At 35.2% G+C, this 270,027-nt stretch overlaps 20 protein-coding genes and 2 pseudogenes across 23 annotated transcripts; 15 read left to right on the top strand and 7 right to left on the bottom strand.

The window, feature by feature from the left end:
• The first annotated feature begins 2,328 nt into the window (after positions 1-2,328).
• LOC116132473 (LEAF RUST 10 DISEASE-RESISTANCE LOCUS RECEPTOR-LIKE PROTEIN KINASE-like 1.3) lies at positions 2,329-3,175 on the top strand. The gene has a single exon (XM_031418138.1). It carries the CDS (start codon positions 2,360-2,362, stop codon positions 3,173-3,175), a length of 816 nt encoding a protein of 271 aa, XP_031273998.1. The 5' UTR covers positions 2,329-2,359.
• A 1,680-nt stretch (positions 3,176-4,855) lies between these two features.
• On the top strand, positions 4,856-5,887 carry LOC116132696 (PR5-like receptor kinase). Its single transcript, XM_031418370.1, has one exon. The coding sequence runs from the start codon at positions 4,918-4,920 to the stop codon at positions 5,842-5,844; it is 927 nt and encodes a 308-aa protein (XP_031274230.1). The 5' UTR covers positions 4,856-4,917; the 3' UTR covers positions 5,845-5,887.
• A 24,025-nt stretch (positions 5,888-29,912) lies between these two features.
• LOC116132457 (LEAF RUST 10 DISEASE-RESISTANCE LOCUS RECEPTOR-LIKE PROTEIN KINASE-like 2.1) lies at positions 29,913-30,770 on the top strand. Its single transcript, XM_031418119.1, has one exon. The coding sequence runs from the start codon at positions 29,913-29,915 to the stop codon at positions 30,768-30,770; it is 858 nt and encodes a 285-aa protein (XP_031273979.1).
• Positions 30,771-32,351: 1,581 nt separating this feature from the next.
• On the top strand, positions 32,352-33,437 carry LOC116132647 (PR5-like receptor kinase). Its single transcript, XM_031418320.1, has one exon. The coding sequence runs from the start codon at positions 32,367-32,369 to the stop codon at positions 33,432-33,434; it is 1,068 nt and encodes a 355-aa protein (XP_031274180.1). The 5' UTR covers positions 32,352-32,366; the 3' UTR covers positions 33,435-33,437.
• Positions 33,438-53,400: 19,963 nt separating this feature from the next.
• LOC116132658 (LEAF RUST 10 DISEASE-RESISTANCE LOCUS RECEPTOR-LIKE PROTEIN KINASE-like 2.4) lies at positions 53,401-56,140 on the top strand. Its single transcript, XM_031418328.1, has 3 exons — positions 53,401-54,212; positions 54,624-54,659; positions 54,795-56,140. Exons 1-3 carry the CDS (start codon positions 53,507-53,509, stop codon positions 55,952-55,954), a joined length of 1,902 nt encoding a protein of 633 aa, XP_031274188.1. The 5' UTR covers positions 53,401-53,506; the 3' UTR covers positions 55,955-56,140.
• Positions 56,141-58,681: 2,541 nt separating this feature from the next.
• Positions 58,682-60,925, top strand: LOC116132454 (LEAF RUST 10 DISEASE-RESISTANCE LOCUS RECEPTOR-LIKE PROTEIN KINASE-like 2.4). The gene is made up of 2 exons (XM_031418108.1): positions 58,682-59,438; positions 60,864-60,925. The coding sequence occupies exons 1-2, from the start codon at positions 58,682-58,684 to the stop codon at positions 60,923-60,925; spliced, it is 819 nt and encodes a 272-aa protein (XP_031273968.1).
• Positions 60,624-74,176, top strand: LOC116132448 (PR5-like receptor kinase). The gene is made up of 3 exons (XM_031418093.1): positions 60,624-60,899; positions 61,032-62,069; positions 74,034-74,176. Exons 2-3 carry the CDS (start codon positions 61,082-61,084, stop codon positions 74,174-74,176), a joined length of 1,131 nt encoding a protein of 376 aa, XP_031273953.1. The 5' UTR covers positions 60,624-60,899; positions 61,032-61,081.
• A 5,029-nt stretch (positions 74,177-79,205) lies between these two features.
• On the top strand, positions 79,206-83,891 carry LOC116132437 (LEAF RUST 10 DISEASE-RESISTANCE LOCUS RECEPTOR-LIKE PROTEIN KINASE-like 2.4). Its single transcript, XM_031418085.1, has 4 exons — positions 79,206-79,586; positions 79,919-80,634; positions 82,217-82,930; positions 83,482-83,891. The coding sequence occupies exons 1-4, from the start codon at positions 79,555-79,557 to the stop codon at positions 83,889-83,891; spliced, it is 1,872 nt and encodes a 623-aa protein (XP_031273945.1). The 5' UTR covers positions 79,206-79,554.
• Positions 83,892-104,749: 20,858 nt separating this feature from the next.
• Positions 104,750-107,061, top strand: LOC116132429 (LEAF RUST 10 DISEASE-RESISTANCE LOCUS RECEPTOR-LIKE PROTEIN KINASE-like 2.4). The gene is made up of 3 exons (XM_031418075.1): positions 104,750-105,463; positions 105,687-105,746; positions 105,926-107,061. The coding sequence occupies exons 1-3, from the start codon at positions 104,803-104,805 to the stop codon at positions 107,059-107,061; spliced, it is 1,857 nt and encodes a 618-aa protein (XP_031273935.1). The 5' UTR covers positions 104,750-104,802.
• A 1,131-nt stretch (positions 107,062-108,192) lies between these two features.
• LOC116132633 (chloroplastic group IIA intron splicing facilitator CRS1, chloroplastic) lies at positions 108,193-114,383 on the bottom strand. The gene is made up of 9 exons (XM_031418303.1): positions 113,661-114,383; positions 112,428-112,959; positions 112,096-112,226; positions 111,192-111,563; positions 110,965-111,121; positions 109,431-109,723; positions 109,216-109,275; positions 108,812-108,991; positions 108,193-108,719 (listed from the first exon to the last, which is right to left on the bottom strand). Exons 1-8 carry the CDS (start codon positions 114,366-114,368, stop codon positions 108,908-108,910), a joined length of 2,337 nt encoding a protein of 778 aa, XP_031274163.1. The 5' UTR covers positions 114,369-114,383; the 3' UTR covers positions 108,193-108,719; positions 108,812-108,907.
• A 475-nt stretch (positions 114,384-114,858) lies between these two features.
• On the bottom strand, positions 114,859-118,649 carry LOC116132598 (delta(7)-sterol-C5(6)-desaturase-like). Its single transcript, XM_031418260.1, has 3 exons — positions 118,289-118,649; positions 116,809-117,114; positions 114,859-115,361 (listed from the first exon to the last, which is right to left on the bottom strand). Exons 1-3 carry the CDS (start codon positions 118,506-118,508, stop codon positions 115,066-115,068), a joined length of 822 nt encoding a protein of 273 aa, XP_031274120.1. The 5' UTR covers positions 118,509-118,649; the 3' UTR covers positions 114,859-115,065.
• A 15,981-nt stretch (positions 118,650-134,630) lies between these two features.
• On the bottom strand, positions 134,631-135,904 carry LOC116132688 (glycosyltransferase BC10-like). The gene is made up of 2 exons (XM_031418362.1): positions 135,369-135,904; positions 134,631-135,275 (listed from the first exon to the last, which is right to left on the bottom strand). The coding sequence occupies exons 1-2, from the start codon at positions 135,882-135,884 to the stop codon at positions 134,631-134,633; spliced, it is 1,161 nt and encodes a 386-aa protein (XP_031274222.1). The 5' UTR covers positions 135,885-135,904.
• A 2,107-nt stretch (positions 135,905-138,011) lies between these two features.
• LOC116132565 lies at positions 138,012-144,039 on the top strand. 3 transcript variants are annotated; one of them, XM_031418233.1, is made up of 5 exons: positions 138,012-138,203; positions 139,525-139,656; positions 140,742-140,808; positions 140,890-141,085; positions 143,681-144,039. In XM_031418233.1, the coding sequence occupies exons 1-5, from the start codon at positions 138,195-138,197 to the stop codon at positions 143,721-143,723; spliced, it is 447 nt and encodes a 148-aa protein (XP_031274093.1). In that variant the 5' UTR covers positions 138,012-138,194; the 3' UTR covers positions 143,724-144,039. The 3 variants fall into 3 exon arrangements, with proteins under 3 accessions (XP_031274093.1, XP_031274101.1, XP_031274097.1); XM_031418241.1 differs by having other exon boundaries at positions 138,013-138,194; positions 139,516-139,656; positions 143,681-144,038; XM_031418237.1 differs by lacking the exon at positions 138,012-138,203 and having other exon boundaries at positions 139,340-139,656; positions 143,681-144,037.
• An 86-nt stretch (positions 144,040-144,125) lies between these two features.
• On the bottom strand, positions 144,126-151,586 carry LOC116132587 (plastidic glucose transporter 4-like). Its single transcript, XM_031418251.1, has 14 exons — positions 151,325-151,586; positions 150,918-151,203; positions 150,026-150,140; positions 149,708-149,775; positions 149,313-149,445; positions 149,119-149,218; positions 148,919-149,031; positions 147,602-147,695; positions 147,344-147,497; positions 146,592-146,738; positions 146,420-146,493; positions 145,323-145,411; positions 145,050-145,164; positions 144,126-144,640 (listed from the first exon to the last, which is right to left on the bottom strand). Exons 2-14 carry the CDS (start codon positions 151,195-151,197, stop codon positions 144,458-144,460), a joined length of 1,665 nt encoding a protein of 554 aa, XP_031274111.1. The 5' UTR covers positions 151,198-151,203; positions 151,325-151,586; the 3' UTR covers positions 144,126-144,457.
• Positions 151,587-152,892: 1,306 nt separating this feature from the next.
• LOC116132706 lies at positions 152,893-153,019 on the bottom strand (annotated as a pseudogene).
• Positions 153,020-156,342: 3,323 nt separating this feature from the next.
• Positions 156,343-157,318, top strand: LOC116132679 (zinc finger protein GIS3-like). Its single transcript, XM_031418351.1, has one exon. It carries the CDS (start codon positions 156,545-156,547, stop codon positions 157,211-157,213), a length of 669 nt encoding a protein of 222 aa, XP_031274211.1. The 5' UTR covers positions 156,343-156,544; the 3' UTR covers positions 157,214-157,318.
• Positions 157,319-158,571: 1,253 nt separating this feature from the next.
• LOC116132621 (chloroplastic group IIB intron splicing facilitator CRS2-B, chloroplastic-like) lies at positions 158,572-161,875 on the top strand. 2 transcript variants are annotated; one of them, XR_004128437.1, is made up of 10 exons: positions 158,572-158,770; positions 159,363-159,570; positions 159,650-159,734; positions 159,866-159,933; positions 160,482-160,532; positions 160,634-160,707; positions 160,912-160,970; positions 161,104-161,180; positions 161,431-161,508; positions 161,629-161,744. XR_004128437.1 is itself a non-coding variant. In XM_031418293.1 (9 exons), exons 2-9 carry the CDS (start codon positions 159,367-159,369, stop codon positions 161,743-161,745), a joined length of 735 nt encoding a protein of 244 aa, XP_031274153.1. In that variant the 5' UTR covers positions 158,575-158,770; positions 159,363-159,366; the 3' UTR covers positions 161,746-161,875. The 2 variants fall into 2 exon arrangements, 1 of the variants encoding a protein (XP_031274153.1); XM_031418293.1 differs by lacking the exon at positions 161,431-161,508 and having other exon boundaries at positions 158,575-158,770; positions 161,629-161,875.
• Positions 161,876-164,291: 2,416 nt separating this feature from the next.
• LOC116132418 lies at positions 164,292-168,656 on the bottom strand. The gene is made up of 5 exons (XM_031418071.1): positions 168,376-168,656; positions 168,150-168,217; positions 166,140-168,057; positions 165,398-165,562; positions 164,292-165,172 (listed from the first exon to the last, which is right to left on the bottom strand). Exons 1-5 carry the CDS (start codon positions 168,530-168,532, stop codon positions 164,448-164,450), a joined length of 3,033 nt encoding a protein of 1,010 aa, XP_031273931.1. The 5' UTR covers positions 168,533-168,656; the 3' UTR covers positions 164,292-164,447.
• A 12,035-nt stretch (positions 168,657-180,691) lies between these two features.
• On the bottom strand, positions 180,692-182,034 carry LOC116132668 (rhoGEF domain-containing protein gxcJ). Its single transcript, XM_031418339.1, has one exon. It carries the CDS (start codon positions 181,588-181,590, stop codon positions 180,814-180,816), a length of 777 nt encoding a protein of 258 aa, XP_031274199.1. The 5' UTR covers positions 181,591-182,034; the 3' UTR covers positions 180,692-180,813.
• Positions 182,035-191,835: 9,801 nt separating this feature from the next.
• Positions 191,836-194,199, top strand: LOC116132410. Its single transcript, XM_031418063.1, has 4 exons — positions 191,836-192,068; positions 192,467-193,206; positions 193,294-193,515; positions 194,180-194,199. The coding sequence occupies exons 1-4, from the start codon at positions 191,836-191,838 to the stop codon at positions 194,197-194,199; spliced, it is 1,215 nt and encodes a 404-aa protein (XP_031273923.1).
• A 16,278-nt stretch (positions 194,200-210,477) lies between these two features.
• Positions 210,478-215,359, top strand: LOC116132606 (annotated as a pseudogene).
• Positions 215,360-220,692: 5,333 nt separating this feature from the next.
• LOC116132614 lies at positions 220,693-222,172 on the top strand (the record flags this gene model as incomplete). Its single annotated transcript, XM_031418282.1, has 7 exons — positions 220,693-220,872; positions 221,014-221,038; positions 221,129-221,212; positions 221,319-221,348; positions 221,453-221,558; positions 221,695-221,759; positions 222,110-222,172. Coding segments are annotated over 6 exons (489 nt in total), but the record flags the coding sequence as incomplete, so codon positions are not given.
• Positions 222,173-270,027: the final 47,855 nt, after the last annotated feature.

Raw genomic sequence — 270,027 nt, 5'->3', positions numbered from 1 at the left:
GTGATTTAGTAGAATGAAAAGATTTGAATTGGATAATTTTAAAAGAAGAGGGAGATCAGATTTGGGGGAACACACACACGCCTCTCTTTTCTCTCTGCTGTAATTTTCTCTTTTGAGTTTTGATTATGGCCATGAGCGGCTAAAACTTTCATATCTTGGTTGAAGGAAACGGAGGCCTCGGAATCAATAAAATTGTGAGATCTAATATGTTTTTTTTTTAGTGTTCAATTTATGTTTTGAGTATTGGATGTTCTTCTATGCCTATTTTCATGATTGTTTCATTTAATTACTAGGAGGCCTACTAGTGTATTATTCGTTGCAATCTACTGCTAAGTTAGATATCAAATCCGTAATTGTTTGATCCATCTAACTTGTGAGTAATTAAGGTTTAAGAATTTGCTGCGTCAGGAATCATTAAATCTTAAGAAGAATATTCAACTAAATTAAATACAACTGCTTGTATTTGTGTTGTTCAGCTTCATCAATTTCTCTAGCCCTTAATGCTACCACTAGATTAAACCTTTAGCGTTTGTCTAGTGTTGTCTAGTAGTAAGATTAATTAGATCGCTTGTTTCTTAATTAATTACAACTAAGGAGAGATAGAAAAATAGTTCCAACGGTGAATACTCAATGTATGAATTGACTTATGTTTGCATCAATGATCAGTTGTAAGATTCCAATGGTGGATGTTGACTTAGACCAAGTTTCATTATTTTGATTGATTTTGATTATTTACCTTGAATTGTTTTTCCTGAAAGTGTTTCCGTTTTACTCAAACACACCCCCACCTTCACCAACAAACACCACCCCCCCCCCCCCCCCCCCCCCCCCCCCCCAAAACAACCTTGTTCCAGCAACATAAAACCTTGGCTAGACACTCCTCGTGGGAACGATCCTTACTCACACTACTACATTTTTAGGTTTTATCTTGGTTGCCTACAACAGCACACCAAAATCTAAACTATAATTCAATTTTTTTAGTTGTTATTAATATATGAAATATATTTGATATATATTTATCTTTTTTTATAACATGTTAATAATTTTATACTAAAACTCATGATTGTATCTTAAAATTATTTTGAAAGCATTTTCACTTATTTCTATCAAATGTTTTCAAAATTTTTGAGAAATTAATTATAGTTAATAAAAAGAAACCATCCATGTATGACATTGAGTAAGAGAACAAAATACAGATTAATTAATTAATTATATTAATTAAATTAAGGAATTGAGGCAGTCAGAAAGGGTGGCTGTGACGGCTTAAATGGTAAAAGAAGAGGGCCGTTATGGGGGAGGAGAGCGACAAGAGTAGACCCACGCGCCGCAGCAACAACAACAACCCCCCCCCCCCCCCCCCCCCCCCCCCCCGGCCGGGGGGCCCTTTCTCCTCCAATAATATTAATTATTTAATTAATTTAAACAAATAAATTGATACTGATGATTTTTAAATATTTGACTGAATTCTAGCGACAAATATTTGGGTCTTTGTGCGTTTGGTTTGACAGGGGATGGTCTTTATTCTCTGCATATCAGCCTGTTACAGTAAAAGCTTGGAAATTGTTGTCTAGTGGGGGGCGGGGGCAACCCCAAACAATACGTATTAACAAGACTTAGAGTCTCCTTATGCTTTTAGGAGTTTGGTCTTGATTATTAGCGTGTATTCATTTATACTCAAGTTTACGTTCATATGAGTTTAATTTGTGCTTTGCTTTTTCTTTCAACATGACTTAATTAGTCCATGTTACACATATTAAGTTGTTTTTTTCTCTAAAATAACGCGTAAAGGACTAAAGGAGGAAACTACAGCCCAGTTGAAAAACACGCAATAGCCAAGACTATACACGTTCTCATTACTTTTTTCATGAACAATTTTTTCCACCTCTACTCTACTGTATTTCACCCTGCGCACATTGTACCATTAAACATGTTTTGTATCCTGCCATCAATATTTTTTTTTGCTTCTGATGCGCTCTGTTAAAACTAAACTGGACTTGATGTATACAAGTCCAATATTGTTGTATCAAAATATTATACAAGGTGGGCGGGTTCGGATATAGAATTTAGTGAGATACAATTTATTATACAATCTGTCTTGGGTCGTTGTTCATAAGTTGGACTTATATCGCAGTTGGACTAGTCTCCGCAAATCAAACGCAAACATGGTTGGACAAAATGCAAGTATGTGAAGTTAAAGTCATCAAGTCAACTATACACCCAAATTTTCTAAGTCTTTCTATTGCTTTCATTTTATCTTCCAAAGATGCGATGTAACTCTTAGCTTCTTCTATATTTTCTTGGCATCAATGGATTCAGTTCCCTCGTGATTCATTCTCCCTAGACCTTGCTCCTACCAGAAATGACGAGTTTCGAACTTTTCACCTCATCGCCTATTCTTTGTGCTCTAGGCTTTCTAATCCTGGTTCTTGTCAATGTTCAGTTATCTTTAAGCACTCCTGATATGTCAGAAGTTTGTAAACTTCAATTCAAGTGCGGGGACATCACAGCTGGTTATCCTTTCTGGGGAAACGAAGGCGGAACATACGGTCGCCAACGGTTATGTGGCCACGAGGATCTGGAGCTTTATTGTGAGAATGATACGACTATCATGTGGATCAATCGTGTAGATTATCGTGTTTTGAATATCAATGAGTCAGCGCAAGTTCTAAAGATTGCGAGACAGGACTACTTGAGCGGCTTCTGTCCACCTGATGAAAAATTGGTTGACACCACCATTGACTCGACACTTTTTGAATATTCTCCCGGGTATGAGAATTTCACATTACGTTATGGTGTCCCTTCTGGTCAGATAACTTGCTCCATAGAGGAGATGGAGAAGCACTTCAACTATATGGATGGTTTAATATCAAAAGTAGAATTTGGTCCTATGATTAGTTTCACTGTCAATGTCATGGTTCTTGAAACTTCACTTCAAGAAGCAAAACGAAGTCTGTCAGGTTTGGAAGAAGCCCTGAAACAAGGATTTGAAGTGAAGTGGAAAGTGAGTGACATGGAATTCTGCTATAAGTGCATTCAATCCGGTGGAAGTTGTGGTTATCATAATATCGGGAATCAAACAATTTGCAATCGCCCAGATCAACTTTTTCCCCACTTTCAAGATCAAGGAGCAAGTGCCTCAATTTTTATGGTACTGTTAATTACTATACCAAAATGAGTTCTTAGTTTACACAAATTAAAGGAACATTAATAATTATTATTATTATCATTATTTTAGGGCCAAACTTCTAATCATGCGCAACTCAAACCACAAACTCAAAACTTTGGTTCTAATTAGGGCCATGGTCATTCATCAACTTTCACACATGGTCAAAGGAGCACCCATTTTAATAGTATCGCTATCATAATAGACACTCATACCCTAGACTCAATCAATAAGATTCCTTGATATCAGAATTAAGCATTATAGATGGTAAAGCGAAGCATTATAGACTCAATCAATAAGTTTGACAGATTCTATATGATTGCAAAATCAGATTAGCTCATAAGTTTGCTATAACGTAAGGGGTGTCTATAATACAATTTCAAACTTCTTGGGTAATCAATAGCGACAAGTACGAGAATCAAGGATTTTATTAACTAGGGTATAAGCCTTTCAGAATATTCCAATGGAGGACAGAACTGACAAATTCTTTAATTAAGCGACAATTGCTTTTAGTTAGGGTTAAATTTAACTTTATAGAAGGGTAAAGATATAATTGAACAAACTTAAATGATTCTTTTTATAAAATAAATAATCAAAATTGAAAAACTAAAACACTAAAAATTAAAAAGAACTAAAAAATATATTTTAAATTATTGTTTTTATAAATAAATATTAAAATGATCAAAATTAAAATTAAAAACAATAAAAATTAAAAAAAATTAAAAACTAAACCAAAAAAGTTGTTATTATTTTCCTTTAATTTTTTATTTACCTCTAAAAAAATTGGTTCTACTTTTTTATAGTTTTTTTTTTTTTAAGATTTTTTAAATTTAGATTTAAGAACTAAATTAACTTAAAAAGAGAAAAAATCAAGGGCATTTAAGCCATTTTTTTCATTTTCCATTAAAGTTAATGGCAAATAACCGTTAGATGTCCATTAATTGAACAATTTGTAACTTCTGTCATTTCATTTGTACCTTAATTGATAATATCCAAGAGAGTTATCATCCAAAAAATAATTTTAAAAACTTTAAAGATAATCTATATTTAAGGAACCTCATTATTATTGAATTCGTATTTATCATATTATCTACCAGGTTTGAGTAAATAACATTATTAATCAATAAATATTTAGATTATCATATATTATAATGTATTGTATTAAATCTAATTCTAAATATTAAAATTTACAAATACATTATAGTAAGGATTCAATTACTTTGGTACAAACTATATTTATGGTCGGTTACCGGTGGCATTTTGATTTGATAATTAGCTAATTATAGTAGAGAGCACATTTATATGGTGATCTATCATTAATAAGCCTATTTTAAATGTCCTTTGTCTCTATCTTACAATGAAATTCACCTGCACCTTCTTTCCCATTTTGTTGGTCAAAATATGTGAACTATGTATGCATAGATCAATTCTCAACAAATGAGAATATGATCATTTTCAATGTAGAATATTTTATATTGAAACAAGATGGTCTTGATTCAATGTTCTGTTCAAGAACACTGACATTTCTGGATCTCTTGACAGCTGTAAGGAAAAATAAACATTTAGTCATTGGTGTAGCAATTGCATCATGTGTGGTGGGACTGGGCCTAGTAATGATCCTCCTCATTCTTCTCATTGTTGGTAGAGGACGATTTTTGAAGAAGAAAACAGAGAACGATAAAACCGTATAGGCCTTTGTTAGAAATTACGGTTCTCTCGTTCCACGTAGATATAGTTATTATGATGTTAAGAAGATGACAACATCATTTAGGGATAAACTTGGTCAAGGAGGCTTCGGTGATGTCTACAAAGGAATGTTATCAGATGGTCGTCTTGTTACAGTGAAGGTATTGAAGGAATCCAAAGGTAACGGGAAGGAATTTATCAATGAGGTCGTTAGCATGAGTAGAACATCTCATGTTAATATAGTTGCCTTTTTAGGTTTCTGTTATGAGAAGAAGAAAAGAGCTCTTATATATGAATTTATATCTAATGGATCTCTAGAAAAATTCATTTATGATAACGAACCTTCAAGTGTTAACCGCAAGTTGGAATTGGAAACAATGTCTCATATTGTAGTTGGAATTGCTAGAGGATTAGAGTATTTACATCAAAGGTGTAATATAAGGATTGTGCATTTTGATATAAAACCTCACAACATTCTCTTAGATGAAGACTTTTGTCCAAAGATATCTGATTTCGGACATGCTAAACAATCCAACACAAAAGAGAGTATCATATCAATGTCGGTTGCCAGAGGAACTGCAGGATATATTGCACCGGAAGTATTTTGTCGAAATTTTGGAGAAGTTTCTCATAAGTCTGATGTCTATAGTTATGGAATGATGGTTCTCGAAATGATTGGAGGGAGAAAAAACATTGATGTTGGAGTGTCTCATACCAGTCAAATATATTTTCCACATTGGATACACAAGTGTGTTGAATCTGGAAAGGATCTCGAAGTTCATGGGATTGACACTGAAGAAGAAAAAGAGATTGTGAAAAAGATGATATTAGTGGGCTTGTGGTGCATTCAAACTAATCCATATGATAGACCATCGATGACCAAAGTTGTAGAAATGTTGGAGGGTGGCCTAGAAAACTTAGAGGTTCCACCAAAGCCTTATTTGTCTTCTCCAACAAGACCACCTCAACATTCTTCTCCTACATCATCAACATGATTAATGCATCACACAAAAAAGACTCCTGTCTATTTTAGTAACAAAGTGCAACATAAATCATGATATTGTATTATCCTTTAATTGATATATCATTTGTTTTTATTTAATGAGTTGATATAAATATTTTCACTCTTCCAAAAATTTTGTCTCATATCATTTTTTATCTCTCACAGTGTTGACAAATGAGTTGAGCTACGACAACATCTTGCATCAAACTAAGAATCATTAATGTCGTCAACCATAAATTAGATGAGGGTTCGTAAGCTACATTAAAGCTATATAACAATTTGTCTCCACAAGTAAGAGCAATTCTTATTTATCGCTGTAGATAATACTTAATACATAAAATGACCAGGAAATTTTATTTATTTTTAGAATTTTGTGTATGTGGTATCAAATCAGGGCAGCCTGGGTTGGGGCAAATTATTCTTTGTTCTGGTTCTGGTTCACTTCAGTCCATCTATAAGGACTAGTTAGAGGGGTAAGCCCATTTGTCCTTGAATCAACTGGACTCGTTTTTGGGATGACTAGGCCTTGATTAGGCCACTATCGGGCCTAAGCTTGGGTCAGTTTATCTTAGCGAGCGAGACTCAGGTGAATTGAACGGGGGTTGGAGTAAAAATTAATTGCCTCTAAATTCGATGGGCATGTAATATTACACTTACAATCTAATTTCGCAATCTTTCTCTCACAATTTCGATGTGACAGTTCGCAATTGATCAGTTCGCACATGTGTCATGTCTATCCAATTACGATCTGATCAATCACGAACTGTCATATTGGGGTTGTGAAAGAAAATTTGTAAAATTGGATTGTGAGTCAATCTTTATCTAAATCTGATTAGTGCACTTGGTGTATCATATCTGATTTATTAAATTTGTTTAGAGTAATGTTAAGATATTTTAAAAAAAAAAAAAAAAAAAAAGCTTCCAACTTGGAATCACAGGATTACGGGATAATAAGTTAAAGTTATTCTCCTTTAATCAATATGGTGTTCGCCAAAAATGATTCACATTACTTGGGATTTAACTTTGTAAATATACCTTTGTGTTTAGTGTAACAATGAAATAGAATGACAATATACAATCAATCATTTAATTATTTAAATAAAATTAAAATCATTTAAATATAAACTTATTCATGAAATTACTACAAATAAAATTATTATTTTTAACTAATTAACAGAAGTATTTAATAATTAATTTTATAGAAGACTAGTCTACGTGCTTTACTTATTTTATTCAAAGATGTTGGGTTTTATTCTTGATTGATGGTATATCTTCCAATTTGAAGATAATAAAGTCTCCAGAGTAAACCCTCCCGTGGAGAAAGGGCATGGACTATTTTAAATGTCCTCAATGAAATTCACCTGCACCTTCTTTCCCGTTTTGGTGGTCAAAATATGTGAACTAAGTATGCATAGATCAATTCTCAACAAATGAGAGTATGATCATTTTCAATGTAGAATATTTTATATTGAAACAAGATGGTCCCAATTACAACTTTACTCATGTTATGTTCAAGATCATTGACATTTCTCCAACAAGATCACCCAACATTCTTCTCCCACATCATCGACATGATTAATGCATATATGAGTAATAACAAAGTGAAAAATAAATTGTGATATGATATTATCCTTTAATTGATATATCATTTATTTTCATTTAATGAGTTGATATAAATAGTTTCACTCTTCCAAAAATTTTGTCTCATATCATGTTTTATATCTCACAGTGTTGACAAATGAGTTGAGATATGACAACATCTTGCAAGAATCATTAATGCCGTCAAGCATAAATTAGATGAGGGTTCCTAAACCACATTAAAGCTATATAACAATCTGTCTCCACAAATAAGAACAATTCTGATTTACCAGTTGTAGATAACACTAAATACATAAAATTACTATGAAATTATATTTACTTTTAGAATTTGTAGATGTGGTATCAAATCGGGGCAGCCTGTATTGGGGCAAATTATTCTTTGTTCATTATGGTTCACTTCGGTCCATCTATAAGGACTAGTTAGAGGGGTAAACCCATTAGTCCTTGAATCAATTGTGGATGGCTAGGCCTTGATTAGCCCACTATGGGGCCTAAGCTTGGGTCAGTTTATCTTAGCGAGTGGGACTCAGGTGAATTAAACAGTAGTTAGAGTAAAAATTAATATATAATACTATATGTATAATATTTTTATATAACATTTCTGATACAATAAAATGTGATTTTAAATTAAAAAGCTTCCAACCTAGAATCACATGATTACATGACAATAAGTTAAATATGTTATTTTCCTTTAATCAATATGGTGTTCACCAAAAATTATTCACATTACTTGGGATTTTAACTTTGTAACTATAAGTTTGTGTTTAGTGTAACAATGAAATAGAATGACAATATACAATTAATCATTTAATTATTTAAATCAAATAAAAGCATTTAAATATAAAGTTATATGTGAAAAAACTTCAAATAAAATTATATTTTTAACTAATTAATAGAAGTATTTAATAATTAATTTTATAGAAGACTAGTCTACGTGCTTTACTTTTCTATTTATTTTATTCAAAGATGTTGGGTTTTATTCTTGATTGATGGTGAATCTAGCAATTTGCAAATAATAAAGTCTCCAGAGTAAATCCACCCGTGGAGAAAGGGGATGTAGTATTTCTATTCTACCTTTTGATGCAATAAGTTACAGAATTAAGGTAAACTTTATGTTTAATATTCAAGTGGAAATTAATGCCCATTAAACTAGTTTTCTTTCAAAAGATAGTCTTTTCTGTTTTGGCATTGGCTATCACCTAGTCTGAAGAAATTCCGACCAAACTTAATTCACTTTGGAAATCAGAACACTATAGCTAATATTCAACAAGCTTGCTCTTAAAACGCTTCACCATATTGTTATAGTCCAACAACTAATTGGTCATGATTGAGGCAAGTAGCTTCATCATTTGACTGTTTATCCAAATAATTCCACATCCGCTGAGTGTCAATCAAAATGAATGTCCATATCTATGGCTAAAGTATTGAATCCAAAAGTCTATCTCTCAAAATGTTAAAATTGCACGAATTCTTTGCTCTCTGCTATTTCGTGCTATAGCTTACAGTTAGCGTCGAGGCTTTCTCTGTTACTGAATTGCATTTGCTTAATTGTTTTTATTTACTAAACCTTACATGGATGGATGGATTAATGGAGTCAACTCTGTCAAAATTTCAAAGTCTTTCTATTGAATTTCCTTTAATCCTAAAGAGGTGACGTAACTCTTAGTTTCTTCTCTATTTTCTTGGCATCAATGGATGTTCCCTCATGATTCATTCTCCCTAGGCCTTATTCCTACCAGAAATGACGAGTTTCCAACTTTTCTCCTCGTCGCCTTTTCTAATACTAGTTCTTGTCAATATTTAGTTATCTTTAAGTAATCCTGATTGGTTTGAAGATTGTAGACTTCAATTCACATGCGGGAACATCACAGCAGGTTATCCTTTCTGGGGAGGCGAAGGCACACAATACGGTCGCTCAGGCTTTTGTGGCCACAAGGATCTAGAGCTTTATTGTGTGAATGATACGACATCCATGAGAATCAATCGTGTAGAATATCGTGTTTTTAGTATCATTGAGTCAGCTCAACTTCTAAAGATTGCGAGACAGGACTACTTGAGCGGCAGCTGTCCACCTGATGGATTGGTTAACACCACCATTGACTCTAACACCTTTTGAATATTCTCCTGGGTATGAGAATTTCACATTACGGTATGGTGTCCCTCGTGGTCATATACTTTGCTCCATAGAGGAGATGGAGAAGAACTTCAATTATACGGATGGTTTAATATCAACACTAGAATTTGGTTGTATGAATTTTACTGTCACTGTTCCGGTTCTTGAAACTTTCCTTCAAGAAGCAAAACGAAGTCTATCAGGTTTGGAAGAAGCCCTGAAACAAGGATTTGAAATGAAGTGGAAGGTGAATGGCACAGAATTCTGTGATAAGTGCATTCAATCCAATGGAACTTGTGGTTATGATAATATCAAGAATCATACAACTTGCTATTGCCCACATCAACCTTTCCTCCCCTTTCAAGAAGCATGTCCAACCTCGCCTATAGGACAACCCCCACAAGGTCCTCCAGATACATCAGGTAAGTACCTCAGTTTTTAGGGCAGTGCTATCATTATCATTATTGTAGAGCCAAACTTCTAATCATAAGCAGCTCAAACCACAGACCCTAAACTTTGGTTCTAATAAGGGCCATGGTCATGCATCAACTTTCACATGCAGTCAAAGGAGCACCCATTTTAATATTATTCCTATCATAGCAGACACTCATGCCTTAGACTCAGCAAATAAGATTCCCTAATATTAAGATTCCCTGATATCAGAATTAAGCATTATAGATGGTAAAGCGAAGCATTTTTGTTGTTTAGTCAATAAAAAGCTCTTTAACAACCACTAACCAATAACCTCTAACTATAAACTTCATAAACTTTATGTTCAACCGAGGCTAATCAGACGCCTGAAGTAAAACTACCCGTTTACACAGTGCACATTTCAGAAATCTAAAACCACCTTGTCCTCAAGCAAAAATTAGAATAAGTTAGACCATCTCTTTCGATGTCACTATCCTTAATTTGGCAATCATATTAAAAGCACTACTGGTAAGGTGTGTGTCATCATAGAGAGTAGCTAAAAGTTTGACAGGGTCTATTTGACTACAAAATCAGATAAGCTCATGAGTTTGCCTTCAATTCATATAGTAGGATTACTTGTTCAACAACAGATATAAACTCATAATTATGATTGAATTTAATAATGTTGGCCGTCTTAGCCAAGTCACCCCAGTTGAATTGGATTGAATTTTGTTAAAACTCTGCCTCATTGATTTAGGTAAATTATTTACCACTATGACTGAGTAGTAGAACTTTTCCTGGTGGGGAAACTATTTTTACATTCATGTAGACTAGAGTAAGTATTTTAGTAGAGAAGACTAATTTAATTGGTCCTTGTGTCTATCTATTATTAATAAGATATACTGACAATAATAAAATATTTGATAATATATGTCTATCATTATTAGTTATTAATTGTAATAATATTTGTAAGATTGGGTATTACAAATATTATGTGGGTGTAAATGGTATCAGAGCTTTTGGAAGATGGGGGGAATAGGTGTTTATACCTGTTAACCCGTTGAAAGTTCTTGATAGCATGAATAATAATTTAAATGATGAAGTCTGTTTGAATAAGACTTGTTTTCATTTAGATCATGGTTTCGAGGTAAAACCGGAGATCGGTTTGTTAAATACTGTCGTAGATAAGTTAGAGCTTTTGACCCAGAAGCTTGAAAACTTAGACAGGAGAGTGAATTATACGGTGTATCGTATATTTACTCTAAACAAAGAATTAACCCAGATCGGGAATCAGATTGAAAAGGTTAATTCTGTACTTCAAAAGGTCAAAACACTGGAACGTGTTCTAACTATTTTACTAAGCCGGTAAAATAGGAGATGTCTCTAGTGTTGAGTGACATCGAATAAGTGTGGCCTATTGAAGGATATACTGAACAAGAGGTCAAACGGGTTGTGTTAGAGCTCTGTAACGGCAGCCCAGATATTCGAGAAGAGTATCTGACTTGGCTAGGTATAAAGCGACTTTTGGATGTTATTCAAAAGGCTTTTAGTCAAGGGTGCACAAAGATTTTGTGTTTTATTTGCCGGATTTCCACCATTGAAGTCTCTGAGCTAGAGCTTCGGAATAAGTGGTTGGAAAAGGTTGAGGCGGTAATTCCTTATTGGTACGGCGAATCCCAGCCGGATCCAGATCCTACACCATATAAGGAGTCGGACTTTGCAACTGAGTTGAGACCTGATTCGGATTGACCATGGGTGGTCAGGATGTTTTGGATCAGTTTGCAGCTAGTTTGCAGGAAAAATATCCCGGATTGCCTCTAGGATATGCACAGTTCGTGGCCAAAGAAACCCAAGGTGATTGGGAAAAGGCGGAGAAACTCTTTATGAAAGGTGTGAAGGAAGAAGACTTTGTTTCTAAAATGGACGGAAAACGGAAGGTTGATATTCCGGAAATTTCTACCTCGGATGCTGAACGAATCAGCAGGTATTATGAGGAAGAAATGAAGAAAAAAAGGAAAAGAAACAAAACTAGAGGATTGAAAAAAACTCCAAGTCCAAGTCCTAAAAAGGCGGAGCTCGATGAGCTAATCTCGACACTCAGGGAATCTGAGTTTAAAGATGATCCACTTGAAGGAATTCGTAATCCTTTAAATTCTTTCGAAGGATTCCTTAAGGAAATCTCCAAACCCGAATATAAGCAAACTTATCCCACACGGATAAGGTCGGAGTTTATGCCTCGGGGAGTACCTAGAATGGTGGAGATACCGTCTAGCGGAAGTTTCCTAAATATCGATTGTGTTACGAATGTAACAGATGCAATCGAAGCATGGGAAACTGTTAACTGGGTTCATATTCAAAACAAGAATTTTGGACTCAGTGATACTTACAGGTTTCTAAGATCCACACTACAGGGAGCTGCAGGAAGCTTTTGGAGAAGTCTAGAAGCTGGAACGGGTCTGTTAGATACTGTAGGTGACTTGAAGAACAGAGAGGCTATCTTTGCACTCTTCAAGGATATGCTCTGTCGAGAATTTACTGGAATTACTATTACCAGTAGGAATCTCGCAGAGGTAGTTGCCTTAGAAGCTTTGACAAAGCTTAGGCTTTGTGACATGTGTCTGTTTGAAAATTTCGTCTGTGAATATAGACGATATTTTTATCAGTTGCCTGGTGGCACACAGGAAGTCATGAAGAATACTTTCTTTGCTAAGCTTCCCCCAGGATGGGATAAGGCGGCAAACGAGGCGTTTAAGCTTCCTTAATTGAAAAGAATCAGGTTGTTGATTCGTGGGAGTAAGAATAGAAAGCTGTTAGACAACTCGTGAGGACAAGATGTTTGAACGCCAAGCTAAATAAGGAAGCAAAAAGGCTTGAGTTCAACGAATCTTGTTGTCAAAACTTTGATGGGTGCCAGGACAATATGGCTTGTAGTCGAGGGGGTCGAACTAACATCAAGGTTGGAAAAAAACCATATGAAGCGAAAAGGATCGTTCGGTAAAAAGAATTTTAAGCCGAAACGTTTTCGTAATATGGTAAAACAACCTGTTACTAATAAACGGAATCCTCGGATCATGGAAGGTTTATTAGGCGAACAGGGAAAGGTAGACTTAACGCTAAAGAACGCGGAGCGCGTAAGTTTTGTACTACCTACCATCTGGCAAAAACGCAAAAGATTGTAATTGTTGCTGGATTTGTGGTGAGAAGAATCATTTTGCGGATAATGCCCTCATAAGGGAAAGAAGAAGGCTGCGGTAAGATTTTTGGAAGTCAACGCGGAAAGCCAATTGAATTTGAGCCAGTTTGGGGATACGAAATTGATTCTGATGATGAGGTTTATGAATTAATTTCGGATTACTCTGATGATTCGAATTCTTCAGAGGATGACTCAAAAGATTCACTTTTGAGGAACAATCTAAATCTTCAACGCATAGGAATATTCATGCAAAGACTAGTAGTCTTAATGAATATCCTAGGAATAGCGGTATTGGTGATGAGGATGATTTATCCCAATTAGAAATGAAGATGAAAACCCTAACTCGGTAATTAGTTCATCATCTAATTACGAGGATCACTCAAGTAAATTGTAATTGGGTAATTCCGAGGGTTAACACTAGAGAGGTTTTGAGAAACGCTAAGTGGATATTTAAAGCTGAAGGCTTGAAAGATGTACACGAAAAACCGGTTCGTGTAGCTTATCTCAGTCTCGAGAGGGAGAATTGGTTACTCGAATGATGAGTGGCTACAGAAGGTTCGAAATCTTGCCAAACGGGCAAATGGCAAGTATAATTATGTACAAACTTGTGCTGTACAAATTCGTGTGCAGGGACTATTCCGTGGAGGAATGAATGTACTGTTCAGGTTGCGTTACTGGACAGACGATGGCTTACGTTTGGTAAAGCTCTCGTTGGCGGTTTTCACGCTAACTTAGCTTTGGGAGATGCCTACGGGACTGTTAAATCAGGATATATGGTTAGTCTCCAGGATCCAAATCTCAAACGGTTATGGTTCTTCGAATTCATACTTTAGGACTAGAAGATTTGATGGCTTCTAGTGATGGAATAGCAATTCAGTATAGGTTAATTTATCGGTTGATAATTTGTTAATCCTATACGATGAAATCCAGTGCAGATACTGAGGGTCATGGCCCGAGAAAGGATTCTGTAATTCCAATTCGACCTACAGTAGTCAATGAAGCTAGGCTCTTACGTGGCCGAAACGATGGGTTTTGGAATATTCACACAGCCCAGCGTGGTGGAATTAAACCCAAATCGGGGAATTCAAATCCAGGAACTTGATAATGAGTTGAGGTTACTTTTACGCCTAGAAACTCGGTGTCTCAGAGCGGAATAAGGAAATTCAACCTATTATATCAAGGAAAAATATACTGGAAACAGATGACACTGCTAGGGATGCTGGAAGTAGCAATAGCAGGAAAATAGTTGGGTATAATCTGGGAAATCCAGTATATGAAGAAGAAACTCCAAGCACGAAAATGATGATGATCATGAAATGCATTGTCATGCGATAGTTCAGGGGACTATTGACACTGCATACGTGCTAAACTGTGTTTTCCAGAATATGAGGAATATACTCTGGATATTCTTGTAGACACAGGAGCAACAAATGTATTGCAGGAAGCAATGTTTTCACAGGAGCTTTGGAAACCATTGGAAAAACCTATCCTAAATACAGTGAGATGGAGGTCAAAGTATGATCACGGATGTGGTAGAAAACGTGGTTGTACTGTTAAACGAGAAAGAATTCACTCTAAGGGAAGTCCTAGTAGTAGATTACTTAGAGGTAGATTTTATTCTCGGAAATAGCTTTCGCGAGGTCAGACCATTTACTCAGGATAACGACCACATTATCCTAGGAGGTCATAAAATCCCTATTCTTGCTAAGCCTGAAGTTTCGAAAGTGAGAAACGGTTTTAGACCGGTGAAACTAAGGCAAGAAGTAGATCACATGTTTTTTAGGTTTTGGAAACAAGGAATGGTGGTTGAAATCTTTCGAAGCAGAAGAAGTGGATGAGGCTTGTATGTTTTCTTTCAAAGGTTGTATCCTAGTTATCATACAAACCGGATCGCACGAGGGATATCGCAGGAGGATGATCCCTCTGGTGCATGCTTGAGAGCAGGATAAATTCATACATAAGGAAAAAATCTTGAAAGTTGAAAACGAGAGCCAAAAGAACTCTTTAAGGATTGAGGAACTTATAAAATCCTTAAAGAGGAACTTTCTCCATGCTTTGATGATCAACCATAAAGTATGGGAAGGAACGGTATATATGCTTCACTTGAATTGAAAAGGAAGGATGATAAAATTGTGACCAAATCCTATCCTTATACCTGATGCAGAGGAGGAATTCAGTAAGCCAATACCGGAATTGCTGGAAAAGCAATTGATCGCGGTGAGTAAAAGTCCACACTCTTCGCCAGCATTCATGGTATGAATAGAGCTGAGCAGTTAAGAGGTAAAGCGCGGATGGTTACGATTATAGGCAGTTAAATGAGAAAACCTATGACGATGCTTATAAGATACCAAAACAATCAGCTTGCTGAATAAAGCTAGATTTGGAAAAATCTTCCCAAATTGATCTGAAGTCAGGTTTGGCAGATCAAGATGGCGGAGTCAAGCATTCCTTTGACGGCTTTCACCTGTCCAAAAGGATTGTTTGAATGGATGGTTCTGCCCTTTGGGCTTAAGCAGGCACCATCAATATTCCAGAGGAAAATGGATAAAGTCTTTGGAGATTTATCTAACTTTTGTGTAGTCTATATTGATGATGTTTTGGTTTTAGTAAAAACCATAGAAGAAACATGTAATCATCTTAGACTGGTAAGCAAAGGTTCCTGATAATGGAATGAACTGATTCATAATCGTGAAAGAAAGGGAGAATGGTTTAAGAACAAGGTGAAGAGTTCTTAGGCGTTGGGATAGGATGGTGAAAGGAGGTATTCAACTCCAAGAAACATATCTCAAAGAAGTTGCTGGAATTCCAGATGTGCTGGAAGATAAGCACTGTTACAACAATTTCTTGGATTAGCCAATTACATGCGCGAGTATGTTCCTAATCTCGCTAATGTAATTAATGCCTTGACGCTTAAAGTTAGTGATAAAGTGCCTGGATTGGACACTTGAAGACACTAATTGTGTTAGCGGACCAAGGCCTTGACAAAGCAGTTAAAACCATTAAAACTCCCGAACGATGAGGATAAATCATTATAGAAAGTGATGCATCCACTGTATTGGGAGGTGTGGCTTAAGGCTAAGGGTACTGATTAATATTGAACGGATTGTTCGCTATGCGTCAGGAAAATTCTCCGCTGAAAATAAACTATCCGTCCATGAGAAGGAAGTTTTAGCAGCGAAGAAATGTATTGACCGATTTCGATTGTTGTAATCAGTCGAGACTTACTTTAAGGACAGACTCTAAATATTTAAAAATTTATGAAACTGTCTTTAAAGGATGACAAAGCTAGACTAATCAGATGGCAGATTTGGTTTGCAAATTATAGAATCAAATTTGAATATATTTCTGGTAAATCTAACTTTGTTGCTGACTTTTTGTCAGACATTTTGTAGAGGAATTGCAGGATAATGGCGAACAAGAAGGAAACTGGAAATCACTTCTCAGCTCCAAGTGTAAGCAACGGCGGACATTTGAGAAGGAATTGTCCTTTGAAGGTTACTTCTACTTCAAAGGTTACTGCTAAAAAGGAGAAAACTGCAGATAAGCAGGTGGCTTCTTCTTCTAAGCAGGTTACTGCGGTAAAGCAGGTTGAAGGGAGGAATCGTGACTATGATTCTGATACTTCGGATAGAAGGAACCCGAAATTTCAACGATTGCAGGGAGAAACTTCTACGAAGGAAAATACTTCTGAAAAGAGGGTTACTCTTAAGAAGGAACCAACTCAGAAAAAAGCAAAGGTTTGCTGGTCTTGTAAGCAGGAAGGACATGAACGGGCTAATTGTCCACTGTCAAAGATAAAACTTTCTGAGGAATCGTCAGGCGCTACAAGCGTGGTGACTCCACATACTCCACAAACAAAGCGGTTAATTGACGCGGATATTTGTGAGAGGTTTAGCTTTCCAGAAAGCTTAAGATTAACTTCAGCTAGTCAAACACTCTAAGAGGATCTGGAAACCCAAATTAGGATCGTGATGGCGACAGGACAAGGGGAAGTACAGCTGCAGAAGTGTTTAGAGAAGCTAGCAAGAAGGTTAGCATGGCTGGAAGCTGACAAACTGTTTTATGAGGATGAGGAGTTCAAGGGAACTGCCTTACTCTATGAAGCAAGAATTCAAAAACTTGAGGTAATGAGAAAATTTCATTTGTTTGACATGTCAAAACTCAAACTCGAGAATTTGAATGAATTAATAGTGAAATTGGGAAAAACTGACTTGACGGATGTGGTTCAAGGATTAGCAGTTTATCCTAATGGAGCTATGGAATTGTTTGAAATCTTGCCAAACGGGCAAATGGCAAGTATAATTATGTACAACTTGGTGCTGTACAAATTCGTGTGCAGGGACTATTCCGTGGAGGAATGAATGTACCTGTTCAGGTTGCGTTAGTGGACAGACTTCATCATTTAAACCATTATTCATGCTACCAAGAACTTTCAACAGGTTAACAGGTATAAACACCTATACCCCCCGTCTTCCAAAGTTCTGATACCATTTACACCCACATAATATTTGTAATGCCCAGTCTTACAAATATTATTACAATTAATTACTAAACATCCTAGTAAATTAATTGGAGAGAAAATTCATAGATTCAGTTTAACAGATTAATTCATACCTGGATATCGATCGTCTTGAATAGACCCTTTTTCTTGTCTCGAGTAAACAATTAAAAGTAAACAAGAGATCGAGAGAATTTTTCAAAACTGAAAATATTATTAACTTTCTCTGAATACAAATGTACAAAGCTTCTCCTTAAATAGAAAAGTCCGGATTTCAAAATCTTTTGAATCTGTGAATAAGATAAATATTACACAAATACTATGTCAATCACAACATATATGTGACTTGACTTTAGCTAAACAAAATTTAACACGTAACATAAATAAAATAAAAGACATAAAGAAAACATGACATGGGTCCCATGTGTTTCCCATGTTTAACACAATATTTTACATTTTACATATTTTTATTGCATAAGATAAAGTAGTCAAGATTTCTTTTAAATCTTCTGCGCAATTTTCTATCGGCAAAATCTTGACGCTCCACGTATTATTTCCGCTTGTTGGATACACATCAGCGTAGTACGTGTTGGATGTTTCCGGTTGTCCAAATCTCCGTCCTCTAGATTTTTATCAATCTTTGAAGTTATCTACTTCGATAAGATTAATAAAATCTTTTAGAGTGTCATCTTCTTGGGCTTCCTGGTCGTGGGCTAAGACCAACCTTAAAAGATCAATAGTACCTTCCATTAAGGCCTGCTTTGGTAGATGGGCTAAATCGAACCCTTCTAAAAACGTTTTCAACTGGGCCTGATTATGTTGAAAGAGAGTGTCCTGGATCAATGCATACCTGTCTGGTATAACTACCACAATCCCATCCTGAATATGGACAGTAGCATTTGCCCTAACGAGCTCCTCCAGTTTGGATTTAACCAGTAACATTTTCGCAATGTGTAACCTGGTCCAATCTTCCTCTTCTTTCTTTTGAATTTCTTCTAGTGCGAAAGAACCCATTTTTACCTCACTATCGAGCATAATTCGGTACCATGGTTCTCCTACAAGAAATTCCCATATCTGTACAGGCTGAACATTACAGTTCTCTTGCAATGAGGAAGTAATCATGCAAGTGAAAGTGTCAACTTTCCGATCAATACACAGAGCGTTTGCTTAACTGCATCTGGCATATTCGGATCCACCATCGCTTCATGTACGTCAATTGCATTGTATCGATCCATCCTTTAGTCAAAAGATCTTATAGAAACCTTTCTAAGATTTCCATGGAACGAACAATCCATAGCTCCATCAGGATAAACTGCTAGTCCTTGAACCACATCGCAGTTCGTTTTTCCCAATTTCAATATAATTCATTCAAATTCTCGAGTTTGAGTTTTGACATGCAAACAATGACATTTTCTCACCTCAAGTTTTTGAATTCCTGTTCATAGAGTAAGGCAGTTCCCTTGAACTCCTCATCCTCATAAAACAGTTTGTCAGCTTCCAGCCATGCTACCTTCTGCTAGCTTCTTAAACAACTCTGCGGGTACTTCCCCTGTCCTGTCGCCACTCGCAATCCTAATTTGGGTTTCCAGATCCTCCCAGAGTGTTTGACTAGCTGAAGTTAATCTTAAGCCTTCTGGAAAGCTAAACCTCTCACAAATATCCGCGTCAATTAAAAGCTTGTTTGTGGAGTATATAGAGTCACCACGCTTGTAGCGCCTGACGATTCTCAGAAAGTTTTATCTTTGACAGTGGACAATTAGCCCGTTCATGTCCTTCCTGCTTACAAGACCAGCAAACCTTTGCTTTTTTCTGAGTTGGTTCCTTCTTAAGAGTAACCCTCTTTTCAGAAGTATTTTCCTTCGTAGAAGTTTCTCCCTGCAATCGTTGAAATTTTGGGTTCCTTCTATCCGAAGTATCAGAAATCATAGTCACGATTCCTCCTTCAACCTGCTTTACCGCAGTAACTGCTTAGAGAAGAAGCCACCTGCTTATCCGCAGTTTTCTCCTTTTTAGCAGTAACCTTGAAGTAGAAGTAACCTTCAAAGGACAATTCCTTCTCAGTGTCTCGTTGCACACTTGGAGCATGAGAAGTGATTTCCAGTTTCCTTCTTGTCCGCCATTATCCTGCAATTCTTCTGCAAAATGTCTGGACAAAAAGTCAGCAACAAAGTTAGATTTACCAGAAATATATTCAAATTTGATTCTATAATTTGCAAACCAAATCTGCCATCTGATTAGTCTAGCTTTGTCATCCTTTAAAGACAGTTTCATAAAAGTTTTTAAATATTTAGAGTCTGTCCTTAAAGTAAATTCCTAACTGATTACGAACAACGAAATCGGTCAATACATTCTTTCGTGCTAAAACTTCCTTCATGGACAGGATAGTTTATTTCAGCAGGAGAGAATTTTCTGATGCATATCGAACAATCCGTCTAATATTATCAGTACCCTTAGCCTTAAGCACACCTCCCAATACAAGTGAGATGCATCACTTTCTATAATGAGTTTATCCTCATCGTCAGGAGTTTTAATGGTTTTAACGCTTTCACAGGCCTTGGTCGGTTAACACAATTAGTGTCTTCAAGGTTCCAATCCCAGGGCACTTATCATAACTTTAAGCGTCAAGCCATTAATTACATTAGCGAGATAGGAAACTACTCGCGCATGTAATTGGCTAATCCAAGAAATTGCTGTAACATGTGCTATCTTCCAGCACATCTGGAAATCAGCAACTTCTTGAGATATGTTCTTGGAGTTGAATACCTCCTTCACCTATTCAACGCCTAAGAACATTCACCTTGTTCTAAACCATTCTACTTTCTTTCAGATAGAATCATTCCATTATCAAGGAACCTTTTGCTTACCAGTCTAAGATGATTTACATGTTCTTCTATGGTTTTAATAAAAACCAAAACATCATCAATATAGACTACAAAAGTTAGATAAATTTCAAAGACTTATACCATTTTCCTCTGGAATATTGATGGTGCCTGCTTAAGCCCAAAAGGCAGAAACCATTCATTCAAACAATCCTTTCGGACAGGTGAAAGCCGTCAAAGGAATGCTGACTCCGCCATCTCGATAACCATCCGGCTTTACCTCTAACTGCTCAGCCTATTCATGACCATGAATGCTGGCGAAGAGTGGGGACTTTACTCGCGCGAGTCAATTGCTTTTCCAGCAATTCAGTATTTGCTTACTGAATTCCTCCTCTGCATCAGGAGTATAAGGATAGGATTTGGTCACAATTTTATCATCCTTCCTTTTAATTCAAGTGAAGCATATATACCGTTCCTTTCCCATAAATTTAATGGTTGATCATCAAAGCATGGAGAAAGTTCCTCTTTAAAGGATTTTATAAGTTCCTCAATCCTTAAAGAGTTCTTTTGGCTCTCGGTTTCAACTTTCAAGATTTTTTTCCTTGTGTATGAATTTATGTGCTCTCAAGGCATGCACCAGAGGGATCATCCTCCTGCGAAATACCCGTACGATCCGGTTTGTATGATAACTAGGATACAACCTTTGAAAGAAACATACAAGCCTCCTCCACTTCTTCTGCTTCAGAAGATTTCAACCACCAATTCCTTGTTTCCAAACTGGAAAACAATGTGATCTACTTCTTGCCTTAGTTTCACCGGTCTAAAACTTTCTCACTTTCGAAACTTCAGCCTTAGCAGAATAGGGATTTTATGACCTCCTAGGATAATGTGGTCGTTATCCTGAGTAAATGGTCAACCTCGCAGAAAGCTATTTCGAGAATAAAATCTACCTCTAAGTAATCTACTACTAGGACTTCCCTTCGAGTGAATTCTTTCTGTTAACAGTACAACCACGTTTCTTACCACATCCGGATCATACTTGACCTCCATCTGCAACTGTATTTAGGATAGGTTTTTCCAATGGTTTCCAAAGCTCAGTGGAAAACATTGTTCCTTGCAATACATTGGTTGCTCCTGTGTCTACAAGAATATCCAGAGTATATTCCTCATATTTAGAAAACACAGTTTAGCACGTATGCATGTGTCCATAGTCCCCTGAACTATCGCATGATAATGCATTTCATGACTCATCATCATTTTCGTGCTTGGAGTTTCTCTTCATAACTGGGATTTGCATAGATTTATACCCAACTATTTTCTGCTATTGCTACTTCCAGCATCACTAGCAGCAGTGTCATCTGTTTCCAGTATATTTTCCTTGATATAATAGGTTGAAATTCCTTATTCCGCTCTAGAGACACCGGTTTCCAGGCGTAGGAAGAGTAACTCAACCTCAACCTCATTATCAAGTTCCTGGATTTGAATTCCCCGATTTGGGTTTAATTCCACCATGCTGGGCTATGTAGATATTCCAAAACCACGTTTCGGACACGTAAGAGCCTTAGCATTGACTAATGTAGGTCGAATTGCAATTACAGAATCCTTTCCCGGGCCATGAACCTCAGTATCGGCACTAGAGTTCATGCGTATAGGATTAACAAAATTTTCAATCGATAAATTAACCTATACTGAATTGCTATTCCATCACTAGAAGCCATCAAGTCTTTTAGTCCTGAAGTATGAATTCGAAGAACCATAATCCGTTTGAGATTTGGATCTGGAGACTAACCATATATCCTGGTTTAACAGTCCCGTAGGCATCTCCCAAAGTAAGTTAGCGTGAAAACCGCCAACGAGAGCTTTACCAAACGTAAGCCATCGTCGTCCAGTAACGCAACCTGAACAGGTACATTCATTCCTCCACGAAATAGTCCCTGCACACGAATTTGTACAGCACCAAGTTGTACATAATTATACTTGCCATTTGCCCGTTTGGCAAGATTTCGAACCTTCGTAGCACTCATCGTTCGAGAGTACCAATTCACGCTCTCGAGATTGAGATAAAGCTACACGAACCGGTTTTTGTGTACATCTTCAAGCCTTCGGCTTTAAATATCCACTTAGAGTGTTTCTCAAAAACCTCTCTAGGTGTTAACCTCGGAATTACCCAATTATCAGGGTTACCCCGTGATCTCGTATTAGATGATGAACTAATTACCGAGTTAGGGTTTCATCTTCATTTCTAATTGGGATAAGATCATCCTCATCACCAATACCGCTATTCCTAGGATATTCTTAAGACTACTAGTCTTTTGCATGAATATTCTATGCGTTGAAGATTTGAAGATTGCTCCTCAAAAGTGATATCTTTGAGTCATCCTCTGAAGAATTGAGATCATCAGAGTAATCGAAATTAATTCAAAACCTCATCATCAGAATCAATTCGTATCCCCATACTGGCTCAAATTCAGAAGTTTGGCTTTCCGCGTTGACTTCCAAAAATCTTACCGCAGCCTTTTTCTTCCCTTATGAGGGCATTTATCGCAAAATGATTCTTGTCACCACAAATCCAGCAACAATTACAATCTTTTGCATTTTTGCCAGATGGGCAGGTAGCACAAAACTTACGCGTCCGCGTGTCTTTAGCGTTAAGTCTACCTTTCCCTGTTCGCTAATAACTCCATGATCCGGAAGATTCCGTTATTAGTAACAGGTTGTTTTACCATATTACGAAAACGTTTCGGCTTAAAATTCTTTTAACGAACGATCCTTTTCGCTTCATATGGTTTTTCCAACCTTGATGTTTAGTCGAACCCCTCGACTCACAGTCATATTGTCCTGGCATGCCATCAAAGTTTTGACAACAAGATTCGTTGAACTCAAGCTTTTGCTTCCTTATTAGCTGGCGTTAAACAACTCTCTCCTACGAGTTGTCTAACAGTTCTATTCTTCCTCCCAAAGATCAACAACCTGATTCTTTTAAGTAGAAGCTTAAAACGCCTCGTTGCCGCCTTATCCCATCCTGGGGGAAGCTTAGGAAAGGAAGTATCTTCATGACTTCCTGTGTGCCACCAGGCAACTGATAAAAATATCGTCTATATTCACAGATGAAATTTTCAAACAGACACATGTCACAAAGCCTAAGCTTTGTCAAAGCTTCTAAGGCAACTACCTCTGCGAGATTCCTACTGGTAATAGTTATTTCAGTAAATTCTCGACAGAGCATATCCTTGAAGAGTGCAAAGATAGCCTCTCTGTTCTTCAAGTCACCTACAGTATCTAACAGACCCGTTCCAGCTTCTAGACTTCTCCAAAAGCTCCCTGCAGCTCCCTGCAGTGTGGATCTTAGAAACCTGTAAGTATCACTGAGTCCAAAATTCTTGTTTTGAATATGAACCCAGTTAACAGTTTCCCATGCTTCGATTGCATCCGTTACATTCGTAACACAATCGATATTTAGGAAACTTCCGCTAGACGGCATCTCCACCATTCTAGGTACTCCCTGAGGCATAAACTCCGACCTTATCCGTGTGGGATAAGTTTGCTTATATTCGGGTTTGGAGATTTCCTTAAGGAATCCTTCGAAAGAATTTAAAGGATTACGAATTCCTTCAAGGGGATCATCTTTAAACTCAGATTCCCTGAGTGTCGAGATTAGCTCATCGAGCTCCGCCTTTTTAGGACCTGGACTTGGAGTTGGTTTCAATCCTCCAGTTTCGTCTCCTTTCCTTTGTTTCTTCATTTCTTCCTCATAATACCTGCTGATTCGTTCAGCATCCGAGGTAGAAATTTTCGGAATATCAACCTTCCGTTTTTCGTCCATTTTAGAAACAAAGTCTTCTTCCTTCACACCTTTCATAAAGAGTTTCTCCGCCTTTTCCCAATCACTTTGGGTTTCTTTGGCCACGAACTGTGCATATCCTGGAGTCAATCCGGGATATTTTGCCTGCAAACTAGCTGCGAACTGATCCAAAACATCCTAACCACCCATGGTCAATCCGAATCAGGTCTCAACTCAATTGCAAAGTTCGACTCCTTATATGTTGTAGGATCTGGATCCGGCTGGGATTCGCCGTACCAGTAAGGAATTACCGCCTCAAGTTTTTCCAACCACTTATTCTGAAGCTCTAACTCAGAGACTTCAATGGTGGAAATCCGGCAAATAAAACACAAAATCTTTGTGCACCCTTGACTAAAAGCCTTTTGAATAACATCCAAAAGTCGCTTTACACCTAGCCAAGTCAAATACTCTTCTCGAATATCTGGGTTGCCGTTACAGAGGTCTAACACAACCCGTTTAACCTCTTGTTTGGTATATCCTTCAATAGGCCACACTTGTTCGATGTCACTCAACACCAGAGACAAAATTTTTAATATACAGTTTAACCTTTTTAATACATTTTATTGACCAGATGCTGGAGACAAAGAAGGTTGGAATCGTTCTTATTAGTAAATTATTTTCTGCGTATTTTCAGTAGCATACCTAATAGACTACATGACATCCATTAAATGGTAGAAATCAACCCCATTTGACAAATATATTAACCCTTCTTGTATGTTTGATGTTGTCAGAGTAACAAGAAAAATAACAAAACGACAAAGTAGTGTTGTTGAAAATGCTATTGCATTGATTATATTGAATTGAATTAAACTGTACATGATGCCACTGCTTTATACACGATACAAAATGAAACAAACCAGAAAATTCCTGTGCAGCTAGCAAACAAACTGTAAATTTACATAATGGTACAAGGACACCTCAGCTATGAATAAGACCAGTTGGTAATTTTCCTCAACAATAATCATGTGAGGTGTGTCCATCTGATATAGAATGTGGTCGCATATCAACGTCTTTGAGGATGCCACGAGCTGCTACATTTGCATGAGACAAGCTGCTCGTGGCAACTAGTTCACCACGAGCTGCTGTATTTGCATGAGATGAGCTGCTTGTGGCAACCAGTTCACCACGAGCTGCTGCGTTTGCATGAGATGAGCTGATGTTGGACTGCTCTAATACCCCCCCGCAAGATGGAGAGTAGATATTAGCTACTCCCATCTTGGACAAATGTGAGAACAGTAAATGAGAGGGCAAGGACTTGGTAAACATATCAGCAAGCTACAGCTGTGTAGTAACATGAGCAGTCCAAAGTGTGCCTTCTTGTATTTTATCCCATATAAGATGACAATCCACTTCAATGTGTTTTGTCCGTTCATGAAACACCAGATTAGATGCGATATGCAAGGCGACTTGATTGTCATAGAATAGCTCAGCTGACTGAGGATGAGAAATGGCAAGATCAATCAACAATTGCCACAGCCAAGTGAGTTTAGTAGATGTAGAAGCCATGGCTTGGTATTCGACCTCAGCAGAGGACCGAGATACCACAGTATGTTTCTTCGACCTCCAAGAAATGAGAGAGTGGCCCAAGAAAACACAAAAACCAGTTAAAGACCTGCGAGTATCAGGACAGGATGCCCAGTCTGAATCAGAGTATCCAATGAGCTGTAATAAAGAAGAAGTAGACAAGAGGATGCCTTGGCCAGGAGCATTCTGGAGATAACGGAGCACTTTATGAGCTGCAGCAAGATGAGTAGTGGTAGGGCAATCCATGTATTGACTCAAGACTTGAATGTGATAGCTTATGTCAGGTTTGCTAAGAGTAAGATAAAGAAGTCTACTAATTAGCTGGCGGTAAGGGGTGGGATCAGACAAGGGGGTGCCAGATGCTTTAGATAATTTGTGGTTCTGATCCATGGGTATTTTGAGCGGTTTGGAAGCAAGATTACTAGTATCAGCCAAGATATCTAGTGTGTATTTTCGCTGGCAGAGATGAATTCCTGTTGGAGATCGAGCCACTTCAATGCCTAAGAAATACCTCAGGGAACCAAGATCTTTAATGCAAAAATGGGTGTTCAAAAAATTTCAAAGAACAGAGATGGAGGTAAGAGAGCTGCTAGCAATTACTATGTCATCGACATAGACAAGTAGTGCTGTAAAATCAGTGGCAGTGATATATGTAAAAAGGCTGTAATCAGCCTTGGATTGCTTGAAACCAAAACTGATCAAAGATTGAGAGAACTTATCATACCACTGTCGTGAGGCCTACTTGAGGCCATAGAGACTTTTGAGCAATTTACAGACTTGTCCAGGTTGACCAAGTATATCCGGGGGGCTTATTCATATAGATATCTTCATGTAAATCTCCATGAAGAAATGCATTATTAACGTCAAACTGTTGTAAATGCCATCCTTTAATGGCAGCTAAGGCAAGCAGTGTTCGGACTGTAACAATCTTGGCAATGGGGGAGTATTAGAGCAGTCCAACATCAGCTCGCCCCATGCAAAATGGTCTGTCTCGTTTAGATGATTGGGAAGATTGAGGTGAGGATCTGTATGGTAAGTAAGGTCGGTTAGCAGCGAGTGCCATAGACTCAGTAGAAGGGAGATTAGGAACCATGAGATGTTGCAGTTCTTGTTGTTGAACCATGGAAAATATTTTGTTTATGGGTGGTAAGGGGTCCAAGATCATAATCTGATCATGAGTGGCATTGAATGAATCATTAAGGCCCATAAGAAATTGGATTACACAATCCCTTTGATATCGGTCAAGAAGAAGAGCCAGTTTGCCACAAGAGCAGTCAGGTAACAGATCATACATAAGGAGCTCATCCCATAGAGTCTTAAGTTTACCAAAATAAATAGAAACATAATCATTGTCTTGAGTCAAATCTGTTAATGCCTTTTTAAGTTGAAAAATCCGATGACCATTTGATTGAGTGAATCATTCTTTAAGTTCCTTCTAGAATTGAGCAGCATCATCAACCTAAACAATGTTGGATTTGAGAGAGGGATTAATGGAGTTATGTAACCAGGAAACTACCAGATCATTACAACGCTCCCAGGCATCAAAAAGAGGATCAGAGGTTGATTTCGGTTTAGACAAGTTGTCATTAATAAAACCGAGTTTGTTTTTGGCACGAAGGGCCCTGCACATGGCTCTTGACTAAGTAGTATAGCTTTCGGAAGTGAGTAGGTCATGGACTAAGGGAAGCGATGGATTATCTCCATGATCGAGTCTGTAAGGATTGATGGGATTGGAAAAGTCCAGGAAAAGGTTTGTGGAAGCAGCATCGTTTTTGGAAGCAGCATCATCGTTTTTGGAAGCAGCATCAGCCATTGAAAAAGAAGGTTTTACTCTGAACCTTGCTTTGATACCATGTCAGAGTAACAAGGAAAATAACAAAAGGACAAAGTAGTGTTGTTGAAAATGCTATTGCATTGATTGTATTGAATTGAATTAAACTTTACATGATGCCACTGCTTTATACACAATACAAAATAAAACAAACCAGAAAATTCATGTACAGCTAGCATAACAACTTCTGTATAGCTAGCATAACAAACTGTAAATTTACATAATGGTACAAGGACACCTCAGCTATGAATAAGACCAGTTGGTAATTTTCCTCAACAATAATCATGTGTGTGTGCATCTGATATAGAATGTGGCTGCATATCAACGTCTTTGACGATGCCACGAGCTACTGCATTTGCAAGAGACGAGCTGCTCGTGGCAACCAATTCGCCACGAGCTGCTGCATTTGCATGAGACGAGCTGCTCGTGGCAACCAGTTCGTCATGAGCTACTGCATTTGCATGAGACGAGCTGATGTTGGACTGCTCTAATAGATGTGTTGAACTTGTTGATGAATATCTTGATAACTTCTTGTATGGTAGAAGGTTGGAATCGTTCTTATTAGTAAATCGTGAATCATATGATTTTCAGAGTTTTGAGAAAGACAATTTGGAAACTGTACAGGTGTTGATGTGAAATTCTCTGCCAAATTAATAAAATTTTCAATAGCATGTAGACATTTCAGGATTAATTATAATCTAAGCCTATTTAATATTAGCTAACACCCTGGACTAATTCCAAATCGAGCTTCATGTTTTTTTAAGAGTCGTTGCAATGTCTTCTCATAATGAGACGAGCAATGGAATTTCCTTCACTTTCATCACAGCTTTTATAGTTGTCTATCCATACTCTTGTTTGGATCATCTACCTACTCTTTCCTCCTTCAATTTCTCTCAAATGATGCACCCTCATTATCTCTCCATCATCTTCTTCCTCACTTTCATCTTCAATACTCAAACATCTTTATGCGCCGATGATATTCGATACATAAACTGCAGTCTTCCTGTGTACTGTGGAGACCAAAGCATAGAAATCAACTACCCTTTCTGGGGCGTAAACCATCCAGATTACTGTGGTCAACCGGGGTTCCAGATAGAGTGCCAAGATGGTGTTCCCAAGATCAACATGACATCGAATACGTTTCGAATTCTTGACATTAATTCAACCACACAGACTCTTAAGGTCGCTAGAGATGATTTCTGGTCTACTATTTGTCCAGCTTATCTCTTCAACACTACCTTGATTTCACCCGCTTCAATTATGCCCCGGGACAAAGGAACCTGGCCCTATACTACGGTTGTGCTTTGCGCTCTGAGCCGGGCAGAGGGTCGTATATTGTCTATCCTGATTGTGCTGTAAATGGTACTAGAATGGATGTTTTCTATGCGACCCAGAGTGCCCCAGTTGACCCGTTTATAGAAAGATGCGATAGCAGTGTCATTGTTCCAGTTCTTGAAACAGCCGCTCAGGAACTTGACCAACGTAGAAATACCATCAACGTTACATTAGATGAAGGTTTCGAATTGCAATGGAATTTAGGGAGTGACCAATGCAACACGTGTCAAGTCTGGCGGGGTTTGCGGATATAACTCAACGGAGAGTCTATTCGTTTGCTTTTGCCGTGATCAACCCAATGCAATTGAATGTTCATCTAGTCGAGGACCTCCAGCAGGTTTGTCTCCTTTATTATAACTTGACGGGCTTCCTCTAATTGATTCATCTTGAAACTCTGACCTTATATTATCTTTGGCACTTCAAATGTTTTTTTTTTTTTTTTCCTCTGGTTTTTGCCAATTGATATTCATTTGTTTTTGCCCTGTTGGGTATAAATAAGTTTCTTTAAATACCTAACGGTTGAAACCTGTTCGCGGATGTCCTTTTTGATTTTGAGGTCCATTTACGGGTTCTAGTATCGAATTTGAGAATCTTTAAGTTTTCGCACCTGATTTCAAATTCTAGAACTAGATATAGGAGGTTTCGTTCAGCTTACGCCTGGAAATATACAGAGGAACTATCATTTTATATGAGTCGATATTTCAAATATTTAATTTTCTAGGCTACCAAAACTGGGTGGACCGCAGAAGCTTCCCGTCAGGAAAAATAAAGACCTTACTTGGTCAAGTCCAACAAGTAATTTTCTATGACGGAAAGATGTGAAATGCGAACCAATTTGGCTCTATTATAATTTAAATCAATATTAACTTCCACATCGCTCTTGTCTGTCTCTCAACATGGCGCTTCATCTCTCTACAAGCTTCTGTTTATTCTCCATCACCATAACCTTCATCTTAGTCCATGTTCCAACATCTGTGTCAGCCATTCATGCGAAATATGAAAAATGTATCGCCCCTTTTCGCTGTGCAAACTTGGAAAATATTGAATATCCTTTCTGGGGAGCGAGTAGGCCAGAGTACTGTGGGCACCCGAGTTATCATTTGGACTGCGAAGGCGAGGTTGCAGAGATTAGTATCATGGAGAGAAGCTACAGAGTGCTTCATATCAATAGCTCTTCCGGCACTCTCACAGTAGTTGTAGAGGATTACTGGAATGATATTTGTCCCTCAAACCTTGTCAACGGCACTATAAATTCCAGCTTCTTTAATTATACTTCCGATACAGAAAATATAACGCTGTATTATCACTGCCCTCCTCCTGTGAAAGACATTTCGGCCGCGCTGCTCCCCTTTAAGTTTAATTGCAGCTCGGAAGAGACAGACACCAATAATTACTATTTCATATGGGGCAACGATAGGTTCAATAGTAACATCTTATATACCATTAGCAATTACTTCGAAAATTGTGGTACCAACGTTACTATTCCGGTAAGACAGTCAGCATTTCTGTTCTTGAAGAGATATCCAGCTTCGGCAAATGTCAGTAAAGCTCTTAAAGAGGGTTTTGATTTGCAATGCTACGCAAATAATACCTTATGTGACAAATGTAAAGGCTCGGGTGGACTCTCTGGATTTGACACTGATACTGATGAATTCACTTGTTACTGTCCTGATATGCCTTATTCCTTGACTTGTCCCCAGAAAGGTACATCTCATCCCTTTATTCATTACTTGTGCATCACTGAGTTTCCTTAATTTTGTGGAGTTAGGGGTATTTGCTTTTAGACAGACCCAAGTTCAGATGAGCAGAAACTTGAAACTTGATTCCGGGCACTAATCAAAGTTTTATCAACTTTAGATTGTCGAAAAATCTCCCTTTTGTTCAAAGTGTTGACGCTTTCCACCAAATCCAGAAAAAAAACTAGAAGACTGGACGTTTTGTTTTCCATTTACGTGTTCTTTGCCCTCTAAAACTCTTAAAAGCCAATCCTCAAAGTTCTCTTTTTCTCACTGAGAGTGTTATCCAGCAATCCTCTGCCTGTTGTTTTAGGCCTCTGAATTCATAGCAGCTCTTTCCGTCGACGTCTCATTATAGATAACTCCAACTAGACTGATGCGGTTTGTGCTTTTTATTTTTTAACACCAAAACTACAAACTATGCTTCAAAATGAGGCGTCTACTTTTAAATTACTCTGCAACTAAACATATTTTAGTACTCCAGATCAAACATGTATTATGTGGTCATATCAATGGTGACCTTCGTTGACCAAGAGGAAATCAAGTTAAGGGAAACTGTCAAACAAATACTGCTAACACTATAATGTAAATGTAGTGGCACTCAAGTAAAAAGGTATATAATAAATATCTTAGCTGTTAGCCGTTAGGTATTGGTTTGTTATTGTTGGCAGCCTATTGTGATATAGTTACTATATTTTCATTGACGTGGAGATTAGGGTCCAGTGAGAACAAAAGTTCTGATATCTTATTAAAGAATTTGTCAATAGTCAATGGCAATTTCTTGTCCTATTTGTCTATAAAGTCTCTGTTCTTGTCCTGTTCAAATTTTAGTGGCACCATTGTTGGCTAACAAAAGCAAGCTTCTCATATGAGCTGAGCTCTAGACCAATTTCTGTTTCATGTTCGTTCATTTTAGTTCGTGGAATAAAGCTGATCTCTAAAGATGAGCTCGCAAAAATTTGAAACTGTAATACACTAATACAGTCATCAGTTTCGGCAGAAAATTTAATAACAGCCATTTCAATTCTCAAGAAATACATAGAATAGATTGCAGGTACCAGGGCTCCAATAGTTTCAGTTTCTGAGCTGGAAAAGCTTTCCCTTGTACAAAAGCTCTGCAAACACTTATTTACAAACTATGGAATATTAATATTTTCATGACTCCCGGATTCAGTATTAATTGAAAAGACTAACTTAGTTTTCTTGATGATTTGTGGCCTGTAACGGAGACTGTCTTGATTGCTACTCTGTTCATAAAATGTTGTCTTGACTTTTTGGTTTGTCAATGGCCTCTAATTAATAAATTTGAATACATTTTTTGGCAGATTACTACTGTGAGACATGCTTTCATTTAGATTTCTACAAATCTTACAATGAAATTCACCTGCACCTTCTTTCCCGTTTTGGTAGTCAAAATATGTGGACTTAATGTATATGATCATTTCCAATGAAGATATTTTATATTGAAATAAGATGGTCTTGACTTAATGTATCCAATTACAACTTCACTCGTGTTCGCTGACATTTCTGGATCTCTTGACAGATGGAAGGAAAAAGAAATCTTTAGTCATTGGCGTAGCAGTTGCATCATGTGTGGTGGGATTGGGGGTAGTAATGATCCTCTGCATTCTTCTCATTGTTGGTAGAGGACGATTTTTTAAGAAGAAAACAGAGAATGATAAAACCGTACAGGCCTTTGTTAGAAATTACGGTTTTCTCGCTCCACATAGATATAGTTTTTATGATGTTAAAAAGATGACAATATCATTCAAGGATAAACTTGGTCAAGGAGGCTTCGGTGATGTCTACAAAGGAATGTTATCAGATGGTCATCGTGTTGCAGTGAAGGTATTGAAGGAATCTAAGGGTAATGGGGAGGAATTTATCAATGAGGTCGCTAGCATCAGTAGAACATCTCATGTTAATATAGTTGCTTTTTTAGGTTTTTGTTATGAGAAGAAGAAAAGAGCTCTTATTTATGAATTTATGTCTAATGGATCTCTAGACAAATTCATTTATGATAACGAACCTTCAAGTGTTAACTGCAAGTTGGAATGGGAAACAATGTCTCATATTGTAGTTGGAATTGCTAGAGGATTAGAGTATTTACACCGAAGATGTAATATAAGGATTGTGCATTTTGATATAAAACCTCACAACATTCTCTTAGATGAAGACTTTTGTCCAAAGATATCTGATTTTGGGCTTGCTAAACAATCCAACACAAAAGAGAGTATCATATCAATGTCTGATGCTAGAGGAACTGTAGGATATATTGCACCGGAAGTATTTTGTCGAAATTTCGGAGAAGTCTCTCACAAGTCTGATGTCTATAGTTATGGAATGATGGTTCTTGAAATGATTGGAGGGAGAAAAAACATTGATGTTGGAGTGTCTCATACTAGTCAAATATATTTTCCACATTGGATACACAAGTGTGTTGAATCTGGAAAGGATCTCGAACTTCATGGGGTTGTCCCTGATGAAGAAAAAGAGATTGTGAAAAAGATGATATTAGTGGGCTTGTGGTGCATTCAAACCAATCCATCTAATAGACCACCGATGACCAAAGTTGTAGAAATGTTGGAAGGTAGCCTAGAAAACTTGGAGGTTCCACCAAAACCTTATTTGTCTTCTCCAACAAGATCACCTCAACATTCTTCTCCTACATCATCAACATGAGTAATGCATCACACAAAAAGACTCCTGTCTATTTGACTAGTAACAAAGTGCAACATATATCATGATATGGTATTATCTTTTAATTGATATATCATTTATTTTTATTTAATGAGTTAATATAAATATTTTCACTCTTTGAAAAATTTGTATCATATATTTTGTATATTTTTTTTTTTTTCTTCTTCTTTTTTTGATGATCGGTTGTGTTTGGGTCAGCTTACGCGTACTTCAACTAATCCCCCAAGACTGTAGAACTATCGACTGAGTAGGATTTATAGTGATCACTCCTATTAGTAACCGTGGAAACTCGAACTAGCAAAATCATGTTAGATCATCCTCTTATTTTTTTAACTTTGAGGGGACTCAAACTTGGGAAACTATGTTGAATCTTCCTCTTGGGAGATCATTTTGTGTATCTTTTACTAGTAAAAACTTGAGTGCTCTTCTTTGAGTATCTTTTACTAGCGATAACTTTCACAAAGACGTAAAAATAAGATTCACGATACATAACATAAAATAGAAAAGATAAGATGAAAAAGGTGAGAGTTGGACATCAGAAAGCCCAGATGGCCCCTGGTTAGAGAGAGTTATGGGCTATGTATTCTCAGAATCTCTAACAATATAAGGAAATTATGAAAGTTGTTATTCCTCAAGCGGACAATATTTAATCATACTGAAAATTTATATACTTATTTAGTTGATACATCATCTTTTACGGTTGTAGATAATACTAAGTACATAAAATGACCATGAAATTATATTTATTTTTAGAATTTTGTAGATGCAAGCAAATTATTCTTATTATTCTTTATTCTGGTTCTGGTTCACTTCAGTCCATCTATGAGGACTAGTTAGAGGGGTAAGCCCATTAGTCCTTAAATTGGGCTCGTTTTCTGGATGGCTATGCCTTGGTTACCCCGCCATCAGGCCTAAGCTTGGGTTACTTTATCTTAGCGAGAAGGACTCAGCACTCAGGTCAATTAAATAGTGGTTGGAGTAAAAATTAAGAGAAATGCTAGATGTATAAAAATTCTTACAAAGAGTGTTTGTCTAAAGTGATATGACAACTGTCACATCACTAATTTGTAAAAAGAAGGAGAAGATTGATGTGAAACTAGTTACCACACCACTTTGTACAAAGACTTTTTTATAAGAATCTTTATATATCTAGTATTTAAAAAAAAAATGCCTATAAATCCGATTAGTGCACTTGGTGCATCGTATCAGATTTATTAAATTAACTCGACATTGTTAAACTCAAATTAAAACCTAATTGGTCATGATTCATTTTCAACAGCAATTAGTATTAGGACTACTAGCCAGTGATGCGAAATATATAAACTTCAGCGCCCCATTTCACTGTGCAAACTTGGAGAATATTAAATATCCTTTCTGGGGAATGAGTAGGCCAGAGTATTATGGGCAACCGGGTCATGAGTTGCACTGCGAAGGCGTGATCGCAGAGATTACAATCATGGAGAGAACCTACGTAGTGCTTGACATCAATAATGCTTCTCGGAGTCTCACAGTTGTTATACAAGATTACTGGAATGACATTTGTCCCTTAAACGCTTCTTTAATTATATTTCCGATACAGAAAATTAACGCTGTATTATCATTGCCCTCCTCTTGTGAAAGACATTTCGGCTGCACTGCTTCCCTTTAATTGCAACTCGGTAGAGACAGACGCTAATAATTACTGTTTCATAAGGGGCAACAATAGTGTCAATTGAAAGTTTTAAAGGATTACCAAGTGTTTAAAATTTATGCGGAATGAGTTGTTTGTTCAATTTTTAGTATAAATGAGTTGTAAAAAACTTAATTAAAACATACATCAAAACAAGTAAAGAACACGCTCATTTTTACATGGTTCGACATTAGGCCTACATCCATGGGACCACGTCTAGAGGAAGCAAATTCACTATAAAATACTTATGAGTTCAAATACAAAGCAAGATAATTAAAGTTGTAAAACACTCCCTCTTTTCTACACAACAACTCTATCTTTTTTTGTTGAACTTCAAGTCCTCATAGCAAGCTTCACGTACACAACACCGTCATGTTAAAAAAGAGCTCATCTCAAGATTCAACAATGAAGACATGATAGCAGCTTACACACAAGCCCTCATCACAATGGAAACAGCATCCAAAGATCTCACACAGGACAAGTGAGGATGGTTACCAAAACATAGTAAGAAACTTTAACCAAAATGAGAACTTCAGAGAATATTCAGACAAAAAAACAAATGTGATCAAATTCCTTGAAGAAAAAGGCCAAAAAATGAGTAAATATAAAGAGATCAATGCGGCAAGGGTTGAAGAAAAAAAAAGTTAAATATTAACTTTTTTTGTTTTTCTTTTTGCAGAAGAAATTTGGGACCACAGATAAAAACAATATTCCTTTTCTCACATAGCAAATAAAAAGTGGATAAGTGTAAAAGAACAAAACAGAATATCAGCAAAGAATAATATTGTCCAAAAAGTAAAACGAGTGCATGAGGGAAAAATATATGTCAGAAGCATTGTGAACACAAATGCTAAAATGCTCACATTTGTGAAGGTGTTCACCTTTAGCAAGTGTGCCCACAATGGTAGAAAGGAAAAAATAGTGCAAGACTCAAAACAGGATCATTAGGTGACAAAAACACTAACAATCTCCCCTCTTTGTCACTTATGATCAAAGCACAATTCTTAGACAACAAAAGAAAAAACATTTTTCAAAGTAAGAGATTGAAAATACAATTTAAGAACAAGACTACTCCCCTTCAATAATAAACCTCCCCCTAAGCAAAACATAAGTTAAGAAGGAATTGGTAAAACCCTTTCAATGATCACAGTCGCAATTGGTAAAACTAGTACAACTTTCACAAGCTTATACACCAACAGATACAAAATGTCTTATTTAAATCAAACTAAATTCTTAGCCAAATCACTAATTTCTCGCAACTGAACAAATTCATTACAAGAACGCATGTCAATAACATAAGTCTTAACCTGGTTCTCAAGTACCATCAGCTCTAGTGCAGAAAAGTCACATGGATAAAACTGGGCAAACCCATTCTTCCCTCTCTTCTCTTTTTCCTTTTCTTTTGCTTCTTCTTGATGGGTTTCTCTCTCTTCTTCTTTATTTTGGGCGAACAGTCCTGTTTATGTATAAAACAACTTCTTTGAATTATGAAACTGCCCCAAAATTCTCTTATTCTCACCATGATCCCATCACATCAGCTTTCTATCGTAAAAATACCCAGATTTCTCCCCTCAATTACATGTAAACCCAACAATTCTTATTACTTTTATTTTCACTCCTAATAAAACTTTTAAAAACTAACAGATCTCCTCGTATAAAAACAAAAATCACAAAAAATATGAAATATATATATTAGGATTAAAAAAAGGGTCTACAAAAACAAAATCCAAACTTACCATGGGGGTCATTCTATTCCCAAAATCTCAAAGTGGGGCAAAATTAAAATAAATATATCTAAAAGTTTTTAAAAATTCCGTTCCCTACTCGTCATTCATTGGATCGCCACTGATTCATTTCCATTTCAAGGAAATTCAAAAGTATTGAGTAATTTAATTTCACGACTCTCAGCTTGAAAGCCACCAAAATAAACACTATAAAATATTAACATCAAAACAAGAAATTATTAGCACTAAAAGCATCCAAAATTAGTAGTAATCCTCCTTAAACACGAAGAAACTGAAAAAATTCAATAAAATTATGCCACATTTCTCATCAACCAACCAGACCACAACCAGTTGAATAGAAAGTATCTTAAACCGCAGTCTAAATCACTAATAACTTACACATTCAAAAATAAATAAATAAAAGCTACAAACATAGCTCGTTTTCTTATCAACCAAACCAACCATAAACAATTGAATAAAACAAACCTTGAAATGCACGGAAAATCACAAAACACCGAGTAAAAAATTTAACAAAACTTTGCCTCTTTACTCCTCAGTTATGCTTAAATAAAAAAAAATTAGAATCCGGAGCAATATTACTAAACAAAAAAGAGGCTTAAAAACAACAAAAGTTTACCTCATTTTCTCATCAATCTAATAGATTAAAAAAACCTTAATAAATTAAAATAAAAAAAAACCGTAGTATTCGGAGCAAAATGCAAAATAAAAGACGATAAAAAAATGAACAAAACTTAACCTCATTTTCTCATTAACCTAAGAGACTACAAACACCTTAATAAAATAAAATAAAAATTGTAGAGCAAATTACAAAAGATAATGACAGTAAAAAAAAAATAATGAATAAAACTTTGTGTCATTTTCTTATCAACGAAACACAGAACAAAAGTTAAACAAAAAATTACTAAGGATGTAGAGCACCCCAAAAAAAAAAAAAAAAAAAAAAAAAGAAAGAAACCTAACACATCAAAAGAAAAAAAAAAGTAGAAAAATTAACCTCATTTTCTCAGCAACCAAATAGGCAAGAGACAGTTGACAGGGCGAATACTTTTAGAATTAAGAGGTTTGAAGTTGGCAAAAGGGCAAGCGTGAGTTTGTGTTTTGAGATTAGGCCTTTCCTGCGCTACTTTGGGTTTTTCAAACTTTTTTTTTAAATTTTTTTAATTTGAGGCACTACCCTCGTTGGGCTTGGTCCGCCCCTGCTTACACAGATGACAAAGGAAATTGCTGTCTAGTTGGGGCAACCTTCAACAGTACAAGTTAAAAGAAGACTAAAGACTATTTATTTTTCTCTAAAAGAAGGAGCAAAGGACGAAAGGAGGAAACTTCAACCCGCTTGTGGAACACGCAATATTGCCATGACTACACGTTCTCTCATAGACAATTATTTCCACCTCTACTACATGGTGCCATTGGGTGCGTTTAGTTTATTATTTTAGGTAAGATTTTAGGAATAATATTAGATAGTTGGATAAGGAAGTATTATGAAATAAAATTTATAAATTTATAAAAAGCCTCCAAGGTTTGCTAATTTAATAAACACCTCAATATATTAAAATATTGTAAAATGACAAAAACACCCCTACCACCTGCAATGTCAGATTCCAGCCACCATCACCAGAATCTAGCTGAAAAATTGGATAACCACACATACCGATCGGATCTGGCGGGTATTAGATCGATATGGCCTTTCCCGGCCATATCCATCACGGATCTGGCTGGAAAAGGCCAGATCTACGGCCAGATGTAGCCTTCGACGGCCGGAAAAGGCCATCTTTGGTTGTCAGCGACGACCAAAGATATGGCCGTCGTTGACAATCAACGACGACCATTTCTTTGGCCGTCACTGATTGCTAGATCTAGTCATTATCGGCCATTTCCGGTGGTGGTGTGACTGTTGTGACAGATTTCGGCTACTACCGTCGGTGGTTGCCGGAATCTGATAAGTATTCGTGGATGGGGGTATTTTTGTTAGTTTTTAAACTTTTTTCTGGAGGATATTTAATGAAATTAATAAACTCATGGGGTTTAAAAGTAATTAAAAAATAAACTAATATTTTGGGAATAATGTGCCAAACAACATTTGAAGAATAGGATTGAGAATATGGATAAAAACAATAAGCCAAATGCATCCAATTACTATTAGTTTTTCAGTTTTTATTTTCTTTGGGCTTCTAACACTCTGTTGAAACTAGACTGCACTTGATGTATACAAGTCCTGTTTTATATAAGATAGGTGGGATTTGGATATAAAATTTAGTGATATACAAATTAATAGGCAATCTCTTTTGGGTCGTTATTGATAACTACGTCTATATATATGGTATAGTTTGGACTAGTCTGTGCAACCGAACGCAAATACGGTTGGAAAAGAGGGAATTAAGTACTTTTAAAGAAAGTCCTCAAGTCAACGATATTCCCAAAAGTTTCAAATTCATAGTAAGAAACTTTAACCAAAACGAGAACTTTAGAGAATATTCAGACAAAAAAACAAATGTGATTAGATCCCTTGAAGAAAAAGGCCAAAAAATGAGTAAATATAAAGAGATCAATGCGTCAAGGGTTGAAGAAAAAAAAAGTTAAATATTAACTTTTGTGTTTTTCTTTTTACCGAAGAAATTTGGGACCACAAATAAAAACAATATTCCTTTTCTCACATAGCAAATAAAAAGTGGATAAGTGTAAAAGAACAAAACAGAATATCAGCAAGGAATAATATTGTCCAAAAAGTAAAACGAGTGCATGAGGGGAAAATATATGTTAGAAGCATTGTGAAAACACACATGCTAAAGTGCTCACATTTGTGAAGGTGTTCACCGTTAGCAGGTGTGCCCACAATGGTAGAAAGGAAAAAATAGTGCAAGACTCAAAACAAGATCATTAGGTGACAAAAACACTAACAATCTCTCCCTTTGTCACTTATGATCAAAGCACAATTCTTAGACAACAAAAGAAAAAACATTTTTCAAAGTAAGAGATTGAAAATACAATTTAAGAACAAGACTACTCCCCTTCAATAATAAACCTCCCCCTAAGCAAAACATAAGTTAAGAAGGAATTGGTAAAACCCTTTCAATGATCACAGTCGCAATTGGTAAAACTAGTACAACTTTCACAAGCTTATACACCAACAGATACAAAATGTCTTATTTAAATCAAACTAAATTCTTAGCCAAATCACTAATTTCTCGCAACTGAACAAATTCATTACAAGAACGCATGTCAATAACATAAGTCTTAACCTGGTTCTCAAGTACCATCAGCTCTAGTGCAGAAAAGTCACATGGATAAAACTGGGCAAACCCATTCTTCCCTCTCTTCTCTTTTTCCTTTTCTTTTGCTTCTTCTTGATGGGTTTCTCTCTCTTCTTCTTTATTTTGGGCGAACAGTCCTGTTTATGTATAAAACAACTTCTTTGAATTATGAAACTGCCCCAAAATTCTCTTATTCTCACCATGATCCCATCACATCAGCTTTCTATCGTAAAAATACCCAGATTTCTCCCCTCAATTACATGTAAACCCAACAATTCTTATTACTTTTATTTTCACTCCTAATAAAACTTTTAAAAACTAACAGATCTCCTCGTATAAAAACAAAAATCACAAAAAATATGAAATATATATATTAGGATTAAAAAAAGGGTCTACAAAAACAAAATCCAAACTTACCATGGGGGTCATTCTATTCCCAAAATCTCAAAGTGGGGCAAAATTAAAATAAATATATCTAAAAGTTTTTAAAAATTCCGTTCCCTACTCGTCATTCATTGGATCGCCACTGATTCATTTCCATTTCAAGGAAATTCAAAAGTATTGAGTAATTTAATTTCACGACTCTCAGCTTGAAAGCCACCAAAATAAACACTATAAAATATTAACATCAAAACAAGAAATTATTAGCACTAAAAGCATCCAAAATTAGTAGTAATCCTCCTTAAACACGAAGAAACTGAAAAAATTCAATAAAATTATGCCACATTTCTCATCAACCAACCAGACCACAACCAGTTGAATAGAAAGTATCTTAAACCGCAGATTCTAAATCACTAATAACTTACACATTCAAAAATAAATAAATAAAAGCTACAAACATAGCTCGTTTTCTTATCAACCAAACAAACCATAAACAATTGAATAAAACAAACCTTGGAATGCACAGACAGTCAAACAGACTACAAAATATATACTTAAATAAACAAAAAATTAGAATTCAGAGCAATATTACTAAACAAAAAAGAGGTTAAAAAACAACAAAAGTTTACATCATTCTCTCATCAACCTAATGGATTAAAAACACCTTAATAAATTAAAATAAAATAAAAAACAGTAATATTCGGAGCAAAATGCAAAATAAAAGACTGTAAAAAAATGAACAAAACTTAGACTCATTTTCTCATCAACCTAAGAGACTACAAACAACTTAATAAAATAAAAAATTGTAGAATTCAGAGCAAATTACAAAAGATAATGACAGTAAAAAAAAAAAATAATGAACAAAACTTTGGCTCATTTTCTTATCAACGAAACACAGAGCAAAAGTTAAACAAAAAATAACTAAGGATGAAGAGCACCAAGAAAAAAAAAAAACAACCTAACACATCAAAAGAAAAAAAAAAGTAGAAAAATTATTCTCATTTTCTCGGCAACCAAACAAGCAAGAAACAGTTGAAAAGAGCTAATACTTTTAGAATTTAAGACTGAAGTTGAAGAGAAGAGCAGGCGTGAGTTTGTATTTAGAAATTAGGTCTTATCTGCGATAGTTTGGGTTTTTCAAACTTTTTTTTAAATTTTTTTTAATTCGAGGGCCTACCCTCATTGGGCTGGGTCCGGCCCCTTCTTACACAGATGACAAAGTTAGGAAATTGTTGTCAAGTTGGGGCAACCTTCAACAATACAAGTTAAAAGAACACTCTCTATAAAAGATCGAGCAAAGGACGAAAGGAGGAAACTTCAACCCTCTTGTGTAACACGCAATATTGCCATGACTACACCTTCTCTCATAGACAATTATTTCCAGCTCTACCACATGGTACCATTACTGTTAAATATTTTTTGTATCTTACTATTAGTTTTTCAGTTTTTATTTTCTTTTGGCTTCTAACACTCGGTTGAAACTAGACTGCACTTGATGTATACAAGTCCTGTTTTATATAAGATAGGTGGGATTTGGATATAAAATTTAGTGACATACAAATTAATGGGCAATCTCTTTTGGGTCGTTATTGATAACTACGTCTATATATATGGTATAGTTTGGACTAGTCTCTGCAACCAAACGCAAATACGGTTGGAAAAGAGGGAATTAAGTACTTTTAAAGAAAGTCCTCACGTCAACGATATACCCAAAAGTTTCAAAGTCTTTTTATTGTATTCCTTTCATCAGTGATGAAATTAAACCCAGGTCAGAGTAAACAAGAATCTCTGGAAGAATGACGGCACAGCAAGTCAAAAATGTAAGTGGGAGTTGATGGATTATGGTTTGGGCCCAATTTTTCATTTCTGCCCAGCCCACTAAAACGGGCTTCAAGAAGCAGAAATCAGGCCCATTTTTCATTTCTGCCCAGCCCACTAAAATGGGCTTCAGGAAGCAGTTTTCGGCCTAGTTTTCATTTCTGTGGAGCCCGCTGAAAATGGCCATCAGGAAGCAGAAATGGGTTTTCAGATTTCAAGCCCAGTTTTTTTCTCCAACAGAAAAATTAAATCGGGTTTCAGTTTTAAGGCCCAACATTCTTTTACTAAATTACAACCACATATTAATTAATTAAATTTTCTATTTGTAATTATTAATTGATGCAATATGTATGTATTTGTCAGTATTATAATTTACAACTAGTGCATTTAAATAAATATTGTCCCTACAAGGATTATTTTTTCATGTACAATATTGGAATAAGATAGAATGTGAACCGATAAAATACTGGAATTTTTTCTTTAGCCCGAAGGCAAGAAAAAAATTCATTATTTTGTTTTGTAATATTTTAGTCTTATTGTTAATTATAATGATTATCATGCATTATAGATTTTTCCTATAGGTAATCTATAAATTATAATTAAACAATATTCACTAAACTTGGACTATAAAATATATCTCTTCAATTTTTAGTGTTATGTTTAGTAGACGAGAATGGTTATGATTTTTGCCTGCAAGTAAATTGTAATTTATTTTAATTTGTGACTAATTATTAGCATGAGCTGATACAAGTATAAAATAATTTTACGTTAATGTATCTTGACATTTATTATTCAATTTACGGAGTTATGTATGATAATCAATTTCATCTCCCATTACTAACTAGGGAGAACTGTATTGAATAGAAAGAAAAAATCTTTTTAACTTTGGGGTGTATGAATTTAGATTTGGCGCTTCGCGATAACGAACCAAATGCCATTATAGAATTAAGTATGCTAATTGAAAAGTTTCATTTTGAGAATTGGGAAAGCTTGAACTATTTAAGTCTAATATTCGTTAAAGCAAACAATTCTAAGAGCATTAAAGGTTCTATCCCTGAAAGCACTAAGGCCACTGATTATTTGATAGCAGTGGATACCCAATTCATAAAATCTGGAAAGCTAATGGCAAGCACCCTTATGGAAAAGTTGAGTTCCATGAAACATCATGGATTAAAGGGAGTGCATGATCATATCATGCATATGAGGGATTTAGCAGTAAAAAATGTATTGAGATATCTTCAAGGGACAAATGATCACATATTTGTCTATGAGTATGTTAATGAATTGGAGTTAATTAGATATTCAGATTCATATTATGTTGAATGTCAAGACACAAGAAAGTTTACCTCAAGCTTCATATTTCTCCCTGTTGGAGGAAGAGTTTTTTGGCGTAGTGCAAAACAGTTGAAGACAACTTCTTCCACTATGGAAACTGAAGTAGTAGTATGTTATAAAGCACTTTCTTAGGCATGGTGGTTGAAACAATTTATCACAAATTTAAAGGTGGTCTCATCAATAGAAAGACCAATAAAAATATTTTTTGATAATATAGCAATTGTATTCTTCTCTAACAACACATGTTCAATAAGTCAATATCTTCAAATAGAAATAAAACATCTTTTTTTTTTTATAAAGGATGTTCGATATCATCATGTATCGATTGAACATATCAACAAAAATGATACAATCATCAATCTCTTCACCAAAGGTTTTCCACCCAAGGTGTATATGGCTCATGTAAGCCATATAAGTTTATGTAAATCATTGTGTTAATAATTATTTCTAAGACTTTGCAAATGTAAATTTGACGAGTTCAATTAAATTAAGTTTTTAGTTATTAATTTTGTGTATACAGATAGTTTTGATAATAATAGATGTCGATTATATTTAAGACAATAAAGTTAACCTAAGAATAAATTATTAAATTTTATTCTATAAATTATGGTTGTTACTCATTATAAAAATGTAATGCATGAAAATGAGTGTTCTCATAATAAGACATATACCAACATGATTCATGACTTGTATTTTTATCATAAACGTGATGAGTCCATTAAGAGTGAACTAAAGTTCTATATATGATTATACATCAAAATCAATCCACTCTTTGATATCATGTGACAAACAATTGACCAAGTGAGAGAATGTAAGTGATACATTAATTGATCATGTAGCAAACAATCCACTTCGTAAGGAAAGTGGATGTAAATTGAGTAACCACCTCGATAACCACTTGGGGTCCTGGGTGGTGGTTATAAATTAAGGGTTGGTTTCCCCAATTCATGGTTTGAGAAAAATACCCAAAAATCCTAAATTGAATTGAGCTTTTTGGAGTGAATCACACGAAAACTAATGGGAGGAATTAAAGTCTAAATGGAGGTATGTAATAATTATATCGCATTTTACAGAATAATGATGATAATCTGTAAATTTAGTTTCCACTCTTACAAACAAAAAAACAAAAACAAAAAATGCACATTCTGAATTTTTATCCATGAAGAGGGTAACATATGTACGAGAAAAAGGTGACTCTAGAGAACATTTCGTAGCGCCAGGTAGCTTACTTAGGTGGCCTTTCACCAGTTGTATTTTGCTCACGTCCAACCAAATTTGTTTTGCTATAGTGAGCTGTGATGCCTAGTCATAGAGGTTGAGTCAGCTTCCAATTCATTTGCCACATAATCTAAAAATCTTCCAGCTTTGCTAAGGTAGTCAAACATGGTTTGGAGACTTAATTCTTCTTTTCTTCTTTCATATCATCTTCTAAAGATAGAATGTAACTCTTAGTTTCTTCTATAATTTCTTAGAACCAATAGATTCAGTTCACTTATGATTCATTCTCTCGGGACACAACTTTTACCAGAAATGAGTTTCCAGCTTTTCTCCTGGTTGTCTTTCTTCTGAGTTTTCTATTCGTGATTTTTGTCAATATTCAGTTATCTTTAAGCATTCCTAATATGTTAGAAGCTTGTAGTCATCAATTCATGCGCGGGAACATCATAGCTTGTTATCCTTTATGGGGAGGCAGTCGAGATCAACTTTGTGGCCATTGGAATGTGAACACTTTTTGGTAATGAAAGTGTTGTGGCTGAAGAAAAGACATGCAGTGAAGAAGTTGAGACGAGGATAAAACTTTTCCAAAATGCGGCATGCCGCGGCAAAGAGAAAATTTGGCCGCGGCGGAAGAAGAATAGCGGGAAGACACGCATAGATTAAATCTGGATCTACTATTTTAGATTTTGTCAAATTGTAGTTAATTTCAGTTATATTTAAACGTCATTTGACTGTTAAGTAAGTTATGTAATCTAATCCTTTATTTACTTAATTATAAGGGATGAAATAATATATGAATTAGAGATGAGAGATATGAGATTGTTTCTCTTCCTAAAAATAAAGAAGATTGTTAGTGTTTATGTTAAATAAATGTTTTCTCTTCTTTTACACAAGTCTGTCAATTTGTTTTGCTGCTGCAATTCCAACGAGTTGTATAAGTGCAATTTTATTGTGTAATTTGTATTGTTTCAACACTCCTCCGATTTCTAACAGCGGCCATCCTGACTTCGGGCTCAGTTGTGAGAATGATACGACTACCATAATGATCGATGAAGTGAACTATATTGTTTTAAATGTCGATGAAACAGCTCGAGCTCTGAAGATTGCAGGAAAGCACAACTACAAGGACAGAATCCGCCTACCTGATATTCCTAGTTTACCTAACAACACCATCGAGTCTGAACTTTTCAACATTTCTTCTGGGTACAAGATTCTCACGCTAATTTATAGTTTCCTAAATCCTGAAGAAATCATTTGCTCTTTAAAGGACACCAGTGATAAGGATGGCTTCACAATAACAACAGGAGATTTAGGTCTGCCCAATAGTTTGTGTCAATGTTACCATTCTTGAAGATTCATTTTCAGCAGCAAAACGAAGTCTGTAAGCTTTGGAAGAAGCCCCGAAACAAGGATTTGAGTTGAAATTTAGCGAACCTGACCGGCATAGAATTCTGTGATAGGTGCATTCAATCCAATGGAAATTGTGGTTATGAAACATGGCCTGTTGATAAAACAAGTTACTGGTGCCCAAATCAAACTGTTCGGACAACCCCCAAAAGGTCTTCCAGATACAACAGGTAAGAACCTCAGTTTTCAGGGCAGTGCTAATCACTAAAGATTTAAAATAATAATAATAATATAAAAAAGAGATACTAACACACACAAATTTGCTGGAAGATATTAAATGAACAGAGCAATGATTTTAAACTTCAATATTTGAAACATCATACCTCATTTTTCAATCGACTTCATTTCAGAATTTTAAACTTAAGATTCAGATTAATTTTATGACAAAATCGAAAGAAATTTTAACACTTTGAAGGTTATGTGCAGGATCATCTTTCAATAAGAGAAAAAATTACATCGGTATAGGTAATATATTCACATAACAACTTGTCTATTTTTTATCGACCGCAACATTTTATCAACAACTAATTCTACATGGTTAGAGTTAGGATAGTAAACTGCATTCATATAAGCATATTCATTCTTAATTGCATTGATATATGTTTTACCATTATATCTTTGAATACAGGCGTTATAGCTAGTGTGTTGGGGATAAAGATAGTAATAACCCTATTCCATTCTTCTCATTAGTGGCCTACGACGAAAACAAATGTTTTGATAAGGTTCTGAGCTTCCACAAGAATAAAACAGAGAACGATCAAACCATAGAGGTCTTTGTTCTTGCTCCACACAGATACAACTATTCTGATGTTAAAAGATGACGAAATCATCAGCAATAAGCTTGGTCAAGAGGGCTATGATACCTTTTACCAAGGAAAGCTACCTGATGGTCGTCTCGTGGTTGTGAATGTTTTGAAGGAATCCAGAGGTAACGAGAAGAATTTTTCAATGAGGCCGCTAGCATTAGCAGAACATCTTATGTTAATATAGTCACTTTTCTAGGTTTTTCTTATGCGAAGAAGAAAAGAGCACTAATTTATGGATTTATGCCCAATGGATCACTGGATAAGTTTATATATAACCAAGAACCTTTACGTATTAACCGCTAGTTGGAATGGAAAATCATGTATCAAATTGCTGGTGGTATTGCTAAAGGCTTAGAGTATTTACACAGAGGTTATAACGTAAAGATTGTACATTTTGACATAAAATCTAGCAGTTCTTCACGTCATAAGTTTGCCCTTGCTTCATAGTATGATTACTTACACAATAACAGTTCAACAATGGATATAAATTCATAATTTTGATTGATTTTAATAATGTTGGCAGTGTCAGGTCACTGCAGTCTAAGTATGTCAAGTCACCCTAGTTGAATTAGAGTTAAATTTTTAGAAAGAACATTGATTCAGGGCAGTGCCAATTACTAAAAATTTAAAATAAAAATAAAAACAAATTAAGTGGTGGATATTATAAAGAACTGCGCAATTATTTTAAACTTCAATATTTGAAATATAATTCCTCATTTCTAATCTACTTCATTTAAGACTTTTAAACTTAAAATTCAGGTCAATTTTATGATCAAACTCAAAGAATTAATTTTGATATTTGGAAGGTTTTGCGCAGGATCATTTTCCAACAAAAGAAGGAACATTGTCATAGGTACTAAAGTCACTTGACAACTTGTCTATCTTTTATTGGCTGCCACATTTTTTATCAGCTAATATTTTTGCATGGTTAGTGTTGGAATAGAAACTGCACACATAATCATTCTTACCGCATTGGATTTTGTATTACCATCACAGGAATTGCAGCTAGTGTGGTAGGGATAGTAATGATCCTCTCCCTTCTTCTTATAAGTTGCCTCCGACGTGAACAAATGTTTGATAAGGTTCTGGGCTTCCAAAAGAAGAAAACAGAGAAGCATCAAAATGTTGAGGCCTTTGTTAGAAATTTCGGATCTCTTGCTCCACATAGATATAACTATTCTGATGTTAAAATGATGACAAAATCATTCAGCAATAAACTTGGTCAAGGAGGCTACGGTAATGTTTATAAAGGAAAGCTACCTGATGGTCGTCTTGTCTTGTGGCTGTGAAGGTCTTGAAGGAATCCAGAGGTAACGGAGAGGGATTTGTCAATGCGGTTGCAAGCATTTGTAGAACATCCCATGTTAATATAGTCACCTTTCTCGGATTTTGTTGTGAGAGGAAGAAAAGGGCTTTAATATACGAATTCATGCCTAATGGATCATTGGATAAGTTTATAAATGATCAAGAACATTCAAGTATCAACTGCAAATTAGAATGGAGAATCATGCATCAAATTGTGGTTGTGGTTGTGGTTGTACTATACGGACTCTGCATTTTGACATAAAACCTCGTAGCCTTCTTTTGAATGAAGATTTCCGCCCTAAGATATTTGATTTTGGGCTTTCTAAACAATCGAAAAAAGAAAGAGAGTATCATTTCAAGGTTGTATGCTAGAGAAACTGCAGGGTATATTGCACTTGAAGTATTTAGTCAAAGCTTTGTGAGTAGTCTCTCACAAATCTGATGTCTACAGTTATGGCTTGATGATTCTCGAAATGGTTAAAGGAAAAACATTTATGTTATAGTGTCTCACACCAGTAAAATATATTTTCCAGATTCAATTTATAAGCATATCGAGTCAGGCATTTATCTTAATCTTGAAGAGGTTGTCACTGAAGAGGAACAATATATGGCGAAAAAGATGAACCTAGTGAGCTTGTGGTGCATTCATTCATTCAAACCAATCCACTGATAGGCCATCAACAAATAAAGTTATGGACATGTTGGAAGGTGGCCTAGAAATTTTGCAATTTCCACCAAAACCCTCTTTCTCTTCTCCAACAAGAGCACCTAAACATTCTTCCCCAACATCATCAGCAACACAACTCATCAGAGGAAGAATCCTTCATAAGCTGAGCAAGTTCTGATATGCATTTAAACTACTAATCTGTCCTAGGCAGCATTTCATGACCTCTCTCTGTCAGAAGTGATGAAAGTTTCTGTTTCTGTTTGGTGATTCATTTCGGAGAAAACCATGTTTATTTACTTAATATATCACGTTTAGAATTACTGATTTCACGTTCCTCTATATTCCTGCGGTTTCAGACCTTAATCATCTACACCATTTAACAGCAAAGGAGAATCTAAGAAATTAAAGATAATTGGACTAAGAAATTTCTTTCAATCATCCACCCCTTTGTTTCTTTTGCTCTATTTATGCTTGAAAGCATAATTCTGGATTATTAGCTAACAAATTGCCATCGGTTCTGCTGTCACTGGTTACCACTCACTTCAATGAATAAATTTAAAAAGGAAAATTAAAAAATATATATACATATGAATATCACATCTCTTACTGTGTTACCCTTACTATTTCTTATGATGATTTGTTTTAAGTAAAATGGATAATTAATGACAAACAGTGAAGATGGGGTAACAGTTAAGCTGAAACATCTTGAAATCAATTGGTGACAGTTGCACGTGGTTGCAAGCATCTCCATTAATTTTATCCTCATTCTATCTTAAAAAAAAAAATTCCAAATTCTTGGCTAAGAAAAAATGAAAAAACAATACATTATCGCTTCATGTGCTTGATTGGAGTCATGATTAAGCAAGTCAATGGCTCTATTGTTATTTTCCAAATCACAGCAGGCATGGATTGAGATATTTTAAGCGCATTAAAACAAAAGACTTGCAACAGTATGCAAAGTTTCCACCATCGCTTTACTTGAATTTTCTTTCTTAGTTTAGACTCTTTCAAACTTCATGTTGAGGTCCTTCCAAGACGCAATTAATCGCTGACCGAAAGCTTGTTGATACACGGTTACACCTATATTGTTGGATGCAGGTACTGCAGCCAATGCTGTTGGGATAATAACTTTCCTTTCCATTCTTCTGCAATAAGGAAACAGAGAAAGTTCAAATATTAAGGCCTTTGCTCGAAGTAATGGATCTCTAGCTCCTAAAAGATACAACTATTTTGTGGAACGCATGTCATTTGAATTTGTAATTACATAATTAGGGGTGTTCTTGGTGGTTTATGTACAAAGTGGGTGCTATGTCATTTTGCATACTTTCAGGGGTATAAATGTCATTACCCCTTATAACAAATGAAAAACATTAAGACTAAATTAATAAATAAATATAGTAATGATTTGTTAATTAATATAGTATGTATAAACAAATGAAACATGCACTTTAAATGTTAGGGAAAAAAATTCCATCTCTCACAAACCTTAATACTCATAACAATAGAACAAGCAACAAAAGAGAGAAAATTTGTGATTTAAAAAATCCAACTCCACCCAAGGGCTTGGCTTAGCGGATTGTAGGATATTCAATGAATCTTGAAGATTAGTTGAGGTTGTTGGGTGTTCAATAGACTATAGATTAGTTGAGATACACATAAATTGATTCAGACACCCCGATCACAAAAAATAAAATAAAATAATAATGATAATAGAATAAAGCCACAAGTGGCATAGAAGGAAAAAAGATTAACAAACTAAAGGCAAACATTTAAGACTAAAGCAGATAGCGAAACTCAATTTTGACCGAGGAATCAAATTCACTTTGCAACATTTTCACAAACACCTTCCTAACACGTTTGTAACATCAGAACAGCTATACATACGAATCAAATAAATCAAATTTCATGTTGGAACCTATCAGCATTCAGAACTTGAGATAAGTGTTACATAAAAAGGTTTCGTATTTTTTTCAAAATTCGGAGGAAAAATTCTTTACAGAAAAGAATGTTGCAAGACAAATTTTGTAAAACAATAAAGCAGGAAATATCAATTCTTTTACTTAAAGAGTGTGCAACAAATAAATTTAAAAAACAAAAGTGCAGATGATCTGTAATTCAAAATGAATCATTAAACTACAGAAAAAGTAAATCTTATTAGATTTAGCTTACAAATTGCTATTGGCTCTCCGTTAATTACCTACCACTGACTCCAATAATATATTCAAAAAGGAAAAATAAAAGATTAAAAATAAGATATGAATATCCCATCTCTTACTATTATTTAAAAAGATTTCTTTTAAGTTGAATGGATAATGGGTGACAGTTAAATTCATACATCTTGAATTAATTGGTGGGATTTCATGTGGTTGCAAATATCTCGATTATTGTGAATCATGTGGCCTTCATTAGCGACATGATTATGTAAAGTGATTAATCGGTCAAGCACGTGAGACGAGGATTGAGATAGTGCTTTAAAACGAAGACTTAAGTCTTTCCATCTTTTGAAACTTTCTTGTTTGATGTGATGTAACTCACTCTGGTATATGAANTTACTGATTTCACGTTCCTCTATATTCCTGCGGTTTCAGACCTTAATCATCTACACCATTTAACAGCAAAGGAGAATCTAAGAAATTAAAGATAATTGGACTAAGAAATTTCTTTCAATCATCCACCCCTTTGTTTCTTTTGCTCTATTTATGCTTGAAAGCATAATTCTGGATTATTAGCTAACAAATTGCCATCGGTTCTGCTGTCACTGGTTACCACTCACTTCAATGAATAAATTTAAAAAGGAAAATTAAAAAATATATATACATATGAATATCACATCTCTTACTGTGTTACGCTTACTATTTCTTATGATGATTTGTTTTAAGTAAAATAGATAATTAATGACAAACAGTGAAGATGGGGTGACAGTTAAGCTGAAACATCTTGAAATCAATTGGTGACAGTTGCATAATGGTTGCAAATATCTCCATTTTATTCTGATTCTATCTTAAAAACAAAATCCAAATTCTTGGCTACGAAAAAATGAAAAAACAATACATTATCGCTTCATGTGCTTGATTGGAGTCATGATTAAGCAAGTCAATGGCTCTATTGTTATTTTCCAAATCACAGCAGGCATGGATTGAGATATTTTAAGCGCATTAAAACAAAAGAATTGCAACAGTATGCAAAGTTTCCACCATCGCTTTACTTGAATTTTCTTTCTTAGTTTAGACTCTTTCAAACTTCATGTTGAGGTCCTTCCAAGACGCAATTAATCGCTGACCGAAAGTTTGTTGAAAGATTGTTGATACACGGTTACACCTATATTGTTGAATGCAGGTACTGCAGCCAGTGCTGATGGGATAATAATATTCCTTTCCATTCTTCTGCAATAAGGAAATAGAGAAAGTTCAAAACATTAAGGCCTTTGCTCGAAATAATGGATCTCTGGCTCCTAAAGGATACAACTATTTTATGGAACGCATGGCATTTGAATCTGTAATTGCATAATTTGCATTGGCCATTCACAGTCAACTTGTAACAGGAGGGGTGTTCTTGGTGGTTTATGTACGAAGTGGGTGCTATGTTATTTTGCATACTTTCAGGGGTATAAATGTCATTACTCCTTATAACAAATGAAAAAAATTAAGACTAAATTAATAAATAAATATAGTATAATTAATTTGTTAATTAATATAGTATGTATAAACAAATGAAACATGCACTTTAAATGTTAGGGAAAAAAATTCCATCTCTCACAAACCTTAATACTCAGAACAATTGAACAAGCAACAAAAGAGAGAAAATTCGGAGGAATAATTCTTTACATAAAAGAATGTTGCAAGACAAATTTTGTAAAACAATAAAGCACGAAATATCAATTCTTTTTCTCAAAGAGTGTGCAACAAATAAATTGAATAAACAAAAGTGCAGATGATCTGTAATTCAAAATAAATCATTAAACTACAGAAAAAGTAAATCTTATTAGATTTAGCTTACAAATTGCTATTGGCTCACCGTTAATTACCTACCACTTACTCCAATAATATATTCAAAAAGGAAAAATAAAAGATTAAAAATAAGATATTTTTTAAGTTGAATGGATAATGGGTGACAGTTAAATTCATAAGTGTTGAAGTAATTGGTGGGATTTCATGTGGTTGCAAGTATCTCGATTATTGCGAATCATGTGGGCTTCATTAGCGACATGATTATTTAAAGTGATTAATCGGTCAAGCACGTGAGACGAGGATTGATATAGTGCTTTAAAACGAAGACTTAGTCTCTCCATCTTTTGAAACTTTCTTGTTTGATGTGATGTAACTCACTATGCTATACAGTGTAACACAATGAACTTAATTTGGCTCACTGTTCGTTTTTTCCATATTCTTCAATTTCCTCCAAAATGACTTCCAGCTTTTTTCCCCCTCGCCTTTCCCTTCCCTTCTATGTTTCATGCTCGGTTTTCTTGTCAACTTTCAGTTTTGTTTGAGCCATCCTGATATGTACAAAACATGTATTCCTCAGTTCAAATGTGGGAATATCTTAGCCTGTTATCCTTTCTGGGGAGGTGATCGAGCAAAACCTTGTGGCCATCCTAACTTAGAGCTCACATGTGAGAATAATACGCCTACCATAGAGATCAGTGGTATGAAATACCGTGTTTTAAAAGTGGACGAGAAAGCTGGAAGTCTCATGATTGCAAAACAGGACTACTTCGAAGGAAACTGCCCAAGTATATTAGTTAATACTTCCATTGATTTTGAGTTTTTCGAATACTCTTCTGACTATGAGATGCTCAAGTTACTCTATGATTCCGCAACTCCTGAAAATTTTACTTGCTCTATGGGGGCGGTCGACTACAAGGATGGGTTCATAAAAACAGGAACTACTGGTCCTCGGAACTTTAATGTTAGTGTCGAGGTTCCAGTTCTTAAAATTTTACTTCAAGGGGCGAGAACAAATCTGTCAACTTTGGTAGAAGCCCTGAAGAAAGGATTTGAGGTGAAATCGAAGGTGAATGGCATAGAGTTATGTCTCAAGTGTATTGATTCTAATGGACGCTGTGGTTATGATATTGTTTCAAAGCAAACAATTTGTTACTGCCAAACTCCACCATTTAACTCGTCTACAGCATGTCCTGACAATTCACACTCATCAGGTAGACACTTCAGTTTTCACGTTAATGCTAATTGCTATACAAAATCTTGTTTTATCTTACAAGAGGTCAACTAGTAGATTTACTTCGCCAATTAGCTTCTTCCCTTCTTAAATCACACAGTCAGAGGCCCAAATTTTATAGATAACAAGTTATTTTATACACTCATCCAATAAGATTCCCGTCACTTTGTGAATAACATTTGAAATAGCATAGAAAATAATAAAAATATGATGTATAATTCAACTGCCCTTCAATTTAGACTCTTTTAAACTTCATATAGGACTTTTAAAACTTCACATTGAGGTCCTTTTATGCAATTAGTTGCCGACCGAAAGACTTTTGATACTTTGAATTTAGTATTTTCCATTGTTGAACTTTATATTGATTTAGTCTTTTGATACTCTGCTACAGAATCATCATTCAAGAGGAGAGGGAACATTGCCATAGGTAATATTTCATTTGACCAACTTTTTTAATTCTTTTTATTTGCAGTAGCATTTAATTAACAATTTCATCTGCGGTGCAAATTTCATATTATTCAGTCTTGATCATATTGGATTATACCTATATTGTTGAATCCAGGCATTGCAGCGAGCGCCGTAGGGATAATAATAATCCTTTCCATTCTTCTCTTAGCTGTCAAACGACGAAAGCTAATGTTAGATAAGGTTATGCTCTTCTGCAATAAGAAAACAGAGAAAGATCAAAATATCGAGGCCTTTGTTAGAGATTGTGGATCTCTTGCTCCAAAAAGATACAACTATTCTGATGTTAAAAAGATGACAAAATCATTCAGCAACATTCTTGGTCAAGGAGGCTACGGCGATGTTTACAAAGGAACACTACCCGATGGTCGTCTCGTGGCAGTGAAGATCTTGAAGGAATCAAAGGATAATGGGGAGGAATTTATCAATGAGGTTACTAGTATCAGTAGAACATCCCATGTTAATATTGTCACTCTTCTGGGTTTTTGTTACGAGAGGAAAAAAAGCGCTCTAATTTATGAGTTCATGTCTAATGGATCTCTTGATAAATTTATATATGATCAAGAAACTTCAAGTATGAACCACAAGTTGGAATGGAAGACCATGTACCAAATTGCAGTTGGTATTGCCAGAGGACTAGAGTATTTGCACCGTGGTTGTAACATAAGGATTGTGCACTTTGACATAAAACCTCACAACATTCTTTTGGATGAAAACTTTTGCCCCAAGATATCTGATTTTGGACTTGCTAAACAATCCATGAGAAAAAACAGTAGCATATCTATGTTGGATGCAAGAGGAACCATAGGGTATATTGCCCCGGAAGTATACTGTAGAAACTTTGGAGGAGTCTCTCACAAGTCTGATGTCTATAGTTATGGAATGATGATTCTTGAAATGATTGGCGAAAGAAAAAACATTGATTCTGGCATGTCTCACACCAGTGAAATATCTTTTCCAGATTCAATTTACAAGCATCTTGAATCGAGCGACGATTATAAACTTCAAGGTGTAATCACTGAAGAGGAAAAAGATATGGCAAAAAAGATGCTCTTTGTGAGTTTGTGGTGCATTCAAACCAATCCATCAGATAGACCATCAATGAATAAGGCTGTGGAGATGTTGGAAGGAAGCCTAGAGAACCTGCAAATTCCGCCAAAAGCTTATTGGTTTTCTCCAACAAGATCACCGAAACATTCTTTCCTCACATCATCATCAACACAAATGGCATCGCAAGAAGACTCCTCCAGAAACTGAGTGATTTGTGTCTTGTGTCCTGTGAGATGTACTTGTAGTTTTATAATAATCCGTCCCAGCAACTGAGAGCACTACTTTGTTCTTAAACTGTAGCAGAGGTAATGAAATTCATTGTCTGGTGATTAATTTCGCAAAGACAATGTTTGTTTTTTGAATACGTCATTTATAGAAAGCAAATTTATTGTACGGTGTCGTGTCATCTCACGTGTTCTGCTCTGTGCTTGTCTAGAACGATTATTGAAGGGTTTTTCTCACAATTCACAGCAATATGAAAACTTTGCTACCATTGATGGACTAGGGATTGCAGTCAGAAGTTACTTCAATTTTTTTTTTTTTTACATCAACTGCGTATCACAAGTTATCGGACGGAGTCACTAAGAGTGATAAAAAAATCACACAATAAACCATATTTTATTTTTCTCCCATAGTGAATGCACTGATGCATGGGATATTAGACATTGAACAGATTAGTATTACTCCATTTCTCTCCGAAGGAAAACTTAAAAAAGAAAGACGTCCTGATAATGAGATAAAATACTAAAATATTTTTTTTCTCGCTTTTGCCTAGTAATCAGTATCTAAGATGCCCAGGAGGCACATATTCCTTTATTCACCTTTTTAATAGGAATAAATGTCGAGATAACTCCATTGATTCATTTAAACCGCAAATTATACTTCTGGATCATAAACTACGTCACCATCAGTGAAACAATAATTGCATAATATTCAGAAAACAAAACAATTGGCAAAGAAAAAAATGAATAAATAATGCTCTACGGCCACACCACAAGGAACAAATAAACCAAACAAATGTTTATTTTAGTTTTGGCTAAAAGTCAACAAATGTTTAAGGTCAACATAAGGGTAAAATTATAGAGTAATGCTACGTGCACTAACCAATGTGTACTAGTCCAAGTACTAACATTGGAAATTTCAAATTTTTAATGTTAGTACTTGGACTAGTACACATTGATTAGTGGGAGAACGACTTACACATACCCAAGGTTTATCGAAACGACAAGTTGATACCCAAAAGGTTTTGAAACGACAAATAGGTACTTTCCGTCATGTTTTGTTAGTGATTTTCGTTTGATAATAGTGAAAAGACTAAAATACCCTTGAAAGTTTAATATTTTAGTTTTTTATAAATTTAAAAATTTCTAAAAAAACCCCCTAGATTTGCTAATTTGACTAAATACCCCAATATATAAAATTTTTATAAAATAATAAAAACACCCCCGTCACCCGCAATGCCAGATTTCGGCCACCACCGCCAAAATCTGGCCGGAAAATTGTGTTATGACACAGACTCGTCGGATCTGTGTCGTAACACATCGATCTGGCCAAAAAAGGCCAGATCTACGTCTGGCCTTTTTCGGCCTCGACGGCCAGATCCGTGGCGGATTTGGCCGGAAAATGTCAGATCGACGTGTTACGACACAGATTCGAAGGGTCTGTGTCGTAACACAATTTTCCGGCAAGATTCCGGCCTCGACGGCCAGATCAGCCACGGATCTTGCCGGAAAATGTTAGATCTACGCGTTATCTATGTCGTAAAGTAATTTTTCGGCCAGATTCTGACGGTGGTGGCCGGAATCTGGCACTGCGGGTGGCGGGGGTGTTTTTGTTATTTTATAAAATTTTTATATATTGGGGTATTTAGTCAAATTAGCAAACCTAGGGGGTTTTTTAGAAATTTTAAATTTATAAAAAATAAAATATTAAATTTTCAAGGGCATTTTAGTATTTTCACTATTATCAAACGAAAATCACTAACAAAACATGACGGAAGGTACCTATTTATCGTTTCAAAACCTTTTGGGTACCAACTTATCGTTTCAGCAAATCTTGGGTATGCCAAAGTCGTTTGGCCTTGGTTAGTGCATATAGTTCTGTTCAAAATTATATCCTTACCCCTCAAACCATAACAGTTTGCTAACAGAGTTAGTGTTAAGAGTTATGATTGATTAAGTTCTGAAACATTGGGGGGCAGCCTAATTGAAAGGGTAAAAATCTCTATGTGATGATTTCCGAAACATTAGGGCTGTTAAATGATGTTCTCTCCGTGTCAAATTTAATTACATTTTGAATTGTCCCTTTTACCCTTTGTTAAATTCTATAAGGGGATTTTGTCATTCAATAATACTATACTTACAAAGAAATCTTACAAAAATTTTCATACAAAGTTAGATAGTAAAATATGAATAGAAGACTAAAATAAAAAATCAAACTCATTAAATTTACTTTTCTATTTATTTTTTATCACATCATTTTATATAAAGATCTTTATAAAATTACTTTATATAAACATCTTTGTAAAATTTATTTATAAGTGTAGTATTACTCTATCGCATTTCATCTGCATTGTGCAGGAGAGCAGATGTGAAGCCTGAAAATCTGGTTGGCACTTGGCAGCTTATTAGTCGACAATTGATTAATGCGCGTCAATGGTATTATGGTCTTGACGAGGTACCAACTTTCTAATTCAATTAATTTTGCAATGTTTCTATTGGCCGTTAAAACGAAGTTTGAAGTCAACTAGACAGCCAAAATCAAAGTCTATGGCTTATTGGCTATCATTTAACTGAGATTTCTCTTACATGATCTAAACCAACCGGACTCTACTCACCCAAGATTAATTCTTCCTCGAGTTCAATTTCACCGAAAATGTTGAAGTCGCGGTTTTTTCTGCCGTTGCCTTTTCTTTCTCTTGTATGGTTTATATTCATGGCCTTGGTCAAGATTCAGCCGTCTTTAAGCAGTCCTTCCATGTCCCAAACTAATTGCAGTCTTCCATTCAGATGTGGAAACTTCGCAGCCGGTTATCCTTTCTGGGGAGGTGACCGACCTAGTGGTTGTGGCCATCCTGACCTACAGCTCTATTGTGGTTGTGACAGTATTTCGGAATTTTTTAATTACGGTTACCGCGGAGACTATTGTTCAACTGATTGGCCTACCATGGTGATCAATGCTGTAGTCTACAGTATTTTAAATATTGACGAGAAAGCCCAAATTCTCAGGATTTCAAGAGTGGACTACCTGGACGGAATTTGCTTACCTTTATATCCCAACAGCACCATCAAGTCTACACTTCTTGATTATGATCCTGGGTATGAGCTGCTTACTTTATCTTACAATTGCCAAGGATATGCATCTTCTCCGGCAGGACACTTCTCTTGCTCTGAAAATAATACTTATAGTGGTTATGACAATGTATCCATAGCAGAAGGGCTTGCCCCTACTCTGGAGGGATGCGAGAGCTTTACCACGGTTCCAGTTTCTAGGAGTTTACATTCAACAATGATAGGAAATTTGTCGGTTTTGGAAGAAGCCATAAGAGAAGGATTTCAGATGAAATGGACCGTGAGCGGCATCGCATGTGAGGAATGCAAATCTAATGGAAGTTGTGGTTACAATCCTCTGTTCAATCAGACATTTTGCTATTGCCCAAATGGACAATTCTCCACATCATGTTCTTCATCAGGTATGCACCTTAAATGTTTTAGAGGCATTGTTCGAACTCTACCTTCCTTCTTAGTCTATAAGATTTTAAGAACAAAAAATAATCTAGAATACAAAGGATGTCACATATATCATTTATATCACCATCTAATAAATTTGTCACCTCTAACTTTTTTCTCTCCTTTTAGCTTTAAAATAATAGTTATTAATAGTTACTACATTTAATATCTATTTGGCATGTATGCATTGTTGATATGTGAATCCACTTTCACATAATTGGCCTACAATCTTTGAACAAAGGATTTGGGCATGGAAATTAGTTAACCTACAAACTTTGACAAAGGATTTGGATGGTGGAAACAAGTAGTAATGGTAATAAATTTGAGTAGAAAAAAATTGGTGGGCTAATAATTTAGGGGTGGCAAGTGACCATGACCAAAGCATGTGAAGGCATTTAATGGTTATAATTTTTTACCTTAGGAATGTAAATGCAGAAAATTTACTACTGATTTGGAGGTCATGGTTTCCTATAAATACCATGGTTCATTTCTCCAAACCCATCACAACATCACACCACCCAAACACATACACTAGCCTTTCATTTCTTTTGTATTCTTCCAAATTGTCTTTCCTCACTTGTGAGAAAAAGTGCCTATTATTCCCTTCTATCTTCTTGTAATTCTTTTATGGTCTTAATAAAATCTTTCTAGTCTTGCTCCGTGGATGTTTGTTTCACTTGTAGATAATTGAGGGTTTTACTATGTAAATCTTATTTCCTGTTATTTTATATTGATTATTTTATTTTCACATTTCAAATTTACACTGCTAGTTAGCTAGCTTCATCAACATCCTAATATGCATTATCGAGTAGCATCATGTCGGCAATATTTTAGAGTACATGATCATTCTAAAGTTAATATTAGATTACATGCTTTTTTAGCTATCAGATCACCTCTATTATTATTTTAGGTAGGATCAGACGGTTGACAATGTTACCCTGGAACATTCCTTCTTACAATCTTTAAACTATGTCATTACATCTAAGGCCTAAAATCAGGCGTCACTGTTACATACCGGCATAATGAGATTGTATGTTATTCTTTCACTCATCTCTGTTTATTCTTCTTATTCAATTTGCCCATCTCCGTCTTTATCTTCGTCTCCATCATAACCACAAATGGTTTGTTTGTATAGAGTGCACCAGTCCTCTGTCACAACTACTTTATTGTATGTCAAAACAGAACACAGTAGCAACTACGATCAATTTAAAGATAAAAACTTATTTTTTGTCACAAGTTAATGCATGCATGTCATGTTAATAACTACCAACTACGATCAATTTAAAGATAAATTAGAGTTTAGAGGTGTTGATATGGATGATGTGATACCACGGTGGTATTCTAAATTTTTTATTAAAAGACTTGTGACACTTCGGTTTTACATGCAGGATCATTTTTGAACAAGAGAAGAATCATTTTCATAGGTAACATGCTCATCAGGCAACTTTGAATTTCCAATTGTAGTAACAGTATGTCAACTATTATTGCAGTTATTTATTAGTAACAGAATGCTTTTCACTTTTAATCACGTTAGATTACCCTATCCCTGAACACAGGCGTTGCAGCTTGTGCAGTTGGCATACTCATAATCCTCTCTATATTTCTCATGAGTGGCCGCCTTCGACGAAAGCTTATATTAGATAAGGTTGTCTTCTTCTGGAAGGATAAAACAGAGAACCACGAAAACATAGAGGCCATTGTTAGAAATTACGGATCTCTTGCTCCAAAAAGATATAATTTTTCTGATATTAAAAATATGACGAAATCATTCAGCAATAAACTTGGTCAAGGTGGCTATGGCGATGTTTACAAAGGAATGTTACCGGATGGTCCTCTTGTAGCTGTCAAGGTCTTGAAGGAATCTAAGGGTAACGGCGAGGAATTTATGAATGAGGTGGCTAATATTAGCAGAACATCCCATGTAAATATAGTCACTCTTCTTGGATTTTGTTGCGAGAGAAATAAAAGAGCTCTAATTTATGAATTCATGCCTAACGGGTCTTTAGATAAGTTTATATATGATCAAGAATCAAGTATGAACCTAAAAATGGCATGGAAGACAAAGTTTCAAATTGCAGTTGGAATTGCAAGAGGACTAGAGTATTTACACAGAGGTTGTAGCATCAGGATTGTACATTTTGACATAAAACCTCAAAACATTCTTTTGAATGAAGACTTTTGCCCAAAGATATCTGATTTTGGGCTTGCTAAACAATCCAAAAATAAGGAAAGTATCATATCAATGTTGGATGCAAGAGGAACTATTGGTTATATTGCTCCGGAAGTATATAACAGAAACTTTGGAGAAGTCTCTCACAAATCAGACGTCTATAGTTATGGAATGATGATTCTTGAAATGGTGGGAGGAAGAAAGAATATTGATGTTACAGCATCTCGCACCGATGAAATATATTCTCCACATTGGTTATTCAAGCACCCTGAACCAGGCAAAGAAGAGGACTTTAAACTTCATGGGGTTGTTATTGAAGAGGAAGAAGAGATGGCAAAGAAGATGATCATCGTAAGCTCGTGGTGCATTCAAACTTTTCCGTCTGATAGACCGTCAATGACTAAGGTTGTGGAAATGTTGGAAGGTTGCCTAGAAAACTTGCAAATTCCACCGAAACCTTCAATGTCTTCTCCAACAATGTCGCCGCCTAGGCATCTTCCCCTGCAACATCACCAACATAAACTTGAATCGCAGGAAGAAACCAGCTGTAAGCGAGGTGATAATGTGAAATGTACTTAAATTTGTATATCAATTCTTAGAACTGTAAACTGGAGCAGAAGTAAATTGTGTTGTCCCGTGATTATTTACACAGACAATGCTCGGTTTCTATTAGGTTCAAGTTCAAGTTTAGAAGGCTGTGTAAGTGTACACTGTACATTAGGTAGTATCGCATCAAAAGTTAGGATTGCATTAAAAATGTTGAGGTGTTTGGAAACGACAGGGATATCTTAATTTTGAATTTAATCCCCCTCATGCTGCAGTAATGTGTCCAAATAATCTTAATTTTTAAGAAAAATGTTTTCTTTGAACATTATTTATAGACATTTATGTCTTTAATTTTTTTTCTAAGGCAATTATTATAAATTAGCCCTATTTCTATGGGAAAACTGAAAACAGCCTATTTTGAAAAGTTTTACACTCTATAACTCTCTTTTTATTTTATTGACAATTTTTTCCTTAATATAAAACCCAACGTCTTCATCTCTTATTCATCTATTTAAACATAGGTTTTTTATGTAACCATCAACTCTCTACACACATCAACAACAAATTAATCAATTATCACTTATTTACCATTAAATTAAAGATAGATAGTGCTTGAATCCTGATATTTCAATGCTATTGAGCATTATCTAGTTTTCTTTATAGCAGTCGAATCTTAATTCTCAGGCAATGTTGGGTAATTTGGGGCAGGAGGTTGACGACAATAGTGCTCGAAACCTAATATTTGGCAATGTCTAGTGGTGTTGGACATTAATTAATTGTGTTTAAGTTTGTACATGTAAAGGTCATTTTACCCAGAAAATTAGAAGAGGATTACGGCGTGCAAGACTTTTAAAAAGAAGTTACTTTCTAATTTAATATAAAAACAAATAAATAAATAAAACATGGGCTATTTAATGTAATTTCACTTTTTTCTATTAAACTCAAACAACTGCTAATTTGTCTTATTTAAAAACTTGTATAATTTTTTTATTTCAAAAAAAGTTATCTCGCCTGGCCCTCAAAGACTTGTCCTATTTTGGACTGGTCCTAGGTCCGTCATTTTTGTGAGGGCCCAGACCGGTCCCAAGCCTGGGCCTAGCCTGTATATTAAACCTGCATATAACCAGTCCTATGCAGGCCTCATAAATATATATTTAACCCTTTAGTTATTTATATGAATATCAAACACGTGTAACATCAGAACTATATTTGTGAATCAAATAACTCTACACTAGTAATACCGAATCAAAATTTATGTTGGAATCTATCAGCATTCAGAACTTGAGATAAATGTTACATAAAAAGTTTTCGTTTTCTTTTCAAAATTCGGAGGAATAATTCTTTACATAAAAAATTGTTACAAGACAAATTTTGTAAACAATAAAGCATGAAATATCAATTCTTTTACTTAAAGAGTGCAACAAATAAATTGAAAAAGAAAAGTGCAGATGATCTGTAATTCCAAAGGAATCATTAAGTTACAGAAAAGTTTACTATTGGCTCTCCTTTAACCAGCTACCACTTACTCCAATAATATATTCAAAAAGGAAAAATAAAAGAGTAGTGGAGACATCAATGTCCCATCTCTTACGGTATTACTATTATTTAAAAAGATTGCTTTTAAGTTGAATGGATAATTAATGACAAAAAGTGAAAGATGGGGTGACAGTCAAATTCCTATATCTTGAATTCATTGTGGGATTTGATGTGGCTGCAATATCTCGATTCTATCTTTAACACAGAGTCCAATTCCTGTGAAGAAATTTAACATCATACCTTATCGCGTCATGTGAGCTTGATTGGCGACATATTAAATAGGTCAATGGTCTTTTACATTTTAACACTGTTTTAAATTTAGACTTGAGGGTAACCCATTTTGCTACCCAAGTCATGGTCTTTGTTCCATAAGTTGGACCGATGATGTCAGCGACATTTTAATTTTTAAAAATTACTATTAATCCTTCAAATTTTAATATATTACAATTTTTCCTAAAAGTTCAATTAGTCTCTAAATTTTATTTATATCAAAATGCCCCAAAAAATACATCTCCAAACACTCCTATAAAATTACAGTTAACCCTTTTAATTTTGAAATATTACAAAACTCCCTAAGACCTGAATTAGACCGGAGAAGCTGTTGAGTCTCGGTCTGACCAGCCGGTCCGGTCTAGTTTTAAACAGAGGAATTACCACCACGGGAGACAAGGATTGAGTATAAAGTGCATTAAAAACAAAGACTTTCTCAACTTTTCCAACTTTCCAATCTTTCCATCTTTTAACTTTCTTGTTTGATGTGATATAACTCGTGTAACACACTGAACTCATTTTCTCTATTCGTTTTCCCACATTTCAATTTCCTAAAATGACTTTCCAACTTTTTGCCCCTCGCCTTTCTTTCTTTTCTATGTTTCATGTTCGTTTATATTGTCAATTTCCAGTTTTGTTGAGCCTTGTTAATTGTGAAGCCATCAAACGTGCCTTTTTTTCTTTATTATTTGCAATCTACCATCAATTGTGATTGATCCAACGGTTGAGACTTACCTAACATCAAGATATATAAATGTGGACTATTCACCTTTCAAGAACACTCTCTCTTCGTGTCAAAAAAAAAAAAAGGCTTTCTCTTCTAGGGTTCTTCGGTTCACTCTCATCTTGTAATCTTTTGGTGCGATCTGTTATTCGCAGTGGAAGGTTGGTTTCCTTCAAGGGTAAAGAAGCTAGGATAGATTTCTCTAAGATTAAAGGTTTGGTGATTGTATTGAGTGTCGATTTGTAGAGGGGTTTTTGTTATTGTTCAAGTGTGTTGTACTTTGTAAACTCTTGATAATCCTATGCAGCGAGCCTCAGTATTCTGGAGTCAACGTGGACTAGCTTGTTCAATCTTGAACAGTGAACCATGGTAAAATCGTGTTTGTTCTTTCTTGTTTGATCTTGGTTAGTGTTAAGATAGATTGTATTTAGGCTTTTTAACAACAGGTATTAGACTTGAGTTTTAGCCGCCAAATCTCTAGTCTTCGCGAATTGGAAGTTTTTTGAAATTAAGTTTGTCAAAAATTGGGGGTTTCTTGATTTGTCACTCCTGGGTAGTTTAAGGTTCCTAAATCTCAATTTATCAATCTACTTAAGAACGAGATCAATTTCTGTTTTAGGTTCAAGAATCAGAAATAGATCTTGATTCAAGGTCTATTCTAAAACCCAAATGACTACCACGCATGGAAATCTCCCAATAGGAGGGGAAGATAATTTCAATAGCTGGAAGAAGAAATGAAAGCCCTCCTTCACACAACAAGGTGGGCATTGCATTGGAGAAAGATGCCACAAAATGGCTGAGAAAAACTAAGAAGAAGGCTGAGGTGGATGAAAAGCATATACCTCACCATCAAACCTATTAGACATGTCAAGGAAGGTAGATGGTCTGAAACCCCAATCGTCTTGTGGGTAAACTAGAAACCTTATACTCATTACAATCTGCTCCTAATCTTGTGTTTCTAAAGGTTTTTTTCTTCTTCTAAATGGATTTTGTAAATCTTAGATGATAACCTAGACGAATTCCTGAAAATGACATTGATACTAAAAGGCATCTGAAAAATTAGGGATTCTAGCAGTATGATCCTTTAATTCGTTGCCTGATGAATATTTAGTGGTGAAAAATGCATTAATAACTATAACTGTTCTAGTGTTGATTTAATTTGTGCTGGGTTGAAATCTGGGGAATAATAAAGACTGGAAGAGAAATGGAACAACCTTGTTTGTAAAGGACAAGGTAGATTCTGTCAATTAGGAAAGGAGCCAAGAAAAGACCCATATTTACCTGTTTTAAGGGAAGGACAGTAGGCTCTAAGGGAAACAAGAAAGTGTTTTATTGCAATAAAACGGGCACCTAAAGAAAAAATGCTATGAGTGGATTAAGAAATAGAAACAAACCAAATTCTGAAATAACGCATGAGATTTATGAACACTCACATTATCCATTCTGATAGATTAGGAATGGGTACTAGATTTCAAGGGTTTCCTTTCATATGAGTCTCTATAAGGTTGGTTCCAGATTTTAAAGAGGATAACAAGAAACTTGTTTTCATGGAAACAACACTCCTGTAAGGTACAAGGAATTGGAAGTGTATGATTAAACTGGTTAATGGGAAGGTAATAAGACTAACTAGGTTAGATACATCCTAAATAAAACGAACCTAATCTCTGAGTACCTTGATAAGGTGGCTGCTGCTATAAGGCACAAAATAGGTGTAAGTAGTGTACAAGACAATAATATACTATTTAAAAGGACTATAAAAAATGGTTTGTACATACTATGTGGTTACTCTTATCCTGATACCTTTAATACTGCACTTTCCTCTACTAACATGTCTGTTGTAGAGAAATGACACCTAGAATGGGCCATAGGCCAGAAAGGAATGAACACTCTCAAACAACAAGGCTATTTTGGAATGATACTATTTCTGAATTAGAGTTCTGTGAAACCTACATTCTTGCAGCAGCACAGTTGAGTTTCCCAAAAGGAACTCACTACTTCTAACTGTTAGAGTATTTACATTCTATGTTGTGAGACAATTACTTCTACCATTGTAATGACTATAGTAGAAAGGTATGATATACCTCCTAAAGTCCAAGGATAAGCCTTACTAGTTTAAAACCTGAAAGTCCTGGTAGAGACAAATTAATAAGATGAAGGCCCTTAGACTGATAATGGATGGAGTTCTCAACTCTGATTTGAAAATATTGTAGTGACAAGGGATTCTCAAGCATAAGACATGTCAGAAAAACCCTCAGCAAAACGTGTTGCTAAAGGATGAATAGACTTTTAGAAAAAGGTAGTGTCTTCTATTTACTTCAGATTGCAAAAACCTTTTGGGGGAAGCCTTGCCACTGCGCCTACCTAGTTAATAGGAGTCCATCTAATTAATAGAGTTCAATGCCTTAAAGAAGTGGCAGGAAGAAGCCTAGCCTTAGCCACTTAGAAGTTTGGGTTGCAGCTTATGCACCACAAATGATGGGAAGTTAGAACCTAGGTCTCTTAGATGTATCTTAAGGTACCAAAAGGGACCAAAGTTACAACTTTGGGAAAAAATGCAGGGGTAAGAGTGATAATTAGAGATATAGTCTTCAATGGAGCATATTCCCTTGCAAAACTACTACCATATGTAGACCTCCAACACTGATTTAAGGAACAACTCAAGGTAACAGCACCCAATTGAGGCAGAGCAGCAAGATACACTGATCTAACCAACCCAAATGAAAACCACTTCTCTAATCCATTTCCAATACTGATCGTGGAACACCATGAGCAGCAGGATGTTGAGGTCCAAAATTCGAAGTGAAATTTTTTATTTGCCCATTCCTAGTCGTCATGGGAAAGAAAGGCAAAAATAAGAAACAGATTATCTCCTGAGAGCTTGTCCAATACTACCAGTACCACCTGTTGTTAATCTTGATCAAGATGTTGAAGAAGAACTAACAGGAAATGGCGAGAGGCTCAATTGGATGATCTTACCCAGTACCAGCTAGCAAGAGATAGAATTAGAAGAGAAATTAGAATCCCCACCAGATACAACTATGCAGACCTAATATGCACTGCCCTAGTTGTTGGAGTACAGAAACAGAAAGTTGAACCTGACACTTACGAAGAAGCAATCAACTCCAAAGACAGCAAGAAGTGGCTTGCTACCATGAAGGAATAAATGGAATCCTTAAAGCTGAACAATACCTTGTCCTTGTCCAAAAGCCTAAAGACCAGAAGGTGGTGGAGTGTAAGTAGTTGTTCAAAGTGAAAGAAGGAACAAATTAGTTCGATCCTCTAAGATACAAGGCTAGGTTAGTAGCAAAAGGTTACACACAAAAAGTAGGTATTGATTTTAACGAAGTATTCTCTTCAGTGGTTAAGTTTAAGACAATTAGATTAATGTTATCAATTGTTGCTCACCTTGACCTAGAGTTAGTCTTTTTGGATGGTGAGTTAGAAAAGGAAATCTTTATGAGTCAACCTACTGGCTTTAGAGACAAAAACCTACTTGATTATGTTTGTTTGTTGCATAAATCCTTGTATGGCTTGAAACAATCCCATAGGTAATGGTATAAGAGGTGGGACTCCTTTATTGTGAGGGCCAGATTCACTGGGAGTGAGTATGATAACTGTTTTTACTTTGCATCCACTGATAACATGCCTATATATTTACTTTTATATATTGATGACATGTTGTTAATTAATAAGTCGAAGTCAAAGATAGATGAATTAAAATCAAAATTGAGTGCTGAATTTGATATGAAAGACTTGGGATGTGAAAAGAAAAGGTGATAGAGAGAAATAGGAAACTTAATCAATTAAGACTACACCAAATGTTTTACTTATAGATACTAACCTCTAAGTTTGGAATGGCTAAGTCTAAACTTGTTAACATGCCATCAGCAAGTCATTTTGTCCTTAAGAAACTGCATTGTCCCAAAACAGAGGATGAAATGATAAAAATGGAAAACATCCCATATGATAATGTAGTAGGATCTATTATGTATGCTATGATTAGTACAAGGCCTGATCTTTCATTTGCAATATCTTTGCTAAGTAGATATATGTCAAATCTTGGAATTGAGCATCGGGTTGCACTAAAATGGCTGCTAAGATACATTAATAGTACTATACACTTTGGGCTGCTTTTTTGTAAAAATAATTCTACATTTGATCTTGTTGGGAGTAGATTCTGATTTTGCAGGGGATAGAGACATAAGGAAATCTACTACAACCTTTTATTTCAAACTTGAAGGGAACTGTGTGAGTTGGAAATCTCAATTACAACAGTTGGTTGCATTGTCTACAACCGAGGCTAAATTCATGGTTGTCACAGATGCATTCAAGGAAGCAATATGGCTTTGAGGGATCCTGAAAGAAGCCAAATTAATGGAGGGCATTGTGACTGTATATTCTGACAGTCAAAGTGCCATCCACCTTAGTAAGAATCTAGTGTACCATGAGAGAACAAAGCACGTAGATGTCAGGTACCATGTTGTCAGAGATCTTATCTCAAGAGGAATATTGGATTTGAAAAAGATGCAAATCATTTGGCTTCTAAACTGTCGAGTATCTAAATTCTATTGTGGGGTCTTGAGAGGGTAGGTCTCATGGGGGAATAGTTACTCCTACCCATTGTGATGACTATAGTAGAAAAGGTATGGTATTCCTCCTGAAGTCCAAGGATGAAGTCTTGGCTAAGTTTAAAAACCTAGAAAGTCCTGGTAGAGAATTAAATATAAGAGTGAAGGCCCTTAGACTGATAATGGAATGGAGTTCTACACTCAGTTTGAAAATATTGTAGTGATAAGGGATTCTAAGCATAGGACTGTCAAAAAACCCCTCAGCAAAACAATGTTGCTGAGAGGATGAATAGACTTTGTTAGAAAAAGGGTGAGGTGTCTTCTATTTACTTCAGGACTGCCAAAAACCATTTGGGGAAGCCTTGAGCACTGCGGCCTACCTAGTTAATAGGAGTCATCTAATCAATAGAGTTCAAATGCCTTAAAGAGAAGTGGCCAGGAAGGAAGCTAGCCTTAGCCACTTGAGAGTTTTGGGTGTGCAGCCTATGCACACACAAATGATGGGAAGTTGAACCTAGGTCTCTTAGATTTGTATTCTTAGGTATCAAGAAGGGACCAAAGGTTACAAACTTTGGGAAAAATATTTACAGGGGTAAGAGTGATAATTAGCGAGATTAGTCTTCAATGAGAGCATATTCCCTTGCAAAACTACAACCATATTGAGGTACCTCCAACACTGATTTTGAGGGACAAACTCAAGGTAACAGCACCCAAATTAGGTGGAAGCAGCAAGATACACTGATTACAACTAGCCTAAATGAAGAAACTGAACCAAATCAGGAAATACCGTTGAGGATTAGTGTTGATTTAATTGTTGCTGGGTTGAAATCTTGGGAATTAGAATTAAAGACTTGGAAGAGAAATGGGAACAACTTGTTTGTAAAGGACAAGGTAGATTCTAGTCAATTAGGAAAGGAGGCAAGAAAAGACCCATAGTTAATGCTAGTTTTAAAGGCAAAGGTAGCAGTAGGCCTAAAGGGGAAATAAGAAAGTGTTTTCATTGCAATAAAACAAGGCACCTAAAGAAAAAAAATGCTATGAGTAGATTAAGAAATAGAAACAAACCAATTCTGAAATACAGCATTGAGATTTATGAAGCACTCATAGTATCCAATTTTGATAGTATTAGGAAATGGGTACTAGATTTAGGGTGTTCCTTTCATATGAGTCTTAATAAAGGTTGGTTCCAAGATTTTAAAGAGGATAAACAAGAAATTGTTTTCATGGGAAACAATCACTCCTGTAAGGTACAAGGAATTGGAAGTGTAATGATTAAACTGGTTAATGGGAAGGTAATAAGACTAACTAAGGTTAGATACATACCTAAATTAAAACGGAACCTAATCTCGCTGAGTACTCTTGATAAGGCTGGCTGCTGCTATAAGGCACAAAATAGGTGTACAGTAGTGTACAAAGACAATAATATACTATTTAAAAGGACTATAAAAAATGGTTTGTACATACTATGTGGTTACTCTTATCCTGATACCTTTAATACTGCACTTTCCTCTACTAACATGTCTGTTGTAGAGAAATGACACCTAAGAATGGGCCATATAGGCCAGAAAGGAATGAACACTCTCAAACAACAAGGCTATTTTGGGAATGATACTATTTTTGAATTAGAGTTCTGTGAAACCTACATTCTTGGCAAGTAACAAGATTGAGTTTCCCAAAAGGAACTCATCTAACTTCTAACTGTTAGAGTATTTACATTCTCATGGTGGGAACGGTCTCATTCTGGGGAGGTGACCGACCTAGTGGTGTGGCCATCGACCTGCAGCTCTATTGTGGTTGTGATGGTATTAGGGAAAGGATTGATTACTATTACAGCAGCAGAGGACGTGATAACAATTTGTTCAACTGATAGGCCTACCATGGTGATCAATGTGCTAATCTACAGTATTTTAAATATTGACGAGAAAGCCCAATTCTCAGATTTCAGAAGTGGACTACCTGGACGAATTTGCTCACCTAAAAGCATCAGTCTACACTTCTGATTATGATCCTGGATGAGCTGCTTACTTATTTTACAATTGCCAAGGATAGACATCTTTCGGCAGTACAGCTCACTGTTTGAATCTTATTAGGCAATGTACCATAGCAGAAGGGCTTGCCGCTACTCTGGAGGGATGCAGACCTTACCAGGTTCCAGTTCTAGAAGTTACAATTCAACAGTGATAGGAAATCGTCGGTGGAAGAAGTCATAAAAGAAGGATTTCAGGGAAATGGACCGGAGCGGCATCGCATGTGAGGAATGCAAATCTAATGGAAGTTGTGGTTACGATCTTCAGTTCATAAGACATTTTGCTAGCCCAAAGGACTATCCTTCACATCATGTCTACCCCAAAAGAGCCTTCCCTTCATCAGGTTTTTTAGAGGCATTGTTGAACTCTAACTTCATTCCTTCTTAGTCTAAAGATCTAGAACATAATAATCTACAATACAAAGGATGTCACATATCATTTATATCCCATCTAATAAATTGTCACCTCTTAACTTTTTCTCTCCTTTTAGCTTTAAATAATAGTTATAATAGTACTAATTTAATATTACTATTGGTGTATGCATTGTTGAAATGTGAATCCACTTTCACATAATTGGCCTACAATCTTTGAACAAAGGATTGGGCATGGAAATTAGTTAACCTACAAACTTTGACAAAGGATTTGGATGGTGGAAACAATAGTAATGGTAATAAATTTGAGTAGAAAAAATTGGTGGGCTAATAATTTAGGGTGGCAAGAGACCATGACCAAAGCAGTGGTTTCCTATAAATACCATGGTTCATTTCTCCAAACCCATACAACATCACACCACCCAAACACATACACTAGCCTTTCATTTCTTTGTATTCTTCCAAATTGTCTTTCCTCACTTGTGAGAAAAAGTGCCTATTATTCCCTTCTATCTGTTGTAATTCTTTTATGGTTAATAAAATCTTTCTAGTCTTGCTCCGTGGATGTTTTGTTCCCTTGTAAATAAATTGAGGGTTTACTATGGAAGTTATTTCTTTATTTTAGGATTATTTTATTTTCACATTTAAATTTACGCTGCTAGTTAGCTAGCTCATCAACATCCTAACAGCCGTATCGAGTAGCATCACGTCAGCAAATATTTAAACTATGTCATTACATCTAAGGCCAAAATCAGGCGTCATGTTGTCATACCGGCATAATGAGATGTTATATTCTTCACTCATCTCTGTTTATTCTTCTTATTCAATTCCCCATCTCCGTCTTTATCTTCGTCTCCATCATAACCACAAATAGTTTGTTTGTATAGAGTGCACGTCCCTGTCACAACTACTTTATTGTAGTCAAAACAGAACACAGTAGCATGCAAATGATTTCAAAGCAGAAGCCAACTTAATTAATCGAATCACTGGTTCTCAGTTTATATCAATTTAACAATAAAACTTATTTTTTGTCACAAGTTAATGCATGCATGTCATGTTATAACTACCAACTAAGATCAATTTAAAGATAAATAAGATTTAGAGGTGTTGATATGGATGATGTGATCCACGGTGGGTGTTCTAATTTTTTTTTAAAAGACACTTGACATTCGGTTACATGCAGGATCATTTTTGAACCAGGAAGAATCATTTCAGGTACATGCTCATAGGCAACTTTAATTTCCAATTGTAGTAACAGTAGTCAACTATTATTGCAGTTATTTATTAGTAACAGAATGCTGTTCACTTTAATCACATTAGATTACCATCCCTGACACAGGCGTTGCAGCTGTGCAGTTGGCATCTCATAATCCTTTCTATATTTCTCATGAGTGGCCGCCTTCGACGAAAGCTTAATTAGATAAGGTCGTCTTCTTCTGGAAGGATAAAACAGAGAACCATGAAAACATGAGGCCATTGTTAGAAATTACGGATCTCTTGCTCCAAAAAGATATAATTTTTCTGATATTAAAAATATGACGAAATCATTCAGCAATAAACTTGGTCAAGGTGGCTATGGCGATGTTACAAAGGAATGTTACCGGATGGTCCTCTTGTAGCTGTCAAGATCTTGAAGGAATCTAAGGGTAACGGCGGGAATTTATGAATGAGGTGGCTAATATTAGCAGAACATCCCATGTAAATATGTACTCTTCTTGGATTTTGTTGCGAGAGAAATAAAAGAGCTTCATTTATGAATTCATGCCTAACGGGTCTTTAGATAAGTTATATTGACAAGAATCTTCAAGTAGAACCCAAAATGGCATGGAAGACAAAGTTTCAAATTGCAGTTGGAATTGCAAGAGGACTAGAGTATTTACACAGAGGTTGTAGCATCAGAGTACATTTTGGCATAAAACCTCAAACATTCTTTTGAATGAGACTTTTGCCCAAAGATATATTGATTTTGGGCTTGCTAAACAATCCAAAAATAAGGAAAGTATCATATCAATGTGGATGCAAGAGGAACTATTGGTTATATTGCTCCGGAAGATATAACAGAAACTTTGGAGGAGTCTCTCACAAATCAGAGTCTATAGTTATGGAATGATGATTCTTGAAATGGTGGGAGGAAGAAAGAAAATGATGTTACAGCATCTCGCACCGGTGAAATATATTCTCCACATTGGTATTCAAGCACCTTGAACCAGGCAAAGAAGAGGACTTTAAACTTCATGGGTTGTATAAGAGGAAGAAGAGATGGCAAAGAAGATGATCTTCGTAAGCTCGTGGTGCATTCAAACTTTTCGACAGACCGTCATGACTAAGGTTGTGAAATGTTGGAAGGTAGCCTAGAAAACTTGCAAATTCCACCGAAACCTTCAACGTCTTCTCCAACAATGTCGCCGCCTAAGCACTTCCCCTGCAACATCACCAACATAAACTTGAATCACAGGAAGAAAACCAGCGGTAAGCCGGGTGATATGTGAAATGTACTTAAATTGATAAACGATTAATCTGTTCAAAAACTGAACAATTCTTAGAACTATAACTGAAGCAGAATAAATGTGTTGTCGCGGAATTTACACAGACAAGCTCGGTTTCTATAGGTTCAAGTTTAGAAGGCTTGTAAATGACACTGTCATTAGGGAGTTTGTTGGTTTGCCCGGGTAGTACGCATCAAAGTTAGATTGCATTAAAAAAGTTGGGTGTTTGGAAACGACAGGGATTATCTAATTTTGAATTTTATTCCCCTCATGCTGCAGTAATGTGTCCAAATAATCTTAATTTTAAGAAAATGTTTTCTTTGAAATATTTATAGACATTTATGTCTTTAATTTTTTTCTAAGGCAATATTATAAATTAGCCCTATTTCTATGGGAAAACTGAAAACAGATATTTGAAAAGTTTTCACTCTATAACTCTTTTTATTTTATTGACAATTTTCCATATAAAATCCAAGTCTTCATCTCTTATTCATATTTAAACACAAGTTTTTATGTAACCATCAACTCTCTACACACATCAACAACAAATTAATCAATTATCACTCATTTACCATTAAATTAAAGACGATAGTGCTTGAATCTGATATCCGATGCTATCGAGCATTATTAGTTTTCATTATAGCAGTGAATCTTAATTCTCAGGCAATGTTGGGGAATTTGGGGCAGGAGGTTGAAGAAATAGTGCTCGAAACCTAATATTTGGCAATGTCTAGGTGTCGGACATAATGAGTGTGTTTAAGTTCGTACAGTAAAGGTAATTTACCCAGAAAATTAGAAGAGGATTACGGCGTGCAAGACTTTTAAAAGAAGTTACTTTCTAATTTAAAAAAAATAAATAATAAAACATGGCTTTTAATTAATTTCATTTTTCTATTAAACTCAAACAGCAGCTAATGTCTTTTAAAAACTTGTATAATTTTTTATTTCAAGAAAAGTTATCTCCATAATAGAGGTGGGAACTGCTGGCTCAAGGACTTGTCCTATTTTGACCTAGGTCATCATTTTGTGAGGGCCCAGACGGCCTCAAGCTTGGGCCTAGCTGTATATGAAACCTGTATATGAATATATATTTAGCCTCCTAATTTATATGAATATCAAACACGTGGTAACATCAAACAACTATATATGAATCAAATAACTCTACACTAGTAATACGAATCAAAATTTATGTTGAATCTATCAGCATTCAGAACTTGAGATAAATGTTACATAAAAAGTTTTCGTTTTTTTCAAATCGGAGGAATAATTCTTTACATAAAAAATTGTACAAGACAAATTTTGTAAACAATAAAGCATGAAAATCAATTCTTTATAAAGAGTGACAAATAAATAAAAAAATCAGATATCTGTAATTCCAAAGGAATCATTAAGTTACAGAAAAGTTACATTGGCTCTCCTTTAACCAGCTACCACTTACTCAATAATATATTCAAAAAGGAAATAAAAGAGTAGTGGAGACATCAGTCCCATCTCTTACGGTATTACTATTATAAAAGATTCTTTTAAGTTGAATGGATAATTAATGCAAAAGTGAAAGTGGGGTGGCAGTAAATTCATACATCTTGAATTAATTGGTTGGATTTCATGTGGTTGCAAATATCTCGTTTCATCTTTAAGACACGGTCCAAATTCTGTGAAGAAAATTTAAACATCATACCTTAACGCTTCACGTCGACATTATTAACAGATCAATACTTCTTTTATAATATTTCAAGCACGGGAGATAGGATTGAGATATTAAGCGCGTTAAAACAAAGACTTGCTTAACTTTTCCAACTTTCCAATCTTTCCATCTTTTGAAATTCTTGTTTGATGTGATATAACTCGTGTCACATAATGAACTCAATTTCTCGCTATTTGTTTTCCCAAATCTCAATTTCTAGAAAATGACTTTCAATTTTTGCCCCTCGCCTTTCCCTTCTCTTCTATGTTTCATGTTCGTTTGTATTGTCAAGTTCCAGTTTTGTGGCCTTGTTAATGTGAAGCCATCAAACGTTGTCGTTTTGCTCTTTATTATTTGTAATTCTAACCATCAATTTGTGAATGATCCAACGGTTGAGACTTACACTAACAATCACATGGTATATAAACGTGGACTATTCACCTTTCAAAGAACAGCTCTCTCTATCGTGATCCAAAAAAAAAAAAAAAAAAGCTTTCTCTTCTAGGGTTCTTCGGTTCACTCTCAAATCTTGTAATCTTTTGTGCGATCTGTTAATTCGCAGGTAGAAGGTTGTGTTCCTTCAAAGTAGAGAAGCTAGGATAGATTTCTCTTAGGATTAAAGGGTTGTGGTGATGTATTGAGTGTCGATTTGTAGAGAGGGGTTTTTGTTATGTTCAAGTGTGTTTGTACTTTGTAAACTCTTGATAATCCTACTGCAGCGAGCCTCAGTATTCTGGAGTTCAACGTGGACGTAGCTTGTCAATCTTGAACAAGTGAACCATGGTAAAATCGTGTTTGTTCTGTTCTTGTTTGATTCTGTGTGTTAGTGTTGAAGATAGATTGTTATTTAGGCTTTATTAACAAGTGGTATCAGAGCTTGAGTTTTAGGCGCCAAATCTTAGCGTTTTCGCGAATTGGAAGTTTTTTGAAATTAAGGTTTGTCAAAATTGGGGTTTCTTGATTTGTCACACTGGGTAGGTAAGGTTCTAAATCATCAATTTATCAATCTACTTGCAAGAACTGAGATCAATTTCGTTTAGGGTTCAAGAATCAGAAATAATCTTTGATTTCTAGGGTCTACATCTAAAACCACAATATGACTACCACACGCAGGAATCTCCCAATATGATGGAAGATAGATTTCAATAGCTGGAAGAAGAAAATGAAAGCCTCCTATCACACAACAAGGTGGGCATTGCATTGGAGAAAGATGCCCAAAATGGTCCAGGAAAAAAAAAAGAAGAAGGCTGAGGTGGATGAAGAAGCAATATACCTCATCATCATGAACCTATTAGACATCGTACTGAGGAAGGTAGATGGTCTGAAACCCCATAGCTTGTGGGGTAAACTAAAACCTTATACTCATTACAATCTGCTCCAATTGTGTCTTAAAAGGTTCTCTATTTCTTCTAAAATGGATTGTTAATCTTTAGATGATAACCTAGACGAATTCCTGAAAATGACATTGATACTAAAAGGCACTATAAAATTAGGAGATCTAGCTAAGTTATGTCCTATAAATTCGTTGCCTGATGAATATTTAGTGGTGAAAATGATTATAATATACTGGAACTGTTCCAAAATGTTTCGAAAACTCTGCGTGTATTTGTGTAAATGCGAAGAATTGTGTCAATATTGAACCTTTTTTCTCACAATTCACAGCAATATGAAAACTTTGCCAACATTGATGGACTAGGAATTGCAGTTAGAAGTTTCTTCATTTTTTTCTTGACATCAACTGCGTATCAGAAGTTATCCGATGGATTCATTAAGAGTGATAAAAAAATCACACCAATAAACCATATTTTATTTTTCTCCCACAGTGAATGCACTGATGCAGCGGATACTGGACATTGAACAGATTAGCTCAATCTCTGGAGATGAATTTTGGTTTTGGAGTGTCTGCGCTTGCAGTTCCGAATTTTTGCAGACTCGTAAAACTGTAGAGTTTAAAGTGCAAATGTTATTGTACTGTTGGTCTCAGACATCAATTTTTTTTTATGATTGGGGATGTCCAGATGATCACTTTACGCGTATCTCAATTAATCTCTCAAGATCTTAGAACTATCATATCTCAATTAATCTCTCAAGACCTTAGAACTATCAGTTAGATAAAAACTTTAGTGACTACTCATATTAACAACAGACTCAGGACCTCTTGAATAATACACTCAAGAGTTCCTATCGAACTACTTTACCACTCAGAGATAGTTTCACAGACTCAATTTTAATCAAAGGGCACCGACCCCATTTCTCTCCTAAGGAAAAACTTAAAAAAGAAAGACGTCCTGATCATGAGATAAAATACTAATCATTATTTTTCTCTCTTTTGCCTGGTAATCAGTATCTAAGATTGCCCAAAAGGCACATATTCCTTTGTTCACCTTTTCAATAGGAATGAACGTCGCGGCAACTCCATTGATTCATTTAAATATGAAGCCGCAAATTATACTTCTGCATCATAAACTACGTCCAAAGATACCTGATTTTAGTTTTCACTAAATTTAATAAGACAAAGGTTAACAATTGAAAGAAAATCACTTACCACTCCTAATGTAAAAAAAATTGTTACTCACATGGTGACTATTACCGTATTACACTTTCAACAAATAGACCCCCAAATGTTTCAGAAATCCATCAATTACTACCCCTAATGCAAACTCCGTCAGTAATCTGTTAAGCAATTTACGTAGAAAGACAAGTTTACCCTTTATGTATAAAAGATGCATTATTATGTATTATTTTAGTTTAAATATAGCAAAATCCCACCACCGTCCTTCACGACATCGTTGAACAACCACCTCTAATTCACATACGTCCCCATCGGTGAAACAATCATTGCATAAAGTCCAGACAACAAAACAATTGGAAGAAAAAAAAATACTCTACGGCCACACCACGAGGAACAAATAAAATTGAGTTGAGAAATAATATTTTGGTAGGAAAAGCTTGCGTGTGGCAGGAGAGTTGCGATTGGGTTAAGGAGAAGGGGGTGGTGGTTAACGACAGAGAATAAGGGTGTTTCTGGTTTAGAACCGCAACTTATCCAATTACGAAGACCCACGATGAAACGTAACACAATTCCTCTCGATTATGTTCGACGTTGGTGAGGCCAGGAGTTTGATGGAGCAGCCTGGTGGAGTCGTGGTAGGTAAAGCGTTTTTGCTGGGCAGAGCAAGGGATGGTCGGGTTGGTGCTCCTTTTGGGGGAGGGGAAATTGAAGTGGGGAGAGGGGTACTTGTTTGCTTGCTGGGAGTGGGCTTCACAACGGAGGTTTCGTGGGGGAGGAGGAAGGGAAGGGTAATCCATCCAATAGGACCAAGAGAAATTTTAGTTTTGGGTCAAAGTCAACAAATGTTTAAAGGTCACCAAAAAGGTGAAATTATATCCTTGCCCCTTAAACTATAACAGTTTGCTAACAGAGTTAGTGTTAAGAGTAAGATTGATTAATTTCTGAAACATTAGGTTTAGGGGCCAGCCTAATTGAAAGTGTAATAATCTCTATGCGATCATTTCCGAAACATTAGAGGTGTTAAGTGATTTTCTCTCGGTATTAAATTTAATTACATGTTGAATTGTCCCTTTTACCGTTTGTTAAATTCTACGAGGGGATTTTGTCATTTCATCTGTAGGAGAGCAGATGTGAAGCCTGAAAATCTGGTTGGCACTTGGCAGCTTATTAGTCGACAATTGACCAATGCGCGTCAATGGTATTATGGTCTTGACGAGGTACCAACCTTATAATTCAATTAATTTTGCAATATTTCTATTGGCCGTTAGAACGAAGTTTTAAGTCAACTAAACAGCCAAAATCAAAGTCTATGGCTTATTGGCTATCATTTAACTGAGATTTCTCTTATATGATCTAAACCAACCGGACTCTACTCACCCAAGATTAATTCTCCCTCGAGTTCAATTTCACCGGAAATGTTAAAGTCGCCGTTTTTTCTGCCGTTGCCTTTTCTTTCTCTTGTATGGTTTATATTCATGGCCTTGGTCAAGATTCAGCCATCTTTAAGCAGCCCTTCCATGTCCCAAACTAATTGCAGTCTTCCATTCAGATGTGGAAACTTCGCAGCCGGTTATCCTTTCTGGGGAGGTGACCGACCTAGTGGTTGTGGCCATCCTGACCTGCAGCTCTATTGTGGTTGTGATGGTATTAGGGAAAGGATTGATTACTATTACAGCAGCGGAGACGTGATACACAATTATTGTTCAACTGATAGACCTACCATGGTGATCAATGCTGTAGTCTACAGTATTTTAAATATTGACGAGAAAGCCCAAATTCTCAAGATTTCAAGAGTGGACTACCTGGACCGAATTTGCTCACCTGTATATCCCAACAGCACTATCAAGTCTACACTTCTTAATTATGATCCTGGGTATGAGCTGCTTACTTTATCTTACAATTGCCAAGGATATGCATCTTCTCCGGCAGTACACTTCTCTTGCTCTGAAAATAATAGTTATAGTTATGACAATGTATCCATAGCAGAAGGGCTTGCCCCTACTCTGGAGGGATGCGAGACCTTTAACACGGTTCCAGTTTCTAGGAGTTTACATTCAACAATGATAGGAAATTTGTCGGTTTTGGAAGAAGCCATAAGAGAAGGATTTCAGGTGAAATGGACCGTGAGCGGCATCGCATGTGAGGAATGCAAATCTAATGGAAGTTGTGGTTACGATCTTCAGTTCAATAAGGCATTTTGCTACTGCCCAAATGGACTATCCTTCACATCATGTTCTACCCCAAAAGAGCCTTCACCTTCATCAGGTATGTGCCTTAAATGTTTTAGAGGCATTGTTTGAACTCTAACTTCATTCCTTCTTAGTCTATAAGATTTTAAGAACATAAAATAATCTACAATACAAAGGATGTCACATATATCATTTATATCACCATCTAATAAATTTGTCACCTCTTAACTTTTTTCTCTCCTTTTAGCTTTAAAATAATAGTTATTAATAGTTACTACATTTAATATCTACTTGGCATGTATGCATTGTTGAAATGTGAATCCACTTTCACATAATTGGCCTACAATCTTTGAACAAAAGATTTGGGCATGGAAATTAGTTAACCTACAAACTTTGACAAAGGATTTGGATGGTGGAAACAAGTAGTAATGGTAATAAATTTGAGTAGAAAAAAATTGGTGGGCTAATAATTTAGGGGCGGCAAGAGACCATGACCAAAGCAGTGGTTTCCTATAAATACCATGGTTCATTTCTCCAAACCCATCACAACATCACACCACCCAAAAACATACACTAGCCTTTCATTTCTTTTGTATTCTTCCAAATTGTCTTTCCTCACTTGTGAGAAAAAGTGCCTATTATTCCCTTCTATCCTCTTGTAATTCTTTTATGGTCTTAATAAAATCTTGCTAGTCTTGGTCCGTAGATGTGTGTTTCCCTTGTAAATAATTGAGGGCTTACTATGTAAATCTTATTTCCTGTTATTTATCGTGATTATTTTATTTTCAAATTTCAAATTTACGCTGCTAGTTAGCTAGCTTCATCAACATCCTAACAAGCATTATCGAGTAGCATCACGTCAGCAATATTTTAGAGTACATGATCATTCTAAAGTTAATATTAGATTACATGTTTTTTTAGCTATCAGATCACTCCCATTATTTTTTTAGGTAAAATCAGACGGTTGACAATGTTATCCTGGAACATTCCTTCTTATAATCTTTAAACTATGTCATTACATCTAAGGCCTAAAATCAGGCGTCACTGTATCATACCGGCATAATGAGATTGTATATTATTCTTCACTCATCTCTGTTTATTCTTCTTATTCAATTTCCCCATCTCCGTCTTTATCTTCGTCTTCATCATAACCACAAATAGTTTGTTTTTATAGAGTGCACCAGTCCTCTGTCACAACTACTTTATTGTATGTCAAAACAGAACACATTGGCATGCAAATTGATTTTCAAAGCAAGAAGCCAACTTAATTAATTCGAATCACTTGGTTCTCATGTTTTATATCATACTTTAACCATAAAAACTTATTTTTTGTCACAAGTTAATGCATGCATGTCATGTTAATAACTACCAACTACGATCAATTTAAAGATAAATTAGAGTTTAGAGGTGTTGATATGGATGATGTGATACCACGGTGGTATTCTCAATTTTTTATTAAAAGACTTGTGACACTTCGGTTTTACATGCAGGATCATTTTTGAACAAGAGAAGAATCATTTTCATAGGTAACATGCTCATCAGACAACTTTAAATTTCCAATTGTAGTAACAGTATGTCAACTATTATTGCAGTTATTTATTAGTAGCAGAATGCTGTTCACTTTTAATCACATTAGATTACCCTATCCCTGAACACAGGCGTTGCAGCTTGCGCAGTTGGAATACTGATAATCCTCTCTATATTTCTCATGAGTGGCCGCCTTCGACGAAAGCTTAGATTAGATAAGGTTGTCTTCTTCTGGAAGGATAAAACAGAGAACGATGAAAACATAGAGGCCATTGTTAGAAATTACGGATCTCTTGCTCCGAAAAGATATAATTTTTCCGATATTAAAAATATGACGAAATCATTCAGCAATAAACTTGGTCAAGGTGGCTATGGCGATGTTTACAAAGGAATTTTACCGGATGGTCCTCTTGTAGCTGTCAAGGTCTTGAAGGAATCTAAGGGTAACGGAGAGGAATTTATGAATGAGGTGGCTAATATTAGCAGAACATCCCATGTAAATATAGTCGCTCTTCTTGGATTTTGTTGCGAGAGAAATAAAAAAGCTCTCATTTATGAATTCATGCCTAACGGGTCTTTAGATAAGTTCATATATGATCAAGAATCTTCAAGTATGAACCAAAAATTGGAATGGAAGACAAAGTTTCAAATTGCAGTGGGAATTGCAAGAGGACTAGAGTATTTACACAGAGGTTGTAGCATCAGGATTGTACATTTTGACATAAGACCTCAAAATATTCTTTTGAATGAAGACTTTTGCCCAAAGATATCTGATTTTGGGCTTGCTAAACAATCCAAAAATAAAGAAAGTACCATATCAATGTTGGATGCAAGAGGAACTATTGGTTATATTGCTCCGGAAGTATATAACAGAAACTTTGGAGGAGTCTCTCACAAATCAGATGTCTATGTTATGCAACGGAAACATAAACTCTAACGCTAGCTTATTGAATATAATAATACAAGTAATAAAGCATAAATAAATTGCCAAAATTAAATGCAAAAATAAAGAATACCAGGAATTAACGAGGTTCGGTATTAAAACCTACGTCCTCGGGCGCTGCAAAAGAAAGCTCCACTATCTCCAAACAATATTACAAATATTTGGGCAATACAACAAATACCCAAAACAAAGGGGAGATATAACAAAACTTGCAAACTAAAGGGTCCTTAAAGAAAGAACCACTTGCAAAAAGAAGTAATGGAATTACAACTTGGGATGATTAATAACAATGATATGGGTCCTTATATATAGGCCCCAAAAGTTTCCCACTTTTCAATTCTAATCAATGTGGGACAAACAACCTTTTCTTGGCCTATTACATATAAGTCCCTAAACCTTTCTCCATTATCATTTCTACCCCATGTGAATTTGCTAAAAGCCATTTTTCAACAGTCTATAGTTATGGAATGATGATTCTTGAAATGGTGGGAGGAAGAAAGAATAATGATGTTACAGCATCTCGCACCGATGAAATATATTCTCCACATTGGTTATTCAAGCACCTTGAACCAGGCAAAGAAGAGGACCTTAAACTTCATGGGGTTGTTACTGAAGAGGAAGAAGAGATGGCAAAGAAGATGATCTTCGTAAGCTCGTGGTGCATTCAAACTTTTCCGTCTGATAGACCTTCAATGACTAAGGTTGTGGAAATGTTGGAAGGTAGCCTAGAAAACTTGCAAATTCCACCGAAACCTTCAACGTCTTCTCCAACAATGTCGCCGCCTAAGAATCTTCCCCTGCAACATCACCGACATAAACTTGAATCACAGGAAGAAAGCAGCGGTAAGCCGGGTGATATGTGAAATGCACTTAAATTTGTATAATGATTAATCTGTTCAAAAACTGAACCAATTCTTAGAACTGTAAACTGGAGCAGAAATAAATTGTGTTGTCCGGTGATTATTTACACAGACAATGCTCGGTTTCTATTAGGTTCAAGTTTAGAAGGCTGTGTCAATGTACACTGTACATTAGGGAGTTTTTGTTTGCCCCGGTTGTATCGCATCAAAAGTTAGGATTGCATTAAAAAAGTTGGGGTGTTTGGAAACGACAGGGACTATCTTAATTTTGAATTTAATCCCCCTCATGTTGCAGTAATGTACTAATGTGTCCAAATAATCTTAATTTTTAAGAAATATGTTTTCTTCGAACATTATTTATAGACATTTATGTCTTTAATTTTTTTTCTAAGGCAATTATTATAAATTAGCCCTATTTCTATGGGAAAACTGAAAACAGCCTATTTTGAAAAGTTCCACACTCTATAACTCTCTTTTTATTTTATTGACAATTTTTTCCTTAAAATAAAACCCAACGTCTTCATCTCTTATTCATCTATTTAAACACAAGTTTTTTATGTAACCATCAACTCTCTACACACATCAACAACAAATTAATCAATTATCACTCATTTACCATTAAATTAAAGACGGTAGTGCTTGAATCCTGATATTTCGATGCTATCGAGCATTATCTAGCCTTCATTATAGCAGTCGAATCTTAATTCTCGGGCAATGTTGGGTAATTTGGGGCAGGAGGTTGAAGACAATAGTGCTCGAAACCTAATATTTGACAATGTCTAGTGGTGTCGGACATTAATGAGTTGTGTTTAAGTTCGTACATGTAAAGGTAAATTAAATTAGAAGAGGATTACGGCATGCAAGACTTTTAAAAAGAAGTTACTTTCTAATTTAATATAAAAATAAATAAATAAAACATGGGCTATTTAATATAATTTCATTTTTGTGAAAGCCCAGACCGGTCTCAAGCTTGGGCCTAGCCTGTATATGAAACTTGTATATGACCAGTCCTATGCAGGCCTCATAAATATATATTTAGCCCCCTAATTATTTATATGAATATCAAACACGTGTATCATCAGAACAACTATACTTATGAATCAAATAACTCTACACTAGTAATATGGAATCAAAATTTATGTTGGAATCTATCAGCATTTAGAATTTGAGATAAATGTTACATAAAAAGTTTTCTTATTTTTTTCAAAATTCGGAGGAATAATTCTTTACATAAAAAATTGTCACAAGACAAATTTTGTAAACAATAAAGCATGAAATATCAATTCTTTTACTTAAAGAGTGCAACAAATAAATTGAAAAAGAAAAGTGCAGATGATCAATGTCCCATCTCTTACGGTATTACGGTATTACTATTATTTAAAAAGATTCCTTTTAAGTTGAATGGATAATTAATTACAAAAAGTGCAAGATGGGGTGACAGTTAAATTCATACATCTTGAATTAATTGGTGGGATTTCATGTGGTTGCAAATATCTCGATTCTATCTTTAAGACACAGTCCAAATTCCTGTGAAGAAAAATTTAAACATCATACCTTATCGCTTCACGTGAGCTTGATTAGCGACATGATTAAACAGGTCAATAGGTCCTTTATAATTTTTCCAAGCACGGGAGACAAGGATTGAGATATTAAGCGCGTTAAAACAAAGACCTGGTCAACTTTTTCCAGCTTTCCAAGTCTTTCCATCTTTTGAACTTTCTTGTTTGATGTGATATAACACACAATGAACTCAATTTTCTCGCTATTCGTTTTCCCCAGATTCTTCAATTTCCTAGAAAATGACTTTCCAACTTTTTTGCCCCTCGCCTTTCCCTTCTCTTCTATGTTTCATGTTCGTTTATACTGTCAAGTTCCAGTTTTGTTTGAGCCTTGTTAATTGTGAAGCCATCAAACGCTGCTGTTTTGCTCTTTAATTATTGTATTCTGACCATTAATTTGTAACTGATCCAACTGAGACTTCACCTAACAGTCAACGGTATATAAACGTGGACTATTCACTTTTCAAAGAACAACTCTCTCTTTCGTGATCAAGAAAAAAAAAAGCTTTCTCTTTTAGGGTTCTTCGGTTCATTCTCAAATCTTGTAATCTTTTGTGCAATCTGTTAATTCGCAGGTAGAAGATTGTGTTTCCTTCAAGGGTAGAGAACTAGGATATATTTCTCTTAGGATTAAAGGGTTGTGGTGATTGTATTGAGTCGTCGATTTGTAGAGAGGGGTTTTTGTTATTGTCCAAGTGTGTTTGTACTTTGTAAACTCTTGATAATCCTAGTGCAGCGAGCCTCAGTATTCTAAAGTTCAACATGGACATAGCTTATTCAATCTTGAACAATTGAACCATGGTAAAATCGTGTTTGTTTTGTTCTTGTTTGATTCTGTGTGTTAGTGCTAAAGATAGATTGTTATTTAGGCTTTATTAACGACAGTGGTATCAGAGCTTGAGTTTTAGGGCCATCAAATCTCCAGGGTTTCTCGAATTGGAAGTTTCTTGAAATTAAGGTTTGTTGAAAATTTGGGCTTTCTTGATTTGTCACATCCTGGGTAGTTTAAGGTTCCTAAATCATTAATTTATCAATCTACTTGCAAGAACCGATATCAATTTCATGTTTTAGGGTTCAAGAATCAGAAATAAATCTTTGATTTCTAGGGTCTACGTCTAAAACCACAACATGACTACCACACGCATGGAAATCTCCCAATATGATGGGAAGATAGATTTCAATAGCTGGAAGAAGAAAATGAAAGCCCTCCTGTCACACAACAAGGTAGGCATTGCATTGGAGAAAGGTGCCACAAAATGGCCTGAGGAAAAACTGAAGAAGAAGGCTAAGGTGGATGAAGAAGCATATAACCTCATCATCATGAACCTATCAGACAGCGTACTGAGGAAGGTAGATGGTCTGGAAACCCCAATTGCCTTGTGGAGTAAACTCAAAACCTTATAGTCATTACAATCTGCTCTTAATCTTGTGTTTCTAAAAGGTTCTCTATTTTCTTCTAAAATGGATCTTGCTAAACTTTAGATGATAACCTAGACGAATTCCTGAAAATGACATTGATACTAAAAGGCACTGACCAAGAATTAGGAGATTCTAGCTAAGCTATGATCCTATTAAATTCATTGCCTGATGAATATTTAGTGGTGAAAAATGCATTACAATATACTGGAACTGTTCCTAGTGTTGATTTAATTGTTGCTGGGTTGAAATCTAGGGAATTAGAATTAAATACTCGAAAGAGAAATGGGAACAACCTGTTTGTAAAGGACATGGTAGATTCTTGTCAATTAGGAAAGGAGCCAAGAAAAGACCCACAGTATAACTCTGGTTTTAAAGGTAAAAAGGAGGGTAAGGGTAGCAGTAGGCCTAAAGAGGAAACAAGAAAGTGTTTTCATTGCAATAAAATAGGGCACCTAAAGAAAAATTGCTATGAGTGGATTAAGAAATAGAAACAAACCAATACTGAAAGCAATTTAGCAATTTCTAGTAACAACATTGAGATTTCTAAAGCACTCACAGTATCCATTTTTTATAGTACTGGGGAATGGGTACTAGATTCAGGGTGTTCCTTTCATATGAGTCCTAATAAAGGTTGGTTCCAAGATTTTAAAGAGGATAAACAAGAAACTGTTTTCATGGGAAACAATCACTCATGTAAGGTACAAGGAATTGGAAGTGTAATGATTAAACTGGTTAATAGGAATGTGATAAGACTGACTAAGGTTAGATACATACCTGAATTAAAATGGAACCTAATCTCTTTGGGTACCCTTGATAAGGTTGGCTGCTGCTATAAGGCATATAATAGGTGTATAGTAGTATACAAAGACAATAATATACGGCTTAAAGGGACTATAAAAAATGGTTTGTACATATTATGTGGTTACTCTTATCCTGATACCTTTAATATTGCACTTTTCTACACTTTTATGTACTAACATGTCTGTTACAAAGAAATGGCACCTGAGAATAGGCCATATAGGCCAGAAAGGAATGAACAATCTCAAACAATAGGGGTATTTTAGGAATGATACTATTTCTAAATTAGAGTTATGTGAAACCTACATTCTTAGCAAGCAACAGAGATTGAGTTTCCCAAAAGGAACTCATCTGGCTTCTAATTGTTTAGAATATTTACATTCTGATTTATGGGGTCTTGAGATGGTTAGGTCTCATGGTGGGAACAATTACTTCCTATCCATTGTAGATGACTGTAGTAGAAAGGTATGGGTATACCTCCTGAAGTCCAAGGATGAAGCCTTAACTAAGTTTAAAACCTGGAAAGTCCTGGTAGAAAATTAAACTGATAAAAGAGTGAAGGCCCTTAGGACTGATAATGGACTAGAGTTCTGCAACTCTGAGTTCGAAAAATATTGTAGTGATCAAGGGATTCTCAGGCATAGGACTATCAAAAAAACCCCTCAACAAAACAGTGTTGCTGAGAGGATGAATAGGACATTGTTAGAAAAAGGTGAGGCGTCTTCTATTTACTTCATGACTGCCAAAAAACCATTCGGGCGAAGCCTTGACCACTGCGGCCTACCTAGTTAATAGGAGTCTATCTAGTTAAGTAGAGTTCAAATTCCCTGAAAAGAAGTGGCCATAAAGGAAGCCTAGCCTTAGCCACTTGAGAGTTTTTGGGTGTGCAGCCTATGCACACACAAATGATGGGAAGTTAGAACCTAGATCTCTTAGATAAGTATTCTTAGGGTACCAAGAAGGGACCAAAGGTTGCAAACTTTGGGACAAAGATGTGTAGGGGGTAAGCGTGATAATTGGCAGAGATATAGTCTTCAATGAGAGCATATTCCGTTGCAAAACTACTAACCATATTGCTGGTACCTCCAACACTGATTCTAAGGAACAAACTCAAGGTAACAACACCCAAATTGAGGTGGAGGCAGCAAGATACACTGATCTAACCAACCTAAATGAAGAAAGTGAACCAAATCAAGAACCACCTGTTGCTGATCTCTGATCAAGATGTTGAAGAAGAAATGACAGGAAATTGTGAGGAGGCTCAACAGGATGATTTTGCCCAGTACCAGCTGGCAAGAGATAAAATCAAAAGAGAAATCAGAATCCCCACCAGATACAGCTATGCAAACTTGATATACACTGCCTTAGTTGCTGGAGTAGAGATACAGAAAGTTGAACCTGACACTTCCGAAGAAGCAATCAACTCCAAGGACAGCAAGAAGTGGCTTGCTACCATGAAGGAAGAAATGGAGTCCTTAAAGCTGAACAATACCTGGTCCCTGGTCCAAAAGCCTAAAGACCAGAAGGTGGTGGAGTGTAAGTGGCTATTCAAAATGAAAGAAAGAACAAACTAGTCTGCTCCTCCAAGATACAAGACCAGGTTAGTAGCAAAGAGCTACACATAGAGAACAGGTATTGATTTTAATGAAGTATTATCTCCAATAGTTAAGTTTAAGACAATTTGATTAATGTTATCAATTGTTGCTCACCTTGACCTCAAGTTAGAGCAGTTAGACGTTAAAACTATCTTTTTGCATGGTGAGTTAGAAGAGGAAATCTTCATGAGTCAACCTACTAGCTTTAGAGACAAAAACCTGCCTGATTATGATTGTTTGTTGCATAAATCCTTGTATGGCTTGAAACAATCCCCTAGGCAGTGGTATAAGAGGTTCAACTTCTTTATTATGCTGGCACGATTCAGTAGGAGTGAGTATAACAATTGTTTTTTTTTTTTTTTTTTCGCATCCACTGGTAACATGCCTATATTTATATGTTGATGACATGTTGCTAATTAGTAAGACAAAGTCAAAGATATGAATTAAAATCAAAATTGAGTGCTGAATTTGATATGAAAGACTTTGGCTGTGCAAAGAAAATATTAGGTATGGTGATAGAGAGAAATAGGAAACTTAATCAATTAAGACTACACCAAATGTCTTACTTACAAAAACTGACCTCTAAGTTTGGAATGGTTGAGTCTAAACTTGTTAACATGCCATTAGCTAGTCATTTTGTCCTTAGTAAACTGCATTGTCCCAAAACAGAGGCTAAAATGATAAAAATGGAAAACATCTCATATGCTAATGTAGTAGGATATATTATGTATGCTATGATTAGTACGAGACATGATCTTTCATTTGCAATATCTCTATTGAGTAAATATATGTCAAATCCTGGAATTGAGCATTGGGTTGCACTGAAATGGCTATCAAGATACATTAATAGTACTATACACATTGGACTGCTTTATTGCAAAAGAATGCTACACTTGATCTTGTTAGGTATGTAGATTCTCACTTTGCAAGGGATAGAGACACAAGAAAATCTACTACAGCCTACTATTTCAAACTTGGAGGGAACTATGTGAGCTGGAAATCTCAATTACAATAGTTGGTTGCATTGTCTACAACCGAGGCTAAATACGTGGCTGTCATGGATGCATTCAAGGAAGCAATATGGCTTGAGGGATCCTGAAAGAAGCCAAACTAATGGAGTTCATTGTGACTATATATTCTGACAATCAATGTGTCATCCACCTCAGTAAGAATCCGGTGTACCATGAGAGAACCAAGCACATAGATGTCAGGTACCATTTTGTAAGAGATCAAGAGGAATATTGGATTTGAAAAAGGTGCAAACTGAAGAGAATCCAGTTGATATTGGGACAAAGATTGTGATTGCTACAAGGTTCAAGCACTGCTAGACTTGTTACACATTAGGTAATCAATTAGAGCTAATTAAGAAGGAATACTTGAGATGTTTGTTGCACTATTATAAAATTACTCAGAAGGGATTTTGCTGGCTTCAAGGTGGAGATTGTTAATTGTTAAGCCATCAAATGCTGCCGTTTTGCTCCTTTATTATTTGCAATCCTAACCATCAATTTGTGACTGATCCAATGGTTGTGACTTCACTTAATAGTCAACGGTATATAAACCTGGGACTATTCACCTTTCAAAGAACAGCTCTCTCTTTTGTGATCAAGGAAAAAAAAAGCTTTCTTTTCTAGGGTTCTTCGGTTCACTCTCAAATCTTGTAATCCTTTGTGTGATCTGTTAATTCGCAAGTTGAAGGTTGTGTTTCCTTCACGAGTAGAGAAGCTATGATAGATTTCTCTTAGGACTAAAGGGTTGTGGTGATTGTATTGAGTGATTGATTTGTCGAGAGGGGTTTTTTCTATTGTTCAAGTGTGTTTGTACTTTGTAAACTCTGGATAATCCTAGTGCAACGAGCCTCGGTATTCTAGAGCTCAACGTGGATGTAACTTGTTCAATCTTGAACAAGTGAACCATAGTAAACCATGTTTGTTCTGTTCTTGTTTGACTATGTGTGTGAGTGTTAAAGATAAATTGATATTTAGGCTTTATTAACAACAAGCCTGTTAGAAATTGGGGGAGTGTTGAAAACAAATTCTTAGACAGATGTCTGATATTGAAAAGATGAACTTGTGTGGTGAAGAAGAAACAATTTCATTCAACTTAATAAATTCTACACTTTACCACACCTAATACAACTTTAATTCCCTTTTTATGTGCTTAAAGGGAAAATTGAAAATAACCGAAACACAACAATTACAAAGTAGTTATAAAATAATAAAACTAAAAATAACTACAATTTGATTCAATCTAAAATTGTAGTTCTTTGGCCATGCCGCAGCATAGATTTTCTTCTACCGCGGCATACTACTCTATGGAATGTTTCTAGAACAGCTTTATTCGTGGCGTCATGGCATGACTTTCTTTATGTCGTGGCATTCATCTTCTACTACAACATGTTTTTCTCTATGTCGTGGCATGCTACCTTTTGGACATCTTCAGAGTTTTCTTGTCGGCACGCTTCTTCTAGACAATTTCATAGTCTTTTTGTTGACATTCTTGCAGACCTTCTTGGCTTCTTGCTACCATTCTTGCTACAATTCTTCTTCTACATACCAAACTGATTCAATCTTTAACACTCCTTCTTGAATCTTTTTTATACCATTTTTACGCATGTTCTCCATTCTCAGATTATAGCTTTCTACATCTGATAAAAACGACATGATCAGAGCCTTATCATCAAGTTTACTCCTCCTTTCATATAAACATAAAACAACCAAACACTTTTACATGCTTTAAGTAGTGTTGTTTCCTTCTACCTCCAAATTTCAATTGGAGTCTTGAAAGCATGTTCTTCTTCAACAAATACAACTGAACACTTACATGCTTGGCTTTCGGTTTTTTTTCTACCTCCAAATTGAAACAATCTAGAATAATACATCAAACAAGTATTATCAGACAAATATCAAACTAGTAAGAGAAAGAAAAACACGTGCGATTTACCATGGTTCACCCAATTAACATGCTACATCCAACAGAATCAACATTATTAAAATATCTCCTAACCTCTCTCATTACAATAAGGGACCCTCAAATGCGTCTGCGTGACCCTTTATTGTTGAAGTGGTTGACAACTTCAACACAAATTTCAATTGGAGTATGTTTTCCTCAACTAATTCAACCCAACACTTTACATGCTGGAGTGTTGGTTCTTCTCACAAGTTTCATCAATCTCCCACATGTCTCTCAAGAATTTGGGCATTGATACCATGTTAGAAATTGGAGGAGTGTTGAAAACAATTAAAAAAAAAAAAAAAAAAATTCTCAAACAAACTTCTGATATTGAAAAGATGAACTTGCGTGGTGAAGAAGAAACAATTTTTCAGCTGGAGTCTTGAAAGCATGTTCATCAACTAATTCAACCCAACACTTTACACGCTTGAGTGTTGGTTTCTTTTCCCTCCAAACTTTTGTTAAGTGTTGGTTTCTTTTCCCTCCAAACTTCTGTTGGAGTCTTAAAGCATGTTTTCTTTATCAAATATAACCTGGCACTTTACATGCTTGAGTGTTGGATTCTTCTCACAAGTTTCATCAATCTCCCACATGTCCCTCAAGAATTTAGGCTTTGACTAAAGGTGGAAAAATAACCCACCCGGCCTGACCCGTGGCGAGTTAAGCAAAATGGCGGGCTAAGCCTAACATAGCTCGCCACCCCGGCCCACCTCTTGGCCAGAAAGGTTGGCCTAGCCCGGCCTGCCAATCCTAACATAGTAGGTTTTCGTGCTGGCTGGCCCGAAATTTTTTTATTTTTTTTCTTTTGTATAATTATTTTTAGTTAACTTTTCAAATATCAATAAGTCAATTAAATTAATTTTTTTTTTTACATGTCAAATATTAATTCAATTTTAATACAATTAAATCGTAATATAAAAAAATTAGATCATTTATCAAAAAATAAAATAAAAAATTATAACAATTATTGCCTCGTTAAAAACCTTATAAAAAAAAACTCAATTGGGACAAACACTTGGTCAGGAAAAAAGAGTGCAATAATTGACAATTAATTTACAAATTACAAAGTTACAATTTACAAAACAACTAATTTGGAGGTTGATTAGGACCTCCCTCATATGTATCATCTATATTACAAAATTGAAATGATTCTACTAAAGCATCATAGACAACCTCGTATTGATCTTGATGGCACGACCGTTCCCAATCTCGAATACATGTGAGGACTTTAATCATTTTTTGTGAAAGTTTAGTCCTCCTTTCATTTAAAATTCTTCCACTTGCACTAAATGTTTGTTCATATGAGACAGTTAAGATAGAAACAGAGAAAACATCCAGAGCAAGTCTTGATAATACCAGAAAAATACATTTTCTGGTTTTCCAATAATCCAAGACATCAAAGTTGGCTCTTTGTTGTGGATCTGTTGATAACACGTCGGGATTCCTAAATATTGGTAAAGCTCATTACTCTGTAGTTGCATGAAGGATAGTACATTTGTTGTTGATGCTTCTGAAGAGGAGGTTGTGCTTCGGGTTCGAGTCCTCTTCGGTCCATCAAGTGCACTCTAGGAGTCGAAGTCTTCATTTATTTCTTCTGATGCTACTTCCTCGGGTGTTTCGCCTCTTCACCAGTTCCCATACCTGTTTTTCATATTACAAATATATCCTTGCAAGACACTCTCTTGTCTCTCCTAGTTGATTGGCACATGCTTCGTCTCGTAAATTTTCACTTAATGTGTCTAAACCATTTACTAAATGTGCTAATTTAATTCTAGGATCAAATATGGCAGCTAAATAGTAAAGAAAAAGAATGGGTTTCCAATATTTTTTAAATTTTAATTTCATTGCCTCTATTGGTCCCACTAAAATTTCATTGTTTTAATTTTTTTAAATAAATCTGAAATTTTTCTAATTATATGTATTACCAATGAACTAGTAGGATAATACACACAAAAAAGTTGTAAAGTGGATTGATAAATTTTTTTAAGAAAAGAATAAATTTTTTTAGCTATATGACAGTCACTGTCTACCAAATAATAAAGACCTCTATTATTTTCTTATAAAATAACTAATTAAATTTGCATTAGGTAAACATGAATCAAGCATTAAATAAGTATTATTTCATCTAACATGCATGTCTAATGCAAAAGTTCTAGGAGACATATTTGATTTTATACAAACATCTTGAAATTTAGCATTTCTTCCATTACTACTAGTAATCCAAGTTAAAAAATCCCTAACTCTATTAATATTATTTCTAATTTTTTCATACCACTTTTCATAATTAAATTAATAATGTGACATGTATAGCGTTGGTGAAAAAACTTCAAATTATCATAAATAAATAAAAAGCTCTACTATTAGCACTTACATTATCTAAAGTTAAACTTATCACTTTGTGAACAACAACATAGTCTTCTAAAACTTCAACAATTTTATTATAAATTTGTTGACCACTATGATCCACATCCATTAATCTAAATCCCAATAAATATTTATTTAATTTACATTCGTTATCAAAATAATAACTAGTCACACAAATATAATCTTGTTTAGCTCTACTACTCCAAATATCAGCGGTTAAAGCCACACTAACATGACAAAGATGTATTTTATTTTTTAATTCTAATTTCATTTTCCCAAACAATTTTATTAAATCATTTCTAGTTGTAGTTTTAGAATAACTTTTAAATCCTGGAAAAATGAATTTTTAATAAATCTTTCCAAATATTTATCTTCAGCCATATTAATAGGTTGATTAATTGCAGCAATATATAAAGTTAATTGTTCTGTATATACATCAGAATTATAACGCCAAGTGGTACCCATATTAGTTATTTGAATTTGATTGGTTTCTCTATTTCCATATTGAATAATATGTTTATTGGCATGCCTTTTTAAAGTACTAGTATAATTAGCTGCATCAACTTTATAAATATTTTCACAATATTTGCATTTTGTTTTCTTCACTTGAACTTCATTTTTTATCTCGTAAAACTTATCAAAATGTTCCCAAAAGTTTGATGTGTGCCTGTTGTTGGTTTTGACTGCAGTTGATGAACCCTCTTTTGCTTGAGATGGAGTTGGAGTTGGACGACGACGAGGACGACTTCTAGAACCTCTAAGAGCTATAGCAGCATGGGGAGGAAGAGGGGACATATTATGAGGTGTATCGGATTCTGAGAATGGGAAAGCAGGACTATTTGAATCTATTGCATTTACGTAAGTAAATTCAGGGGGATTAGAATAATTTCCTTCATCATCAAAATTGATGGGATTGAAATATCTATCCATTCTACTTTAAAAAAATAAAAATTGAATATCGAAGAAATAAAAAATTAAAGAAGGAGAATTGGAATTTGGAAATATGAATTGAAAATTACAAAAACTAATAAAAATTAAAATGAGACTATGAGAGCAAATTGACAACAAAGAGAATAATTGAGAGATTTCAATAGAGAAAATGAGAGAATTTGGGATGTAAGAAAATATGAGAGTTTAGACCTTATTTATAGAAAAAAAAAGTGAAAAGAAAATGTCCAAAAAGACCCCTCCAACTGCTATAAAATGACTATATTTCAAGGGTAAAATAGGTATTTGTAAAAAAAAAAAAAATAATAATTAATTTTTTGTCCAACCCAGCGGGTTGAAAATCCCCAACCTGGCTAGTTGGACGGTTTTTTTTAAAATATATATATATAACCCGTTTGGTTGCCAGGAAGGCCCAGCCCGCCCAGCGGGGTGTACGTGGGTTGGGTTGAACCCTTGATGTGGAACGGGTTGGGGTTGACCCGCCTAACCCGACCTATTTGTTCCACCTCTAGCTTTGATACCATTTGTTGGAAATTAAAAGCAATATATTCTAATCATACACTCCTTAAAACAATGATGAATTGTCTTTTGAAGGAAGTTAATTGCATTCAATATGAACTACATACATTCTCCACTTCACCACGCATAATACAACTTTAATTCCCTTTTTATATGCTTTAAGGGATAACTGAAAATAACTTAAACACAACAATTACAAAGTAGTTACAAAATAATAAAACTAAAAATAACTACAATTTGATTCAATCTAAAACTGTAGTTCTTTGGTCATGTTGTGACATAGATTTTCTTCTATCGCAGCATACTGCTCTCCAGAATGTTTATAGAGCAGCTTTCTTTATGGTGCCATGGCATGACTTTCTCTATGCCGCGACATTCATCTTCCATCGCAGCATGCTTTTCTCTATGTCACGACATGCTACCTTTTGGACATCTTCAGAGTCCTCTTGTCGGCATGCTTATTCTGGACATCTTCAAAGTTCTTTGGTCAACATTCTTACAAATATTCTTATTGCAATTCTTCCTCTACCAAAAGGATTCAATCTTTAATAGAGCCATCTTGATATATAGAAAATATTCGTTTGAAGAATTGTGTTTTCAATTCATTGATTTTCACTACATAGTTACAGTCCTTATATAGGTAGAATACAATCCATTGAATCTCCTAATTATGTCAGTTACATATTACATAATATACTGACATAATTAGGAGATTATAGAATATTAAGAGTATCCTATGATTAACAAAAATAGGAGATTACAAAATATTATGGAAATCTCAACACTCCCTCTCAAATTGGTGCGTAGACGTCACACACGCCCAACTTGTCTAAAACTTGTGAGAGTATACGTTTAGAGACAGTCTTGGTAAGAATGTTGGCCAATTAATCCTTTGATCGAATCTTGGGTAATTCAATAATCTTTTCATCTAGTTTTTCTTTGAAGAAAAATTTATCTACTTCAACATGTTTCGTACGATCATGTTGAACTGGATTGTAAGCAATATCACATGCAGCTTTATTGTCACAATATATGGTTGATTAGGTTGATAGCACAAATCCTGCAAGAGAATTTGTGCAAAACTTCCAAATCTTCTTAAAATTCCAGAGGAGTGAATGACCTCTTGGAATGATGTCGTGCAAAACTTCTTTAGATACGAACGGTCATTCCACCACAAGGAACGGCCATTCCAATGTTGAACTTTGAGTTTTGACTTTGACCTTTGAGAGGTAGTCAAGAGCACAAAGTGTTCTGGATTTGAATTTCTTGACTTTTGTTCTTAAGCGCATGGTCATGTAGGATGGTCATGCGAGTGCAGTCTGGTTGTGCAGGTGCCACTTCAAATTGGCAGCATGACTAACAACCAAGAGGAACAATGTTGTGCGATATTGCACAACAACTTTCTCTTAAGGCACAGTCTTGCCTTGATCACGCACGATCGCACCTAAGCAGAAATTAGCTTATGCATTGTTAAACCACCTGTTAGATCTGTTTTGGTTTGGTAATGACTTGAGTCATACCTTAGCATGTTATGGTTAGTGATCAGTCAACTTTTTAGTTAGTTTTGGCACATCAAAACATATGAGAGGTCAACAGAGATGATGGAGGTTCCGACAAGGTTCGCATAGAGGAAATGAAATGAGTTTATTTGGTGGCAGCTTAGGCTGATTTGCAAAACTGAAATTGTTTTTTTCTTTGGGATGGTGGTGGTTCCAGCAAGGATCATAAAAAGGAGATGAAATGAGTTTATTTGGCAGCAGATTAGGGCTAATTTGCAAAACTTAAATGGGTTTTTATTTAGGATGGTGGTGGGTCCGACAAGGATTGTAGAAAGGAGATGAAATGGGTTTATTTGGTGGAAGATTAGGGCTAATTTGCAAAACTGAAATGGGTTTTTCTTTAGGATGGTGGTGGTTCCGGCAAGGATCGAGAAAGGAGATGAAATGGGTTTATTTGAGGCTTATGAGGGTTGATTTGCAAAACTGAAATAGGTTGAAGAACTTCTTAATTTGCCTCAAAAAAATGTGATTTTGAAGCCAAAAATGACATCTTTCAATGGTTTGGGATTAGATCGAGCAGGTGTTGCTCGAGCTTTTGCTAAGGTAGAGCCCGCTCGAGCTCAAGCTCCCCTATTCAGTGTCGAGCTCCCTATTCAACATCGACCTTAACCTCGACCTCGAGCACGACACCTCAAGCTTGGTACTATAGCAGCCGAGCTGAGCTCAAGTAGCCAGATACTCGACTCAGCTTGGCTGGTTTACACCCCTACTTATCACCAGTTTTAATTGTCGACCCCATAAAGGATAAGGCGATTACAAATGCTCCCATGCTTTTTTGAAAGTATTAAAAACCTCCCTATTAGTAATTAATTTTTAGGTCTCCATCCAATTTTCTTATGTAATATTCAATAAAAAGTAACAAGGTCTAGATTACCGTTTTTATCATTTACCATTTTTTTTTTTTTTAAGAAAAACATTTTCCCTTTCATCTTCTTCTTTTTCTCTTCCATTTTCTTGAGAAAATCTTATCTCTTTATCATCATTCCTTTCTGATAAAGAAACTTCAAAGATGAATCTTATACCTTAAAAAAAAAAAAAAAAAAAAAGGAAAGGAAAGGAAAATGTTGGTTCTAAAGGGTAAAATTGGCTTTGTGCGAGACGCCATGGCACGGGGATGAGAGTCACTTGCTGTATGACGAAGAGGGGAAGGTGTTGGTGTTAGGAGATCATGTAATAGAAAACATACATTTGAGATTAATAATATATGAATAAAATCACACTATACAAATAGAAATTTACATGGTTCGGCATAACCTACCTACGTCCACAAATTAGAGAAATTCACTATAATTTCATGAACATGATATACAAGAGTACACAACACCATAAACCCGGTACGTAATTAACAAAGTGAAAACAACCCTAGTTTCTAACCACACTCAACCCAGTATCAAGAGCAGAAACAACCCTCTGGGAAACAATCTTAATTTTTAAGAGACTCTACCCATGGTGTTTAATACCTCTTACATCAAATACCTTGTGTTCTCACATTCTCTCATTACCTTGAATTGGTTCTCGCCCCTATATTTATAAATAGTGTACGAGACATTATATTTCTAATAGGATTCATATTTCAATTCTTAATAGAACTCTCATAATTATATTCTTAATTACAATTGTATTCTTTATTAAATAGGTTTCCTAAAGACATACAATTTTATATGAGAACAATTAGGAAAGTGAGCTACAATATCCCGACAATTGGTTGCAACGCAACAGACTAGGAGGGTTGGATTAAGCAAGGACAATGGATAATGGGTGGGATGAAGGGGTCCATTGTGACCACCTCCACTCTTCTCCCCAACACCTTCCATTTTCCCCCGCCCCCCCTCAAATTTTATAAAAGAAAACTTAATATAAAATGTTCAATGATAGTGCCACCAACTTAATATAAAATGTTCAATGACAGTGTCACCCCTTCCATCCCCGTGTTTGCCCCATCCAAAAAAATTCTGTTAAAATCCTCTCCCTATAGGGTGTAAAAGGGTATTTAAACAATCATAGTTGGTCAAAGAGAAATTCACATGGATGAAACTAACGAAGGGTGGAATGCTGATAGTTTTCGAAATCAGGGCTATTGATATCAATTCATCAAACTTTTGGTGAGAAAATATTTCGATGTATCATTATTAATTTCACAGGGTGTTTACTAAAAGAGTAATGATACACTTACAAAGATTCTCATACAGAGGGATTATAATGAGTTTGACTTTTTGTTTCATTTTTCCATTCATTTTTTGCCACCTCATTTTGTATGAAAATGTTTATAAGATTTTTTTGTAAATATAGTATTATTGTTACTAAGATATCTACTAGTAGGACCTTGATGAAATAGACTAATCACTCATGGAAGATCATGAGAGAGGCATGAGAATTTTTGTCTAGACTTTTACTAGTTCTCCAGATAATTATATGAATAAAATAGTTATATTAAAATTAAATTAATATTTTCTTAATTATATTTTCATATGTACTAACTACTAACATTTACTAACTATTTTTCTTTTCTAAGTATTTTTCATCAATTACACCTATTAATTTCAAATGAGTAATACTATACATATTCCAAAAATTTTGTAAACTAATATCACATTATAGCTAATTATATAAATTTATCGTTTACATGTTAATACTAAATAAAAATGCATATATTTAAGGGAAATTATCAACCAAGGTATAGCTTTTTTGTGAAATGCAAAAGGGACACAAGTTTCATTTTCTTCAATGTAGAGACATTAAATGGTAACTTGCAGTTACAATTAATAGGATACAACGGATAAATCGATAATTAATTATGCATTATATACAGGGCCGTCTCGAGAACATTTATGACCCTTGGCAAGAGTTGCTTTAGGGGCCTTCTAATAATATAAGTATATATTAAAAAATTATTTCAAATTTATTTTTCTTGCCTTTTGAGATGCAAAATCACTAATTAAATTTTTATATTCAAGTTTAGAAACCAAATCTTTTTCAATTGATAATATAGCTAAATTACCTAATCTTTCTTGTGACATAGTTGAACGCAAATAAGATTTTATTAACTTTAATTTTGAAAAACTTCTTTCTGCTAAAACTACAGTAACAGGAATAGTTAACAGTATTCTATAAGCTATCCATGCATGGGTTGGAAAAAAAATTACTTTTTTTATAAAATCTAGTATTTCAAGTGTGTTTAATTTCCACGTTTATAATTTCTTTTAAAACTTTGAATTCTGAATATAAATCTAAACCATCAATATCAGAGAGCATGTCATGTTTTAAAAAGTTTTCAAGATTTAAACAATGTTTCTGCAAACATCATCATCAAGCAATTTTAACTTTTCTATATATAAATAAAACCAAAATTATTGCTATATATTTCAAATTGTTCAAACCTACTTTGAGTGAGGAAATGGCATGATCAACTAATATGTGAAATAATTTATTCTAAAAGATTCTTCAGCAGACAATTTCATATCTTCGTTTTCATTCTCATCAAATTGTTTTTTTCTCTTTATTATACGTTTTTCATGAAATTTTGGTTCTATATTCAATTGTCTGCAATCTTTAGTAGAAATCCTAGAAGATGTAAACCCATTTCTCTATATTTTTTAAAAATGAAACAAGACATTTCAACTGATCTGTTGCAACAACATGTCCATATTTTTAGATTGTAAATATTTATAACCATATTAATAGCAAATAACATTCATACCAAACATTCATGCCTAATAGAAATTCAAAATTTTCAATCACACGTTACGAAAGAAAAGCTTCACTTTTTGTTTAGGATCTTCACTAGTTCTTGCTAATTGATATAAAACATCTCTTATTGTGGAGCTTGAAATTTTATTGCTTTAATACTTTCAAAACGACTTTCCAACGGTTTGTGATAATGGCTTAAGTGTCAAATTAAAAAACATGATCTTGTAAAATTTTCCATCGTTTTGTGAGAAGAAGAAAATAATGAGATATACGTTGTGTCACTCCAAAAAATGTAATAGATTAGCACATGAATTAGCCATAACAAAGAACTAAATTAAGACTATGCAATCACATGATATATAAATGCTCTAGAATTATATCTAATAATCTTTTTTGCACACCTTGATGTTTACCTTTCATATTAGACCCTTATCATATCCTTGTCCTCTCACATTATTTACATCAAGTTCAAGATTTTTAATATACTTGTGAGAACATTAAAATGGCTTGATCAGAAGTATCATCCACTTTTATAAAATCATAAAGTAATCTTCTATTTTTATTGAACTTATTAAAATATCTAATATCTTAATAAAGTGACATTTGTTCTGATGGCTTGTATTTGGGGTACAATCAAGATAACTGAAAAATATTTTGATTCTTTGATTTTTTTAATAATGGTATTTCTCATTTCTAATGCTAAAATATTCATCAACTCATTTTGTATATTATGACCAAGATGATGAGTATGAATTTCTCCATTTGAATACGTCTAAGGTGTTCTTGTATTATTGGATCAAACTCAGCAATCATTTCAATTAAACTAAAAAAATTTCCATTATTTTCTTGATAAATCTTCTCATTTGTACCACGAAATGCAAATTACTTTTTGAAAGATTTTTTACGACCGCTTAATAGTTAATAGTACATTCTTCCATGCTCTTTCTCTTTATTTATTTTCTCTTGTAAATATTTATCAAGTTTTGTTTTTAGGCAATCTATCTCAACATCAACACCAAATGTTCATATTTATAGCATGTCATTGCTTATTTTGTGAGTTTTAAGCTGGCACTAAGTTTTTCCAATCTCCACACCCTTCAGTTGCTAATTGAATTGTATTTGCTTTTAAACTAAATAATTTACAACAAAAACAAAATACTTTAGTTATTCTTTTGAATACACTAGTCATTTTCTATCATGTTTTTCTCATTTGGTAATTTTCGAATGTAATGAATTGTAGAAAAGCGTCTAGATTTTCATCTCTTGAAAAATCTAAAACTTGTCTAATTGGACCTTTTTCAACTAATAAATCACATAAATTTGTGTCTAAATTATCAGTGTACCGGGTCATAAATATTTTTAATAGTTGTTTCATCTTCGTCATTAATATTTTCATTTTTGTCGAATGGAATTTCTTCTTCTAAATTTTCATGAGACTCTTCACTAGTATTTGATGAATTGAATTGTTATCTTTAAAAATTTCTTCACAATTTTCAATTGATTTTTCATTTAAATCTTCATTTGTTTTTCTAGCATTTGGTGTTTTGTTATAATAAAATTTATCAAGTGCACCTTTTTGGGATGAATTAGTTCTTCTATTCTTTTTTTTTTTTTTTTTTCTTACGTTTTTCAAAAATCAGATTTCACACTTCCTAGTAGACATCTATATTCAAAGAATAAATAATTTAGAGCTCTTAATATTATTTTGCTAAAATAAAAATAATTATAAAAATTAAAAAGGAATTTTAGCACCTAATTTATGCTCCTGATTTTGCTTTTTGCTGTGCTAATACTCAAAAATCTTATATTATTACCCTGCATAAAAATAATAATGTAAATCACTTGATCAAATATAAAGTAAAATCAGTTAACAATGCTAAGAGTAAAATGATTTAAAACTCTTAATATTACCTTGCATAAAAATAATAATATAAATCACATTCGCTTCATAAATTCACGTAATAAAGATGAGAAAGGAGAAACAAGAGAGTAAAATAGATGAGAAAGGAGAGACGAGAGTAAACTGAGGTAGAATAATAAGAGTAAAAATGAGAAAACCTTGAATGAAATGAGCTTTATCTAAGAGATGGTGATTCCAATTTGGGGGAGAGAGGAGATGTGATTTAACATTTGAGAGTTGGACAGTTGCGTGAAAGTGTTTCAATTTGCAACACAAAAGTGAGCTGCCATTTGTGTTTTAAATTTAAGAGATAGGCATGGCTGATTGGACGGATGGGGGAATTGATGGGAATTGGGAAATCATAAATATATTTAAAAACTCTTAAAAGAATCATTTTGGGTAGAGGTAGCATAGGCGAGTAAATGGTGGGATGGATTAAAATTGAAAAAATTATAAATATATTAAAAAGTACTTTAAAATATAATTTTGGGCCTCCTTTTTAACACCCTTTTTTCGGGGCCCTAGGCAGGCAAGGGGTTAAGCCTGATTATATATATATATAGACTCAATTAAATATATATAAAGAAGTAAATTAGACTCAATTAAATAATCTTATCCAGTAAAATGCTGACACATGTTCTACAAAATTTGTTAAAAAAATCCTAATTAAAGAATTAATAAAATCAATATTTAAAAAAAATAAAAAACAAAATTAAGAAAAAGAATAAAGGAGGCTTTTCCTCAGGCCAGCGGAGCAACCAGCCTGAGGAAAAGCCTTTGCCTTTGCTCTTTTTATTTATTTTGATTTCAATGTTTTTAATTTTTTAATTTTTATAAATTTAAACATAAAAATGGCTGTCCTTTCTCTTGTTTTGGTATGTAATTTAAAAAAAAAAAAAAAAACAGGTTTTCTATTTTTTATTTAAATTATTTTATTGTTTTTTGTTCTTATTTTATTATAATTTTTAGTATATAAACTGAAATCAAACAAATTTTCTTAATTTTTAAATTTAATTTCAATCTTTTATATATTTTTTTAAGTTTTTAAATTTGAAACTCAGGTTAAAACCAAATAAATAACTAAGGATATTTAAGTCTTTTTGTTATTTTCTGTTAAAGTTTAACAGCACATCAAAGTTAAATGTCCCTAAATTGAAGACATTGAAACTTGTGCCTTATTTGTTAACATTTCATAATAAGATTATAATTAAATAATAAAGATTAACTTATAACTTAATCTCACAAACTCTTTCTCATAATTCTGATGTAATAACTTATAATTCGTTAAAGATAAAAATTCATCAAAAATTAATTATAAACTCTCACGTTAAGACCGTGAGAAAAAATTTGTAGGTTTTGATTGTAAGTATAATATTAACTATAACTAAATTAGTAATATCCCTATGTTTAAAACAGTGAAAGTGTGGGGGCCCTTGCCATTGTGAATTCCGTATGATTTTCATAGCTGCACCGGTGACTTTCAAGTCAACTAAATTACCAAATACAAAATTTCAAAGTCATCCTGTTAACTCTTTCCCTCAATCTTACGTATTTCTGGCTAAAACAGCCCAATTAAACGTGGTTCAACCATTCTTCATATTTGCCATCGACATAATGAGTTTCCAGCGTTTGCTGTGGTCGCCTCTTCTTTCTCTGGTATGTTTCGTACTTATGGTTCCTGTTAAGATTCAGCTAGGCTCCTCTCAAGAGTACCGAGTTTGTAATCTTCCCTTCAGATGTGGGAATCTTACAGTCGGTTATCCATTCTGGGGAGGTGACCGACCGAGTGCTTGTGGCCATCCTGACCTGCAACTCTATTGTGAGAATGATATGCCTATGATGAAGATGAATGACTTGTCCTACCTTGTTTTGAATGTGGATGACAAAGCCCATAGTCTCAGGATTGCAAGAGAAGATTACTTCGATGGAATCTGTCCACGTCGATTTGGTAACACCACCCTCTCTCCCATGTTCAACTATACTAATGAGTATGAGATACGTACCATACTTTACGCTTGCCCGTTATCTGCTTCTCTTTCTGGACATTTCACTTGCTCTTTTCCTGGTGCCGCCAAGAAGGATGGCTATATAGAAGAGGGAGCTAATGGTGCTGGGGCATGTGCTGTTGGCGTCATTGTTCCTTTTCCTAAATCGTTAGTTCTACAAGGAAAAGAGAATAAATCGGTTTTGAAACGAGCCCTACAAGACGGATTTGAGATCAAATGGAGTATAAGTGGCGTGGAATGTGAGAAATGCATTGAGTCTCCAGGTCCGGGTACGTACCTCAATTTGTGGGCAGAAATTAAAGATCTATATGCCGCTGGCGCTGAGTCAATCCGTTTAATTTTTATTTATTTAATCATTTTCATATAAATTTTACTCAAAGTTACTATTCTAGCTGTTTTAGACTTTATATTTTAGATTTTTATTTTATTTTTTTTAGTATTTCTCAGTTGCTACTCAACACAAAGTCTTCTTGTAATTTGGTTATGCTGCAGGAGTATCTTCAAATGACCATAATAAATCAGTCTTCAATAAACCAAGGAAGATTGCCATAGGTAATATGTTGATCAGACAACTTGGTTTACTTTTTCCACTGAATACCTACCATGAGTCAACAGTTACTACTGCTATTATCGATGATTGCTAAGAGTAATTCAGATATATACGTTTTTAATCTCATAATTGTCTTGCCCCCTTTATTTATTTATTTATTATTTTTTTTTTTTTGTTACAGGAATTACAGCTAGTGTTGTGGGGATTATAATTGTCATCTCAATGGTTGGCCTGGGACGATTCTGGAAGAAGAAAACAGAGGATGATCAAAGAATGGAGGCGTTTATTAGAAATTGCGGATCGCATGCTCCACAAAGATATAATTATTCTGATATTAGAAACGTTACAAAATCATTCAGCGAAAAACTTGGCCGAGGAGGCTATGGTGATGTTTACAAAGGAAAACTACCTGACGGTCGTCTTGTGGCAGTGAAGATCTTGAAGGAATCTAAGGGCAATGGAGAGGAATTCATCAATGAAGTGGCTAGCATGAGTAGAACATCCCATGTCAATATAGTCAGTCTTCTAGGTTACTGCTGTGAGAGGAATAAAAGAGCTCTAATCTATGAATTTATGTGCAACGGATCTTTGGATAAGTTCATATATACTCAAGAATCTTTGAGTACAAATTGCAATTTGGAGTGGAACACACTTTATCAAATCGCAGTTGGCATTGCTAGAGGACTAGAATATTTACACAGAGGTTGTAACACAAGAATCGTACATTTTGACATAAAACCTCACAACATTCTTTTAGACAAAGACTTTTACCCAAAAATATCTGACTTTGGGCTTGCGAAACAATCCAACCAGAAGGAGAGTATCATATCAATGTTGAACGCAAGAGGAACTGTAGGATATATTGCACCAGAAGTGATTTGTAGAAACTTTGGAGGAGTCTCTCACAAGTCTGATGTCTATAGTTACGGAATGATGATTCTAGAAATAGTTGGAGCAAGAAAGAACATTAATGTTGGGATATCTCAGACAAGTGAAGTATATTTTCCAGATGCTATTTATAACCTTCTTGAACCGAGCAATGATTTTAAACTTCCAGGTGTTGTCACTGAAGGGGAAAAAGAGACGGCGAAAAAGATGATATTAGTGAGCTTGTGGTGCATTCAAACCAATCCATCTGATAGACCATCAATCAAGAAAGTTGTCGAGATGTTGGAAGGTAGGCCAGAAAACTTGCAAGTTCCACCAAAACCTTATTGGTCTTCTCCACCAGGATCCTTTAAACATTCTTTCCCGGCATCTTCATCAACACAACTTGCATCAGAGGAAGAACCGTTCAAAGATCTGGGTGATATGTAAACTGTAATAAAATTTAGCAAAATTTAGATTTGCCTTGATTTGTGCTCAAGGACCAGGACATTAGTTTTCTTTTATTCGTAACGCCAGATTTTTTTTCTTTTACGTAGTCAATGTACGGATGCAGTGGATACTGAACATTTACCTGAAGGGTACAATTTTACATGACCATTCAATCTTAAGAACGCAAAAGCTTCAATCCTTAACTAAGATTAAAATTTTAGTATTTGCTTGCAGTTCCAAATATGACAACCTGGGGAGAATAAAATGAGGGCAGATGGCTGGGACGATTTAAGTGCTCTATTAATTTTTGTTCATAGCAAATGTAGACCAAACAAAAAGCAATGTTCATAGCAGTCTGTAATGAATTCTGAATGTAATTTAGTGAAGGAATGAACAAATATTACAAGAAGATCTACACACACAAATTTAAACCAATCTCATGAAATACTAGCTCAAAGAACCACATTCATATGTACATCGAGTGATGGCTTCCTTTTTCCTTTTGGGACCTCAGCCTTGAATCGGCAAACTAGAAGAGATAAATAATCATGAATCATGCTTGTCAGTTTCACATAAATGCTTAGATATAATGGCACCACGGTGGTGCCAACCACATCCGTTAACCTGATTCTTAAGCTCTATATGCAAATCAGCCTCGTTAAATGCCAAAATCAATTTCTTCTTTCACTCACCATTTTCAATTTCAAGGAACCATCTGATCTATTTTACTCTCAATCATAGATCTGTCGCAGTACGTTATCCCAAGGTTTTACTCTCAACCAATCTAGAAAAAATTGGAGTTGGACAGAGAAATAAGAAATAGATATACTGAGTTGCTAAATTGGAACACAAAAACTCGGTCTGGGTTTGGCAAATTATCTTCCAACTATACAAATTTGCACTCTAGGACAAAAGTCCATTTGCAGGGCAAAAAAAGATGCACTTAAGACTAAGCACTGTACGACCAAAATTTGAAGATGCAAATGTGTGCTCGGAAAGAGTAAATTACACAAAATAGACGTCAAACTTTGCCATGGTCTAAGGCTAAACTTGCCCTGGTTGAATCTGATACATCAAGATTTCAGCTACTTATTAAAAAGGAATAAGATGGTTGAGGTTGGCTGCTGTGTGTATAAGAAAAGGCTCACATAGCATGAGTTAGTTGATGCATAATGCTGTCTAGAACACATTGTCCTGGTTGAATCTGATACATCAAGATTTAAGCTACTTAACAAAAAGGAAAAAGATGGTTGAGGTTGAGTGCTGTGTGTATAAGAAAAGGCTCACATAGCCTAAGTTAGTTGATGCATAATGCTGTCTAGGAAAACATTGGCGTATTTGAAGCTTGACTTTACATAATTTTGCTTACACTCAGAGAGTCCCTCACGTCAACTTTTTAACAAATCCTGCACTCAATGCAGGACATTGTCACCAGATCACCAAGAACGAAGTGTTTCCTACATTCATAAGGCTGAGTGCTGAGACATGAGGCCGCGACATAACAATCAGACTTTCTATTTCCATTTAAGATATACAAAGTGGGATACCTTGTCTCTTGAAATAAAACCAAAAGCCAAGTCCAAAAGGTAATGCACAGGAAAGGTTGCTAATACTTCAAGCATACTCCAACATCTCAAATACAATTATTCAGGCCATGCCTGCATGCATGCAAACTAGAGTCAGATGCTAGAGGAAGAATATCATGCAAAGACTGACATCTTTAAACAAATTTAAAAACAAGAAAGTTTACCAGTTAGTAATGCACCATGGCAACTGACAGCCAAGAAACTTTCCTTACATGGCACATCAACATCCTTTCTCATACGAGTTGACAATTCAAGAGGTTCTAGCGCATGGTACATCCATTAGCTAAATAAATTTCAGATTCTTTTCCCTGTTTTCTTGCAGCTCTGCCTGCAAAATTCATCAGCTAAAGAATAAATAAAAAAACTCAATGGAGGTGTTCACCTTTGCCACAGTTCCTGAATCAAATGTGGCATGTTAGGAGTAAAATTGTGATATATCAATTTGAAATAGTCAGTAGAAAACACAGATGGTATTGATTCATGAGTTTTACACCAATCTCATCAGAAGCTAGTTCAAAAGAAGCAAGATTCAGGCATTTTTTATGCGAACAAAAGTTTGAAGCCTTACCAATTTTACTTTCAAATCTGTGATTACCCGCTGTCTCTGATATGCAAAAAACTTCAGCGACTAGAAAAACAAAGCACCACACCCCATCGGAGGATAAAAAGAACAAAGAGAAAGTAGGATGAGAAGTGTATCAGACTCAAGTCTATTAATGATGACAGGTAAACTGGTAGATGAATTCCAATAATACAAGAAATTAAAGTTTTGAGAATACTTACTCCAAGTCTCTGCATTTCAAGAGATCTAAGTAATGCTTTTCGTTTAGTTAGAAGGTTGTCAGTCCTTAACTTTAAAGGACGTCTATAGTTTTTTCCTCGGTAGATAATGACAGCATGGCCTTCTTTTATCTTGTCCACTGAAACAAGAATTCCACCACTTTCTGCAACCAGTGATTTCGCAGTATAAATAACTTGACCAAACAATTTCTGCATGGTAATCACCTTCACAACTTCTCTGTGTTTCCAGTGCTGATGCAGGCCTTCCATGACCCCACCAAAGACCCCACGTCTGCCTGAAGACAAAATTAAACCAATAGATATGACCAGTGAGAGCCAGACAATGGAGAAGCACAGTGCATAGTAGCAATTAGGACTGCTTTCACAATGAAATTGGCATTTCCAGCAAGAATATGTTTGTTTCCTATATGAGGCACTCAGTTAACTCAATTAATCATTTGATAGATTTAAAGACCAAAGTATGAAGCCTATGTGTTACTTATCACATCAGCATCAACTATGAGGCACCTAAAAATTATTTATAGAACCGCCATTGAAGCTGGAGTCTGAGATGATTTCTTAACATGGGTCCACTAGCATGGATACTTGATCCATTAGCCAAAATAAGATTGAAACAATGATACATGTAAAAGGTTATAAAATGACAGTGCAAAGTGGAAGTTTTGTCATAACTACCAAAAGAAGTATATAGAGACCATTTAATAAAAGCATCTACCATGATAATTGGAACTACAAAATGCTTCCCAAGTATATGGTAAATCCTACATCAAAGAAAGCCAATGGAAAACAGACTCTAAATAAAAGATCGGAGATATAATATTTGTGAGGCAAAGAGTATAATCAAGTATCAATAGGTAGAAGTCAGTCCAGGGAGAAATGAAATGACTTTGTTGTCGATGCAGCATCCCAAAAAGCCCCAGACATGCATTGCAAACTTAAGACAATATTACAAATAGATAGATCCATGCATTTTCATATTCACTATATTTCAGCAACGAATGACGAGATTTTGATGATAATTTCAAACTGCAAACAGAAACTAACATAAAGCATGGTCAATCTAATAGATCGAGTAAAGAACATGGGCGCAAAGTTAGCATTCATCTACAAATGAGTTTACTGATCAAGAAAAGTAACCCAACGAGTATACAAGGTAATTCACATATAGAGGGCCAAATTAGTGACTCATTCCAGCTATATAATCTCATAGAGAAGCAACAGAGTTCATATGTTAGGGTGTGCACGTGTAAGAAAAATTCTGACTTGAATCACAGAAACTAAGAAAAATTCTGACTTGAATCACAGAAACTAATTCTATAAAGCAAAATTTAAACAAGAATCATACAGAAATGATTCATTTGATAGCAAATTTTGAAACCAAAATGTAAATTTACAGATAACTGATCACTTGGCGGTTTAAATATCTAACCAACGAAGGCTAACAGCTCCATGTTGATGTTAAAATATATAAACAAAAATACTGACATCACAAAATAGAGGGACAATATTGCCTTACCAAGCAGCAAGCAACTATTCATCTTTAGTCCCATCTTACGGAGACATTCTCTCTCCTCTTCTGTAATCAATTCTTGGTCTGGATCCTGTTCACTGGGTTTCCACACAGAATTGAACTTTGATAACGCTTTTGCTGACCGCTGTATCTTGATGTTAAGCTGCAAAACCAATAATGAGTATTTTCACAGATACGAACATCATAGAATAAGAAGATAGCTTGAATCTTACAATGTAAAGCTTGCGTTCTTGCTTTTTCAGTTCCCTCTCCAATTTTACTTTTTCAGCTTCAAACTGAAGTTCAGACTCTCCGTTACCCTTTTCCAGATTTCTAAATTCAGTGCGAATATCATGGAATTCTGATAAAGTTCCAGTTTTGCTAGAGCTTTCCAGTGGTTCATCAGGCACACAGAAAGTTTCAATTGATTTAAGCCGTGCACCTTCTTCATGAAGTTGGCATCTTTTGAGCTCCACATCTCTCTCAACTATCAAATTTCCAACATTACTAGGCAGAAAGTCCTTGCCCCTATACAGTATTATATAGAATTTATTGCGTAGCAACAGAACTCCTCCCGTGAGACACCGCATTAGTGAAACAGCATTCTTAGAATACGTTAATTTCTGTAGAAATTAATTACATAGGCATGCATGATGAGCATGCAAAGCAAGACAAGCATAGTGGCAAATGTAAGGCACATAGACAAGCATGGCTGGGCTTTGAGATCTGGCAGCCCGCACCACACAACTCCTCAAAACAAGCATCTCAATTCCAATTCTCAAAGCAATTGATAAAGTTGATAATGTGGTCTAATCACAATAGTAGTATCATAGCAACCACTTGAACTGCAGTAATATTATGGTGCTTCAAGCAAAGAAAGAAGCAGCAACAGTAGTGCTTAAATCAAGAGGCCTTATGTGTGAAGACAAAAGAAGCAGGGCTACCTTGTCCAAAAATACAGGAGACCAATATCAACCTGATGTCACCTAATGATGTGTAATGGCATGCCTAGCAAGCTAGCCTGCTGACTAAACAATAGGCAAATTTTGCCTTAAGATATTTGTAAAAGATAAATCCGAACAGGTCATGGATGTCACAAATTGACAGCCAAACAGATTTCCATCTTGTCTAACTTGCCTTAAGCTCATCCACCATTTGCTCATTGTCGGTGTTTGGAATTCCCCACTTCACTGCAATTTTTGCTATCAGGCTTTTCTCCCACAATTTTAAGATAGCAGCAGCTAAGCCTTGAAGTCTCCTGTTCCTCCCTTCAGAAAATAAGAGTGGATTAATCAAGGAAACTTGAATGGACAAAAGCGCATGCACACATCAATCCGTTGCACATAACCAATTTTATCTATCATGCAAACTCTCAAACATAATAATAAAGTTTGTGAAGTAAAATTATGTGCCTCACAGAATCACAGGCCCACCACTATCATAAAAAGTTTGCAGTAGGCAAGGCATACCGAGGACAAAATGAGTTGGTAGAGGGTGAGCTAGCTTCCTCAAGTACGTCAGTTCATCATCTGTCAACTTTGATCTACCATCTGGTGGACAAACCCTAAACGGAGACCTGAATCCAGGAACCACTTCTGGGAGCAAGTCTGCATCTACTGGCAATGGCTTCCACATCCACCAGTCAATAAAGCGAGGCCCTAAGCCATCCAATAATCTATCACCTTCCCTCTCATACAGTGACCTATCTATTGATCGACTTCTAGAATTTTCTTCCATAAAAATGCTAGTCAGCATAGAGTCCTCTTCTCCAGCTTTTCCACACATGTTTTCATCCACGGTGATTGTGTTAGAGTTTATTCTAGAAACATTAACTTTATTTCCTAAATTCAAGCGGCTTATTTTTGACGAAGGTGTTTCTTGACCACCAGCAAAGTATTGATTCATCTTCAGAGAAGATCTTGAAGTCAACTTATAATTCTCTCCTCTGTAAATAACAAGGAAATCTTTCCAAGTCCAAATAACCAAGCCTCCAGTCTTAAACTGTTTAGAAGAAAAGAATTAAGAAAGACAATCACTATAAAATAAAGTTATGCTTATAAAATTGTTGCTCACCAATAATATTTGGCAATAAAATTTAACCCACTCAGTTATATAAGAACATAGCATCAGAAAAACCTTTAACGTGCTACAAGTTCTGAAGGTAATGCATTTAAACCTGTTTCTCACCAATAATTTTAGGCACTACAGTTTAACAGAGTCTGATTAAAAATATATTCCTCTCCAGAATTCCTAAAATGGAATTCAGCAAAATAAATGCAGGATTTGGCATCACAAAAGAATAACAGGATAAACAATTTAAGGGGGAAAAATGGTACCAGCATTCTCTAGTCTCATAAATATAAAACATTCTTAGAGATAGTACAGATCAAACTTAACAATAGTGATTGGTTAAATAAAGATTAAAATTGTCAATGTGTAATTTTGACTACTACAGCAAGCAAAACATCAAAATTTGACCCACATTGGAAATTAATTCCTTCACGAAATAAAGCTAAACTCAAATTCCTAAAAATCTAATATTCAATTTTAGTCCTCTCCGTGCATTCTTTATATATACATACTATCACACCAACATGAAATTTAACACAATTTTTCAGTTCATCCCATAGATAAAATGAACAATCAAAAAAATCAAATATATTTAGCAACACAAGAGTAAGACAAAGTTAACAAAGCCAAACCTCAACTATTTCTCTTGCTCTGTCCATATTTCGACACAAAGGAACATCAAACTTCACCTTAACGAGCTCACTGTTTCTCCAACGCAACCTAATATCATAAACAACACTCTCAGTCACCCCAGCTTTCTTCACTTTCACCCACTTCCTCATCTTCTTGGCCTCATTTCTCAATCTCTCAAGCAAATCTTTGTCAAGATACATCTCAGCTTTAGTCACCACCCTCAGTTTCTTTATCCTCCTAAACACAAACTTCTCGTCCTTCAACCCAGGCAATTTCCCGCCAAAACCCTTCACCTCCTCCTCACTATCAACCTTTTCAATACGTCCCCTGAACTCGAACTTCCCCAAATCTTTCCGGGCTTCATCCAAAATTTGATCTTTTTGAAGGTTTTCAACATTCCTTACTATATTTTTCATGGCTTTGTTGCCTCTAACACCGCTCACTTTACCTGTCAAAGCCCTGTCAGCTTTTTCAACATTCTTGTTCGTTTTGGGCTGTGAAGGATCGATGGTTTGGTGGGGTTGGTGAAGGGGATGGGACCTTATCCATGGAGGTGTGGGCATTTTAACTGGGACCTTGGGGTGTGAGAGGGAGACATTTGGGTTTTTGATTTTGAAGGTTTTGGGAGAGGTTTGGTTTGGGTTTAAGGATGATGAAATTGCAGGATAAGAGCGAATTTGGAGGGAGAGAAAGAGAGTGGAAGGCATGGGTGGTGATGGTAAGATTGAATTTCCACAACTCAAAGAGAGATGCTGTATACTTTAACAGTTTTACATCGGTCGTTTGCTCATAGTCATACTCGACATTTGTGAACGGAATTCTGTGAACTAAAAATATCAAGATATTGCAATAACTAAAAATCTTTCTGTGAAAGAAGAAAACTGGTTTATAAGAATCATACATTTATTTAGAAACAATCTTGCAATGTCGTTAACTAGATTGTGCAGAAGAGCATTAGCATGAATATTTTTAATTGAAACTTTCTATACAACAGTCGAATAAAATATTGTGAGCTCAAGCAGAAGCAACAGAGGAAACAAGAAAGAATAAAGATCTAGATAGATCTTTGCTGCATATTTTTTTCTGATTAACTTATTCCAGTTAGGAGAAAAATATACTTACTCAAAATATGACCCAAAAATTGTACAGTGGAACTTTTAAAATGAGCCTCTGGGTCGTGACGCTTACGCTTATTGAGGGGTAGAAGCCTCCCCTTGGCACCGGAAAAGCTTATTTCTTCTCTAACACCAACTTTGTAGTCATGGACACTAAAGAACAATACAATCAACATGATTTACATGCAAAAGATCACATACATAGAACAAAAACCAATCAAACAGCAAGTCTAACCAAAAGATAAACATCAGATATTTTCCAAGATGATTCAAGGTTAGCAAATGCATATCACATCATTTTCCCACCAACATCGTCAATGGGATCGCGAAGGGTTCCAAGCATCCAATCCATCCATATGGTATAATGGCCATAATTATGACGGTATGTGGTGTGGTGAATGGTGTGGTAGGCAGCACCCATCACAGGCCATAGCTTGCCGTTGATGCAATCATGAATGTTTGCAGTCCATATAGCCTCAAGGAATAATAGCCCTATATGAGTGGTAAAATGGGTTGGTATTATGAAGAGTGCTATAACATGTGGCACTGCCTGCAGTATACCATCTAGTGGGTGAAATGCCAAACCTGAAATAAAGAAATACTTTTCTGTCATGAGTTCAATTAGCTAGATAAGAAAATCCAAATACAGTCTTTGGACTAAAAAGATAAGTGCACCGAAAACCCATCTTTGAAGAAGACTTCAATGTTGGCCAAAGTATACAAATGTAGACAATCCCATATCTACATATCTTTAAACCAAGCCCATGTTTAAATGGAAATAAGACACCAGTCCATATGAAGTTTAAAATAATAAATAAATAAAGACTTACCTATCAGGGTGAGTATGTACAGTCATGTGGGAACATGGATGTAATTTTCAAGAAGACAGAGGAATCCAAAAACTAAATTAGGATTTGGTTCAACAAGATTGATTAAAATCAGAATTTTCACTGCCACTAAGTAAATTTAATATGTAGCCTAATCAGTATTTTAACCATCTCGTTCTTTTACTAAAATTCACACTGTTCTCAACTCAGACCCCTTATTGCAGAAAATAATTCTTAGAGTTCTTTAAGTATATCTATGTTGAGACTAGCTTACCTAGCAAAGGCATAAAATGCGAATTCTATTTTGAACTCTCCATTGAAAGATAATTTCAGATCCAACAACAAATTTCTGGATCAATCAAAGAGCAAACGAGATGTGGATACAAAAAAATTTCAACCAACATCAGCTTATCAGAGATGATCAAGGACTTTATAGTAAAGAGATAGATGACTGGTTTACTTGATAGTCGATAGAAATCCATTTCATATAAAAAATGAGAATAGATAAAACTTCATAGCTGTCCACAAGTGTCAGGCAACAGAGCACTGTTATAAGGAGGGTATTAATTAATGACTGTATGGGGTATCAAAAACCATTTCAAAGCTATTGAATTAATAATGGTCACGAAGGCTAGAACTGTTAGCAACTAAGAATTTCACTACTAATTAACACATTGAAAGTCATTGCATCAGGCTGAAAATGAAACTTGATGATGATCATGAAGATAAGAGTAACATGTATCAACGGGATATAGGATGTTTGACATGACATGAAGAGAAGAGATTAACAATCAAGACTGCAAGGTAAACCTTGGAGATGCATCTAATCAAATAAAAGTGCACCAAACGTTGATGGAACTGCGTTTCATCACCAATAGAAGCAAACATATTCCTGTCTCACTAAATAATTCCTGTCTGCATAATGTCTTTTCTTTAGAGTATTCCTATATCTTCTGTTCATTGCAATTAAAAAGTGGGCTCAATTTGTAATTCAAGAATCATCTTTTCTAATCTATATATTTAGTCCTTTTCCCTGAGAAGTCACCCTCAACCAAAACTCAGCACAGATAAAAATTATAATTTACTATATATTCCATTTACCAGGGAACCTATTAATAAAATTGAAAAAAAAAAAGAACAATACACATTAGAACTTAAGCAGAAACAAAATTAACCATCGAAATCAAAGGAGATTAAGAACATACCAGCAAATGGAGAAAGAGTATTCTGCTTGTTGTAGATGTGGTGGGTTGCATGAAGATGCTTGTACAAAAATTTTATGTCATGCAACTCTCTATGCATCCAATAAATCCCAAATTCCACAAATACAAGATAAACGGCTAGATACACCAGGTAGCCAAGCCAACCAACATCGCTTACTCTAGAGAAACACTTAGTCCACCCATTTTCAACCATGTACTCTGAAAGAGTTGGAAGGGCACAGTACCAAGGCATGGCTTTCATGGCAACATATATTTGCAATAGCATGGCCTTTCTAGAAGGGATGGCATCTGTATGAGAATGTCCAAAAATAACAAAGACATCATCTTAGGCCCTTGTACTCTTCATCAAAATATCAGCATACAATTAAAGACAATCCCAAGCCACATTTTCAAGAATATTGCATGATTCATTCCGCCAAAAAAGATGAATCATGGCCGTTTTACAGAACAAAATCTTCCAACAAAACTGCAACAGTTGAAAGTAACTTTAAAGTAGACAGACATCCTCAAGCTATCAGTTAATACCAAACAGCTATGTAAACATTTTAAGCATGGAACAAAGACAAGTTCCAGCTATGCCATGACTTTTAAAATCATATTGCAATCAAGTTTGATTATTAATTGCTTCCGATTTCCCACCAGATCCTGCACATAATGTGCAGAAAATTGCATTATTTTGTAATGAAAGTAGAAAATACCAAGGACACTGAAGGTAAAAGGTTTTACACACTCCAGAACAAGAAAATCAAGAAAAAGCTAACCTCTTGATGTCCTCATAGGCACGCATTCAACTCCAAAAACAGTTCTAAATTATTCATAACCCTTATGAAACGTTTAACATGATTCTAACTACCATTAGACTCAATATCTTAGGAGCATATCCCTTTACTGTACCAAGACAAGCAGTCTCATTGAAAGGCAGGAATCAATCACGGCCATGCAGATCACAGGAATCAAGCACGTAAAGCCATCTGATAGTATCATGAAAACACTTCACAGAATTAAAAACTGACAAATTATAGGTGTAGCATTGCCTCCATTTACTAAAAGTGGAAGCAGAATCGAACTCAAATATGCTTCTTCACTTCACTAATTTACTATAATTAGAACAAAGATCCAGAGCCAAAAATTAGCAAAAGGCAATCCATCATAATGTTCTATCTATTGACTGAACTATCAACTAATGAAAATCAATTTACCATTTTGAAAACAACCCATTTCGTCTCAAACATGCATTTCCAAATCCAAAACTAAACCTCATGCAAAACATAATTATCCAAATAAACACAATCAAAATTAAGAAATAAAAAAAAAAACTTTACAGAAAGACCATCATCAATTCATCAGAAGAAAGAAACCCAGATTCAAAATAACCACACCGATAAAACAGATATAAATCTCATATCAATCCCAAACCTCCCACCGCCAAAATAGAAATACAAAAAAAAAAAAAAAAAAATACCTTTGGGGACATAAACGTGGCGTTTGTAGTAGTAGATGTAGAAGCACCACAAGAATCCGGAAATGAGGTAAAGAAGAGAGCCAGCAAGGTAGTTACGAAGCCAAGTTTGAAGGACATGCGGGAGCGGTTCCCACAAAGAAGAGGGCAACAAGAAGCGCAACACAATGCGGTTATAGAAAGTGGTCTCGTCCACAAAGAGTTGCAAGTAATCGTCCCCCATTGATGACTTTTTTTCCGGCGGGTCAGAATAAAGAGCCGGAGATTTAGAGAGAGAGAAGAAAGAGGCGACAGAAATGAGTTGGAGGAAATTTTGTTTTTGTATTTGTTTTGTTTTGGTTCAGAGATTCTTATTAGCGAACACCAGTATAGTTGTTAATGGAAGGCCATCAGAGAATACGCGATAAGTGGGACCACAAGTGAAGTCAGTCAAAGTCTAAGGAAGTGAGAGTTGGGACTGTATACGTGTCAGATATTGGGATCATGTTACACGCTTCAACTATGTTCTCCTCTGTAGATTTACATAAATCTTTGAAAGGGTTAACCGGTGGTTGTATGTCAACCATTATAAGAAAATAATTTTTTATTTTTCATTTTATTATTTTATTATTTTCAATAAATTTTCCTCTTTTTTATAATTAAACTTGTAACAAAAAAATATAGAGTAAACGATTTTTTTTCCCACCCAAGGTTTGCCTTAATCAATGCCCCCTAAAAGTTTCAAAATACCACTTTTTCACCCAAAGTTTATATTCTGTTAATATTCAAAATATATTTCTCTTTCTGAGCCGGCATTCGGTGAGTTATCAAGGGTTTGAGTAAGAGGAGTTTTATAGAGTAAAGGTCGGTGGCTCAAATGGTGATGACCGATTAAATATTTGTTATCAGAATCAGCTAAAAATGGAAAACCCTAATTTTGCGATGGCAGGCAATCGACGAGAAATCAAATGTTAGAGTGAGAGATATTTTGTAGAAGAGAGACCACGAGTTTAAAGCTGGTGATGGAGAGAATTTTTACAGTTAGAATCGATTGGAATCGATTTTGGATAATAACAAAATATTAATTTTGGATGAAAAAATAGCATTTTAAAACTTTTTTAAGTGAGAAAGTGTCATTAAGGCACACTGTGGGTAGGAAAAAGTTGGTTTACTCAAAAATATATATATGATTAAAAATGAGACATTAAAAAAGCATGGTGGTTGTTACTCTATTAGTATAGTACCAAATCTTGAGTCAATTTATATTAGAATAACAATATCATAAAAGATTTATATAGATTCTTGACAATTTTTAAAATTCAAAGATTATGTCACTCATATAGGTTTATTATATTAGTGTTGAATTATTTATTACAAGTCTATGTCTCTATCTTGAACATGAAAAAAAATAAATAAAAAAATAGATAGAGACAACTGCAACCACTGCAGTAGTGCTAGCGTGTTGGTGCGCTGTACATCATGCATGCATTCCTCTAATTTCATGATGAGGGACCACGTGATTCCTGCTTATGATCTGGGATTTCATTTTGGAGATGTATATTCCAATCTTTTTTATTGAAAGTTTGAGTTTGACTAAATTTTTTTTTTTTTTTTTATAAAAGACAAATAATAATGGATTCTTTTGAAAATAAGGTAAAAAGCTTAAGATTAAGAAAAATAAAAGAGTAAACAACTTTTTCCCACCCAAGGTTTGCCGTAATATTTTTCCACCCAAAAAGTTTTAAAAATAACTTTTCCACCCAAAGTTAATATTTTGTTACTTCTCAAAGCCGATTCTTATAGCGAATATTCTCTTCTTCATCGTCATTTAAACCTTCTGTGTCCTCTCTACAAAACCCCTCTTACTCTAACACCTAATTTCTCACCGATTATCAGCCACCGTAAAGTTAGGATTTCATGTTCTTAGTTAGTTTTTGGTTAATTCCGATGACAAATATTTAATCGATCACTATCATTTGATCCGTCGGTCTCTACTAAACAAAATTCCTCTTATCTTAGCTCTTGGTATCTCGTTGAATGTCAGCTGAAAAAATGAAATATATTTTAAATATTAACGGAATATAAACTTTGGGAGAAAAAAGTGAGATTTTGAAACTTTTTAAGTTGGAAAGTGTCATTCAGGAAAACCTTGGGTGGGAAAAAGTGGTTTACTCAAAATGGAAATCTATATAAAGTTATGGGGCATTGGTGACGTGCCCTTGATAGTGGATTCAACCGAATTAATTCCATTTCATCCCTCAACCTTACAGAAATTACTTACGTCATGTAAAATCTAAAAAGTCGTTATAGTCTAAGTGCTTTTAAATTGAAATGTCTATTATACCCTCATTTGTCTTGTTAAAACGTGTAAAATGACAGACCTTTGTACCATTTAATTTTCTCTTACTACTTAGTCTGACACACTCACACACAGGGATTATAATGACCTTTTAAGATTTTACTGGACCAAAGTGGTACTTTCTCCGAACCAGGGATCAAAATTTCATTCACTCGAATTCAATGTAATATAATAATTTTCTGACTGACCAAGATGTGCTGTGAATTTCTTCAAATGGGTGACTTCCAAGCAAGATTTAAGCAGAAAATGACAATTCGATGTAAAGTTATAATTTAATAGTTTAAGGCAATAATAAGTTTACAATATATTCTCATAAATTTTTTATCGCAATCTTAATGTGGTAATTTATAATTGATTTCTGATGAATTTTTTTATCTAATTACGAACTATCGCATTTTGATTGTGAAAGAGAGTTTGTGATATTAGATTGTAAGACAGTCTTTATTGTAACTGATTTTAATACAATCACAATTTAGAAAATTTACCCTTTATTTTTAACTTATAATATTAAAGAATGATACACATAGAATAGTAAAAGGTAGAAACTGGTTTACAGCCCCTAGATTCTGACCAAAATAGAAAAGTTTTTGTCCAAGTGTATGATTGCCAATGCCATAGATTAAGGGAAATCGGATATTGGGACAATAGGAATATAATTTAGATTCTAATCATTCAATAAAGTCAATTTGTAGTTTTCCCCCACCTAAATTGCTCTTAACATTTGGCTAATAACCCCACAATTGCAAACCCTTCTATTTGTTGAATCAAAACAAACTCAAACTTTCTTAGTTTAACTAAATAGCTGACAAAATTAAATGCTTTTGATTGCCCAAATTAATAGGAAAAAGTAAAGGGTTATTATCAATTGGAAAACACTTTTTTTAAAAATGACATAAATTTCAATTGTATTAATAATAAGACACCAATAGACACGTTTTACCAATAAACAAACACATGTTTATACTTTTTAATCAATAAGCATACCATTTGATTAATAAATGTATATGTTTATTAACACAATGAAATTTATGTCATTTTTTCTTCTACTTTTTATACATTTTCATTGACCATTATATTATGTTATGAGTGCACCTATTTTTTTTTTTTTTTTTCTAAGCTACTTTTGTTATTATAAATTTATGAATCTTATATAACCACAACTCATTCAATAAATAAATGAATTTGTATGCAAGTGTATTTGAGGGAGAAGAGTGTTGAGAGCAAAATCAACAAAGCCTAAATTCATTAAAGTCCACATTTAAGTGGGTCAATCAAATCAAATTGGGCCATAGATATTGGGTTAGCCCGCTTTAGGCCCAAAGAGCCCAAAAAATGAATGAACCTAGGAGCCCTATTCCAATTATATCACACTTTGATATTACACTTACAATTTAATCTCATAAATTTTCTCTTATAATCTCAACGTGACAACTCACAATTGGCTTCTAATGAATTTTGAGAGAAATTTTGTGAGATTGAGTTGTGATATGACGTGTAATGGGTCCTTTTGACTTTTGATTATAGCATGCTTATCAAATATGTATAAATCAATACTTCATTCTAATGACATCTCTAATTAACATAAAGAAAAATAAATTTTTAATTAAATTATGAATTTATACAATATTAATTAACAGGTAAGACATCAAATTTAATAATGAATAAGTACAATGTGCAACAAAATCATATATTAAGGATTAAAACCAAGTAATAAGGGACCAACCCTCAACAAAGCCTCCAAAGCGTTAGGCATGAACTTTCTTCCAAACAAAATACACATTGAAGTAGAATTACCATTATACCTACATTTTTATCCATACCTAATTTGATTAAAAAAATTCATCTTTAATGTCATTCCACCAAAAATTTCCCTGATGAGTACTGCCCCTCGACCAATCTACCCTAGGAATACTTTGATTCGAATTCAATTTCGGGTAAAGGATATTCACCAATGTTGGAATGTAATGTTCATCCATGTAACAAGGCGGACGACATAACTCTTGAAAGATAAAGTAATATTTGGTATCAAATCTTTGATTGGAGATGTCAAGGAAAGCATTTGCTAAGAGATATAATTGTCTGATGGTGTTTATTGGTGTCGTTTATGTTGATTCATATTTTCAATGTAACAAACCTGATTGACCAAGATGTGTTGTGAATTTCTTAAAATGTGTGACTTCCACGAAATTAAGTAGAAAATGATCGTTTGTGATGTAAAGTATGAGAAGTTATAACTTAATAGTAAATGATAATATTACATTTATAATCTAATTTTATAAATTTTTTCTCACAATTTTGATATGATAGTTCACATTTGGTTTCAGATGAATTTTTCTGTCTGATTAATAAGCTGTCACGTAAAAATTGTGAGAGATAGTTTGTGATATTAGGTTATGAGCCAAGTTTTATTATAATAGTAAAGTATTATTTTATTATTTTAATACAACCACTATTTGGGAAATTTACCCTTTATTTTTAACTTACATTATTAAAGAAGGATACCCAAAGAATAGTAAAAGATAGAGACTGCTTTACAGTCCCTGCATTCTGACCAAAATAGAAGAGTTATTGTCCAAGTGTACGATTGCCAATGCCACAGATTAAGGGAAATCTAGATATTGGGACAATAGGAATATAGTTTAGATTCTAATCACTCAATAAAGTCAATTTGTAGCCATCCCCCACCACCAAATTGCTCTTAACATTTGGCTAATAACCCCACAATTGCAAAGCCTTCAATTTTTTGAATCAAAACAAACTCAGACTCTCTTATTTTAACTAAATAGCTGACAAAATTAAATGCTTTTGATTGCCCAAATTAATAGGAAAAAGTAAGGATTATTATCAATTGGAAAGCAGTTTTTTAAAAAATTAAATGAAAAATGACATAAATTTCAATTGTATTAATAAACGGACACCAATAGACATTTTTTTATCAATAAGCAGACACATTTTTGTACTTTTTAATCAATAAGGTAACGATTTTATTAATAAATGTATCAAATGATAATTGAGTGCACATATTTTGTTATTTTTTCTTTCTAAGCTACTTTTGTTACTATAAATTTATGAATCTTATTTAAACACAACTCAATAAATAATTGAATTTGTATGCAAGTGTATTTGAGGGAGGAGAGTGTTGAGAGCAAAATAAAAAAAGCCTAAATTCATTAGTGTCCAAATAGAAGTCCACATTTAAATGGGTCAATTAAATCAACTTGGGCCAAGATATTGGGTTAGCCCGCTTTAGGCCCAAAGAGCCCAAAATAAGAATGAACCTAGGAGCCCTATTTCAATTAGAACAATACTAATTTTACAAAGACACATACAAAGGGGTCATACAAAGACAATTCACACTCTTGATTTTCATGATTTATCTCTCTCCCTCTCTTTCTCTTTTTTCCGTTTTTTCTTTATTTTTTTCTTCTGGATGATGTCACTTTGTAGCCTTCTTTGTATAGGTCTTTGTAAGAATAGCATTTTTCTTTCAATTATAAAACACTTTCAATTTAAATAAAAAGCGATACTACATTTACAACTCAATCTCACAAACTTTCTTTCGTAATCCCAACGTGACAGCTCGCAATTGTTTGCAACAAATTTTGTGGGAAATTGTCTATGAGACCTCCGTTTCTAGACAAACTTAGCTGCTGAAGAAATGGAAGGCAGAAAACACCATTCGGGAGCTCGTGTTGCAGCTCAGTATTACTAAGACTCAAAGATATCAAAGAAGAAGAGAAATTCACCAAGGAACCGGGCACAACAGAAGACATGTTCACATTGTCAAGAAGAAGATATCTTACTTCTGTCAGGTTTTGCAAGATCTTATTAAAACAATGTTGGCCAATTTTTAGTCCGTGAGACCGTGACCAACATTATTGTCAGAGAGATCAAGTGAACCCAGCTTGGAGAGGTGAGAAATTTCAGTTGGAACTAATCCAGAGAAATTAGATGAAGAAAGGTTAAGATGTATCAATTTTGTGAACTGTGCGAAATTGGATGAGATTTCAAAAAACATGAAATCATTACAAGCAAGATTGAGGTTTCAGAGATGATGAAGAAGGAAGATGCTACTGTTGACATGGATTTTGCCAATCAGCTCACTAGAACTAAGGTCGAGATCGATCACATGACCTGTTGATCGATCACAAGTGACCCCATCTCAAGAGCAGCAATCACCAACCAGCTTCTAAGACTCTGTTTTAGGAAAAGAATCAACATTATTGCAGTGAATAGAGGCATAATTGTGAACTAAAAAGGCATTCTTGAAATGAAGTAACACAAAACTTTGGTCAGAATAGCAAAGTTGTGATGATGGAGAAGAACTGTTAGAAGTAACTGAGAAAATAGCTTGTAGATGCAAAAACAAGAAGAGGAGGTAGAGGACTAGATATTTCCATGGCAAACCCCACATACTTTTCTTTCTAAGAAACAAAAGAAAAGATAATTCGAATATCTTTGTTAAGGAGAAATGAATGTCAATAAGTGTATACATAAACATCGGAAAAGATACAGCCACCGAAAGTTATACACCGAATGACATGGCAAAATCCTGATCGTCAATTAATATTAAGTTAAAATTAATCAACAGTCAGGATTTTACTATGTCATTCGGTGCACTACTTCGGTGACTGTAGCATTACTCATATAAACATTCCTTCCAAACAAAATAGTCTTCTAAGATTTTGATGCTCTTTCAAGGTGTAGTTATACTTAAAGCGTTAGCACCAATATTACACCATGACCATCTGCGATTATTATTATTATTATTATTTTAATCACCAAATATGTTTAAGTAAGTTTGCGTGTATTTCAACTAATCCTCCAAACCTTGGAATTGTCGATCGGATAAGAGTCGCAGTCGCCACCCCTATTAGTGCTTGGACGAACTTGAACTCAAAAACTCATAGAACCTCATTTGCTCTTTTACCATTAGACTACCTAATGGTGGTTATTTATGCTATTCCATTTGTGTTAAATTGTTGGTAATCCACGGTGCCGCTTAGCACTATAATCCATGAACATGGGGAAACTACTGGTTTTAGAAAGTGAAAGCACTAATTATCTGACAATCAATTTTAGGGAATCTGGGTCATGAAAGATGATACAATATTTATCATCATGCTTTTTCATATAATTTTTAATTGATTTGATTAGAAAAACTTAATATGAGAAAAACAATTGCTGGTTCCACTCAGCGCATCATCTCTTGACTTGAGCAACAACTTATTTTTGGTCAATGCTTTCTTGAAATTCTCACTTACCCACTAAGACTAGTGTTGAGTGAATCTTCAACAGTGTCAAAGTGAAACGCTGACGTTTTGGTGTTAGCTTAAGTGACAATCCTCAACCATTGATTCTATTCAGATCTGACGGCCATTATTAGCTCATTAAGTCAAAGTATAAAAGCAGCAAATCTGGAAAATCAACACAACAGCTTCATCTTCTTCTTTCATGCGTTTTACAACAGTTTTTAGTCTTCTTATTTTCTACTCTTTGAACATTGTAATCAGGTTTAGATTCTTGTGAATCTTGTTAGCAGAAATTACAGAGTGGTGTTTCTGGTATAGGCTTTCAGTTTTTCGGGTTACCTTGTTGTGATTACAGGGAGGTTCGAGTGATTGTTGTATAAGTGTAAGAGTTGAGCGATTTGGGTTGTGATTGAGTTGTACTTGTAATACTTTGATCCTTATAGTGCAGTGAGTCCCAATTTGCTTGGAGCTCAATGTGGACGTAGTTTATTCCATTGGAATAAGCGAACCATGGTAAAAATCTTGTGTTCTTGATTGTGTTCTTGGTAGTTTAAATCTTGTGATTCTATTTGTGAGTGTTGATTGATAGGTTTGAATTCTGTTTCACACACAACAGTGGTATCAGAGCGAGATTAGGGTTTATTCGGTCTGATTTGAGTGATTCTTGAAACCTAGGGTTTATACAAATTGGGGGTTTCGGTATAATCAGTCAAATTAGTGACTTAGGGCTTAGAAAACCTTAGAATATCCGATCAATTTCGTGAAATTAGTTCGAATTCAACCTTAACCATGATTAGGGTTTCTGTGTCAATTCTAGATCCAAACAGTAAGCTGTCACTATGACTACTACAAGAGTCGAAATCACCCAATTTGATGGGAAAATTGATTTCAATAGTTGGAAAAAGAAAATGAAGGCGTTGTTATCTCATAACAAGGTAGCCATCGCACTGGAGAAGGACGTGACCAAATGGTCAGAGGAGAAACTAAAAAAGAAGGCAGAGTTGGAGGAGGAGGCGTACAATCTGATAACCATGAACCTCTCCGACGCGGTCCTGCGAAAGGTAGACGGTTTTGAAACTCTGACAGCGGTATGGGGTAAACTCGAATCTCTTTATGCATTACAATCTGCTCCTAATATAGCTTACTTAAAAGGTGTTTTATTTGCATATAAAATGGATAGCTCTAGGACTATTGATGAGAATATTGATGAGTTCTTGAAACTGACCCAAGTGTTGAAGGGTACAGATCAAGAACTGCGAGAACTCAAGTTTAGCTATGATTCTTTTGAATTCTTTGACTGAAGTTCAGGTTGTAAAAATGCCCTTCAATATACTGGTACTGTCCCAAGCGTAGATTTAATAGTTTCTGGATTAAAGCTAGGGATTAGAGATTAAAGTGCAGAGAAGAACTAGTAGTAATCTTTTGTTAAAGGAAATGGTGATTTTAATCAGATTAGTAATTCTGTCTAGTCTGATAGTGGGCCTAGGAATAAGAAAAAAGGGAAAACAAAATCGTAAGGCCAAGGAGAAACCAGGAAGTGTTTCTTCTGTAACAAGGCTGGCCATTTGAAGAACTGTTATGCCTGGCTTAAGAAACAGAAACAAGGGAATCCTGAAAGCACCTAGCAACCTCTAAGTCCGTTTAGAAGAATCTAAAATTTTAACTGTTTCTAAAACAGAAAAGTAAATGATTGGGTAATGGCCTCTAGGTGCTCTTTTCATATGATCTCAATAAAACTAGTTTCAGGACTATAAGGAAAGAGTTAGAAACTGTCTACATGGGAATAATAATGCCTGTAGGGTTGAAGGGATAGGCAGCATCACATTAAAACTAAACAGTGGTAAAACTGCAAGTTGACTAAAGTGAGGTACATTCCAGAATTAAAAAGAAACTTATTTCATTAGGTACTTTAGATGAATCTGGTTGTAGTTATAAAGCTTAAAATGGTTGCCTGTATGTTTATAAAAATACTGTGTTTTTCTTGAAGGGATAAAAAGAAATGGCTTGTATATTCTGTCTGGATCCTATTTGCTGATTGTTTAAATTCTGCTTTGGTTTCTACTAACCTGAATGTTTCGAAAAATGGCACTTAAGATTAGGCATATGAGCCAAAGGGCCTGGACATCCTCCATAAGCAGGGCCTATTTGGTAAGGACCTTATTAGACCTCTTGATTCTGTGAGACCTGCATTATGGGCAAGCAACACAGGTTGAGTTTCCAAAAGGGGACTCACCTGGCTGCCAACTACTTAGAATACTGCATGCTGATCTTGGGGACCTAAAGATTCAAATCACACGGGGTAGTATTATTTTTTGTCCATAGTAGATGATTACAGTAGGAAGGTATGGGTTTTCTTGCTTAGGACTAGGATGAAACTTTGGATAGTTTTAAAAGTTGGAAGGTCCTTGTAGAGAACCAAACTGATAGAAAATTAAAACCCTTAGAACAGACAATGGTTTAGAGTTTTGTAACCAGGAATTGACTCCTTCTGCACTGAACTGGCATCCTAAGACATAGACTGTTAGGAGAACTCCTCAGCAGAATGGGGTTGCTGAAAGATGAACAGAACCCTTTGAGAGAAGGTGAGATGCCTTCTCTTCACATCCTGCCTTCCTAGTCTTTTTGGGAGAAGCCCTAAACACATCTGCCTATCTTATTAACAGAAGTCCCCTCTAGTGCCATCACTTTAAGTGTCCTGAGGAAAAATGGAGTGATAGGAACCTAGTTTAGCACACTTGAGGACCTTTGGATTTGCTGCATACGTCTATAACAGTGAAGGAAATTAGATCCTAGGTCTCTTAGGTGTGTCTTCAGGTTATCAAGAGGGAACAAAGGGTATAGGCTTTGGATAGAAGTACCCCAGGAGTTAGAATATAATTAGTAGGGATGTAATTTTCAATGAAAATATATTTCCTTGCAAGATTGCTAACCCTGATGCAGGATCAAACGTAGCAATCCTATGAACCAGGACCAGCCTGAGAGAGTCCAAATTGAGGTGGAGTCTACTGAAATTCAACCTGGATTGGAACTCAGGAAGCTGAAGTAAATGAACCAGATCTGACCCTGACTTGGATGAGGAAAATGCAACAGAACCTGTTGAACCCCATCCCGATCCTTTACCCATACCAGCTAGCCAGGGATAGAACTAGAGAGAAATCAAGCCACCATCAAGATACTCCTATGCAGATTTGATCTACACAGCCCTGGTGGCAGGGGCACAAGTTCAGAGGTCAGAACCAGACTGCTATGAAGAAGCAGTCAGATCCAAAGACAAAGCACAATGGCAAGCGCAATGGAGGAAGAGATGTTGTCCCTTAAGGTAAATGGAACCTGGTCTTTGGTTCCAATCCCAAGACCAAATTGATTGAGTGCAATGGCTATTCAAACTGAAGGAAGGTATGAACTTTTTTGACCCTCCTAGATATAAGGCTAGGTTGGTAGCAAAGGCTACACACGCGGGAGAGAATAGACTTTAACTAGATTTCTCCCCGTTGTGATATAAACCATTAGGATCATGTTAGCCATTGTTGCCCATAAGGACTTAAAATTAGAACATTTCGATGTCAAAACTGCCTTTTTGCATGGGAATTTGGATGAAAAAATTTATATGAGACAACCCATAGGTTTTGTAGATAAAAACCTGCCCAACCTGTATGCTTACTTCACAAATCATTATATGGACTGAAACAGTCCCCTAGGCAGTGGTATAAACGTTTTGATGCTTTTTTCTTAGTGTTGGCTTCAAGAGAAGCAATATGACAGTTTTTTTCATTATGCTATATGATGATTGCCTTTGTATTTGCTATGTATGTTGATGGCATGCTTTTAATTTGCAAGTCCAAATCTAGAATAGAAGAGTTAAAGAAAAAATTAAACTCTGAATTTGATATGAAAGATTTAGGACATGCAAAGAATTTTAGCATGGTCATAGATAGAAACAGAAAGCATAATGAACGAAAGGTGCATCAGACTTCATATTTGCAAAAACTGGTGACCAAATTTGGCATGACAGGTTCTAAAGTAGTAACAGTACCTTTGGCTGGACATTTCATTAAGTAGAGTCAATGTCCCACACCAGATGCAGATTTAATTAAAATGGAAAATACTCCCTATGCTAATGTAATTGGGTTTGTTATGTATGCCATGATCACACTAGACCCAGACCTCTCCTTTGCAATTTCCCTTTAAGCCGATTTATGTCAAACCCTGGCTTTAAGCATTGGCTTGCCCTCAAATGGTTGCTTAGGTATATAACAGTACATTAAATGTTGGTCTGGATATGGAAAAAGATTTGACTCACTTGATCTTGTAGGTTTTGTAGACTCTGATTTTGCAATGACAAGGACTCAAGAAAGTCAACTACTGCATACTTGTTTACCTGGGGGAAATGTGGTGAGCTGGAAGTCCCAACTTCAGCCAATTGTTGCACTGTCCACCACCGAGGCAGAATATTGTGCTGTCACGATGATTCAAAACCTTTGGCTCCAAGGATTACTATCAGGTAGAATTGTTAGATGGTACAGTTACTGTCTATTCGGACACCAAAGTGCCATCCACTTGTGCAAGATCCGTGTACCAAGAACGGACCAAACATGTTGATGTCAAGTACCACTTTGTGAGGGAGCTAATTGAGAAAGGATGATCAGCCTGAAAAAGTACCAACTGAAACATCCTGCTGACATGGACAAAGGTGTCACTCCGTTAAGTTTAAGCACTGCTTGAACTTACTGCATGTCAAATGACCTGCACAATCAAGCTGTGAAAGCAATCTGTAGGAAACTGCACTAATAAGGTTATTTGGTTTTTTTCTTGATTTGGTGGTGTGTTAAAGCTTCAAGGTAGAGGTTGTTGAGTGAATCTTCAACGGTGTCTAAGTGAACGTTTGACGTTTTTGGTGTTAGCTTGTGACAATCCTCAGCCATTGATTCCATTCAGATCTGATGGCCTTATTAGCTCATTAAGTCAAGTATAAAAGCAGCAAATCTGGAAAATCAACACAACAGCTTCATCTTCTTCTTTCACGCGTTTTACAACAGTTTTTAGTCTTCTTATTTTCTACTCTTTGAACATTGTAATCAGGTTTAGATTCTGTGAATCTTGTTAGCAGAAATTACAGAGTGGTGTTTCTGGTATAGGCTTTCAGTTTTTCAGGTTAGCTTATTGTGATTACAGGGAGGTTCGAGTGATTGTTGTATAAGTGTAAGAGTTGAGCGATTTGGGTTTGATTGAGTTGTACTTGTCATACGTTGATCCTTATAGTACAGAGTCCCAATTTGCTTGGGCTCAACATGGACATAGTTTATTCCATTGGAATAAGCACCACGTAAAAATCTTGTGTTCTTGATTGTGTTCTTGGTAGTTTAAGTCTTGTGATTCTGTTTGTGAGTGTTGATTGATAGGTTTGAATTCTGTTTCACACACACACACCGTTATTGATCATCCATGTTCATGATGATACAGACTCACTGCATTTGCTATACTTTTTTACAATTCTTGCTAGCGCATTAAAACTTAGGCTCAAGCGCAGTGAAGACTGGCCCACAAGATGATTCTCCATCCGTAATTTGGCATCCAGTTTTGGTTGACTCATAACTTGCTTACGATAAACAGTGCTTTGGCAACTCTCAACTTAAATTCCAATCAGTTGGAGGGAACATTGCCACAATCTTTGGCTAAATGTAGCAGCTTGGAATTTTCTAGACGTTGGAAATAACAAGATTAATGATACATTCCCTCACTGGTAGCCATTCTTCCAAAACTACAAGTTCTTATGTTGAGATCGTTAGTTTTTCACTGTCCCATTCGCAATTTGAATACAAGATGTCCATTCCCAATGTTACGAATTTGATCTTTCTCATAATAGATTCTGGCAATTTGCCAACATCATATCTTAAAAATTTTAAAGCTATGATGAGCAGGGATAATAGCAGTGGGGCGGCGCAATATATGGGTTCACATGGTCAATATTATTCTACAGTTTTGACAGTGAAAGGAATTGATGTTGAAATGGTGAGAATCCTAACCATTTTAACGAATATTGATTTGTCAGTTCTAGGGACGAATACCAGATATTGTTGGAAAGCTTAATTATTCTACAGTTTGAAATGGTGAGAATCCTAACCATTTTAACGAATATTGATTTGTCAGTTCCAGGGACGAATACCAAATATTATTGAAAAGCTTAATTATTCTACAGTTTTGACAGTGAAAGGAATTGATGTTGAAATGGTGAGAATCCTAACCATTTTAACGATTATTGATTTGTCAGTTCCAGGGACGAATACCAGATATTGTTGGAAAGCTTAATTATTCTATAGTTTTGACAGTGAAATTGATGTTGAAATGGTGAGAATCCTAACCATTTTAACGAATATTGATTTGTCAGTTCCAGGGACGAATACCAGATATTGTTGGAAAGCTTAATTCACTCAAATATCTCAATTTTTCTCACAATTCCTTAACCGGTCATATTCCATCATCATTTGGAAATTTGATAGAGCTTGAAGCTTTAGATCTCTCTTCCAACAAGCTTGTAGGAGAGCTTCCTAGAGAATTGACAAATCTCACATTTCTTTCAATGTTAAATCTTTCACACAACCAACTTGTGGGATCTATACCTCAAGGAAAGTGTTGGATGATGGCTTGAAACGCTGTCGTATTTGCACTTAAATGGAACGACGTCGTTTTGATCTAAACGAAAGAAACAATCCTGAGCGTTGATGAAAAGAAGATCAAACAGCTGAAATTCAACCCTAATGTCAACCATATAAAAGCAGAGTTATTTGGCAGTTTACGCATTCATTCATTTTGCAAATCTCTCTCTTCTTCGTTAAACACCATTTTGAGTCTTTAGGGTTTTCAATTTGGGTTGATTGAATCTTGTAACTTGTTGATTGAGTGAATGGGTCAAGTCATTCTGGGTGTATTGTATACACTATATTTAGGGATTCGAAGGGTGTAATACACTATATTTAGGGATTCGAAGGGTGTAATCTCTAGGGTGAGTTACGGGTTGAAGAAGGGGTTTTGAGGGATTTGTGTTGCTGTGTGTAATATGTAATCTTGACAGTGATTTAGTGCAGCGAGCTCGTGTGATTCTCGAGTTCAAAGTGGACGTAGCTTGCTCAAATATAGAGCAGTGAATCACGGTAAATCTGGTTGTTCTTGTGTGTGTTTATTGTGATTCTTATTCTTGATCTGTTGTTATTTGGTTGATTCTTTCTGTGAGTGGTTATAACATAAAGCAATTTGATACATTTCAAAATGATTCTTATTTAGGAAACTTGGGGTTGTGTGGATTACCCTTGTCAAAAAAATGTGTCATGAATGAAGTGCCTAAACCAATTTTGGTCTCGAAAGAACACAATGTCTCGAACAGGTTTGACTGGAAAATCAGTTTGATGGAATATGGATGTGGATTGGTGCTCGGCTTGTCTATGGGATATATTGTATTCTCAAATCTCAACAGGAAAACCACAGTGGTTTGTAAGGATGGTTGAAAGAGACCAACCCAAGAAAGCTAAGAGGCCAAACAGAAGATATGGATACAGAAGATAAAGAAACTGGTAATTGAATTGCTTGTCTAAGTTAATTTGGTGAGTGCTCCAATCTTCTTGATATAGAACAACTTCAAATGCATATATATTTTTTTCCAACGAAGTTTGAAATATGATGGTACACACAACTTACATACTGAATTGTTAAACTCCCCTTTCTGTTCACCTTTCAGATTTTACTTGTGGAGCTGAAATTCGCATCTGTCCTGGGTGATAGGATCTGGCAATTCACAAACTGGTCATGTCAGTCATACATATAGCAATTCCATTTCATTGATCCGTATTATGTGAATTGGAATTCAAGTCATGCAAGCAAAAGATGCTTAATCTGTGAAATATTTAGGCTTTCATATATATTTTGTTATCCCATCAGAGATTGATTAATTAATGTTCAAAAAAAGGTTTTGATTAAGTTGAGTTTTTGTTTGTTTGTAGATTTTGAATTTTAATTTGAGATTAAATACATTCATGGCCAGTCTTTTGAATGCTAAATGTGGAATAACAGTGACTGTATATATATTCATGAAATAAATCCGAGCGGTTCAGGTGGGCAATGAGTTAATTTAATGGCCGTCTTGAATCTCCTGAAGTCAAAGCAAGTGGGAACTCGGTTGTAACTGTTTGCGTATATTTCCAAGCCACTTAAATCTTTTTTTTTTTTTTTTTCAAACGCCCCTAAACGAACGCCATTAACTATGGGGTCAAGTCTTTGTCGCAGAAGACCAAGACCTTCATCTTCCGACAATAACAAAAAGTTAAACCAAACTAAACGCATATCTCCTCTGAGCTGTTAGCGTATATTTTCAAGCCAGTTATAACACACTTTTCGTTCAAATAAATAACAATACTATACTTACAACTCAATCTTATAAATTTTCTTTTACAACTTTTATATGGTAGCTCGCAATTGTTTTCAGATAAGTTTTTTTGTCTAATCAATTGCGAGTTATCATGTCAAAGTTATGAGAGAAAGTTTATGAGATTAGGTTGTGATATGACGTGTGAGTGGGTGCTTTTAACTTTTGATTATAGTGTGCTTATCAAATATGTATAAATCAATACTTCATTGTCATGACATCTCTAGTTAACATGAAGAAAAATAAAATTTTAATTAAATTATGAATTTATACAATATTAATTAACAGGTCAGGCATTAAAATTTAATAATGAATAAATATAATGTGCAACAAAATCATATATTAAGGATTAAAACCAAGTAACAATGGACCAACCCTCAACAAAGGCTCCAAAGCATTAGGCATAAACTTTCTTCCAAACAAAACACACATTGAAGTCGAATTACCATTATACTTACATTTTGGTCTATACCTAATTCGATTCAAAAATTCATCAGTAATGTCACTCCACCCAAATTTGCCCGGATGAGGACCGCCCCTCGACCAATCGACCCAAGTAATACTTCGATTTGAATTCAATTCTGGGTAAAGTATATTCACCAATGTTGGAATGTAATGTTCATCCATGTAACAAGGCGGGCGACATAACTCTTGAAAGATAGGGTAATATTTGGTATCGGAAATAATGTGCATGGCTAGGTCACGGCGCACCTCAAACCATTGAGACCCTTTTCGCCAATTGGTGGTGTTTATATTGGGCCACATTTTGGGGTTGTATCGACCTCGGCCCGGCTTTCTTGGGTCATCAAATGAGCTCAAGAAACTTAGGTTTGAGTTAATGAGATAATCATAAATTGTTTTGAAGTTAAACAATGGAATGCAAGATTCAGAAAGTAAGACAAATCTTTGATTGGAGATGTCAAGGAGAGCATTTGCTAAGAGACGCCTTTCAGCATCAATCATTGTTGCAGTCCCCCAATAAACGGGCTGAAATCAGAATAAAAATAATGAGAAAACTAAAAATAAAATATCTCAGGATCAGTATGATAATCTTATCAAATTAACGAAAGAAAGAAAAACCTGGCTGGGAATTCTTCTGCCGTAAAAGACAGAACTTTCAGGCAAATCTTCAACGAAAGAAGGATGTGAGTGAACATAAATGGAGTAAAAAGCTTCATGGCCTTCGAAGAACTTCTCCCACAATAGAGCCAATGGAAGAGGCCCTTTCGTCAAGAACATGAAGGCAACTTTCGGGACAAACTTGTAAGAAGCGTTTTGACTTATTGACGCCATTGATAAAGCTCTCTTAAACAACTCGTCATCACTCATATTGTGCGTGATGGTCAATCTTTGTTCTTGGTGCAAAATTGAGGAGTCTCTAGTAAGGTTAGATAATATTGGTGCAGCGGCAGGGGAAAAAAGAAATCTAGGTTGAATGGTGAAAGAGAAGTTGAAGAGATATAAACTGATGATGAGTCCAAGAGATAAACCGATAACAAAGAACATAAAACGAACGAAATGGGTAAACTGCAAATGGGAAATTACAAACTTTGAAAGGGGTTCGAATAGATTTGGCTCATTGCCCATTTTTGACATTAATGGGTGAGATGAAGGAGAAGGGGAGATAGATAATTATATGAGTTTAAATTGACAACGAATAAGCCATAGCTAGTTGATAATAGTTGGAATACGTGAGCTAGTACCGTGTGTTTTATTGCAAAGACTGAAAAGTATACTATAAAGTATAAAATTTTAATATATTATTAACTAAATTTGGTACAAAACTACTTAAAAGGACGTATTGAAGTATATTTTATTACGTTTAAATCTTAAGTACTGTAGACTTTAAGAATTCAAAGAGATGAGCATTAAGCAAATAATATTAGAGACAATCCCCGGGTAATGATTGGGGGGGATCATTGGGATTTGTATTCAGTCGATAATTTCAAAATCTTGAAAAATTAGTTGAAATACGTACAAACTGATCCATATATCTCTAGTGATTATATTTATATAAAAAGAAGGATTAGGAAGAGAATATTATTAGACAAAAACACAAGGACTAGTGAGAGAATATTTAGGCAAGTTCCCACAATTGTACTCATTTTTGCATGTGGGTTTGGCTTCTAAATTGTTGTTTTGCCATCAATTAAAGAAACCCTAGTTGATTTAGTCAAAACCAATTGAAGAAAAAGTTGGAACTCAGAGCATGCATGGAGTAATGCAATATTGACTCAATCAATTAATTAATTGGTTCGTGTTTTAAGCTAAGTAAAGACAGCGCATTTTGGTTCTGTACTAATTGGGACGATAATTATGCCGAAAGTAAGGTAAGTTAACTAATCAATTTGTATTTAATTAATTGTCCTAATATAAACCTTAGTGCTTGACGAGTGAAACTAATTGATTAGGCATTGACAATGTCAAAAGCTTTAAGTCAACCATTTTAAAGTAAATAAGAAAAAAATAATTGTAGGTAAGGTAGCCACTACTCTAGCCATTAATTTGGTTCTTATGAGTTGGAACTTATAGTTGGAGAATGTGCTGGTCAAATTAAACTCAAAGTTTAGGATTAAGAATTCAAGATATTGAATTTCCTGTTCATATTAATCATTTGCGTATGGTATAAGTTATACGTGTGCTTAACTGGGTTCGGTAGGAACTGAAGTGAGAATTTGACTATTTAATCATAATTAAAGAATCATAATTATGCTGTATAACTCATATATATTTCTTTAATGAAAGAAAAATAAATAAATAAGGATAACCTTTTAATTTGACAACCAATCAACAGCTAGATCTCTGGTTATAGATCTGACTGAAAAAGACCAGATCAGCGTACGATCGACCAGATCTAATCAGTCGTGTATTGTTCCGACGTCGACAGTGGTTACTGGCAGGTGATAGTGGCTTGGGTGGGTGGGGGTTTTTTTATTAATTTTAAAATTTTTATTAAGAAAGATAATTGTTAATGTTTTGAGTTGAACAGAATATGATTAGATTTTGAAGAGTATTAAAACAAACACATTTTTCATTTTTTAGGATAGGATAATGGAATATGATAGTGTTAAAATAGCTAAACAAACACAACCTAAATAATTGTATACTAATTTCTTAATTATTTTTTTTCTTAAGACCGACATATCCAGGCCAGTTTGTGCAGACCTCACCTAATCCTCTGGAACCTTCAAACTACTAGTCGGGTAAGAACTCCAGTGACCACCCCTATTAAGGGTCATAAGGACTCAAACTCGAAAGATCATGTTAGATCTTTCTCTTGCCCTTTTAATCATGGAGACTCAAACTCAGAAAACCATATTGGATCCTTCTCTTGCTCTTTTACCATCAAGAAAACTCGAATTTGGAAGATTATGTTTGATCTTCCTTTGCTCTTTTACCATCAAAGATTAATTTCTCAATTATCCTACGTGTTGAATGGAAGGTTGACAAAAGTATCAATGTGAAAATTTTGTTTTGAAATTATGAAAAGGTGTTTGTGAATATAATTCTTAAAAAATGTAATAATAAGTATATTTAGAAAATGGGTGTTACCTCGAGAGTATTTTTTGGATACAAAAACCCCCCCACCAAATTGATAATTTATTAACATATTTCATATATTTTAAGGTTTGATTTAATAAGAATTCCAAAAAATTTTAATAGAAATATTAGAAATTTTGAGGTCCGTTTATATATAATGGGAGATTATATATATATTATTTACCTAAATTGTGAGGTCCGTTTATATATATTATTTACCTAAATTTTCCGTATAATGATCTCATCCGAAACGCACCATTTCGCTAACGCAGGGTTTTACTGCCGTCTGCGTCCTTAATTTAGTGGGAAAATCCTGGACGAAACGCAGCGTTTAGGTTTCGCTCTGTAACGATCCTTTCCCAGAAGATGAAGAAGGGNTCATTTGCGTATGGTATAAGTTATACCTGTGCTTAACTGGGTTCGGTAGGAACTGAAGTGAGAATTTGACTATTTAATCATAATTAAAGAATCATAATTATGCTGTATAACTCAGATATATTTCTTTAATGAAAGAAAAATAAATAAATAAATGAAGATAACCTTTTAATTTGACAGCTAAGATTTGGCCGTCATCAACGGTCATATCTCTAGCCATAAATATAACTGAAAAAGGCAAGATTAGTGTACGATCGGTTAGATCCAATCGGTCGTGAGTTGTTCCGACACCGACAGTGACTATTGACAAGTGATAGTGGCTTGGGTAGGTAAATGTGTTTTTGTTAATTTTAAAACTTTTATTAAGAAAAGTAATTGTCAATGTTTTGAATTGAATAGAATATGATTAGATTTTGAAGAATATTAAAACAAACATATTTTTCATTTTTTAGGATAGGATAATGTTAGACTAGCTAAACAAACACAACCTACATAATTGTATCCTAATTTCTTAATTTTTTTTTTTTTTTTTTAAGACCGAGGTGTCAAGATCAACTTGTGCATATTTCAACTAATTTTTTAAAACCTTCAAACTATCGGTCGGGTAAGAACTCCAATGGTCACTCATATTAGGGGTCATGGGGACTCAAACTTGAAAGACCATATTAGATCCTCATCTTGCTTTTTTAGTCATGCAGACTCGAACTCGAAAAATCATGTTAGATCATTTTTTTGCTCTTTTATCATCAAAGAGAGTCGAACTTAGAAAACCATGTTAAATCCTTTTTACTCTATTTACCATCAAGTCATTGTTAATTTCTCGATTATTCTACATGTTGAATGGAAGGTTGACAAAAGTATCAATAAGAAAATTTTGTTTTGAAATTATGAAAAGGTGTTTGTGAATATAATTCTTAAAAAATGTAATAATAAGTATATTTAGAAAATGGGTGTTACAGTCGAGAGTATTTTTTGGATACAAAACCCCCCCCACCAAATTGATAATTTATTAACATTTTTCATATATTTTAAGGTTTGATTTAATAAGAATTCCAAAAAATTTTAATAGAAATATTAGAAATTTTGAGGTCCGTTTATATATAATGGGAGATTATATATATATTATTTACCTAAATTGTGAGGTCCGTTTATATATATTATTTACCTAAATTTTCCGTATAATGATCTCATCCGAAACGCACCATTTCGCTAACGCAGGGTTTTACTGCCGTCTGCGTCCTTAATTTAGTGGGAAAATCCTGGACGAAACGCAGCGTTTAGGTTTCGCTCTGTAACGATCCTTTCCCAGAAGACGAAGAAGGGAGAAGATGAAGAGGAGGTGATGGACAAGGAAGAAGATGAAAGAAGAGAAGCGGCGATACGATCAATCCAATCTTTACAGCCCAATTGCAAGCCCAAAGGTGTCTCCAAAGAACAGCTCTCCAAGTTCCAAGTAATTTCTTCTATTTATTACCTCTCCTATCGATCTGTACTTGTATTTGTGTATGTAGTTTTGTCTTTTTCTTCAAATTCTTGAGTGTTTATTGCAAATTACCGGAACCCACTTGATGATCATTGATGAATTTTGTCAATGTGTTTGAGAGAGACCCTATAAGCAATGCAATAGCTTAGTGATATTTTAATTCGATAATTTAATTGTTAGAAGCTAGTTCCTGGTTGGTATTTGTACATTCCTCTTACAAGTTTATGTTTTTGAACTGATAAAGTCCGTTATTATATGATTGCATATTGAATTTGTCATATATATGAGAGATTTTTTTTTTTCTTTTTTTTTTTTCCGTGGTGGAAATTATTTTGTGAGGTTTAAAGGTACAAGCACAAAGGGCGTAGGAGTTGTTTCAATGAAATTGCGCGAGATAGGAATAGGGTCACAAGATATGGCTGTAGATTCTCTTTTATGTGTGGAATGTAAAATTATAGGAAGAGCCCGAAACAACCTAGAGCCTAATTCTTATTGCTTAGCATTGTGGATTTTGCATTTATGCAGGACTCTCTTCAACTTGGTTTTCAGATTTTTAATGATGAACCAGCCTGAAAGAGGTTGGTGGGGCTTCTCTTTTGGCATTTGTCTAATTGGGATTTAGAGTGACAGGTTAACTTTGCTTAGGGCTATTGCTCCTTTTGAAGTATTAGATTGTTGCAATTAATTGCAAGTGATTTGAAGTCCAGCTGGATTCTTGGATGCTATAATATAAGACTTGCTGCGGAAAAACTAATAGTTAAACTAAAACCAGTTGAACTTTAGATGTTGTAAGGTCGTGGCATGGGAGTTTGAGATGCGGATGAGGTTAGAAAAATAGAATGTTACTGAATGATTCTTTTTATTTGTTAGTGATTTGTAATTGTTCACTGCTGTACATGTTTCCATGCTGAAAACTTTCATAAAATTTTCTTATTTTGTTTGTTATATTGTTTGCTAAATGTTCACTTCTCTGGCTTTCTTGGACATCCTTTTCGTTTTTCTTTCTTGCATCTATGTAACTGCTTCTAAAATATTTGAACTACCATAAATGCCAGGAGCTGCACAGGAAGCGCTTACAAGTAAAATCAAAATCAAAATCAAAGTTTCATCAGAAATCAAAAGGTACCTTTTTGTCTTTTTATAATCATGGTTTTTATTTTTCATATGGGGGATATATGGGTCACCTATCTAAAATCATTGTAGGAACGGCATATGGGACCAGCAAATCTCATGGGAAAGACCTTGATTCCAAGGATCATGTTGATACAGTTTCAAGTACTACAATTGAATATTCAAATGTTCCAAACTTGAAAAGCAATGGGAACAACAATTCCACTTCACATCAAGACAATGTAGCAGCAGACTCTGCTACAAAGAAGCGCCAAAAACTCTTTTGGGGGTATGATCTCTATTTAGCTAGTTGCTCATTATTTTTTTATTTGCATACAAAATAGAAATACATAACTCGTGTTAATTTCTTCGCTGGTAGTTGGAATTCTTAGATCTGATTTGCTTGTCTATAATACTCCTATGCATATATGCAAATATAGAGTCAGATGAGAAATTCGGTTGTCCTGAGTTCACTGTTTCCTTTCAATGCTGTAAATGCATTGAATCTGTAAGACGCGAGAGTAAAACTGTAATGAGTAGAGTGTAAATCTTTCACCATGACATACACCTACATCTCTCTCCCCCTCCATATCTGAATTTATGTCTCACATTAAGTGGGTGACACATGTAGTAGTCTTCCTGGCAGTGTTTCCTATCCCTACCAACCTGCACTTTACATGTTTTCTCATGTTTCAGTGCCTGTAGAGGGATCATTTGGAGATTTTGAGTGTGTGAGATGGTTAAGGTTTCTGAAGTTAGTTGTCTTTCTAATCTTCATTTCGCCTACTTTTGTTGACCATTATCACCCAATAAACATATGTTATTAGTTGAACCATTTAAGTAGTTGATGCGTGTTCATTCATATGCATGCGTGTTCAGAAACAATTAGGAGGTATGCATAAAAGAGCTGAAAGAGGTGTGAATAAATGATGAACCAAAAAAAGATAAGTTTGGGGGTTGAAAGAGGGCAAGAGGAAGGGGCAATGGACCCTAATGATGTTATGAATTTGTTTTTGAAAAGAAAAAAAACTGTTTATAGTTTGTTCATTATGCTTGTTTCAACTTATGCATTCCCGTTACAAAAATAAGAATTTTGCTTAAGGAAACCGAGTTCTCTTACTTTGTTATCCTATCCTTTTCTTTGGAGTCCATTGCCCGAGTCTAACGATACAAGCCAACAAAGACTTTTTGATCCTTAGTAATGTCTAGTCCACATTAGTGGAGAGTAGTTCGATACTTAGGCTTATGGAGTTTGCCACGATTTGATAAACTTTACATTTATGCATAAAATAATCCGGGAAGTCGGAAGATGGATTGAAGTGGGGATTACTCACTCAGGGGGATGATAGAGAAAGATAGTCAATTCAATTATGACTTCTTGGAGTGTTAAGTATTTTCCCGTAATACTATTTCAACAATTTTTGAGACTTGCATTGTCAATTAATTCTAGGCAACTTCTTGTTATTTCATAGTTTTTCTCTTTTGTCATTTTGATCGCAAAAAGTAATATAATGATGAAGTAGAGTATCGTTCCCATGAGGATTGCATGATAATTATTGAGTTTCCTAATTCTATTGCTAATTGAAGAACACAAATTCAATTCAAGGCAAGAGAGATTAGGGTTTCGACTTCACTAGGATATTTTAATTTAATCTACAATTTTTATTGCTTTTAAATTCACATGCAAGGATTATAAATCAAATTCTCTAAATTGTAGAATATATATTCTCAGGCTATATTCTCCTACTTATCCTTATTAAGTTTCCGCACCCAACAAAATGAAGATTAATAGTTCAAAGTCTATTAAGCTAAGTGAAATCCTATAAAAATTTCATAAATCGCTAAATTTATCTCTAGCGTTCGCTTAATCCACGATGTTCACCCTAAAAAGCTAACACATGAATCACTTCTCAGTCTCATGATGCTCAACATTCAATTGAATCAAAAACCCAACATCCAATTGCATTAAGTACAAGAATAAACACATAATTCAAGCAATAGAACTCAAAATCAACACAAATTTATAGACTAAACCATGTAATCCAAGTTACATCAAAACCCTAACCCAAAAGTGAGTGAGTTCATGCTCAAAATAAAGAAAAACATTACATAAACTGTAAATATAGAGTTCAACATGTTAGAAATTAAAAGAGAAACAAAATCTTTCCTAATTTGGAGACCTAAACTCTTCAAATCCCTTTTTCCTCTTCCCTTTGCCTAAATGTTGACCTCCTCATATGGGCTAAGTTTTCTTTTTATAGTGCCCACTAACCCTGTGACTTAAGACTAAAACGAGAAAATGCACCGTTTTTTAAAAACAAAATTTTCCAGAATTCACCGCGGCGAACTGTGAAAACACATTTAAACCCGAGAGTTTTTTGTCGCAGCAAAAATGCTTTTTGCCAGGGTGAAACTCTGTCTTCGTTTTTTTGAATTTATAGAACTGCCCTTGCATGCTCCAACGCTTGAATATTCGATTTTCTCTTTCCTTCTCGTTACGCTAAGCTTCAAGGGTCCTTCCAATCAACCTCCGAACATCTCTAAACTCTGAAAACTCTCGAATTTGAATCAATTGACCCCGTTTTTGCTTCGTTTCAATCCGGAAATGCGTTTTAGACCTGAAACATGAAATGAACGAATTAAGTAGCAATTCAAGTCTACATTCAAAGGGAAATATCCGATAATCTTACCAAATAAACAAGAAAAACAGTATAATCCACAAATTATTAGTAGTGTAAATGATCTTTTCTATTTTAACACTTATTCTAAGATTTATCTCAAAATTGTTTGACTGAAGCATCCAGTTTATGTTGCATCATGGATCATTGTTCTTTCAGTTTTTTTATATGACCTTAACTCTTTTCTTTTTTGTTATTGTTGATAGGCTTGACACCAAGGAAAGGTGGGAAAGGAAAGCCAACATGTAGGTATTACCAGATCAATGAAAATGCAGCTTTCCTTATTGGCGCTCTGGACACTCTTAAGGTTTTCCAATTTTGAAGCTAGTAATATAGTTGATTGAATGTTTTGAGGGAATGCTTGATACCTGGTGTACATATTGAAGCAGTGTTGTATGAAACAATTGAACATAATACCTCCGTCTCGGCAGCAAATTGTCATATGACCATTTCGCAAAATATTCAAGTTCCGGCACCATTCTGCTGTTTAGTAAGAGATGCATTTCAGTACAACTGATAAATTAAAATTACTGTTAATATGTTTTGCTTATAGAAAATAAAATTGGACGAAAATGCGCTGACGCAAACTGAAACGAGCTGAAAATTTAAGTTTTTTATTGGTTATATTTTATCCTCAATCGTTTAGCTGGATTATTTTCGGCTATTTTATCATTATTGGAAAACCACAAAGGAACAAAAATCTCAGCTGTATACATCACTCAACTCCAAAGACCCTTCAGTACGCTTCATATCTGGGATTTTAAACAGAAACATACACATCACGGACTCTAGTTACATTTGATCTTAAACATATACGCAGAACAGAGCAAAACGATGCTCAAACAAACAAGTCGATCCATTACCAAGTCTGAGCAGAATAAGGGGAAGCTCTACAGAAGAAAAAAAAGGCTACTGATTTTAAGGTCAGTACTTGTCAGCCCGAGTGAGATTATTACCATGTGCAACTTCCAAGATTACCAGAATCAAATTACTGGATTAAGTGCACGCTCTATCTCCTCCAAAGACCGCCCCTTTGTTTCTACAACATTACCAGCTATGTACATGACAGCAAGAAAACAGACGGTTGAAAATCCCAAATAGACAGAGCTGATACCGAACTTGTTCACAACACTTAAGAAATACAGGCCAATGACGAAGTTGGAGATCTGTCACCAAAGAAAACCAGGTGTAAGAGAGAGTAAATACATGGAAGACTACTATATAAGAATTTAATACAGCCTAATTGATGGTTAAACAAAATGACAGAGACACCAAATCTTTCTTCTTTCAATTTCTTCCAAGCACGGCAGACTATGATTTCATGAATCAAATATATATATGCATGTAAATCTGACCATGAAAAGCCATTATGAAAGGGGTGAGAAGTTGCAGTTTGCAGTTGGCATGTGCCAATTTCAAGTCAATTGATTATCTTATCAAATATCATCTTTCCCATCTTTTTAGCATGGTTAATTACGTCATTAGTTACAGGGAAAATAGATTCATTCAAAAAAGAATTTAATCATCTTCAAAAGCTAGAAATCCACAAATTCTAGTCCCTCATTTAAGACTTACCCAATGCATGCCTAATGACAAAGCAACTGCTTTTGCCCTGATTCTTGAGGCAAAGATCTCTGGAAGGAGAAGAGCAGGCACAGGACCGGCACCAAGTGAAAAGGACAAGACATAGCTGCATTAATGGAATGAAAGTCATCATTAGATTTCATGGGCAAGATTAGCAAAAGGAAATGGAAGTGAGCATATCAAGAACAAGGCTAAGGTCTCAAAGGAATACAGCTCCTGGAGCAGGAAGAGGGATAATTACTAATGAGGACAGTGTAAACTTACAGGACAGTCCCAAGGACAGCAAGGGTGCCAGAATACGGTGCCAGCACTTTCCATGTGAAGGACAAGGAAAGCAGCAACATTGAAGCAGCCTGAAGTGAGAGCCAAGGGAGAGAGCACAAAAAGAAATTTTGTAAGTTAATAGATAATAAATATTTTTAATAAATAAATAATGAGCATAGCATTATTGTAATGAAAGAACATCCAAAACTGATGTATACCATATCCTCTCCAATGTTATTACATTTTCTGACATGCTAACTAAAAGAAAGAAAATAACATAGATTGACAGTATTATTAAATGTTAGCCATACTGCCCATTCAAAATAAATACTATGACAACTCTCACTTTATCATCATCGACTAACTAAATCTTAAATTTCAATTCAAGCATGAAGAGTAGTCATAGCTGAGTTAGAATATTTTGCAAATATGATCCCCTATCCAGAATCCGTGAAACACATGAAGTATTGGTATGCATATGGGGAAGAATAAAGTCAAACTTCATAACATGTTTTCCATGCAAGTAAAAATTATCCTAAAAACCTTTCTGAGGACTAACATTTGAGAGATTCATACACCACTACTTCAAAGAAAGAAACAGATAGAATGAGAGAAACCTGATTTTGCCTGACAAGCACATAATTAACATGCACATGTTTAAGAACTAATAAACCGGGCATAACAAGAAATCTATATTGAATCTTGAGAGTGAATTCACATTACGGAATGTGCATATTTAATTGCTAATATACATTTTGGGAGTGGATACATGCAAGTTCTAAAAACTGAAACCTTGTTAAAAAACCTCAGATCTAGATTGGTAAGCATTTTCTACTTCAAGAGTGTATATATACATACATATTTGATCTTCAACCATATTTTATCACATTCAACATAAGCCATAATCTACATGAAGATAGAAAACTTAGACCTTATGAATAGATTTCCCCTAGTGAGTAGTGACACAGGGGAAAGTATATTAAAAAAAAAATTGTGCTATATTGTTGATTATAGTATAAATTATCAGTACATTATATATATATATATATATATTCTTGCCTACGGGGAATAAACAGCTAGGTAGTAAACAACTCTACCATTCCACCAAAGCTGATCAACAGAAGACTTTTCCTTCCCTGTCTGTCCATCAAAGAGGATGCAATAGCAGTTCCTGCAAGAGCACATGTGAGCCATACTTAATAGTGTAAGCAAACTTTGAAAATAGAAAAAATCCCAAATTGTCCGAAATAACTATAACAAATCACCAACCAAAGACATTTGATGCACCAACAAGAGCACTCGCTGCAACATCAGATGCAATTCCAGCAGCACGGAACACAGAAGTAGAATAATACACCACGGCATTAATCCCAGCCAATTGTTGGAACAAGAAAAGTGATGCACCAACACTCACAACTGCAGCAAGGCATATGTTAGGCAATGGAAGAAAACTTTTGCCTTGTTATACCAGAAAGTATCAGTCACCACAAACATGAAAAAATAGGAATCAGAAAAGGCATCAAGGCATAGAAAGTTATAATATTATAGGTTCAAATATGTTTTAGTAATATATGACTTAAGCACTATTCCCGTTAAGGTTAACTCACTGGTACCACTAAGTAATAAGAGCTCTATTGTTTCAGTTAACATCCGTGAATCACCTAATTGCTAATGCTTTATGAGGTCAGGGGGCTGTTGGGACTTGACCTCACAGTTCAAAAAGTCCATCCACCTCATGTGAAAGATCCAGTGTTTATAAATGTCATTCATGCAATTGTTACCATTATGCGGTACATCCAAGAGAACAAAACATTAGGTTAGACTTTATTCCTTCAAACAGATCAATATTCAAATAAGATCAGATTCTGTGAAACAATCGAGCCACAACAAACTGATGGCACATCAAGTGGTGGAGCTTGCAGCAGGGTACAAATACAAAGCCTAACCACAATGCCTAAGAAGATCCATATTTGACATTTAAAATCAAACAAAAAGCTCTGTTCAATGAGTTTCAGGTATACCTTTCCAATAGCGACTGCTAAATAAATCAAACCATCCCGCCTCTGGCTCAGCAGACCCTTGACCTGCTGTTGTTAGATCATGCATAACTTCACCAACTCTTTCCTTCCCATATAGTGTCTTTATAGCTTTTTCAGCTTCAGAAATCTTTCCTTGCTGCAAAATAGATGCCCTAAGTTGATAGATATTTAAAGCTGAAGAGAAATACATTGGCAATGTAAATAGAGTATATTATTCTGTGAGACAGGCTGCAAGAAAACCTGAAAAAGCCACCGGGGGCTTTCTGGAGAAAATGCCATTCCTAGTGCCAATAAAATAGATGGTACAGCTGCAATACCAAACATTGTCCTCCACCTACAAATACATAAAGAGAACATAAGAAGATAAACATAGTAAAGAACTAAATTGAAGCAGAGGAGAATTTAGAAGAAAACAATTGATTTAAATGACTAATGAATAAACTCCAAACCAATATATTCTTGGTCAATATGATATTCAAATCCTAAATCGAACATTGAAAAATTTTAATTTCTGCAAAGCTTCAACAATCTAGCAACACATTACAATTCTTTGCAGAAAAAAAGAAAAAAAAAAAAAAAAAGAACACACAGCTAAATCAGATTTTTTCACAAAATTTCAAATTTTTTTCTATAAACAAAATTTTGACTAAAGATGGCTGAAATTTTTTCCCTCAACAATATTTACAAGAGCAAATTCATATAAGCATTATTTACAAACTCAGATGTATTTATTAAAAAAATGACAATACACATCTAGAAATGGCTGGTAAAAATATTATGCACAAGTTCAAAAAATTTCCATCTAAATCGCCACACCGAGAGGTGGTACTTTTAGTGTATCTTGTTACATTGTACCCACAATCTAATCCACAAGTTCGTTAGAGGAATTTTTGCAGCACAATAGTCAATTATCCTTATAAAGGAAACAGGTTTATTGGCCTATTCTGAGGAAAAGAAATCATGCTGAACATCTCTAACAAGTCAAACCATATAGGATCTCTAACTACAAATACTAAATTGTAAATCCAATCACTCTTATTTTCCAAGAAGCAAATTTTAAAACTGTTGTTTTCCTGGTGCTCAAATGATGAATAACATGTAGAACATCAACTTATTTGACCAAGGAAAGTTTTTCAGAGATCAGATTTTGATATTGAGCCAATTTAAAACTGATATTTGTTTGACATATTCACTATTTTTAAAACCTCCGAAGCAGAATGACATGCCCATCCCAAAATTCTAAATAGGCATTAGAACTTATCCAGGAGATGAAAAGATGGTCCGACACTGTATAATATAATAATGTTCACTAAAATGCTATTGTGATTTGATTCACCTGATTCAAAATAGCAATACAATGACCTGCCCCAAAGTTAGATAAAAAATCGAGCAGACGCAGTTGGTTTCTTTAAAACCATCAAGGAAGGTTCCAAACAAATTCCAGGGGATGATTATAAATATCCCATGGATTTCGTGAACCACTAAAAAGTCAGCCTGATTTTAACTTCAAGGAGGTCAATAATGTTTACCAAAGGCAAAGAATGGAAGGAGAATTACCATATAGGGTTTCCAGCTAGAGGTAATCCAGCCACCAAAGCTGCAAGAATCCCAATACAGATAAAAAGTTGGTTTACAGATCCAAGGGCACCACGAATTTCAGTTGGTGAGATCTAAGCAATAAAGATACTGTTAGGATGTTCTTCTTCCCAAAAATTATACAGTATACAATATACAATATACACATAAACATATATTACCTCAGATATGTAAAGTGGTACGATGGCAGACGAGATGCCAATTCCAATGCCAGCAAGTAAGCGACCAATTATCATAGTCTGTACGCTCTGGGCCATAGCACTGATAACATTTGACAATTTGAAGCATCAGTCTCCAGAAATTATTTATTTTGGGGGCTCAATACTACCAAGTGAATGAACGAAAAAGGACACACCATAAAATTGCTCCAATTGCAAGAGGGATTGCATCTAATTGAAAAGTCTTTGTTCTGCCAAACTTGTCAGCCAATGCTCCTCCAGTGAAAGAACCAACAGTGGCACCAGCAAGTAGTGTGCTGACAATCCATCCTACTCAAAATAATATAAGCCAGCTAATCATTAGTTTGTATAAAACAATCTTAAAATTTGAAAGAAAGGAAAAACAAAACAAAAAAAAAAGAGAAGGGGGGTGTTGATTTACAGAGATTATATGTAGCAAGTATAAAGTAACAATTTGATTATAGCTTGAAACTACCAGAATTCATTTTGAATACTCTGTTTTCCATTTTCATTTTCATTATGCAAATCTACTTCCATTGGGATATTTAGTTAAGCAATTTATGGCACTTGCCTTGTAAGACAGTGTTCTCAGCAATACCAAGATCCTTGGCAAGGTATTCAAGGGCGCCATTTACAACCCTGAAGTAATAAAAAATACCAGTGAACCAGTGAAATACACGGCACATGAACAAGTTCAATGATATACTACTAGTCTACTATAACTATGAATACTTGCCTTAAAACTCCACAACTAAAATTCAAAATGTAACCAAAACAGATCATACAGCCACACTGAATAAATAGTATGGTAAGGATTCGAAGTTATTAAATTATAACTCCATAACAAAAGAAAAAAAGAATGTCATTTCCAAGTTAAACAAAGCCTTACCCCAGATGGTAACCAAACAAAATAGCTCCCAGACAAGCAACCCCAACAAAAGGCAAGACTACTCCAGAAGATTTCTCCTGATGCTTGATAGGAGTAACTTCTTCAATGTCTCCATCTGTAATCCATTTTCATAGGCTACTCATCAAATATAGAAATTGAATAAATATAATACAAGTACTATTGTTCACGATTAAATTTGAAGACTTCTTCATATTAAGGATGACATTCAATCATTTAAAGAACTACATTCTGAAAGATCTGGCATCACATGCATACAATGTTGATACATCCAAATATAAAAATAGTGTGAGCATATTATGTCTATTGCCTTAAAGTATGAATGTTGATAACTAGGACCAGTAAATGAAATCTACACAAAGTTATCAACCGTTAAACATCTAACCTAACAGGTGATATGAAATAACTCAAATATCTTTTAAGTTACCGAAACAAACAACTCAACAACATAAGTCTAACTCCCACAAATAACAAAAATATTCTCAAACTGTACAGAAATTAAAGGCACTATTGAATGTTTATGAGCATTATCATCTTTTCTTCATCAGCCTTTTAACTCAAATTTCATAAGTTTTTTCAATAACCATATGGCTCGTAGCCTGTAGGTCATTGGCTCAATAAACCCCTCTCCCCTATAAACAAGGCATAAAAACACTTCTTTCACCGACATCAATAGACAATGGACAAGAACTTAAACAATCAGCTAAAACTTATCATACAAAATGCAAATAAGTAAACAACACCGAATTAGCCACCACTGATTCCAAATGATAACCACACACCGTGTGAACCAATTCCTAACGCAAAGACATCAATTAAATACGCAGAACAGAGAATCTATCAATTGAACGAAACGATTGAGAATCAAACGAACCAGTAGCCTGCGTTCTGACTGATCGTGACTTAGCCGTTGACCTGAACAGACTTTCAACACCAAATCTCGCACGCGTGAGCTCAGCTCCCATAGTAGCCGCGTCGAGACGCAATCCACAGCAAGCGGTCCCACTTCTCATGCAAATACTATTATTCTTATCAATACTACCATTCAAAGCTAAGTTTCCGCCCTTAAAGTCACCAAAACAAGCAGAAACTCTCCTCCGGTTTCGCGCCTCAAAACCTACACTCGGTTTGACAGCGTACGTGGACGCTTGCATTGTCGTCTGATCCAAGAAATTCAAATAACATACCATAAAAGTCAAAATAAGTACAAAAAAAGGAAAGAATTAATTACAAATAATAGTATTGACAGGAAAAAAAGAAAACAGAAAGTAAATACGCAACCGTTTAGTCTCTGATTCAGATTGAAACCTGCGATCAGAAGATTTGCTTCAAAACAAACAGAAATGAGATTGCTGTGTATATTTGAGAGACGAGCTTGGGAAGTTCCGTTGGGAGAGTGAAGAGTGTATCAAAAACAAAGCTGGTGGAGAATTCAATTCTCTTATTCTATTAGTTTCTGGAATCAAATGAATTTATTTTTATTTTATTATAAAGATTTTTTTTACTGTCTAAGTTTCAGTTCGGATAGTAAAAACCAAATTGGGAAAAACGAAATGATTTATCGGACGATTACGTGGGATTTTGGATTAGATTTGGTGATGTCGTGGATGCATGTGGGGCAGAGGGGTTCTGATTGTGTGTGGTTGGTTCTAGGTGCTCAGTTTGGACTTTCCTCGCCTTCTGATATTTTATTCCTATAGTGTAGATAAAGATCAAAAAGTAATTCGGCTTCTGGTCTCGCCACATTGTTTCCACCGATAAACATTGGATCATTTATTCGTTTTATTGTATATTGTTCTTATCACACATTTAATTATGCAATATTAATGTGATAATCTTAATTAGATCTTTATTTTGGGTTTAACGTTGACAGAAAGTCATTTAGACTTTCCTTATTTTTATTTTTTTTAAATGAGCGGAGTATTTGAACTAACTTATATGTATTTTCAATTAATTCTTCAGAAGTCCGATCCTAATATTTTTTTTTATTATTATCAAAGAAGTTTTAATCAGTTTACACACACTTCAATTTAACTCCTAGAATCCTAGAACTATTGAGCAAATAAAAGTCCAATGATCACCCTTATTAGCAATCAAGAAGAGATTCAAACTTAAAACCTTTTGAGTAATGTATTTAAGAATCTTTATCGAACTACTTTAACTACTTAAGCGTCTCTATCGAACTTAGGACTTTCCTAAATTTTTTAATACCCTTTGCTCAACTGCCAAAGCCCTTCTATTTGAAACTTTGATAGGGAAAGGACTATTCTGAAACGAGCATGAGAGCAAAGACTAAGTGGTGAGACATGGGGCCTCCAGTTTCCAAGAGGACAAACATTTTAAACTTGAAAGTGACTTGGGCGAACAATGCCCTCTTTCTTTTTGATTTGAAATCCGAACAACTCCAATTGATTTACAGATGATTATTGCATTTTGGTCATTATTGTGAAGAAAAGAAGGTGAAAATACAACTCCATATGTGGACAACGTTTGTGTATACCCCAGTCGGCAGTCGTTTCTGTTGGAGCTAGTTGGAGAGGCAACCTGAAGGGCATGTTAAAATCTGACGTAAAGTTTTATATTACAAGTTAGATTTGTAATATGATTCCAACAGAATAAGCAATCAAAGAGGTCGAATTGCTTTACATTTTTTTGTTTTTAGGAGACCGGAGTGTATCCAGATCAATTTATATACACCTCAGTTAATCCCTCAAAACCTTAAAATTAACGGCCAGATAAGCTTTTTAATGGTCACCCATATTAGCATTTGTGAAGAATTAACTCAAAAGCTTATGAAACCTCTTTTTGTTCTTTTATCATCAGATCATCACCTAATGGTGATTGTTTTAGGGGTGCAACACGAGGACTTTCCAAGAGATCACCCATCCTAATAGTGTTCTCACAGTCCCGCCCATACACTCTTACCTTCAGAGTTTTGATGAGATCCGGTACATTAATGCTGGTATGGTCGCACCAAATTGATTTACATTGTTGCATTTTATGGGCACACCTACTGATCTTGGGCTTAGTGCTTTCAGAATAGGCCTTCAGCAGTGTTTTCCTGTTCGGCGATTACTTCTTGGGCCTTCATTATATATGCCATTTAGGCCCAAACTTATATTTTCTTAGTGCTTTAGGACATGTGCCCAGAAATCATGAAATATGAGCATAAATTTACAAGGCAAAAAGAAAAAGCATGAAATGAAAATTAATAGAAAATAAAATTGAAAATGGGAATGATGCAAAATCAGTCTACCCTGGTTTTCCAATAATGTATACAACAGTTTGCAGCTAATAGATGGTATGAATTTTAGGCTTTTTCGTGTAGATTTGTTTTTAAACTTTATGTAAGTGTTTTTTTCTTAGTTCAAGAAAGAATAAATGACTTTTTCCCACCCAAGGTTTGCCTTATTGACATCACCAAAAAGTTTCAAAATACCTCTTTTCCATCCAAAGTTAATATTCTGTTACTATTCAAAGCTGATTTCGACGGCAAAAATTCTCTCGGTCACTACCATTTGAACATCTAGTCTCCTCTCTATAAAACTCCTTTCAGTTTGGCTCCTAATTTCTTGTCGATTGCTGGCCACCGTAAAGATAGAGTTTCATATTCTTAACTGATTTTCGGCAACGAATATTCATTCAGTCATCAATATTCGATCCACCAATCTCCCACTCTACAAAACTCCTCTCACGCTGACTCTTGGTAACTCGTCGAACGTTGGTTGAGAAAGTGAAATGCATTTTAGATATTAACGAAATATAAACTTTAGGTGAGAAAGTGATACTTTGAAACTTTTTAGGGGTGGGAAAGTGTCCTTATAAGGCAAACCTTGCAAGGGTGGGAAAAAGTTGTTTACTTTTCAAGAAAGTACTTAAATTATTAGAGAAAGTAATATAAACATAGTAGCTATTTAATTCATTAAATGATAGATTATTAAAAGGTAAAGGCGAATCCAATGTTGAACTCCATTAGAATTTAGAAGCTTCTTGTAGTAGATCTCTTCTATACTTAGAAAACTTCAGTTGCTTAGTCTAAACTAAAAAGAGCTTGTGCATACCATTTTCAAGACAAACTGCATCTAATTAATGCTTGAAAGACAAGGACCTCCAAGTTTTCAGTCATATTAGTTTATCTAAGCTTCCCTTCTCAAGTAATCGATCAACCTTATTACCTTGTCTTTGATCTTGACCAAACAGAACTTTATTATAATGTCTTTGCCCCTCTTTGTCTTCATTCTTATCCTTTCGTTTCGGCCGTCCAACTGTTTGATCTTGATCACTTTTTTTAGCAATCCCAATCAATTCTACATCCATGATTGTTTAATTAATTAATCCATCTCTTTGTCTAAAGTCTCCAAACTACTTACTTAATAAACACATCTTTCTGCGCTTCTAGATGTTGACACACTCCATACAAATCTAACCTTCCTGCAAATAGTATAAAGAATACAGACTTCTGTCCTGCAGTTTCAAGCTATACACTTGTAATTTATTCATGTAGCTGTGACTTTGTCTCATGTTTAGGTAAGTCTTTCAGGTTCTGAAATCTTATACCTACTCAGCTATTTTGAAAGATTCTCACGTTAGAACAGTGCCTAAGAAGTCAATTTTTTATTTGTTTTATGGTATGATCTTTATGGTTATAAATATAATAGTGCCATTACTGCTAATTTCCTCTTTCTGGGTAATTTTTGTTTATCACTTATCCAGAAGGGAGATATTTACAAATTATAATATCATTAAGAGATAACATCACCAGAACTCTACCAATTAACTGAAGTGGGACAGAAACACTTGGGAAAAAAATAGAGTTTTCTGATCATGACTCCATTTATTGTATAAATATATATAAAACTCAGTAAGCAACTAAGGATTTCATTTAAACGAATTGATTATCAATAAAAGTATAAATCAACTATCGGTTTGAAAGCATATATTTATATTTTTTAATCTTGAGCGTTTCAGGTTATTGTTTTACAGTGACGAGATCAATTTTCAATTATAATATTTGAATTATTGCAGCATATATAGTAAATATATTCCTTTTCGAAGCAAAAGTTATGAGTGGCCCATGTTTGGTGATTCAGGTAATATTTTCAATATGAACACACCTGCATTATTTGAATCAATCACAAGATTTAAAAGCATGAACAGAGACTCTCCAGGAAAATTCATAGTTTTATTATTATTATTATTATATTGGTAGGAAGGAAAAAGACTTTGTCAAGTAATAGTTGCAGATCGATCAATTATTATTCCGTTCACATCACATGTGCACTTATAATGATCCTTTTCACTGTAATTAATATGCCTCCATTGTTGTCAAACCAAGAGTTCTCTTTGTTTGAAAAACATGCAAATACAACAGAATCCAATGAAGACGGCAAGATTCATTACATATTTACACTTGTTTGTCTGATTCAAAGTTCAAACCCTTCGATAAAATACTTTGAAATTGAATGAACTAAGATTGGACAACATAAGACAATAGTTTTAAAAAAAATATGTAGATAGGGAAATGAAAGGACTCAAGTCAGAAGGTAGGGTGGTGATGAGATGCGGCTTAATTACTTGAAATTAAGTATAGTTGATTAATGGTAGTTAGTAAGATTCGTGAAGATTTTCTCTTTATAAACAAAAGCTACAACTCAACGTCAATCACGCAAACATGTTACCATTAATATATATCCACATAATCGTCATGGTGGACCCTTTCTAATTACAATCTTATTAATTTCAAATTTAAAACATGCATCCCGTCTTTCACTTGAAACAACTGCTTCATGTTAGGTTTCATTTTTCTGAACTAACCCCTTTGTCCTATTGTCTTTGAGTTCAAGCATCAACACTCTATCCAATTATATGTTGTCTGACACGTAGCTCATATGTTTCCTTTTATTATCCATAGATCCATTAGGTATATTTAAATTGTCAGAATTATCATAATCTCCTTCTCCTAAAACAGATTAAATACATAATTTATCAATTTTTTTTTTTTTTTTTTTTAATCTAGAAATCTCCATCCGAGTTCAAATCTGGAACCCCACAAAACCGTACTATCATTGAAAAACAATTAAATATGACTTTTTTAGTAATGCAAATCCCCGTGAAGGGCACATAACACAGTTAATCAAATATTATGTGATAGAAAACTTTTTTTATCAATTTAATTATAAATATTTTAGCGTTTCCAATGGGTATTATCTTAATTTTCTTGTCTGTTTGTGCCTAGATCTCTATGTACGAGTGTATATATAAACTGATACGGAGTATTAGAAAAGGCCTTGCTTAGTTTGCTTGCTTTGGATTATTCGTGATTCTTCTTTGCTTTCTTTTCTCTTTCGGAATTTTCTCAACCAACTCTTCTTTCCTGTAAATCAATCAAAACCCTTCTTCACTCTCTCTCTATATATATACAACTCAGAACATAAGTAATCACAGATATTCTCACTGATTTTCCCTAAGACTTCTATAATTTTCCTTTCTCAACTGCTAAAAATGGCCGACATAGATCATTACCAAACGAAACCAAATAACCCAACTAGCTTAAAGCTCTTCGGTTTCAACCTTTCATCAGAAGAAGATCATGACATTAGTAACAAAACTCGTCAGATTGATCATGATCAATCTCTTGAATTCAACGACTTTTCTTTTCCATCCAACGATAACAATAATTTAATGACTCGTAAATACGAGTGTCAATATTGTTGTCGCGAATTTGCAAATTCTCAAGCGTTGGGTGGCCATCAAAACGCGCACAAGAAAGAGAGGCAGCTCTTAAAGCGTGCACAAATGCAAGCCACTCGGAATCTTGTGGTGTCTTCGGTGCATTTCCAGGACCCCATGTTACGGCCCTACACGTCACTCCCCCGCCTGCTTGCTCCGGCACCGGTGGCAACTCCTCCTCCGCCGCCGCCTCAGTATCATTCCTCGTCGTTTTATGTGTTGCATGGGAACAGCACTGTAGTGTCGCCATTGCTGGTGCCTCGTCAATATGGTAGTGCTTATAATAATCCTTGTAATAGGAAAAACTCTGGCTTGGGAAGGCGGCGCGTCGGGGAGGATGTGAAAGTGGTGACGCCGACTCCTCCGGTGCCGGCGGTCAATGATAGGTCTAGGGGTTTAGCGTTGGATTTGCATCTGGGTCTTGGGCCGGCTGTGCCTTAAATTTTTAATCACAAAGTCAAATTAATGGAGAGTGTTGGTGCATGTAAAATCTTTCCGATTTCTAACTTTTTGTTAATTAAATGGTTAACCTCTTTTCAATTTTCTGGAGAGCAAATTAATTTTACATGTTGATTAATTAGTTATAATCCGACTCTATTACAAATTTAGAATGGTGAAATAGATGATTTAATGCTTTTGTACTCCTCTACTTCTAACTAAATTATTGAACTACTTTTGGATGGTCAAGTGATTTGATAGGAACTTTTAGATTATTACTCAAGAGGTTCTGAGTTCGAATCCCTCCTCAGTTGCTAATAAAGGTAACTATTAAAGCTCTTTCCTAACTAGTAGTTTCAGAATCCTAAGAGATTAGTTAAAGTGCATATAAATTAGTCTGGACATCTCTACTATAAAAATAATAATAATAATAATAATAATAAAATATTGCAAGTATACCGTGACTGGCAATTAACAAATATACTTGCATTGCATCATCACAAGAGTAAGTTCAAACTACACGTTAATTTTAATTAATAGTGACATAATATTATATATATAATTTAATTAGTTAATATTATAATCAATTCACATCTACAACATTCAGCTGATTTATGTGGCATGAGAGCGCTAGCATTCATGAGAAAAATAATGCAAACAATATCAAGAGTAAACGAACTTTTTCCACCCAAATAATGGTTTGATGACATTTTTTCATTCACATACTTTTAAAATACTATTTTATTATCCAAATTTATATTATATTTCTGATTTCAACATAGTTGAGACCCCATACCACCACAATTTTCTTCCTCCGAGACCCCTCAAACCATACTCCCGCTGACCCACCAATCACCGGTAATCGAGTGATTAAGATTTGCATAGTCGCCCCTCCCAAGTCAAATTTTGATCAATCTCAACCATCAAAATCCAACCTTTCACAACCAAAAGACTCATCGGCCTCTCATCTTCAAAAGCTTTAATAACCTAGATCGAGTTTACTCTATGTTCGCACCAGAAATATAAATTTAGGTAATAAAATTGCATTTTAAAAGTCTGTGGGTGAGAAAGTATCATTAAGTCATTATTTAGATAGGAAAAAGTCGTTAACTCACAATATCAATTACCTTTACTAATTTTTTTATTTTATTTTTATTATGATAATATACCTTATATTATTTATTAAGGTTTACATATAACATATGACAAAATTTGGTTTCTATAAAGTATTAAACCCTCAAATATGCATATTTTTCTTGTTATACTAATTTACTATCACATCAATATAACACAAAGATTAACATTATCAATAATATTTAACCAAATTTTATTTTATTTTTTTTTGGGTGGGTATCGGATGAAAGAAAAGTTAAAGCTCAAATCGGCCATATGAGTCGAAGAAATGAAGGCCCAATTTAAGCCCAGTAAAAAGATAGAAATTTTATCCTCCAAAGGATCCAAATATCCATGACACGATTGCACGAACAACCCAGAAACTCAAACTGAGCTCTGCAATACTTCGTCTTCGAATCAAAGTGGACGTCTTTTAAAACGAAAGAGGTCAGTTCTTTTTTTCATTCATTGAGTTATTGAGTTCATGATGTGGGTTTCTTTCTTATTTCTCATTTTCTACTCTAATTTGAATTTTTGCACTTCAGCTTTGTGTGTTATCATTACTGGGTTCAATGTGACATGATTTCTTTTTTAAGCATTTAATGGCATAAAAGTGTTTTTTTTTTAAATATATGTTATGTTCTCCAGGCTAGTTCCCCAATGTTTTATGGTTTGTTAGTTAGGCCTTGTAGCTTCAACCAAGTAATATAAGCTTGTTATTATCATTGTTTGGAGTAGTTCGCGAGTTTCCTCCTGGCCATATTCAATTTCGTAGAAGTTTTTGGAATGAAAAAAAATTATTGAGTTTCATTTTCTCAGTACGTTTCACAAACAATTGAACCATGCCTAACAAAACTACTTTGCTAAGTTAAATAATTTCTTTTTTTCCATTTTAAGAAGGGAAATTTCCATTCATTAAACCAAGGGTGTCTACCAGTAGTTAGCACAAATCTTAGAGAAGTTTAATGAAACTTATATATGGTTGTTTATATATTGTTATGTAACTTTCTTGTTAATAGTGTGTTCTTTCTGTAAACAGGTCAATGTTGAATGCAGTCTCTGCCCCTAACACTTGTATTTTCTGTCCAAGAATTCCTCAATTTCCTCAAAAGCGTCTAGTTTCAACAAAACTTTGTGTGCGTGCTTCGTTGCCAGATGAAAATGGTAGATTTAAGGTGGAGTACACACCTTGGTTGATTGTCGGTTTGGGTAACCCTGGGAATAAGTACCACGGAACCAGGCACAATGTAATTGACCAAAATCATTTAATATTTTAGCTCTTATTTCCCATTTCTGTTAGTGATTATCTGAGGTAGTCTGTATCAGGTTGGTTTTGAAATGATTGATCACATTGCTCAAGCCCAAGGAGTACTGATGAATACAGTTCAATCAAAGGCTTTAATTGGAATAGGTTCTCATTCAGTTGTATTTTTTTAGTTTCTCAGTTCCTCCTCCATATTTTCTTTTGACTATACTTTTTTGGCTGTTAAGATTCACTTGCTGTTCAGTTGTTTATTCAGATTCTTTGTATGATCAGTACAGGTTCCATTGGCGAAGTACCAATTTTATTGGCAAAACCTCAGGCATACATGAATTTCAGTGGGGAATCGGTGAGTTCTCATCTTTGAATTCCAGCTCTCCAATGAATTCCATGGTGACTAGATTGTTTTACTTGTGTAAATAGCAATTTGCAGAAGGGCTTAGGACTTGGACATTTGATTTGACTCTGCATGCTAGGTTATTCTATGCTTTAAGAATATTTTTAGGGCATCCATATTTCATTTGTGGTTGGTACTGAGGCATCTTTATGAGCGGGTTCGATCTGATTATAGGTTATCTCTGCCTATATACCACACACTGCTAATTCCCCAGAAAGTAATAAGAAATTATTACTTTTTTGAGAATTTACACCTCTTAAGTGGTAGGTACTAAGTTATTGAAGTATGTCTTGATGTTGATTTGGCATAATGATTATCATCTATTAAGTTTTCATTGTGGATGTTAAGTGATTCATATTTTTTACTCAAATTTTCCTGTGCTTTTCCTTGTCTGCTTTTTATAGGGCTTATAAGTGAATTTTTTTGTCATGATTTAGCTCTTGCTGCCTTATGATAGCCAGTTCTATTTGTAACTTTTTCTTTCTTTTGACTATTGTTAGGTTGGGCCACTTGCTGCTCATTATCAAGTACCCTTGCGTCATATTTTAGTGGTATGCATTATCAACCTCCAAGTTCTGTAAAAGAAATTAAATGGCTTTGTGCAGTTAGTACGGTGTTTTGACTTAATTTTTTCTGGGACTTGCCCTAGTAGATTTACGATGAGATGAGTCTGATGAATGGTGTTCTGCGACTCCAGCCAAAGGGAGGCCATGGCCATCACACTGGGTATATTATCTGAATATCAATTGTTACACATGTTTTACTAATGTTTATGCTGTGCCTGGTCCAGCTTTAATTTCCTGCATGAATGATACTGTCATAAAGATTGCTGTATTGTTCATGTGTCTAAGAAGCCCCTGCTCAAGATGATACTTTTCTACAATGATAAATTTTGTAAATATTGGTAATTACTACTCTCTTGTCTTACAGGATGAAAAGTGTTATGGGACATTTGGATGGTTGTCGTGACTTTCCCCGATTGTGTATAGGTTGGTTCATTGGTTACCATCACTTTTACAGGCCTCTCTTTTTAAAAAAACTGCTCCTTTGTTATTTCCTTTTTATCTGGTGATATTGAAGATTGTACTCCATGGTTTAAATTCAAAATTTTCCATGTCACAGGAATTGGAAATCCACCTGGTAATATGGACATGAAAGCTTTTCTTCTACAGAAATTCAGCTCCGTGGAGCAGAAACAGGTATACAATTGCCAATGCGACCTTGAAGATATATTTGCTGATGTCTTACCTATTAGATAGTGTGACATAGTCAGTGATGGCTGGTTGATTTAAGCTGACACTTGAATCCTTGTTCCAAGTCTACTCAGACAACCATGTCTAGTTGCTTTCTGGTCCATCCACTGCAGCCTCCCTGTATAAGCCATAAAGTTGACAACACAGTCACATGTTTAGAATTATGTTGATTGTGTCCCTGTGTTTGTTTTACTAGTTTCAGATCCTGTGAGAATAATCTACTAGAAATTCGATCTACTCAATTAGAGGGTTTGTCTAGATGCAAAGATGGCAGGTTGACATAATTGCCAAACTATTCACAGATTTGATTGCGAATGCCACACAAATGCTCAACCCCAAAAACACAACACTCATTGCTAACTTGATTGTATTTATGGATTTTTATTTTGGACAGATCGATGCGGCGTTAGAACAAGGAGTTGAGGCAGTGAGGTCGTTGGTGCTCAACGGATTCAGCAGCAACATCACAAGATTTAATATGGGGCAGAAGTACAAGTATCACAAAGTATGACCAATGGGATGCCAAAAGATCAATTTTCTTGTAGTTTCCCATGTTACTTGTGTGATGTAGATGATGTGTAACTATTTAATTGCTCTAGTGGCGCATCAAATGTTTTTTCTTTGATAAATTTTTTAATTCATTTCCTATGTATTATTAGCATATAGTGTTGAGGCTTCGGTATAGTTTGTTTTTTTTTTTTGGTTTGGTGGGGTTTCACCTTGCCACTGCCCTGCTCCTGTCAAGTACAAAGTACAACATAAAGAGTAAACCACTTTTCCCACTCTCAGTTTCTTAATGACATTTTTCCACCCAAAAAGTTTCAAAATGTCATTTTCTCATCCAAAGTTTATATTTTGTATGCTCTAAAGTGATTGTGGTGGTAAAAAGTTTCTCTATCATTATCTTTGAACTTTCCGGTCTCGTTTCTTAAAACATTCTTCACTTTTGATCTTGATTTTTTGTCGATTGTCGGTTATTGCAAAATTATGATTTTCTATTTTTAGTTGATTTTTATTGTTCTGATAGCGAATATTTATTAGTCACCACCATGTGCAAACTATCGGTTTTTACTCTTCAAAACCTTCATTCACCCGGGCTCCTGATAACCCATGTGAACGCCAGTAAAAAGTGAAGTATTTTCTGTATTAACGGAATATAAACTTTCAGTGAGAAAGTTGTATATTGAAAACTTTTAGTTAGGAAGTGTCATTAAGGAAACCTTAGGGAAAAACCGTTTACCTCTAATTGACTGGTTTATTTAATTATTATTAATCAATCAAGAAACAATGGGTTTATTATTTAATTTTACTTAATTCATTAATCGAAGTACTTAATGCTCTTATCAATCTCAAACTAATAATACATGAAAACACTGTTTTTTAAACCCATATAAGAACAACATCTTATCAGATCATCAATATTGTGTAATTAGATCTCAAATTAAGACTAAACAAAATGATTACCATGAAAGGCGACCTAATTTCAAGCCATTGAGAACTAACTTGACCGTCTTTTTCTCAAAGCCATCTCACAAGTAAAAAGAACTAACCATACAGTAATATAATGAAGGCGACTCTAATTTACCTTAGGAAAACGACTTATTCTATTACACAAATCCCCCAATCAGACATGACAAAAAGTCTCTTTATTACAAAACGACATAAATCCCCGCATGCGCTCCTATATTAAGGAACCATCCTCCACTTTCCCACCAAACCCATCATTAAGTCCAACAAAATCGACGGTCGGTATAGATCCTATGTGATTCAAACGAATCTAAACCTTTCATGATTTTCAAACGGACCCACCTCAATAAGAACGTTATGTCGCCAAATAAAAGATAACAGAAAAGTAAAAACAATCCCTCTTTTTATTGACCGTTGAAACTAAAAAATATATTTTAATAAAATACACAAAGGCCCAAGAGAGAACTACAAAAGAAATTAATTTCTTCTCAATTTCAAGAACAGAGCTAACTTGATCGACAAAAATGGCAGAGACTAACGCTCTCTCCAAAACAACCCCACTCTTCATTCTCTTTTCATTCACTTGACCCCAGTCGCTTCTTCTCTCTCAAAACTCTGATCCTCAAACCCACCGGTTTCTCTGAAACTTATTACCGGAGTATTATTTCATGGAGAGAGGACCCAGATACGAATACGCGGAACTGAGAGAGTTGAAGTTGAAAAAGAGACAACAAGAAGAAAGTTTGAAGTTTGTGAGCCAAGCCATCGCCTTTACAAGAAACAAGTAGGTTTCAACGAATTTGACTGGTTCAAGAAAAGGGTCCTCTGTTTCGAATGTTTTGGCTCAGTCGTGCCTGATTTTCTGCGACTTACGGAAGGAGAATCGGAAGCCGTGACGGGGACACTTGAGTTACTCCTCCGTCAAAGAATTGGTCAAGAAGAATGGGAATTGTCGAATTCACGAGGGAGTAAGTCGGCAATGCAGGGAGGAAGAAGAGTGATGTGCGAGAAGAGTTATGCGAGTATGAGAACTGAAGGGGTTGTCATGGGGGTTTCGAAGGATATTTGTGGTGAAAATAGAGGGGGAATGGTAGAGCCAGGACTGTTCTGGGTGCTAGTAGACAGTTTTCAATGTTTGGCTAAGTTGCTCTGTTGCTCTTCATCTCTACATTTTCTTTTTCTTTTTTTTTTTTTTTTTTTTGAAGTTCTAATGGTTGTTGATTTGATTGTAATGGTGGGCTTGATCACGGATTCAATTTATTGTTTTTTTTTTTTAAATATTTTTTTGATAGATTGTAAAGTTCTGATTATGATATGATATAATCATGTTTACATGTGATTATAATATAATGAAGACCTATTTTCAATTTGCAATTTACTTGTATTTTTCCTGATATTGTTTGATATTATAAACATGAAGACGAAATGATTAATGCTTTAATAAAAAATCAGAAGGTAGAAGTGAAAGACATAATCATGCTTGACAGCCCAAACGATTGTTTTGTTAGTCAAATTGAAAAGATTTTCATCACCATTCAGTCATTCACCACCAATGGAAAGACTATTCAGAGCTCTTTGGCTACTTTGAAGTTACATCAAATGATCAAAAGAAAAGCATATGCATACATAAAATGCTCTCTACAAATCCAATTAGCCCTTGTTAATGAACACCATCCCATCCATTTGTACAAAAAATACCATCTTCCTAACAAAAGTAACTCACAAAACAGAGGGGCTTCATGAAATTCAGAAGTGTTTGCACTCCCAGATGTCTATCACAATCTCCTCAACCAAAATTTGGAGTATGTCCAAGCCAATTTCAGCACCGGTTTCAAATGCTTCTATATTAGAGTCTGTCCATTTCCCCAAGGAATGACTCATCTCGCATTCTATTATCTCGTCAGGAGTCATACCAGCCAAATGAGTCCACCTTATAACCTCCTCCCCAACCTCTCGAATCAGCATCTCTGCTTTCATACGTAAAGGCAATCTCATCCAAGCTTTGAAACCGGAGTTACAGTGCCGACTATATTTTACGTCAAAACATTCTATCACACAGTCAAAAAGAAATCCTCTAAGCTGAGCACCCTCTTTTGTCTCTTCAAACCCAAGAAGGCAATTAAAATTTGGCCACATAGCAGTAGCAAGAACTTCAAGTTCATCAAATACAAATGGAGATACAAGAAAGTCTCTCACTCCACCAGAATTTAGAAGACTCGTGTTTCCAAACAACAGCTCAGCATTCAAGATAACATCCTTTGCATAAGTTAGCTTGCTTCCTGTTAATCCTAGACCAGCATAATTGATACTATGCAGCAATCTAGAAATTTGGTTCATGAGTTCAATCACCATTTGATTACCAGCCCTTCCTTTGCTTAATGAGGTTGCAGAATCCAGAAGGTCTGTATCAGGTTCTGTTGGACGCAACTGATCTTGGGAGTAATCCATGGAATCAACATGCAGCCTATGTCCTGGAATCACAACCAAAAGTTTTAGATATAATTTATAAAAAAAGAGAGAAAGAGAAGAAAAAAAGAAAAAAGAAGAATAAGTTCATGGCAGTTTGCAAAAAATGAGAGTCAAGAACTAAGGCAATCCACAGAAAGGTATGACTAAGTTCCTTCATTCAACATTTTTTAAGTAAAATATGATACAATTTTATTTTTTTTTCTGACAAATAAATTCAAGTTATTTACCTGAGCTATCATCTAGGCTACTGGAGAAGCAGCTGTCATTCGAAAATGAAGCTTCAAGAACAGAACCAGGACTAAGATGATCACCATCACATGCAAATCCAAACAACGTATCCTTTGTCTGAGAAGTACAGAAGAAACAATACTTGTCAGGAACAACTGTTTTCACTGGCAACACTCGGCCATAATACAAATTATTAAAATATTATAAAATCAACCAAAGTAAACAAATTAATATCCATGTATTCTAACAAGGTCATCAAATAATTCGGGAGTATGAGTTTATGCAGCTGGAAATGCGTAGAACAGATTCACTTCAGTAATTTTATCAAGTTATTGGGCAAGAACACATCTTATGACCATAAACTTATTATAGATTTTCATAAAGTGTGAATTGGCTAGTATGTAAGTTATAAACATTTTAGACCTCTCACATCACTCCCATATCATGATGAAATCTATTAAATGAAGAAAAAGCTTTAATGCTGCAAGCCAATGATGAAAGTATGATCACTATTGAGTTGACATGATTTATCTTGGAAATACCCCACTCTTATCAATATAGCACTAAAACTACCCTGGCAAGGTTATTATGCCTCTGAAACTTTCAATCATCCATTATTTAATCAATGATTGTCAAAATTATTCAGAAAATGAAGACAGAAAACAACAAAGGCATCAGAAAAAACATATCAAATTCAAAAATAATAATTATCAGAGTCTCATAGGCAATTCAGCCACCAACAATGATTTGAGTTAATGTTGCACCAAGTCGCAAAAACGAGTATGCCAGTGATGAGAGAACCAACCTGGAAAGCTACATCTGTATCAGATACATGACCTTCCCGAGGGATAGGCTGGTCTGCAGTCAAAGCCGATATAAGCTCTTGAAGAATCATAGCAGTGGACCTCTTAGGTGAGGAACCTGCTGTTATCAATTCATCCTCTTGTGAAGTCAATTCCTTCAATTTTTCCTCTAGCAGGGCACCTAAAGCATCTCCTCTCAATGGCCATTGCTTTTGCAGAGACAAGCCATCATTTTCATCCACTTTCTTTCGCCAGCATGCATTCCTACTGCCAAAGTCATTTTCATCCTTGATTTGCTCTTTCACCTCAGCGGAAATTCCTTTCTTGTGTCTAATTGGAGAATTAAATGTAAAAGAAATAACATCACTTTCCTTATTTCCATTGGGTCTACTACCATCCCTGTGCCTGGCTGCTCTATTTTTGGCAGAACTCTGATCCACGGAACATGCGTTTTGACCTATCTCTTTTCCATTCCCCACATCGCACCTAACATTTCTTTGTTTTCCTAGCATGGAATTGACAGAGGCAGTACTTTCAACCTGTCCATTTACACCAACAGTCCTCCTCTTCCGTACCGGGGTCCTTAACTGTGATAAAGAGTTATCTTGCTGGTTAAAAGATTTTCTCTCTGCTTCAGAAGTAGAATTCTCTAGTTTGGCAGGAACCCTAGCCCGGGTGCGACCACTTAAACTTCGGTTTAAAGCAACAAAATCTTTGGCCCCCGAAACAGTATTTACAGGTGAAGAGACTCTCTTGCTTTGCAGATTACTCAGTTTGGCCCTTGACGGGATCCTATCTCCATCCAAGGACATCCGATTTTGGTTTTGAGTCTTTTGCTTTAAATTAAATGAAGATGGTTCCTCTTTCTGAGGCTTGCGCTGCTGACTAGTCAAATGCCACTGAACTTGGCCTTCCTGCAATGGAGGCTTCCTATCTGGACTGCGTGTCCTAACTGATCGCATATTGCACTTATCCTTTTCTACAGCACCCAGAGACATAGGTTGGTCACATTGCTGAAAATTGGCAACTCTTTCTCTGTCAATGGATGACATGGGTAGCTTTGATTTACTCTTTCCAGATCCCGGAGAAGAGATATTGACTAAATTTGAATCAGGGGATGAATAAACAAAAGGTTGTTCTTCCACATTTGGTTGGCAGTCCACAACATCAAGGAAATTACCACAATTTCTACAAGAAGTATGTGCCATCAAAGATTTACCTGCGCTTACATTATAACCAGATTGTTTTGAAAATTCCGGAGACATACCCCCCATTCTTGCCTCTGTAAAAACCTCATTCGTGACAGCATAATGAGTCGAACTTGAATAAGTAAGTGCAGATTTTGCTCTATTAGTAGCTTGCAGACCAGGCTCCAAAATTTTAGTAGCAGCATCAATCAATCTAGAGGTCCTTGACACATTCCTTGCAGAGGAAACCCTGGGACTCTTCACAGGAGAAGCAAATTTGGACTGGTGCTTTCTTGATCGAGACAAAACACTCTTAATTTGCAATGCCTCAGCTCCAAACCTAGTCACTGCCCGTCTCTCAGACTGCCCAGTCTTTTGTATCTTCTGAGGCCTAGATTCAATCCTTGCACCACCTTTCTCCGAACTTGAATCTTCCCTGTTAGATCCACTATGTTCATTCACAAACTTCTCTTCTCTAACATCACAAGAACCCGAAAAGGAAGGTTTCTTGGGCTTATCCTTTTGTAGAGTAGGCATAGATTCAAGACCCATCAGCCTAGCAACCAAACTCGGAGCTTTCATCTCATGCTTGGTCTCTAAATCAACACTACTACTACGGTTACCACTTTTCTTCACATTAGGGAAGCCCCCACTGTTCTCATCAGCAATCTATCATTCACAAAGATAACAAAAACATCCACCAATTATTTCCAAAGCAAAAACAAGAAACACAATTCAGGAAAAGTAAACAAATATATCACCAAGTGAAGCTTGGTTTTGGGCATCTTCTCATCCCCTCCAAACTTATTTGAAACTTGTTTTGCTCGAGCTGTTTAAAAACAATGCAGCAACAATCATCAAAAACCAAACTTTCCTCACAAAATGAGAACTTTAATAAACAACAATGCAGTAAGAATTATCAAAATTCAAACTTTCTTCAAAAAGTGAGAACTTTAAAAACAAACATACATAAATACAAACACTAACCTGGAGGGAGTAATTTTCTAGAGAAGAGCTTCTTCTTAGCAAATCTACGGTTCCAATCAAAGAGTTGAAAGAAAATACCTACACAACCTCCAGGTCTATGCGCCCGCTTCTCTGTTATCGCCAAACAAGGCGCCGTTTTCCCTGTGTTTTCATTCATCTCTCTCACTGATAAACTAACAACAAAATGTAAACGAAACCTAGCCCAAAAAACCTCCACAAACTCTACTCAAACAAATCCCACCACATTACAAAACCCCAAACCAAGCTCTCCACATTACAAAATCCCCATCTATCCTGCTAAAAATCAAGCTCAGAAGAGCTTAGAATACGCGATGAAAGTAAGAGAAATAATAAAAATGAATAAAAAAGGCCGTACAAAAACGCAATGAGTGAAAATTTTTCCCGAAAGAAACAACAACAAAACAGTGTAGGTCAGGGAAGAAACGACAGCACAGAGAGAGCAAAACGACAAGAATGTAACAGAAGGAGCAGGAACAGAATGCAGAGCGTGTAATGTAAGTATCTACATGTCTTGAAGCAAAGAGAAAGTGATTCTCCTGTTGGAAAGAACGATGATTTTGATCATGAGAATAATAATCAAATCAAAAGTGAATGTTTTAGATTAAGAGAAAGGATGGTTTTGTTCTCAAAAGAAGATGATTGAACTGGCATTTTCAGTGAAAAGAGGAAAGAGCTGTTGTTCTCAGCTGTGAAAGAAAGGTGCTCGACGTCGGCTCGAGACTGGCGTCGGTAGGATAAGAGTAGCAGACAAAGACAGCGCCCACGCGTACTGAAGCTAGTCAAACTGTCAGCAGGCACGAGAGACAAACAAATTATTTATAATTAATAAAAAAAAGTATTTCCTTAATAATGTTATAATCAAGTTTATTATTGTTAATTAATTAATATCGGGTTAAGCATTCCTCGTTGGGAGACAATCTTTACTTCTTCTATTTCTTTAAAGCACTTTTTTAAATAAATTTATTAATAACAAATTAAATACAAAAATAAATCATTTGTAATAATAAAAAAACCCAAAAAATATTTAAAAATTCAATTTTTTTTTTTTACAAAAACCCATTTAATAGAGATATTTAATATTTTTTGATAAACCTTAAGAAATGCTCTTAAAGGATATAGGGTAATTGAGACGGGAGTTTAAAGAAGAGGAAGAGATTAGGGACAAAAACAGAAAAAGGTTAAGTCTACATTGGTCAGCTATGTTGCGCTGTCACTATACGTAGGCAGCAGAAGCGTAGTTGCCGTATTTTTTTTAATTTACCCTTTTCACCTTCACCTAAACACTTACCAATAATTATCTACTCTCCAGACTGGCAGTCTCCCCTTCTTACTCAGCACTCACGCATCACTCAAATTTTAAAACTTTTTTAATTTGAATCATAATCATGGTTGGTAAGGTTACCCTGACAACTGTTTTAAGTTTGAAATATAGCAAATACATCCCTAATTAATACGTATCAGTGCTTAAAGGTTTCAAATCCAACAAACACACCCTTTGGCCAAATGCAAATCGACAATGACCTCCCCTTTCCGATGACCTTCCACCTTCCCTTGCTATCGGAAACCACCTTCTAACTTTATCCAGGGTCGTGAAGCTTCATCTCCCGCCGTCGCGCGATGTTTCGTCGTCCAGCAATTTTTCTTCAATTTCCTCGCATCGATCGACCTTCTCTGTCATCGATAGGCCTCCTCAACCACCGATCTACCTTCTCCCAAGCTCCCTTGTTGTCGTTCACGAAGATCCATAGTCATCTCGCCAAAAAAAGCCACCGCAACCATTTGACTTCCACCACCGATCTACCATTTTCCAGCAATGCCTCAACTTGCCAATTGTCGATTCGTCCTGCCCATCACCCGATCTACCCTCCCTGTTGTGTCGTCGCCGCTCTCCCAGTTGATCGTCGATTTGCATTTGGTTAGGTGTTTGCTAGATTTCAAACCTATAGGATCTAATGCTATTATTTATCTGGGGTGTGTTTACTAGATTTCAAACCTATCAAACCATTGGTTAAACCGGTTAACCCATGACCCGGTCGCCTGAATGGATCACCCCCCGGGTCGGGTTTTAAAACCTTGATCATAATATTACGAGTAAATGACATATTCTCATTCGAGGTTTAGCAAAATTTTAGTTGATACTCTTAGTTACATTTATTCTAGAGTTTACCCTTAAACTAATACTGTTAGTGACTGTTGAAGATGATTAAAAATGGTAAGTGGGGTCGACAAGTGAAGATATGGGTTTTGTAGAGGAGAATAAGAGATTGTAAGGAGTCAAAATGGTGGTCTCGGAAATGATTTTGGACTTCAGAATCGGTCAGAAAAAAGCTAAAAACCGTCAACTTGGATGCTATTAATGTAGGCTTTTTTTGCTAACATGAGCTTGTCTTCTACCAAAAAAAGTGAAAATTTAGGAATCTGTTAAAATAAAGGAAACGATGTTACTTTAAGGGTAAGAATCTAGAATAAATGCAACAATGAATATCAACTTGAGTTTCACTAAATCTCAGGTGGGAATATGTTGTTTGCTCTAATATTATTGCCAATTATTTCCATAAACAATAGGGTTTTTTTCATGTAAACTCCATGTGTTACATCTTTTTGTAGCGAGCATCCGTTAATTTCAGAAATATAATCCTAACTCTCATGTGTTTGGTCTTTTTTATAGTGAGTAATAACTGATTTCAGAATAAACAAACCGTTACGTTATTTTGTTTAAATTTGAAAAAAAATGACTTTTTTACTATTTATCCTAATTCAATCAATTTGATATCCAAAATTTATCAATAACGTTAAGAGAGTTATATATTTATATATTTGAAAGTTGAATTAATGATATTTCTGAAATCGGTAAATACTCATACAGAAAAGATCAATACACAAAGGTTAGGATTAAACTTTCAAAACCAGCAAGTACTCGTACCAAAAAAAAAAAAAAAAAAAGCTAAAAATTATACAAGAAAATCAAAATATTTATTTTTAGTTAAAAGCAATATAATGAGTGAAAAATAGATAACTTAAATGCGGAAAAGGTTTTGAGATATTAATCGGGACTTAATTACTTAAATATAAAGGCAGTGGAGTTAGTTAATTAAAAGGACACGTGAGTTTCCAGGATCCGGCAGAAAAGCCAGGAACCCGAGATAAATGTTGTCAATATCATGAATTTCAACCTTATTTTATTTTTATTTAAATAATTTTGGGAAGAAGTATAGACGTAGAGTAAAGTGAAGTCATTTTAATTCCCAGCTGTTTCGGGTGTCTTAAAGGGGGCGTTTGGTTCAGGAATGTTAAATTATTGAAAATATTGAATTACTGGAAAAATAGATTACCTTGAAAGATTACTGGGAATCTTTAGAAAAATATGTTTGGTTAGTTGGTGGGTATGTTATATTAATATGTTTGGTTATGGGGAATAAATTAGTAGGTATGCTATTTAAATTACTAAATTGTCCCTCTTTTAAATATTAATATAAAATTATTTTTATTATTAATTTTTGAATAATTCTTTTAACCCCCAATATTTTAGATTTAGCTAAAACACCCCCGCTTATATAAAACTTTAATTTATGACGAAATCACCCCCACCTCCTGCCGCCACCGCGAACCACCACCGGATGTGCCCGTGAGTACGTCACCGTGACCAAGAGGCTCCGCTATGGCCGTTTTTGGCCATATTGATGGCCGAAAACGGCCATATCGGGCCAGATCTGGCCGTTAACGGCCAGATCCCTGGCCATTATCGGCCAGGTTTGGTCACGGCCAGATCCCACGATCTGGCCGGAAATGGCCAGAATAGATCTGACAATTTCTGGCCCGATATGGCCGTTTTCGGCCATCAATATGGCCAAAAACGGCCATAGCGAAACCTCCCGGAGCCTCCCACAGAATTTCCAGTGTTTTTAGGGACTCCGGCAATTTTTCGGCGGTGGTCCGTGGTGGTTGACCGCTGTCGACGGTGGTGGCTGCTAGGTGGCAGTGGTGGTCTGTAAATTATTTTAAATATAAGGGCATTATTGTCCAAAATTTTAATTAAACAAGGGTAAAATTGAAATAGGATATTAATGTAAATTTGTTTTAAAGTAGGGGTATTATTGTCCAAAATTTTTATTAATAAGGGATAAAATTATAACAAAAAAAGATAACCCTGATAATCTCAGAAAACCTAAGAAAATAGAGGTAATCAGATTACCTCTTATATTATCAATAGTAACCACTATTGGTATTTGAAGATTACTGGTATCTTATATTACTTGACAACCAAACGTAATAATCAAGTAATATAAGATGACATAGTAATATAAGATGACATTACCCCAGTAATGCCCACTTAACCCCGAACCAAACTGACCCAAAGAGACAAATAATTTTAATTACATTTGGGCATATAATATTTAATTATGTTGACCACTAATTTGTCTCATTTCTTGCTCCAAAGTCGCAATTTGGCACTCTGCCATTTGGTCTCACCAGTCAACAAAACCTGTGTTAAAAAAAAAAAAAAAAAAATTACCATAACTGAGATGACAAAAATATCCCAAATGATGATGTTGAAATACGTAGAGTAATATTATGTTTATTCACGAATTTTACAAACCCGTTATTAACTTTGTTAAAATTATATATAGTATCCGTATTATGTTTATGATATCTATACTATGCGTTATATTTACAAATAATAGTAAAATGGTTAGTAAGATGATGAGTAAGTATATAATTACTCAAATATGTATATAAATATATTAAAATCATGTGAAATTTTACAAATAAATTATTTTTAATTCTTTAATTATGCAATTTATCTATTATTCTTATTATTTCACCAAGACCAAGACTATAAATATAATGGACTAAAAGTCTAAAACTGCACGGTTAGGTGATATTGCCTCTATTTCTTATACTATTATTATCTATCATTATTCTTTGTTCCGTTTGGATTAAAAAATAGGATATGTATTTATTTACTTATTTGGTCAATCTAATCTAAAAATTAATCTAACCTAAATAATTTTTTTTGTCTAAAAATGAGAAGAGGGTGCGACTTGTTTAGACTTGGGTAAGGCCTAGTCCCAAAATGGGACCAGTCCTTCAAGGACCATATATCATGGGCCTGAGACCTTTGAGATATATCAGGGCCCAAATGGTCTGAAATTTGGGACCAGTCCTTCAAGGACCATATATCATGGCCCTGGGACCTCTAAGATATATCAGGTCCTTAGGACCAGTCCTAAAAATTACCAATACCTCCTAATTTTTTTTATTCAGTAAAACCCCTCTATAGTCATTATGGTGGAATCAAACTAATTTATTACTATAAGGAGGTTATAACTTAATAGAGTTATAATTACAAAAATTAATATTTTGATTTCTTATTTTATAATTCATGTTTTAATAGTGTGTATTATGATTTCAATTAATTGTTGTAGTAGTATTGGTATCAGTATTAGTATCACACAACTGTTCTGTTCCTACCACCAGCTAGCACTTCCAAAATCCAGATGTGTGATGCAAGCATCATTAGAAATTTCAAAGATTATTATAGTCAACGTTTTAATCGCCTATTTTTGAAATTGATAGAAGATCGTGTATTGGAACCAGAAAAAAAAAAAGTATCCTTAATAAAATTGTAAATGCAGTTGCTACATGGTCAATTAGTGTGAAGTCACAGACAATTATCAATTGTTTTAAACACTACAAAATTAAGACCCTCGATATCGATGAATTGTAAGTTACAAATGAAGTGGATATAGAGAATAAAAGACTCATTGCAGAATTGAGTAATCAGATTCGACAAATTCACTATACTAATCGAATGCATATTAATATCTTCCTCGATCATTCAAATAAGCGACAAGTCATATATGCTTTAACTGAAAAAGAAATCATTGCTACAATTAGACAAGAAGAGAAATGAGACAATCATGAGGATCATAGCATAGAAATACAAAAAGTTTCGTGTCATAAAGCTCTAAACATGCTTGAAAAACTAGAAATATTTTAGTTTCAACAAGAAGATGTCCATACTAACGAATTATTATATACCCGCAAGTTAAAAAGTGTCGTAGCAATTCTAAAGCATAAATCATTATCCCAAACAACTTTAGATAAATATTTTATTTCATTTTAAACCTTTAATGTAAAGTAACATATTTTTTTTTTGCAATATACAGATAATTATTTCTATATAGAGGTAACTTTCCTTAAGACGGGAATTAGAAAAATTATAACTTATTACAATGTGGAGTTTATTCTTATTTATAACTATCCCAAATTGGAACTAAAATTTTTTATGACTATGTAAAATTTATTTCTACATAGAGTATCACTATAGAGAGGTTTTACTGTATATTTTGGGTTTAAATCAAAATTATGTAGGGGGATTTATGTAACTTTTTAGGGGATTTTTTTTGTAATTTTTTGAATTAATTAGTATATAAAATGTAAAATATCAGTTTAACTCTTATATTTATTGTCCATTTTATTACCAAGGGTGTTTTTTGAAATAAGGGTGGAGGGTTTGGGCTTGGGCCTTGGAGGAGGGACCAACCCAAGGACCGATCCCTCCTCCTTTGGGCCAGTTCGGGTCTGGGCCTGGACCCTATAGGACCAGTCCTCCCAAGGATCGGTCTTGGCCTCTTGGGTCCCCTTTTTAGGGTTTGGACCCAAATTCCCACCTTTAGACTTGTTTTTAGATTATCCAACTCTATTCAACTTAAAATATTTTTCTTTCTCTTCTTTTCTTTTTTCTCTCCTTCTAATCTGAAAATTAATTTACCCAAAATCACCATCGCCTACCAGCAACCACTGAGATCTGACTGTTAACAACAGTCAGATTTTAATAATAAATATTTTCAAAAAATGTACCAAACGACTATTCTGTCTTAAAACCTTTTTCAAAAATCGTATCAAACAACTATTCAGTATTTTATCCAACTTTAATATAATTTTCAGATATTTTATCAAACACATTTTCATATTCAAATATAATTCGATTTGATCTAACTTAACTCAACTTGAAACACTTTTGCAGAATAATATTTAAAAAAAAAAGTGTAACAAACGCGCCCAAGTATTTCTATCTCTATCATTTTTGTTTTGTACAATGAGATGGGCCCGGCAATCCCTTAAATGGGCCTGAACCTAACAACAATCAAAATGTCTAAGCCATTTATAGCAACTTTAGGGGAATGTGACTGGGTTTGACTGTTTGGTAAGGAAGGACCAGTCTTTGCTTTGCCTGTTACCGTCTATCCATGTGATTTTGAAATTTGAAATTTTTTATGTTGATTACAATATCATATATCCATGTGAATTTTAAAATTTTATGTATGGTTATTTCATCTCCAAACCCATTGCTTGATAGAGTTTGTCTAGATTGGATGAAAAAAGCCCCACTAAGAGCATCTCTAAAAGACTTTTTATATGACCCAAACTCTTTATTATAAATAGTTTATCCATAAAACAAAAGTTTAATAGGCTTTTTATTCTTTAAATATATATTAAAAAGTGAGTTTGACTCTCTACATCTATAAAGTCAAATTTCAGTCTCTATCCCTATTTTATTTAATAAATTACAAGTTTTTATTCATTTCATTGTTAATTTTCTCTCATATTAAGTATCTCTTATATTTATTAAGTCTAATTTAAAGAGTCCACTGGATTTAAATACAAATTTTGTTTTTTATATTTAGAAATAAATGAAGATATTCTTTATTTATGTGAAATATATTCTTTAAAATAAAGAGCACAATTGAAGATGCTCTAACAATGCTGTCTAATACCTTAATTAGTATCTTACAAGTAATAACCAAGGATGGAGTAAACATTGGATAAGTTAGATCTACGGTCAATAGGTTCTTAAAAAAAACTACTAAATTCATTGAGTTGCTCCAAAGAACCAAACTGGTTGGTTATTAATGAAATTCTTTATTGGCTCTATGTAAAATACTCGTTTGAACAAAAGCTCTAAAAAACATTGTAAGTTAAACTCGTGCTGATGAATAAGAATAACCAATATCAAATACTAGTAATAATATTAGTAAAAGAGCATTCTCATATACCTCCAGATACGCTGGACACCACATATTCTTGTACAATTAAAAGAGGAATCGATTCCCTAAAATATAAATAATTAGGAGGAAGTTCAACCTTGAACCCATTCGTGGGTAATTTAGATGGTTAGGGCGAATTTAAGATAGTGTGGATAGGTGTACAATCTCAGGTTCGATTTTCCATCTAAACATCCACGATTTAGGTGGGGGGTAGTGGCGACAGGTTGTTGTACTAGTTTCTCTCAAGGATTAGTTGAGATGCACATAAACTGACTCAAACATCTTGGTTAAGAAAAAAAAAGGTTCAACCTCGAATAGAATTTAAAGGCACTTTAAATACAACCAACTTCTGTCTTAATTTATTTACATTTGAAGTAACAAATATAAAGAGCGTATTGTACAAGTGCATACAAAAAACATAAAATGCACCGAAGAATGGAGGGACAAGATGGAGACAACTCAAAGCATTTTAAATAGATCCATTTTAAATTCATACAGATCGGGTACGGCCCATGTTTATATTTCATATAGTGAGCCCATGTTAGTTAAAGGTTTAATGGATTTGGGTGGACCAAGCCATCCAACTTAGAAAACAATCTAATATATTAAAGAGTGCGTTTGGATCATATAATATTTATTATAGGGAGATATTATATTAATAAAAAGATAGATTACCTTAAAGATTATTAGAAATAATTAGAAAAATATATTTGGTTGGTTGGAATAAATTGGTGAGTATGTTATATTTATATGTTTGGTTAGGAGGATAAATGGTGGATATTTTATATAGATTACTAAATTGCCTTTTTTTTTTTCTTTTAAATATTAATATGATATTTTTTGAATCATTTTTTAACCCCCCTACATTTGAAATTTTGCTGAAACACCTCAGCCATATGATAAAACTTTAAATTGTAGTAAAATCACCCCCACCCAACCCAAGCTACTGCCGGTAGCCAACCACCACCGTTGACTACTATCGGTAGTCAACAGAGTGGTGCACAATCGGCCGTATATGGCCAGTCATGCGCTGATAAAGCTATTTTCGGTCATGAATCACAAATCTATGGCCATTCACGGCCAAAGATGTGGCTGTGAAATGGCCATAGATCTGGCCTTGAAACAACCATAGAAAAGGCCTTATTGGTGCACGACCGGCTAGATCCTATCGATCGTATGCCATTATAGTGACTGCCGCCAGTTGTCGGTTGTGGTAGCTGGTGGTGGGTGGTTGGGGGTATTTTGTTAACTTTTAAATTTTTTTGTGGCTCTAATGTTTTAGCTAAATTCTCAAATATAAGGGAGCTAGGTAATTGGTTATTTGGTAGATATTTGAGAGCAATTGTATCCAAAATGATATTTACTTAAGGGCAAAAAAGGTATAAAAATCAGATTACTTTAGTAATCTTTTAATAACACCTCTTGGGGAGGATATCTGATTACCCTCTATATTATCAACCGTAAAAACTACTTACAATAAAAGATATCTATAATATTTTATTATTTGCAAATCAAACAACAAAAATTTACAAAATAAGGAAAGATTACCCTGTTATCTTATATGACCTCGAACGAAACTCACCCAAAGAAACTCCATTTCTTAAGATACCTCATTTCAAAGTTTTAAAATTAATTTTGTTTCTAATGGCACCCCGTAAATTTCATAGAGCCCTTCATTCGGCCTTTTTTTTTTCTTTTTTTTTTTAATTTATTTAAAAGATTAACGTTGCATTTCCTGTATCTATGTTGTATACCACCCACTAACGTTATTCCTAAAACAAAATTTTAGATAATAATATTGAAAGTTCAGGAATTTTTTTTTTTAAAAAAAAATCCTTAAAAATAATATCAAGAACATAATAGAGTTAAACAACAACAACAACAACAACAACAACAACAAAAAAAAAAAAAAAAAAAAAAACTATCAATATTTTGAAGAAAAAAATAACAGACTGCAAACAATCTCATATTTCAAATCCTATTGTGATTATTCATTCTCAAAAAAAAAAAAAAAAAAAAGGTTTATAAGATAATAATGGGGTTTCAAAAGTATTAAAGTTAATTTTAACAATTTAATATAAGGATAAATCTGTTGTTATAAAATTAAATAAAGATTGAGACTTCTTTAGTCTATTAGTGAGATGCCAATAGATCCACTCCGGCGTATTATACAACTATATATTGTTTTGTTTCCTGTCTTTGTAAAGTAATCTTTTATTTTGTTGGAGATCCCACGTCAATTAGACATGCTTTAATCAACTGATTTATAAGAGGGGATAATCTCTTTATTCAATAAGAGTTTGTTGGGTAAGTAGTTAGGCCCAATTTCAACAATTTTTTTTTAATTTAAAAAAAAAGACAAATTAAAATTTGGAGTTCTTGTAAATACAAAAAGTTGGAGTCCAACATGCAACAACTATTAATATTAACGAAGGAATAATACTATATTTATAATTCATTCTTATAAATTTTCTCTCACAATCTCTTAGATGACTATTTCAGTTTTTTGTTAATGAATTTTTTATCAGAAAAAAACAAAAAATTGATATGTATAGATTATAAAAAAAAGTTTATGAGATTGAGTTATAAGCCTACCTCTATTATTTATGAAGATGTCATTGTGTACGTTGATCGACATGCTTGACACTCTCAAAAAAAATCGTCTCGATAATTTTAAATTGGATATGATACGTTCTCTCATAATTAAAGTAATCATGTAATGTAATGCGTAAGTTACACGTATAAGTTAAATAGATATGTATAATTTTCCAATGTGCAGGTGGAATTTGGTTGATCTGAATGATTTTCAGAATTGTCATAAAAATTGCAGGTGACATAATTTCAGTGGTTACAGTAAAGTTGAAATAGTGTTCTCCCATTAGCGTCAAGTCATTTTCTACTGAAGCGAGAATGGTCCATTTTATTTAATAATTTTGTTCACTTTATCTCTTTCAAACTCAGAAACTTGAGTGAGATATGGTCTACATCATGTCATCACCAAGTATATTCCAAATCCATCACCAGAACTCAAATTGAATTCGGCACAAGTAGACATACGCTTGTTGAAATTATAAAAAGATCACATTAGCTATTCTAAAAGAGACATTACACCTTGTCTTTGCTCCTATCATTTCTCACTAACCAACAAAACAAAGGGACACATCAATTCCCCTCCTCCTTCAACTAAATTTACTCAAATTTTTCATTTTTTTTTTTCTCCAAAACTATATCCAATTTGAATAACAGTAATGAGTTACTAGAGTTAAGGTAGAAAGGTTTTATAGAGAACAAACAAAAGAATTTTTGCTATCAGAATTGGTCGAAATGACTTGGGTAGTAATAGAATATTATATTTTACTTTTAATTTGAAAAAGAAAAACGAGAAATTGAAGAAAGGGTATCTAAGGAAGTGCACATAATTCGGGACAAGGCCTACCCAGAAACCAAGGACATGCTAAGAGGGGAGCTCTTTTTCAGTTTTTCTGCATGTGTGTGTTCTGACTTTTCAAAAGCAGGAAAATGGGAAAAAAAAAAAAAAAAAAAAAAAAAAAAAAAGAAAAGAAAGGAAAACCTGCAGCCACTAAAATCTAGGAACACAGAGACAAGAGGAAAAACCATAACATGTAAAAATGTATTTATATATAAATATAAGTAGTATGAAACTAAAGCATACAATAAGTAAAATACAAAATAGGACAACCATGAAATTGAGTGTCTTCTTTTAACTATATTAAGTTGTCCTTTGTCACATGGTCAATCATCAAACATATGGGAGAAAATTTGACCAGATCCATATAATCTTACAGTTACAGATATGCATCAAAATTATTGCTTCCTTACTAAAACCCTTTTTCTTTCTGTTCATATCATATCATTGTCACTCATAATATCAACCATTCAAATCTTCCATCTCTGTGTTCATCAGAATCCTCTCAAGATAATTATAAATGGAGAAGACGCAGAGATTTTTTTTTTTTTTTTTTTTTTTGTCATTAATAAGAAATTAGTTATATTGATTTCCAAAACACTCTCTGAATACAAATACTTTGTCTTAAGTAAAAATCAGTGAACAATTATATTGCAGGGAATTTTGGTCACATAAATACCAAAAGAAGATAAAGCAAAAATAGAATGGGACAAGACAACCATGAAAGCAAGGGTTACCTGTCATTTTTGTTTCTCCAAACCATGTGCCATGAATTATATCGTTCTCCATCTAACTTTCCTTCTTCCTCTTTATCTTCTTCTTTTTCATGCACCCTCTCTTTCTTATCCTCTCATTCCACATCAAAAAAATTAACCAGATATAGAGTAATTAATCAAACCACAATCAATCCGGCCCTTAATTAAAAAGAAACGAAACCAATCATTTCTTCTTGTTCTTGTCTTTGCCATTGAAGAAGATTGAACCTAAACCGAATAAATTCCCTGATGGGACATTCAGAACTACTGGATTAACATGAATACCATTCCCATAAGATCCGTAATTCTTCTTCAACGGCGGCTTCTGATGATTTGTTGAAGACGATGAATGTGGTGATCTTATAGACGGTGGTTGTTTCTGTGTATTGTTATTACTGTCCTTCGACAATGCAGCTCGCTTATCATTTGTAGCAGAACCGGTTGAGTTGCTGCGGTGTAAAAGTGGAGGCAAAGGACACAAACTCCTCCCATAACCACTGCCACAATTCAAACTACTACTTCTTTTGAACCTCCAAAAGGATTTGGAACTTTGCTTATTGTTGTTATTATTGTTATTATTCTCATCTAAATGATCATCCTCATCGCCGGCTTCGTCCCTCATTACTACTATCTTGCTTCTTTTCAGGTTCACTTCTTTTGTTTCTTCAGGATTCTTAGTGCCTGGAGCAGCTGGTATTGGCAATGTACTCAAAACTTTAGGATTACTGTAATTAGTCTTTTTCTTGACTTGTGTGGGAAGAATTTTTCCATCGGAGAAAAGCTCATCAGCTGAAGACGAATCTTGACCGAAGCTTTTCCGAACACAGAAGTCGAAATCAATGCCTATTGAATTTGATCTACGCGGGTGTTGCTCCACTGCAGGCACGATATCAGACTGGCAAAAATCATGAGAAAAAGAAATTCTCGGACTCACACCAGAACTTTCAAGTTCAATCGCCATTAATGTTCTCCTGAAAAACTTTCAACGAAAAAAAAAAATATTACAAGATGGAAAAAGAACATGGACAAGTTCAGTGTTTTATAAGCAACCAGAAGCCATTAGCCATAGCTAACTAGCATTAAAACACTATAAAGTAGCGTAAACCTAACAAGGCTAAAACGAGTAGTGAGAAATTTAATGGGGTTTGAAATAATCCAGGAACAGGGTGAAATTTGAAAGAGATATCTAAAGGGAGATGAAGATAAGGACTTGTGAGCTATCTCAGTGCAATAAATTGTGACATTGAAGGGGATTTTGAGAGAGGGGGAAGGGAAGAGAGAGAGAGACTAGAGACTAGAGACTAGAGACTGAGTGTTGAGTGAAGATGAAATAGAGCGACGTGAAGAGATTTTTATGCACTAAAAGCCGGGTTGGGTGGAGTTGGTTTGGTTGAAAGGAAATTAAAAGAAATAGATAGAATTAATTACAATAATAAGAAGAGGAAGAAGAAGAAGAAGAAGAGGAAACAGGTAGACATGTTTTAACTGAGTGACGTGGATGGAGATTATTTGCTAGATTATATGGCATGCAAATTTTGGCTGCTTTTCTCTTGGGAGTATTTTTCAAACGGGAAACATATGGATTATCATACGTTTGTTTTTAAATGATTGACGGTGTTGGAGCTAATATAGGTTTACATCAATTAATTATTAGGACCCTAAAATTATTAGTCGAATAAAAGCTCTAATAACTACCTATTAGTAACCAAGAAAAGATTTAAAACTCAAGATCTCTTTAATATTATCATAAGTTTCTTTATTAGTAATTAATAACAACTTTTTTCAAAGATTATCCACAAAAATAAATATATTTTAAAAAGTAAAGATTAATAAAAATAGGGGGTTCTACTTGTTCTAATGAAATATATTTTCATTCTCTAATTGTATTACAATATAATGTAGAAAAGATTTATTTATTTGAGAACACCAATTATTAGTATATATAAAAAGTATAATTATTTTAAGAGTAAACGACATATTCCCACCCAAGGTTTGACGAAATCCCAAGTTGGGCCCTAGTTATATTTATTCCAGATTCCCACCCTTAAAGTGATGGAAAAGTGTTTGATGTAGCGGTAAAGGGGTAAATTGGTTATTTTGGATGGATGACGCACGTTAGTAGATTATCGCCTCTAACAATCTTTTGGTGCACGTTAGCAGACAATGTCCCCGACGTTTTTTGCCCTTTTTCCTATGATTCTTCCACCCAAAATTACTTTTGTCACCACCATTTGAACTCTCATCCCCCCCTCTACAAAACCTTACCCTTCACAACCCCTCATCACTCGCCGATCGCCGGCCACGACAGCTACGACATGTAACTGGTTTTTGCCGATTTCCAGCCGTTTTGAACGGCGACAACCCCAACGACCACCACCATTTGACTATTCCTGTCCTCCCATACAAAACCCTTAACCTTCCCAACCACGATAGCTCACTGTTTGCTGTCCACCACTTCACCAAAAAAGGTTCGATGAACATGAACTCTCAGCCCACAAACAGCGACTAAACGGTTGCTAGGGACATAGGGGTTTTATAGAGTTGGAGGCGCTGGTTGCAGTGGTGGTGTCCAATTGGATTTTCGCCGCCAGAATCGACCGAAATCCGGTGAAGAACAAAGAAATCCTAAGCTGAACGACGCCGACGATTGGAGGGGCTAATGAGTCGGGAACTAGAGGGATTTTGGACTTAAAACTACGGGGAAGGTGATGGAGGTGACCAGGGGGTTTGACGCTATTGGAAACAGCCCAGATCAGGCAAAAATCAAGAGGGTATGCAGTGACCAAGGGTGTTGTTGAGATAATTTGAAAATAAAATGGTAAGTTATAATTCTACTAATTTAGGGGTTAAAATGTAATTTAATAATTTAGAGTTAAAGGCATTATGGTAATTGCACCCCCTAAACCCTAAAAATTGCTAGCAGTGTTATTTTAAGGATGGGAATCTGGAATAAATGTAACTTGGGATTTCGTCAAACCTTGGGTGGGAATACGTTGTTTACTCTTATTTTAATTTCCCATGAAGAAAATTGGTGAAAACATAAGGAGGAAGTGATGATATACATATTTTAAGTTTATTTAAATCTTTGAAAATTCTCCATTATGAACTTAAATTTAGATTAAAAGTGCAAATTCAAGCTAAAAAAAAGGCCTTTTGTTTTAATTAGACTATATATATATATGTGTGTGTGTGTGTGTGTGTGTGTGTGTGTGTGTGTGTGTGTGTGTGTGTGTTTGTGTTTGTGTGTCCAGCATCAAGTAAAAATCTTATTAAAAAAATAATTTAATTCAATATTTTTAATAACAATAATATATTTATTATAATAATATTCATGTTTCAATATCAAAGAGAATAGTATATGTGAAAATATAATTGCAATTAATAAAATCTAATGCGTTTGCTTTGTTATTTTGGATAGGATTGTGAGAATAATATTAGGTAGTTGAATAGAGTGAGTATTACGAGGTAAAATTTAAAAATTAACAAAAAAACTCCCATAGGTTTACTAATTTAACTAAACACCCCAGTATATAATTTTTTTTTAAAATGACAAAAATAACCCACCCACCCACAGTGCTAGATTCCGGCCACTACCATCGGAATCTGGCCGAAAAATGGCGTTACGACATAGACCGGTCATGAGTCGATATGGCCTTTTCCGACCAGATCCACCATGGATCTGACCTGAAAAGGCTAGATCTACGGCTAGATCTAGCCGTCGATGGTCGCAAAAGGCTAGGTTTGACCGTCAACGATGGCCAAAGATATGACTGTCGTTGTCGGTCAACAACAGCCAAGATTTGGCCATCTTTGACCATCAACAACGGTCATTTCTTTGGCCATCGCTGATGGCCAGATCTACTATGGATTTGATCGGAAAAGGCCAGATCAGTGAATTACTGACCAATTTCGGTCATTTCTATGCCGTTGTAACAGATTCTGGCAATCGTCCACGGTGGTTGCCTGAATCTGGCAACTATGGGTGGGTGTAGGTGTTTTTATTAATTTTTAAACTTTTTTTTTCAGGGGTGTTTAATTAAATTAATGAACTTAAGGGGTTTAAAAGTAATTAAAAAAATAGAATAGTATTTCCCAAATAATTAAACAAACATGTATTTTGGGAATAGGATTGGGAATAATAAAACAAATGCACCCTAAATTATTTTCCATTGTTGATGAAAAGGCATGTACAATATGGGACCCATAAATCCAGTTCTCTACTGAGTTGTATTAATTTTGTTGGGGCCCTTAACATTTGAAGTCAAAAATAAAAAAGAAACTATCCCATCGTAATATTGAAAGAGACTAGCAAAAGAAGTTGGATTATATCTTAATTATAAATCTCACTATCAAATTACAATAATGTATTAATTGAAATTGGAGAAAATTTTGGAATTGATTAACATTAAGCCATATATGTTGAGTATTTACAGAATTTATTTTCGTCAAATATGGATAATATATTTATATATATTATATAATATTAAGTGATTAATACAGTAATAGAGGTTGTACTTGTACCTAGGTTTGACAATAAGCAAAATATATAAAAGGTGAAAGATATATTTAACTATACATTCTGTGAAATTGTATTTTCACCTAATATCATCAATACCATTAATTGTTTTTTATTTTATTATCAATCCACCTGCTTCTTTCGGTTGTGTTTTAATTACAATTTGATATTCCCTAATTATAAAAGAGATTTAAAGAAATCTGTCAGTGATTATTATAAAAAAAATGTATTTTCTCTATAGCTATTCTGAATCTCTGATTGTTATTGTTTTTCATGTGACCATAATAGATTTATGCAACAGTTATGGCCATTAACGACAAACCTGCTGAATTCATTGCTTATGGGGGGAAAAAAAAAAAATTAAATTCCTAGTTAAAAAAAAAAAAATTAAATTTTAATATTGTTGTCCTGTGGAAGGAATTTGATTACACACAGAGAAATGTGACTTGATAAAAAATAATGCACGTCAGAACTTGTCACATGGCCTTGTAACCATTAAAAATTAATTGGTTTGGTATGAAATTAAACTATGCATTACTTATACACAGTATATATTATTATTATTATTGGTACTTATGACTTTATTTATTTATTTTTCCAATTTTGACTCCAAAATACAAATCCCTCCAACAACAACGTGTTTTTCCTTGTAGTTCGAATACCATGTATAAGCATAATATAACATTATTAATATAAAGAACATCTATTAAACAAAATTATTTAATAATTAATACTACAATTTAGTTTCTCTTCATACATGTCGCATCAATTTAGGTTCGAGAAATTTCTAGTGATATACATTGAGACAAACTCCGACAATAGAATCCAAAAAATATATAACCGTCTAATCTAATAATTCACTCATTTTAAAATTTAAACTTCAAATTATTTCCCCAAGTACTATAAATATCCTCTATAGTTTACTCCTTCAAATCTTAAAATTAAGGAAGAATCAAATATTAAAAATATTAAGATACAAGTAAAAACTTTGAATCGTATTGTAAATTTTGAATCACAAAAAACAAGCCCTAAATGATTGAAATTTGAAAAAGAAAAAAAAGTTTAAAGATAAATTTGAAACCATATTCATATGCATGTAACAAAATATTAGATAAATGTAATAATCAAAGACATGATTTAGTGTTGAAAATAATTGTTATAAATAATTTAGAAGGGAAAGGATGTTTTTCAAATCTTTCATATCATGGTTGGTGGTTGATGGGCCAAAGAAATAGTAGGGCCCATTAAGTAAATGGGTCCAAGGAATAATTTACAACTTTTAAATTTTTATGCTGTAGCTTTGGTGGCCACTTGCCATGTGATCAAATTCTGGAAACTTCTGCTGCAATTCCCTTAGGAAAATTTTGAGGGAATGCTCGTTCCCTCTTAAATCAAGGAATCCGATTCCCAAATTTGAAAGAAATGGGTATCTTAGGACTAAGGAATCCTATGAAATTCCTTTCTTATCCATGTTTCAATTTTTCCCCCATATGTTAAAATATTTTTAAAATTAATTTACTATTCTGGCCTCCACATCTACGACATCGTCGTTGGCATGACTATGTTGTCCCATCATTGGTCATTGCTGGCCGGTGATATTGGCAACGTAACAAACAATCATTGTTTGAAAATACTGATAGATGATTGATCAGTCTTAAAATTTAAAAAAAAAAAAAAAGAATTATTTATATAAAAAGAATAATTTTATATCTATCGATACAGCTTTATTTATATTATTGAATAATAATAAAGTGTAAAATATTATAAATAATGTAATCGTATTATGTTGCTTTATTTGTTCCCATTCCCATCGACAAAACACCAACTCACTTTCACGAAGGGTGTAAAGTTATTTTCAAGCCACCTATCTCTCAAAGACTGGGGCAATTAAGATATGCGACAGATAAAGGGAGAGAAGCCCACTGTCATTGGTGAGGCTGTCGGGTTCCTCAAAATGTCTAGTGCATTACAGGTAAGCCAGCCAGCCATCAAGGCTTATCCAAACCCAAAATATACCACATTGAGACACCAAAATTTCTTTTGCCAAATTATAATTTTGAACTATAAATTTTATTCACTGCTTACTATCTTATAATTATTACGTATGGTTTCGGATGTCCTATTCTTAATAAATTCACAATTGTTAGATGTAAAAAATCTTATCAATCAGAGATACGTGATTGACAATTTTAAAACCACGTAGGATGTGTGTGTAATTCTAATGGATCAGTGATGGAATAATACGATAAAGAATGTATAGTAATTAACATAAAATATTAAAGAATCAAAAGATAATTTTTAAAGTGGTTCGACTATTTATTATAATACAAAACCTATGTCCACTATTATGTTATTGAATATACGAAGTAAGTGATTTACCTTTACAAGAGTTTCTAATGAGTTTTCTGTGTCTTATTTAACTAATCTCAATAAAATAAATTATGAAGTAAAATACAAAAAATAATTTATTCTTAAATTATAAAAATGTACCAAAGTTTGGGAGCTAAGCCCCTCTAAATACGAATAATATTGGAGGATTTAACTCTACCAAATTACTATTATAATATGCATGATCAACTGCCATTGACTGAAGAAATTGTAATACTATATATATATAATGTCTTTTAATATTTTTTTTCCGTTAAATGTAACGATAATTAACGGAGTCTTACTCCTTTTCAACCTATTTCTAAACTTATGTCCTTTTTCCTTTTATTTTCGAAAACATTGCCCTTAAATTGATAATATCCCTAAAATAAAAGTTATATTTAATTTTTAAAGAGGAAATAATATAAAATTTTAACTTTTGATGATATATCAGTATTATTTTAATTGGTTTTAAAAGATGATTGAAGATTTCTTTGTAAACAAATTAATTTTGTATTTATTAATGGTAAGTTATCAAGATATTAATAATTGAAACTTTAATTAAATTAAAATACAATTTTTAATTGAAATTATTTAAAGTGTTATTAGAAATCAAGTTAATTAAGCCAAAAATTAGACTTTGGAATATCAACTGAACTGGTAAAGCTTTTAAAGAATTTAGTTAAATGCCCTTCCAAGTTCATGAGAGAAGTTATTAGTGGCAAAAATCGAGACAAGGGTGGATGCAATACTAGTTGTTCTCAATTTAAAAAAAAAAAACATTAATATGTATCATTTCTGAATTTTGGTCCATCCTAACAGAAATATTAAATATTAATAGACGAAAATATTAACATGTAATTAGTTTTTATTTTTACTCATTCTAACAAAAAATTTTGGATTCACCCCTGAATCGACACATTTAAATCAAACAAGAAAGAGCTTGTTTCAATGCACTCTTTCTTAATCACCTCTTCAGCATTTTCTCCTCTCCCTCTTCTCTTTAAAATCAACACGAAGCCAACAATACTGAAAACAAGCCCAACTACTCCAGCCCAGCCGCAAGTCCAATTATCATAACCTTACCGAGTCCTCCACCACTTGAAGCATTAATTAATCCTGCTCGGAGGATCAGGTACCTCCGCTTCAATTTCGGGTGCCGGTGTCCTCCTTATGGCCAACAACTCGTCAATATCTGGTGCAGTTTCCCAATCCTTGTGCACTGGATCATACATTTTAACCTGGATACAACAACTTGGTGAACAAACCCAAATATCCCATTTCTCTGTTCCGTTGCATAACTCATTGACAACAGACACTTTGTGCAATTCTTACCACTACGATCCCGGGCGCATTCCACGTAACCATAAATTGAAAGATTATTCCATGCTTTAGTATGCGCAGTTACATATATATCTTTCATCATATAATGTGCCTGCTAGATTATATAAAAATTGCTTTACAGTGTTGTCGTAAGAAATTGGATAAGGTAACTTCACGCGGGTCGTTTACTTCAAGCTTATAATCTACATCGCTCTTGTTTAAGAAGTTATGGGATGAGTAACGGATCGTGTAGTAGGTATGCCAAACTTGAGCAGCTGTTGCGTTGGGACACACACGACGAATACTTAATACGCCTGATCAGTCAATGCAGGCTTGGCATGTAAGAGTAAAAACTGAATCTATAGATTATCGTCAATTATTCTTTAAAATGTGAAATAAATATTTCGGACCTGGTATTCTTATCGTTAGTGTTTAAGTGATTCACGGCAAAAAGACGAATGAGATTATTATTTTTTTTTTTTTTTGAAAACTATAGGGTGCTTCCTTCTTTATATTCAAAAGTGGTCCTTTGATTCTAAACCACATGATAAAGTATGTAAATGTATTCATATTATTAATCGAATGATGTTATTTTTTCTAATCATTTATTTATTTAAATATTATTTATTTTTTGTAGTTATTCAATATTTTATGTTCTTGTCCCTTGACTTAACCTCCTGATTGTCAATTGTGTTGCCGGACCTTTCTTCATGCAGCGGCTATGTCAACAAAAAAATTTTCAAATTTATTTATTTTTTGTGACCAGAAGTTCAATTAGCTTGCTCATACCTGATAATCCCTCGAGCTCCAAGTTAATATCGAAAATCCCAAGTGACCACCCTATTAGTAATCGAGGGAATGAACTCAATACTCTTGATAATACATCAAAGTCTTATCCTCCACCGACCACCAGGGTGGTTAATTTTTTTTTTTCAATTTTTTTTATTATATATCAATTTTACTCCTTAAATAAATTATTTTGGCCTCCATAGTCATTGAACTACATTTTAACCCCTTAAAATTTAAATCAATTTCTAGACTTTCATTTTCTCTACTTCAATCCTGGTTCCTTATTGGTTTGGACATGTCATAGATAACTATTTCGCTTGGAGAAAAATTCTTTATGAGTGCGGTGTTGTTTTATTCATATGCACTGATCACAGTAAAACACAAGGAAATTCAATAAAAACTTCTCGTTTTGAACGTATGCATTGAGAACTGAGTCGTCTCTTTATAAAAGCGTAAGGACCAGCAAATGCAGCCGCCTTAACCGTGGTGTTATTTGGCCCTCCATAGATTGAACTGTACATTTTAATACCCTTAAAATTTTAGTGCAATTTCTCGAATTTCATTTTCTCTACTTAAGTCCCTGGTTCCTCATTGGTTTGGACATGTCATAGATGACTATTTCGCTTGAAGAAAAAAGTCTTTATGTAGTGGCATGTTTGTTGACCTTTCATGTGTTTTGATGTGCCAAAACTATCCAAAAATTTGATTGATTACTAACCAAAACATGCTAAGGTATGACACAAGTCATAACCAAACTAAAACAGACTTGTTAGGTGGTATGACCGTGCGTAAGCAAATTTTTCAAAAGGTACGACTGCACGCTATTAAGGTACACCCATTCGGTAGAAGAAAATTGTCCAGATGAACGTGCCTCATTGCACGACCTCGTTCCTCATGGTCATCCATCACCCTACCAAAATGTGTGACACCTGCATGACCATCCTGCATGACTGTTCCATTCAAGTCAAAAGTCAAGATATTCAAATTCAGAAATTCTTCGCGCTCTTGACTATTTTCAAGGTCAATCAAGTCAAAACTCATGTATCAAAAGAGGCAGAACCGTTCTGCGTAGTGGAACGACCGTTCCTATTTGAAGAGTTTTTCACAATAGAGTTCTAGGAAACTGTGCTTGCTTCTAAAAAATCTTGTGAACCAATTTGGATAAGATCATTCCACATAGTGGAATGATCATGTGGTGTCTTCCCACGATCATATGGCATGGTAGAATCCATTCCAGAAACCCAAACCCTAAATTTGAGAAAATCTATCTTTTATGTTAGGAGCGACCATTTGTGATTATGGAACGATAGTTCTTCTCAGACTGCAGAACATTTTATTCATTTATTGTTTTATTAGAGAGGAAAAGCTGAAAAGGATGTGGTTCGACATAATATTTTATTAATTTAATGTTTTCTTAGGAAGGAAAGCAAAAAAGGATAAATTACAAATATTATGTGGGTGTAAATGGTATCAAAGCTTTGGAAGACGGGGGGTATAGGTGTTTATACCTGTTAACCTGTTGAAAGTTCTTTGATAGCATGAATAATGATTTAAATGATGAAGTCTGTTTAAATAAGACTTGTTTTCATTTAGATCATGGTCTCGAGGGAAAACCGGAGATCGGTTTGTTAAACAATGTTGTAGATAAGTTAGAGCTTTTGACCTAGAAGCTTGAAAACTTAGACAGGAGAGTGAATTATACGGTGTATCGTATATTTGCTCTAAACGAAGAATTAACCCAGATCGGGAATCAGATTGAAAAGGTTAATTTTGTACTTCAAAAGGTCAAAACACTTGAACGTGTTCTAACTATTTTACTAAGCTGGTGAAATAGGAGATGTCTCTGGTGCTGAGTGACATCGAACAAGTGTGGCCTATTGAAGGATATACTGAACAAGAGGTTAAACGGGTTGTGTTGGACCTCTGTAACGGCAACCCAGATATTCGAGAAGAATATTTGACCTGGCTAGGTGTAAAGCGACTTTTGGATGCTATTCAAAAGGCTTTTAGTCAAGGGTGCACAAAGATTTTGTGTTTTATTTGCCAGATTTCCACCATTGAAGTTTCTGAGCTAGAGCTTCGGAATAAGTGGTTGGAAAAGGTTGAGGCGGTCATTCCTTACTGGTACGGCGAATCCCAGCCGGATCCAGATCCTATACCATATAAAGAGTCGGACTTTGCAACCGAGTTGAGACCTGATTCAGATTGACCATGGGTGGTCAGGATGTTTTGGATCACTTCGCGGCTAGTTTGCAGAAAAAATATCCCGGATTGCCTCCAGGATATGCCCAGTTCGTGGCCAAAGAAACCCAAGGTGATTGGGAAAAGGCGGAAAAACTCTTTATGAAAGGTGTTAAGGAAGAAGACTTTGTTTCTAAAGTGGATGGAAAACGGAAGGTTGATATTCCAGAAATTTCTACCTCGGATGCTGAACAAATCAGCAGGTATTATGAGGAAGAAATGAAGAAACAAAGGAAAGGAGACGAAATTGGAGGATTAAAACTTACTCCAGGTCCTAAAAAAGCGGAGCTCGATGAGCTAATCTCGAAACTCAGGGAATCTGAGTTTAAAGATGATCCCCTTGAAGGAATTCGTAATCCTTTAAATTCTTTCGAAGGATTTCTTAAGGAAATCTCCAAACCCGAATACAAACCTACTTATCCTACAAAGATAAGGTCAGAATTTGTACCTAAGGGAATACCTAGAATGGTGGAGATACCTTCTAGCGGAAGTTTCCTAAACATCGATTGTGTTACGCATGTAACGGATGCAATCGAGGCATGGGAACTATTAACTGGGTTCATATCCAAAACAAAAATTTTGGACTCAGTGATACTTATAGGTTTCTAAGATCCACACTACAGGGAACTGTAGGAAGCTTTTGGAGAAGTCTAGAAGCTGGTACTGGTCTGTTAGATACTGTAAGGGACTTGAAGAATGCAGAGGCTATCTTTGCACTTTTCAAGGATATGCTCTGTCGAGAATTTACTGGGATAACTATTACTAGTAGGAATCTCGCAGAGGTAGTTGCCTTAGAAGCTTTGACAAAACTTAGGCTTTGTGACATATGTCTGTTTGAAAATTTCGTCTGTGAGTATAGGCGATATTTTTATCAGTTGCCTGGTGGCACACAGGAAGTCATGAAAAATACTTTCTTTGCTAAGCTTCCCCCAGGATGGGATAAGGCAGCAAACGAGGCGTTTAAGCTTCTACTTGAAAAGAATCAGGTTGTTGATTCTTTGGGAGGACGAATAGAAGCTGTTAGACAACTCGTGAGGACAAGATGTGTGAACGCCAAGCTGAATAAGGAAGCAAAAAGGCTTGAGTTCAACGAATCTTGTTGTCAAAACTTTGATGGCGTGCCAGGACAATATGGCTGTGAGTCGAGGAATTCGACTAAACATCAAGGTTGGAAAACCCATATGAGACGAAAAGGATCGTTTGGTAAAAGAAACTTTAAGCCTAAACGTTTTCGTAATATGGTAAAACAACCTGTTACTAGTAAACGGAATCTTCCGGATCATGGAAGGTTTATTAGGCGAACAGGGAAAGGTAGACTTAACGCTAAGGAACGCGGAGCACGTAAGTTTTGTGCTACCTGCCCATCTGGCAAAAACGCAAAAGATTGTAATTGTTGCTAGATTTGTGGTGACAAAAATCATTTTGCAGATAAATGCCCTCATAAGGGAAAGAAGAAGGCTGCGGTACGATTTTTGGAAGTCAACGCGGAAAGTCAAACTTCTGAATTTGAGCCAGTTTGGGGATACGAAATTGATTCTGATGATGAGGTTTATGAATTAATTTCGGATTACTCTGATGATTCAGATTCTTCAGAGGATGACTCAAAAGATACGACTTTTGAGGAACAATCTTCAACTCTTCAACGCGTAGGTATATTCATGCAACGGACTAGTAGTCTAAATGAATATCCTAGGAATAGCAGTATTGGTGATGAGGATGATCTTATCCCAATTAGAAATGAAGATGAAAACCCTAACTCGGTAATTAGTTCATCATCTAATTACGAGGATCACTCGGGTAACCCTGATAATTGGGTAATTCCGAGGTTAACACCTAGAGAGGTTTTTGAGAAACGCTCTAAGTGGCTATTTAAAGCTGAAGGCTTGGAAGATGTACACGAAAAACCTGTACGTCAATTTGCATTGTATCGTTTTTTTTGGCTCTCGTTTTCAACCTTCAAGATTTTTTCCTTATGTATGAATTCATCCGTGCTCTCAAGGCATGCACCAGAGGGATTATCCTCCTGCGATATACCTCGTGCGATCCGGTTTGTATGATAACTAGGATACAACCTTTGAAAGAAAACATTACAAGCCTCATCCACTTCTTCTGCTTTAGAAGATTTCAACCACTAATTCTTTGTTTCCAAAACTTGGAAAACAATGTGATCTTCTTCTTGCCTTAGTTTCATCGGTCTAAAACCGTTTCTCACTTTCGAAACTTCAGGCTTAGCAAGAATAGGGATTTTATGTCCTCCGAGGATAATGTGGTCGTTATCCTGAGTAAATGGCCTAACTTCTACTTGACCTCGCAGAAAGCTATTTCCGAGAATAAAATCTACCTCTAAGTAATCCACTACTAGGACTTCCCTTAGAGTGAATTTTTTCTCGTTTAACAGTACAACCACGTTTTCTACAACATCCGTGATCATACTTTGACCTCCATCTGCAACCGTATTTAGGATAGGTTTTTCCAATGGTTTCTAAAGCTCTTGTGGAAAACATTGCTTCCTTGCAATACATTTGGTTGCTCCTGTGTCTACAAGAATATCCAGAGTATATTCCTCATATTCTGGAAAACACAGTTTAGCACGTATGCATGTGTCAATAGTCCCCTGAACTATCACATGACAATGCATTTCATGACTCATCATCATTTTCGTGCTTGGAGTCTCTTCTTCATATACTGGGATTTGCACAGATTTATACCCAACTATTTTCCTACTATTGCTACTTCCAGCATCACTAGCAGTATCATATGTTTCCAGTATATTTTTCCTTGATATAATAGGTTGAATTTCCTTATTCCGCTCTGGAGACACCGAATTTCTAGGCGTAGGAAGAGTAACCTCAACCTCATTATCAAGTTCCTGGATTTGAATTCCCCGATTTGGGTTTAATTCCACCACGCTGGGCTACGTTGAATATCACTAGAAGCCATCAAGTCTTCTAGTCCTGAAGTATGAATTCGAAGAACCATAATCCGTTTAAGGTTTGGATCCTGGAGACTAACCATGTATCCTGGTTTAACAGTCCCGTAGGCATCTCCTAAAGCTAAGTTAGCATGAAAACCGCCAACTAAAGCTTTACCAAACGTAAGCCATCGTCTGTCCAGTAAGGCAACCTGAACAGGTACATTCATTCCTCCACGGAATAGACCCTGCACACGAATCTGTACAGCACCTAGTTGTACATAATTATACTTGCCATTTGCCCGTTTGGCAAGATTTCGAACCTTCCGTAGCCACTCATCATTCGAGAGTACTAATTCTCCCTCTCGAGACTGAGATAAAGCTACACGAACAGGTTTTTCGTGTACATCTTCCAAGCCTTCAGCTTTAAATAGCCACTTAGAGCGTTTCTCAAAAACCTCTCTAGGTGTTAACCTCGGAATTACCCAATTATCAGGGTTACCCGAGTGATCCTCGTAATTAGATGATGAACTAATTACCGAGTTAGGGTTTTCATCTTCATTTCTAATTGGGATAAGATCATCCTCATCACCAATACTGCTATTCCTAGGATATTCATTTAGACTACTAGTCCTTTGCATGAATATACCTACGCGTTGAAGAGTTGAAGATTGTTCCTCAAAAGTCGTATCTTTTGAGTCATCCTCTGAAGAATCTGAATCATCAGAGTAATCCGAAATTAATTCATAAACCTCATCATCAGAATCAATTTCGTATCCCCAAACTGGCTCAAATTCAGAAGTTTGACTTTTCGCGTTGACTTCCAAAAATCGTACCGCAGCCTTCTTCTTTCCCTTATGAGGGCATTTATCCGCAAAATGATTTTTGTCACCACAAATCTAGCAACAATTACAATCTTTTGCGTTTTTTCCAGATGGGCAGGTAGCACAAAACTTACGTGCTCCGCGTTCCTTAGCGTTAAGTCTACCTTTCCCTGTTCGCCTAATAAACCTTCCATGATCCGGAAGATTCCGTTTACTAGTAACAGGTTGTTTTACCATATTACGAAAACGTTTAGGCTTAAAGTTTCTTTTACCAAACGATCCTTTTCGTCTCATATGGGTTTTCCAACCTTGATGTTTAGTCGAATTCCTCGACTCACAGCCATATTGTCCTGACACGCCATCAAAGTTTTGACAACAAGATTCGTTGAACTCAAGCCTTTTTGCTTCCTTATTCAGCTTGGCGTTCACACATCTTGTCCTCACGAGTTGTCTAACAGTTTCTATTCGTCCTCCCAAAGAATCAACAACCTGATTCTTTTCAAGTAGAAGCTTAAACGCCTCGTTTGCTGCCTTATCCTATCCTGGGGGAAGCTTAGCAAAGAAAGTATTTTTCGTGACTTCCTGTGTGCCACCAGGCAACTGATAAAAATATCGCCTATACTCACAGACGAAATTTTCAAACAGACACATGTCACAAAGCCTAAGTTTTGTCAAAGCTTCTAAGGCAACTACCTCTGCGAGATTCCTACTAGTAGAGATGGCAATGGGCCCAACATTTTCGGGTACCCGGCCCGGCCCGGCCCGAAAGGGGCGGGCTTTACCTGAGGTTGGCGGGCTTGGGCTTGGGCCTGGGCTTGATTTTAAGGCCCGACCTCGGGTACGGGCCGGGCATGGGTATATCTTTAGGCCCGGCCCGTCCCAAAATTTTAGTATTAATTTAACTAATTTACCCTTATACTATATATTTAATTACAATATTATCCTACACACACACACACACACACACACACACACATATATATATGTATATCCTTTTTTCCCAAACCCTAACCTCAATTTTCATCCCATATTGAAGGTTTAACATGTTAAAAATTGCCTTTAAATGAGTTAGATGGGTTTGGTTCAATTTATAAAAGTGGATTTTACCGTAACATATTATGTACAGTTGAAAAGTTAGTATAATCAAATATTATGAAGTTTTAATTGCTCACTTATTGCTTAAATTATTTGCGGAAATAGCTTCAATTAATATTTAAAAACTATTTCTAAAATTAAAAATATAAAAAAAAATTGAAATTCATTAATATTTAAAAATAAATATTATTAAAAAAGGCGGGCTTGGGCCGGGCCTACGGTTATAAAAAACCCGTCGGGCCGGGCTTGGGCTTTGCCTATCATACCCGTAGCGGGCTCGGGCCGGGCTTGGGCCTGTGTCATGAGGTCGGGCTTGGGCCTGGGCCAAGGGGTACCCGGTCCCAGCCCGGTCCATTGCCATCACTACCTACTAGTAATAGTTATCCCAGTAAATTCTCGACAGAGCATATCCTTGAAAAGTGCAAAGATAGCCTCTGCATTCTTCAAGTCCCTTACAGTATCTAACAGACCAGTACCAGCTTCTAGACTTCTCCAAAAGCTTCCTACAGTTCCCTGTAGTGTGGATCTTAGAAACCTGTAAGTATCACTGAGTCCAAAATTTTTGTTTTGGATATGAACCCAATTAACAGTTTCCCATGCCTCGATTGCATCCGTTACATTCGTAACACAATCGATGTTTAGGAAACTTCCGCTAGACGGTATCTCCACCATTCTAGGTATTCCCTTAGGTACAAATTCTGACCTTATCTTTGTAGGATAAGTAGGTTTGTATTCGGGTTTGGAGATTTCCTTAAGAAATCCTTCGAAAGAATTTAAAGGATTACGAATTCCTTCAAGGGGATCATCTTTAAACTCAGATTCCCTGAGTTTCGAGATTAGCTCATCGAGCTCCGCTTTTTTAGGACCTGGAGTAAGTTTTAATCCTCCAATTTCGTCTCCTTTCCTTTGTTTCTTCATTTCTTCCTCATAATACTTGCTGATTTGTTCAGCATCCGAGGTAGAAATTTCCGGAATATCAACCTTCCGTTTTCCATCCACTTAACAAAGTCTTCTTCCTTAACACCTTTCATAAAGAGTTTTTCCGCCTTTTCCCAATCACCTTGGGTTTCTTTGGCCACGAACTGGGCATATCCTGGAGGCAATTTGGGATATTTTTTCTGCAAACTAGCCGTGAATTGATCCAAAACATCCTGACCACCCATGGTCAATCTGAATCAGGTCTCAACTCAGTTGCAAAGTCTGACTCTTTATATGTTGTAGGATCTGGATCCGGCTGGGATTCGCTGTACTAGTAAGGAATTACCGCCTCAACCTTTTCCAACCACTTATTCCGAAGCTCTAGCTCAGAAACTTCAATGGTGGAAATCCGGCAAATAAAACACAAAATCTTTGTGCACCCTTGACTAAAAGCCTTTTGAATAACATCCAAAAGTCGCTTTACACCTAGCCAAGTCAAATATTCTTCTCGAATATCTGGGTTGCCGTTACAGAGGTCCAACACAACCCGTTTAACCTCTTGTTCAGCATATCCTTCAATAGGCCACACTTGTTTGATGTCACTTAGCACCAGAGACATCTCCTATTTCACCGGCTTAGTAAAATAGTTAGAACACGTTCCAGTGTTTTGATCTTTTGAAGTACAGAATTAACCTTTTCAATCTGATTCCCGATTTGGGTTAATTCTTCGTTTAGAGCAAATATACGATACACCGTATAATTCACTCTCCTGTCTAAGTTTTCAAGCTTCTGGGTCAAAAGCTCTAACTTATCTACAATAGTGTTTAACAAACCGATCTCCGGTTTTCCCTCGAGACCATGATCTAAATGAAAACAAGTCTTATTTAAACAGACTTCATCATTTAAATCATTATTCATGCTATCAAAGAACTTTCAACAGGTTAACAGGTATAAACACCTATACCCCCCGTCTTCCAAAGCTCTGATACCATTTACACCCACATAATATTTGTAATACCCAGTCTTATAAATATTATTACAATTAATTACTAAACAACTTAGTTAATTAATTGGAGAGAAAATTCATAGATTCAGTTTAACAGATTAATTCATACCTGGATATCGATCGTCTTGAATGGATCTTTTTTCTTGTTTCGAGTATACAATCAAAAGTAAACAAGAGATCGAGAGAATTTTTCAAAACTGATCTGAATACAAATGTACAACGCTTCTCTTTATATAGAGAAGTTCGGATTTCAAAATTTTTGAATCCGTAGATAAAATATCATTTACAAAACACAATGTCAATCACAAAACATGTGATTTGACTTTTAGCCTAATAAACATACACATGTAACTAAAAGAAAGTAAAGAAAATATGACATGGGTCCATATGTCTCCCATGTTTTAAACAAAAGTAAATTATTATAATTTATACATGTTACATAAGACAATACGACACAACATTCAAGATTCTCTTTAAATGTGCTGCATTAGATTTTGTCGGCAAAATCTTGGCTGTCCACGTATTGCTTCCGCTGGTTGGATACACGTCAGCGTATTACGTGTTGGACGTTTCCGGTTGTCCAAATCTCCATCCTCTAGATTTTTATCAATCCTTGAAGTTATCTACTTCGATAAGATCAATAAAATCTTTTAGAGTTGCATCTTCTTGGGCTTCCTGGTCGTGGGCTAAGACCAAACTTAGAAGATCAATAGTTCCTTCCATTAAGGTCTGCTTCGATAGATGGGCCAAATCGAACCCTTCTAGTAGCGTTCTCAACTGGGCCTGATTATATTGAAAGAGAGTATCTTGGATCAATGCATATCTGTCTGGTATAACTACCACAATTCCATTCTGAATATGGACAGTAGCATTTGTCCTAACGAGCTCTTCTAGTTTGGATTTAACTAGTAACATTTTGACAATGTGTAACCTGGTCCAATCTTCCTCTTTTTTCTTTTGAATTTCTCCTAGTACATAAGAACCCATCTTTACCTCGCTATTGAGTATAATTGGAATAAATTTCCATAGAATATTTTATTAATTTATTGTTTTCTTAGGAGGAATAGCTGAAAAGTTGCATAAACAAAATAAAGGAAGGGAAAAGTTAAACAGAGTGAGCAACATGTTTGTGTTTGTCATGAGTTGGTCTTCCTGGTGTTTAAGCCGTTGGATCTAACTTTTGTGGCTATCGAGGAGCATCAAACGGTGATAAATTGAAGTAGACTTAAGGATTAAAAAACAAAAATCAAGAGTCATAGAAAATGACAAAGATAGGTAAGAGTCAGAGTAGTGTAGTAAAAGCTAGAGGGGATGGCCATTGGCCGAGGCAGGTGGCTGAACGTAGAAAGTAGCAAAATCTCTTTAAAAGTGTATTTCTTTAACTTTATTTATTATAATAAAATTGGTCTAGTTTGAATGTAAAATATTTTATTGAAGTTGTAGTGATCAAATGTACTATTTTTTCTGAAGAAGGCTTGGGCGTTGGCCGTTGGGCCTATTAGATAATCATAATTAAAAAGAGAATATTTGTTTTGTCAGCTTTACAGATTGAATTGGACAGCCTGAGATGGCGTTTTACAATTTTAGAATTAAAATTAGAAGAAGATGACCTTTGGGAGTTCATGATTTTCGAACGTGAACTCTAAAGTGGGATACAAGAAGAATAGGAGATATGAAGCCTTCCACATGAGATTGATAACTCTTTTATTTGTTTGAGTAATGCTACATTTATATCATTATTTTATACTATTTTTATTACATCATGATATGACATATATTATAACCATACAAATTCTATTATAATATTAAAAATTCAAAATAATTAAAAATTTGTGTGATTATGACATATACCACATCATAGTGTAATGAAAATGGTGTAAAAAAGTGGTGTAAATGTAACATTATTCTATTTGTTTATTTATTTTTGTTTGCCTTTGTTGCATATACGAAGAGAAAAGAACCCAAGTGAAAGATTGATCAGTGACTTGCTACTACTAATGCCATTAACTATGCCATGAAGGTTTGTTTTTTCTTTTTAATTTTTTTTTTTTTTTGGTATATATTGTTGGTTGTAGTATCGAACCAACAATATAAAAATATAGAAATTTATAAATAGTGTATCGAATGAATCGGCAACAACACCAGAAGACAAAGTTAACAAGAAGAGAAACTAATATAGGAATTTCAAAGAAATGATAAAAGGGAAATGAAGAAAACCCTAAATAAACTGTAACACAATGTTCAAACAAAAAACGACTGAACCATTTTTGGATTTAATTAATTGTCCGGTTAAAAAAAACATTAATTATACAATTTAATATTACTTATTTGGATTTAATGGGTATACATTGACATGTAATATTTATGTGAAATTCATATTCTTAATTTCTTTAATTATTAATTGAACATTAAATTAAATACTATCACAAATATTTTATAATCTATTATTTTTGTCAATCTTAGGATATTATTTATATTGTATAATTTACAAATTATGTTAGTATATTATGTAATTTATAACTAACATAATTATGAGATCCAATATATCATTTCCAACCTATATAATGTCCATACATCTATAGTATATATCAACCAATTAAAACATCAAATTATTCAAACAAACATGGTGCCAAAACAACTTTCTTACACAGGCTTTCAACTTGTTGGGTAAATATTCAAAAACTACTCCACACAGCATCCAAGCAACTAAACAAGATTGGGATGTTGTATTTTAAACAAAATTTTTCTTCATTTGAAAACTCTCTTATTCTGTGCCTTGAGTTGGCTGCAAGTTTTTTCACCGCAATTTCTTTACCATCAGCCATTTTTCCTTGAAATATTATTCACTTCCGCATATTAAAACAGGGCTGCTAAGGTAGTTATTGTTATAAAATAATCAATTATTATATTAGTAACTGCAAATAAAAATATATTGAATATAAAAACAATATAAATAAATATTAATAAAATAAAATAACAATACAATAAAATTAAAAATACCAACAACGTGATCACATGTAGGAGATTCTTCAAAATGATAGGAAGAGATCAGAAAAAGAATACAACCTAAAGATGGATGCCGAGGCTTTTCTGCACAAGGATTTGAGCAACGTCTGTTTCCTAGGCTACAACGATAGATGAATAGTAAGAGAAACACCACTCTTCTATTCTGACGAACTGAATCAAGCCTTAACTTCAACAAAGGAAAACCTTAAAAAACTAGAGAGAATAATTGATTGAAAACGCTCTCAATTTTTTTTATTTTTTTTTGTGGGTTAAAATTGAGAGGAAAAACACATTTTTATACTACTCAAGGTGGGACAAACATTGGATTCCACCCTCAATTTCCGCTTTTTCACTATCCAACTTTAAAACTTCCTCCATTAATTCACTAACATTTCATCTTTCAAATTCTTATCTTACACAACTACATTTCATTTCATTCAATTTATTTAATATATTCCAACAATCCCCCACATGAATTAAATTAACAGATCTAGACACAAGACGCAGTGATGGAGTTTAAACGGTTGGACTTGCATATGATAGGTAGGTGTTACCCTTTGAACCTTCCCTTGTGAAAGTATGCTTACTTTACTGACTGATTAGTAGACATATGATTTCCTTGAACTGATTTGTCATTTATGTAAATGATGACATACTTTACACAAGAATCCTCTCTGACATAATTCAGCTCTACTTATTATGTTCGTTTTGGCCATGAACATACCCTTGGTTATGCGAGAAGTTCTTAAGAATTGAGTCCTATACAATTCCCTTAAGAAGCGGCCAAACTTCTTTCTCACATAGGTGATCTCTTTAAGAGTAACCCGCATTACTCTGCTCGGAAACCCGATGCATAAGAATTGTTAATGCTTTTGCTTAATCTTATTCCTTACGGGCATCACTGTTTCATTTAATCATAGGAATGGACTGAGAGTAGCTCTCACAATGATTTATCTAAGTCTTTATAATTAAGTTCTTTTTGAACCTAAATCTTGGGATCTCAAGTCAATTAGGTTGAGTTTCCATTATATCGAATTATTATGTCATGGACTTTAGTCCCATTCCTCTCGATGATTTTTCAACAACCTCTCTATTTAACCATTTGGTTAGCGGATCCGCTAAATTATCTTTTGACATCACATAATCAATAGAGATAATTCTAGTTAAGAGTAGTTGTCTAATGGTATTATGTCAATGACATATATGTATAGACTTACCATTATACATATTGCTCTATGCCCTTCCAATTGTAGATTGATTATCACAATGAATGCAGATTGCTGGCACAGGTTTTGGCCACTTTGGAGTTCGTTTTGCTTGTATCCCTTAATTACAAGTCTAGCCCTGTACTTGTCAATTGAACCATCTACTTTCTTTTTCCTCTTGAAAATCCATTTAGACTCTAGAGGTTTACATCCAAGAGGAAGATCCACTAGTTCCCATATATGATTTTGCAGGATGGGGTCAACTTCGTTCTTAATAACATATTTCCAAAAAGGTCCTTCTAAAGATTCACAGCTTCTTGAAATGTTTGAGGTTCACCTTCTAACAGATAAATTAAAAAATCTGGACCAAAAGATTTTATTGTCCTTGCTCTTTTGCTACGTCTAGGTCCATTTTCAACCTCCTGACTATTTTCAACCATAGTCTCATATGTTCGTTTAGACGAACTTGATCCTTCATTGGATCTATATGGAAATACATGTTCTAAGAAATATGCATTTCTAGATTCCATTATCTTGTTCTTGCGTATGTCTAGGATTTTGGATTCATGCAAAAGAAATCAATAAGCACTACTATTATGTGCATAGCTAATGAAGATGCAATCAATTGTTTTTGGAACTATTTTCACCTTCTTTGGTATCGACAAGACACCCCCATACTCACAAGTATTTGTCGGAAGGTTTCCTTCATTTCCATAATTCATAAGGGGTTTTGTCTTCCTTTTTCCGGGGTACCTTATTTAAAAGATAATTGGCCGATAACACAACTTCCCCCCACATGTTCAGAGACAACCCATAACTTATTAGCATTGCATTCATCATTTCTTTCAAAAAACGATTCTTTTGCTCAACAATTCCATTTGACTGAGGCGAATAAGGTGCTTTGGTTTTGTGTATATTCCGTGTTGTGCACAAAAATCACGGAACAGTGATTCACACTCACCACCTCAGTCACTTTGTAACACTGTAATCTTTTTATTGAGTTGATTCTCAACTTCATTCTTATAAAGAATAAACTTATCAATAGTTTTGTCCTTGCTTTTTAGCAAATACACATAACAGTATCTTGTGTTATCATTAACAAAAGTAATAAAATACTTATTGCCACCCCTTGTTTGTACAAATTTTAGGTCACAAATATCACTGTGAACTAAATCAAGAGGATTTGTGATTCTTTCAATATTATTAAATGATGACCTTGTCAATTTTGCCTCAACACAAGTTTCACACTTATGTTTGGAATTGATTTGGAAAATAGGTATGTAATTTAAGTTAAATAATTTACACAAAGTATTATAATTAACGTGTCTTAGTCTACCATGCCACACATAGGAAGACTCCACCAAATAAGCAGAAGAAATTCTCTTATTAATACTTTTAGGTTTTACAACACAAACATTGAGCTTAAACAACCCATCACTCACATAACCCTTTCCAACATACATTTCATTCTTTGACAAAACTACTTTGTCTGACTCAAGAACTATACGGAAACCATGCTTGTTCAATAAACAACCAGACACCAGGTTCTTACAGATTTCTGTCACAGCCATAGCATTGTTCAGAGTTAGCTCTTTCCTAGATGTCATCTTTAAGACCACCTTTCCTTGGTCTTCAATCTCAGAAGCAGCAAAGTTTCCCATGTACAACTTTTCCACCTTCTCATTTGGTTTGAAGGAATTAAATAGTCCTTAGTCTAAGTAGACATGCCGAGTGGCTCCAGTGTCAAGCCACTATTCTCTTGGGTTAGACCCAACTAGATTCACTTTTAAAACCACTACAGAGATACTTATGTTAGAGACATCCTGAGTAATATTCTCCATGACATTTGCCTCTTTGATTCGATTCCTCCTTGGAAATCTATAATTAGAAGCTTTGTGACCTCTCTTGTCACAATTAAAACACTTGCCTTGGAACGTTTTTGGCTTCTTAGAGATGCCTCCTTTTGGCCACAGCTTGGCCTTTTTCCCTATCTTCTTAAAATTAGAACTGTGACCATGCTCCACAACATTTGCTTTGCTGCTACAGGAATAAACCTTTTTTTTTAGAACTTCTGTTTTTTTCTTCAATCTGAAGTCTAACAATGAGTTCTTCAAGGTTCATGTCATTTCGCTTGTGCTTAAGATAGTTCTTGAAATCTTTCCATGTGGGAGGTAACTTCTCAATATTAGCAACTACTTGGAAAGTTTCACTTAACACCATCATTTCAGAATGAATTTCATGTTGATCTCTTGCACTTGACTAATGACAGCTTTTGATTCCACCATTTTATAATCGAGGAATCGTCCCATCACAAACTTTTTGGACCTAGCATCCTTAGTTTTATATTTATGGTCTAAAGACTCCTATAATTCTTTGGCCGTTTTCTTTGAAGAGTACACATTGTATAGTGAATCTGTCAGACAATTCATGACATAATTTCAGCACAAAAATTCAGAATGTTTCCAAGCATAACAACATTGATAACTTGAACATCGTGCTCATCTTCTTTGAGTGTAGAAGTATCCTCAGTCAAGAATCTCGCAAGATCAAGGTGGTCAGATAGAAAAACATCTTTTGTTGCCACCTCTAGAAATGCATTTCACCAAATTTTTCCAATTTTTTCCAATTTTTTCGCATGGTTCATAGGAACAGAGACCGATGCCACATGAGTTGGTGTGGTAATGGGGTTTAATTTAGATGTCATTTTCTGAAAAATCCAAACTAGAAAAGAATTATTATGTGAATTTTTGAATAGTAGTCAATAAGTAATTCCCAAGAAACACTGTAGGGGTCACACATGGTCCCCCTTCAAATCCAGTCTTCTTAGACATAATTTCTCTAAATCATATTGTTCAGATTTCACCACCACACTTTTACTACACATGGACGGTAGCCTTTGGGAATATCAAAATCCAATGTTTTCTTCAAATTAAAAATAAAATACAGTTACTAATAAAATCGAATCTGTTTTAAGATTGTTATAAAATAATCAATTATTATATTAGTAACTGGAAATAAAAATATATTGAACATAAAAACAATATAACTAAATGTTAATAAAATAAAATAACAATACCAACAACGTGATCATGTGTAAGAGATTCTTCAAAATGACAGGAAGAGATCCGAAAAAGAATACAACCTAAGGATGGATGCCGAGGCTTGTGTAACACACAGTTTCCTTAAAACAGATTTGCCTCCTTCACTCGGGTGAACAAGGATTTGAGCAGTGTTTGTTTCCTAGGATACAACGATAGATGAATAGCAAGAGAAGCACCATTCTTCTATTATGACGAATTGAATTAAACCTTAACTCCAACAAATGAAAACCTTAAAAAACTAGAGAGAAAATAATTGATTGAAAAAGCTCTCAATTATTCTTTTTTTTTTTTTTTTTTGGGGGGGGTTAAAATTGAGAGGAAAAATACATTTTTATACTACTCAAGGTGGGACAAACATTGAATTCCACCATCAATTTCCGCTTTTTCACTTTCCAACTTTAAAACCTCTTCCATTAATCCACTAACCTTTCATCTTTCAAATTATTAACTTAGACAACCACATTTTGTTTCATTCAATTGATTTAATATATTCCAACAATTAATGATTTAATCATAAAAATTAATATAAATGGCAATCTAAGAAACACAAAAATTTTCTGAATGTTTTAGTTTCCTTCTTATCCAAGAAATTTGTAAATTTTTTTTCCTAAAAGAACAAAAAGTATACATATGTGTACCTTGTATACAGTACCTAATCCTCCTTTTCCAAGCATATTTACATTAGAAAAATTATCAGTTGCAACAATCATCACATGCAAATCAAACAAGAAAGATCTTATCTGAATGCTCTCTTTCTTAATCACTTCTTCAGCATTATTGTCTCTCACATGTGCCATCTTTCTGTTGGTGCTTGCTTTTGACACCAACAATTCGCACGTGAGAAATGCTAAGCGAGCTTAGAAGTCACACGTGATCATGAAAGTATTTAATTTGGCAAGGGTGAACAACAATGTTTAAAGTGGTTTGGATGCTCAAAAGCGAATCCTACATCCACTGATATTGCATTAATGAAAGTAAGGTCAGGTCGCATTCAGCGAGCTGAGTTATAGCTTAGAGAATACAAGAGAGAGAGAGAGAAAGAGAGAGAGAGAGAGAGAGAGAGAGAGAGAGAGTATGCTATTCTAGAGTGAAATTAGCCAATCCCACAAATGAGAGAGAAGTCCTCTATTTATAGTGGGATTGGTCAAGATAATGATTACTAAATCTGCAAGTGGGGTAGGTATAGTACAAATCCTTCTCTGCGTCTCATTGCTCACCTGCTCGAGTGATTTCCTTGACTTGAGCAGGGATTGGACACGTGGACCATCTCCAACCATTTGCCAACCTGGCGTACACCCACTACATTGGCAGGAGCATGCCACTCACGTCATCACGCGATGTGGCCGCATCTGAGCGGTCGTAGAATCTTCTTAAGTTCTGGCCATCTCATGCTGACAAGACTTTGCGTTAGCCCTACTTTTCTAGGCATAACACTTTCCCTCTTCTTTTCTTCGCAATCCACACCAACCCAACAATGAAAATAACACCACCTACCCCAGCCCCAACCACAATTCCAATTATAATTACCTACGCCTCCTTCTTGCTCCTCCACCATTGGAGGTGCAGCCTCCGGTGGCAGTGCTAGCAACATCTCGATATCCGGTGCAGTTTCTCAATCTTTGTGCATAGGCTGCATGTTGAACATGATACCACAAGTTGGTGAAACCAACCTGCAACCGCCTTTTCCTGTTACATTAATTTGACTCAGTATTGACAATAAACAATTTTTGCACCTCTCACCATCAACATCTCGGGTGTAATCTCCATATCCATAGACTGACATATTATTCGAATCTTTCGTTTTCGCCACTGCATATCTCTTATCAGATTTGCTTGCCAGGTTCGCTAGAATGTTGGTGAAATTCAAAACCGTTTAATGTAAGTATTAGTAGGATCCTGAACTTCATGGTCATCATACCACACATTCATCAATGAGTTATCTGCCTCGGTTAATAACATATTGGAGGAGTAGCGGATCATGCAGTCATCATGCCAAACCGGACCGAATGTTTGGTTTGGACAGACTTCGTGAATACTTAAAACAGCTAAATCTATGCAGGTTTGACAGTTTGATAGGGTAAGGAGCCGCGACAGAGGGCGAGAGCTGAGAAGCGGTCGATCCAATCTGTTTTAGCGATGGTGCTGGTGAAGGCAGTAGGAGCAGTAGTAAGTGGCGGATCCATAAATTCTTGTCAGGGTGAGCCAAAATAAAAAAGTAATAGCATATAATATTCATATTTTATGTTTTTAGTTGAAATTGTCACAAAACAAAGAAAAAAAAAATTACATATAATTTTTTTTTAAAATTTGAGGGAGATCCGCCCCTGGCAATAGTGTTTTGAAGTGTGTGGAGTGCAGTGGCTAGCTAGATGTGTTGAGAACATAGAGCCAATTGTGTAGTTGCTAGTATAATTACAGGCATAAAATAGAACATCATCCTGTCCTGATGCTAATTGGTGAATGAAATGGATCAAGAATATCAAGAGAAAAGAAGGGAACTGAACTATGTTCATCTTGCTCAATTGTATTTAAAGTTGAGTAATGCTACAGTTACTGACGGGTGTGTACTGAATTTGTGCACCGAATGACGTGGCACAATCCTGACCGTTGATTTATTATCAGTTAATATTAATAAACGGTCAGGATTTTACCATATCATTCGGTGCACAAATTCGGTGTAAACTTTTTGGTAACTCTATCATTTCTCTTTAAAGTTACACTACTGGAGAGTAGCAAAATTCTTATTCTAACGTTCAAATACTGTCTTGCGTCAGCTAGTTGTAATCGAAACAGAAGTCAGAATTTAGACTTTTAATGGGATTGGATAGTAAAATCTGGGACAACTGCTTAAAATTTAAGATGTAATTTTAGTATATCAATAATTCAGCTAGTTGTAGAATTTTTAACTCTATTTATCGTTGAATGGGTTAATTAAAAAACCAAGCAATACCAAGTCTCATATAGTCATGGCGACAGAAATATATTTTGTTTAACTTCACATGAATCACATTCAGAAAAAAAAAAGGGAGAAAAAACTGTTTATGGATGGTGGAATATATTCTTACGCATTTCTTATGGATGGTGGAATAAATTGATTGATGAGAACTTATCCCACTTGATCAATCTGCAGGATGCAATAAACTTTGCCGAGAAATAGAATTTGTAACTTTCACTTTACTTGGTCATTCACTTTCATCATATCACATCCCTTCATCTCAAACCTCGTATAGGCAAACTCTAAATTGAATTTTAACTAGATTCAACAACTAAAAGAAAGATCAATTCTTTGGGATCCTTCTTTTCTTCAAACGGAACAAATAGAGAGAGGATTAAACTGATTTCCTAAATGTCTCTTTGAATGTTTCTCAATGTCTCGACTATTCACTAAACGTAAAAGACAGATGAATTTGCATCTGCTTCCGTAAGAAATAAGAATTTTTAGAGAATCCTACAAGATCCATTCATTTTTTTTTTTTTTTTTTTTTTGCTTTTATAACAGATGGTCAAATCTTCATCTTCTTAAATATCTTTCATTATATTATGCACAAACGAGACTAGTAACCATGATCAAATCTTTGTCAGGGAGGCTGATAAGAGAGACATATATACGCCACCTAACTTTTAATTTACAATTAACAGGGAATTCTTTTTTGGGATGTATTTGAATCTTGAAAGAGCGAAGGAAAGTTCAAATCCCTATTCAATTCTTTCATAAAAAAACTAATAAAATATTTAAGAAATAAATAATTAGAGCTATAGAGATTGAAAAATCAAATTATATGAATAATTATTACAATTAATTTGTCAAAACTTTCATGATTGTGCCAATAAAGTTAACTAGCTTAATGAACCATAGATCAGAATCAAACTTCTTTTATCTTGTTATTTTGAGAGATGTTATACGAATAAACTAAATATATAATTTAATATATACCACTTTTTCATTTACACATCATTTATCTATATTTATTAAATTGACTTTTTGCATATATTTATTCATTCACTTTGTAATATATTAGTTTGTATGAAGAAAAAAAAAATTATGGGCAATACTATACTTACAACCCAATTTCACAAACTTTCTCACATAATCCCGACGTGACAGTTCGTAATTGGTTAGCTTGTAAATGGGCAAGTAAAACCCATAATTGAGTAGACATGATTCATTGCGAATTGTCATGTCAGAATTGTGAGAAAATGAGTCGTGGACTAATCTTTATTGAAAAAGTATAAACTAATATTATTCAATCATTTTTTATTTTCAATTTAAAGTTAATTATTTCTATATTCAAATAATAAATGTTATTTCACAGCCACGATACCGCGTAAGAATAAAAGGGGGCCGCAGTTGTAGACCTTATAATTGAGAGAATATTAAACTCAAATGAAATGAATATAAAATTTATATATTTAATATATATTTTTTAAATTACAATAAATGGATAACCTAATCATTTCCCAAATGATAACGTGGCAAGATCCAATTGGTAGCTGCAGCTTAAAAGAAAGGTCAACAATGGTCTTCGTAACCAACTGCCCAATCGAAACGACTGAGTCTCCAGAAGCAAAAACAAATTAAAATCTCTTACACGGAACGGAACTGCTCTGAATCTTTCTTTCTTTTCTGTTAATAATTTACACGTTCAAAATTAAAAGGAGAGACAATACAAAGTACAAACTACCAAAAGTACTTTTGAGTTTTGTCTCTGCAATTTCTCTTTCCTGCATTTACTTTTCTCTCTCTTTCTATCCAAGCGCTTTCTTAAAAATTCGAATTTTTCAAACCCAGAAGCCGTTTGTTTGTGTAGAGAAGCTTACAGGGACGGAGAGAATGGCGAATCCGAATTGGGAGCTCAAGAATTGTTGTAATCGTGACCAGGTCACTTTTCTAGTGTCAATTGGTGTCTTCACTGTTGTTATTCTCGCTGTGAGTTTCATTTCTTGCCCTAAAAAAAAAATTTTTTTTTTTTTTTGTTGTAAGTGTGCTTGGTTCTTGAGAGAGTGAAGAAAGGAAAAAGAAAGAATTAGTGGTGGTTTTGAGCAGTGAGTTGGGTACTTGAGTTGAGTCAACCTCGTTAGAGGGTTATTTACGTTGGGTTTCATTGATGAATGGGTTTGTTTTAATGTAATGAATTAAAATCTTCATAATAAATTACTATTATTTATTTTTTTGTGTTTGAGTTTTCTGTGGTATTAAGAGACAATCTCGGTGGTGTTATTGTCTTTCTTTGTTTTGTAGATCTGCAAATAAAGTTTTCATTAATGCCAACAGTTGTTATGATTTAAAATGAATCTAAAAACTTTTCTTTGTTGTTTAATTTTCATTAGCAAATTGATATTTGGACTGAGTTTTAATATGATTAAAAATAGTGGGGTTAATGAGGTTTTCAAACTAGTTTATTGGACCCATAAGCTAAGCTCATTGTGGGAGAATGTCTAGTTATGCAAATGATTTGAAAGTCCTTTCGGAGATCTATGGTTTGCTTCTTGCTCGACCCAAACACTAAAAGCTTCGTGAAGCCTTAAAGGGTAGGATTCAAAAATAGTAGAAACCAATCTGCTATGAGAAGTTATTGTTGACTTTAACTTTTAATAGATGTTAATTGGCTGATTCATAGTATGTATGGTTCAATTGTGGTGCTCGCATCTGTTTGCTCAACTGGTCTATTGATGTAATTTTTTTTTTTTTTTTGGGTTGCTGATTGTCATAGCTCTGGAGGACATTTCTACTAACACCTTTAAGCTCATTACTGTATTTTTGCACGAAGCAAGTCATGCAATCGCATGTAAACTCACATGTGGAGATGTAAGAAAAACTTTTCCCCCTATCTTATGCAATACTTTCTTTTCTTTTCTTTATCAGTACTATCATTGTTTTGTTTAGGAGATTTGCTTTATCTTACGAGTGCAATAGGTCATCATGGATGAAAACTTATTTATTTTTCTGCTGAAAAATACTCCATCTGTTAATGTTTCTAATTATCTTTACTGCACCTCAAATAATATGAATGATTTGGCTGTCTCTCACTCTTTCTATTTATTGTTATCCAAAGTGCTAAGTCAGCTTTAATTGTGGAATAACATGAGACATACTTTCTATATTGCTGTTGATTGGCAACTGAGATCGGGTATGGAAGCATCACAGCTTCTAGTTTTTCAATCTAGAAAATAGCCTCTCAAAAAGTTTGACAGAGATGCAAATATTTCTGCCTTTTGTTTTAATAGTAGACACCTCATATTTGCGTAATATCAAACTACCTGATTCATAACCAGTAACTAGATTGCACCCTTAGTTTTTTGATGTCACCATTTAAGTTCAACTCTATGTTCTTGGAATTCAAAACTATTTGATATGCTCTTAATTTGTAGTAATTTATCACATAAGCCAATCACATTTATCTTAAACTGATATAGACCAATCACATTGTATCTTATACTGATATTGAGTAAATTGCTTATCAAAAAAATGAATTTGAATATAGAATTTCTTTTGGGTATTGTTTCTGCTAAATGATGAGTTCAAAATATTGTTCTTATCCATGTAACATTTTCTCAACGTTTTAGAGATTAATGGCACCAATTCTTCATCATTCTGTGTGTTGCAAAATGAAACGTTAGGTATGTTCTGATAAAAATGCATGTTTCCTGATATCATCAAAAACAACGTGGGCTTTAAATGATTATCTTATCTGTACGTTCAAAACTTAAAGACGAATGCCTCTTAATATTGCTATAAGATGCTACTGCTCGCTTTTGTGTTGAGGACTAATTTTTTATTAAAATTCATGATGTTACTGATGTCAGTTCATATACAGTTTCATTTCTTGATCTAAGGATGGGGTGTGCTAATCAGAGTTATTCATATCTAATTATGCAGGTGGAAGGGATGCAGGTTCATGCAAATGAGGGTGGGGTGACCAAACACGTGGTGGCATATATTGTTGTATCCTGCCCGCTGGATGTAATACACTTTTCTCTCATAGAACTTCACTTTCTTTTGATCTTATCTTTTTTCGCCTGATATGTTGCATGACATTAGGGCACAAGATTTATACTCTGCAAATTTGTTAACACACACTCTTGCGCACACAAAGATATCATATTTGAGACATATGATTTTGGATAAATGCACATGCATGCATGCATGTACATATTTATATGCATAAATAGATATATAGACGTGTTTTCGTATGGCCTTTAGTAGTGGTAAAAGATAATTTTAATTGTAACATTGCCTTCTCCCCTAGTTCTTTTCCCTCTTTCTCCTTTCTCCCTCAATTCATCACATTATAGTCAATTTGTGTACATGTTCAGGCCTTGGGTTATATATATCAATCTCCATTTCTGAATTGTGTTAGAATCCAAGAAGGTATCAGAAACAGACAGGATCCCTTCTATAATGTTATCGTCTTAGCTTTGATGTGTTAGGATTTTCCTGTGTGAACCACAACGACTCAGCTTTTAGTTTTTTCATTAACTTTGGTTTCCTTAATTTGTTCTCAATTTTCATTTTGTTCTTTTACAACAATGGCACTCACAAACAATACGATTGCTCTTGCTTCCAGATCTTGGTTCATCATTTTGGGGAATGGCTTTGGTGCTTGCATCAACAAATCTAACCACTGCAAGAATGCTGCTGTGTTGTCTTGCTCTTGCATTGTTTATTGTGCTATTTGTTGCAAAAAATGTAAGAAAGTAACAGAGATGGTATTTTCTATTTATAAGTAGTTATTGTGCACATGCTCTTTTTTTATTATTATTAATATCTTTGAAAGAGTGTACCAATTTTTTCGCTATCTTACTTGTTATCCTATGTGTCAACAGTGGACATTCGAGGACTTTGTATTGGTGAGTGTTTTCGTGATCTAGTGTGCCTATTCTTATTATATTTAAGCATCTATGCTTATGTTTTTGAAATTTACCACTGAATTTTCAGGATTCATCATTTTCCTTGCTGTAGTTTGGATTTTGCAAGAAAAAACAAGTGTCCGTATTCTCCGCTATGTCCTTCTTTTCATGGTATATGCCCTGTAAATCTTCCACTTTGTTGAATGAGCTTACGAACAATACTTCATCTCTTTAGTGAAAATAAATTTAGCTAAATATGTTCTTGCGTACTGCAGGAGTAATGAACAGCTTGTTTTCAGTTATTGGTGTGTATTTACTCATTCTTCCCCTTTTCCTTTTTAACATGGCTGCAACTGGAATTAAAGAATGCAACTGTAATACCATTTGGGAATATGAATGATGCAGATATTTATGATGATCTAATATCTCGAGAGTCCACTCCAGTGATGCTGAGAAGTTTGCGGAAGTTTGCCCCTGCCCTTGTAATGGTGTTGTGGGGAGTCATTTGGTGAGCTTTTTAACTTTGAAAAAAATATGATATTTGCGATTTAGAGACTTTGTTGATGTGCTAATATGTTAATGTTCAATCAGTGTATATTTACTTGCCACTGATTATTATTATTTGTAACGATGCTGCAGGGGAATGATATCATTTGCATTCTTTGTGGAGCTATGTATCTTGGACTTGTTATTTATCTTAAGGTACAGCCTACTTCCTCGAAAGAGCGTTCTATTGACTTGCAGATAAATTAATTAAAACTTTTTCCATGGAATTTGAAAATGCAATTCTTTTCATCTTAAATGTAATCTTAGAAACACAAAATGATCAGATTATGAAGTTTAGAGAACTGTTAAAGATCCAACAGAATTTATAGATTAATTATGAATTGAGGAATTTAATAATCTCAAAAGACTCTGGATTGATTTGAATGCCATGATCATATATATAATTCTTTATAGCTTCTTTATGAAATGTCTAGAAAGAGAAATTAGTTTGCATGGCCAGTTGGACTCATTGTTAAGCTGCTGTGTCTTGTTCACTCAATACTAGTAGCGTTTTTCATTATATGATGCATATAAATCTCCAACTTTCTCTTAACAGGTACTGAGGACGGGTTCCGTTCTTCTTGAAATCATATAGGTCATCGTGCATTCTCTCTCCCTCTTTCTTTTTTACTTTGGTGGGGTGGATTTTCTCAAAGGCTTGATATACTGCTTGTGAAAGAAAAATCAGCATCACAGATTCATCTGGAGATTGAGAGGTGATATTGTTTCGACATGACTTCATTCTTTTAAACCCCTTTTCCCTTGGGGTTACAGACTGAAATTTTTTGATGTTTACCGTATATCAATAGCATTGATTTTTTCTGAACTCAATTAAGATCTATATTGACTCCGCTCTTTTGATACTGGAAAATTGGTTGGTTTGCTGCTTAATCATTTTGCTGATAAGGTTCAGGGTATTGCAGTGAAAGTCTTTAGTACCATGAACGCATTCTTTAAGAACACTTTGTTAGCCATACACAAATTTTCTGGGGCAAACTGCAACAAATTTGCATTTTTTTTAAATTTGGACTCTCATTTACTTTACATTAAAAGATAGAATTTTGTAGTTTTTCTATGGAAATTTTTTATTAAATTTTGTTCTTAATATCACTGGCAATAATAATCGCATATAAAACTAATTTGCATATCAATTTTTTTAAGTAATATTATTGAATTGTTCGAAAATAAAATTAATTATTACAAAATAACTTAAAATAGAAATAAATTATTTTTTATGCTCATCTGTACTAGAACACAAACATCTAATTTTCTTTCTTTGGAAGTGATATACAAAACATTTTATTGAACAAGTCAGCATTGTTCATCTCATTAGTTAGAACCCTATATACGTGATTTGATCATTTATTAAATGAAAATGTGTTATATAGAAGTGCCTAAAATTTTTCATGCTTATAAAAAGTTATTTGTTTTTTCTAGTTCATCTTTTTAAAATTAATAAATTGTTTGAAATTAAACAAATATTTGTACGAAATAAAATTAATTTGATATTTGATAGTGCCGAAGTTTCAGTGGAGATGAGAATTATCAACATGGAAGTTCTTTAAATGTTTATTAAGATATAATTTATTAATTTTAAAGACTTATGGTGTAATTTTTACATCTTCCTTAGACTTTGAGTCCATATGGGCGAATAACTGTTATTAACCACCCATTTAAGCAATAGTTTTGTTGATGCTCGATTTGCGCAACAACCAATTGTCACGTGGGTGACACTGTTTATGAATTTTATGCTCGTGACAATGGATGCCTTTTACAGAAATAAATGAAAAGGGGCTTTTTAAGTGGTTCGGATGCTAAGGTAGCAAATCCTACGTCCACTGATTTGTTATGATGTTGGTGTGGGTCAGTCGTAAGCAGACTGACGTACAAGAGAGTTAATGAAAGTACTTTGCTCTTACTTTTTACAAGAGAGAGAGTTATCTCTGGTAATGAATGAACCAACCCCCCTAATGGTGAGGTTTTTTACATTTTATATCGAATGGAAGCGTGTAATCATCATAAATCTACGGGTTGGTGTGATTGTCAGGATGTCATCCATTTCACGTCCCGTTTTCCCTTTTTCCAAGCTGACTTTGCATGACTTGCTGCAGAGAGACGGACGCGTGTGAGCTCCATGTTATTCGCAGGTCTGACGTGCGCACATTGTCCTGACGGGGGCAGGTTACTCCTGACGCGACTCCTTCCCGTAGCTCTTCATTTTCCGTGCATAACAAGTTTTATGGAATTTAACGAAAGATCTCTAGTGAAAAGGTGAAAACTAAATAACTTATGGATATGAGAGCAACCAAAGATTAAATTGTTTATTATTGGATCAAACCTAAGCGAAGTCAATCAGCAGATATTATATTTCTTAAGAAAAATATATATAATTAATAAAAATGCCGATTGTAGCTGCTATACTAATAATATTCATTGGCTAAATTAAAAGAGCTATAAAATATATGAGCCAGCTTCAAACAATTTTTATTTTTTATTTTTTATGACCGAGACATTTGGACCGGTTTTTGACCTCGACTAGTTTCCGTGAATCATTGAACACCTTATAAAACAGATTCAAACATTGAGTCAAACAAATCCTTCAAGTACGTACATGTAGTCTGCTTATATAATAGTGTGTCTTATCAGAATCGATAATGCTAGTTAGCACACATACTATACTAATTGCTTACGAAACAGTTTACGAGTTAATTAAGAGTACAAAACAAACGTAAATGATCGTATAGATATATGCATGAACCAACAAAAGAGTTTTCTATATATATATATGGGTGTGTGTGTGTGTGTGTGTGTTATGCCTAAAAATAAGGGTTGACATGTGCTCACGTCATCTCCACCAATTAGGAGTCAGTAGATCTCTCTACCAACTAGAATTCAACACGCAACCAAAGATAGTAAGAGTATTAGCTGTCAAAACCCTAATCGCCTTAAAAATGAATTTAGTGCAAGGGTGAATTTGGTTTGCACACCAGTCTAGATCCCATTTAATTTAAGGATATACATGGAAGTTCTCAACGAACAGGAAGGCAGGAAGAATCTTCACGCCATTAGACCACTTGCAAAAACCACTAATTACCTTGAGCAAAACGGATATAAATAGGTAGCTCCTCCTCACAAAAAGGAGGTGAGAGACACGAATTTCACAAAGCAAATAGTAAAGACACACTATTAGAAAGAGACTGACTTAACATTCTCTTAGAACATAAATACTTGTAAATGTAGATCGCAGATCACGATCCTTGTAAACCTATGTAACGATCAAGAAACAAACACTTATAAATACAAATCACAGTGAATATAGGAGTCGCTTATAAAAACTCTCTTGTCAACTTTATTTTATGTACTTGCATGCAACTGCCATCACAATATATATATATATAAAGTATCATTTGAATATCTTTTAATGAGAATTCAGGGGATACATGTCTAGAGAACGAGTTGTAGTTAAAAAAAAACTTGTGCAATAATAATAATATTCAAAACATTCATATAAGATATCCCGCAGGATCCAAACTTTTACTTTAAAAACTTTAAGAATGTATCTGGAAATTAAACAATCAAAACATATTTATAGTGTGGATGCCTCCAAAGATGTTTTAAAAACATTTGTCATTTATATTAAGATAAAAACATCAAGATAACAATAAATCATCTTCCCTCACATGTAACCCCGTTGTCTCTAGCATTTTTTGCTTCTGGTCTACCTGCAAAACAATCAACAATGAAAAGGTAAGTGCTAATCGTGCAGTAAGCAATGATCTATTATACACACACACACCCACACACACACAATATTTAAAATCAATCATGCAGACGGAGTAATATCCCTCAAAAGTCCCCCAAAGACTTCCAACGTTCCAAATTACAAAGAGAAATATTTGCATGCATGGAACACTGGAAGCCTTTGAGGGAAGTTGAAAGCCTTCTACATTGGATGATAATGTTTGAGAGGACAATTCCATCGATCTCCATTAATGCTATAACAAAACACAAGTCCTTCATTGATCAGTTTATATAGGGATCGAATGATATTGACTTTCATTTTATCTGCTTAGAAAAAACTGATCGATCGAATCCCACTCCCACATGGCGACAAATACAATTATATTCAATATCGCATATTTTATTTATATATTTATATATTATTTGTCCTTTAAGATTTGGATAGATCTCTCATATTTATGTTATTCTCTTCTTCATCACCAATATGATGGAAGCTTACTACGTAAGTAAGTTTGTACGATTATTCAGCTTCCTTAAAAGAAATTAATTAGAAGTGGAGGCGGTGGCTTCTGGAATGAAGACTTTTAGGCAGGATTCAAGGGAAAGTGTGGAATATAAACATTAATGATAAGTGTGGATAGACATTAGACAGAGAAAGACTAATGGCCTCCACCAAGAGTCGAGAGAATATATCTCCCTTTTTCTGCTTACTGGGGAATGTCAACCATTTTTCACTTATATGTCAACTAGAGGTGGTGGTGGTTCGTATCCTGTTGTCGTGTCTAAAAATTTAAGGCCCATCGTGCCGTGCGACCGTGCCATGCCAAGGCCCGCACAATTTCGTGTCTTGTCGCGCCGTGCCAGTCCACGAAATTTGAAAGCCCACGGCATGGCCGTTATATATCGTGCCATGCCTTGGGTCATGCCATGGGCCGGTCCACGTGCTTTGTAAAAATATTTTATTTTAATATTTATAAATTATGATAATTTTGATTTATTATAAAAATATTTTATATCTCATATTTAGTGACATTTTGTATTTATATTAATTAAAAATATATAATCATGAAATATAATAAAATAATGAGACATTGAAATATTAATTGAATTTTAACACTTTTATTACTTATAATTATAAATTAAAAATACAAACTTAGAAATTAGGATTAAGAATTAGTATACATCTTCATTTTCATTAATTTCTAAATTCTTAAAATCTTTAAATATATCTTCAGCAACACGATTTTGAAGCTTGAAATCTGCCGCCACCCAGTCTTTCATACACATAATGGCTTCAGCAACACGATTTTAAGTTTAAAATAGCCGTTACCCCTTGTGTAGGGGGGTAACAACGATTTTAAAATAGCCGCTACCCCCTTGCACAAGGGGGTAGCGACTATTTTAAAAAATAACAATTAATTTTATTATTTTCGTGCCGTGTCGGCCCACGGGCTTTTTTTAAGGCCCACGACATGACTTGCATATTTTCATGCCATGTCGTGCCGTGCTGTGGGCCGGCACAGCCCACTGCCGGCTCTAATGTCAACCCTTTATTTATTCTCTTTCTCGTACTTTATAATTATAACATATGAATCGGCTCCACCACCCTTTTTATATAATTGGAGTCTCATACCGACAAGGTATACTCAAGCCTATTAGTTTCTAAAAAGGGGTAATTCTCCCATTCAACAAGGTCTTATTAGGTGAAGAGTCAGGTCATCTTAAAATTATATCATGGTATCAGAGCTAGGTTCAGTTGAACAATTATCTCCATCAGCAGACATGATCCCCCAACGGGTGAGGAGTCAGGCCCACCTCGCCTTGGAAGAATAAAGGCACGCTTGAATAAACCTGAGAATTAATTTAATAAATATTTATATGCATGTAGATTGTCAAGCATTAATTAAGCTTAACTATGCTTGCTTCACAGCCAATAGATCAAACATCAAAGCCCCACAAAATCCTTTTTCACCACTCATATATACATTAAATCTTTAGTTTTGTTGTTTTATTTTTTCTGTATGGTTCATATGCATATATATTCCGTACTGGTAAAATTATATATCAATGTCCAAACATAGACCAATCATATTTTATCTTATTCTGATATTGAGTAAATTGCTTATCAAAAAAACGGATGTGAATATAGAATTTCTTTGGGGTATTGCTTTCTTGCGAAATGATGAGTTCAAAGTATTGTTCTTATCCATGTAACATTTTCTCAATTTTTTAGAGATTAATGGCACCATTCTTCATCATTCTGTGTGTTGCAAAATAAAATGTTAGTTATGTTCGGATAAAAATGCATGCTTCCTGATATCATCAGAAATAACGTGGGTTTTTAAATGGTTATCTTATCTATACGTGTCCGAGTCAGTTTGTGTGCATCTTAATATATCACCTGGGGTTATGAAGTTTACTGTTAGATAAATCATTTCAATGATCACCTCTATTAGCAACCCAAATAGATTGAACTCAGGATCTCTTAAGTAATATAGCAAAAAATTCTAGTTGACCGTTTATAGACGTGTTTTTGTATGGCCTTTATTAGTGGTAAAAGATAATTTAAGTGTTTTTGTTGACCGTTTCATTAACTTTTGGTTTCGTTATTTTGTTCTAAATTTTCATTTTGTTCTTTTACAACAATGGCACTCACAACACATACGATTGCTCTTTGCTTCCAGATCTTGGTTCATCATTTTGGGGAATGGCTTTGGTGTTTGCATCAACAAATCTAACCACTGCAAGAATTGCTGCTGGTTGTCTTGCTCTTGCATTGTTTATTGTGCTATTTGTTGCAAAAAATGTAAGAAACTAACAGAGATGGTATTTTCTATTTATAAGTAGTTATTGTACACATGCTCTTTTTTATTATTTTATTAATATTCTTTGAAAGAGTGTACCAATTTTTTCTGCTATCTTACTTGTTATCCTATTGTGTCAACAGTGGACACTTCGAGGACTTTGTATTGGTGAGTGTTTTCGTGATCTATGTGTGCCTATTCTTATTATATTTAAGCATCTATGCTCATATTTTTGAAATTTACCCACTGAATTTTCAGGATTCATCATTTTCCTTGCTGTAGTTTGGATTTTGCAAGAAAAAACAAGTGTCCGTATTCTCCGCTATGTCCTTCTTTTCATTGGTATATGCCCTGTAATATCTTCCCACTTTGTTGAATGAGCTTACGAACAATACTTCATCTCTTTAGTGAAAATAAATTTAGCTAAATATGTTCTTGCGTACTGCAGGAGTAATGAACAGCTTGTTTTCAGTTTATGGTGTGTATTTACTCATTCTTTCTCTTTTTCTTTTTTACCAAATGGCTATAACTGGAATTAAAGAATGCAAACCGTAATACCATTTGGGAGTATGAATGATGCAGATATTTATGATGATCTAATATCTCGAAGAGTCCACTCCAGTGATGCTGAGAAGTTCGCGGAAGTTTGCCCTTGCCCTTGTAATGGTGTTGGTTGGGGAGTCATTTGGTGAGCTTTTTAAGCTTTGAAAAAAAGATGATATTTGTCAATTTAGAGACTTTGTATGATGTGCTAATATGTTAATGTTCAATCATTATATATTTACTTGCCACTGATTACTTATTATTTTTAACGATGCTTGCAGGGGAATGATATCATTTGCATTTCTTTGTGGAGCTATGTATCTTGGACTTGTTATCTTATCTTAAGGTACAGCCTACTTCCTCTAAAGAGCATTCTAGTGTCTTGTGCAGATAAATAATTGAAACTTTTTCCATGGAGTTTGAAAATGCAATTTTTTTCATGTTAAATGAAGTTTAGAGATCGTTATGAAATGCCATGTACATATACTTCCTCTAAAGGCTCTGGATTGAATTTGAATGCCATGTACATATACATAATTCTTCATGACTTCTTTATGAAATGTATAGAAAAAGAAATAAGTTTAGTTTACATAGCCAGTTGGGCTCATTGTTAAGCTGCTGTGTCTTGTTCACTCAATACTAGCAGCTTTTTTCATATATATGATACATGTAAATTCACCAACATTCCCTTAACAGGTTCTGAGGATCGGGTTCGGTTTCTTCTTGAAATCATATAGATCATCGTGCATTACTTCTCCCTCTTTCTTTTTCACTTTGGTGGGGTGGATTTTCTCAAAGGCTTGATATACTGTTTGTGAAAGAAAAAGACTTGTTCAAATTCAATACATAACATCAGCATCACCAGATTCATCTGGAGATTGAGAGGTGCTATTGTTTTAGTGGTGACATGACTTCATTCTTTTAAACCCCTTTTCCCTTGGGGTTACAGACTTTAAAGTTTTAAAGGTTTTAAAGGGTTACCAAGTGTTTAAAACTTATACGGAATGGGTTGTTTATTCAATTTTTAGTGCAAATCAGTTGTGAAAAACTTAAATAAAACATACATCAAAGCAAGTAAAGGACACGCTCATTTTTACATGGTTCAACATCAAGTCTACATCCATGGAACCACATCCAAAAGAAGCAAATTCACTATAAAAAACTTATGAGTTCAAATACAAAGCAAGATAACCAAAGTTGTAAAACACTCCATGTTTTCTACACAACAACTCTATCGCCTTTGGATGAACTTTAAGTCATCACAGTAAGCTTCACGAACATAGCAACATCCTATTGAAGAAGAGCTCCTCTCAAGATTCAACAATGAAGACAGGACAGCAGCTTACACACAAGCTCTCATCACAATGGAAACAACATCAAAAGATCTCACACAAGGACAGGCGAAGAAGGTAATTCTAAGCCTACCAAAGCATAGTAAGAAACCTTAACAAAATGAGAACCTCAGAGAATATTCAGAGAAGAAAACAAATGTGATCAGATTCCTTAAAGAAAAATGCCAGAAGTGAGTGAATATAAAGAGATCAATGTGTCAAGGGTTGGGGGACAAAAAAGTTAAAAGTTAACTTTTGTGTTTTTCTTTTTGCACAAGAAATTTGGGACCATAGACAAAAGCAATATTCCTTTTCTCACACAGCAAATAAAAGGTGGACAAATGTAAAAGAAACAAACAGAATATCAACAAAGAATAACATTGTCTAAAAAGTAAAACGAGTGCGTGAAGTGTGATTGAGAGGAAAAATCTGCCAAATGCAATGTGAGCACACACATGCTAAAGTGCTCACACTTGTGAAGGTGTTCACTTTTAGCAAGCGTGCCCATAATGGCATAAAGGAAAAAATAGTGCAGGACTCAAAACAAGATCATAAGGTGACAAAAACACTAACATCACCCCCTTTGTCACTTATGATCAAAGCACAACAAAAGAAAAACAATTTTCAAAATAAGAGATTGGAAAAACAATTTAAGAAAAAAAACTAAACAATTTAAGAACAAAAGTACTCCCCTTCAAAAATAAACCTCCCCCTAAACAAAACATAAGTCAAGAAGGAATTTACCAAAGGATTTCCAAATGAAGAAGATCAACGTGTCATTTAAGAGAATCTGCACAGCATGGAAGAGATTAGCACAACAAAGGAGAGATTAGCAATAAAACATAACTCATGCAGAAAACCAACTGAACATTAGCAATAAAAAGAAACACCAAAAAAAAAACAAAAAAAAAAAAGAATTCACAAGAAAACATCCATAAAAGGTTCTATAAGTTTTGCAATAAAAAAAAAAACAAAAAAAAAAAAAAAACTTAAAGTGTGATCACAATAAAAGACAGTCAACAGAAAAAACAAAAGAACACAGTAATAAAATAATTCACAGCATCTTTTTGGTCTTGGCCAGCAATAGCAAACAACATCATCTCCCCCTCTTTGATCATAAGTGATCAACTCTTGAGTCTTGAAGATCTTCTGATGGGAGGCTTCCTACCAATAGTTTTGACACGAGTCTTGACAATTGCAGGAGCTGAAGGAGGATCAACTACAGAAGTGGACAGAGGAGCATCTTCTTCAATCTGAGAGACAACATGGGGGTCCACATCTTTAGATTCTTTCTCCTTGTTGGAGGGATCCATTTCAAGAACAGGCACAAAAGCAGAGGTTCCTGTGCACTTTCGTCAGCTGCAATTCCAGAATCAGGTTCATCCACATCATCTTCTTCATTAATTTCTAGAATGTCTTCGGGAATGACTGGATTTGGATCTGGATTTGCATTGGTAGGATTGGCAATAGGATCAGTTTGAGTCGTGGCAGGATCAGTAGTCTTTTCAACAGGAACAGAGGCACTAGGGGCATCCTTGGAACCACTTGAAGACCCTTTACTTAGAAACTCAACCTTGGTTTCTTTAAGAGCAGTTTTAAGAGAGTCAACACGAGCTAGAAAGGTGGTGTGATAAGAATCTACTTTCTGATCAAAAGTCTGCAACAACTCAAATAATTTGGACTGCCAAGCACTGGATTTTATAGGAGGTGCTTGAGAGGATGAAGGTACATCCACAATAGGGGTAGCGACTTGAGAGTCTTAGAAGAGATACTGCTAATTTTAAGAAAGTGATCATTAGACTGTTTTGGAGCCCCATAAGAGTTAACAAACCTTGTGACCAGAGAAGGGATAGGCAGAATGAAAGATTTCCTTTTAGACTCACCAGCGGTCTTGATTGATTTGTAAATAACAGAAGCAAGGTATATTTTATTTTCGTGCACAATGACATACAACAATTGTGCTTTATCAAGCCTAATAAATGAGTTATGCCTAGAGGGTGACTAGTTCGTGATGGTGATTTTGAAGAGAGTTTTGTACAAGGATGTGAAAACATTGACAAGAAGAAAACAACTGTCAGGCCAAACTGTCACAACTCCACCATTAAGGTCCCTAGCCATAAACCTATGCTCGTCTATAAGGACAGTTAGGTTATCTTTGTTCTTCACAACGGGGAGCTTTAACAATTTTTTAATCACTTCAAGGGTAAAGTCTATCCAAATACCCATTACCCAGACTTGGTTTTTGTCATACGAGGTCTGGTCAATGTCTTTCCTAAAATGTGCATAAAATTCTTGCACCAAACCCTGACATGGTGGCACAGGTTTCACCACGGTTGTTTTCCACTTTCGTTCAGCCACAATTTTGGTAATTTTAGAGAACTCAAAGAGTTAACATTTGACTCACAAACAATGGATCTAAAAACAACAAAATCTTTGAATATAGACTCAGCAGAAGGAGAAACAAAAATTTTCCATTTACCTAAAACCTCATATTGAGGTGGAGCTTTCACCTTCTTTTTGCCCTTGGCAATCTCAACTTGTTTCTTCTTCTTCGTTTGGGATTCTGCAGAGGACCCTTTGGCACACTTCAGTCTCTTGATGAGAGGTTGATCATCAGATGGTGTGGATATTGAAGATGAAGATTTCAACATTGATTTTGAAGCAAAGGAGGTGCCTTCACTTGAAGCAGAAGAGTGCGTACTTTCCTGGGCATGTGAGGATTGCCCTGTTCTTATTTTCTTCTTGACTTCAGCAACCTTCCTGATGTCGTCAACAAATCCTTGTTGATGTTCCATTGAATCTCGCAAACGGTTGTTAGAAGAGAGTATTGAGAGAAAAGAAAGAATAAAAAATAGTGGACTTTGGATATGACGGTTGAAAAGAACAAAGTGCGACTTTAAAAAGAGAAAAGTTTGCAACCCTAGAAAAACACGATTTTTTATTTACTGAAAGCAATGTGAACACATCAAATAGTCAAGTGCGTACAACAAGCAAAACATAAAGAAAGTTGCACATGTGATAAAATAAGTGTACTGGGTGCACACATCGAGCCATTCACAAAGTTCAACAATAAAAGAGATATTTAGGTGAGAAATCAAAGTCAAAAAGTTGCAGGCATGTGCACACAAGAACTCTCAAAGAGGTGACTTTGAACCAAGGCAAAAGACAAGAGACACAAAACAAAGAAAAATGAAAAGGAAATTACCATGAGATCAATTTCATAAACAAAATTTTACAGAAGCAAGTATTGTCAATCAGTATGACATAACAGAAAATATCACCAATCTAGGGGATGCCGAAGAAATGATCTCAATCAAGTCACTTTCACACACGAGTAGTTATTTCTTTTGTCAATTGATGAGCAAGAATGCATAGATTCTTTGTCATAAGTGTGTGTGGTGACCTCAAAGGGGAGCTTGACTCATTGGTTAAATAAACATCTTTTGTCTCCCTCTTCCCTCATGCTCTTTTTACAAATCAATTCAACTGAGTTCTTTTTTATTTATTTTTCAATGAATATTTCAAGCATTAAACAAAATAAAATCTCTCAAACAGCAACCAAGTGTAGCTTTCACACTTGCAATGAGGTAGCCCTCTAAATGGTAGATCTTCCAAGGACATAAAGATCACTACATCCTAGAGAATCACTCACTTATGACTTTCACACTATAAGTAAGGTAGCTCTTTCACTTGGTGACAAAGTCAAGCAATACAAACTCATGGAGAGATTCTAAGACATAAAAGCTTTTAGATAAGAAAGCACAAGGTGGACACATTTCAGTAGCATGCTACCACAAGATTGAAAAAAAATCTCAATCGCCAGTTAACACAAATTAAAAGAATACTTGTAATAATAAAAAGATGGAAATTTGTCTCAAGGCATTTAAAGATAAGATAGAGACACTACTCAATTTGAATAAGTCCAATGGACTTCCTCAAATTTTCAAAAGTTTGCAAGTCTAAAGCCTTAGTAAACAAGTCAACCAGTTGAGAGTTTGTGTTAACATGTGCAAGAGTGATCACTTCCTTATCAACTAATTCTCTTATAAAATGATGTCTAACGTCAATGTGTTTGGTTCTGGATGCTGAACATGATTTTTAGAAATGTTTATTGCACCAGTGTTATCACAAAAGACAGATATGCATTCTTGATCAAATACATAATCATATACCATTTGTTTTAACCAAAGAACTTGTGTATAGAAACTCCCTGCAGCGATATATTCAGCTTCAGCTGTGGAGGATGAGATTGAATTTTGTTTCTTGCTATACAAGGTGATCAGGTTGTTGCCGAAAAAGAAACATCCTCCAAATATGCTTTTTCTATAATCAAAGCAACTTGCCCAATCAGCATCACTAAAACCCACAAGAGAAACCAAAGCCCAAAGTCTGATGTTCCAACAACATACTTCATAATCATTTTAACAGCTTTAAGATGAAGCTGAGTAGGATTAGATTAAAACCTTGCACACACACCTACACTAAAGCACAAATCAAACCTACTTGCTGTCAAGTATAACAAACTCCCTATCATGCTTCTAAACAACTTAGTATCAACCTTTTTACATTTTTCATCATTGAAGAGTTTAAGAGTGGAGCTCATTGGAGTGTTGGCATGCTTGGCAGATTCGAGATTGAATCTTTTGAGCATGTTTTTCGTGTACTTAGACTGAGAGACAAACATGCCACAATCAATTTGTTTGATTTGAAAACCAAGAAACATGCTTAGTTCTCCCATCATACTCATCTCAAATTCATCTTTCATTAAAGCCCTAAAATTTTCCAATTGAGTATGTGAAGTGGAACCAAAAACAATATCGTCTACATAAATTTGAGCACACAAAAATTCACCTCTTTCATGCTTTATGAACAAGGTTTTGTCAACATTACCTCTAGTAAATTATGATTAAGAAGGAACGAAGTTAGCCTGTCATACCATGCTCTCGATGCTTGCTCTAAACCGTAGAGTGCTTTCTTAAGTTTGAACACACGATCAGGCTTATAAGGATCTTGAAATCCTACTGGTTGCTCAACATAGACTTCTTCCATCAACATTCCATTCAAACATGCACTTGTCACATCCATTTGGTAAAGTTTCAGCTTCATACAGCAGGCAACTCCCAGCATTAATCTTATGGATTCAAGTCTAGCCACAGGTATAAAGTTTTCATCAAAATCAACTCTTTCAACTTGATTATACCCTTGTGCAACAAGTCTTGTTTTGTTTCACACCATGTTTCCAAACTCATCTAATTTATTCTTCAAAATCCACTTCGTTCCAATAACATCAATCCCTTCAAGTCTAGGAACCATTTTCCATACATCATTTCTCTCAAACTGTTCCAGCTCCTCATGCATGATAGTAATCTAGTAGTTGTCTTCAAAAGCCTCCTTTGCATTTTTAGGTTCTAAAAGGGAAACATAACATAGGTTATTAATTTCACTCAGTTTTTTACATCTAGTTGTTGTAGATTTTCTCAAGTGTACAAAATTATGCAAGTAATAAAGTGTAAGAATACGGATGTCGAACCCAAGGGAATTACTACTATCAATTACCAAAATTTACTATTAATTACTATTTGATTAATCACAGTTTTTATCAAGGAAAATCTAAACTAAATTAACAATTGAATTTAAAAGAAAACTGAAAAGAAAACAACTAAAATAAATCTTTGGGTTTAAAGGAAGATGACTAGACCTAGGGCATAGATTTCACACCGACTCTTATTCATATGTATCGATCACTTATGCTAATTTTATTAAGCTCTTCCTACAGGTCAAACTCCCTAAATTTCTAATAACTTTATCTCGAACAATTATCAAATTAACCCCTAATTACTAACCCGAATTATCTCTAATCAAATGTAAGCAATTGGAGATCATTACGCTCTATAGAGTTTACCAAAACCACATAAGTCGCGGTAACATATCTCTTGCATTCGCTCAACCTATGGTTTTACTACCATAGACCAACTAAGTATCATCTCTCGATCTCAATCTAGTCCATTAGTTCATTCAATTCTTGGGCCCTTAAGAATCAAAAGCATTAAGCATAATAATAAAACTTATGAAGAAATCTTAATAAAAATCAACATAAATAAATCAACACATAATCAAGAGATTGGGCTATATCGTAGCCTTAGAAAAATAAAGTTAGTTCACAATAAATATGAAAGAAACAATCATGTTTATTAAAATAATCAATATGAGTTTATAAGAAAGAAACAAGAAGAACATCCCTATATTGTGAATCAAAGCCCCAGAAATTCTAACACTTTTCTTCTCTACAGGTTTTTCTTCTCTTATTTTCCCCAAAGAATCCCCAAAATAATGCTAAAAGACTTCTATTTATATCCCACAAGGGTTAGGGTTTTATTTTCCTGAATTCTATTTGGTTTAGGACTCTTAACCCTATTTTTCTAAACAAAAACGGATGAAAATTTCTTAACTGTCGTGACTGTGCCCTGACATTGTGCTGCGATATGGTAGCGACTGGACAAAGTGTGCCACAACACTGTGTTGCGGTACAGTAATAACTCTTCTTCTTCTCGCATCATTCCACATCACTTCATTGATGGTGATTTTTGAGCTTGATAACAATGGAATCTGGAGAAGTGGTAAACATATGAAATGTAGCCCTTTGAATTAGCTTTCCAACAATTAGAGAATCGTTTTAATCCAAGTTCTATAGCTTGAGATATTTTCAAAAAACCGAGATATGCTTAAGCTAGAGCGTAATCTAGAATCTTCTCATTATTTCAAACCTCCATAACTTCTTCAATTCAACTCCGATTCTTGATCTGTTTGTTTCTACTAGTCTCTCATTCCGTTGCCAACATGATTCTTCATCCAAGCATAACATTTAGCATTAGTAACCTGAAAAACACTCAAACACACCCGTGATCCTATAAAAGACAATTTTGAAAATATCAAGCAACTTTACCAAATTAAGCCTAATTCTCACAAATAATCCTCATAAACCACTAAGTAAAAGTGTATTTTGAAGCTCTTATCATAACCCGCAACTAGCTTCTTGCTAGTCCTTAGCAAGCTAAGTGATAGAACAAGTCTTTTAGCTTGAAAACAAAAACAAAATAAATCTATAGTAACTATCCTAAATCACTTCCGTAGATTGTCACAGTTGCATTTAGCATATGTAACAAGCCTTTAAACCCCTATGCGGCCCTAGTTGGACAAGTTGTAGTCTCATGAGAGTTTCTAGTGATGATACCCACAAACATCCAAACCTAACATCACCTAAACTCAAACAAACATTTTAGGATCCATACATATAATCTGATACGTTTACAAGTCCTAAAACACTTGTAAACATGAGTGGACAAGGAATTACAAGTCCTAAAACACTTGCTAATTCGGTTGAATAAAAAAATTTCATTCCAAGTCCTAAAACACTTGGATTGTGGAATGTGGAAAGCGATGGAGGAAATTCAGCCCAAGCAAGTTCCAAGGGGGGAGAGAGCCCAAGCATTTCGGCCCAAAACATTCCAAGTCTAAGCCCAACAAAGGAAGCTCAAGCCCACCAAGAGAGAAGCCCAAGTGTTGAAGTGAACCCATTCGGCCCAAGTCTCATTCTAAAAGGAAAAGCCCCCATGAACCCTTATTGGATCCATTTGCAAGATCCTCAAGGCCCAAACTCTTATACCTTTATTAGTAGACTTGATTAGGATCATTGATCAAGTTTTGAACTAATAAAGTGAGCTTTTTCAACTAATGGGTGGTTAAAGACATGGATCCTAGAATTAGGGAATCATGTCCCTTTTGCATTAAATAGGTATGGTCTTGTTTTTTGAATGAATGGCTTGTAATTATTTGTGTAATATTTGTTAATTTTATTTCTTGTATTGTATTTGTGGATTACCTAGTTAGCCTTGTAATTGCCTATATAAAGGCAACTATTCTCCTTTGTAATACTTAGTTTTATGAAATATCAAAAATTTGGTTTAACCATTGAGAGAACTTTGTGTTCTTGTTGTGTTTTCTTTATCCAAGTCTTGGCAAGGAGATTTGGTGGTGAATCAATTCAAGTTGGTGGAGAATTCCTTTATGCTTGAAGTGTTTTCTACTTGTCTTAACCCAAAATTGCAAGTAAGTGTGACATTGCTCCTCTAGTGTATTTGGCTGAATTTAAGCTTGAATTTAGGGCATTTTTTGTTGTGTTTTGTTGTTGCAAATTGGTTGGAATTGGATCATAATCGTCTCAAAAATTGTGTCAATGTGAATAAATCAAATAATTAACAACACACAAATATAAAGAATAAGCAAATTTCAACTACACTTTTGTTATTCACTCTCTCATAATCATTCACAAACCATTCATCCAAAAACTCGGATGGTTTTATGCATAGCTTCCATAGGCAAAGTAAGAAAATAAAACAAATGTACAATCAAACTCCATAGGCTCACTTTTCAAACCACTCTCCACTAATGTAGAATCCAATCACTACCTCGAATTATTAGGTCTTTATCATGGTTGTAATGTTAGGCTAGGGTAATGGTTTATGAAAGAACGGAAATGAATTTTTAACAAAATGTAAGAGACTTAATATTTTATAGTAAATGACCATGAATAATCTCTTTCTTGCTTCCCTTCTCATTCACCCTTTACCCTTTCACATTGATTGAACTCTTCCTTCCAACATTAGCACAAACCCTCATGTAATGTACCTCATTTCAAGTTCTTCTCTCTAGCTACTTCTTCCTATTTTTCTGAAAATTTTTTTTTTCAAAGTTTTTTTTCTTCTTTTGATTTTTTTTTTTTTTTTAGGAAGATAATAACTCATAAAAAAATTCGTCTACCCCACCTTGCTTCTACTATCATTTTTTTTTTCACAACCCCCAACCTTTCTCATTACACATACTCAGATTGTGGTCCAAAAGATATATTTATTTTCTTTTACCACACTTCTTCTCATGAGTTTTTCTTATAAGGTCACACTAAATTAAGTCTCTCAAAGTAAGATAGGTCGGAAAGTGTTTTAGGCTTCATCGTCAAGGTGAGATATAGTAGGTTTACAACAAAAAAATAAGGCTTACCAAGTGTATAATAATAGGCTCAAAGGGTTAACTAGGGATAGAATAATATAGGCTAGCTTGAAAGGCTCAATCGTTTCAAAGAAAATTGTCTAAATCATATCCTAAGCAATGCAGACTCTAGGATTTCACCTTGAGTGGTTTTCAAATGAGTTCCAGAGTTTATACACAATTTTCACAAAAAAATTTTAGCCAAAAAAAAAAAAAAAAAAAAAAACACACATAAAATATCTCTAAGTTTCCGAATTATTAAACCAATCAAACCCATTCCCAAGAGAGTCATAACTAAATGCAATTGCCATCCGCTATCATCCTTATACTATGTGAAAATTAATAGAATTCTCAATGTTACATATTTACAATAATGGTTTTATCATTGATTTATATATGAGTTCCAAAAATAAGACAAAATACATTGACTCTTAGAACCTACAACACCCTAAATCAATTCCACCCAAAAGCTTTTTTTTAAAAAAAGAAAAAAGAAAAAAAAAACAATGAATAAATAAAATAAAAACAAAAGATATTCAAATATGTCTATCAAAAGAAACTAAATTTGGCTATAAAAAAAAATATTCCTTACCCCCAACGTTAGAGATGGACATTGTCCTCAATGTGCAAAGAGAACAACTACACTGCCTTTTGTGCGCAACATTTATATGGAGATAATCTTTTGAAGGCATGCATATTTTTTGTCGTATCCAATAGTCATTGGGAATCTAATCAAAAGAAAACAAACTATGTGCCATGCTCGGCCAGTTTAGTGTGCATAACGAAACTTATGGGTGAAACAAAAAATAATTAACATGTCAAACCACACTAAATCTATCACAACTTAAAATATTAAACGAAAACCCACATAAAACCGACTTCAAACAAAAAACCCATAAGAGTATCTAAACAACACAAAATAAAAGTACATAAAGCGAGGGAAATAACATTGAATGCAACATCAATTCTCTTTTTCTAACTAGAGCTCCTCCCATTACTTAGTCCTCCATACTGTCATCAGACTCCTCCTCATCATCTTCTTCATCAGCCTCACTTGGGTGATAAATCATCTCTCTCAATTTGTACCTTCAAGTGTCACATCCTGCTTGCTCCATTTGATCTTGTTGCATATCGAAGAGGACTTGAAATTGAGCATTCATCCATTCGGTTTGTTGCTGTTGATAATTGAGTATGACTTCCACCTTATCATGTAAACTCTCTTCTTTTTTTCTCTTGTGGAGCTTTTGAAGATGAATCATCCGCTGTTCTAATTATTTTTTTCCGTCTTATTGAGAGTTTGTTCATGTACTTATAAGTCAAACAGATGATAGGGTGAATAACCTTTTCTCTTGAAGTATGAGGAACTCCCGCTTGACGACATAGTGCCGTGACGAGTTGCGGGAAGGAGTAGCTCATGTTAGGATTGTTGGCACAAGATAACATTTGAGACACAATTATGTTACCCACATTCATCATCTTCTTCGTCAAAATACAATAAAGCAAGATTGCTCTCACTTGATCTACGGTACTATTGTGGGTTGTTGGCATCAATCTTGTGTTCATGAAATATTGCCACACACGAGTGGCCATGCAAAGATTTCTTACGGAAAATTTCTTATACGATCACCCATCATGACCCATTGTGCTTGTCCCTTTGTCAACCTCCTAATGACATGTCATAATCGACATTTTTCAAGTATTCCTTGTATTTGTCCTCTTCGACTGTTGACAATTCACAATATTAGTTAATTGTCTCAGCATCAAATTTTACCTCCTTTCTTCGAACTTTCGTTTTCCCATTGGCACTTTCAGGTAAGTTGGCATAGAATTCTTCAATAATTGGAGCAATGGTTGATAGGGGAGTTTGAGTGAATTTATGCCAACCCAATTTCCTAATTATGTCAGTTATTTCTTCTACGTCAACATCCTTAAAATCCATGCCCCTTTCTTGTATGAAAACCTCTCCCTTTTTGGTGAGCATCTTCAAATATTTCCTTAGCTTTTCCACTCTCTAACTTAGGATCATTAGCTTGGCTACCCTTCCGACCTCTCTCTTTTCGCTTAGGAGCTATTTTTGGAGCCTTGAATTTTTTTTTCTTTCAGTTAAACGAACTTCCACAACTCCAATAGTAAACAACCACCCAATTCTTCAAATAGGATTGAACTTACCTCCCTTAAACACCAATTTTTTTTTATCAACAATCCAATTTCAATCAACAGTCAACACCAAATCTAAGCAACAACACCAACTAATGACAATGTATCATCTATAATTCACACAATAGCATTGCAAATCACCCTTATACTTAATTTTCCTCAACCAACGAAATTGCATGCAAAATCACCAGTCAATCTTGCAAAATCAAGTAATATGAAGCCCAACTCGTGAGTATGGAGTGTAGGAATACTTACTTGTGTTGGGAAGAGGCAATCTTGCTAAAAAATTCCACCAATTTCTCTTGAATTTTGAAATCCCCAATTTTGCAACCCTAACTCCGCCAAGAAGATTTTCTTAAATTTCACTTGAAATCCTTGCAAAAGATGAAGAGAACACATATTATAATATGATGTGAAGGCAAGATTTTTGTAAGGTGAGAGAGGTGTTAAGGTGGAGAGAGGAGAGTTTACAATTTTGTGTTTCCATGGGCGGAGATATTGCTGGGTTTAAAAACCCAACAGTTCGCAACTGTACCGCAGCATAGTCGCTTCTGCCTATTTCATGCTGCGGCATAGCCCTCTTTTTATTTTATTTTTTTTGAAAGAAACAGTCATGTAAAATGAAAATGATAAAGTAAAATAAATTGAAAACATGGGTTGCCTTCCACGAACCGCTTAGTTAACGTCCTTAGCTTGATGCTTTTTTATGTTCACTTTAGTTCGTGAAGAAAAATTGAAACTCTTTCTTCTTCCAATCCATGCTCAACACAGGGTTTCAATCTTTGTTCATTGACCTTGAACATCCATTTCACCAGATGATGAACTTCGATGGCCCCATGTGGAAAAACCTTACAATGAATGGTCCGAACCATCTTGATCGTAACTTTCCTAGAAAAAGTCTAAGTCTCAAGTTGAATAACAAAACTTTTTCTCCTAGTTTGAACTCTTTTTTCACTATGTGCGTATCATGCCAAAGTTTGGTCTTCTCTTTATAAATCCAAGCACTCTCATACGTGTTGTGACAAAATTCCTTCATCTCATTGAGTTGCAACAATCTCTTTGCACCTATTGCCTTTGAGTCAAAATTTAATATCTTCATAGCCCAATATGACCTATGCTCGAGCTCGACCAGAAGGTGACATGCTTTTCCATATACTAACCTATATGGCGACAGCCCTATTGGCGTTTTGATGTCATTCTACATGCTCATAGCGCGTCATCCAGCTTTGTGGACCAATCTTTCCAAGAGGCATTCACAGTTTTCTCTAGGATTCTCTTTAACTCCCTGTTAGACACCTCCACTTGCCCACTTGTTTGCGGATGATATGGTGTTGCAACTCGATGTATAATTCCATACTTACTCAACAATGTCTCGAATTTTTGGTTACAAAAGTGAGCTCCTCCATCAGTTATGATAGCTCTAAGTGTGTCGAATCTTGTGAAGATGCTCTTCTTTATGAACTTCACCATGACATGAGCATCGTTGGTTGGTAATGTGACAGCTTTCACCTATTTTGAGACGTAATCTATAGCCACAAGAATGAAGCGATTAGAAAAAGAAGATGGAAAAAGTCCCATGAAATCTATGCCCTATACATCAAACATTTCTACTTCTAAAATGTTACTAAGAGGCATTTCATTTTTCCTACAAACATTCCCAACCCTTTGACATGTATCACAAGTTAGAACATAATTGTATGCATCTTTAAAGAGAGTAGGCCTGAAAAATCTTGATTAAAGAACTTTGGCGGCCATTCGTGTTGCTCCAAAATGCCTTCCAACCTTTAGAGAATGGCAATGTCGAAGTATATTCTCCATCTCCTTCTCTGACACACATCTCCTGACCATTTGGTTCGTACATTGCTTGTACAAGAATGGATCCTCTCAAAAATAGTGTTTCAAGTCAAAGAAAAATTTCTTCCTCCTTTGGTGTGTCATTTCGGGAGGTAGCACCTTCTTTGCTAAGTAATTGGTGATGTCGGCAAACCAAGGTCCATCTTGCACTGCAAATAGTTGCTTATCCGAGAAATGTTTATTGATTGGCTTTTCGTTATTTTGATCTTCTTCCCTCCTTTCCAATCGAGATAGATGGTCCGCCACTTGATTCTCAGTTCCTTTCTTGTCTCAGATTTCCAAGTCGAACTCTTGAAGAAGTAAAGCCCATCTAAGCAATCTTGGCTTGGAATCCTTCTTTGCTAAGAGGTACTTCAAAGCTGAGTGGTTAGTATGCACAATGACCTTTGTACCTAGCAAATAAGAACGAAACTTGTTAATTGCAAAAACAACGACTAAAAATTCTTTCTCTGCTGTAGCATAATTCAGTTGAGGTCCCATCAATGTCTTACTAGCATAGTAAATGACATGCAATATTCTACATTTTCGTTGCCCTAATACAGCTCCTATTGCATAATCATTAGCATCATACATTAATTCAAAAGGTAATTCCCAATTGGGCACAACAATTATAGGAGCATATATCAATTTAACTTTTAGGCACTCAAATGCTTCTAGACACTCTTTAGTAAAATTAAAACGTGTATCCTTAGCTAATAGATCACAAAGAGATTTAAAGATTTTAGAAGATCCTGAATAAATCCCCTATAGAAGCCGGCGTGTCCAAGGAATCTTCGGACGACTTTCACATAATTTAGGGGTGGTAACTTCTCGATGACCTCCACCTTTGCTCGATCCACCTCGATCCCATTGATGGAGATTCTATGGCCTAGTACGATTCCTTCTTGTACCATGAAATGACACTTTTCCCAATTTAGTACTAGATTGGTCTCCACACATCTCTGCAAAACTAAAAAAGGTTAGATAAACAAGAATCAAATGAGTTACCTACCAGGGAGAAGTTGTCCATAAAAATCTTGATGGAGTTCTCCACCATATCTGAGAAGACGGACATCATGCAACTTTGAAAAGTGGTTGGTGTGTTGCATAGTCCAAATGGCATCCTTCGGTATGCAAATGTTCCATATGGGCATGTGAATGTAGTCTTTTGTTGGTCTTCCGGTGTTATTGCAAACTGATTGTATCCTAAGTATCCATCTAGGAAACAACAAAATGCATGACCTGCTAATCTCTCTAGCATTTGATCGATAAGCGGAAGTGGAAAGTGATCTTTGCATGTCACGTAGTTAAGCTTTTGATAATCAATGCACACTCGCCACCCTATAACCGTTCTTGTCGGAATGAGTTCATTGTTGTCGTTTTGCACCACGGTCATTCCTCCCTTCTTTGGTACAACTTAGACCGAACTTACCCATGCACTATCCGAAATTAGGTAAATGATTCCTGCATCCAGCAACTTTAAAACCTCTTTCTTCACCACTTCTTGCATTGTTGGATTGAGTCTTCTTTTTGGTTGTACCGTTGGCTTATAACTTTCTTCCATTAAAATCTTGTGCATGCAAATTGAGGGGCTTATACCTTTGATGTCCGCAATTGTCCATTCGATAGCTGCTTGTATGTCCGTAGCACCCTTAATAGCTTTTCTTCCTCTACATCACTCAAAGAAGCATTAATAATAACAGGATAAAACTTTGAATCTTCTAAAAGTGCATACCTTAAGTGAGATGGAAGTTGTTTAAGCTTGAGTTTCGAAGGCTCCTTTGTTGATGAGTTGGAGTGACTTTCTATCGCATTAATCTCAAAGAACTTCTTGGTGGGTAGTGATTTCATTGATGGTTGAGAATTTAAGAAACTTAAACACCCTTTCAACTCTTCTCGATCCACTTCATCTTCATTTGTCCTTGTGTTAAATAGACAATTCTCTAAGGGGGATCTTGGGTAATTTTCTTCCATGGTTTTGACAATGACATCATCAAGGACACTAATTTCAAAACAAGTATCTCCATCATATGGGTACTTCATGGCATCAAACACATTAAACTCTACTTGTTCATCATATACTTTTAATATTAGCTTCCCTTGGTGAACATCTATTAAAGTTTTACCAGTAGCTAAGTCTTCCTAGAATTAGAGGTACTTCCCGATCTTCTTCCATGTCAAGAACAATAAAATCCACCAAGAAAACCACCTTATCTACATTTATCAAGACATCCTCTACTGCTTCCCAAGGATATTTTATAAACCTATCAGCTAATAGAAGATGGACTGCGGTTGGCTTTACTGCCCCTAGACCTAGTTTCTTATAAATTGAAAATAGCATGAGATTAACACTAGCTCCTATGTCACATAAAACTTTAGCAAAATGAACACTACCTATTATGCAAGGAATTGTGAAACTCCCTGGATCTCTGAGCTTTTGTGGTAATTTCTTTAATAGCAATGCGCTACACTTTTCCTTAAGCATCACCGTCTCATGTTCTTCAAACCTTCTCTTTTTTATGATAATCTACTTCAGAAACTTTGCGTACTTTGGCATTTGCTTCAATATGTCTACAAAAGGAATGTTAATGTGCAAAACTCTAAACATGTCCATGAACTTACCGAATTACTTATCTAGTCTCTGTTTCTGCACTATGTGAGGATATAGGAGGGTCGTGTCATTGTTCGTCAAAGCCTGGGTGTTTTCGTCATTTTCTGCTCCTATGTTGCGGCACACTTAGTTCTACCCTCTTCTGTGCCGCGACACACTTGGTTCTGCCATCTTTTTCTTCTTCGAGTTTTTCCTTTGTTTCTCCTTCATTCCTTACTTTCTTCAACTCCTTACCACTTCTCGATATCGCTTGGCAATGTTCCTTGAACTCTTTCTGCTAAAATATTGTGGATTTGCCCCATTTGAGTTTCAAGATTTCTTATGGAAGCTGATTGGTTTTGCAACAAAACTTCATACTTTTGGAGTTGAGATTCATTCTTGTCAAATCTTTTTCCTGACTTCTCCATGAACTTAGTGAGCACACTCTCCATATTAGATCTATTCTCTCGAGGTTGAAAACCCGATGGTGGCTTGTGCTCATTATTGTTACTCCACGAAAAATTTGGATGATTGTGCCATGCTAGAGTGTATGTGCTAGAATACAGATTCCCTTGCCCTCGTTGAAAGTTGTTGACATAGTTAGCTTGTTCCGGTTAAGCAAATGGATTTTCTTGACAATCCTTCGATAAATGATTTCTTGCACAAAGTTTACAAGTTAGGAAAATAATTCAATAGCATTTACCTTTAAGGCAACTCCCAATTGCTTTTGAATGGCTGAGAGTTGAGCGGCTAATGTGGTGTAGCCATCAACTTTGTGCACTCCCGCTGCTTTCCTTGTTGAATTTCTCTCCGAATGCCTCATGTAGTTATTGCTTGCCATTACTTCAATCAGATTATAAGCCTCCTCCAGTGTTTTGTTATTCAAAGCTCCGCCACTTGCAGCATCAATCATCGCTTGTATATTTGGTAGCAACCCATTGTAAAGCATCTACACCTACGGCTATATTGGTCGCCAATGGTGAGGACACCTTCGTAAGAGATTCTTATATCTCTCTCAAGCTTCATAGAGTGACTCCATATCTTGCTGGAAAAAATTTGTGATGTCAATCCTCATCTTATCAGACTTGACAGGTGGGAAATATTTCGTAATGAATGCTTGAACTAACTTATTCCATGTAGTAATACTTCCTGATGGCAAAGAAATCAACCAAGCCTTAGCTTTATCCTGAAGAGAGGATGGGAAAAGTCTAAGCCTAATTGCATCATCGAATACTCCATTGTGTTTGAATGTGTCACAGAGCTCCAGAAAGTTTGCGATATGTAGGTTGGGATCATCATTAGGTAACCCCGAAAATTAAACCGCATGCTATATCAATTGAACAATTGCTAGCTTTATTTCAAAAGTATTCACTTGAACTGGTAGCCTCCTGATGCTAGAATAGCACCCTTTAATAGTAAGACTAGAGTAGTCCTTCAATGCTCGTTGAACCACTACCACTCCTGTAGTTGCATCGCCCCTTGGGATTTCCTCGTTTTCTATATTACTAATATTTTGATTTATACTTCCCTTGTCAGCTACTGCTTTTTCTAAGTTAGCTTGCCTCTTTTCCTTTCTCAACTGTTTAGTTGTTCTCTCTATCTCAGAATTGAAAGGATTAAGATCACCACTATCTTTTGAACGTAAGTTCTCCAAGATCTAAAACAAAAAACAAACACAACAAAATAAGAAAAGAAAAGAAAATTAACTTTAAAACAAAGATAAAACAAATCAAACTAGCAACTAAATAGTTCGTAATGATATTGAAAAATAAATAACTCCCCGGCAACGGTGCCAAAAACTTGTTGTAAATTTTCACAAGTGTACGATATCGTGCAAGTAATAAAGTATAAGAATACGGATGTTGAACCTAAGGGAATTACTACTATCTAATTACTATTTGATTAATCACAGTTTTTATCAAGGAAAATCTAAACTAAATTAACAATTGAATTTAAAAGAAAACTGAAAAGAAAACATCTAAAATAAATCTTTGGATTTAAAGAAAGATGACTAGACCTAGGGCATATATTTCACACCAACTCTTATTCATATGTATCGATCATTATGCTAATTTTATTAAGATCTTCCTATAGGTTAAACTCCCTACATTTCCAATAACTTTCTCTCGAACAATTATCAAATTAACCCCTAATTACTAACCCAAATTATCTCTAATCAGATTTAAGTAATTGGAGATCATTACGCTCTATGGAGTTTACCAAAACCTCACAAGTTGCCGTAACCTATCTCTAGTATTCGTTCAACCTATGGTTTTACTACCATAGACCAACTAAGTAGCATCTCTCGATCTCAACCTAATCCATTAGTTCATTCAATTCTTGGGCCCTTAAGAATCAAAAGCATTAAGCATCATAATAAAACCTATGAAGAAATCTTAATAAAAATCAACATGAGGGTGGTTCTCTAGTTTTGGATGTCTTTTGTTGAGTGATTTCATCAGATAAATCAACAATCAATTCGAGTCCTTGTCGCTTTAGGAGAGATCCTTGTTGAGCTGCAGAGGTGTTCACTTCAAATTTTGATGTGGTCACATCTTTTGGAGGACTTGGAATGGGCACATTGTCACAGTCAATGGTCACATTAGAAGGTGATATTAAGTCATCAATATCATTTTCATGAGAAATCTTCTGAATTAGAGAAAACAACATTAAATGATTCAATTATGCATTGAGTTCTCATATTGGAAATCCTATATGCCCTACCATTTGAAGAGTTTTCGAGAAAAACACCTTCATCACTTTTGGAATCAAATTTTCCTAGGGGATCTCTATCATTCAACACATATCACTTGCACCCAAAAACATGAAAGTAGGACAGATCAAGCTTCTTACCTTTCCATAACTCATATGGAGTTTGAGAGGTACCTTTCCTTAAAAAAAACTTTGTATGCAATGTGACATGCAGTGTTGATTGCCTCAGCCCACAATCTTGTTGGTAATTTTTTGTCATGTAACATAACTGTTGCTGTTTCTTGAAGAACTCTATTCTTTCTCTCCACAACTCCATTCTGTTGAGGTGTTTTTGAAGTAGAAAACTCATGCCATATACCCTACAAATCACAAAAACTAGAAAAATCAGTGTTCTCAAACTCCTTTCCATGATCACTTCTTATCCTTACAATTTTCTTCACCCTAAAATTTTGTTCAACTTGAAGTCTTTTGATCAGATTTTGAAAGACTTCAAATGTATTAGACTTTTTCCTTAAAAAATCAACCCAAGAGAATCTAGAAAAGTTATCAACACACACAAAGACATATCTCTTACCTCTTAAACTTTCAGTTTGCATTAGCCTCATCAAATCCATATGAAGAAGTTCTAAAACACATGAGGTACTCAACTGAGACAAAGATTTGTGAGGAAACTTAGTTTGCTTACCTTGTTGGCACGGGCCACAAACTTTACCTTTTGGGAACACTAGTTTAGCCAAACCTTTCACAACATCATTTTTGGAGAGTTTCACAAAATCTCTAAAATTTATGTGTCCAAGTTTTTTGTGCCAAACATCTATATCATCTGATTTAGAACTTAAACACGAAACTTTGTTAGTCAAAATATAGCAATTGTCATTTGATCTATTTCCTTCAAGAACAGAAGTACCATCATCATTCAAAACTTGACACACATTTTTTGAAAATTTCACAACACAATCTTTATCACAGATTTGACTTATGCTTATGAGATTAGCTTTAAAACCTTCAACATAGAACACATCATTTAGAACAGGGAAACCAGGAATGATAATGGATCCTTTGCCAAAGATTTTACCTCTTTTGCCATCACCGTAGGTCACATGACCAACCTCAACAAATTCAAGATCAGTCAACAAACCTTTGTTACCTATCATGTGCCTTGAACACACACTGTCAAAGTACTATTGGTCATTTTGAAATGCAAGCAATGATGTATGAGCAACCAAATAGTTGGTACTAGGCTTGGGTCTCCATATTTTCCTATTTTTGAAAAAATTGTTTTGATGCGGGGTTTTTTGANTGTCCATGTTATATACATACAAAATTGGCAAGATTTTCTAAATGAATTATAATTATTATTTGTAGCTGTATTGGAGCGCAAATTCAACACACAGGAATCCAGAATGTTTCCCAGAGCCCGAAAAATTTGATCCAACAAGATTTGAAGGAAATGGACCAGCCCCATACACATTTGTTCCATTTGGAGGAGGACCTAGAATGTGCCCCGGAAAAGAATATGCACGTTTGGAGATACTTGTATTCATGCATAATGTGGTGAAAAGGTTTAACTGGGAGAAACTGATTTCTAATGAGAAAATCATTGTGGATCCAATGCCCATGCCAGCTAAAGGCCTCCCCGTTCGCCTTATTCCACACAAACGCGTTGATTAATTTCATTATGACATATAGTGCTTAGCTAGCTACGTCTTAAGCCAACTCCAGTATCTTTTCTTTATTGTTAATTATATAAAAGAGTGTTGTAACTTGCAAAGTTAAACATATAATAAGGCAAATAAAGCTGCTGCTGCTGATTATAGAACATCAAGATCGAGCATAACAATTTGCCTTGTCTTTGTGGAAACATATAATTAAAGAATTCATCAACAATTATGAAAGTTTTAAAGGATTACCAAGTCTTTAAAACTTATGTGGAATGGGTTGCTTGTTCAATTTTTAGTGCAAGTGAAAAACTTAATTAAAACATACATCAAAGCAAGTAAAGAACATGTTCATTTTTACATGGTTTAGCATCAAGCCTACATCCATGGGACCATGTCCAGAGGAAGCAAATTCATTATGAAATACTTATGATTCAAATACAAAGCAAGATAACCAAAGTTGTAAAACACTCCCTGTTTTCTACAAACAACTCTATCTTCTTTGACTGAACTTCAAGTCCTCACAGCAAGCTTCACAAACACAAGAACATCATGTTGAAGATGAGCTCCTCTCAAGATTCAACAATGAAGATAGGACAATAGCTTACACACAAGCTCTCATCACAATGGAAACAACATCCAAAGATCTCACACAAGGATAAGTGAATAAGGTAATTATAAGCCTACCAAAGCATAGTAAGAAACCTTAACCAAAATGAGAAACTTAGAGAATATTCAAAGAGGAAAACACATGTGATCAGATTCCTTGAAGAAAAACACCAAAAATGAGTGAATATAAAGAGATCAACGCGTCAAGAGTTGGGGCACAAAAAAGTTAAGTATTAACTTTTGTGTTTTTCTTTTTGCACAAGAAATTTGGGTCCACAAACAAAAGCAATATTTATTTTCTCACACAGCAAATAAAAAGTGGATAAGTATAAAAGAACAAAATATAATATCAAGGAGGAATAATATTGTCTAAAAAGTAAAACGAGTGCATGAAGTGTGATTGAGGAAAAATATCTGCCAGAAATATTGTGAGCACACAGACTCTAAAGTGCTCACACTTGTGAAGGTGATCACCTTAGAGAGTGCCCACATTGGTAGAAAGAAAAAGATAGTGCGGGAATTAAAACAGGATCATAAGGTGACAAAAACACTAACAAATTAATTGAAGCTAGCTAGAAGATTCATTTGCAAACCAACATTTCACAAAATTAGTAATGGATCTCTTCTTCCTTTCTAGCTTAGTCCTCTTTACTCTCTTCCTCGCTATATCTCTTGCTTATCTCTTTCGCAATAAATCCAAATCTTCTTACTCTAACCTTCCTCCAGGCAACATAGGCTTGCCATTCATAGGGGAAAGTCTTAAGTTTCTCAACATTGGCCGAAAGAGTCATCCTGAGAAGTCTATTTATGATAGGTATAGCCAAATACTCCTCTCCAATCTTCAAGACTGTTGGAAAAATGGCTCATTTAGCAAAATCACATGGGATAGAAGTGATAATGGAGAAAGGTTCAGGGACTTATATGTAATAGGCCAAAAGGTTAGTTTGTCCCACATTGCTTAGGAATGAAAATTGGGAAATTTGTGGGTGTTAGAATCATGAAAGTGACTCTATTTTGGTGATAAAAATACCTCATGTGTGATTAAATTGAAGTATCTTGAGACAATTAAAGAATTTATGAATTTATTCACGAAAATCGCTTCTTAATATTTTTCTTATGAATTTAACATGTTTGGAATTATTTTGGAAAGTATATGAGTTGATATTAGGTTGTGGTTTATGGATTAAGGGTGATTTTGTCTCATTTATGCTGTTTAGGGGGTAAAATGTCATGTTTCAAGGGGCTGATTTTATCATGTTTCAATCATACAGGGACCAAATGAAAATTTTCCATATTTTGTATAAAACTACAGCTCAAAGATGCAGATTGGGTGGCTGCCGCCCACCAAAACTCTTCACCTTCTCCGATCAAGCTCCGGCGACCCTTCATCTTCATTTTCGACGACGTTTCGGCTTCCCCTTGCTCCGGTCACCATCATCCCATCATCACCACCGTGAAACACGCCTTCCACCGCGACGCTTCACATTCTCGGCCAGTTTTGGCCATTTTTCGGCGACGGTTGGACTCCCCAGGACTTGATCTCCCTTCCCCACAGCCGGATCTAGCATTTCCAAGCTTCAGCCGTCGCAAAAACCGTCGGAATCCGCGACTTTGCCGCCGCACCTCTTCATCTTCCAGCCCAGATCCTGCTCATTTCCGGCGACTTCTCACCTCTCTAGGACCTGATCTGAACTCCCCATCACCAGAGCTTTCCATTGGTACCTTCGGATCCCATTTCCGCCACCATTTTCCGAAAGACCCACCGAAAAATTAACGTTTTCTGGCGAGTGTGGCTGTTCGTATTTCGGGCTGTCCGTTGGTCGTTTTCGGCCCTTCTTCGCATCATATCGCTGTTGGTTACCTCCTCTCCGCCATGATCAGCTCCGTTTCCACTGTTTCAGCCTCCGTCATCACCATCATAGCGGCTGAGTTCCCGGTTGTCTGTTACAGTGTAGGCGAGATCGAGATTAACTCCATTGATCTCCTCATCAGCTCTCGACTAGTTGGATAAGCCCGAATGTTGGATATTTGGTTAAGTTTCTTGTATTCAGATTATATTTGTTTTCATTTCAATTTGTTTGCGGTGCTTTAATATTATTCTAATGCTCGACGTGTTGAATTGATAATGTTCATTGAGAACGTTTATTGATATATAACTTTTTGCATAATTGAATGTCGATTTGAGATTATTGAATGTTGATTATGACTTTAAATTGCTTCGGTACTGATTGCAATCAAATTGTAGTAGCGTTTAATATCATTTCTACTAGGAATGCATTTATTGTGTAATTAGTTGATTGGATGATACAGGTTGATAGGTTGTACTTGTTAACGTTGTACCAACTAGTGGTGTTTAAAGGTTTAGCATTTTTCGGTTAGTCAATGATAGTCTTTAACCAATCGATCTGTAACTAAGACGACGGGGAGACAGGATAGATTATACATAGCTTGCGAGAGATATTTTTATTGATTTGCCTAGCCTTGTAGGTTTAGGAAATTGAAGAGCGAGGAGAGGAATTGTGAGAGTTGGTCTTGAGTCAAACCGAACCCGTAGCGACAACGCTTTTAATATTGTGTTTTAGTTAGCAATTTATTTAATGCTTTTAATTTCCTGCAAGTAATTAGTTTCCTTAGTTTTAATCAATCATTTTGACAATTTCTCTTTCGTTAACTCAAATATACATTAGGTCATTAGTCTTGCTCTCTGTGGATTCGACCCTGCTTACCGCTAACTACGGTATTTAGGTTTAATTTTGTGACTGTGACGACCGGTTCAACAGTGGGGCCTATATATAAGCAACAAAGCCATTGTTATTTGTATCCCAAGTTGTATTTCCATTACACTTCTTTTGTATAGGGTTCTTTCATTAAGGACCCTTTAGTTTAAAAGTTTTGTTGTATCTCCCCTATGTTTTGGGTATTTATTGTATTGCCCAAAAGTTTGTAATATTGTTTGGAGATAGTGGAGTTTTCTTTTTGAAGCGCTTGAGGACGAGGTTACAATACTGAACCTCGTTAATTCCTGGTATTCTTTATTTTTGCATTTAATTTTGGCCATTTATTTCTGCTTTACTACTTGTTATTATTATATTCAATAGCTAGCGTTAGAGTTTATGTTTCCATTGCATAACAACTGGTATCAGAGCCTAGGTTTAGGACAGTGAGTAGCTATTTGTATAGTTATATGCATGTCTAGAAAAATTCTGTCAACAAGACTATAAAAGTCTAAGGAGACTGGATTTTAAGTAGGACCATTTGTGACCCCTCCATTGTTTCCTGGGAATTTTCCTAGTACGTATTTAATCATTTCAGCACTTACTACCACCTTGGGCTATTGTTGATTTGTTGGTTAGCTATTGAATATAATAATTTGTGGAGCTTGGTTATTGGGAACTTTGTTTACCAAGCCAATTGAGTAAGCATAAATGACATCATTGTCTGAGGATTCATCATCCAAGGCATCACCAATCCTTTGAAGAAGTTTGTTCTGCTTTGTCCAATAATGAAATTCGGAAGAAGGATCAGAATGAGAATAGAGATGAGTCAGCAGAAGCACTTGTAGCAAGAGGGCGGAGTCAAGATCAGAGTCGTAAAAAGGAGAGAAGGGGAAGATCTCGTTCAAAGGGAAAACTCAATAGGAATCAATGTGCCTTTTGTCGTGAGAAAGGGCATTAGAAGAAAGATTGTCCAAAGTTGCAAAAGAAAGAGGGCAAAGTTGTTTCTGATGCATACATTGTTGAGCGTGAAGAAGATGAGTCAGATTTCTCTTTAGTTAGCCTACTATCCACCTCTGAATCAAATGAGTGGATTATGGATTCAGGTTGTACCTATCATATGTATCCTCACAAGAAGTGGTTCTTTAATTTTGAAGAACTTGATGGTGGAGTTGTTTATATGGGCAATGATGCTTGTAAAACAACTGGGATAGGTTCAATTCAGTTGAAGAATCATGATGGCTCAACTAGAACTCTGACAAATGTTCAGTATGTACCGAAGTTGAAAAAGAATCTCATCTCTTTGGGAGCCATGGAATCTAAAGGCTTTACGGTGAATATGCGAGATGGAATTCTAAAGGTTTCTTCAGGCGCTCTTGTGGTAATGAAAGGCACAAGGAGAAACAACTTGTATTACTATAATGGTAGTACGGTTATTGAAATGACAACTGTAATTGTACAAAAGGATGCAGATTCAGAAATGCTCAAGCTGTGGCATATGCGTTTGGGGCATGTAGGTGAAAAAGCCTTACTTAGTTTGGTGAATCAACGTTTATTGAAAGGTGCAAAGACTTGTAAGCTAGATTTCTATGAGCATTGTGTTCTAGGAAAACAGACAAGAGTGAAATTCGGCACCGTAATCCATAATACTAAGGATATTTTGGATTATGTTCATTCTGATGCGTAGGGACCTACCAAAACAACATCTTTCGGAGGTATGCACTATTTTATCACTTTTGTAGATGATTTTTCCAGAAGAGTTTGGGTGTATGTGATAAAAACTAAAAATGATGTACTTGGTGTTTTCCTTAAATGGAAAAAGATGATTGAGACTTAGACTGGTAGAAAGATCAAGCAACTACGTACAGATAACGGTGCAGAGTATCGTAGTGATCCGTTCTTGAAAGTTTGCCAAGATGAAGGTATAGTACGTCACTTTACAGTAAGAAATACACCACAACAGAATGGGGTGGCAAAACGCATGAATCGAAAAATACTGGAGAAAGTTTGATGTGTACAATTCTGGGCTGGGCAAAGAGTTTTGGGCTGAGGAAGTTATATATGCATGTCATCTCATTAATCATCTACTGTCAACTGCAATTGAAGGGAAGACACCGGTTGAGGTATGGTCTGGAAAACCTATTTCTGATTATGACTTTTTACATGTTTTTGGTTCCATTACTTATTATTATGTGAAAGAGTCTAAGTTAGATCCTAGAGCAAAGAAAGCAGTATTTATGGGGATTACCTCAGGTGTGAAAGGATACCGTCTTTGGTGTCCAAGTTCGAAGAAAATACTGTTTAGTAGGGATGTAACATTTGATGAGTCTTTTATGATAGAAAAGAAAACAGGAAGCCAGATGAAAGTTTTCAGTGCTCCGCAGCAGATGGAGCATACTCAGCACAAGTGGAGTTTAAAACAACATCAGTTAGCCCAACTAGAAATGAGACTCCTATGATAGAGGAGTTTATTGGAGATGAAGAAGAGGATTCTTCCCAAGAACCTCAACAAGAATCTATTGTCGTTAATAGGCCAAGACGAGAAATTCGCAAGCCTACTCGGTTTGCTACTACGGTGGCCTATGCACTCCTAATTGAAGATGGCGAAGTTCCTTCCACTTATAATGAAGTAGCTAGCAGTTCCGAAAATTGTAAGTGGAAGAAAGCCATGAAAGAGTGATGCAGTCTCTCCATAAGAATGATACTTGGGAGGTAGTTCAATTACCAAAGAAAAAGAAGGCAATTGGATGCAAATGGGTATATGCAAAGAAAGAAGGATTTCCAAATTTGAAAGACAAGGCAAGGTTGGTGGCAAAAGGCTACTCTCAGAAGGAAGGAATAGATTTCAATGAGGTATTTTCTCCAGTTGTAAAGCATTCTTCCATTAGAATTTTGTTGGCCTTGGTTGCTTAGATGAATCTTGAACTAGTTCAACTTGATGTGAAAACCGCGTTTCTACATGGTGATTTGGAAGAGGAAATCTATATGACTTAGCCAGAAGGATTTAGGATTATTGGGAAGGAAGATTGAGTTTGTAAACTGAAAAGATTGCTTTATGGTTTGAAACAATCTCCGAGGCAGTGGTACAAGCGATTTGATAGGTTTATGATGGGTCAGAAGTACACAAGAAGTAAATTTGACAATTGTGTGTATTTTCAAAGACTACAAGGTGATACTCTCATTTATCTACTCTTATATGTTGATAATATGTTGATTACTTCAAAGAACGTAGAAGAAATTGAGAAGTTAAAGGCTCAACTAAATCAAGAATTTGAGATGAAGGATTTAGGAGAAGCCAAGAAGATTCTCGGTATGGAGATAATTAGAGACAGAGGAAATGGCAAGGTTTGTTTGACACAAAAGCAGTATCTAAAGAAGGTCTTACAACGTTTTGGCATAACTAAAAGTACAAAACCTGTAAGTACTCCACTTGCTCCTCATATAAAGCTTAATGCATCATTATCCTCCAGTACGCATGAAGAACGAGAGTATATGTCAAAAGTTTCGTATTCAAATGCGGTTGGTAGCTTGATGTATTCAATGGTGTGTGCTAGGCCTGACATTTCACATGCAGTTGGAATTGTGAGCAGGTATATGCATGATCCTGGTAAAGGACATTGGCAAGCTGTGAAGTGGATTTTACTATATATTATAGGTACTATAAACATTGGTTTGGTTTTTGAGCGGGATGAAAATCTTAGTCAATTTGCTATTGGCTATGTTGATTCTGATTATGCTGGTGATTTGGACAAGCGTCGATCAACTACTAGATATGTATTTACTCTTGCTAGAGATCCAGTAAGTTGGAAATCTTCTTTGCAGTCTACAATTGCTTTGTCTACTACAGCGGTAGAATACATGGTAGTTACAAAGGCTATGAAGGAAGCTATTTGGTTACAAGGACTATTGGATGAATTGAAAATTAGTCAGAAGAAGATCACTATCTATTCTAACTGTCAGAGTGTTATTCACTTAGCAAACAATCCAATATTCCACTTTCACACCAAGCATATAGATGTTCATTACCACTTTGTGTGGGAAATCATTGCTGAAGGAAGAATCTCATTAGAGAAGATTGGGACTCCTGAGAATCCTGCAGATATTTTAACGAAAATAGTGACAATGATCAAGTTCAATCACTGTTTGAACTTGCTCAACATCCTGCGAGCCTGATTATACCTTTTGGCGCATTTGAAGGTGTTGCAAAATTTGACAGAAGAATACAAAACTTTGAAGGTTTGCTAATTCGCCAAGGTGGAGATTTATTGGGAAAATGGCTCATTTAGCAAAATCACATGGGGTAGAAGTGATAATGGAGAAAGTTTTAGGGACTTACATGTAATAAGCTGAAAGGTTAGTTTGTCCCACGTTGCTTAGGAATGAAAATTGGGAAACTTGTGGGGCCTATATATAAGAACCAAAGCCATTGTTATTTGTATCCCAAGTTATATTTCCATTACACTTCTCTTGTATAAGGTTCTTTCATTAAGGACCCTTTAGTTTAAAAGTTTTGTTGTATCTCCCCTTTGTTTTGGGTATTTGTTGTATTGCCCAAAAGTTTGTAATATTGTTCGGAGATAGTGGAGTTTTCTTTTTTGAAGCGCCTGAGGACATAGGTTACAATATCGAACCTCATTAATTCCCGGTATTCTTTACTTTTGCATTTAATTTTGGCCATTTATTTCTACTTTACTATTTGTTATTATTATATTCAATAGCTAGCGTTAGAAAGTTGTTTCCGTTGCATAACAATTCCAACCCTATAATACCCTAATTAAATTAATACATGATAATATTGATTGCTAGGATTCCAGCCAAGGACCTTCAACCTCCTATCAAATTCTAACTGCTGTAGAGTTTTATTAGCTTTTAAATTTCAATGATAGCCATATTTATAATATGGTCATGGAAGGCTACAATATGAATGAGAAATAATGCATAAATAGTCGAGAAAATAATGTTTGAAATGTACAAGGAAGAAAAATAATATCAGATTAAATTAGTTGGAGAAATTATTGTTTCGGATGTACGATGAAGAAAAATATTATCATCTTTTATATATTCAAAAGCAATCGATCACAATGGTGATTAGTTGGGACATGAAAGAAAAAATAAATGTGTATATCATGAAATATCATTGAATGAGTGTCTACATGTGATGTGATATGTATGTGATAGGTTTGGAAATATTTATATACTATTAACTTTTTCTTGGATAATTTGATAAGAGTTTTGAAAATATTTATACAAACGACATATGCATTGTAATTATTTTAACACTACATACTTACCAAAAACAAATATATAAATATATCTATCGGATTATTGTACTTTATTTAAGTTAATTCATGCATTGGTTAATTAAGTGCATATATTATCATAAGATTTTAATTAGTTGGATCATTATTTTCAATTAATAGTTCTCGCAAAATTAATAAGTCCTTGACTTTACTAAACGAAAATTAATGTTTTCAACCAATTACAAAATCAAACAAACTCATAAGATTCATGTCTTTTTTCATCAAAATAAAAAACCTCAAAAAAAAAAAAAAAAACAAACAAACATGATTCAACCCTAAAATAAACTAAATTAAAATAAATAATATATATACCTAAAACTAATAAAGCAGAAAATAGTGTGACACCTTGAATACTAAAATGTTGAACAATTTGGGTCTTCAAAAGGTAACTTCAACTGAGCGATGAAGACAAAGAGACCCACTCACTAAATAAAATTAGGGATACAAAAAGTTGTGGAGATTAATTAGCCGCATATATATAAATATATTTATAATAATGAAACTGTTATGCCAACATAGCCGCAATATTTATGATTGGTGGGCCTGACATTAATCTATTATAGCAATTAGTTTGATTGTGGGCTATATATATTTATACTTTTTTTATATAAAAACAATTAATTATAAATATTTACAAATTTTTTTCAAATCCGACCCTCTATATATGATGTTGGATCTGCCCTTGCTAAAATGTACTTAATTCATGTGAAATCTTGCATTCTCTTATTATCAAGTATATCTGGAAGACAAATAATTTCAAAAACACATATTATATAAAGAATATCTCTGATGTCAAGTATAAAAAAGAAACCACCTATACGTTTTCCCAGTTTAGTTTGAGGGAAGATGTTAGTAAAGGAGTTTGTTTAAGTCTCTGTTAAGTTTGTTAAGCAGTAGAAAGTTTGTTAAGCAGTAGTTACTGTCGTTAGATATCAGTTGCTATTCAGCTCAATACTGTAGCTTATAAAAGCTTCACTGTAACTTGTACTCATTAAGTGAAATATACAACTGAAAAAATTCCAGAATACTCTTCTCTTCTTCATCGTTTTTCTCAGTTTTCACTCTAAACCTAACATGGTATCAAAGCCATCGACAAGCGTCAAAGATGGTTGATTTCACTAGTTTTTCATCTCAACAAAACAATTCAAGCTACCAATTGAACACTGAAACAACCAATTTTATGAATCTTCAACAAATGACATCCTCGATTCTTCCTACAATTTCCCCCAAATTGACTAGATACAACTACCGATTTTGGAAATCCCAAGTTCTTTTCGCTGTAGGTTCTCATGATTTGGAGGAACACCTAACTGGATTGATTTCTTGTCCAGCACCGTTTCTCTAAGTTCAAGCTGAAGGATCAGATGCCGTGACAAAGACAAAGCCTAATCCATAGTACAATCAATGGAAGAAGACTAATAAAATGCTGGTAAGTTGGCTTCTAAGCTCAATCTCTGTGTCAATGTTCACGGTGATTTCCAAATGCCAATATTCCGCTGATATGTGGATCACTCTTGAGAAGGAATTTCTTTATTGAGTCTCGAACAAAAACATTGCACGTCAAAAATTTATTGCAAAATACCAAAAAAGATAGTCTCAGTATCCATGACTACTTCATTAAAATGAAAGGGTTCGCTAAAAATTTATCAGCCAATGGTATCACTGTTACTAATGAGGAGCTCATCAATTACATTTTAGATAGTCTTAGCTCGGAGTATGATGCTGCTATTGTTAACATTACTACACGTTTGGAGTCTAGGCTAGATCCTCTCATTGTACAAGAAGCTCAGATTATTCTACAAAAATATGAACTTAGGTTAAAGAAGGCAAATTTAGCTATAAATTCTATGATTAGCAACAAATTTCATGGAAGCTCAGTACATTTAGCTAATGTCTCAACTAATATGACCAATAAGAAGTTTCAAAATGAGCAGAGTGATTAGCTTCAGTTCAAAGATGGACAATCTTAGCTTACTGGACAAACCTCTGACTTTACTCCTCACAATTACACTCCCCAACAAACTATCGCTGGAACAGGTCAATTTATACCACAAAATTAGTTTTATACTTCTCCATTTACTAGTGGCCGAGGAAAACTTATATGTCAAGTGTGTGGCAAGGTTGGCCATCTTGCCTTAAACTGTTATCATAAGTTCAATGCCAACTTTACAGGAGGATATAATTCATTTGGCAGAGCAAGCTTTTGTCAGGGTTATTCTAAACCTCTAGGACTGTTTCAAGGATCGCAACATCCTCAACATATTCAAAATTTTCATCAGTTTCATCTTGGCCACAATATAGGCTCTCCATTGCCTACCCAAGTTGGATTCTCCTCTCCTCTCTATCCTAATACTAATCTACAGCATCCTTCTCAGATTGCATTCTCCACTGCAGCTCCCTCCCACTTAGGACAGTCTCAAGTACACATTGGAGCTCAAGCCGGTGGGACCAATGCCAACAATTAAGTCTTTCTATCTAACACAGTCACAATACTATCCACCTCATCCTGCCAACTATACTGCTACACCCTCTACTATCCAAAATGCATCATGGTACATGGACTCGGGAGCCACAGACCATGTAACATCATATCTGTATCAGCTAACACTGCAGTCTAACTACATTGCAATGAGCAGCTCCAAGTTGGCAATGGTGAGTTACTTCCTATTTCACATACTGGTTTTACTTCATTACCATGCAATTCTAGATCTCTTTACCTTAAAAATGTGTTATGTGTGCCTCACATTACTAAAAACCTGTTAAGCATATCTAAATTCACTAGAGACAATAGTGTTATAGTTGAATTCTTTGCTGATCATTGTGTTGTAAAGGACAAGCAATCCAAAATTGTCCTTCTTTAGGAAAACTTAAGGCTGGACTATATCAGCTTCAAATTCTAGATGCTTCACTGCCCTCAAACCTTCCTATTGATTATCTCACCTCTCCACTTTCAGCTTTTAATTCCTCTGCTCAAAATTTTGCTATATCTAATCAGTTTTTGTCATCCTTTGTTTCACAATGTAGTGAGCACAATAATACCAGTAGAGTTGTACTTTCTAGAATATTGATGAGAATAATGTTACCTTTAATTCTCCTACATTTGTATCCAAGTGTAATGAAGTTGTTGACAATAATGAGATGCATACTTTTCAATCCTTTCCTATTGAAAAACCCAGTGGTATGTTGTGGCACAGACGGTTAGGACACCCCAATGCACATGTTCTTGCCAAAATTTTACATTCATTAAAGATAAATTATTCTGTCAAAAGTACTTTTGATTTTTGCACAACCTGTCAATTTGGAAAACTAAGTCAGTCCAAATTTCTAGATCTAAATCTAGAGCTAATAAACTATTGGAATTTGTCTATTTTGACCTATGGGGACCATCACCTGTCCCATCTCCTGAAGGCTTTAGGTACTACATTCAATTCTTAGATGACTATAGTAGGTTTACTTGGATCTTTCCTTAGAAGGTTAAATCTGAAACTCAAGCCATCTTTAAACAGTTCTATAAGTTAGTCGAGAGACAGTTCAATACAGTCTTGAAATCTGTTCAAACTGATTGGGGTGGTGAGTATAGAAGTCTAGCTTCATATTTTCTTAACCATGGGATTCATTTTAGACATCCATGTCCCTACGCTCACCAACAAAATGGAAGAGTAAAGAGAAAACACCGACAAATAGTGGAACAAGTCCTTACATTATTAGCCTAAGCTTGTATGCCTTTGAAATATTGGTGGTTTGCCTTTCAAACTACCACTTTTCTCACCAATAGATTGCCCACTTCTATTCTATCAAACTGCTCTCCTTTTGAAGTTTTATTTAAACAAAAACCCAACTATTCCATTATTAGAGTATTTGGGTGTGCAACCTATTCATTTACCAGACCATATAGTGCTTACAAGTTTGATTTTCACACAACCAAGTGCACATTTGTTGGCTACAACTTAAATCACAAAGGATACAAATGTTTGGATTCTAATGGCAAACTTTATATTTGTCCTAGTGTTAAATTCGATGAGTCTAGCTTTCCTTTCGCTACATGTTCTTCATCTCCTCACAATAACACATCTACTTCTACATCATCATTTTATAATTCTGATTTATCTGCTAATCAATCCCTTGTTTCCCTTTTTCAATTGCTTACTATTTCCTCTACTTCACCTACACATGCTGAATCACATGAACGTTTATTTACCACACCTACTGAGTCACAAGAACATTTACTCAATTGTCCTATTACATCACATGATCAGCAAGATACAACTATGAACATGTCACCTCACATTCCCTCAAGTTCCATAACACTACCTAGTCACATTCCGAACCTGTTCAACGTTGAACTACCATTTGAAAAACAACCTTCCGCTCACACTACTTCCAATCCCCATCCTGATAGCATTCAATTAGCTGTTCAACTACCATTTGAAAAACAGTCTTCCACTCACACTACTTCCAATCCCCATTTTGATAGCATTCAATTAGCTGTTGAACTACCATTGAAAAACAGCCTTCCACTCACACTATTTCCAATCCCCATCCTGACAGTATTCAATTAGCTATTGAACTAACCTTTGCAAAACAGTCTTCCAATCACACTACTTCAAATCCCCTTCCTGACAGCATTCAACTAGCTGTTGAATTACCTTTTGACAACCAACTTTCATCTCATATTCCCTCCACTAACCATCCCAAAAATACTCAGCCTACAGCTACCTTACCTGCTACTCCACAACCTGTAAATACTCCCCATGCTTACTAGATCCAAAACCACACTTCATAAAACAATGCTAGTCACGTCTCACCTTGACACAACTGAACCAATAAGTGTTTCTGAAGCTCTCTCTCATCCAGCCTGGAAAGAAGCCATGCACAGTTAATTTACTGCCTTGCTTACTAATAATACTTGAGAACTAGTTCCAACTGAGCCTCGCATGAATATAGTTGGGTGCAAATGGTTATTCAAGATTAAGCATAATGCAGATGGTTCAATTCAAAGATTCAAAGCCAGGTTAGTGGCCAAGGGGTTCCAACAAACTCCTGGAATTGATTACCTAGAGACATTTAGTCCATTCATTAAGTCATCTACAATCAAAGTTGTGCTAAGCTTGGTTGTCACCTATGGATGGGATATTCAACAAGTAGATGTAAACAATGCCTTCTTAAATGGTAAGCTAAGTGAAACAGTTTACATGTCTCAACCTCAAGGTTTTGTGGACTCCAAAAATCCTATCCATGTTTGTAAACTAGTCAAGGCACTATATGGCCTAAAACAGACCTCGAGAGCCTGGTTTGATAAGCTTAGAGCTACCTTTCACAAGTGGGGCTTTATAACTTCTGTAGATGACTCTAGTTTGTTTATTTACAAACAAAATGATTAGGTTGCTTATGTTGTTGTCTATGTAGATGACATTCTCTTAACTGGTAGTGAAGCCACATTTGTGAGTAGAATTATGCACAAACTGAACATTGAATTTGCCTTGAAGACTTTGGGTCCCTGAAATATTTTCTAGGCTTTGAAGTTCTTAGAAATGACTCAGGCATTCATATAAGTCAGGAAAAATATGCCAAAGATCTTCTAGTAAAAACTAGAATGATGGACTCCAAGGCATGTTCTACACCGATGGCTATAGGCAACAAATTAACCTTTGAGGACAGTGAATTATTTGATAATCCAGCACTTTATAGAAGCACCATTGGAGCCCTACAATATCTAACTTTGTCAAGACTCGATATAGCCTACTCAGTCAATAAATTGAGTAAATTCCTTAAGGCTCCTACTCAACTACATTGGCAAGCTTGTAAAAGACTTCTTAGATACCTTAAAGGGACAACAAATTTTGGAATTCAGTTCATTAAAATTCATATATTTCACCCAGAATGCTACACCAATGCTGATTGGGTAGAGAGTATTTAGGACAGAAGATCTGCTTATTTCTTGGCTCAAATTTGCTACAATGGAGCTCTCATAAGTAGAAAGTAGTGTCTCTATCCTCTACAGAGGCTGAATATAGAGCCCTTGCCCAAGGAGCTACAGAAGTAGCTTGGTTTAGAAGTCTATTCTCTGAAATTGGCTTGAATATTCCTGAAATCCCAATTATTTGGTGTGATAATCAGAGTGCTGGCTCTCTTCCATCAAATCCAGTTTTTCATGCTAGGACCAAGCATATTGAACTTGATGCATACTATATAAGAGAACAAGTTGCTTCAAGACATGTGAAAGTTCAATATGTACCTACTGAACATCAAACAGCTGATATATTGACTAAATCCCAGTCTACTTCGAGGTTTGAACTTCTTAGAAACAAACTACAAGTTACAATTGTTGCTAGTACAGTTGAATCTCTTCCTGAATCAACTAAAGATAAATAGAAGTGATAATCATATTCATATTCAGTATTGGATGTATACTACAATGTTCAAATTTGTAACTGCAGCTCACTAAAGGTACTGGTGTGATCAGGTCACTTTCATATGCCTTCGGTGTAAAGTGTTCAGTTTGATGGCAATCAATTTGTTTGTTACAAGGGATGCTTAATTGCCTGATGACAGTTTGATCAGGTTGTTGATAATCAGTTGCTGTTGAGATCAGTTACTGTTGAGATCAGTTACTGTTGAGATCAGTTGCTACTGGTGTAGTGGTTAGTTGATGGTAATCAATTTGCTGTTCATGTTTGAAAATGTAGTCAATTTCACATGACATTAGTTGCTGCTGGCGTAGTGTTCAGTTGATAGTAATCAGCTTGTTGTTCATGTTGAAAATGTAGNTGATGCTTGTGTAATATTCCATTGGGTGAAAGTCAGATTGCTATCTGTTGCTTTTGGTGAAAGTCAGTTTGGTGGACTATAGCTTATGTCTATGATCAGTTTGCATACTGAAAGAAGTGATTCATTTCAATCGAGATTCCATGAACTTTTGCTCAGTTTGAGAGAAGATATTGATAAGTGAAGATGCACAATATTAGCACTGTTCTGTTTGTGGGAAAATGATGGTAAAAGTGCAACAAATCCCAGTTCATTTTGAGGAAAGATATTAGCAAGTAAAATGTAAAGATCTCTCCCAATTTAGTTTGAGGGAAGATATTAGCAAGAAAAATGTAATAATCTTTCCTAGTTTAGTTTGAGGGAAGATGTTAAGCATTGTTAGGAGTTTGTTTAAGGTTCTGTTAGTTTGTTAAAGCAGTGGTTACTGCCGTTAGGTGTTAGTTACTGTTCAGCTTAAAGCAACCTATAAAAGGCTTCATTGTAGCTTGTACTTTATCATTAGAAATATACAACATAATTTTTCTAGAAAACTCTCTTCTTCTTCGTCAATTTTTCTCTGTTTTTGCTCCTAACCTCACACTGTGAATCAAATGAATGGTAGAAAAAAATGATAGAAAAGGGATTTCTACCCTGAACGAAAAAGGAGAAAGAAGATTGACATTTATTGGTTATAATCTTTTAATTCTTTTAATAAAGGGTGAGTAACTTTTTTATCAAAATCTTTTATGCTAAAATTAAGTCTCATATTCCAAGTATATCCAAGCTATTACATCCATGGTTAATAAGAAGAAAAAAATCAAATTAAACCACTACTTACTGCTTGAAAAGTGGAAAAAGAAAAAGTATATATACTATAAAGTAAGGGTGCTCAATCAAATTATGTTAATAGAAGACTTGGCCCACGAGAGGCACACAAAAGCAATTTTCAACAAAGCCCATTAAACAAATCTAGAAACCCAACTTTTCTACATATATAAAGTTTTTATCACTATCATTAATCTATTTAGTGATGATGAAATGGACCGTTGCTCTTAGACCAATCACTTAGGAAAGCCACCAGTCAGCCTAGAAATATATATGATATATTGTCTCTTGCACTGTTTAATACAAATTATGTTGTATGATTGAGTAAATATAGACTATGAGCAGAACATAAAGAAAATAAATTACAATAATAATAACTAATCAGATGAAATAATAAGTGGAGAAGATGGTAGCAATGATTTCATTCGTTGTTAATGACAGCTATGTTTTAACCGAAACTTCTGAAATTATTACTAAAGAAAAAGAAAGGAATATGATTTGCATAGAATTGAAAAGAGTGACAATGGCAATATGGCACAACCACTCCCACCTACATTGTGTTATAATAGTGTCATGCGCAACAGATTATAGGTAATCTCTTGTTTAGTATATGCTCGTGCTACAATACATGTATGCACGTGGGTTATTATTAAATACAAATTCCACGTGTCAATACATGAGTTTTTTTCTTTTTATCAGTGCGTCATTGTTGGTGGAGATTTGTATAATTGCAAAAGATGTTGTCTAATTAAACAATGAACAATGACCATTCAATATATTCTGAGAAGATAATGCGTAGGTGTTCTTTTACAATAAATTCGATTAAATGATTATTTATTGAAGTTTTTAAATTTAGTTAAGGTTTGGTTAAAAGGTAATTAAACCTGTTGAAGAATGAAAATAGAAATTCACGAATGAAGAACACAGAATTCAGGGAAAAATGTTACTGTATATTATTGTATGACTTAACTTTTACATTGACTTCTTCTCATTTATATAGTACAGCAACTAACTCAAGTAACAAACTAACTAACCTTCAGTTAACTAACTGAACAACTGTAAGTGATTGTAACTAATTACAAACTAAAAATGTAACTACATCAATTGTTTAAAGTATACTGCCTATACCCCCCTCAAGTTAGAGGGTGATAAAGGTATAGAACATCCAACTTGTGTAGCAAATGAGAATGAAGATTATTGCCAAGAGCCTTGGTCAACAAATCAGTTGGTTGCTCTGAGGACTTAATGTAAACAGTCTTGATCAAGCCAACTTTGATCTTCTCTTGAACAATATGATAATCAATGTCAATATGTTTGCTTCTCTTATGAAACATAGGATTTGAAGCAATGTGATTAGCTGCTTGATTATCATAGTGTAAAGTAACAAGAAGCAAATTAGAAAAACCAAGCTCAGTAAGAAGTTGAACTAGCTAAATAATCTCATAAATAGTGGAAGCCATTGCTTTGTATGTAGCCTTAGAGGATGACTTAGAAATTGTGGCTTGGTGCTTGGATTTCCAAGAAATAAGAGAATGAGCAAGAAAAATGTAGTAGCTAGTAATTGATTTTCTTTTCTATTTCTTATTCTGCTTTGCTTCTTTTCTTTTCTTTTCTTGTATGCTCAAGCTTTCTCATTCTTTCTTATTCTTATTCTTTCTTATTCTTTGTCGATCAGACTCGGTTGATGATGGATTTGGAACCCTAGCCGTGTGAGTGAGTACAGTCCTCATCTACATGTACTTTTGCGGACTGTACAAATTCTTTCTTTCTTCTTAGGCCACTCAATTAAGGTGGCGTGCATGTAGGAATTCTTCTTGGTACAACCCTCATCCACATACACTCTTACGGGTTGTACAAATTCTTCTTCTTCTTATACCTCTCACTTAAGGCGATGTGTATGTGAGAAATTCTTCTTAGCACCCACAGGTTCCCTATCGCAACAACCTATTCTTTTCTCTTCTTTAGCACTTTTCTTTCTTTAATTCTTTAGTGCTTTTCTTTGTTTCTCTTTATCCTTAAAGTTCTTTATTCTTTCTTTAAAGTTCTTATGCATATGAAAATATATGCATGTGGATGGCTCATGTTTGTAATCTTTCTTAAGTGTAATTATGCAATGCAATTATGCTATGTTGCATAAAAATAAGTTTCTCTACTTATGCACAAGTTTCTCTTAGGCATTTCATCAAACATCATGCATGCATACTTTAATTCTATCTTTTGTAAATCTCTACTTCTTTCTTAAACCATCCATTCATGGAGCAAAACGCCTCCACAATAAATCTAAACATGGCCAAGAAAAACACTTCAAATATTCTACTCAATTCTTTCTACATGTAACCAAACTTCACTTGGTCACCACAATCTAAACTCTACTTCTCATGGCTCAATTCTACTTATCAAAAGCTATCCACTCATCAACAATCACACTCTCACCAATCAAATTCAACTCATAAGCATATACACGCATAACAAATTATTTGATTGTTTAAATCTTAGCTTGGGTTAGATTTACTTACCTTTTCTTGAGTTCCTCCCCTAGAAGTTCTTTATCTTTGTTTGACTTGCTTCTTCTCTCAAACCCTAAGCATAAACTTAATAAGAATTCCATACTAACACCAATTAATCTCATATAGAACAAGAATCCTTACCTTTTGATGCTTAGGATCAAAGCCTTATAGAAATCCAACCAAAAGCCCTCAAATCAACCTTGGACAATTGATGGAAAGATGAGAGAATTGGGGGTAGAGGTGGCATGTGGGATAAAGCAAATGAGAGGGTTTGTGTACTTGAACCCTTAATCTCTCATATAACTAAGCCTTCTTTCCCATTTTGCCTTTACACTTTCTTGAAAATTCCATCCTTATCCTTTAATTCTTTACAAATTCACCCCCATTCCAAAATATTCTCCATGAAATTTTCTTACATTTTACTCCCCACTTTTCTTGCTAATTAGGGGTAGAATCGTCACTTCACCCCTATGGAAAATTCTCTAGCAACTTCACAAAGAAAATCAGCCAGATCTTCTCCCCGGCAAAAAAATATAGAGCCTAAGTCGCCGCAGCGACGATTTTTCTTCGCCGGCTCGGCGAAGTCTGCATGTCTTAAAATCCGCCAAGACTTTACCAAATTCAGGGCATCCAAGCAATTCTAACAACTTACAAACTTAACCAAGGGTAACCCAACAACAATATAACACATATCAAGTAAATTTAGGGCCAACAAACAACATTTAAAAGGCAAATGAACCTGAATCAAAGATGTACCTCAAAGTGGATGTTACAGACTTCTATCGGGAAGAGGCCAATTTCTTAGTGCTTTTGGAGAAAGGTAAGTTGTTGCTTGCTCGCACTTGTTTTCCGGCGCAAAGTAGATTACTAATTTTGTTGCCTTTTTTCCTTGTAGATATGTGAGCTGAGAAGCCAAAAAAGAAGAAAGCGGCCGCCCCCGCGGCAGCTACGAAGGCTCTGACTGCCTCAACGACGAAGTAGCCCATGGAAACTATCGGCTCGAAGCGCACTGGTGGCGAGCTTGGGGGAGGCCCAAGTGCAAAGAAACTCACAACTACCACTAAGGCAGTTAGTAGGAAAAACGTTACGGAGCCCGAAAGAGGCCAGCGAAGAAGGCATCTAAACAAACTAGAGGTTCGGGAAAAAAATAAAGCACTTGAGCAACAAATTTGTTCAGGCAAAAAGGTCACCATTCGAAAGGAAGCGGCCAAAGGCTTGACCAAGAAGAAAACTGCTCCTGCTAGCGAGGCAGGTGCTCCTAGGGTGAGCAAACCTGGCTCATCCCAACTAAAGAATAAGGAAACGGATGAAGCAGTCCAAGCTACGGTCGATGGGTTGATCGACCAACTTCTTGACCACATTGGCGTTGGGGCTACGGTGGTCAGGGATTCTGTCACCCCACGAACATTAGCAGTCGTCAGGGACTCATCTCCTTCCCAGATGTTGGCTTTAACCTGCAACTATGCAGCAAAGGTACCGATAGTTTGCGCACCCCCCTTTTCATTTTGTAGGTTATCCTTGTTTCTTACTGATTACTTGTATCCTCTTTTCAAGTTGCCATGGCGAGCATATTTCTATACGATGAATGCAATAACACCTTAGAGGTGAGCCACCGGAAATGGCAGGCTACAGAGACAGTGAAGGAAGATGCTATAGCTAGGGCCAAGCTTGTTGAGGAGGAGAAATAAGACAGGCTTGCTAAGCTCGAGCGGCTCAAAGGGGAAGTCGCGACCTTCCAGGTCAAGGAAAAAGAATTCCTTGACAAACTCAAAGCGAGCAAGGCTACCTGGGCCAAGGCGAAGGCTAAGGCAATAGAGGTCGTAGAGACTTTGGCATAGCAGCAAGGTGCCAACAACAAGCTGAACTTTGAGCTATCCTTGGCTTAGAAAGCTGCGACTTCCTTCCCCGATCTTACTAGAAGAAAGTTGAAATGATGAGGGTCGAAGCCCGGGGGGAGGTCTATGTTTACTCGGACGAGTTCGAGGGAGAAAGCGAGGTCCAAAGAGAGGCCGAAGGAGGCGAGGAGGAGGCTAAGCCCCAGCCCTAGCCCCAAGTTGAGGATCCGACTCTCTTGAACACAATGCCATTAGCCAAGGTTCATGATCTCAGAGTGGAAGTAATCGCTCTTCCTATTGACAAGCCATTTCTTCCTCGAGGTATCGACCTTCCTGGACAGGTCGAGGATGAAGCTCCGGTTCCTCCATCAGCCTGAAGGATTCCTTTTTTTTTTTTTTTTTTTTTTTGTTTAATTGCCCGTTTGTAATCGAGCTTAAATTAATGAAAGAAAACTTTTTCACCATTTTTTTTCGAGCAATGGTTGTTATATTTATGCGGAGTCATTTAATTTGTCCTAGTTGAATTTCGGGAGCCAAATTTGCTCCAAGTTGTGTGTAGCTCGCTTCTTTAGGAGCTTTTTGGATTTTTGCAAGAAAATCTTTATGTGACGTCTAGTGTCGATTTTAGATTTGTCGTCCTTTTCGAGCTTTCGTCGCTGGCTCAAGGCTGATTTTCCCCGACGTGTTTTTTCTTGGATTTTTCCAAGTTTAACCTTGTTGATTTGGGATTTTGAATCCGATTTTTTCTAGGAAATCTAATGCGACAATAAACTTTGATTTTAGACTTATTGTCCCTTTCAAGTTCTTTGGTCACCGGTTTAGGGCCGATTTCCTTCGACATGTTTTTTTTTTCTTGAAATTAATTTCAGTTTTAACTACATCGACTTGGGGATGCTTCACCCTCAATGAGTTGGATTTTGGCGTGGCTTATTCGAGATAAGTTGCCTTTCCTAGACTCTTGACTCCGAGTTTTTAGAATATCATCGCTTAAGTCGTGATTTAGTAATACGCTAACGGTCTTAAGATGTTAACAACGAATCGAAGAAAAATAATGAATAGTATCTCATTCATTAATCATGCATTTTGGCCATGAATGGCCTTATAGTGAATATTGACCATAAGAATGGGTGAAACCTAAGCTGCTTATTGGTAATACCTTCGCAAGTGCTCAGCATTCCATGCTTGCATTATTACTTTGCCGTTGAGGCGTATCAAGTGAAAGGACCCTAGCACGAGCTTTTCTGATATCCTGAAAGGACCCTCCCATTTGGGCCCAAGTGCCCCCAAGCTCGGGTTTTGATTGCCCTGGATGACCTTTCTAAGGACCAGATTACCCACTTCAAAGTCTCTAATTCTGACCTTGGTGTTGAAGTATCGCTTGGCTCGCTATTGATACGAGGCGAGCCTTAGCCGAGATTTAGCCCGATGTTCTTCGATTAGGTCTAACTTTAGGCGGAGAAGGTCTTCGTTTGCATCTTCGTCAAAGACTTCTCTTCTGAACGAACTAATTCCTACTTCAATTGGGATCATTGCCTCACATCCATAAGATAGAGAAAATGGAGTTTCACCCGTTGAGATTTTGGCGGTTGTCTTTAGAGGTGGAAAAGCAACCAGCCCGGCCCGGCCCGACCCGACCCGACCCAACCCGACCCAACCCACGGCGGGTTGCTGTTAATGGCAGGTCGGTCCTGACCCGCCCGGTAACATTGGAAGGCCGGGTTAGGCCCGCCAATGTTAGGGAATTGGCTGGCCCAACCTGGACCGCCAACCGTAACCCACCGGGTTAGGCCGCAGGTTGGGCAGGGTTAACCCTCTTTTTGAATTTTTTTTTTTTTAATTTTGTTTAAGTTTAAATGTTTAATTAACTTTTCAAATGAATAATTAACAATTTATAAATGAATAAATGTAATTGTTTTTAGTTAATTGTTAATTTCTTTTCAAATGAATAATTAACAATTTATAAATGAATAAATGTAATTGTTTTTAGTTAAAGCAATTCAACTTTTGTGATGACCTATAGAGCTTTTAGAAGTCAGTTTCACCGGTGTTGGAAACTATGTATATATATATAGTGTAAAGGGTATATTTGTAATTATTGAGTGTGTATATATTTGAGTTAGGTTGTACTGTTGACATTTAAGTGAAATAGAAGATAACATGGTATCAGAGCTCTGGAAGCGTAAACCCTAAACCCATTTGTGTGTTTCTGGTTTTCGGCTACGTCTGACCTCTCCTTTTGGTTTTCCGGCGACGTCTGACCTCTCCCCTCGGTTTTCCGGCGACGTCTGGCCTTTTTCCTTTTGTGTTTCTGTTTTTCGACGACGTCTGGCCTCTTCCCTCTGTTTTCCGGCGACGTCTGACCTCTTCCCTCTGTTTTCCGGCGAGTGCTGATTCTGTTCAGCCTTCTCTGTTCTCTGTTGTTGGTTTGGTGTAGTAAATCATTTTGTTTTAGTCAAAGTAGGAATGCTTTGATCAGAATATTCTAAGGAACCTCACGCTGAAGGAAGGGAAAGCTGTATCTATTCAACAAAAGTCCACAGGTTTGATCATTCAGTAAGCCACTCGTAATCCTCTATACCATTGTGTTGGCTTAGAGTTGGAAAATGTGATACCAAAGTTGTGAATTCTGGTTGTTTGAGTTGTTGTGTTTGCTTGGGTTGTTTGGTGTTGTTGTGAATCCTGGTTGTTTGAGTTGTTGTGGTTGCTTGGGTTGTTTGGTGTTGAGATTGTTGTGAATCTACGAAGTTAAGAGTTATTTGCTGGACAGTATGGCAGAGGACGGTAAGAAGATGGTGACTGAAATTGTCACTTCCTCCACCAAAATTACTGATCGGAAATTATTGGGAAAGAAGAATTATATTCAATGGAAGCGGATTATCCGACGATATGTGTCCAGCATTGATATAGGAGACCATCTAATCGAGGATCCAGCTGAGAATGGAGAGATTTTTGGTGATCCAGAGAGGTACAGACGGATAGTTAGAAAGTTAAACTACCTTACAGTAACCCGTCCAGATATTGCNAATACAACAAATATCCAAAACAAAGGGGAGATACAACAAAACTTGCAAACTAAAGGGTCCTTAAAGAAAGAACCCTAAACAAAAGAAGTATAATGAAATTACAACTTAGGATACAAATAACAATGATTTAGGTCCTTATATATAGGCCCCAAAAATTTCTCACTTTTCATTCCTAAGCAATGTGGGACAAACTAACTTTTTTAGCCTATCACATATAAGTCCCTAAACCTTTCTCTATTATCACTTTTACCCAATGTGAATTTGCTAAATGAACAATTTTTCCAACAAATCTCCACCTTGGCGAATTTAGCAAACCTTCAAAGTTTTGTATTCTTCTATCAAATTTTGCAACACCTTCAAATACGCCAAAAAGCACAATCAAGCTCGCAGGATGTTGATCAAGTTCAAACAATAAATGAACTTGACCCTTGTCACTATTGAAGTTAATATGTCTGTAGGATTATCTTCTGTGCCAATTTTCTGGAGAATCATTTTCCCATTTTCAATATAATCCCACATAAAAACAAAACCAATATCTATAGTACATAAAATATACTGTAGAAACCATTTCACAACTTGCAAATGTCTTTTACCAAGATCATGCATATGCCTGCTCACTATACTAACTGCTTGTGAATTATCAGGCCTTATGTACCCATGGCCCAAAATACATTGATCAAATCGCTTGTACCACTGTCTTGGTGACTGCTTCAAATTATATAGCTATTTCTTCAATCTGCAAACCCAATTTCCTTTCTAGCAACCCTATAATCATCTGGTTGAGTCTTGTAGATTTCCTGTTCCAAACTACCATGTGAAAACGCGACTTTCACATCCAATTGAACTAGTTCAAAATCAAACTGTGCCACCAAGGTTAGCAAAATTAGAATGGAAGAATACTTTACCACAGGAGAAAACACTTCACTGTAATCAAATCCTTCCATTTGAGCGTATCTCTTTACTACCAATCTAACCTTGTGCCAAACATCTTCTCTTTTAGGAAATCCCTTCTTTTTTGCATACACCCATTTGCACCCAATCGCCTTCTTATGTAGGGATCGCATTTCATCATTCATGGCCGGTTTCCATGATTCACAATTTGAACTCCTAACTATTTCTTTATAAGTAGTAGGAATATCATCACCTACGATTGGAAGTGCATAAGCCACCATATTAGCGAAACGAGCAGGCTTGCGAATTTCTCATCTTGGCGTATTATATGCAATCGATTCCTGTTGCTGAGGAGATTTTTGGGGTAAAATCTCCTTTTCATCGATAATATCCACATTAGTCACCTCAAAATCACTTTCTGTCTTGTGGACACTATCTGGTTCAACTGTTGTTTCAAACTCCACCTGCTATCGAGTATGTTCCACACACATATGCCACAGTTTGAGCATTTCTGAATCTGCATCCTCTGTACAACTGCAGCTGTCGTTCCAATAACTGTACTACTATTATAGTAATACAAGTTGTTTCTCCTTGTGCCTTTTGTTGAAAAATGGCTTTTAGCAAAAACACATGGGGTATAAGTGATAATGGAGAAAGGTTTAGAGACTTATATGTAATAGGCCANGGTGATGCAAACGAGCTTATTTCAATTGAAAACCTTCAGAAATATAAACTTATCCCCCCTTCTGATAGTAAGGACTTGCTCGTCTTGCTTTAGGCTCTCTTTCTTTTGCCTCTTTCTAACATAGGTTGTATGTGCTTTGTAGAGATGTTTCTTACCAAGTCAAACGGAACACCTGGGACACCCACCAGTGCCTAAGGCTGTAAGGCAATATCAAGCTACTTGACTTTTGTTGTTTCCCACGGTTGTCATCCTTCCTCTTAGTCGACTCCTTCCCACACTTTGGCCTATGTCGTCTGGTCGTTTGTTCCTCAACATCAACAACGAGCAAAGCTCTTCGTCTTACCTCTATACAGTTTATTGGTTTGTGCTCTCTGAAGGATTCCTAGAGCTTGTCTTGCCTTACAACTCTAGTGAATGCATCTCTCGCATAGGCATGCTTAGAGGCGCTTAACTTCATCACTTTAGACTGAAATTGGTTAGCAAAGTTACAGAAGGACTCGTGTTCACCTTGGCATATCTCGAGTAGTAAGGAAGGTTCTTGTTGTGGTGTGTCACTTCCCAAAACTAATTTTTCACTTCCCAAAACTAATTTGTCAGTTCCTATAGAGTTGACTGAATGGTCGGATGCTATGAGGGTGAAGCCATCATACCACATGTGGGCTGCCCTTGAAAGGTTAGAAGGAGAATCTTACACATGCCCTTATGTGATATGTTGTAGATGCTGGTTAATTCTTTGAAGAGTTAGACATGTTTGATGAGGTCGATTTGGCCTATGTAGGTTATGATGTTAGGCATGGCGAAACGCCTTGCTTGAATTTGGGTAGATAGGGGGGATCCAAGCCTTGAAGTGATTCATATTGTCCTTAAGGATCCGCTTGAAACCTCTAGAGTTGAGTTAGTTCTGCTTCCATGACTCGGATTCTCTCCACCAATGGATCATCTTTAAGGCCTTCCCTTTATTTGCCCATGCTTTGGGATTACCCAGCAGACCATATCGCTATTGTTGTCATTCCCTTTGAATTGCATCAACCGTGTGTCACGCGTCTTTGTCATGGAGACACGATATGTCTCTCCGTGGTTGGGTGGTATGGGTTGACACGGATCTTGGTGAATGACAGCTAGAATGCCTCTGTCGTTGATGCTTTGGCACCCTAGGGTCCTTTCGGTTGTCCCAATTATCAACGTTGATTGGACTCCTCTTGCTTGTTCTTTTCGTTTTCCATTTCATGGTTGTCTCAGTAGAGTTAACGTGAAATCCTCGTGCTCTTTATAGGGCGTGTTGGTTTGATTCTCTAGGGCAATGGCATGCCCAGTTTGAGATTCCCTAGTTGTGCCTTTGTAGCACACACTTTTGCTGCTAAAGGTTGAGGAGTTCATCACGTAATCCATTACGTAAGTCATAATCAATTCCGAAGGGAGCTCAATCTGTAGCTTAGTGTGCCCGGATCCACAATTCTTAGGTCATTGTGCGATGGAAGCCTTTTGTCCAATGCAATCACCGACACCTAGTTGGTGGTGGTCAGAGGAACCTTACCATTATTGGCTAAAGTTGCTATAGTGTTCAAAGCGCGTTGCCCCCAGGTTTGTCGTCCAACAAAGTCGTGTGTCCCCATGTCATTGTTACAGTTTTCTATATGCAATCCCCATAGACGACACAATTGTTGATGATGCAAATTTTGCACCAAACACAAGATTATGGTCTTGCACTTCGAAACACAATGCTTTGATGTTCTGCCCTTAGATCCATTGGCTCTTTGATCTTTGACTTAATCATTTGCTGTAGAGCCCCTTTATATAGTAAAAAGATCATGGTTTAGAGAATGACTTTTCGTAGTGGATTTGAGGTTGTAGAAGGATTCTTGGAGTGTTTAGGAGAATGCTGATCTTCCCATTTTTGACCGATGTAGTCCTTATCATTCTCCAGAGGACTGTATCTAGTCCTTATTTATTCCCAATTTAACTCACTTTCTCTTTCCACCAAATTCTGTATTTAAATAGAATTCTATTCCTAAGTTGGGGGAATATCCTTTGGATTGCTTAGTTAGAGGCAAGCATATCAATTTAAGTTTTATTATTTAGCCCTAAGGAAATTCGGATCTATCAAATAATATTGTCAATGTTTTTTTATAGAAGAAAAATTCAACACTTTATAATGTAT

Source organism: Pistacia vera, unplaced genomic scaffold (genome assembly GCF_008641045.1).
Source record: "Pistacia vera cultivar Batoury unplaced genomic scaffold, PisVer_v2 Contig1072, whole genome shotgun sequence".
In the NCBI taxonomy this organism is placed as follows: Eukaryota; Viridiplantae; Streptophyta; class Magnoliopsida; order Sapindales; family Anacardiaceae; genus Pistacia; species Pistacia vera.
Note: the sequence above shows the minus strand (reverse complement) of the source record. Positions and strands in the feature narration are given on the sequence as shown.

Excerpts from the sequence above, each read along its gene's own strand:
- LOC116132473 (XM_031418138.1), top strand. The coding sequence starts at position 2,360 with ATGACGAGTTTCGAACTTTTCACCTCATCGCCTATTCTTTGTGCTCTA.
- LOC116132696 (XM_031418370.1), top strand. The coding sequence starts at position 4,918 with ATGACAACATCATTTAGGGATAAACTTGGTCAAGGAGGCTTCGGTGAT.
- LOC116132457 (XM_031418119.1), top strand. The coding sequence starts at position 29,913 with ATGGCGCTTCATCTCTCTACAAGCTTCTGTTTATTCTCCATCACCATA.
- LOC116132647 (XM_031418320.1), top strand. The coding sequence starts at position 32,367 with ATGATCCTCTGCATTCTTCTCATTGTTGGTAGAGGACGATTTTTTAAG.
- LOC116132658 (XM_031418328.1), top strand. The coding sequence starts at position 53,507 with ATGCTCGGTTTTCTTGTCAACTTTCAGTTTTGTTTGAGCCATCCTGAT. Across the intron at positions 54,213-54,623 it reads TGACAATTCACACTCATCAG|AATCATCATTCAAGAGGAGA; the intron begins GTAGACACTTCA and ends ACTCTGCTACAG. Across the intron at positions 54,660-54,794 it reads GAGAGGGAACATTGCCATAG|GCATTGCAGCGAGCGCCGTA; the intron begins GTAATATTTCAT and ends TGTTGAATCCAG.
- LOC116132454 (XM_031418108.1), top strand. The coding sequence starts at position 58,682 with ATGGCCTTGGTCAAGATTCAGCCGTCTTTAAGCAGTCCTTCCATGTCC. Across the intron at positions 59,439-60,863 it reads CACATCATGTTCTTCATCAG|GATCATTTTTGAACAAGAGA; the intron begins GTATGCACCTTA and ends TTTTACATGCAG.
- LOC116132448 (XM_031418093.1), top strand. The coding sequence starts at position 61,082 with ATGAGTGGCCGCCTTCGACGAAAGCTTATATTAGATAAGGTTGTCTTC. Across the intron at positions 62,070-74,033 it reads GGTTGTGGAAATGTTGGAAG|GTAGCCTAGAAAACTTGCAA; the intron begins GTTGCCTAGAAA and ends AAATGTTGGAAG.
- LOC116132437 (XM_031418085.1), top strand. The coding sequence starts at position 79,555 with ATGCGCGTCAATGGTATTATGGTCTTGACGAG. Across the intron at positions 79,587-79,918 it reads GGTATTATGGTCTTGACGAG|ATGTGGAAACTTCGCAGCCG; the intron begins GTACCAACCTTA and ends TCTTCCATTCAG. Across the intron at positions 80,635-82,216 it reads AGAGCCTTCACCTTCATCAG|GCGTTGCAGCTTGCGCAGTT; the intron begins GTATGTGCCTTA and ends CCCTGAACACAG.
- LOC116132429 (XM_031418075.1), top strand. The coding sequence starts at position 104,803 with ATGAGTTTCCAGCGTTTGCTGTGGTCGCCTCTTCTTTCTCTGGTATGT. Across the intron at positions 105,464-105,686 it reads CATTGAGTCTCCAGGTCCGG|GAGTATCTTCAAATGACCAT; the intron begins GTACGTACCTCA and ends GTTATGCTGCAG. Across the intron at positions 105,747-105,925 it reads ACCAAGGAAGATTGCCATAG|GAATTACAGCTAGTGTTGTG; the intron begins GTAATATGTTGA and ends TTTTTGTTACAG.
- LOC116132633 (XM_031418303.1), bottom strand. The coding sequence starts at position 114,368 with ATGCCTTCCACTCTCTTTCTCTCCCTCCAAATTCGCTCTTATCCTGCA. Across the intron at positions 112,960-113,660 it reads GAGCAAGAGAAATAGTTGAG|TTTAAGACTGGAGGCTTGGT; the intron begins GTTTGGCTTTGT and ends TCTTCTAAACAG. Across the intron at positions 108,992-109,215 it reads CAGATTTGAAAGTAAAATTG|CTGATGAATTTTGCAGGCAG; the intron begins GTAAGGCTTCAA and ends TTTATTCTTTAG.
- LOC116132598 (XM_031418260.1), bottom strand. The coding sequence starts at position 118,508 with ATGGGGGACGATTACTTGCAACTCTTTGTGGACGAGACCACTTTCTAT. Across the intron at positions 117,115-118,288 it reads CCACGTTTATGTCCCCAAAG|ATGCCATCCCTTCTAGAAAG; the intron begins GTATTTTTTTTT and ends ATTCTCATACAG. Across the intron at positions 115,362-116,808 it reads TACTCTTTCTCCATTTGCTG|GTTTGGCATTTCACCCACTA; the intron begins GTATGTTCTTAA and ends TCTTTATTTCAG.
- LOC116132688 (XM_031418362.1), bottom strand. The coding sequence starts at position 135,884 with ATGTCAAAAATGGGCAATGAGCCAAATCTATTCGAACCCCTTTCAAAG. Across the intron at positions 135,276-135,368 it reads GCAGAAGAATTCCCAGCCAG|CCCGTTTATTGGGGGACTGC; the intron begins GTTTTTCTTTCT and ends TTCTGATTTCAG.
- LOC116132565 (XM_031418233.1), top strand. Across the intron at positions 139,657-140,741 it reads AACAGCTCTCCAAGTTCCAA|GAGCTGCACAGGAAGCGCTT; the intron begins GTAATTTCTTCT and ends CATAAATGCCAG. Across the intron at positions 140,809-140,889 it reads GTTTCATCAGAAATCAAAAG|GAACGGCATATGGGACCAGC; the intron begins GTACCTTTTTGT and ends AAATCATTGTAG.
- LOC116132587 (XM_031418251.1), bottom strand. The coding sequence starts at position 151,197 with ATGCAAGCGTCCACGTACGCTGTCAAACCGAGTGTAGGTTTTGAGGCG. Across the intron at positions 150,141-150,917 it reads AGTCAGAACGCAGGCTACTG|ATGGAGACATTGAAGAAGTT; the intron begins GTTCGTTTGATT and ends AATGGATTACAG. Across the intron at positions 144,641-145,049 it reads TGTCATTAGGCATGCATTGG|ATCTCCAACTTCGTCATTGG; the intron begins GTAAGTCTTAAA and ends CTTTGGTGACAG.
- LOC116132679 (XM_031418351.1), top strand. The coding sequence starts at position 156,545 with ATGGCCGACATAGATCATTACCAAACGAAACCAAATAACCCAACTAGC.
- LOC116132621 (XM_031418293.1), top strand. The coding sequence starts at position 159,367 with ATGTTGAATGCAGTCTCTGCCCCTAACACTTGTATTTTCTGTCCAAGA. Across the intron at positions 159,571-159,649 it reads ACCACGGAACCAGGCACAAT|GTTGGTTTTGAAATGATTGA; the intron begins GTAATTGACCAA and ends AGTCTGTATCAG. Across the intron at positions 159,934-160,481 it reads TGAATTTCAGTGGGGAATCG|GTTGGGCCACTTGCTGCTCA; the intron begins GTGAGTTCTCAT and ends GACTATTGTTAG.
- LOC116132418 (XM_031418071.1), bottom strand. The coding sequence starts at position 168,532 with ATGAATGAAAACACAGGGAAAACGGCGCCTTGTTTGGCGATAACAGAG. Across the intron at positions 165,563-166,139 it reads CAACATTAACTCAAATCATT|TGAAAACAGTTGTTCCTGAC; the intron begins GTTGGTGGCTGA and ends GAGTGTTGCCAG. Across the intron at positions 165,173-165,397 it reads TAGCCTAGATGATAGCTCAG|GACATAGGCTGCATGTTGAT; the intron begins GTAAATAACTTG and ends TTGTGATTCCAG.
- LOC116132668 (XM_031418339.1), bottom strand. The coding sequence starts at position 181,590 with ATGGCGATTGAACTTGAAAGTTCTGGTGTGAGTCCGAGAATTTCTTTT.
- LOC116132410 (XM_031418063.1), top strand. The coding sequence starts at position 191,836 with ATGGGTGGTCAGGATGTTTTGGATCACTTCGCGGCTAGTTTGCAGAAA. Across the intron at positions 193,207-193,293 it reads CGCTAAGGAACGCGGAGCAC|ATAAATGCCCTCATAAGGGA; the intron begins GTAAGTTTTGTG and ends ATCATTTTGCAG. Across the intron at positions 193,516-194,179 it reads TTCAACTCTTCAACGCGTAG|AAAGCTATTTCCGAGAATAA; the intron begins GTATATTCATGC and ends TTGACCTCGCAG.